Consider the following 288,358-nt stretch of genomic DNA (forward strand, 5'->3'; position numbering starts at 1 on the left):
GTGGAGTAAGGAAACTTGCCTAAGATTTTTTATGACAAGGTGTTAAGTGTATGGTCTGAATCCTCTAACAGACAATGTGGACACTCTGCACAAGGGAGGGAAAGCTAGAAAAAAAACAAAAAGCACAAAATGAAATTACAAAAGAAGAGAAAATGTGAAAGAAATTGCAGGACAATGAAGATAAGCTGTACAGCATCTTCCCTTGTGTACTTGTAACATGCTGTAGAAGCTCCTTTCAGGCAGCCTGCAGTGAAAGCACGTTTCAACTCCTTCAGGCTGGTGAGATTGGAGAAAGCCCTTCTGAATTCTGTTGGTAATAAGTAGTTGATGTGAAAGGAGGAAGGAGCTAGTCATATAAATGTAGCGTTCAGATCTCATTAAATTCTATGTCTCGGTAATGGCTATGCTCACACTTTCAGCTCCATTCAGTCCCACTTGGTTCTCTCTCTTGCCATCTCCCTGCATTAGAACAAGAGTGAGTATGACTGATGCATCTTTCTGAAACCCGCACAGCGCGATGTCAGGATCTTACACCAACTACTGGTTTTAACTAGCCTTGTGTGTTTCCCATTCATTATTGCAGTAACATGGGAAAACAAAATGCTTTTATTTTTCAACACTCCTGAAATGCTGGCCGCAGATTTAACACAGGTAAAGCTGAGTTAGACTGAGCAGTGAATGTTAATAATAATCCAAATAATAATCCTAGCCTTATCACATCATCAAAAGTTCTCGGAGAGCTTTACAGCATTTTACTGTAAAGTATAGTTCTAGGCTAACCTGGCAGCCAACTTGCATACAGCAATGTCCCACGAACAGTCATGAATTGAATAACCAATTTTATCTGGAGGATAGTTGACCAGGACACCAGGAAAAACTCCTTTCCCTTTTCATGGGACCTATTTTTTTTCCACTGGTAAGCTTTGTCTTTGTGTGCTTTCAGCAGTTATCGCAGCAGCAAGCATTCCCAGGTAAGATCTTCAGTGGAGGGTGCAGCTTTCCTTCTGTTACGCAGTAAACAGCTTAAGGAATATCTGCAAATTTCTTTCTAATTCCTTAATCAATGTCTTAATCAACTCCATCCTTAAGCACTTACCTGCAACTTACATAAAATTGGCTGCATGAAGGGTTTTGAGACATCCTCACGATGTGAAAGGCGCTATACCAAATGTAAAGATTATTATTATTTATTTTTACGTGAGATGTTCGCAAATACAAGTTGCGGATTCCTTGTATTTTTTAAGGAATCTCATTAAATTTCCCATCGAGTTGCGGGAACTCCGGTCCGGAAACAGATCCACCTTGCTGCACTTCTGGTTGAGGAAGGAGTCTTCATTTGTACAATTTAATTGTTAAAAATCCCATAAAGACGTACTGCAAATTAGATCCCAGTATGTGATTGTTAGGAGATAAAGCTTTCTCTTCCCCAGCAGTGCCTTAACCTCAACCTTAGAGGAACAACCTGCATTAGGGTGATATTTCTATTCCTATGCCTTCTTTCAGTGTGACTGACAATTTAGTGCCAATTAGTGCTGAATTATGGAAATACTTTTTAGACTGTGGACACGCAGTCATTAGGAGCTAGAATCGGACTGTCCAGGCTCATTATACATCGTCGAATGCTTACTATCATCACAGAGGACGGAGACATCCATCCCATCATTCCAGCCTGAATTCAAACGTAGGTACCAGAGGTGAGAGGATAATGTTGAAACTGATCTGGGTGTCAAAGAATAAAATACTGCTGGTAAAAATTATCTATTTGTCTACCCAAGTCTACCGAGCAGGTCCAGGAAGCAAGTGTTTCCCCTTTTTTTCAGTAACTAGCAAGCTGTGACATCTGTGTCTATTGACCTGTGAAGGTCAGTGTAATTGATGGATATAATTCCTCCCTCTGCCTACATTTGCATTATTACCACTTGCTTTACATTTGGAAAATTTCACATACGGGTCGTGCTGGGGGGAGGTGGATGCGACGAGGAAATTTTTTTAAAAATCACAGCGACAGTTCAGTTCTGAATGGCCTACAGCAAGAAACTATTTACCAGAAAGCAGAGGGTTCACGAGATCACAAGGTCAGTTTGAATGAAGAAAGCCCTTTGGCCCATTTAATCTCCCACACTGCCGTCCATACTGTCCTTCTATTACAACATCAATTTGTTACTTGAATAAGTCCAGCACGATGGCCTCAAACACACTGCCTAACCCATTACGGTCGGTAATTACCTTCCGGGTAAAGAAATAGTTCCTGCTGTATAACCTGAAATTGCCCTTTGCTTTCCTGAATTTCTGTTCTCTTGTTCTGTTGCCTTGCTATAACTGAAAGTATTGTTCACTTAGCAGCAGCCGTGCTTTCAGCTACTACGCCCCAAAACTTTGGATCTCTTCCCCAATTCCTCTGCTTTGCCCTCTCCTTCCCCTCTTTTAGATCACGACTGAAGACCTTCCTCTTTGACCGTGCTTATGATCACCTTCTCCCTCCCCTCGGCCTTGTGTCATGCTCCACCACTGTGAAGCGCTCCGAGACACTACCCCCCGATAAGGACGCTATTTAAATGCAAGTTACTGTTGTTCTGGGTTTATTTTCTCAATCCCATTTAGAGGCATAGATTTTTATAAGAGCCCCAATGAGATGTCTCCTTTCAAGTTGCAAAGCCCTAGTTTACATAATGTTTGCTCATGGCTCATTCTTCTGTCACCTTTCTTGAACATGAGGACAAACATTTGCTTGCTTCCAGTTTGTTGGAGCCTCACTAGTGGGTGATTGACTCCCTCATAATGTCTGTCCGTGCAACACAAATGTCTTGCTTTGTTTCTCTGAGTACACTGCAATATAGTTCATGTGTCCCAATTTGTTTTCAACCCCTGGAGCCAGTCTGGAATCTCAGCCTCACTTATATCAAAGTCTTTGGAGTTCAAATAATGTTTGTTGGACGTTGGATGGCATGTTTATTAGTGTCCTCCCTGATAAAAAAAATCTCTGAAAAGCAATTGTTCGATATATCAATTTGCTCTCTTCTGTTCATTCCCTTTTTCAATTCCCTCTGGGTCACTTTAGATTTTAATATCTTCCTTGACTAGCCTTTCATTATTATAATATTGAAAGAATTTTTGCCATTATATTTTGCATTTGCCACTATGTCCCTTTCCAGATCTGTTTTGGTTCTATTAATGTTTTATTTTATTTTACTCTTTTTCTGTAAAGTCTTGCATTCAGCCCTTGACTCAATATCTTCCTTGTAACGGACCTAAGCTGTATTTCTGCAGAGCTGAACTGATTCAAAGGTGACGTGATTGCCAATTGAATGACAGATCTGTGCCAATCTGTGGTGGTCTTAGCAGTCCAGTCCCTGAACCAGATGGGTCGTCAGTACTCCAGGGCACTGTTGATGACGGGCCAACCAGGGTGGTCCTAATAGGACAAGTAAGATAATGTTCTCAATAGCAAGTGTTTTTAGCTGATTAAACTCCAGTGGTGCTCCAACAGACACACACACTGCAGTCCCCAAGTCTTGGCTTTTGCCAACCTGTGCCTAATACTTTCTGGATTTAGGTAAGCATTGTACATCCCTCTGAGAGCTGAATTCCATTCCAGACACAGAAACATTTCCATGTGTAAGTGGCATACATATGTGGAATTCTCAGTCTGATCTGGATACTCTTAAAAACAGTGATGGGTTTCTGCATGGTGATGGGTGTCAGACACCCGACTGACTAAAGAAAATGTATTCAGCTCAATGATCACCCTCCTCCTTCTCCTTATAAGTTTTGCAAATCTTCCTTTTTTGCTATTGATCCATTTTGGAGCATTTTTATTTGCATTTAGGTATGTACTTGTTTTGTATGCTCTAAATAATAGTTTTGAAGATTGCCCATTTGTCTTTTGAAGATTGCTCAATTCTCAAGATCGAACCTGTTGTTAAAGATAAGACACACAACAACCCTGTTATCAGTCCTTGTGATGATTATCACGTGACCATTGCATACCCACCCAGTACGTGAAAATTTCCATCAAGTAAATGTCACTTCAGGGGGGGCTTATTCTCTAACCACTACCATGTGTGATAGTACGATGGGACTTTTCTCTGTGTGTAACAGGATTGTGCTTCATACGTTACTTGTGCTTCATACGTAGTCGGTGGAAGATACAAAAGTCTTACATTCCCCAGCATTTACATCCCTCACCTTGACAAACAAAACAAAACCAAAAAACATGAACTAAATACAGTAATAAAGAATAGGGCTGAAGGATCATATTCTATTATAATCTTAGTTTTCCAGAAAAGAAACAAGGAGAAACAATCAGAGGGATCATCATCCACAATACATAAAAGGGCATAAAAAATTTCCAACGATTTTGAGCAAAGGAATATTCCTCACAGGGCTAACCTTCCAACATTATTGATATCCACATCTTCATTCATTACCTGCGCTCAATAAAAATGTCCTTAGAACCAGTGGGGAACTTGATTCATTGAATGATCAGTTGGTATGTAATGCTTGGAATACCAGCATAGATGCAGAATGAATAGCAAGCTGGCTGCAAAACAAAAAGCAGAAAGTAGGGGTAAAGGGTAGCTACTCAGACTGGCAGGGGGTGTGCAGTGGTGTTCCACAAATTGGGGGGAATATTTAATACAGAGGAGGACTGCAACAAATTACAGCAATACATTAATATACTTGCTGAATGGGTATTTAAATGGTAAATGCATTTCAATGTAGAAAAGTGTGAGGTGGTACATTTTGGTAGAAGGAATAAGGAAGTCACATACATCCTGGAAACTAAAACCTAAATGGGATAGAGAAGAAATGGGACCAGGGGTACACATACACAATTCACTAAAAGTAGCAACGCAGGTTAATAAGGCTATAAAAAAAAGCAAACCAGGCATTGGGGTTCATTTCCAGAGGGACAGAAGTGAAAAGCAGGGAAGTTACGGTAAACTTCTATAGCACTTAGGTTAGACCACATTTAGAATACTGTGCAGTTCTGGTCCCCACATTATAAAAGGGATGGAGAGGCACTGGAGCGGGTGCAAAGGAGATTCACAAGGATGATCCCAGAAATGAGAGGCTATACCTATGAGGAAAGGCTGAACATACTTGGTCTCTTCTCTTGAAAAGAGGATGGTAAGGGGTGACCTGATAGAGATCTTTAAAATGATGAAAGGCTTTGATAGCGTAGATATAGGGAAGATGTTTCCACTTGTGGGGGAGACCAAAACCAGGGGCCATCAATATAAAATAGTCACAAATAGATCAAATAGGGAAGTTAGAAGAAATTTCTTCACACAGAGAGCAGTGGGAATGTGAAACATGCTACCACAAGGAATAGTTGAGGCAAATAGCATAGATGTATTTAAGGGAAAGCTAGATAGGTGCACGAGGGAGAAAGGAATAGAAGGTCATGCTTGAAGGCTTAGTTGAGGAAGGCCAGGAGGAGGCTCATGTGGAACATAAACACCGGCATAGGCCTGTTTCTGTGTATTCTATATATGTGTATTCTGTGTATTCTGTATATTCTAATGTATTCTAATGTACACGTTTGCCAATTTCATGGACTCAAAATGGCTTATTCATTCTCATACAATCTGGTCAAGGCAGTAGAGTGGAGAACTCCTTGTGAAGTATGAACCAAATGTATTAATTGTCTGAGCCAACTGTGTCTTACATAAATGTTTCAGCACCTCCACTCCACAGAGGCTTGCTCTGCTCATGACATCTGTGTCAAATCTCCAGTCTTGAGCTCAAAAGCAATACATTTGTGTGTACAGTGAAGCACTGTGACAGTTATTATAATTTGGCTTAGTATAAATGATACTATTTTATCCAGATTTCATTGTAGGCCTTTTATAGTGTACCCTAAATTTGTAGTTATAGATCATAACTTATGCAATAAATTGATCCTAAATTTTACCATTTAAAGTGTGTTTCCTTTCCTCTATTCTATCTCCCAAAGTTCGCTACTTTGTTTTTCATTTTTGAACTGTATCTTCCACCCATCTGGCAATCCATTCCGTTCAACAACTGCTGTTCCGTTGGGCCGCAATCAGGATCACTCGTAAGAACCAAGTCTAGAGGAGAGTTGTATATTGTGAGCTTGCTAACTTACTGAGTGTGGTGAGGATCCCTATTGAGCCTTGCACTGGGATACACTGATTTGTATACTGAATCTGCTTGGACCAGGAATCCTGAAACCACTCATTACATGTTTAGTCCAGTTTGTTGTTGTTGAGGCTTTATCACAGCTTGATACATGTGCTGAACATATTGTTTGCCTGATCATTTACCTAATGTGCTTCTCCTCAATTTAACTGTTAAACTGGACATATTGGCATATTGAGATCCACATGAATTTCAGATCATCATTGTTCTGAATCAAAGAAATTGCAATTTTAGGAGAGATAAGTGTGTTTATCTAGAGTACTGACTACATGATATCCATCTCCTCTAGTGTTTAATTTCATTATAGTTATTAATTTTATATAACGTAACCACAAGTGTGAAGTACTTTTCAGAAGTTTCAACTTGATACGTTTCTTTAAAAATTGTGTTTGTTTGTTTCTCAGTTTCTTTCATATGTATGTATGTATGTGTGTGTGTGCATCTTAGTATAAACCTTTTTACAATATTACCCTTCAGCTAATCTGTAACATTTCCGCCTCAATAATGAATGTTTAAAATGTGTAAGAAAATGCCATTCAACAGAAGATTTGGTTAACATCCATGCACCTAAAGGCAATTACATGAAATCAAATCTAATCACATTATTTTATGGATAATTTATGATCAATACAGTGAAAGTACTGTTACAATTTTTTTTAACATTTATAAAGTGATTCTGATTTAAACAGTTGGATCTTTAAAGTATTCTGACGTTTGATATAAGGCTCAGGCAGATAAATTGAAAGTGCTATCATCTTGCAATACGGCTATAAAGAAGCTGGATTCACGTTCCTCAGAAAGCCAGCCTCTCTCCATTACGAGTGCTGTAAATCTTTTGAGAGGAATTGGAGTCGCTTTTGTCCTGCTAATTATTCAGCCCTTGAGTGCAATAGGACATTATGCTGATGTGAAAAAATTCCAGGTCCCCCCTCCCCCCAGCGCACTTCACTGCTGCAAATAAATGATTATTCTCATCTGATGGCCTAAAAAAAAGCTGTTTGAACCACTCTCTGGCTGGCTAATGAGTAATCAACTTTCACAGCTTGAGTGTTAGGGTGGTAATTTGGTAGCACGCCACGCTCCGAAACCATGGAATAGTGCTTCATTAACGTGAAGATCTGTATAATCAAACAATTAGCAACCTCCCCACTGCTAAAGCAGCCTTCACATCATTATTCATGCTTTCCCATAGTACTTATCTCTGCGTATAGGGACGACTAGATGACTACGACAGTTACTTTGCTAACGCATCTACCAAACCTGTGGGATTAATTTTTAAACTCTGCATAAAAGGTACCTGAGCCTAAGTCTTTTGTTTCGTTTAGACTCCATTGATACCAGCATTTCTGTGCATCACCAACATGCACTCAATTGAGCAAATTGGCCACATTTGTATTTGCTCAGTACAAATTCTTTGTGAAACATGGATAAGAGTTTTTGGTCGCAAGATTCCTCGGACCTTTTTCTTAGTAGAAATGGATGATTTTCTAAAACGCTCATTGTTACTCACTGCAATTCTGCTGGTTTATAGAATTAACGGCTATTACAATCCGTGGTGCAGAAGGTATCTGTATCTGATTTACGCATGGTCAGGTGTCTAATGTGGGGGAATAAAATGTAATGGTGAACTGGTGCCTGTGTTGGAAATCATTTGGATAACACAGTGGGTGCAATGGGTCTCATATTCAATAAAGGTCACTTTCTTCCTATTTTCAGTTTCTTGGTTCTGGTACTGAAAATGGCCTCATGGTTATGTTGAAATGTCACTTACTTGAATGGTATGTGTAATTGCGCCCACATATGTATATTATGGATTATTACATACAGAATAGCTTTTAACAAGGAATTACATAAACATCTGAAAAGAAAAAATATGTAAAAAGAGGAAAAAGAAGGAGAGTGAGACAACACAGATAGCTCTTACAGAGAAGCGACACATGGTCTTGATCCTTGTTTTATGCTGAAAAATGCTAGGATTCTACCAGTGAGTAGAAGACTTTTTTAAGTTTCACTATTTGCCAAATGTCTTTTGAGCCATGCACCACTGTGAGAGTGAGGGAGCCAGATACACATCTGAAGTGTGTTTCACATAGACTGCTCATTTTCCCTCTTTTGGCAAATAATCTCTTTGTTTCTCTTGCAAAATGAGATTGAGAACTCCCTGTGTTGGAAACCTGACATGAAAATGCATATACAACAGTCCGGGTCCAATTTGCAGAATTTCTTAACAGATTTTTTAATAAGAAATGTGTACATATCGAATTTGTGAAACACTAAATGTGCTGAAGCATTCAGTATTTTAGAAGTTCATAATCATACCATTCTTACTAAGAAAAACGTGAAGAAATATTGCAAGTTATACCCCACATGAGCATAACAATGTGTTGTCCTCCCTGTTTCACCTTCTTAAACTGTTGCACAAGATATATGGATGCACCAACTTGTCCAGGAATGTTTTTTTTCTCTCCTAAGAACCTTCGTGACTCAGATCTGGCCACTGGACCTGGGAAATGTTGTCAAAATGTTTTTCATACGGTTTATCCTACAAGCAACGACAGATCTGCAGAGCTTTCCAACAGAGCTGTATTGTACCGTCCATTACCTCAGGCTGAGCAGGGTTGGAGAGTTCTCTTGAGCAGTAATTGCTGCGAGGGTTTGGAGGAGCCCCAGCAATAAAATGTTCCAATAACACCTGGGATTAAAGCACCTTTTGTTATGAAAATACCATGCAAAAGGTGTTTCCACTGATACAAAATATGTTAGAAAAACAACCTCAGTGATAAGTGTCACGAACGCCTGTCTGTACCTGCTGTCTTCCATCTGCTGAGATCCTGATCACAACCCTGCTGCTGTGAGAAGTTGCCAAGACCAGATCAGAGGTTTTCTCACTGGATTGGGGGATGGGGGGGGGTGGGGGGTGGGGGGTGGGGGGGGGTGGAATAGCATCTGTAGGGACAGGCACCCAAAGGTTAGGGAACAGTGCCTCCTTTCAGATGTCCATTGATGGAGCCCTTTTGGAAAATGGTGAAGATGCAAGAAGTCCCAGGGAAAAGGAAGGGAAGAAGATTTGACTATGAAAGAAGGAGTCATGTAATAATAATAATCCTTGCATTTGATATGGCACCTTATCACATCTTCGAGACGTCCCAAAAGTGCTTCACAGAATATACTGTAAAATGAAATGACTGTATATTTTGTGGGTGAAACGTGGCAACCAATTGCGCACAGCAATGTCCTACAAACAGTTGTGAATTGAGTGACCAATTTCATATTTTTTTTAAGGAATTATTATCTCCGGAAAAGCGATCCACCAAATGACTAACAACTGGGTTCCTACTTACTGCAAGGTAAACAGAAGCGTGTGGAATAATCGAACCGAGTTGTCGTTTACGAGGTGAATTCTATAACCACTGAGTTAAAGGACTCCAGCAATCACCACACAGACTCAGTCATGCAGAAAGAAAATAGTTTAGGAATTTCAGATTCTTTTTAATTTAATTTGATGGAAACAGTTATGTATCGGAGGTCTCCTTGGAATGCTATGCACTTATAAAGAAAAATACTAAAACTGGTAAGAAAATGAGCTTCAAGGGGGAAAGAATGAAATACCAGTCAGCACAAGGTAAAAGTGAACAAGTTGGAATAAAAGGGAATTCAGATGAGTGGAACTTTTTTTATACAAAGCGTAACAAACTTGTGAACTAGGATACCAGGGGAAGTCATTAAAATCGTCAGTATGAACGGATTTAAGAGCAATTCATTGTGTGTACTGAGAAGAATGGGTATTGAGGGATAGATCAAACAACAACAAATTTGTATCACGCTTTTCGCGTTGGAGGATGTCCCAAGGCACTGAACAATCAAAGATTTGGAGAGAGAAATAGGTTGCTGAGATTGTCAATAATAAAAAGTGAGTCATTGGCTTTTTTCTGATTGTATAATCCTTGGATTTGATATAGCACCTCATCACATCATCAAAATGTTTCAGAGCACTTCATAGAATTTTTACTGTAAAGTGTAGTGACTGTGTATCTGTACCCCAATGGTATGGTACAGCATTGCATTGTACAGTATTAAGATACTTTCAAAGAACAATAATAATTATATGCGTTTGAAATACCGCCTCATCACATCATTGAGCTGTCTCAAAACGCTTCACAGGATACACTGTAAAGTGGAGTGACTCTATTTTGTGGGAGGAAAGAAATATTGCAAAGTGGATCCTATTACAGTAAGTATTGAGTGATGATAACAATAATAATAATCCTTACATTTGACATAACGCTTTTCACGTACAGAGAGCATATCGGGGTCAAAAACATAACTTTTCTTTCTGGTTTGATGCAGAATGCATAGAAAAAAGAATCAACGTTTCATCTGCTCACAGATGTGATACTGTAATGTCAATCTATTCTGTGTGCACTTTTGTTGGTGGAAACATTGGCCTGTTAAGGTGAGTTTTGACCGACTCAACATACATTTTTTTGAAGTCACTCCAGCTGGAGGACAGGAGAAAGGAAGAACAAAATTAAATGTATGAGAGAATCTAAAGTTAATTTTAAGGTTTAATAATATAGGATAGATTACAATGAATGGAAAGATAAAGAATGGAAAAATAGCAGGAAAAGGAATTTCATGGGAAACAATATTAAAGTGTTTGAAATTAATTTTGTTTTCAGTTATTTTTAGATTTTTTTGTTGCCAGTTATATCAATACAGTAGTTTTATTACTCTAATATTAGTGTTTGTCCAAGTGTCACAGGTTCAATGATCTGAAAACCAACTAAAGTGGTCTGTTCAGGGTGATAGGAGTTTCTACTAGCCTTCTTCCAGGAATACAGAAGGATGAGATCAGATAATAATAATAATTCTTGCCTTTGATATAGCACCTTATCACGTCTTTGAAACGTCTCAAAGCCCTTCACAGAATATGCTGGAAAATGAATTGACTGTATATTTTGTGGGAGAAATAGATGGGCCAAAGAGCCTTCTTCATCCAAACCAATCTTGTGAATGTAAGCATTAATGCTGCATTTGATAAAGAAACTACCTGACATATTGAATGTTTACAATTCTCTGGAAATCGCCTGTTTTGAAATGTGACCATATGTAATAATTTCAATTAAAAATCTCGGTAGAAATAAAGTTCGGGGGTGGGAGGGTGGAAGAAGATGGTGTACTACAGTCCCTTGGGACGTCCTCCCGACGTGAAAGGTGCTATACAAATGTAATCTTGTTGTTGTACTAAGAACACCTCAAAATACATATCCTGATATATATCGTGATTGTTCCATGTAATCACTAAAATAGAACATTGGTTCAATCTGGTAAAGGCAATTCTATTAGCAAGGGATCTAATTTAATTTACCCCCAACTAGGCTTGCTCAGATGTGAAAGAAGACAAAGTATTTGCAAGTAACGTTACTCAAAGCTTTGAAAGAAACTGAGAATGATCACTGACTCACAGAACAGGATACAAAATGGGAGCTCACGGCAGTGTAATACGGATGTCCTCAACTCAGCATCATGGACTGTCACCACAATAATAGGTCGCCATGAGTACAAACTCCACATTGGTCTGTGTAATGTTTATTAAACAACTACAGACCGATCTCTGTGCTCAGGAGCATTGTTTGCTAAGTTGTACAATTCCTGGAGAGGGGCAAGGGATATTGTTAGGAGGTTAGGAAGGCTATCCCAGCTTCCTTCAGGCAAGCAAGAGGGCTCTAGTACAACTTTTGATCCTGCGTCTTTTTTTCCCTTCTCAGGAAATGTTTGGCTTTTACTTAATAACATTCTACAGAACAATGATTAAAATCAGTAGCTCACAGTGTGGGTGCAAACCCATTGCTTCTTGTTTCCTAAGGTGCCAGAATGTTCCCAAGAGTGGCAGTCAAGGAATATAATAGGAGGGTCAGGGGGATTGTGATATCCCTAAACACATTCCATTACTCAATTAACCAATTCTTTAATTAAAGAACAGTCCATTGACTAGCTGAAAATTGCAACTCAAACCTGTCTTTGATCAGAATGCTAATCCTGAATTCAATACCTAAACGCAAGACCTTTAGGGGGTAATTCTCCACTGGCTGGTAAATTTAGCAAGGGTGATAATTTGTGAATGACGGGAATCAATAGAGATTTCGTTATTTTACACAGTGAATATGTGGACTTGGCCACTCAGGCAGGACATGGAGGAAGATTGTGTCTGCAAATTCAAGAGAGAATTAGGGAGCTATTTGGACAGAATTCAATCAAGGGGTGTGAGAGACAGAGCAGGATTTCTGGAGTTGAAAAAGGACTAACCTTCACAGGACATGAAGCACTTTGGACCGTCCTCTTTGTGTGTCAGCCTGGCTCAGTGGTAGAGTCAGAGGGTTGTTGGTTCAAGCCCAATGTTGGGTCAGTGAATCTACGGATGATCAAGTAATGTTTCCCCAATTAAATTATTTTGGGATGGTCAAGAGTGCTTCATAATAATCCTATAATCCTTACATTTGATATTTGATAGCACCTTTCACATCAAGAAGATGTCTCAAAGTACTTCACTGGACCATTCTGGTCCTGCATATTCCCAGATAAGGTAATTTATCAATAAGGAGGAGAATTCACCCACCAAACTCAGTCACTCCACTTTACAACAACAGCAAAATTATATTTCTAGAGCGCCTTTTACATCGGGAGGACATCCAAGGCCCTGGACAGTCAGGGGTCAGGATCCGAGTACAGGGGAGGGGTGGGGTAGGGGTGAGGGAAGGCAGAGAGGTGGGAGGGCGACCGAAGGCACGATTGAAGAGGAGACCGGCCTTGAAGGAGGCAAGGGAAGAAGCGAGACGAAGGGACCGTGGGATGGAGTTCCAGAGTGTGGGGGCAGAGAGGCTGAAAGCTCAGTCACCGATGGTAGGACGGGTTGGGTGGGAGACATGGAGGAGGCCGGAGCCCACTGAAAGGAGGGAGTGGCCAGGTTGGTAGGGAGTCAGCAGGTCATAGGGGTAGGAGGTGGCAAGGCCATGGATGGCCTTTAAAATGAGGACGAGGATGTTGAACTCGATCCTCTGGGGATGGGGAGCCAGTGGAGTCGGGTGAGGGTGGGAGTGATGTAGTCACGGCGCCTGGTGCGCAAGAGTACATGAGCTGCAGAGTTTTGGATGATCTGCAGCTTGTGAAGGGAAGAGTTGGGAAGGCAGATGAGGAGTGAATTTTCACTATCAAGCCTTGAGATGACGAATGCGTGGGTGAGGGTTTTGGCAGCCTGGGGAGTGAGGCAGTGGCGGAGTGTGGCAATGTTGCAGAGGTGGTAGTAGGCAGTGACGGTCATGGCGCAGATGTGGGGGAAAAAGGATTCAGGGTCAAATAAGACACCCAGGTTCCTGACTGGCTTAGTGAGGTTGAGTGTGCAGTCATGGAGGCTGATACTTCCAGTGCCTGAGGTGCGGAGGCATTGGCGAGCTAATCAGGTGGGCTTCGGTCTTGCTGATGTTCAGCTGGAGAAAGTTGTCCCTCGTCCAGGACTTGATGTCGGGCAGGCAGTCGGTCAGGATGCCAGTTGTCCTGGAGTTGAGGGTGGAGGCAGAGAGATAGAGTTGGGTGTCATCCGCATACATGTGGAAATTTACCCCATGCCTGTGGATGATGTTACCAAGGGGGAGCATGTAGAGGGTGAAGAGGAGGGGATCGAGGACAGAGCCCTGAGGAACACCGCACGAGACAGTGCGGGGGCTGGAGGAGAAACCGTTTGCTGAGACGAAGTGGAGGCAGTGTGAAAGGTAGGACCTGAACCAGTCAAGGACAGAACTTTGGAGGTTAAGGTGGGAGGAGAGGCGGTGGAGAAAGGATTGAATGATCCACAGTGTCAAAAATAGCGGAGAGGTTGAGCAAGCAAAAGGAGCCTTGGTCAGCATGGAAACCCGATTGGAGGGGTTCATAGAGGGAGTGGGAGGAGAGGAAAGAACGAAGCTGGGAGGCAACGGCTCTCTCAAGAATCTTGGATAGGAAAGGGAGATTTGAGATGGGCCGGTAGCTGGATAGCTGTGATGGGTCGAGGGAAGGTTTCTTCAAGGTGGGGCTGATAGTGGCTGTTTTGAGGGGGGAAGGAACAGTGCCAGATGACAGGGAGAGGTTGATGATGTCGTCGAGTAGTGGGGCAAGGAGGTGGAGCTGGGATTTAAGGAGAGGGGTGGGGTTGGGATAAAGGGAGCAGGTGGTGAGCTTCATGGAGGACATGGTGGTGAAGACAGAGGAGGGGGTGACAGTTTCAAAGGTGTGGAAGGAAGGATGGGTAGTTGTCGGAGTGTGGGGTGGGGGTTGGGAGGGAATGGAAGTTGGGGGGGCAGTGGCAGTTGAGCGGATTCCCTCGATTTTGGATTCAAGGAAGTCCAGCATTTTCTCGCAGTGAGAGTCGGAGGAAAGTACCTGCGAGGTGTGTCGGGGAGGGCGGAGGAGCCGGTTGGTGGTGGAGAATAGGAGACTGGGGTTGCCCTTCGCCTCCAGGATTAACCTGGAATAGAAGGACAATTTGGCCGAGTTGAGAGCGGAGCGGTAGGTTTTGATGAGGTCCAGTCGGATGCGCCGGTGGACCGTTAGGCCAGATTTGAGCCAAGTGCATTCGGCAGCCCACACCTGGCCCTTGAACAAGTGGAGGTGGTTGGATCGGGAATAGGAGATAGTTTGGGGGGTGAGGGGGGCAAGGACGTCGAGTGGTGGAGAGGGTGCTGTGGAGGAGAATAAATGCAGAGGATGGGTTGGTGCAGGAGGTGGGCCAGAGTGGGAGGAGTTCAGAGGACTCCAGGGCAGCGGAGAGGGATTGTAGGGAGATCAATAATACAGTAATAATAATAATAATTTACAGTAATAATAACAATAATAATTCTTGCATTTGATGTAGCACCTTATCACATTGTCTCAAAAAGCTTCACATGATACACTGTAAATCAGATTCACTGCATATTTTGTGGGCAAAACAGACCAGCCTATTGCGCACAGCAATGTCCCACAAACAGGCATGGAGTGAGTGACCAATTTTATTTGGAGGATTTGTTGGCCAGGACACCGCGAGAAACTCCCTTGTCTATTCGAATAGTGCCATGGGATCTTTAACCTGTACAGGCAGAAGGGACATTGGTTTAACATCTCATCTGAAGGACGGCACCTCCAACAATGCAGCGCATCCCCAGCTCTGCATTGGAGTGTCAGCCTAGATTGTGAGTTCAAAGTCCCGATGTGAGACTTCTGAGCTAGAGTGCTACCAATCCAGCCAAGCTGACACAGTGCTACCAACTGAGCCAATGATACTTCCTGTACAACACGTGGAAGAGATATTACAGCAATGCCTGCACATAGAGCCCATGTACAGCGCACAGGAAGTGATGTTTGTGACTAGTTTACAATCCGGAAATCAAATGTTTAATGATGGAATGAATTTTCCTCAATTTGGAGAAAATTGGATAACCAATGAATACCGATGTTTACTCATTAAAATGTAGCACTATCTGATTTTGAAGATTGCACTTGAGACTCAAAATCACTTGAAGCCAGGGTAGCGACAGCAGATCTTGGTTTAATAATTAAGACCTATATTGTTTTGAACATATCAATCCAAAAGATCAACTTTTGTTTCTCCTCTTTTTTAATTCATTTAAAATTCAAAGCACAGAAGAGAATTTATTAATGTCAATGTCACTCATATATTCTGTAAGGTAAAGGGCAGTCCTTAGGTTTGCACAAGGGCTCGAGTAAAGCAATAGGTTACTGGCTTCCGGCTGTCAGACAAAGAGATTCAGAATGTAAACTGTATCTTCTTCATGTAATAAGCCAGACTTATGAGACCTAAACTGCTGTAAACTTCACATAAGTCATTGTATCAGTTGGGACATACATTTAATATGACTTATGCAAAGTATGTGTAATGTCAAACTTGCATAGAATATAAACTCTTGAACAGAACTTGCGTTGATATATGACTTAGGTGATTATACAATTTATACAGGCCAAACTTATGTGAGTTTTACTGCACAAGGTGAGACCTCACAACATCAGCAGGAATTCCCTGCAGAAAAAGGAGACTTCATCCCTTTGCCACGTTTTCTGCCATCCAGGCACAAGTTAGACTGCTGCTCCTCCTCAGGAACACTTTGGCAGCCTCCAATGTTGACATGCATTGTGTTTTCCATTGCAGTCTTATAGAAGTTTATTTGATATTTGTAGATGAACTGTTTTAACAAAATAATTCACGTGCAGTCCTCCGGGAAGCTAGCATTGTATATCCTGTTGTGAATTCATTCTGCAGGATGTTGATAGGACTGAAACTTCCAATGAGACCTGTGCCAATATATTGTTTTAAAAATAGCCTGTAGACAAAGATCACTTGCCTATCGTTATCTAACAATTCAGCCTTCAAACCAAACTAGAAAATGACTTGACTTGAAGTTATGGATTTTGTTACTCTACTAGTGATTATTCTGCATCTTTCACACAGTGCAATAAACTCTTCATTGTACTCTTATGAAGAGGGGAAAACAAACACCATGGGGTTAAAATGCTATATAATCAGTACTGATAATTATTGTATCAATCCCTTCTCTCTCAGATTCCCATGTGAGAGATGATATGATAGTTTTTGCATGCAGCAGAAGAATGGGGGATGTGGTACTTGTGACCTCCAGATATCCAAAGTTAATTTCACCTGGAGATAAGAATCTCCTGGAGGGGGAAATCAGCACTGAATCTGCCTCAGTACATAATGGTTCTTATAATACAATACAATTTACATTTATATAGTACCTTTCACGTGGGGAGGGCATCCCAAAGTGCTTCTTGTGTAGTGGAATAACAATTTGCACCAGATTGTTTAAAATTCATCTTAGTTGATATCCTAAACTTGTGTCCTCTTGTTCTGCTGTCACTGTGCAGTTGGAAAGAATTTTCTGGGTTTACTTTCTCAATCCGATTTAAATTCTTACATATTTCAGAAGTCTTTACTTCATAAGACACCTGAGACATCTGTTTATGAGTGAAGAGCCTTAACTTATCTAATCATTGCAAATTGAAGAGACTTCCCAAAATACTGCATTTTAAGTTTTAAGTACCCATTTGAGAGATGTATTGCAGATTATCAGGATAGGTACTGACTGAGATAAATAAATTTTCCTAGGGACACATTGATTTCTGTGCTGCTCTGCTCTGGAACTGGGGTGGGAGCAGTTTTCTGTGGAGGGAAGGGGCCAAATTTGAAAATAGGGAGGTGTGGGTATGAATGAAAATGCTAAAGTTTGATCATCTGTGATCACCACTTGATTATCTTTAGGATTTAAGGAATAGTTGTCGAAAAAAGTTGCCCCAGGAGATTAGAGTGGATAAAACATTCACAGTTTCTATAATCTTTCTTTGTACCTCAAATGCTTAAGCCCAGCTATCAATTTAGTTGCCATTATGTTCATATGTTCCTTGAGTTCATGTTTCTTATGTTCCTATGTTCCTTACGTTCTCTTGTAATGTATGGTACCTGAGTCAGGCGGATCCACAACTACTCCAGGACATGGCAGGTGACCATAAATGACCATAAAAATGAGACACACAAAGTTGGCAGACAAATCTGTGAGTTCCAGCAATTGGAATTTGAATCTCTCCCAGGTGTTGCTACTACTGCTGTTCTTTGTAACATTCCCCGATGCAGGGCTTTTGTCCATATCACAATCACTTGAGAGTATAAGCATTTTCAATTACTTGCTAAACAAAGTTTTGTTGGAGTGGACTTTGGCTCCTTGGTACAATGTCAGCACATCTTTCTGTCTTCTCAGAATTCACCAGAGTCAAACTTAATTCTTATTACAGTTGCCTTCAAGTGTCGCCTCATTGTTGAAGCACCTAAAATATGAAAAAGGCATTACAGTTTGAACATAGGTGGTCTGACTAATATTTTGGAGCCTAAGGCTACGAGGCTTAGGCCTTAGGCTGCTATAAGTCAAATCCAGATTTTTCAAAAAATAACATTTTAATACTTAAAGTATGTTATAGAGCTCTGCTCCTGGTGTTAAGGAGAAGGGGGAAAGTATAGTCTATTCTTATATAGACAATGTCAACAACAACAAATTGCATTTATAGGCGCCTTTCACATTGGGAGGACGTACCAAGTGCTGGCCTTCATCTTACTTATTATTATTTAAGAGTAATAATAATTTGGTCACTCAATCCACGACTGTTTGTGGGACACTGCTGTGCACAATTAGCTGCTGTGTTTTGCCCACAAATATAGTCAATTCACTTTATGTTAGTCAATATTGCCCCGATATAAGGCCAAGCTTTAAAAAAAAGATTCCTCACCTAAGAGCTTCCACACTAGAACACAGAAGCTACTAACCATATTATTGTATAATAGGAGGCCCTCAAGGCACAGATCAGAGGTAGGATAATATATTATTTATCTAAAACGAAAAACAAAGAGAGAAAATGAGTGTAAGCCTGAAATCACAAATTAAGCATTGAAGGAACCATGCTGGTTTTAGCCTCCAGGTAATTTTAATAAATTGTTATCTAAAAAATGCAGATAGAACAAGCTACTTACTGCCACAATAGAGTTTACCCTGTTTCATACCCAACTCACGTATTTTTAGAATGCAGATAAGGCAGGTAAATTATTAACCTGGCTCCTTGAGATAGTTGAATCTTCAAATAAAATCAAGACAGCCAAGGCCAATGAACGGTATCCCACTGACATCAGCAAATGATATTAATCAATAGTCATATGTATGCTCGTCTTTGTTCTGAACACGACAGACCTACAGTCTTTCGAATGTAACCCATTGGGCAAAGCTCTGAGTGATTTTTTTAATAAAAGTTATATTAAGAAAGAAATGAAAGGAAAACATAAAAAGCAATGGGGTTTCACTTGCAGTATTTCTTAATAGGATTCTTTAGGCAGAAATCCATTATAATTCCCATTGACCCAAGTGAACTCTACTCTGGAAGTATTTCACATCGGGGGAGAGCTCTCATTAATCGGTGCAATGAATGGACTGTTATTAGGAACTTTTATTGAGGAATCTGGTTAAAACATCCTGCAAATTAGACATCATGTATGTTAGTTAAAACATTTGCAATTGAGGAAATATAATAATCGGTTTCATGACTGTCATCAGGGAAAATTACCAAGTTCAGATTTCATTCCTTTTCAAACTTTCTCAAAGCATAATAATAATGATAATAATAATATTAATAATCTTTGCATTTGATATAGCGCCTTTCAGTTCAAAGTGCTTCACAGGATTTAATGTAAAGTGAAGTGACTGCATATTTGTAGGCGAACATGGGAGCCCATTTGCACACAGCAATGTCCCACAAACAGATATGAAGTGAAACACCAATTTTATTTGGGAGATTGTTGGCCTGGACAAAGAGAAATATATTCAATATGTTTAATGGAAAGTTATAACAAGTATGACTTTGATGTTAATGCCTGTTAGCCAGATGTCAGTTTGGATCAGTTGGTAGCACTCAAGCCTTTGAGTTAGAAGGGTTCAATTCTCCAGTGTAGCACTGAGGGAGCACTTTCTTATGTATATTTCCAGCTCTTTGAGATGTCTAGATGATGTGATAAGGCACTATATCAAATGCAAGGATTATTGTAATATTAAATGGACTGAGTGTGTGCCTGTCCAGCAAACAATGTAAAACGAAATTGAAAAATAGGAGCTTTTAATGTGTTTTGTCTATACACGTACATCAATAAAGAAATCATTGTATCCCATGGAGATTTGGTAACATCCTCCAGTGCTGATCTTAAGAAGATACTTGTCCACTTTTGAAGGTGTTGATCCATGTAGGGTGCTTTTTAGAGTTCTTTCTATTTAATCACTACTCTACTCTGTTGTAGGGGCAGTCGGTGAGAATGAATTAGGGATTATTCTTCTATTATGATAATAATATAATATATTAAATATTATTGTAATATTCTATTACATTACAATTAATATAATGTTATCAATTATAATATTAATTAATATTAGTATAAAATAGCATTTTATTTTATTACATTTAAATTAATATTCATAAATTAAAATGCTGTTTTATTTTTTATTCTACGCCCTCCAGTTCATAGTCCACCCTCTGGTTTCTCCACCTCAGTCTCACAGCTTGTAATTTCGTCAGTTTTCCTTATCTTGTTCATGTCGGTTGTTCACCGATTTCTGGGGAGAGGGATTCTTCCCACTTAATTCCTGTTAACGCTGCAAGCCAAAACCCTAACCGGTAGCGAGGTCCCAGTTGCACAAGCAGCAGGAAGTTTGCCAGATGATGCTTTCAGTGGCAAACTATGCAGTATAGCTGGTGGAACTCTAGTAGTACCCCAACACATACTTTGGGTTGCCTAAGCTTTGGCCTCCTGCCAACCTCTGTTTAATACTCTCTCCAATTAAATAAGCAGGGAGCATCCCTCCAGGGAAAGAGTGTTCATTCAATTCCAGACGCAGGGAAATTTCCATGTGTAGGTAACATACATAAATGTAACTTGCAGTCTGGGTTCACTTTATCATAGGGATGAGTTCCACCTGTGTCAGACACTAGGCTGACCAAAAACAATAAAAATAAGATTTACTCTCTTGCAACCTTCCAGTTTGTATTCTTCACCTGTAAACCACTGGGGTGTAATTTGTAATATGTTTTAATGGGATTCCTCAATAAAGAATGCAAAATGCATTACACTAAGGATGAATCCAATTTATTACAAAGCAAGGGTTAGTAAAAGGAAAATATCCTCATAAAATTGCCACGCTCTTTCCATTTTAATTTGAAATATCAATCATCTTTGTGAACCAATATCATTACACAATATCGGAAAGTGCTTTAGGCAACATTCTAAATACTTTAACATGAAAAAGCAACCTGCATCATTAGGTTTGTGTGATGCAAAAGAGAAGACATTATTATTTAAATGATACGAGATATGGCCTTTTATTCTCAATTTAATCGCACTGTGCCATATTTGTCTTGGAGTAAAATGAAAGCACTGGTAGGAACTTTATTAAAAAACATGTTTGCACTACCAAATCTCTTCGAAATTGTACTTTATGATAGTCAAATTCATGAGATGTTAGACTTGCTTGATAAAACTGTCATTCAGGAATGTATATCCCTGCAGACATGGAGACAATTATAAAATCTCAGCCACAGAATAAGAAAGGGGCCCTGCATTTCAGAAACTGAATTAATGCACACATCAGTTTGTTTTAAAAAGTTTGCTACATATTCGTTATTATTTTTGTTCTTCGACCAATTTCTATCCTAAAATTCCCCCCACCCCAATTCCTCTCTCCTCTCAATGTGATTGACTCCTTTTCCCTTTTGATTGGGGAGTACAGAGGTTCTTATAGTTATCTCACTAAGTGGCCTTTATTGATGTGTAAGCCTTGACGACAACAACAAATTGCATTTACACAGATAGCACCTTTCACATTGGAAAAATGTCCCAAGGTTCTGACAGCAATTTGACAGTCAAACCTGTTTTTGTCCTCACCCAGTATCCACACATGGACATGGACATCTTGCAGCAGGTCACGAGATAACTATTAGGAACCAGACTGCTGGCCAATTTCCTCCCATCTCTGGCACTGGAGTGTTACCCAGCACTACCCTGCTGAAGTCAGATAACTCAACACAGACCAGGAATCGAATCTGCAATGTTCTGGGTAACTATTGCACTGTATCGCTTTGTGCTACTCGGAAAAGTGCCATTGGGCCACTCAAGGAGTACTTGTATTTTGGTGATTTTTTTCAAAAAAAGAATTATTATTCTGAGGTTAGTAAAACACTTTTCTGTTCATACACAGCAGCGAGGGTGCCAATTCTACTTTGACCCAGACCTGTCATGTTTAATTTATTTTGATTGAAAGCCTCTTAATTTGAGTGAATAATGGAAACTGTTTCAATGCACTAGGTCAGAGGTCTCCAACTGGTTGATCGCTGCTAGGTGTTCGTTTACGCACACTCAATAAAGACAAGGAGGAGCGATATTTAATACAATAATAATAATAATCCTTGCATTTGATATAGCACCTTATCATGTCTTCGAGATGCCTCAAAATGTTTCACAGAATATACATAGAATATACAGAATATAAAGTGAATTGACTGTATATTTTGTGGGTGAAAGTTTAAACAACAAAGTTTCTATTTTTATTTTGTGTGCATGAAATACTTGGTGCATCTGGTTTAGTTTTCAATTGGATTTGATAACTGCGCAGTTTAATCCTTCCTCTTGTCTTTTTGAATATACGTGAGAGCGCCAAACTTTTCAAATATGCTCCATAATGGAATATGTCATTACATTATGACACTGTAGTGAAAGTTGTATGGTATGTTATAAAATATATACATTATTGCATTTTAGAAATGGAACACATCCTTAAGGTTTGAAAACTTTTTGAAGAAAGGATGAATAAAGTCCTTTTGCCCATTGGTTACATCTCATTTGATCTCAGAATACTCACTCTTCTGTCTTCCTATCATAGCAAGAAATTAGTTCTTAAATTGGTTATTTCAACATGATGGCCTCAACCACCTTTCCTGGTAACTCATTCCAACTGTTGATTGCCCTCTAGTCAAACAAATACTTCCTGCTGCCTTTCCTAATATTATCCTTCACAATCCTAAACCTCCTGTCCTGCAGCCTTGTTGCATCTGAAACAAATGTTCTGGGTTTACTTTCCCAATCCCAATTAACATTTTATATACCTTTATAAAATGTCTCTTTGCAAGATTAGCATTTGAATTCACAAAATACACTTGTACAATCCTACAATGTAAGGTTCCTGACGTGTTCTTCAGCATTTAACAATCAATTAAAGAGTAACAGAAAATCGCTACTCTCCATCTCAATTATAATAATAATAATAACCTTGCATTTGATATAGCACCTTATCATATCTTTGAGATGTCTCAAAAGGCTTCACAGAACATACTGTAAAGTGAATTGACTATATATTTTGTGGGCGAAATGCGGCAGCCGATTGTGCACAGCAGTGTCCCTCAAACAGTCGTGGATTGAGGGACCAAATTATTGTTATTATTATCTTTTTTTTTTTGAAGGGCTTATTACCCCTGGAAAAGCGATTCACAATCGTCTAACAACTGGATTCCTACTTACTGCTAGGTAAGGAAACTTGCCTAACATTTTGCCCTGCCTGGGAATCAAACCCAGGTCCTCTCGCTTGCGAGGCGAGTGCTCTAACCACCAAGCTACAAGACTCCTTATTGAGGTGAATGACACAGAGTGACTACAATAAAGAAAATCAGTCAAATTATTTTTGGATAAAATATGAATTTTGTACATAAAGGTTAACATCCCACTACATACATCCCAATAACCCAATAGTATTTGGACTCTTAAATCAAAAATATTAGCTTCTGCAAATTATGAATTCCAGTGTACAGATCAAGGAAAGGATTCATGATATAGATCTCTATAGATCAATGTCAAGATATAGATAGACATCTGCTAAAGAGCTCAAACTCAGTGGGCTAGAATTGCTTTAGAGAAACGTGTAGAATGAGAAAAAGAATGGATGAAATAGCTTTGCTTTGTCGTGAAGAATTAGAATCGCCGCTTAAAGCATTTGTGTACTTTACGTTGCGTTAATAGATGTTTAAAAGTGATATGAGAGGCATTCTTCCTATGAGCTAAACACTATGTTGCATGTACATTGTTTTAAAGCAAATGGGATAGTGCTGGTTATTTTTAGCATCGAACAAGTCAACAGTTCCACAACAATCACGTGTTGTACAAAGTGGCATCCATTAGCCACTAGGCACATACCAGTCAAGTGGCTCTTACTTAAAAATGCTCCTGCTAAATCAAAACACGAACAGCTGGGAGACAAAGCATAAAGCATCTCATGAAATGCAACAAAATGAATCAAAAGCAAAAGCGTTTGACCCAAGTGGTTCCTTTATGTAGGACAAGTAAAATAGACCAATTTGGCAGCTTCTTTTTGAAAAAACTAGGAAAAACAGTCCAATTTTAACTAGTTTTTTNCATTTCTATTGAGTTCTATGATGGTCTCTCCACACTAATGTAGTTAATTTACTTAAACAAATTTTACTTAATGAGCCACTGCATATAGCAATTACGCTGTAATCAAAGGTTAGACTCGTCAGAGGTGACACATATACAATTTGGGCATCTTTCTTTGTACTGTTGATTAATATTTAAAGTGAACACTCTCTCTTTCTGTCTCCTCATATGCTACGTCCTTGTAATAAAATCTAAGGAAGCACTTTGACTGTCAGCTCACTCTGTGTGTTCTTCTTGGGGCTCAGAACAAAGGAAAATCCATCATTATTCTTTGAGGCCAATGATTAATCCTAATAAAGAAAGCTTAAGCGTTCTGAGGTACAGTCCGGGGTGAAGGGCACTATATAAATGCAAGTTGTTGTTGCTCTTTTTCCCACATTAAACCGTTTTGGGGGTTGGGTGGGGGTGGGGTGAGCTGATTATTTTAAAGTTAGTACCTTAGTGGTTATTCGATCTCCTTTTTTTATTTGTATCAAGTTGAATGAGGTCCGCGCACTTAGCAGAGGGTAGAGGTTTAAAACTGAAGATTAAAGGAGAGAGTGTGCCTTCCATTCCAGACACAGGGAAATCCCCATGTATAGGTGACATACATATGTGGAATTGGTTTGGATAACCCTAAGCAGGGTGATGGGTTGCCTCAAGTGTCAAACCCCTGGCTGAGCAGAAAACCATTGTTGATCATTCCATGCTCCTCCTTCGTGTATTTTTATTTTTTTCATGGTTCCACTTCTATCTCTGCAGCAACATTGCAACTCTTTTAATGGTTTTTCTTTTCACACCCATACAGTTACCACTGTTGCACCACAGGGCTTCATATTTAGTCACTTCCTCTTATTTACATAGTATCTTGCCTCCACAGCTTCACTCCAGCTTATCTGGGTGATCTTCTCCAGCCCTGTGTTCCGGGTTACAATCTCCTTCCTTCAGACTCTGGCTTGCTATTTGTGCTCCACTCTCTTCGTTTCTGCACCCTGGAATTTTCTTTCAAAAATATTTTGAATCACTCAGTCACTCACTGATTTCAATATCGCCTATATACCTATCTGTTTGACTGTGCCTTTGGTCACCTCTAAATTTCTCTTATTTTTTGGTCATTTCATTGCCCACTGCTCTCTTCGGTTCCCAGGCAGGGCAAAACGTTGGGCAAGTTTCCTTACTCCACATACCCCTGTTTACCGAGCAGTATGTAGGAATCCGGTTCTTAGTCGAATGGCGGATCTCTTTTCCGGGAGTAATGCCTTCAAAAAAAAAAGAAAAATAATAATTTGGTCACTCAATCCCCGACTGTTTGTGGAACACTGTTGTGTTCGATTGGCTATCGCAATTCGCCGACATATATACAGTCAATTCACTTTACAGTATATTCTGTGCAGCGCTTTGAGACGTCTCGAAGACATGATAAGGCTCTATATCAAACACAAGGATTATTATTATTATTTGTTTTATGTAAATGGTGCCATAAAGTGCAAGTTGTTCCCAACATATACCTATCCAATTATACTACGTGAAGAACGCTACATAAATGCAAGTTGTTGTTGTCGTCATTGGATAGAGATTATTTAAAATAATAAGATGTGACTAACAAGGGATTTTTCTGCCACAGCTTTAGTCTAATTTGTTCAGTTATAACATAATAATAATATAATAATAATCCTTGCTTTTGATATAGCGCTTTTCACGTCTTTTAGACATCTCAAAGCGCTTCACAGAATATGTTGTAAAGTGAATTGACTGTATATTTGAGGGCGAAACACTGCAGCCAATTGCGCACAGCAATGTCCCACAAATAGTCGTGGACTGAAAATGACCAATTTATTATTGTTTTTGTTTTTGGAGGGATTATTATTGGGCGTGTGGATTAAGGAAACTTGCCCAAGGTTTCGCCCTCTGCCTGGAATTGAACTCAGGTGTCTCGCTTGCAAAGCGAGTGCTCTAACCACTGAGCTACAGGACTCCACGAGTCATTTATGTCCAGTTGAATGTAACAAAAAACATACTATCTTTGTATTATAAAAGGCTTTCTGGCAGGAACTGGATACCAACCTAGGATAGTTGCTCTTGAACCTTTTCCATCATTGTTCAGTAATTTATTGCAGGCAACAGCCATTCAATGGAAGTTCAGATGCACTAATGCAAATTAAGCAGCTCAACTGAAAATGACCTCGCTGACCTTAGCTAACAAATGTTACTTGGTTTCTGCTTGTGGGAAATGTAGGCAAATCATATTCAAATCCAAACTAACATATATCGAGGATGCTTCAGGGGAATTTGGTGCTTCATATTTTATTTAAACAGTTCATTAACAGAAATGAGGTATTTAAAGTGAACACTCTCTCTTTCTGTCTCCTCATATGTTACGTCCTTGTAATAAAATCTAAGGAAGCACTTTGACTGTCAGCTCACTCTGTGTGTTCTTCTTGGGGCTCAGAACAAAGGAAAATCCATCATTATTCTTTGAGGCCAATGATTAATCCTAATAAAGAAAGCTTAAGCGCTCTGAGGTGCAGTCCGGGGTGAAGGGCACTATATATATGCAAGTTGTTGTTGCTCTTGGGCATCAAAATTCCTGTGTTCCTGTGTTGAAATAATCAAAACAAATTTACAATTCACAAATCACCTGGGTGCAGAAGAACACAGACGCAGCCTGATAATCTTGAAAAGGTCTTTTTTAAAAGAAAAATTGCTCATCAAGGTGAAGGATGTCAGTGCTATGAATACATATTCTAATTTTGACATAATACAGGACTTGCAGGTTATGTCTAGCAGACCAGCAGCAGAGTAAAGGCTAATTCACAGGGCATCAGTTTGGTTCAGTTCGTATCACGATCACCACTGGGTCAGAAGGTTGTTTGTTCAAGCTTAACATCTGGGTTTTTGACTCACAGGTCAGTACGGGAGAGTGCTGCTGTGTTGGAGGTTTTGTTCTTCAGATAAAACGTTTTCAGTTGTCCTGTATGACAGTTCAGGTGGATGTTAAAGATCCCAAAGTTACTATTTGAAACGAGAAGGGAGTTTTTATTGTTTTCGTGGTGAATAATCGTACAGGTAAATTGGTCATTCACTTCATTGTTTCAGCAACTCCTTCCCTAGTTCGTGGGTAAGACATCTCATTTAACAAATAAGTCTCATAACGCAGACTTTACCAGACAAACTACTGTGTATTTTGTTAGCATATTGATGCCAATGAGTACTTTGATCCTCAATTTGATATTTTTCTTTGGTTCTATGAAACAGTGTTTTGTAACAACAAATATAAACAAATGATCTTGTTATGAATTTTTTCTACTGTGTATTAATTTTGGCCCACGGGAGTATGGGGGTCACACAGGACTAAATGTTCTCATGTCAACAGTGGGATGCGGAACAAAAGGTGTCTAATAAAATGGAATCACACAGTGCACTAATAATAAATCTGTGACGAAGCAACAATTACACACTATTTTAGAAGTACACCAAGGACATTGTCAATTGGAGGGTTGGGGAGGGAAGCGATAAGTTAATAATAATAATCCTTGCATTTGATATAGTGCCTTATCACGCCATTGAGACGTCTCAAAGCGCTTCACAGGATATACTGTAAAGTGGATTGACTGTGTATTTTGTGGGCGAAATGCGGCAGCCAGTTTTGCGCACAGCAGTGTCCCACAAACAGCCATGGAGGGAGTGACCAATTTGCAATATTGCGATGAAGTCTTAATTAGGTGTTGTTTACTGTGTATCATGGGCCTACCCACAACTCCCTTGCAAATTGCCACCCTTTTGTTATGCTATACACATTGTGTGATAGAGACACAATCAGATTTTGTTGCATCATAACTCTACATGCTCTAAGTGCAGGGCAATTGCATTGTCAGAGGTGCCGTCCTTTGGGTGAGATGTTAAACTGAGTACCCATCTGCTGGAACTTAACCATCCCATGACACTATTGAGAAAGAGGAGAGAGTTTCTCCCACCATCCAGACCCCCAGTCTTCCACATTTAAGTCATTCACCCAACTGGAACCTTGCTCTGTGCAAAATACCTGCCGTGTTTTGCCTAAAAAAACAGTCACTACACAATTACTGAACAGCATTTGGAGAAGTTTCGCAGCTGTGCAGCAACACACAGAATAAGTATTTCCTCATCTCACGGTTCCCAATTATATCCTACTTTTCACGCCTACACAACACAGTCACTGCACTTTACAGTAGATCCTGTGAAGAGTTTTCAGACGTCCTCCTGAGTGAAAGACATTATATGAAATGCAACAATTATTAGTGTTATTATTTATTTATCCCTGCAATAATGCCTTCCTAGTAAAGCTTCAGTTTCTATAGGAAACCCTCCATATCAGCACTACTGTTTGGGTCCCAGCCCATGTGTTATTTACTTGGACATGGACCAACTGCAATATGATTTGCAAAGTGCAGTAATGAGTCCACTTCTATTCTCTGAGCTATTCTCTTCTAATATTAATTGGATTTGCTCTGTCTTTGCCTCTGTGGGATTCTGATTTTTGGATAAAACTGTCAGTTTGAGGCAAATGTCAGGCCTATATTTGAAACATTGCAAATGAAAATGGGAACAATATTATCTGGTTTCTGTATTACCTGTGTGTCTTGTATTCTATGCCCAATGTGGCAGCATGCTGAACACCCCCCTCCCCCACCTCACCCCCAGGAACCTATTAACTTAATGAGAAAACATTCAGTTCTACAATGCTCCTCACCCTGGCGGTTGTTATTTAGTGTAGGTTTTGTGGGAATGTGCTGGCTTTCTCCTGGGACTTTTAATTTCCGTTACTCTAATGAGCTGCAAAGATCCAAAGGCTGGTGGTGTTCTTTCTCAACTCTCTGTGATACACATAATGAGGAAACTGATAGGTGCCTGGGAGACTAGATGGCTCTAGGCACATCAACGGCCTGATAACACTCCACACCAGTCCTGCCACAGTGAAACTGCTAACATTCCCATTCTAATTGTTCATCATGGTGCATCATATAGCAGATGTCACATAATGCCAGCTGCAGTTTAAATATCAACAGCACAGAATAGCCCTGCTCCTCTATCAATCTGCGCTTGTTTCATTTAAAGAGAAATGGCTAATAATTTGGAACAGCCATTGTTTGACATTGTAAAGTCCAGTTAAGCACAGTCCTGTGTTATGCACAGTCCTGTTAGTCAGCCTGTGTTATACACAGTTCTGGGTTAGTCAGCCAGTGTTATACTCAGGCCTGGTTGTCAACCTGTGTCGAGCCTCACTCACACATTAGGTGTGGGGATCAGATATTTTACTCGTTCTGCCTCACCTTTGTTTCCACCCACCAGCTGTAACTGCTGATGTAGAAAAGTTCAGTTTTCTGCTGATATACATAAAAAACCTTTAAAAAAATGCTCACTTGCAGCGAATGTTGAAGAACCCAGAGGTACAAGAGAAAACAAACCAATGAAAGAAAGTTGTTAAAAAGGATTATGAGGCACTGGGGCAGAAACACCTGGAGAAGTTGAATTATGCTTGCCTACACTCCCCAGAACACCTCAAAGAAAACTGCCACTTAGTTCACTTCACCCCATGAAAACACATCTCCTGTTGGCTAAACCATGGATTGCTGGTTATGTCAGGAGTCTGTGCTCGCTTTTGCTCACCTTGGGAGACCTAGGAAGTTTCACAAGTTTAGGTGTGGAATTTACAGTTTCCAATTTCATCTGACAATCTCACACATACATTGTTATAACATGCACCTGAACCATCCCCTCTGAACATTTCTGAGATGATCTGATTGATGGCAAGAGGGAAGAATGTAGAGAGACAACCTCAGAAGGAGACTCTCTGATGTAGCAGTCTTTTGTGCAATCAGAGAGTGAAATATGTAGGAGACGACAACAAAAACTTGCATTTATATAGCGCCCTTCACGCTGGGCAGTGTCTCGGGGTGCTTAATAGTGGCAGAGCCTAACACCGAGCTGAGGGGAGGGCGGAGGTGACTGTAAGCATGGTCACCTCCTGCCTCCGAGAGAAAGAGAGAGAGAGAGAGAGAGAGAGAAAGAGAGAACGAAAGATAAAAAGAAAAAGAAAATGAATGAGGAGTGGAAAGGAGAAACAGTATCTGCATTCTGGCAGCAGCATTATATTTATAAAATTCCTGAGTGAACAGAATCCTGCCTTCCTCTGGGTAAAGAGCAGATTAAGGACATAGATCAAGGATTTGCCAAGGAATGTTCCTCCATCTGGCCAAAAAAAATTCCTACGTTCTCCAACATAACAGTGTTCAGCCATCTCTTGCATAATAGGTGTTAGCTTGGCCCAGATGGTAGCACTTTTTGCCTTTGAGTCAGAGGGTTGTGAAATCAAGCCCCATGCCAAGGCTTGACTGACACTCCAATGCAGTGCTGGGGATGCGTGGAATTGTTGGAGATGCTGTCACTTTAACTGTTATAATAAGGACCCGTCTGCCTGTTTAGATTAATATTAAAGATTCCATAAATTATATGAAGAGAGAAGGGACTTTCTTCCAGTGTCCTGACCCACAATCCCCCAAACAAAATTGGTCAGTCAATTGGTGTTTGTGGGACGTTGCTATATGCAAATTGGCTGCCGTGTTTCATCTACAAAATACACATTACAGTAAATCCTGTGAAGTGGTTTGAGGTGACAAGTGCTCCTGACAAATGCAAGGATTATTATTGTATTATATTTTGTCTTACTGTAAGGAGACTTCATCCAACATAATGTTTTTTCTTTGCACTATAGAACTATTGCTCTGGGGATTTCCACCAATAAACAATAATTTCCTCTGTCACCAATAGGACTGTCACCAACAATCCAATCCTCGTGGGCTGAGCCACAGAATAAGTCCAGATCCCCTTGTATAGACAGAGGATCCTAGTCCAGAACCTTTCTTGGTGCTCCAATAACCCTAACCGTACCCTCCTTCCAAACATGAGACAACTATTTCACACTACCTTGGTGGCAGACCATTTTTTCCCCTTCAGGCTTATCATAATTTTGTATACCCCCCAAGCCACCTCCATTTGATCTGCTCAACTAGGATGTAATGTGTTCCTGTTAAAGATTTTCACCTGTTTTAGTTATAATCTGTCATAAGTAGAATTCCTATTTATGCTTTTGGAAAAATCTTTCCATCTAGCTGATGAGAAATGTTTGTTCAGCTCTTTGGCCCTAATCTGTTGATCTGGACAATTTATTGAAGCAGTACACCAGCAAGCTCAATAACAATAGGAAAAGAATACTAATATTTAAAATGGAAAAATTAGGTTCCATTTTTATGTTGGATAAAGTGAAATGCTCTATCAATTCTATTAGGATATTAACACTGGGGTGATACCTTTCTGAATGTGTTCCTTGTGCTAATTAAGACAAGGAAGATCTCAACTTGGTTGCTTGTCTGACCACTATTGCCATAAAATCTATTCACTTATTCAATCGAGTTAGAACAAGTATTCCCATGACCCAGGTCAGGAAACGAACTTAATAGTTGGATTCTTGTGGGAAATTTTTAGAGATGATTTGTAAATGCCAAGTTGGCAAATTCTGCGAAAAAGAACTATGACGAGCGAAATACCAGGAGGGAAATGACCCAGTATTTTGTTTGCAAGTCTTTGACCGGATTTTGCCGACTTGGAATTTGCAATTCTTTATTTTGAAATCTCTCACGAATTTCGTAATGTGATATTCTCAAAACAGAAGTTGCAATTTGTGCAACAAATTTGTCTTGTTAAAACAGTATACTGGACCCCGGTGTCTTCTCTAAAAACACTGAATTGAGGAATGTTCTAGACAGGCCATCATGTGGAGTCTTTTAGCATAGTGGTTAGAGCACTCACCTCACAAGCGATTCTAGGGCACGATGAAACCTTTGGCAAGTTTCCTTACTCCACACGCTTCTGTTTACCCAGCAGTAAATAGGAACACCGTTATTAGTTGATTGGTGGATCACTTTTCAGGGGCTAATGATCCCTCCCCCCAAAAATAGTAAAATAATTTGGTCATTCAATCCACAACTGTTTGTGGGACACTGCTGTGTGTAATTGACTGCCGTGTTTCAGCCACAAAATATACCATCAATTCACTTTACAGTACATTCTGTGAAGCGCTTTGAGACATCTCAGTGACACAATAAGGCTCTATATCAAATACAAGGATTATTATTATTATTATTATCGTGGCTGATCAGCTCTGTTCACACTCAACAACAATACAACTACTTGGATTTATATAGTGCCCTCCACACCAGACGGCATCTCAGAGTGCTTCACAGTAATGGATCCTGGAGCTGAGCCAGGGGGAGGGGGAGGAAGGTGACCAAAGGCACAGTCGAAAAGAAAGATCTTCAGCAGAGATCTGAAAATAGGAAGAGAGCGGACGAGGCAAAGGGAGTGAGGAAGGGAGTTCCCAAGCCTTGGGGCATAGGTCACCGATGGTGGAGCAGAGAACTCGGGGGACAATGAGGAGGCCAGACGCAGTGGAGGAAAGGCAACGGGCACTGTTTTGAGGAGAGAGGGGGTCAGAGAGGTAGGGGTGTGCAGAGGAGTGGAGGGATTTAAAGTCAAGGGTAAGGATCTTGAAGTTGATCCTCTCTGGGACAGGCAGCCAGTGCAGTCTGGCAAAGACTGGGGTTATCGGGGAGCGGAGTTTGGTGCCGGTAAGAATGCGGGCGGCAGAGTTTTAGATGACCTGGATTTTGTGGATGGTAGTGGAGGGGAGACCGGCGAGGAGGGCATTAGAATAGTCCAGACGAGAGATGACAAAGGCATGGACTAGGGTTTTAGCAGCTTTTGGAGTGAGGTATTGGTGGACACGGGCGATGCATCGGAGGTGGAAGAAAGTAGTGCTGGTGAGGGATCGGATGTGGGGGAGGAAGGAGAGTTGGGGGTCGAACCTGATGCCAAGGTTGCGTATGGGTTTGGAGAGTTTTAGGGGGAGGTCGGGTAAGTGGAGGAGGTGAGAACCATGTGATTTTAGACGTTGACGAGAGCCAAAAAGTATGGCTTCTGTCTTGTCAACGTTCAGCTGAAGGAAATTTGCACTCATCCAGCTCCTGATGTCTGACAGGCAGGCTGACAGAACATCAGGGGACTGGGGGTCGCAACGTGAGGTGGAAAAATAGAGTTGGGTGCCGTCCGCGTAAATGTGGAAGTGTACCACATGTCTGCGGATGATATTCCCAAGAGGGAGCATGTAGATCAGAAAGAGGAGGGGGCCAAGGATGGATCCTTGGGGTACCCCACAAGTAATCGGGTGAGAGCGGGAGGAGAAGCCATTTGTGCAGATGTACTGCTGGCAGTTTGTGAGAGGACTCGAACCAGGCGAGTGCGGTCCCACGGAGGTGGATGACGGAGGAAAGGCAGTGGAGGAAGATGGCGTGATCGACTGTGTCAGGTACTCACAGGTAAATAATGGGCATTTATCAATGTACCAGAAGGATTTAAATGTCTGATGTGTCAGAACTTAGATGCCTAAAATTTCTCATAGTCTCAGCTTTAAGACCATTGTTTTAAAATTGGAGTATGCAGAATTTTGCAAAATTCTTAAACTGAATCTTAATTTGGATGCTGATTTTCCCATATTTTCTTTTTAAGAACGAAGAAACAAACTGCTTCCAAATTGAGATTGCTTTGAAGAATGTTTCAAAATTCTGTACAATTTGCAATCATTCTTACATTTGGTATAGTGCTTTACACGCCGGGAAGATGCCCAAAGTGCTTCACAGGATCTACCGTAGAGTGTCGTGTGTGTTTGTGGGAGAATGCGGCAGCCAGTCTGTGCAAATCAATGTTCCACAAACAGCCACAAAGTGAATGACCAATTTTATTTGGGGGATTGTGGGCAAGCAGACGCAAAGAAACACCCTTCTATTTTCGAATAGTGCCTCGGGATCTTTAACATCCACATGAACAGGTAGGGCCTTGGTTTAACCTTTCTTTCGAAGGACAGCACCTCCAAAAATGCGGCACTCCCCCGGCACTGCATTGGAGGGTCAGCTGAGACTATATGAGTTCTAAAATTTTAACACTAAGGCTAAGACTATGTGAAACGTTTGGCCTCAGATGCTATAGCAAATAATGCACTTTAAAGTAGTATTAGTAAATGTTGTGTTCTGCGAATCTTCTAGTTTGATTGTCTACCACTCATCATCCTCTGGTTCAATGCCAGTTTAGCTTTTAGAAATAGCAGCAGTGAAGATTAAGAAAGGGTGATTAAACCCATGGAAAGCGCTTACAGTGGTGCATTAACTCTTCCATGATTGGAGGATCATTGTAATTTCCACAATTATTACTTTACACAGGAATTAATGCTCATGTTCTCCATTGTTGTAACATCCAACGAGAACCCATTTCCTTCCCCCATGTCTTGGCATCTTAATGTGTACACCAATATCAATCCACTACCACAACACTTAGTTTCACATTATGTAGTTTTTCCCCCCATATCCTGAAGGTTCCTCTGTGACCCTTGGAATGTCACCTCCTGCCGAACTTGTTGCCTTTTTTATCTTCTGGAGGCAATTCCCTCAATCAAACGTGGCAAGGCACTGCCTGAGGTTACCAGCACTTCCAGCTGTTCTGAAATATGTGCTCTGTCACTCTGTCATTGCACTGCAAAGTTCTGTACTGCACAGCTGGATTCAAGCTCTTGCAGCTATTTTAAGGTTTAATCACCCCATGTCAGAACTTAGAATCACATAGTGACATGACACTCCAATGCAGCAAGGGGGTGGGGGGAGGGGGGGCGGGTGCGGGGATGGGGGGTGGAAGGGGGGCGGGGGTTGCATTGTCAGGTGAGACATGAAACCGAGGTCCCATCTGCCTGTTCAGGTGGATGTTAGAGATCCCTTGGCACTATTCAAAAAGAGAAGGGAGTTCCTCTACATGTCCTGGCCGATAATCCCCCAAATGAAATTGGTCACTCATTCCATGGCTGTTTGTGGGACACTGTTGCGCACAAACTGGCTGTCACATTTCACCCACAAAATATACAATTAATCCACTTTACATTATATCCAGTGAAGTGCTTTGAGATATCTTGTGTTAAGGTGCTATATCAAATTCAAGGATTATTGTTATTTAAACATAAATTACCTTTATAATGCACACTTAACACACTTAATCTTGAACTGAATATGTGAAACTTTAAAATTTGCAAGTAATTGTGCACACCCTAAACTTCATTTACTATTTGTGCTTCTTGGTGGAAGAAGGACTCAGCTTGTGTCACTGCTGCTGATCACTATCCAATGACTTCCTCTTGTTGCAAAGAGGGCATGTGTGACAACTAGATCCTGAGCTCACATTACCTGCTGCCAGGCTCAAGCATGAAGAGTAGCGAACTGGGCAATGTATCCGAGGGCATCTCGGGTACCTGTGGATCTGTAATCTAGCATGATTCAGTGCCATTAGGTAGAGTGACCATATGTCCCCGATTTCTGGGGACAGACCCGAATGAGATATAGTGTGCCTGGCCAAATTTGCCTTGTCTTGAGTACAGCAACAAACTGAGCAAGAACAATAAAATTCTAAAACAAGTACATTCATCAGAGAAATATAGCCATTAATCCAACAAGCTTCTCCAATGCCACATCAGGAATTGTGGTGAATTCAGTCTTTTTTATGTGTTTCTGGATTTGAGTTACAAAATATGGACACTCTAGAAGCTGAGGGGATAGGGGGCAACTGAGTGGGTAGGGGGGAACGGGAAGGAAACAGAATCAGCTACTCTCTTGGGATAATTTAATTTTTAAAAGTATTGTTGATAGAAATGTTTTGATTTTAGCATTGATTAATGAGTTTGTGAGAATAAAGCTCCACCCAGTACTGTGCAGCATGAGTCACAGGTGGCGTTTTAGCTCTTTCATGATTTAATTTGGATAACATATTCATGGACATGTTTTGCAGAATATTTCTCCTATCCCTTTATAATTGGTCAAACAAAAACACACCAAAGAGCTGTTTGAAAACATGCATTTTTCCAAGGTGTTCCTGTTTTCAACAGTGTTATTTTAGCAACATGGCATCCAGGTTAATTGGCTGTGTTTAGCAAGAGCAACACATATATAAGAAGATTCAACAAACTTTCCCAAGGGTGCATTCTCCCTCTGGTTCCAAGGGAGGGCGCTCTTTGACTTAGGTAATTGTAAAAGCAACATTAGGACAATAGAAACATAACAAAAGGAGCAGAAGGGAAGTAAAAGAAACCCTTTATTCCTCATTGCACTATGAATTGTTACACCAGAAATCTCAAGGCAAACAATGAGGTGTGTTAGGTATCTTCTTTATTGAGGCTAACTGCACAAGTTATGAATAATGAAACTTTGAATGAATCCAGTTATCTTCAGGAGTGATATGCAGTTCACAACTGGTCATAACGTATTTTAAATATATTATTCGGCAATTAGAAAACCAAATGCACAATTGTTTTTAAACTACATTATTGTGTTTTTTATAAGGATTTTTTTAATATTGTCAAGCTGTATTTAAATTGCAGCAGCAATAGCAATAATAAACCTTGCATTTGATATAGCGCCTTATCAAGTCATTGAGACAATAATGCAATACCTTTGCAAACTGTTTTCAACATGTATGTACGGCTTATATAGTGAAGTGCATTTTTTTAGTAAAAATTTCAAGATAGTTCTGGCAATGAGACAAGCCCTGTTCTTTCAAAATACTCTATGTGTAGATTGTTTTGATAATTGAGGATTTTTTATTCCTGGGTTATTGCTTGTGTTATTGACTAGAAACAGTACTCACCCTCCTACTATTCATTTTATACCCTAGCAACTCCCTACACACCTGTTCAAACAATCTCACTCCATTACATTAATACCAGCTCTACCATTTCTCTTTGTATACAGACATCAACTGCAGTGTTTCTTTTAACATAATGTGTGTGGAAAACAGATTATGTGCGGCTTTGTCTTGTTTCTTCAATAACATGCTTGCTGTTTACCAAAGACTGGTCCTAAGGGTGGCAATTGCCTGTAAGCCACTCCTTTGACTGTCGCAGGTGTTACTCTCTGGCTCTCACACATTTACACAATAAATGACAACTATTGTTTGTTTTGTAACAAACAGTGCATATACATTAGAATCTCAATATGTAAACACTGACTGTTTCTTTTAAATACGGCATATACTTTTTGCAATCCAGAAAAAATGCCATATCCAAAGAGTTATGTATATTCTATCAAAACCATATCCAACTTTCTCCAAACTTCTGCATTACAAGATTAAACATGCTGCTGCCTGGAACACAACACCTACAGTCACTTCAAGGCAATCAAAATACAATTAATTTAATCTTGAAATAAATTTACAGAGAAATATTATTTCAGAATAGTTGATATATCCAAAAAAAGTTTTTTCTTTAAATGATTGATAATGATCTTGACATTTGGTATAGATGATTTTGCGTCTCAAATTGCTTTGCAGGATATAATGTAAAGTGTTATGACCTTGTATTTTGTAAGAATTTCTAGATCTTGCTGGTTGCTAGTTCTGCTGATCAGGTAAATAAATTCTCATTTGAGTGAATAATGGAAAGAGGTTTGGTTGTAGTTTAATGAAGGTGAGGGAAACCTTGCCTTTATTGGGTGCAGCACTCATCAGAGCAGAAGTATGCAGAATCAGACCTCCTCAATGAATTTCAGCAATTTCTGGGTAAAGTTCTGCAGTGATTAACATTTATCCAAGGCAAGATCATTTACAACTCAACACAAAAGAATAATAGGTAGTGGTTATTTTGAAGAGACTGCCAACAACCAGAGATATCTTCCTAAGTCACTGCTGAAAGATAATGTGTTTGCCTAAATAATATCAGTTACTACACTTCTCCATCTCTTTGCTGCCTTTGACACTGTTGACCACTCTATTCTTCTTCACCACCTCTCCTCTCAGCTGTACCTTCATGGTTCTGTCCTTGTCTGGTTTGCGTCTTACCTTTCCCATCACCTCCACTTTGTATCCATTAACTGCTTCCCCTCCAGGCCTCGCACCGTCATGTGTGGCATTCCTCAGGGCTCTGGCCTTGGTCCTTTCCGCTTTGATACCTTGGTCCTCTCCTCTTTAATAGCTAAATGTAAATCGTGTGGTAGAGTGAGCCAGCTATGTGGTGGCTGTTTTGACTGTTGTGGAAAGATCTCTGTGAGTGGACATTTTAGACATTGCCTTCCGTGAGGTTCTGCCTGTTTGTTAAAGTCTGAGTGATTCGATTGTCAAAATGAGCAAAATGAACAAAAAAGATTTTATAGGCACAAATGCGCATACATAAATGTATATTATACTTAAATTAAACCAGTTTTTAACAAATAAACTGACAGTCATGGAAGTCGGGGCCACTCTGTTACACTGACAGTTGGAGTGATGATATATCAGGATTTTACTGTATTGTCACGCAATCCTGAGGGACTGCATGTCACATGCAAACCACAACTAGAGCCGAAATCTCACTGGTCTACGAGAATTCTAAGGGGTTCCTTTATCAGGGAAGTGCTCAAGGAAGAGCCCCAAAGTCATAAAAGTTTTCTGTGACCTCTAACAGGAGATGAGCTGGTACAAGTACTGGTCAGGGACCAGCACCAACATCACAGGTACTGATCGCAGCCTCCGGAAGTGCATTCTCCATCATACAATCCCAGGAATACTACTACTAATAATAATCCTTGCATTTGATATAGCGCTTTTCACGTCTTCTAGACGTCTCAAAGCGCTTCACAGAATATACTGTAAAGTGAATTGACTGTATATTTTTGGGCGAAACACGGCAGCCAATTGCGCACAGCAGTGTCCCACAAACAGTCGTGGATTGAAGTGACCAAGTTATTATTGTTCTTTTTTCTTGAAGGATTATTATCAGGCGTGTGGAGTAAGGAAACTTGCCCAAGGTTTCACCCTGCCGGAAATCGAACCCAGATCTCTCGCTTGCAAAGCGAGTATTCTAACCACTGAGCTACAGGAACCTGCAGTTCCATGAGCAGAGAGAGAGGATGCCGATGCATATATACAGTGACACCTTTACTTCTTTTTACAGTAATAATCTTCAATTACAGTGACTTGCCATAGTACAGACAGCAACTTAGTGCAGTGCACAAGGTATAATATAACAGAGTGAGTCTTCCATTCCTTTTTCGTGGTACAAAATTGTATTCTGGAATTCTTCTTATACCTATAAGATGACAACGATGATAGATTCTGTAATAGAATATATTGGTCCAGTTGGTCTCCTTATCAACCTGTCGGCTCCCTCCCTCAGCAGGCTCTGGCTTGCTCCATGTCCCCGCTTGGACCACCCCACCATTAGTGGTCTGGCCTTTAGCCTCTCTGCCCACACCCTTTGGAACTTCATCCCGCAGTCCCTTCGCCTTACTCCCTCCCTTGCCTCCTTCAAGGCATGTCTCAAAACCTTCCTCTTCATCTGTGCCTTCAATCACCCTCCTACGCCTACCCCCCACCCTCGCCCTCAACCCCTCCTGATCCTAACCACCTGCTCAGGTCCAAATCCCTGACTGTCCAGCACCTTGGGATATCCTCCAGATGTGAAAGGCAACATATAACTATGTAATTGGTTGTTGCTTTGTTTAGCTTTATTTATGATTTCGGCTACTGGACTTCAAAAACTAGAATGAAAGAACAGTGACAATGACCTACAAGATTTGTGAGACTTACCACAACAAATAATTCACCATTTCCTTTGCTACTGCCACCAAACACTAGTCCAGAACTATCAACAACAACAAATTACATTTGTATAGCGCCTTTCACGTCGGGAGGACGTCCCAAGTCACTGGACAGTCAGGGATATAGTCAGCTTTTTTACTTGGCTCGATATTTTGTGAATATGCTTAAACAGCATTCAGATTTTAGGAAAGACTGGACTATTACAATCCTCTGGATAACCATGTTGCAGAGTTAAGTGGAAGTTTTCATTTAAATGCATGCATACTGAACTGTGTTGTTTGTCTATCAGCATTTTGCAATACAAGTTACACTGATAAGCCCACCTTCTACCGGAAATAATGATCTGTTTATGAACTCAAAACAAATCCAGATCAGTTCCTCTCAAGTACACGATGTGCTACAGTACTCTCTTCCCACAAAGCCAGTACTAAAATAGACCCAAATAAACAAGATTGTTTTCAATCAGTCCGAACAAACTTAATCATTCCTTTCAATCACTGCAGTGCTGGATATTGCTGGAAGATTGCAGTAGACATTTTTTTCAATGCAGTGTCACCACTAAAAGTAATACAATTAGCATTTTTTTTAAATATTGAAGGATAGGACTCCATATATTCGAAATTTCATATCAATCAATGAATGAATTATCGATTTGCAAAGCATTGTTTACAATGAAAATTGATTAAATTTGGCAAATTACTGAGGAAGTTACATGTGTGAAAATATTTTGCAAAGCGTAATATGTCTAAACAAAAACTCGATTGCTGCAAGACGGGGTTTGGAAAGTAATGGTGAGGAGATATCAAAGAAGCTATTAAAACGCCCCTAATGGGAATTTGGATGACATGCAGAGAAACCCCAACATTTCCTGATTGCTGGATCGATGTGCTGTGTGTGAGGCGAGGCTCAGTAAGGCTCAAGCAATCTCCTGAGCTGCCCCTGTGAGGAGTCAGCACACACTGAACCGACTGTGCTGTCGGTTCCCAGTTAGGAATCGATTTTTGCATTATTTGAGTCTCTTCATCTGACCGCTTCCCATCCTGCAAAACAAACCGATTTGTTCAAAATGCCCCTGGCCGAGTAAACAAAAGCTCACGTATTTCTCCTGTTGCAAAAGTTGGGTTAAAAGCAGTCCTGCGGTCTGTTACATGATGTGCTAACTGCGAAAGTCCCATCGGGTCCATGAAATCGCTGATCCAAATAGCAAAGGAGCAGCAATAAAGACGAGCAGCACTCACATGTGCTAAATGCTGGATTATTGCATTGAAACTCTTTAGAATAAAATCCTCCCCAAAAACCCTGATTTTGCTAATTGTTCTGATTGTGAAAGATACGGATGAAGTATGTTATTCAAACCGTGTCTTTAGTGCAGTATATATTTGGTGTAGCTCTTAAGGGTTACCTTATTGCCCATAGAAAATACAATGACTTGTGCAAAAGCACACTTGTCATTTGAATTAATACTGAATCATGTTTTAGCGTTTTAGCTCCACAAAGTCACCCTCCTAAACCGCCTAAATCTTTCTGTATTTTTGCTTCGAGCAGCAGCCAAACGGCACAAGTTCTGCGGAGAGCCAAACACATCCACCGAAGTCGATTAAAGTTAAAAGGAATGGAAACGAGGAAGAGAAAGAAGCCTCGAAGAAAGGTTGGATCGACTTCTGATCACATTTTGGGAACCAAATATTTTATCTGCATGCGTTTTCAATACTGCAACGGTACCAATATGTTTTCTAGCCGTTGCAAAAATATATAATTTGAGCAGTGTTTCAATAAAACTACTAAAACTACTAACGCGTAAATGCAATCAGAATTCAAAGCTTTATTTTTGTATGAGAAAACCTACCGTCTCTTCTGACAGTAGGTTTACAAATTCAGCATTCAAATGCTGCAAATGCAGTCGATACTGAATTCTCTTTTTATATAAAAAAAAGAAGTCGCTTTTAAATTCATGAAATACTGAGAGATGCATTTTTCTTTTGCTCTCGGTGGGCAAAGTAAAAATCGCAGCTTCGGATTTATTGTATATATCAGAATAAATGCATTTGGGATATATATATAGAGAGAGAGAGAGAGTGAGGGGAACTTAACCACGTTAAAAAAAAAACATTCTGATCTCGAGAAACGATGCAGAAGGGACCACTGCGATGGGAATCTTTTCCTTAAGTCTCAGCGACTAATCTTCACACGTACAGTATTTCTCCTCTTCTAAATCTAAGCTGTTGGGCTGGTCGTTGAAACTTTTTTTTTTCTAAAACAAAAAGCGTTATCCATTCAGTGACTCTTGTGGGTTAGACAGACAGCAACCGTGTGTGGCAGTTTGCATATATACAGTATTATTAACTAACATTTCCATCTGTGGTCGCTTCTGCACCTCTAGAGGGCGAGATTGAATGCAAAATCCTTCACTGTTGCACTCAATCCCGTCCTCCGTTATTCTGAACCCATCCTCTCCCAATCCTTCCCAAATGTTGAGTTTGGTACGGGTTCCCCCCTATCAGATCTGCCCCAACGGAGCATTTAAAATTCATAAATCACAAGCGCATCTATAATTGTTTTTTCTGTAGGCGTGTAAAAACATTTACTGCTGAATACATCCAGATGTCTGTGGACAAAGAAAAACAAAGCCACTTCGCCACAGAAGTCAAACTGCCATCGTTAAGAATGGGGATAATAGCGTTTAAGACTACTTAATGATTTAAGAGATTAAAAACAGCTATTTCCCCCCCCCAACCCCCCCTCCCCACCCCCCCAAAAAAAAATCGCTCTTGCCATCTGTCTAATTTTCTTTCTGTCAAATTATTTCCAAGGCCTCACTTCCCTACGGGTTGTGGATTATTATATTGCACCTGGATTTCTTTCAGCAGAGCACGGAATTAGCGAGTGCCTTGGATCCCACAGTGACTGGATGGTACCTTTGACCATTTGGCAGTGGGACAGGACTACATGGATCCCCTGCCCCCACATACACACATTCCAGTGTGTGACTGAGGCCAGACTCCCCATCAGTTATGTAACCCATTGCCCAATTAACAGAATAACACAAAACTATCACACACATCCATCCCCACCCCCCCACCCCTCCACAAAAAAAAACTACTGTCCCCTCATCTGTACCCCAGACTAGTCAGAGGATCCTCAAGTGTGCATCCCAGCCACAGCAGTGCCTCAACTCAAAACACGAGAGCTAAAACGATAAATTTATGGCATGCTGTTCGGGGTTGGTTTTTTGTAAAAAAAAATAACACAATACGAGAATATGTTAATGGAGATTGTTAGAAATTGATCTCTTTTTTTTGAAAAAAAAAAGTGATTTCGCTGTGCAAACCCGATTTCGGAGACCTAATCAGATGGCAGAGCTAATCCAACCTTCGCGAAGAGTTATTAAATTAGGTTCGAATGACTCGGTGAAGCCCATCTACAGAACAAACATTGCCCCCAACCCCCAAATCCCCAGTATCACGTCGGGCTGCTGTCCAAATCACATCATCCCACATTAATCAAACACATCCTGTGCAACTCCGTTTAGCAGCACAGGCGCTGGTAGTGCTGTCTCACACACTTGTCTGATCTCATGCCATCCCCTGGATCGTGATGCCATTCCCCGGACATCACACGGAGAAGCCCAACCTTCGGCGTCTAAGCGCACTGTGAAGCCCACGGGAACCGCGCACAGCCCTTCTGGAGCCCTGTGAACCCCAACTGCACAAGTCCCGACAACTGGGACTCATGAAGCACCTCTGACCTCTCCGGCAATCGCGATGAGGTCCAGCGACCGACGCCAAAGCGGATTTAGCAATGCTCCAGACCAGTCAGTAAAGGAAGCGGGTGGCACTGCACTGACTGGACACCCCATAAACCAACCCACCCACCCAACTCCCAACTCAGCCCACGTTCACCCCCAACATCTCGCCTCCAAATCCAATGACGCTTCAGTTCAGGCTAAAGCCACAGAGACTGATTGCGACTCCCACTTCTCTCTCTCTCTCTCCCCCTCCCCACCAGGTTGACCCGGGCTCGATCCTGAAGGAACGGCTTGAAATCACAGCCACAGGGCAACCCGTTCCCAGTCGGGCACAGCGAATCATCCCATCGGATACCATCGCATTATTCCGCACTCGTGTCCAGTCACATCTGACCCACCAGAGAGGAAACCTGATCGCATCCCACCACCGCACTACATCAAACATCGTACTGGGGAGGCGAATAGCAGAGCCACACTTGCAATCCTCGTAAATAATTTGCTTTTACGACTTAACTTCCTGACGGCTTTTAAAATGCGTGTTGGGTCGTGTGAAAAAAAATTGGTTCGTGTAACGCGTGCATTTACTTATTTATGTTATTTATTTGTGTGTGTGTGTGTGTGTGTGCGTGTCCCAGATGTAGATAAAAAAATACCCTCGAGTCTTTCTGTTAAAAGTTTCCTGGTGTGGGTGGTTTGCATGAAATCCGATTTGTCTCGCAGGACCCAGAAGCTGCAGATTTATCCCCTCGGACCTGCAAATCCGAGAGAAATGATAAATTCCAGTATTAATATTTTTTATGACTCTGCAAATCGGGCACTTTATGGGAGAAACCGACCGATCTGAGAACGATGATTTGTGCTTAAAACTCCGTTGTAGAATTCGAGTGCTTTAAGGGTGAGGTTTATTCGGAAATGTCGATGTTGGTTAAAGCTATGTATATATATATATATATATTATATAACACGACTTTTTCCCGATTCAAAATAATTTCAACGTCCGATCGATGTAAGGATTGGTGGTAAGATCAGGTTTTTTTTTAAAAAAAAGAAAAATACGGGTAGCAATTAATAACAACTGTGATATGAAATAAGAGATCCTGAAAGCCTCTCTTAGTCGGCTGTTTTGTGCATAAATAATATTATCTGCAGGCGGGCAGCAGGCAGGGCTTTCTTGACCAGTCAATAAAAGGAATGTCTCACTTTCTCTGGTTTCAGTGTCCACACTCCCCCCACAAGGAAAGCCGCAAATGTATTGAGTTCGTCACCTCCTTTTAACACTCAAGTTTAAGTGTGTGTTTGTCCATTTCACTTTACAGGTTTGCCCTTCGCCCGACAGCAACACACGTCTCTCTCAGGGCTTCACACAGCCCCCAATGAAACCAAACCACACCATCTCCATTCGAGCAGCTAATGTCATGTTATCAGGGATTACTGTTGTGTGATAAACCTGGGGGGGGGGGGGGGAGAAGAAGGGGAGTGGGGGGGGGGGTTGCTTCACGTCAATTCCAAAAGAAAAATGCAGACGGAAACCTTGTAAAACTGTACAAAAATCTTTTTTTAATAAAAAATATCTTATAATTACAATGATCTATTAAAGCATATACATTTTCACGTACACTCATAGAGAACATCTTGGAACTATTTACAGCAGGTAAGATCGACCACCCACCCCTCCTTATACTGTACTTCTATACATTATGCTGACATTTTAATGGGAGGGGGGGTAGGGGGGGCAAAACAACAACCCCCCTCTCCCCCCCCACCCCACACACACACACACCTTGGTCCAAACGATTCATCTATTTAAAACAGATGAGCAAACCTCTGGAACAATCTGCTGGATTAGTAAAGCCTCGGGAATCAGTTCTTTTTTTTTTAGTCGATAAAACTTTCTACTTGCTCTCCTAAAGATGGATTGATTCCGCTCATCTCTCCTCCTTCTCCTCTCAGATCAGTTGTCGAGCAGTAGTATGGGTCGAAGTCGGTCAATTTGGAGCCCTCCCCCCCCCCCCCCCCCCTCCTTCCCCACTCGAGCCTTTGTTTAGATCAATAGCTCAGGATTTGTTTTGATATTAGAAAATAAAAGTCTGCGGCTAATAGGCTATGAACAGCGAGAGAGGAGAGAGGAGACGTGGTTTGGCAGGAATCCGCTCTCAGGATGGAGTCCGTTGGACAGGTTTTTGGCATTGATCGTTGTAAGATTGGAGCTGTCTTTTTTTCTCTCTCTCTCTCTGCTTCTTTTCCCCTCTCACTCACTCACTCACTCTCTCTCTCATTCTCTCTCTCTCTCTCTTTCTTTTTCTTTCTCTCGCTCTCTCGCCCTCTCGTTCTGGTCTGTGCTCGTGCGCGCGGTTCGTCGGGCACAACCTACCTGTGTGAGAGAGAGAAAAAAAATGGGGAGAGGAGAGAGAGAGAGGGAGGGAGGGAGAGAGGGAGGGAATGGAGGGAGGGAGAGAGGGGAGGGGGGGGGAAGAGGGAGGTAGAGGAAGAGAAGGGGTGAGTGGTGTGTGAAACACTGAGCTCCAGACTGACTGGCGCCACCAACACAACACAAGACATGCTTGATCAGCAAACCCCAAACAAACCCGGGGTCACACAGCACTGCGGCTCTCGAGCCACCAGTGCAAACTTCAAACGGGGTGACAGCTGCACGCACTCACTCACTCACTCACTCACTCATCCGCAACACTCGGTGCAGTTAAAACAAACAAGAGAGGGAGGGGGAGATGGGAGAGGGGTAAAAAGTTTACTTGGGTGTTTTTTTTTGGGGGGGGGGGAACGTTACCGCAGCGATATTAAAAGCGAAACTGAAAATTGTTAGGAGATGAGGGGGTGGGGGTGGGTGGGGGGAAGGGGGGGGGTAGGAAGGAAAGGCGCCTCACCTCACCTCACACAGCGTTAGTCACCTCAACGGCACAGGACGCTGTCCTCTTGCCTTTTGACTTTGGAGCCAGCCTGCAAACACAGCCAGCAAAAGCCAAGCTCAGTACCTCTCCCACTCTCACTCACTCTCTCTCTCTCTCTCTCCCACTCTCCCATGTTAATTCCACGGCTGACATATGCCACATATTGCATTGCAGTCGCGACTGTGTTTTGTTTGAACATGTAGAACAGAATTCTCTTGGCAGCACCTCTCGTTTTTATCAGTTCGATGTGTGTGTGTGTGTGTGTGTGTAATGCAAAGCATCTGAGTGTGTGTGTGTGTGTCTATGGTGTGTGTGTGTGTGGGGGGGGGGAGGGAAGCACAGATGCGATTTAAGATGATACCCATCACTCGTCCGAGCACACAAGTCATCAAATACATCCATTGCCTCTCCTAATTGGAATCGAAATGGCACCAACACGAGACGTGCGCCCACACATCGCACTGCTTCTCCCAGTCCAGTACAGTGCCATCATCATTCACCCCCAAAAACAGCAAATTGAAAACGTCCCGAAAAAGGGGGGCAACGAAACGACACGATTTGGGCTGTCGACGTCTTTTAATTTAAAAAAAATACCAAGATGCCACTGCCAAAGCTTCGCGTGAGAGGGAGGGAAAAAAAATGATAATCCAGATTCATCAAAATAAAGAAGATTTTTTTTTTGGAAAAAAAAAGGGTAGAAATGCTGGATGTCAATTCTGTACGTCGTGCGGAATCTTGAAAATACCGACAGGCGAACGTGGCTGAATTGCACTTGAATGAAACATGTCATCCGCACATAGTGTGTGCGGTGTGCGAGTGAGTGAGTGTGTGTGTGTGTGTGTGTCTATCACATGCCCTGTACCCCACTGCAGCAGTCACCACTGGTGTTGTAGAGAAGACAATAGGACCTGATGAGTGCGATTCTTCCCCCAGTGTCGGGGAAGGGCGAAACATTACACGGAGGAAACGCTGAGATCTTTTTGTGTGTGTGTGTGTGTGTGTGTGAGTGCACCGCTGCACAAACCGTTGCCACCGCAATTAAAACTCCGGGCGTATGCAAAACAAAATACGGTCGATGCGCTCATTCTTTTTTTGCGTTTTTTTTAAAAAAAAGCAAAGCAGAATTTTAAATTGTGCATTCAGCCTAATGTTAACGGGGGAGTGTGTGTGTGTGTGGTGGGGGGGGGGGGTGTTTAGCAGCGAGGGAAGTTTAGCATGGTGCTCGAGGTGTGTGTGTGTGTGTGGGGGGGGGGGGGGATCTTGTTTGATTTACCTGCTCGGTGTTGAGGGCTGTCAGAGGGGTGCGGGGAGCCGATGGGCAGCTCGCAGGCTGTGGTCTCATCAGCGCCGGGTGCGTTTCCAGCGCCAGCTGCAGATCCAGGATGTAGTCGATCACATGCTGCAGGATCTCCACTTTGCTCACCTTCTTATTCTGGGGGATCGTGGGGACCAGCTCCTTGAGCTTGGAGTAGCAATCCTTCATGTCGTACTGCAGGTTCATGGTCTCCTCTTCCATCTTACAGCGAGCGATGCTGAGACTGTGCTCTGACAGGCAGCGTAATGCCATCTCGCCGCAGCCCGGTCCTTTCTTGAGCGAAGGTACAGAACCGACTGCTTTCATTGCGCCACTCTAATGCAAAGATTTCCCCTTTTCTGAGAAAATTGCAGACGGCGACTGCAAGTGTTAGCCAAACGCCTTTTGTCTCGCAATCACAACTGACCGAAACAAAATGCACACCGTTACAAAAGAGTCTAATCTAAACCTGTCTCTGCTTCTCTTTACAGACAGATAGACAGATCAGACAGATAGATAGAAATTTCTCTTCTTTTCTCCCCACCGCCCCCCAATTTTTTTTTAAATTCCTGGACTTTCTTCCAGAGGTGCAAATTTCACACTGAACTAAGTGTGGAGATTGCCACGATTTATAACAGCAGGGGCGGAGTGGGGGGGGGGGGGTGGAGGGCCAGATTGACAGCTCGGTGGCTAATGGCGAATCGCCTGCTGCAAATTGCTGGGCTTTGGGAAATGTCAGTCGTATCCAATGGCGCAGCTCGTCTCGCCGGGCGGCCCCCAGCGACTGTGGTTGGTCCAGGTGGGGGCTGGACTCACAGGAAGTACAAGTGTCAGCTAGGATGTGGGAATTGCAGCTGCAGAGGGGAAAGAACAGGGAGGAGGGGGTGGGAGAGGGGAGAGGGGAGAGGGGGGGGGGAATTCTTTACAAATCTGCTAATTGATCACATTGTAGCGCAGGAAACCGCGAGCTGACCTCCCGCCACTGAGAGACGCTTTTTGCCTTGTTCACTGCGGGATGACACCTTTAAGGCTGGAGTGTGTGTATGTGTGTGTGTGTGTGTGAGGGTGGGGGGGACGGGACATCAGTGGCTCAGACCCTTGCACAGTCCTTTTCAAATAAAAACACAGCACAGGCAATTCCCGTACACCCCCCACCCCCACCACATACACACCACACACAGCATCAGAGCCTGTGCGCTATGAACAAATCCAAATGGGGAGACCAGATTATTTCCCCACTTGGAATTCAACATTGCTGCAAAACTAAATCCTTATTTATTGCCAATGTGCAAAGGATATGTGTAGTTTCTGGTGAATGATACTGCAATTGTAGGCACCGGACAGACAGACAGACAGACCGACCGACCGACAGACGGACGTTGGCTCGTTTCAGTCACTGTCGCGGAGGATTTGCTTTCTTTTCTGTTCCTTAACTTGTTGGATTATTTTATTTATTTCCGGGCGTTTGTACGCGATGCTTTCTTATTCGGGACCGTAACGCCATCGATGCATAACCACAGCGCCAATTAAAACATTTGGCGATCTTACATCCGTCAATGTAAACGCAAAAAAATACATCAGCACCGAGTTTTATTTCTCGCCTCCAGAAGCACATCATTCGTTCGGACTTTGCACAGAACAGCACTGATATTGACCAACCCTTTCCCTTCCATGTGCACAAACGCTGTGTAACAAAAGCCTCGTTAATTTCAGCGATGTTTTTGTTCCTTTCGGGTTTGCTGTGCCACATGGTGCGCAGACAATGCAACACAATATATAACATTATTGTTTTTTCCCGTCCGCTATTCCTCGTAAAACCGTACCGAGCCGCCTGTGCGTAAATGGTGAAAGCGATAACCCGCTGTGCTCAATTACGTTTGCATGTAATCCGGAATAAAGAAAGACCTCACACACCAGTGCTACAGACCCCGAGTTAACTGCGCTTTCGAGATGGATTTTACCTCATTCACCGTTATCACATTCAGCAAAAGACTAACTAAAAAAAAAGACTGCATTTTACAGAAATGATAATTTCTCTCTCTCTCTCCCTGTATGTGTGTGTGAATATGATGCTGGTCACCCGACTTCATGTTATTTGGATGAAAATGACTCGAGCATTTTTAAAGGTAATTGCTAAGTATATCTGTAGGCTGGCGGATAGTTCAACTCTGTTCTGTGCCACTCTTTCTGTATAGGCAGTACATAAAAATGTGCAAGTGTTTTACGGTTTTTGTTTGTGTGTCCGCGTGTGTTGGTGTATATATATATATTTGTGTTTCTACTGTATATACAAAATGTGTGTGTGTGTGTGTGTACTTGTGTTTATGTTAATGCAATATGTTTGTGTTCCATTTCCAATGAATAGTGTCATTAGCTATTGGAAACGTTCATTCAGTGATGGCGAGTGGACACACATAAACAGTACCAAGACCAAAATGATAATATTAATTCACATAATAATAGATACCTGAGATTCATGGGCAGACAGTAATCTCATCTCAGGTTTCAATTGATAATAAACCACAAAAGGCAAACGCAGAACAATTTATTACAGTCGGTGAGAATTTAAGATGCGACAAAATTCTTCAAATCATTCCGCAGTACCTATTATTTGCAGCATTAATAGTGCTGAATAGATACTCTATATTGCAGAATTAGTTTAATTTATATAGCGTGTGTTTTTCCAACAGTGGTTCTCAGGTCGATGCTAACTTCTAGTATTCTGCGCATCACTGATAGATGATATTGTTTAATCAGAAATGTTAATAATAATTATATCATTGTTCCAAGTTTCATTGAGAAATAATTTGCAGTCGGTGTTGTTGTTGGGGGAAATCTGCGGTCCAGTATATAACACATGGTAGAATAATAGAATAATTTCAGTCGTCCCACAAAAGGTACTGGGTTCCTTTTTCACTTCTGGTCTAAAATAAAGCAATCAATTACTTCCTGACAAACCTCTTAAAAATCAGTCCAAGTATCCATTATCTCTGATTGGTGTTCAAATCGCACCAGAATTAATTTCATATCAATAACAATATTTGATACCAATCTGTGTTTCTTCTGTTCTACGTATGAATACCGAATTCAATGTCACGTTGAAATGTCACATTGATTTCCTCCCATTGCACAGTTCGGATGTCACCTCTGCTTTTGCCCATTTTCTTTCTCTCCCTTTTTCTCCTCTCCTCTCCCGAAAGCACTGACACGAGTTCAGATGCAATTCCACTGGCATCATCCAGCGCTCTGATACCTTGCACAAGTGGCTTTTTTTAATATATATATATATGTGCGAATGTCCTGGACAGTCTCAGTGTACCATTCAATTAGGGGTTCAAGGGGAACATTGTCGCTGTGTCTGATGCTGTCCTCACCTTTCATGATCCACACACCCGCGGTTTCCAGCAGGGGTCACTGGATTGCATCAGGAGCAAAAAAAAACCCTTGACTGATTTTTTTTATCCCTCCTCGCCAAGGGGACATCAAATCCAATTTTAATATCCACATGCTGCCGGATTGAGATCATCTGACTGAGCACGAAATAAATTGAGAACAAAATTTGCGACCTTCTGATTCTGTATTCTTTAGTATTACATGCACCAAACATAAATGGTATACATATATATTTAAAAATGCCTAAATTGACGGTCTTTCTCTTTTACTCTGCTTTTACTGTCCGCCTTTATAGTGCATTATTTTCTCGAATCACGACTCTGTGGATCCGACATTGGTCTGGTCTCAGCCTCGATCTTTTATATCCCTGTTTTACTGCGCTTTTGAGGCGAGTTTGCTGAAAATTGATCTCAAAAGTGTATGTAACAGCCCCGTACTCTTTAGTACAGGTTGTAATTAGACCAAAGTGATGTCTTAGTCTTGGACTTATGTTTTGCAACGGTTCTATAACTACAATACTAACTAGCATTTCAACACTGAAGTTGATATTCTGGTATTATGCTGAATGCAAATCACTGGATAGAAAATGATATGCAATTGTTAGATTCTTAAATTTACCAATTATTAATTTATGAAGTGCAGACTGGATATTTTTCTCAAAACAAATAAATAACATTGATTTGTAGAACAGTCTGTAAATATCTTTGGATTTTAATAAAACACCAAATGGAAGATTTGATTTTGCTTCAATCAAATCTATTGCAGAGTTTTGTTTGAATAAACACTATGTTTACCAGCTGGAAAATTACTAGTAAAACAAGAGATGCAAGAGCTTTTCTCAAGAGCTATTTAACATTTTGTTTAACCAACAGTAGGCTGAACAGCACTCAATAAGCAATTAACAGACATTAATTTGCATGCATGCATGTAAGATTAAACATTGCGCATGCACAATAATGTTTAGCAGTTCTGCAGGTGTTAGTGTGTGCAGCCAATATAATCAGCCCCACCCCAGTAAATCTATTTATTTATCATGAGCTAGTAAGATGTCAGTACTTTTGGTAACCAGGAATAAATCTCACGGCTGACACGACTCTCCTAACCCATCTTTATATCTCAGCGTTGTGTGTAAATCTCTTTCTTTTACCACTTGTTCTTGAGAACTGCTCTTAAACAATAAGGAGGCACACAAATACTTATTGTTGCTTGGTTTTCAACAAAAGGTTTAAAAGTTTGTCTCCGTTTAATTTGGTTGCTCTCGCATATGTGCACTGGGTTGTGTTCCCAAACACTATCCCCAGAGGTTTGCATCAAGAGATTCCAGGACTATGCTACAATAGAAGCTTGCCTGTCTCCTTAGACTTAACATTGCACAATTGTTAAAGAACATTTTAAACAATTAAAAATCACAACCAATTTATATGATATGGTATCAACAACTTGGAAGCTTTGTCTTCTGGAAAAAAATGACTGGATTTGGAAGTAGTTCTTCATGTCACTGGTTATCTGTTCGTAGAATTGATGTCATTCAATAATTTCAATACCTTATCAATCAATGTACATCATGTATTCCACTTGCTCGCACATATTAAAATATTGAATGTAATTAAGAGCTGCAGCAATACTGATTGAATGTTGCTGAAATGGCTGAGTGTATTTGAAATTCAGAGGCTGAAGAGTGACTGCTCCGTTACATTCTGAATCACTTCCAAGATTAGAGACTTAATGTTATGGCTGGAGAATTTAAATTCACAGTTGTTTTGGCAACTCCCAAAATCCCTTTTTTGTAACTTTTCTGAAGACAGCCACAGGAATACTAGACTTGATAAGAATGGAGGTTCATTAGCAGGAAACAAGTGTAACGATATAATTGAAAATAAAACCAAACAAGATTCAATACTGCATATTTAATGGCTCTTTGGGCTCTTTGAAAACCTCTTCAACTCTTAGACCTGAAGAGGTTTGTGGCCCAATAGGCAATCCTTTCTTCATCTCCATGTCCCCCTCTCTCTATCGCAATCTTGCCTGATCCCTCTAATTAACAATACGACAATGCTCAGTGCTTTAAACTTTCATCTCTTGTTACTCAAAAGCAGCCAATACCTTCCTTTTCGTTACTGCTGAAATCTAAACTCATTCTGAACCAGTACTTCAGGCCTGTGAAACTCCTTACCCTCTCACTTTTCCCTCCCTATCACAATCTACAATAGCAACAACATCTTGTATTAATAATAATCCTTGAATTTGATATAATGCCGTGCCATACTGAAACATCTCAAAGTTCATGAGAGTTTTCTCTAAAGTGTACCGACTTGTGGGCCTGACTTCTAAGTGAACGTGACAGCCTATTTGCACAAAGCAATGTCCCACAAATAGTCATGAAATGAATGGCCAATTTTTTTTTATCTGTAGGATTATTTGCCAGGACATCAGAAGAAAATCCCTTTTCTTTTTGAATAATCCCATGGGATCTTTAACATCCACCTGAACAGGTAGACAAGACCTCAGTTCAATGTCTTATCTGAATGCCAGCATCTCTGACAGCGCTCTACCAGTATTCTACGGGTTAATCTTTGACTTCAAAGTCCCGACATGAGGCTTGAATCCTCAACCTTCTCCTCAGAACTAAGGCTGTCAGGAAGCATTTCTTCATCCTATAAATTGTGCAGATGTGAATGCTATGCTGAATAAATCTGTAGAGATGAAATCAATAGGGATGTTTAAAAGAGAGATATCTTTTATCGTGGAATCCTGTAGCTTAGAGGTCAGAGCACTCACCTCGCAAGTGAGAGGATCTGGGTTTGATTCCTGAGCAGGGCGAAACTTTGGGCAACTTTTCTTACTCCATATGCCTCTGTGTACCTAGCAGTAAATGCGAACATGGTTATTAGTCAGTTATCAGATCGCATTTCCGGGGGTAATAAACGCTTCAAACCAATTTTTTTTAAAAAAAATAATAATTTGGTTACTCAATCCACGACTGTTTGTGGGACACTTCCATGCACAATTGGCTGCTGTTTCTTCCACAAAATATACAGTCAATTAATTTTACTGTATATTCTGTGAAATACTTTATAATAATAATAATAATCCTTGCATTTGATATAGCGCTTTTCACGTCAGGAGGACGTCCCAAAGCGCTTCACAGAACACACTGTAAAGTGAATTGACTGTATATTTGTGGGCAAACGCGGCAGCCAATTGCGCACAGCAATGTCCCACAAACAGTCGTAGATTGAAAATGACCAATTTATTATTGTTTTTGGTTTTTGGAGGGATTATTATTAGGCTCTGTGTGGAGTAAGGAAACTTGCCCAAGGTTTCGCCCTCTGCCTGGAATTGAACTCAGGTCTCTCGCTTGCAAAGCGAGTGCTCTAACCACTGAGCCACAGGACTCCAAATGTCTTGAAGATTTGATAAGACACTATATCAAATGCAAGGATATTATTATTATAGACAGACAGATAATGGGTAGTAGAGGTATTAAAGGTTATTGTGAAAAGGCAGAGATTTGGGATTAAAATATTTGATTTGATCTAATAAACTGGTGGAACAGGCTTGATTCACTACCTCACCCCTTCAGGTCGCTAAAATTCTTATTCATGCCTTCATCACCTCCAGGCTTGACTATGCAAACGCCCTGCTTGTTGGCCTACCCAACTCCTTCCTCCACAGGCTGCAGATAATCCAGAACTCTGCAGCCCGTGTCCTCTCCCGCACCAAACTCCGTGACCCCATCTCCCCCATTCTCGCCCGATTCCATTGGCTCCCTATCCTTCAGAGGATCCAGTTCAAAATCCTGGTCCTCACCTACAAAAAGCTTATAGTCACACCTCATCCTATCTCTGTGACCTCCTAAACCTCTACCAATCCTCCTGCTCCCTCTGCTCAGCCGGCTCTGGCCTGCTCCACGTCGCCTGACCCACCCGCCCCACCATCGGCGGGAGAGCCTTCAGCCACTCTGCCCCCAACCTCTGGAATTCCATCCCCCAATCACTCCGCCTCGCCCCCTTCTTAGCCTCCTTCAAGTCCCGCCTCAAGACCCTCCTCTTCGACCATGCCATCGGCCACCCCCCTTCCCTCCCTCCCCTCTCCCCCCTGACCCCAGCTCGGGTCTGAAATGCTGTGTACTGTCCAGTGCCTTGGGACGTCCTCCCGACATGAAAGCCTCTATCCAAATGTAATCTTGTTGTTGATGGGCTGAATAGCCTCCTCCTGTTTTCCAATGCTCCAGAGATGAGAGTGGAACCAACTGAGCCAGGTTGACATTTAATATTACAGAAAAAACCAGAAAAATTTAGTGGTAGATAGCGAGCAGGGAAATTAGAGATTTAAAGACATTGAAGACACAAATATAATGGTTGAAGAAATATATCTTTTGTTAGGTTTTAAGGCGGGGAGAGATGTAACAAGCATTTAAAAGCCAGGCATAATATCACCAAATCAGTACTTATAATAATAAACCTTGCATTTGATATAACGCTATATCGCATTTTCCAAACATGTCAAAGCGCAAGTGACCAGATTTTTTTTAAGGGATTATTTATCCCTGGAAAAGCAATCTGCCAGTTGACTAACAATCGGGTTCCTACTTACTGCTAGGTAAACAGAGGCGGATGGAGTCAGGAAACATGGCCAATGTTTCGCACTGCTAGAAATCAAACCCAGGTCCTCTCGCTTGCGAGGCGAGTGCTATAACCACTGAGCTACGGGGCTCTACTGCTTGATTTATCTAATTTCACTGCTTGTTTACAACTTTGGTCATGCACTGCATGATGAGACATAACCTTTAACCTGAGTTCTGAATAATAAATATGGGAATTCTGGTGGCCAGATTAAGTAAGCAAGAACAGGTGATTTAAGACATAGATGAAAACATTAGATAACATTATTGAGGAAACACTGCTTAGAGTAAAATAAGATTTGCAAGATATTATGGTTCACAGAACAATCAATGTTACAGTATACCCTCTAAAAGGTAGATGAGGAGAGGACACTGAACTCATTTAAAAAACAGCTTGATGCAGTGATGTGGGGTCGGTAGGGTGGGTGTTCTGGTAGGATGAGATCGGATGGGCTGAAGGGCCTTCTTCATTCAAGCTATCCTGTGATCATGTTTGATCTCATGATATAATGGGCTTCTGTAGACCTGAAGTGCAATCTAAATTAAAAAAGTATGTTACAAATGATATGGTCTTGTTAAGATTCTTTTTTAAAAAGTTCCCTAATATCTGGATTGAACAAACCGCTCAATGCAATTTAAAGAAAAATTGAAGTCATTCTTATACCGTCTCTAAACAGACAGGTGACTGAGCCCATGCAAGAGTGGCACCGATTTACGTGCGGTCCCATTGCGCACGTCCCAAGGCGCCGGACAGTCAGGGATTTGGACTCGGGCGAGCGGGGGGGGGGTGGTGTGTGGGGGTAGGGGGTGGTGGTCCAAGGCTCGGTGCAAGAGGTGGGTTTTTTGCGAACAGTGTTATTCGTGGCACCTGGTCGTCGTTGTCCCCCCCCACCACCCTCCCTTCCTCCTCTCTCTCCCACCACCCTCCCTTCCTCCTCTCTCTCCCTTCCTCCCTCTGACTTGCCCCCTGGCTGCCCAGCTGTGTTGTCTTTGCAGCCAGTAACTCTTGTGTACATTCCTGAGGTCAGCGCCGCTTTGCTCACTGACAACTGATTCATTGGCAGCGGGATCGTAACAGAGCGCGCGCCCAGACTGGCCGGCGCCAGCCCCGTGACGTCACCCATTCACACAGCGCTCCAGCTGGCGCCGGCCCGGCGGCTGCCGTGGCAACGCGTCGCACGCCAATCACCCCAATCCAACCCGGCCCCCCCCCCCCCCCGCCCCCCAGCTGCTCGAGCCGGGGAGCCGCGCGCCCGGGCCCCGCCCACGCCTAGCTCGGCCCCGCCCACTCTCACGCCCCGCCCCAGTCAATGCTGCCCCTCAACCTTAACAGGCGTGGAGGGGAGGAGAGAGGGAGGGGGAGCAGAGGCAGGTTGGGGCGGGGGGGGTAATGCACACCTGCGGTATTCACATTATCCTCTCACCGCTGCTCGACCCCCCCCCTCCCCTCAAAAAAAAAGTATGATATTGTTCATTTTCATTCCCACCCCCTCACGCACACACACACACACACTCGCACGCAGAGAAAACTGCTGCTGCTCCAACTGTACGGGCGGGTGGGTTTGGGGTTGTGTTATTAACTGCGTGACACATCCAGAGAGAGAGAGAAAAAAACAACCCCCCCCGCCCCACCCCCCGCCAAGTTTTGCGAAGGGACCCAACTCGTCCGTGTTGCCCCGAGTGCGGCTCTGGCAATCGGAAGGAGTTGGGAGCCGCAGCTTCCTCTTCCGCGGGATCAGCCCGAACCGTGTTGTGGAGCGTTTCCCTGTGTCTGTGTGTGTGTGTATATATATATGTATACTTACTGTCTATTTAATCTGTAATGATTTAATTCAGAACGAACCTGTCGCCATTGTTGTTGGTTGTGTTGTTGTTGAGGTGGGGGTAGAGGGGGTGATCCCCGGCGCTGGTCTTTTCCCGGTACCCGGAAAGCCTTCGCCAGTGGAGAAGCGCTACGTTCACGGTAACGTCTTCTCCCTCTTTTAACTCGAAAGGCTTCGGGGGTTGGGGTGTGTGTGTGTGTGTTGGGGGGGGGGGGGGTGTGTTGGGGGGTGTGAAAGCCGTCGCTCTCCTGACCCTCTCCGGCGCCGCTCTCCGCCGTTTTTCAACCGTTTATGTTTTGTTGGAACTTTCGAGAGATTTGAAAAGAGTTTCGGGAAACTTCCAAACGGTTTGACCCGCGGCCGCCAACCGCCGGGAAGTCCTGTGTCTGTCTGTCTCTCTCTCTCTCTGCAGCAGCTCTAAACTTGTCTGCGAATCGCTTAACTTTTACTGTCGTGTTGTTGTTGTTGGGGTTTTTTTGAGGGGGTGAGAGGGGGGTATAATAATAATAATAATAATAATCCTTGCATTTGATATAGCGCTTTTCACGTCGGGAGGACGTCCCAAAGCGCTTCACAGAACACACTGTAAAGTGAATTGACTGTATATATTTGTGGGCGAAACGCGGCAGCCAATCGATTGCGCACAGCAATGTCCCCACAAACAGTCCTGGATTGAAAATGACCAATTTTATTATTGTTTTAATGCAATAATAATAATAATAATAATAAAAGTGAATGTCGGATCTTGGGGAGTGTGTGCGGTCCTCCTGCACGTCTCCAGGCTGGTTTTCGAGTTGCTCCGCTGCTATCGAGCCGCTGTCCATTCGGTCCAAATGTGTCTGGACCCTACTTATTTATTCCTCTCCTTTCCTGGTGCGACGAAATGTTTCCCGCGTGAATGCATCGTTGCTGCCAACCTACAAGCACTTTTGACCCTTGTGGATGGGGAAAATGAATTCGACCCTTAACGCCCCCAAAAAATGAAAAAATTAATATTAGCTTTTGTTTCACGGAACAATTAATTCACGAAACCTCAAATTGTATGGCTACAATTTGTTTTATTGTTTACAATGCATTGAGAAACCAATTTTGTTGAATATGAATAGCTGAAACCTTGGGCAAGTTTCCTTACTCCACACAGCCTAATAATAATCCCTCCAAAAAAACAAAACAATAATAAATTGGTCATTTTCAATCTACGACTGTGGGACATTGCTGTGCGCAATTGGCTGCCGCGTTCGCCCACAAATATACAGTCAATTCACTTTGCAGTATATTCTGTGAAGCGCTTTGGAACGTCTAGAAGACGTGAAAAGCGCTATATCAAATGCAAGGATTATTATTATTATTCTGTGTAATCCCAATTTAACCATGCAAAACATGGATCATGATAAATGCTGGTTGTAATTCATTTGAAACTTCATCTGCTTTTACAAAATAGTTTCAGATAATAGTCCTGTAACGCGATGATCTGTCTGTTTCCCCTTCTAATTCCAATTTGAAGAATCAATGCAAGGCCTTGGAAAGTATTGCATGAAAAGTTGCATAAGGTGAAAATTTGACTGCTATTCAACAACAACAACAACAGCATGGATTTATATAGCGCCCTCCACGGTGGACGGCGTCTCAGAGCGCTTTACAGTAATGGATCCCGGCGCCGAGCCAGGGGGATTCAAGTCGCTTTATGCCATTGCGGAGCAGGGGTATCAAACTCATCTGGCCCCAACGGCCATTTGAGTTAACACTGTTCACTTGGTGGGCCGCACCATTTTAAAAAAAAGTTATACTTAACTTACTGTACCTAAAAGGTCTACAGTGATGGTATTTGTATTCGCTCAAATATATGTACAAAATATTACACCCACTGCACAATTCTTAGTCATCAATAAAATATGCAGGAAAATGTTCATTATGTGTCCTAGTTCCTCAACCTTTTATGCCTGTTGATGCAGAATAATGTAAGAAAATTAGTGCTGCATTTATTTATTTTCCAAACTTCGACAGCAACATTAAAGTCGTGGGTGGTTATTCTTAAAACAAATTGCATGCTGGACTGTGTCATCGAGATTTGTGCTCTCATCCAAGATGACTGAAAATGCATAAAACTTCGCTTTTTCTTTAAGTCGCAGTTTAATGTTGACTCCTATTTTGGTAATTCACTCAGCAACCGTGTTACGAGACAAACTGACGTTAGAACAATGTTATCTTTTTTTCAGGGTTTAATGCATCATCTGTTTTAAGCACGCACCTTTTAATAAATTTGCTATCTGAAAACCGTTTCTCAGCACATGCAATCTCTGCCAACAGCACTTTCACTATTTTTGTCACGTTCAGAAAAACGTTTTGATTTGAGACTGCATAGCTTCTTTCATTGTTATTTTCAGTAAACTGAATACTTTGTCCGTGTGTCATAATAATAATACTAATCCTTGCATTTGATATAGCGCCTTACCAGGTCTTCGGGACGTCTCAAAGCACTTCACAGAATATACTGTAAAGTGTAAACTATATTTTGTGGGCGAAACACGGCAACCAATTGCACACAGCAGTGTCCCAAAAACAGTCGTGGATTGTGTGACCAATTTTTTTTAAACAAATTACTACCCCCGGAAAAGTGACTTATTTTAAATTTAATAGAGTAAAAGAAACACAGTTTTAATATTACTTCACCTCCCTGTACTACGCAACACTAGTTGTGTGCTGCTACGTTAAATGTAGTTCATGAGCAAACTCGTTCTGTGTGCCATCTGATTGGCAAATTTTACTAACTCAGTTGTCATTGACTTGGAGGGAATGCCACAAATGCAATGCAGAATGCACAAGTTTGAATATATGTCTTATATTAAAAAGAGGACGGTTGGTTTAAAGAAAAATTATAGCACAGTATATCAATGCAATTTTAGAAACTAATGGGCAGATCGCCAAATATCACCCCACGGGCCATCCGTTTGACATCCTTGTAGAGGCATGGAGAGGATGGTGGTGATGCTCCTAATTGGAACGAACTACAGTAATCCAGGTTGTGTCAAGTGAACCAAACACATATCAGATTAGTGTTTGGAGACTGATGCGAGTCAGAAAATAGTCACAAAGGGAATATTATTCATAAAGTTCCTGGGAGCGTCTTGCTGTGTTACATTTTATAATGATGTGGACAATTGTGATTCACATACCACAGTGCCAATGGTCACTGTGGTTAATGTGTGTCTTGGATCTAGTTCTTATCTGTCTGTAACTAATAATCCCTGACTTTATTTTTCTTCCTAGGAAAATGAAGTAGAAGTGCTGCATTTGATAGTCCATTTTGCAGAGTTTGGATTGAAAAGAAGAGCTGAAAAAGGTAGTGGATTAGTTATCAACTACCAGTACTACAATGAAGATATTTTTGTCACAACTAGTCTGCAAACCAGTTCCATGTAATGAAATTTGCATTTACTATGTACATATTTGGTTATAGCAAAATTATTATCTTGTCGATTACAGTTGATTATTGTAGCAAAAGGCATCATTTTCCAACTGGAAGAAATATGATCCAAGGGTTACCAAGCATTAAATAAGGTGACTCAACCCTACTTTCAATAATCCAACCCCCAGGTTGGATGGAAACCGTTGACTGTCCAGCACCTTGCGACATCCTCCTGAGTGAAAGGCGCTATATAAATGCAATTTGTTGTTGATGACTTTGCTGTGTCATTTATTTGGTCTGAAATTACCAGTGAAGAAAGAGTGAGCCTTAGTTGTTGCAAACTTTTAAGTGTGCGAGTAAAATCTATGGGTATCTGGAGAAACGTCATGCAATTTCAAACTTGATTACATTGATCAGTTATGATCAACATTGATAAACTTAATAATCCATTGTGACCTATACTGCAACTGATCTGCACATGATGACCTGCTTGTTTTGAAAATCAGGAAGAGAAATTGAAAAGGTGAACTATTTAACTTTTTGTAACTATAACTTGGCTCTTCAAGGCAAACTAGAGTACCAAGTTTGGAATAGATGTTACACTCACTAATAATAATCTTTGCATTTGATATAGCGTCTTATTATGTCTTCTAGACAACTCAAAGCGCTTCACAGAATATACTGTGAAGTGAATTGACTATATTTTGTGGGCGTCACTTTGGTGCCTTTGTGATGAAGAGTTCGAATAATGAAAAGTTAAACTGTTTTGATGAGGAATAAAGTTACATCGTTCCGTGAATCTGCTTTTATTGAAAAAGAATCTACATTAAGATTTGACCAATTTAATTGCATATCTATTTTTGTGAATGGTGGTGCTCACCTAAGTGAGGGACAACTTTACTGGAATTGGGCCCTTTTTCACTTTTGGCACCCTTTGTTGGCATTGAACTCAACAAAGAAAATCTCAAAGAGCACTCTTTGCTGCACTGTTGTGAACAGGATAATTACCTTGAGTGAATTGGATGACTGAGAATTTTGGTGAGATGCTGTTGGATTGTGAAATTTAGTTGTGTAAAATAATCCTTGAATTTGATATAAAACCTTATCACGTCATTGAGCCGTCTCAAAGCGCTTCACAGAATATATTGTAAAGTGTAAACAAAACAGCAAAATCCTGCAGATGCTGGAAATCTGAAATAATAATGGAAGTTGCTGGGGATACCAGCAGGTTCCTCCCTCTCTGGAGAGAAGGAAATTAGTTAACGTTTCAGGTCTATGACCTTTCGTCAGAACTATATTGCAAAGTGAATTGACTGTATATTCGTGGGTGAAATGCGGTAGCCAAGGTGGGATTGATAATTCTAGGAGGTGGGGTTTAAATTCTGATTGGGGAAGGTTGAGAAATTGAGTAATAAGACAGCAAAATTTTAAGCAATGAATCAGACTTAGCTGGGAAGGGTTTAAAGAGAGAAAAATAGTTAAGTGTTATGTGACCCTAGCAAGATTGCAAGTATCCCACATGTTGTGCATGTGATAGCAGAAGAATTGGGCTAAATAGGCACCTCAGTTGATGAGAGTTAGAGAGTCAATTTTATCTTCTCGGTTTGTGTAACATTCTCCACTTGGTCAATCAAGTTGCGCAATAGCCGGTGATATCCACTTGGTATTTTGGTGGAATGGGATGCATCAGCAAGCAAGCTGGATCGAGCAAATCAATTTAATGACAAATATTTAAGTGGCAGTCTAAATCTATTGGGAGTTCAGGCATGCAATAAAGGCGTTATGCTCTGCTGCACACTTGCTTATAACTTAGAATTCTTGGGAACACCTTAGCTAAGGTTTCATAGACCTTGTATACTAGGAAAAATAGTATATCCTATGAGAAAGTGTCCCATTTCCAGTACAGCTATCTCCCACTTAGGTGGACACCACCATTCACAACAATAGATATGCAATCAGTTGGTCAAATCTTAATGTAGATTTAAAAATAAATAAAAGATTTAAGAACAAGAGCTCTGGGGAGCTATCCTGCATGAGGGTCGTGTATAAATGCAAGTTGTTGAGAAAACTTGGGGGAGTTTGGTCAAATGTTTAGTGTCACTTCAACAAATATCTGGAATCCCTCGAAGGAAGATCAGGGACAGGACACATTCTCTACCAACCACATGGAATACTCCTAACCCACTCCAGTGGAGACAGAGCAATCCAATTACAAAACTACCACCACCCTTACATGGGGTAGTATCTCAGTGCCAGAGCTTAACCCTCAGCTGAGGAGGGAGGGGAGGAAATGTCGGCCCATTCAAAGAGGAAGGTCTTAAGAGGCGATCTGAATTAGTGATCAAAAGGGTAAAAATAGTGTATTATTAGAGTGTTTGCAGTTTAAGGGTTGTGCTATTTACATGTAAAATATTGTATTCTCATCTTTAATTAAAGAAATGCGTTTTAAAATATTTGAAGAATGTTTCTGCAGATTTTATACAAAGAAAGTAGGAGAGCAGATGGGCATTTTATATACTTAATATATCTGCTGAAATAATCAGCATATTGCTTTTCCTTTGCTTTTATTCTGAATTGATTCTTGGAGGGATGTCCATAAAGACTTGTATCCTAACAGGCAGTTTTTTCATGGAACAATGCAGAATGTTTTGAGTGAAAATTATAATACTGTGACCAGAAATGAAACATTCGGGACTATTAATAATAATAATAATCCTTTCATTTGATATAGCGCTCTTCACGTCTTCTCGAGTCTCAAAGTGCTTCACAGAATATACTGTAAAGTGAATTGATTGTATATTTGTGGGCGAAACGCGGCAGCCAATTGCGCACAGCAGTGTCCCACAATCAGTCATGGATTGAAGTGACCAAATTATTATTGTACTTTTTTCTTGAGGGATTACTATCAGGTGTGTGGAGTAAGGAAACTTGCCCAAGGTTTCACCCTGCCAGGAATCAAACTCAGGTATCTCGCTTGCGAGGCGAGCGCTCTAACCACTGAGCTACAGGATTCCACATTCTGTTCTCACTTGGGATTTCTCTGCCCTCCTTGGTCACCTCCCTCCTCCATACCCCTTGTCCTCACCCTTTCTCTGATGCCAACCCGCAGTTCGGGTGCAACCCCCCAACCCCCTCCCCCCCCCATTGTCCAGCGTCTTGTGAATGGCACGATGTAAATGCAATTTATTTTTGTTGGGCTCCAGTGACCCTACTGTTCCATTGCAACTCAGAGGTAATTTGCATTTCATTTAAAGCTGTATTTGTGGAGTCCTCTATCTTCGAGGTTAGAGCATTCGCTTCACGAGCGAGAGGACCTGGGTTCGATTCTCGGGCAGGACGAAGCCTACTCCACACGCCTCTGTTTACCTAGCAGTAAGCAGGCGCTTGGTTGTTAGTCGAGTGGTGGATCGCTTCTCCAAGGGAAATAATCCCTTCAAAAAAAATAATAATAATAAATTGGTTACTGTGTGACACTGCAATGGCAATTGGCTGCTGTGTTTCACCCACAAAGTATACAGTCAATTCACTTTACATATATTCTGTGAAGCGCTTTGAGATTTCTCGAAGACACTATGTCAGATGCAATGATTAATATTATTGTATTTCTGTGAACTAATTGAACCTGGTTGGATATACAAGAATTCTGTATTCAAAAACATATTTGCAATTCCTTTTCATTAGTCTCTGTGAAAAATTGATCTGTGTGCATCCTGGATTTATTCAAATATTTGATTCTCAAACTTACACAGAAATGACTCTGTCTTCATATCCTCGAATCAATTAATATCGACCCAATATAATGACTGTGGTTATCTGCTCCTGAGTTTCAGAGAAATCATACTTTTAACATTATATTTTTTACTTGTGGAAAGAATTTAACTGCTGTTTTATGTAGGATTAAAATTTGAGACGGTTTAAAACCTGTACTTGATCATATTTTACTGACCAATATTAGAAGTATTAGATAGACATTTTGGGGCTCCCTTTAGCTCTCTTAGTAAAGCAACTGCCGGATATGAAAATTAATCATACAGACCAGGGAGGTTTCAGGTTCAATGCCCTGTGTGATGATTTTAGCTATTTTCAGTCAGGGTAATTGAAGAGCACTATAATTGGCTTCAGCGACTCTGGCAAGGGAGGGGGGAATAATCCAGAATTGCTTCTAATCCTATTACTCCCAACAGAATAATTCCTGGTGAAGTGTCCATTGTGTACATGTGGGATGAGGGTTGTGTTGGACTCATGGTCAAAAAGCTTTATCTCTCAAGAATTAATATTTGTTTAATGTAGAAGAAGACACCTGTAGAAGTACAAGTCAGCAGCAAAGAGTGAAGGCATTTTTATAAAATATCCTTTTAAGTTCTTAAGTAATTTCCACATTCAATTTAATGCAACCTAAAACCCATTGTCTACTGTGGTCCAATGGAATAATTATAATTCCTATAGTGAAGAAATGAAACCATTAATTATGAACCAAATTTGGTGGGACCCCTGAATTTGATACAGCATGAATTATTTATTCATAATCTACTTTTCCATTTGTGCGGTGTCACTTATACTGTAATTTTATAATCTTTTAATGGGGGTTATAATTTGCATTCATGGTTTTGTACACGAACGTTTGTACAGTCGATTTGACTGGCCAGCTTAGTGCTAATTAATATTGGATAGAGCTGTGTTCATTTTTTTCCTATAAATTACAATACAATTAAAAGGCCGTCATTCCACCCATAGGACCTGCATTCAAATGCAGTCCAGAGTCTGCAGACTGCAAAGGTTTTTACGTGATCTGAATTTGGGTAGTCTCAAACCAATTCCTTATGTGTGCAGAACACAAACAGACCATAATTCAACACAAATTAGCAATTGCATGTGTATAAGCCATAAGGGTAGTTGATGTGGGAATTGAAAATGCCACAGTGGGGTGAGATACTGGAGGGGTGGTTGGCATCTGTGGAAACATGGCTCAGCATGAGTCAGTGCCTGCAGGAGTGAAAAAAATACCACTAATACTATGCATTGGCTGTGCTATGACTATACCAAGTGTACAGCTAACACACTTACACTTAAAACGGCCTCTTTTCCTAAACGTAAAACAATTAGTGTCTACATTGTACAATTTTCAAAAAGAATAGTACTAAAAATTCTTGCATTTTATATTATAGTCCTTGTATTTGATGTAGACGCCTTTCACGTTGGGAGGATATTTCAAAGTGCTTCACACGATTTACTGTAAATTGCAGTGACTCTGTATTTGCAGGTAAGTACAACAGCCAATTTGCGCACAGACTAGTGTTAACTGCCAGGAGAAACTCTTCTCTTTTCAAATAGTCATGGTATCGTTAACATCCACTTGAACAGTCATGGGACCTTGATTTATCTTCTTATCTGAAGAACGGCATCTCCGACAATGCAGCATTCCAGCACTGCGTTGCAGTGTCACCGAGACTATAAACTCAGTGTCACGATGCCTAGGGAGCCGAAAGTGCTATCAATTGGCTGGCACTTCTGGACATGTTGTAAGATGAGCCTTTGGTTCTCTGCTTGATGACGCTAATTCCTAAATGCTAAAAGCTGGAGAAAATCAGATAGAAAGAACCTGATGCACAAAAATAGGTAACCAGTGAAAATCTTGATTTTTGGAACATCAAACACTGAAGAAAACAAGTCCAAAAGTTGTTTTTTTGGTTAATACAATTATTGAGAGCTGATTATCCACACTAACTGAATCAACCCCATTGCAGATAAGCAAATAGTGCTAATATTTGGACGTCATGAAAAATATAAATCTACTACAGTCTGCTAAAAAAAGGAATTACATTGCTAATTATGCAAATTGGCTGCCAATACACAGTCACTACACCATATTGTAAATCCTGTGAAGAACTTTGAGATGTTTCATTGACATTATAAGGTGCCTTATCAAATGCATGAATTATTATTTTTATACTGTACCACGCAATGCCAGTCCTCTTACTGTAACTCTCTTCTGTCTCTCTCTACCACTCTTTCTGACATTCTCAGTCTTTCTCTCTCTGAGTCTCCAATATTCAGTCTCTTTCTAAGACATTTTCTATTTCTACACTGTATAAAAGTTTTAAATTAAGCACTTACCACCCAAACAAAAAACAATTGTATATTGCGTTATGGAGCGCTTAGAATTTAGTGCTTATTTTGTTGATACTGAAAGGGGCGAAATTGACCCAGTAGTATTGAATCAAATATCTTCCAATCTAAAGTCCAGTGCTCAAACAACAGGCATGTTTTGTGGTTGGACTTTGGCTATGTTCCTCTATTAGCAGGCATAGTAGGCATGTGTATTAAATCTGGAGTACTTTGAGTGTTGTAACTCAACTCTATTATAGTCTTGGATGGAAAGAAAATCAAAACATGCTCCATTTCCACAATTTTTTAACTTCCCACAAACATCTGCAATGGTGTCCTTTAAAGTGAAATATGATTTTTTCTGTAATGGTTTCTTATCTAAGCCCTTCAATTGCGAACCCTGAAGAGGGGCAAACAAAATTCTGCCGAACAATCACTTGTTTGAGTAATCAAACTTAGCAGTGAAGTTGTTGGAATTTTGGCTGGCTTTTTAGTTGCTGAACAATATGAACAGAGGGGTCTAATACTACTGTTGTAAGTAATACCGAATGACCGAGCCAAGGAAAGACAGATAAACTACCTGAGACAATTAGACTGTGTCTTATTCAGTGTTGGTTTTGTGGTAATTGCTAAGCCTGAAGAAAGACAGACAGTGTTCAGCTTTTCGCTTTAAAAAGAAGTAGGTCTAGTAGTGCGTTAGCAAGACAAAGGTCTGAAAATGAAAATCCAGACACCTAGGTCTTTTAAAATTAATACACAGTGGGTTCAACCTATTACACCCAGGATCCAAATGTACAGTTTTGATGATTAACAATGATGTCCTCAAAATATTGATTAAATGGTTTAGAAAGGTAGAGTACTGTAAGTTTTTGTACTTTTACTTTGGAGGCAGCTACATGGTCCGCAATGGTCTTTGTTGGTACTATAAATTTCTATGTTCCTGTATAACTGTATTCTGATTGAGATGTGACGTATGTTCAGTATGCATAGTTGCACAAAGTATTTCCAAGGCACACAATGAGACTGGTAACTGTGGAATAAGTTATACTTTTTTTCAGTCAGTCGGGAGTCTGACCAAACTAGACAGAATTCTCCATATGTATGTCAACTATTAGTTGCAAATTTGTGAGAGCCAAGGCTTGGGGATCATAGTGAGTGAGATTGGATACTGCTGCAATTTCCTCAGCTAAACCTGTGAGGATTGCCATTGGGAGCATTGTCTGGCAATATTCTCTCTGCTTGTCCAGCCAGGACCAACCTACCCAAGGGATTTTGGCTTGCAGGCTTAACAGGAGTCAAATAGGAAAAATCTTTGACCCCAGTGACTGCCCCTCCAGGTCCTGAAATTCATGGAGCCATGCTGCCTGATCTGTTATTGAGTCCTGGATCAGGACATGGACTACCATGACTGCCACTGATTATTAACTTGGTTCTGACATTCCATTGCCATAGGCATCAAGGAGACACTCTGCTTCCACCCCACCGCATCCCCCACCCCCATCTCTCTTTCCGAGGAGAATAGTCACTTTGACATCTGCCAATTACAAGTTTTAGCCCTCACTGAATGGAGAGCAGGTACAAGGAACTCCCTGTGAACATCCTGGTGAGCAGCACATCTTAACATGAAATGTATGAGAGCATTGCCACTGTCCTCCTGCCCATAGCACAGTCACACTTCTTTACCCATTGAGTCATGGTTCCAACAGTTGGAGGTGCAGAGCTAAAGCAGCAGCTATTTACCTCTCCGCATACCAATCAAGGTGGAAACCAAGTCCTGGATATATGAACTTGTGTTCGAACCCGGACTTCAGGTTACGCCTTCCAGCAGCTGTTATGCCAATTCTCAGCGATTCCTCATTAGCTATTCAGTGGACACCTGCCTTCAGCATGATGGCAGAATTTATCTCCGACAGCATGTGACCTTGTCAGCCACCTTAATGTTCTAGAGGTACAGAGGCTGAAAGATCTCGACTGCATCGGTCATTGAGTCTACGCTTTCAGCCGGTGCAAAGCCTCGGTCCCACGCTTCGTAGTCAGAAATATCCTTCACGTGGTGGAGTACCTTGGCATGATCACTCGTAGCACAAAGCCTATCAGCCACTCTGACCTGGCAGTCACCCTGTGTCACAGGATCAGCACCTTGCCCAAAACTCTCTTGACACAAAAGGTGACTTTTTCCCAGCTGTTGAACAACGCAATTGGAGAGCCTAGGACCTGCCAAGCTCTTCACAACTACATAAGTTATAGGGTTTGGGTAGAAAGCAGCATGAGATGAATAGCTTGTTGAAAGTAAAAATGAAGAAACCAGCTTAATAATGGCCAATTATTATCTGGGAAATCTCAATTACTTTGGCCCAATTACCGTCTGGTGCTATGAAATTAATTTGGTCTTTTGAACCAATGTATTGTACGTTTATGCATTTTAGAGCAGTTGGCAAGTTTATATTGGTAGCGGTCATCCGGAACAGATATTTGTGTGTTACCTACTGTATAGCTAGTCAGTGTCCAGATGATGTTTCTAAAGTTCTACAGCTATTTCGCAAATACAATGAATCATTATTGGCTTATAATAAAAATTCCCATCATAAATGCATATCAAAAGATTTGCAACACTAAATGAATATGCCCCTCTGGCTATTTTGATGCAAGATTGTTAGATACAGGTTATTGAGCAGAGCATCATGGATGCATATAATTCTCTTCCACCATTTGAGCTAACAGCATACTTTCTCACCTGCACTCCTCATAAATAGCAACCATTAACTGCTGTTTGTACTTGAGTTGAGAGTACAGGTGTGTTTGCATTACTTAGAATTGTAGAAAGCTTACAGCACAGCAGGGGGGCATTTTTACCTTTGTATCTATTCTGGTCCTTAATGATGTCTCCTGATTGATTATCATAATAATACTATTAGCAATAATAATCCTTACATTTGACATAACACCTTATGTCGTTGAAACATCTTGAAGTGCTTTGCAGGATTTACTGTGAAGTTTAGTGACTGTATTTGTTGGGGAAGATGGTAGCCAATTTGCACACAGTAATTTGCTACGAATAGCCATGAAGTGAGCGACCGATTTTATCTGGGGCATCGTTGGTCAGAACCCTGGGAGAAACTACTTTCACTTTTCAATTATGAAATAGTGTTCATCTGTACAGGCAGACAACTTCGGTTTATTGTCTCATTCAAAGGACAGCTCCTCTGTCAATGCAGCATTCCCCCAGCATTATATTGGATTTTCAGCCCTGATTGTGAGCTAAAAGTCCCAATATGGGGCTTGAACCCTTAAACTTCTGATTCAGAGGAGAGTGCTGTTGAGCCAGATCCATACGTCCGATGAACCATCGGCATGATTGATACCATGGGCCTCACATTTCTGCTTTCTTCAAGTGGGGTATTCAGTCACATGTCACTTGCTAACTCTTGGAGATCTTTTCATTACATGTTAAGAATAGAATTCCATTGGAATCGTGTAACAAAAAGATTGATTGTGTCACTAATTGGAATGAGATAGACCACTGTATGAAGTTTGAAGACTTAAGCAATGAGGTTTAACCACAGAGTGTTTTTTGGAGAGAAAGAGTTAATAGTAGTGCCATAAATGCATATTTGCTTGTTTATTATTCATAGAGAAGAGATTAAGACCTAACTTGTTTGCTATTTCTCAGAATGGCATTAATCCAGGCTTGGTGGTAGAACACCATGGACCTTATTTAGGAGAACTAAAAATATACAATATATTGCAACTTGCTTTTTGTGAGGATGGGAAGATTTCAGTTTGACTCCTGAAACTTCTTAAAGACTTCTCTGCACTTTGACTCCTGTTGTGCATATGAACTTTGAATGAGGACATAATCAGACTGTTCTGTGACACCTCTGCAGTTGTATAACCTGCTGACACTCCATCCAGATGATCTGTCCTTGTTAAGGTCTGTGCACACCACACAGCACATTAATCGATTGATCGATTGGAGAAATTATTTATGCGATTTCTATATTTCTGTTGCAGTTGTCTTCCATCCCCTAAATTCACTTTACAGTATATTCTGTTAAGCGCTTTGAGACATCTAGAAGACGTGAAAAGCGCTATATCATATGCAAGGATTATTATTATTATAAAGGCAATGACTCATGCTGGGGTTTGCATTGATGCTCAAGTGGCTATTCTCTAGCCCCTAGTAGATGTTCACTGGGCCCATGGGAAGCATTGTTATCACTCAATATGCAAAAATGTACACCTCCAGAATAGGTTGCTGAAAAATACCCTGTTTCTGATCTAGGAACATGAATGGCTAACTGGGGGCATGCTTGGGATTGAACCTGAGATGTTCCTTGTCTGTATGGAGCCCCGTAGCTCAGTGGTTAGAGCACTCTCCTCACAAGTGAGAGGATCTGAGTTTGATTACCAGCAGGGCGAAATGTTGGGCAACTGCTAGGTAAATAGAGACATGTCTCTATTTACCTAGCAGTAAGTAGGAACCTGGTTGTTAGCCGATTGACATATTGCATTTCCGGGAGTAATCCATAAAATAATATATAATTTTGTCACTCAATCCACAATTATTTGTGGGACACTGCTGTGTGCAATTGGCTGCCGCATTTTGCCCCCAAAATATACAGTGCATTCATTTTACAGTATATTCCGTGAAGCTCTTTGAGATGTCTCGAAGATGTGATAAGGCGCTATATCAAATGCAAGATTATTATTATTATCAGACAATGTGGTGCAATTACCCATTTATCCATTGAGAGGGGGGGGGGGGGAGGAAAAAATCAGAAAAAAACAGTTCCAAGAGAGTGCAAATACAAATTCAAAATTTTCCTAGCGGTATAAAGTTGCTTCTGTCACATTATCCAATAAACAATTCGGCTGCATTTAAGCGCTGGTTTGCTCAGTCTAGTGAAACTTTATTTAGAGTGCTGTAGGATTGTATGGAAAGTTTATTTTTGTTTTCAAGTGAGAGTACACTCCATCTCTCAACATCTATCACAAACTTCCCAGCTGTGTCTACTGTGGGAGTGTCAATTAAAACATCTTACATAGACTTGAGGTTTCCTATAGGCTTGAAACTGCTGAAAATGTTTTTTTTGAATACTGAGCTATATTTTGGATTTGCCTTGGGACTGAGATGGTGACAGTGTTAGGAGGGAGAAGGGTGATGGACAAATGAAAATCATCCATCATCCAGTTTAACTTTTGTGACAAACTTGAAAGACACTTCCTCTATCTCTGCAGTATCACCTTCCTTCTTAATAATCCTTGCATTGATTTTGCATCTTGAAACTTCTCAAAGTGCTTCACAGTCTTCACGACAGTGTAGTAACTATATTTGTGGACACACAGGAATGTTCCACAAACAACAACAAGAGGGAATGAACAATTTTATTTGGAAGACTATTGGCCAGGACACTGAGAGAAACTTCTCTTTTCGAATAGTGCCATGGGATCTTTAACGTCCACTGAATAGTTAGACGGGGCCTCGGTTTAACATCTCGTTGGAAGGACGACACCTCTGACAATGCAATGCTTCCCCACTGTCCATTGCTCCCCACTGCCATATTCAGTTGTTGGGCAGCAATCATGTGCATCTTCAAAAAAAAGAGACTGGACACATAGTTAAGAGCGAATTAAATTGAGGGATACAGGGCAAAAGCCACTATATGGGACTAAGGATAGGATCTGGGATAGACACTTGCATGGAGTATATATACCAGCTAGACTGGATGGGCTGAATGGCCTGTTTCTGAGCTGTACCATCTATGAATGTGTTCCCCATTACTCAGCTGCTAAGGTTATCTAACATCAAGGCATGTCGACCAGCACAAACTGAGGTCCTTCTTTAGGTCGTATTAGCAGATCTCTAACAGTATACAGGAACAGAATCTGTGCCCTGTGAAAGGTGGGGATATCAATTAGGATTCTTGTGCTTGATTGCTGTCCAGCACCTCTCACCCTGAGTACCATCACTTATTTGATGGAAGGTGCACACATAGATACACTAAGTAAGGAAACGGCTGGACTCTACTATAATGTGCCCATAGTTAAATAGCCCGCTAACATTCACTGACCAGGTTCACGCATGGAAAGCCATCTAAGGGATCCCAGTACTGTGGATAGTAGTACACTATGAGTGAATGCTTTTAGGGCAGGAATGGGAGAAAATTCGGGATGGGAGGAAAGAAAGATTATTTTTTTGTTAAGGTATCAGATATAAGAGAGAGGTCTCTGAAGCCGAGATAGACTATAACATACTATTTGTCATTTCTGAACAGCAGAATGCTTTTAAAACATTCAGTCTGTACATTTGTGGAGTCCTGTAGCTCAGTGGTTAGAGCACTCGCTTTGCAAGCGAGAGACCTGAGTTCAATTTCAGGCAGGGCGAAACCTTGGGCAAGTTTCCTTACTCCACACGCCTAATAATAATCCCTCCAAAACCAAAAACAATAATAAATTGGTCATTTTCAATCTACGACTGTTTGTGGAACATTGCTGTGCGCAATTGGCTGCCGCGTTCTCCCACAAATATACAGTCAATTCACTTTACAGTGTGTTCTGTGAAGCGCTTTGGGACGTCCTCCCAATGTGAAATGCGCTATATCAAATGCAAGGATTATTATTATTATTATTAATATTATTATTAACAGTCATTGCTACTTTCTAAGTGGGGAACTATATCAATAAGCCTTCACTGCTTCCTTTGCCCTGTAAAATTCAAAATAACTGGTTTCTTTCATAGAGCTGTTGGTAAACATTTGCGATTTTGTTTTACAAGCTGGTACTTTTTCAATTTGGTCTGTTGGCACTTGTTTATATTGTGCAAACAGGTTTCCTCATCAACTGTAGTGTACCGGTTAGAGCACTCACCTCGCTAGCGAGAGGACCTGGGTTTGATTCCCGGGCAGGGCGAAACGCTAGCCAAGTTTCATTACACCATTGCATCCATTACGACGTGAAAGGCGCTCTATAAATGGAATCTTGTTGTTGTTGTTGTTGTTGTTACACCTCTACCTAGCAGTAAGCAGTGAGTCGATTGTCAATCGAATGATGGCTGGATTTTCTGGGATAATAACCCTTTTAAAAAAAAAATAAGTTGGTTACTTAATCCACGACTGTTTGTGGGACACGGTCTGTGTGCAATTGGCCGCTGCATTTGGCCCACAAAATGTACAGTCAGTTCACTTTACAGTATATTCTGTGAAGTGCTTAGAGTCTCAAAGACGTGATAAGGCACTATATCAAACGCAAGGATTATTACTATTATCTTCACCTCAGGGTCCTCAGTCTTAGGAAACTAAAACACAAATTAGGTGCAGATATGATTCAATTTCCACAATCCAGACTCTGTCTGTTTAAGTTGGAATTGGGGTCCGACTCTTTGATTGTTCCCCCGTTTATTCTGAGATCCCCTCAATCAGTTAGTGCACATTACAAGTCTGGAGAGGTTTATTTTTCGCTCCTGTTTCAGTCGGTAGTTCCAAATACATGGACAACAGAAACCTTTTCCCTTTGTTTTCAAAAACCCTTCTGCAAGTGCCCTAAAAGTTTTGTTCTTTGTTTTCAACCTCATCAACTGCGGTTCTTTTGGCTTCAATTTTTTTCTGATTAATCATTTTATTTCTTACACAAAATGCTCACATAATTATTACAATGTTGTCAGTGGTCCCTGTAGTACTGTAATTGGTGTTTTAAACCTAATTGGGTAGAAATGTTCCAGTGGATGACCTTTTGACCCGGTACAGTCATTCTCTTTTTTTATAAAAAAACATTCTTTTGAATTGTACTTTCGAGACAGGGAAAGAGTTTCAAAAGATCAACCTTTAATATTCTGGTTTACATCGTTAATTCATTCATGTCTGACACAGCATTGTCCTTTTTATTATATAAAGCTTTGCATGTTTTTTTGGCTGACTGGCTCGTGCTGGCTTCACAGCTGGTCTGACTCAGAAGCAGCTTTGGGAAGAAAACGATATTAAAAGTAGCTGCACATTACCCGGTCAGATGTCATTCTGTTCTGGCCCATGTAGCTTCCATATAAAGAGTTTTATAAAGTATTTCTCACTAAAACCAGTAACCGAGGAGGCAAGGACGCACATACGTCATGTTACCATAGAAAGTTTACAGCACATAAGGTGGCCGTTCGGCTTATCGTGCCTGTTCTGAAGCTAGCTCCCCCACTGGAGATCTCTAATCCCATTTGCCTTTCCCCATAACTTTGATATTATTTTTCCCAAAGCATTTAATTCCCTTTTAAATGCTGTTATGAATTTGGAATCAACTGCTGTAGTGAGGCATTTTAGCAACCCTCCTGTGTAAGAACATTTCTGACCGTTTTCCTTCTGGTCATAATTCTCCATTTATTACTGATTACTGTGTTACTGATCTGCTGATCAGTGCGTCTTTTTAGCAAGTTTGCTTTGTACTTTAGTTCCAACGGTTTAAAACTATTGAGCTACAATGTTTCAATTTCTAATTTTTAATTGGATATTGTGACAGTTGTCAGTGGCAAACAATTTCATTTCTTTTAAAAATAATCCTTGCATTTGATTTAGCGCCTTATCACGTCTTCGAGACGGCTCAAAGCGCTTCACAGAATATAGGGTAAAGTGAATTGACTGTTTTTAGTCTTTAGAGGGTGATGCTCTGATTGTCAGCAAAGTTATGGACACGAGTGAGCGATCGCAGATTTCCATATGGAAACATGTGGAGAATAAGGTGCCAAGGTCAGTAAGTTTACTGACAATCGAGAGAATTGCTCCAGTTTGACTGGTGTGAGAATCACTCTTAAGCTCGGGGAAAACGTGGCTCTTTTGAACCACAATTCAGTGTTGAGACTTAGAGAGAGAAATTAAAGCTCATTCCTTTGGGGCGAGTCTGGAATGTTGCGAGAAACTGGGGGAGGGAAGGGACTGGAATCAATAACATTCAGTGCAGTAAGATGACAACTGAAAGCAAGAAGCAGTGAAACGTATCCGTACAGATGTTCCGCAGAAGATGACTCTAGTATGTAGTGATGTATCCAGTGCCATCCCCGAGGAGAGAGCAGTTTGCAGCCCATTCAGGGCATGCTCACATCGTCCTCAGAACATGTTCCCACTGATACATTAAAGGAATTAATTGCTCATAATGATCTCGCCATCTGTTAGCAGAGGTTCATACCTACAGGCTGGTGGCATGTGGTGGCCCTATTCAGGAATCAATAGGCAGTGCTGGGGAAATGGTTTCCCACATTGCTCGGAGAATGCACTCTGAAAGGGGAGGAGTGCTAAAGGCTGGCCATCTGCTCCCTGTCTTTCTGTGGGAGACTCTCGATACAATCTCGTGCAGCTCTGATCTGACTCCAATCTGCTTGGAATGTGGTTGATCTGAGTGCCTCACAGAGCTGTGAAAGTGAGTCAAAGGACTCGCTCCCCCATTGTCCACTATTAGTGAAAAGGAAAATGATCACTTTAAAATTCATAACTCACAGGTGCCTGCCATCCATTCATGGGAAAGAACTGTCTTGAACTTTCAGTTAAAAGAAGGAGTTGTGAACGAAAAGGATGGGGAGTGGGGAAGAAAGGTTAGAAGGGAATAGTGGTGGGAATTTTTTTTTTCCGAGGATAGGGATTTTGGAATTTTCAGTGTATTGAAAAATAGTCATTGACATTGTCAATGCCTTGTCTTTCTGCTGCTTCCACTTGATCACTTGAATTCTTTCACGCCGACAATCTCACATCATTTGCCACTCTCTCCGTTGCCAAGTTTCGCGCACATTATTCATTCCCCTCTTGTGTTTTTTTTNCTCTTTCTCTCAGTCTATGAGATTCCACTTAGGTTTAAACAGTTTATGTCCCAGGGTGTATTGGAGAGCTTATAGATCAATCTTCTTTCCAGCGAATCTTTCAGTCAGAGTGCGGCATCACGGTGACTGTGATCACAGGATTTTATTCTCATCATTGTAGATGCCCTTCACTGTGTTCACACTAATTGTAGCATTTTACTGAAAGTCCCCACTGATCCTTGAGTTCAGATATTATCGCAGTGAGTGATATGATCACAAATGAGCAACTAACTAGTCATTGGAATCTGCTTTGACCTCGATGCTGCCAAAAGTAACAAAGACCTAAATGGAGTAAAACTGTCCTCTCAAGATCTTATTAACAATCTTTTTTAAATAGGATTTAGCCTGGTGTATGTATCTGAGCCTCTCTGCTTGGCAAATTCTGGTCTGTGGTGTGTACTGTGGTGGCTGGTAAACTTTATGACAGGTGAGGCAATCTATGAGTTTGCCCAACCAGGGTATCGTGTAGCCATGGCAATGGGCCCTTTGTGCATGCACAATGTCTTGGCCTCTCTCCCACTGGCTTTTACTTCTTCCCTGGTCCTGCTGACCCGCTGGACTTGCTCCTGAGCCGGTTTCACCCAATTTGCTAAGCTCTCGCTCACTGGTCTCACAGTGCTCGCTGCGAGATATGGAAATTTCAGCTGCTCCACTTGCCTCAACTGCTGAGCTGCCATTGCAAACGCTATGTGTGCTTTGCCCTCTCTGCTCAGCAAACTCTGGCTTGGTTTGTATACCTCACCTGCCCCTCCACACCATTGGCAGCCAAGCATATCTCCAGTGTCCCTCTACCCTATGGAACTCTCCCTAAATCTCTCTGCCTCACTATAAGCCGCTTTATAACTATCTCTATGGCCTTGCAGTAGAACCATAGGATCATAGGAATTTACTCACAAAAGAAAGCCATTCGTCTCTTACTACCATTACTTACCTACCATTTCCCCATATCCTTTTAGATTTTTATCTAGTTCACTTTTGAAAGCCAATATATTCTGCCTCAACTACTGCTCCCAGAAGGGCATTCTATATCCTAAGTACTCAGTGCACGATAAAACATCTCCTCCCCTCCCCATTTACCCATTTGCTAATTATTTTAAATTGATGTCTTCTAGTCACTGAGTCACCGAACGGTAGTTATGTTGCCCTTATCACTAACCTGACGGAGATCAGATTACTCAATATAGACTATCTCTATCTCTTTGACCGTGCCGGTTACAGTGATTGCTGTCTTCCTCATGCATGGTTTAGTTCCAAACTGGACACTGCTTTTATTAACTGAATAATAAAGGTTGCCTTGATGTTGCTGATCATAAATAACGAGAACAAGCAGATATTAGATTAGGGGTCTGATTTATTAATACTACTACTAATAATAATCCTTTCATTTTGTATAACGCTTTTCACGTCAGGAGGATGTTCCAAAGTGTTTCACAGGATAATAATAATAATACTTACATTTGATACAATGACTTATCACGTCGTTGAGACATCTCAAAACGCTTCACAGCATACACTGTAAAGTGAATTAACTGTATATTTTGTGAGTGAAATACTATAAGAATGCAGTAACTGTGTGTATTGTTGGCAAACGCGGCAGCCAATTTGTGCACAGCAATGTCCTACAGATTTGGAGAAAACATTTGCCTTGATGGATTGAGTGCCTGTGTCTGTACTATAGCATGCTAAGATTATATGATTCTGTGATTCATACTTTTAAATATGGATGAGATCAAATGGGCTGAAGTGCTTTCTTCATCCAAACTGATCTTGTGATCTTGCAAGCATAATTTGCCCACTGTGTCTTACTGATGTTAATTATTACTCCAAGCATTGCTTTGACACTGACGGCTGTGTTTTGACTCAGTAGTGCTGCAAAGAGGATGAATGGGGTTTGAAGTAGAGGGCGAAGTAGCTTCTATATTTGGATTGATACCATTTCTCTCGTGTGAGGATAGTGTTTGTGAGTTTAATGGGATTGTGGCACAGAAAACATCAACCAGCACAGCCCTGAATTGTGTTATAAACACTGTTGTTTGTCTGCTCATAGTGCCAACAATGTAAGTAAATTATTCCTAAATTCAGTCTAACAGGGCTCTTCAGTTTATTCAGTTGTATTTCTCACATTGTATTTCTCACATTCTCACAAACAATGGTTTTCTCTCCTTTCCACACAGACACACAATCACCAGACATCTTGAGGAATTTCCAACATTGTCTACAGTGATTACTTTTTTAAAAATAGTCTGGTTTTAAAAGATGGTGCAATGTGTCTTGATTACACATCGGTGAGGAAGGAGGACATTTGTGTAAGTCAGTGTATTTGGAACTTGGAAGGAACAGGAGAATATATTTCAAATTTTGAACTATAAGCAATCATTTCTCTCCAGTTTCTTCCTTTCACTGTTCTGTCTTGGAATACCAATCTAGTGAAGGAGGATGGCGGACTGCTTTTGTATGACCACTTTTGCCGAGTCAGCAGTAAATAACTTGGTGGAGTTATGCCACCCTCTCCTTCTGACTCTATCCCTCCTCCCTACAGGGACTTGCCTGGAACCAAATGCACCGCACACATATATCTGTCAGTAATACATTGAAGAAAATAAGCAGAGGTGTGTGTAAACCTGTGTAAACCTATAATGAGTAACTCTCCCTCACAGACCACCATTGTATATTAAGTATATAATGGATTTATTTTATTTACCGCTGTCCAAGGTATGTGCTATGGGCTGTATTAAGTAGGCTGCAGTATAAAAATTGGAAAGATGTTCATTTGTGTTTGCTTTTGCTTTCTTCATACTCTAGTATTTTGAATCACTTTCAAAAGGAAATCTTAGGCAAGTTTCCTTGCTCCATACGCCTCTGTTTACCTAGCAGTAAGTAGGAATCCGTTTGTTATTTGATTGGCATATCGCTTTTCGGGAGTGATAATCCCTCAAAAAATAATTTGGTCACTCAATCCACAACTGTTTATGGGACACTGATGTGTGCAATTGGCTCTCGGGATTCGTTCACAAAATACACAGTCAATCCATTTTACAGTATGTTCTGTGAAACGCCTTGAGATGTCTCAACAATATGATAAGGCGCTATATGAAATACAAGGATTATTATCATTATTATCCTTGATCCAAACAAGTCTTTAAAAGGTATTAAATGATTTGCCCTCAGAAACAAAATGAACTGTAAACCGGGCTTCCACTGATCTAGACTGAGAAGATATTTGAAACTTTAGGATTCCAATATACTTACACTCATTCACAATGTCAATTCAAGGTTGAAATGGGTTCAATGTCTTCCGTGCTAGAGCTTATATCTGGCCATTATATCCATCCATTGAATCTTCATGATGTAAATTAAATCAGTTCAGATGGAGTGTGATGATATTGACTCTCTATGAACCCTTTCTGGTGAATACTGTAGTCTGGGTCTTCAGCATACGTTCGTGCTGTTTGTAGTGAACACTTCTTTAAAAAAACAAGAAAATCAGCTGCATAGCTGCTCTACAATGTGACAACTATGCAAAAGGGGAACTGCCACTGAATGTGATATTAGCTCCCTCACGTTGGTGGGTTCAGAGTGAGTTCCTGATGGTGCCATCAGCACTGATTATTTAAATGTAAATATTAAACAACAGATGCCAGCTGAAAAGAGAATGTTAAATTCTTCCTTCCTTGTAACTACTTTTTTTTAACGAGTAGCACCGATGACAAGTCACGCTGAGTCCGTGAACAGCTAAGACCATGTGGAAATGTGAGCCAGTTCCGGGGAGTGTGGGTGCTTACAGATAAGCCTGTGCATTATACTAACAATGTCTGTCTGCCATTCAGCGAGGCACTTCAACTCGCCTCTCAGACATAAAACCGAGGTCTTATCTGTTCGTGTGTCCGTTCAGGTGGCCTTAAAGATTGCAAGGCACTACAATCCTCTAGGTAATTTGGCCATAAATCTCACAGCTAACTGTGGAGCATTGCTGTTTGCATATTGGCAGCCGCATTTGCTTACAAATACACAATCATTACATTTTCCAGAAAACTCAGTGAAGGGATTTAAGTATTTTTACATGATATATTAAATGCAAGGATTATTGTTTAATTCACTGTAATTGTATAACATTGTGTTAAAGCCTATCATGAGGCTTTTCTTACCAAAAAACATAATTCATATTACTGTGATCACAGGTGCTCACAAAAGGAGACTGTTCAGTTTACCATGTCTGTACTGGTGCTAGTTATCCCAGTGGCGCAATCCACTTTAATGTTATTCCTCTGCTCTTTGCCCACTCCATTAAATATTATTTATCTTCAATTATTTATCTTCAATTATTTATCCAGTTACCTCGATGTAGATTTCACTTCATCCAGTAGCCCACTCAAATCTTGATTTGATTCAACACTTTGTAGAATGAGTTACGTTTAAGTGAAGTGACTGTTGTATGTCGGTAAACCTGATTTTGAAGTTTCCTGTTTTGTTCTTGCAAAGAATCAAATAGGCCATTCTATACTTCTTGATCCTCAGCGAGGTTCAATCAAAATCAGACTGTTTTTCACGCTATTTCCTAGCAAAAACGGTTGTGCAAGTAGAATTCATGATAGTTTTTAAAGGAGAATTAGACAGACATCTGAAAAGGAAACATATAAAAGGATATGAGGAAAAGACAGGGTGGTGAGACTAAACAGAGCTCTTGGAGAGCCAGCACAGGCACAGTGGGCTGGATGGTCTTCTATGTTGAAAAATGCTAAGATTCTTCAATTGATTCCAAGATTCCCAGGTACCATGAATGTGCAACATCTTACATTGCTCGGTCTTTCCTTCCTCCTACAATAGACAGGTATTAAGACCCAAAGTTGTTGTTTCCTTATCATTATTTCTTGGTTTATTTTGACCTCTCACCTTTTTCAGCCTAGCCTGGCTCAGTTGGTAGCACTCTCGCCTCTGAGTCAGAAGGTTGTTGGTTCGAAACCCGTTTGCGGAACATTGCTGTGTGCAAATTGGCTGCCGTGTTTGCCTACAAATAAATAGTCCTACACTTTACAAGAAAAAACTCTGTCAAGTACTTTGAGACTTCTTGACAATGTGATAAGGCACTATATCAAATACAAGGTTTATTATAGTAAGAGACCTGCACAAAGGCCCTTAGCCTTGCACTTGGATACTAACATTAAGATTAAGTCAAAGGGTTTAATTTTGTGCAATGTACAATAATTACACATTTTAGTTTCATCTGATTGGGGAAAAAAACAGATGAGGATTATACTTGGGTGAGAAGTATTTATGTTAAATTGCAAATGTTTAACCCTGAAAGCCTTTTGAGGAAATGGACATTTGAATGGAAGCAAAATGACACTTTCCAGCCAAGACGATAACTTTTTTGAAGAATCATTTGTTAGTGATGGTTGACTGGAAGTTTGAATAGACTTTTAAAAAAAGAACATTTTAGAAGCAGTACAAGCAGATTGGCATCAGCCCATATATATCCTTATTCACAGATCCTGGGAAAATCCACCAGGTGTTCAGCTCAGCTGGAAGTGAGCCATTATTTTTTTTAAAAGTGCTTTCTGCAGAGAGAACGTACTTTGTGACTTGAACTTCATGTGAGGCAGAGACTAATGACTCTATTAACATCTCAATTCTGGGAAATGTGAACACCAAACCTGCATCAACCTTCAAAGGCAAGGAGCATTTAAAAAATTTAACATTTTTCTTTTTAAAAAGGATTAAAATAGAACAGAACTATTCCTCTCCCCAGAGCAGTGAGAAGCTATCTTTACCATTAAATTCCCATGAGAGACTTGTACACTATTTGCATAGGATACACAGTAAAAAGGTTTTTAACTGGAAGCTGTAGGATTAATTCCACAAAATCCAGAGGTCCTGTAAGAGTTTTGAATAAAATAATATAATCCTTGCATTTGTGTTATTCGTTGAAATTTATTCAAATAGCGATGAGAATTTTTTCTGATGTCCTGGCATACAATCTTCCAAATAAAATTAGTAATTCACTTCATGACTCTTTTTGGGACATTGCTCGGGGAAAATTGTCTTCTATTTTCACCTACAATTCAGTGCACTTAACAGTAAATTCTGTTAAGTGATTTGAGACGTTCTCTCAATGTGAAAGGTGCTACATCAAATGCAAAGATTATTATTGTTATTATTTATATTTTGGTATGGTTTTGGTTTTACGTAGTATGCAATTTAAATTTCCTGCAATGAGATTAAACCTTTAAGAACTATAAAGCCTTAAAATAGCTTTAGGAAACTTTTGGAAGTATAAAAGCTAGCAGTATCTTGTTGCTATTCATCAATTACAAAGTGGATTTGTGATTTCTGCCCCACCCATAGTTACTTACAATATAGTCATTTCTACACTGTAGACACCACCACAGTGCCATTTTAAAGTAACTCGGGGCAGAAAGAGTTAATAATGAAAACTTGTAGAAATATTAGTTCAGTAAAAAAAATGCTATAAATGCTGGCACATCTACGGATTTGTATGCAGCAACATTTTTTCAGCGAATCATGTTATATGATAGCTGCATGAATATTTTTGGAGAAGCTGGAAGATGGGGAAGTGTCTCCCATACAGGCCTTTAACAAGTCACTGTCAGTACTTTTGGCTCCACAAAATTAGTAAAGTGCATGAAACAATAAGAGGGCATCCGGGATTGACATGATAACTTCCATACGTGTTGCATTCGTCAATTTAAAGAAATTGCGGTACATTTCAGAACGATGTAAGACATATGGGTTTATTTTACTTATTCGGTTCATATATGTGCCATAAAATACAATGCAAAATTTCATTTATATAACACCAAGTGGACTTGTCTATTATAAATAAATTATGAATAAATTCTTATTTATTCAGTCCTGTAGAAGTGGAGTCCTGTAGCTCAGTGGTTAGAGCACTCGCCTCGCAAGCGAGAGATCTGGGTTCGATTCCCGGCAGTGCAAAACCTTGGGCAAGTTTCCTTACTCCACACGCCTGATAATAATCCCTCAAGAAAAGAAAACAATAATAAATTGGTCACTTCAATCTCCGACTGTTTGTGGGACACTGCTGTGCGTAATTGGCTGCCAGTTTTGACCCACAAATATACAGTTATTGCATTTTACAGTACATTCTGTGAAGCGCTTTGAGTCATCTAGACGACGTGAAAAGCGCCACATCAAATGCAAGCATTATTATTATATTATTCGTTTAACATTTTTCTTTTTAAAAAAACAAATTGGAATAATTTTGTCTTTTACATGACTTGAATATGACACTCAAGCGGCAAAGCCTCAGACACTAAAGAAGCAGACCAATGGGGGAAAAAAGAGGGGCAAAATCAATAACATACATTCATGCAATCTCGAGACTGCCATTAACTCACAGACAAAGGACGTGAGTACTCAATGGGGGACATTCCGCCCCATATTCAGTGGACTTTTAATGAACTGTACTTTAATCCCTAACTGAAAGACTTGCATTGTGATGCATGTATGTTTTGTTTAATTAACCTGGATAATTACCGTGTTGCAATCTATTTAATGTTTTATGTAGAGTATTGCTGGTAAATTAAACATGTACAAAGTTTATTAAGCAGGTAGAATAATGACATCTCACGGCTAGTTTTCTCTTGAAAATAACCTTCTCCAACAATTTGCAACTAATATGTACTAAAAGACTGATTATTTTTTGTAGATCTATGATTAGCCCTTTTAATATAGTGTATGTTGCATAGTTTTATAAAAAGTTCAATTTGAAAACTTAAAATAAGAGTTAATATAAATGTTGTTTCGAGACTAAACTAAATATAGAACGGAAGCAGTGTAGTACTAAACTGATAGAGAACCTTAAATAATAATGGTAGTTGGGTCTACTTCTTTAATGTGCCTCTAAACATACTGCCAAGTAGCTGAGTCTCACATTCTGAACAATTTCTCTGTTTCTCCCTTCCATTTATTGCTGAGAGAGCATAGACTTCCCAGATGGTAGGGCCAAAGGGAAGAAATATTTTCTCATGCCTTTTAGAAAGTGCTTTCTTTCTTGGCTAATATTTAGCTCCTTCAAATGCAAATGGAGAGGTTCCGCTGCAAGGTTAGCATAACAATTATGGGAAAGCTTTAGATGTTAAGTGTTTGCTTACAGGATGAAAGACAAATCTGCAATGCATGGGTTCTTGGAAGCCTTGGCAATTTATTAAGCATTTTGTTAATTTCTCAACAACTATTGGTCAATTCAATGAAAAAAGAGTGGATGTTCTAATCCTGTACATTGCTTCTTTCCCCATGTCATTCACTTTTAAATGATGCAGATCATGTAATGTGTAGGAGCAAGGACAGAACACTGCAGTTTTCTTAGCTCCTCAGCATAATGAATACTGTTTCCTTTACCACATATGTGCAGAATAACTGCCAGCCTTCTCACAGTAAAAGCCTTCCTTGATTTTCCCACACTCAATTACGGTCCACTTTCTGAACATCCAAGGAATGAGTTGCACCATTTGTTTTTGATTAAAATGTTACAAAGCATTTCATTATGAAGTTTTAACATATTTCGGTTTACTTTCGTTGTCCAGTTTTTTGTAAACTTTTCTTTGAGTAGTGGAACCTGTCAAGGGAACTGGCTTAGTTTACTGAGCCTGTGGTTGTGTGAGGGAGCCAAATGATTCTAGACATTAACACAGTCATTAACACAGGGTATGGTAGTGACCATGTCATTTTGTGTCACTTCATACAGGTGTTAATTCAGCTCTCTCACATTGTTGGTTCAGTAACACCTCTAAATTATTCCTCCACTAACTCCTCTTCTGGGCACCACTGAACACACAGTCGGTACACTTTACAGTATATTATGTGAAATGCGTTGAGATTTCCTCCCAGGGTGAAAGGCACTACAGTAAATGTAAGGATTAATCTTATAAACTTTATTCCCTTCATTATATTGTTACCACTCAGCAAAAAAATAATATCAACAGAAAATGGGCAGAAAAAAGCTAAAGGCTTTGAAAGTTCATCATAATCGTTTGTAATTTATTTTTTAACACATAGGCAGTTTAAATTTGCAAAGAGAGCTTTTGACAAGATTATCTTTCCCGATTTTTGTTGTGGTCCTTGTATCTATGATATGGTCATGCCAATCCCACAGGGAATTTTTGTAATTATTATCAAAGCACTTCACATGATATATTGTAAAGTATAATGTCTGTATTTTGTACGCGGGTGCATGTAGCAGACAATTTGCACGCGGCAATGTCCCACAAACAGACATGAAGTGAATGAGCAATTTTATCTGGGAAATTGTTGACCAGGACACTGGGACCTTTAGTGCAAAGTCTTGGCTGTCACACCACTGTAGTGCTGTGGATGTGCTCCATTGTCAGAGGAGCTGTCCTTCAGATGACATGTGAAAGTTTCTCCCATTTTTTTAATAGGGGTGATTTATAAATTATAAGCAAGAGCAAGCTAATTCCTTTTATTTTATTATTGCAATTGATTTTCCTTTCCAGTTGTTCTGTACAATGGTTGTAGGGTGAGGACATGTGATTAGGTTGGATTGGGATCTTAATAATAATCAACCTTAATTTGATGTAGAACTTTTCACATCCGGAGGACGTCTCAAAGTGCTTCACGGCATATATTGTAAAGTGCAGTGACTATGTGTTTTGCAGGTGAGTAGAATTATTATTGACACAAAGATATAGGGATGGTGCATGATTGGTGAAGGTATGGAGTACTCATGTTCCACTGCTACTCACAGGCGATCAGTTGGACATTATCCCAGGACACGCATACATATGGACTTGGACTATTTAACTGAGGTGTCTTAACAAAGAACTGACTGCTTTTGATGCAGCTTTCAGTAAGTTCATGTGCTGCACTTTACAGCTTTATCCACTCAAGCAACTTGAGAGGAATGTAGTCCCATATATTAGCTAGGCAATCAATAACAGTGTAAAGGTCAATTAGTGATAAAATCATTTTCTGATAGACACTCCTTTTTTTTGGTAAAATGAACTGTTTTTTAATGGGAATCAAATGCCCCTTCAAATTATGTCCATCACATGTGTAGCATTAGAGGGCACATCGAGGTGCTAATATTAAGCATTTTAATTAATCGAATGAATGGAATGAGTCAAATGACACCCTTTCACTTCAATTATGGCATAATGTAATGTTCATTTTTGAAGCTTGTGGGTAACTCATATTCATCAACATTTCATATATAGTCTTCAGACAGGACAATTATGGTAAATCCAACTAAATATGTATGTATTGTGAAATAATAGGCAATAATATATTTTAAGTTGTGGATTTTTGTTCATCAATGTGAAGGATATTAGTGCCGGGGAATTAAATACTTTTCCATTTTCATTAGAAAAGCACTGTAAAGCATCAGGTTCCTCTGCTTTAGCGTTATCCAATACGTTAGCCACTAGCCACATGTGGTAAATTTGGAATCCAGATTTGTTGCTGTACCTGATAAATCTGCAGAAATGTAACATTATAATCGTCAATTTCCTTGTGTTAATGATCAAAGATGTGAAGCACACTGTGAGCTAAGCATCTGGGGACGTCCTCCTAACATGAAAGGGGCTATACAAATGTAATTTGTTGTTGTTGTTGTTGGCGACCATCAGTTGAAATTACTAATGCACTGATCCAGTGATATTTGAAGCTATGCCTAAACAGGGATTTAGCCTGGCAGTGAGTTCTTTTTGCTGACAGTCTGTAGAATTGTAGAAAATTCTTCACTTCAGTTTCAATTTGCAAGCCTTTTTTTAAAGAAAAACTGGGTAAAGTTGCTTTGCAATTTAAGATTGAATTTAAGATTTTTTTTACAATTCTGCGCTTTCATAAATTTTATGACCAAATTGTCTTGTGGGCTCAAACAATAATAATAATAATAATCCTTGCATTTGATATAGCGCTTTTCACGTTGGGAGGACGTCCTAAAGCGCTTCACAGAACACACTGTAAAGTGAATTGACTGTATATTTGTGGGCGAACGCGGCAGCCAATTGCACACAGCAATGTCCCACAAACAGTCGTAGATTGAAAATGACCAATTTATTATTGTTTTTGTTTTTAGAGGGATTATTATTAGGCGTGTGGAGTAAGGAAACTTGCCCAAGGTTTCGCCCTGACCTGCCTGGAATTGAACTCGGGTCTCTGACTTGCAAAGCGAGTGCTCTAACCACTGAGCTATAGGACTCCACGGTGGCCATGTGGCCCTCGATTGTGGTTTGCGGCACAGATTGGCTGTTTGATTTTTCGACGAGAAAGGAGAATGGTAGATCTCTAAGCTATCTGAAAATAATTGATAATAAAAACAAGTATGGTATCATAAACATATAAATAAATATTTTTTGGATAGGACTCAATCCGGCTCAATATCTAACATGTATCCAGTGAGCTCTGAAGCATTGATATTAGTGAGGCAAAGGTTCTGGATAGGCTCAATGAGTTAAAAATCAACCATGATTAGCCACTCAGAATAAAATATTGCTTATGATGCCTGCGGTCAAATGGTTGGATCACTCTGCCCTAGATACATGGAGAGATAAGAGAGATTTGATAATCACTGACAGACATTTTAAAGGAATGAATGAACACTAGGTCAGATCCGACAAATTGCAAACAAGCAAATCTAGATTGAAATACAGGGTATATCAAAGTTTAAAGTATATCAGAATTGAGCATGGTATACCAAAGTTTAATCCTGGGACCCCTCCTGTTCCTTGTCTGCATAAATAAACTGGATTCGCAGACTTGATGCAAGACATTAACAGATGACACCAAGCTAGGAGGAACCTGTGGAATACAGAAAGCAGCCAATATCTTACAAAGGAGGTTGACCCAATGTGTACATGAGCTGAACTGACCATCGGCAAATAAACTCACTACAGATAAATGCAAGGAGGCAAATGTGCTCTATGAATGGCATGGAATTTGTGAAGGGAAAAGTTTAAAGAGACCGGGGGCGATTAGTTCACTTGTCATTCACCATGTTCAAACAGGGATGCTGGGTTCAAAAATGTTGAAGAATATACATTGCTCTCATTAGGATGTAACTGGATGACTCTAACCAATTCTAGCTACGGTGATATGAAGTCTTGTCCACACCCTAGGGAGCGAATAGAGAAACCAAGCTGCTCCATAATACGTTATACATTTATATAGCTCCTTTCACATCAGGAGGATGTCCCAAAGTGCTTGACAATTTCAGGCTGGGCACCGGAGCTAAGGGTGGTGGGGAGGCGGTGCGGGGGGGAATGAGGTGGGGAAAGGTGACCAAAAGCATGTTCAAAGAGGTATCTGGAATCATATCTTGAAAGAGGGGAGGAAGGGAGCATGTCGGCGGGACCTGTGAATGGAGTTCCAGAGACCAACTGCCAAGTGTCTGAAATCCCACATAATAATAATAATCCTTGTGTTTGATATTGTGCCTTATCACTTCATTGAGACGTCTCAAAGTACTTCACAGAATATACTGTAAAGTGAATTGACTATATATTTGTGAGCAAAACGCGGCAGCCAATTGTGCACAGCAGTGTCCCACAAACAGCCGTCAATAGTGGCCAAATTATTATTTATTCTATTTTTTTCCCGATAAATCTGATCCTAGTGATAGAGGAATGAACCACAAGAATAAGTACAATACAATACAAAATTAGATTTTTATAGCGCCTTTCATGTTGGGAGGAAGTAAATAAATTAAGAGGGGGCTTTTTGGTTGTTTAAAGGAATAGAGAAAATCGAACAATACTTTCAAGGTAACAGGAGCAGAGTTCACAGGTTCACTGCTCTGAAAGGCAACAGTACGAAAGCACCATGAGGTACATATTTCCTAGAGGTTATCAGCATCTGGAATGGGTTTCTGAAATGGGCAATTGAGACCTGGACCATTTAATAAACAGAATAATGCTGTAATGAAAAGATGGGAGGATGAACATTCTTAAAGGATGAGATCAAATGAGCTGAAGGGCTCTTACTATACTTAGAATATACTTAACCCCCTACCAACCCGCCTGCTCCCTCCGCTCAGCCGGCTCCGGCCTGCTCCATGTCCCTCGACCCACCCGCTCCACCATTGGCGGGAGAGCCTTCAGCCACGCTAACCCTACCTCTGGAATTCCATCCCCCAGTCATTGCACCTCAACCCCTCCTTAGCCTCCTTCAAGTCCCGCCTCAAGACCCTCCTCTTCGACCATGCGATCGGTCACCCTTCTTCCCCTCCCCTCCCTTCTCCCCCCCTGACCCCAGCTTGGGTCTGAAATGCTGTACTCTGTCCAGTGCCTTGGGACGTCCTCCCGATGTGAAATACGCTATACAAATATAATCTTGTTGTTGTTGTTGTAGAATCTCTCTTTTACCCTTTTCAATTAGATGTTACCTCAAGCTCAATGTTGACATGATGTATTTTATCATTTAGATTGCCTTGGTATCTGATAAAAAGCTCTGAATCCCCAGAAACCAATGCATGGAATTTACCAGTAGTTTTAAATGGGTCCCACGCAAAATAAGATAGCCTCAATAATATGGCAAATGCTGTCAATGGTTTCCTTAAATAAAGATACCCATTAAAATTCTGTGATGAGTTAATAGTCTGGGCACTGCATTGGTGAGACCTAGATTCATAGCTGCAACTCCTCACGGGGTGAATACACATTGTGTAATTGATGCATTGGGACAGAGCTGAGCAGAGACTTCACACTTCTCCTGGGGAGGGGGGGAAAGAATGGAAAGTTCAGATCCTGGGGAACTTGTACATGGACCTTCTTGATTCTCACAAAGAGCCTTGGCATAGGCCTTGGAACAGGTAGTTCTGTCCCATCAGTTCTCTCAGTGAGGAAATAGCCCACGGCCCCAGGGAGAGGATGGGGGAAGGGAGGATAAAGAAAATGAGAGAGTGAAAGAGAAAGAAAAGGCAGAGAAAGAGAAAATGTGTTTAAATTAAAAACGTGACCTTTCAGAACTGCCACTTGCTATTGCTCCTGCAGGCAGATGCTATTTATCAAGCCACTGCCTCACACTAGACAGGCTTCCCCAGAGACAAGCAGATACTGTGAAGCACTGTAAAGGAATTAGTTCTTTAGTGTACAACAGCTTGCCAGCAGTCTGCTGCAAAGAAAGGAGAATCCCGATTGAAATTGCTCTGGTAGGATGGGAACGGTTTTTGTAGCTCCCTCCCAGGGAGATGTTTTGATGCCCATCTCTTATTTAACTGCCTTTGTGTTCTACAAATTGTAATTTAATACCTTTTGAGTCACAGATGGCCTGCTACTGAATTGTCGACTCAGCTCCATTCAGCCAGCAGGTAAATAAACCTGAAGCCTTCATTTCCAGAGCGGCACAAAGTGATTCTGAGACACAAGCGCATGTTCCAAGTTTATAGGTGCTGCAGTTACTACGCAAAGTTTCCAAAGAGCCCTGGTCACAAAGAGGCTTTGCTAAGCTGCACTGATTTTGAATAACTGCTGGGATCTGAGGCACCGAGCAGCTTTCTGTCCCCAGCATGTGCTGAATCCACTGAGAAAGGAATTGAAGGCTTTCCTCGAGTGTGAGAGTGGGTTGGTTATTACATTGCACAACAACATTGTCGTCTAACTTGAGAACAATTTCCCAATTTGTTTCAGGAAACAGACTTGAAGCTACAGTGGAGTTAAAAATACGGCATTTGCAAGTCAGAGTTGGTGATTACCACTGACATTTTACTTGTGGGCTTTCTCTTGGCAGAAAAAAAAGGCAGATAATTCCAATAACAGGTTAGAAAGCAAAACCTGGTCTGCAAACTGGCCTTCGCCATGCTTCAAGTTTGTAATTTTTCCTTGATTATTTTAGCTTGCCTTTTCAGCTGGGCTTTGAGGATGACACTACTTGAAAGAGAAGGGAGTTTCTCCCAGTGTCCTGGCCAACAATCCATCAGATAAATTGGTCGTTCACTTTAAAGCTATTTGTATGACTGAGCAAATTGGCTGGTGGATTTGTCTACAAATACACAGTCACTGCATTTGACAGCAATTAATGAAGCATTTGTGACACTAGGCTCTGTATCAAATACAAGTGATATAATAATAATCCTTGCATTTGATATAGCTCCTTCTCATGTTGTTGAGACATCTTAAAAATGCTTCAGAGGATTTTACTGTAAAATGTATCTGTAAGTGCATTTGACTGTGTATTTAGTGAGTGACCAATTTTACCTGGACAATTGTTAGCCAGAACAATGATAAACTCCCTTTCTTTTTAAATAATGCATAGAACTGTTAATGCTTGCTCCCCAACCTGTTAATGCTTACTCCCCAACCAACTACCCACTGCCTCCGCTTGCCTAGCTCTGGCCTCCTGCATGTCCCTTGTGCCCTCTGTTCCACCATTGCTGGCTGCACTTTTAGCCACTATACCCCAAAACTTTGGAACACTCTTCCTCTATCTCTCTGCCTCACCCCCTCCTTCCCCATCTTCAGGTCGTGCCTGAAGACCTTCCTCTTCGGTCGTGCCTAAGGTCACCTCCCCCCTCTCTGCGGCTTGACATCGTGCTCCTCCTGTGAGTGGCGCTATTTAAATGCATGTTGTTGTTGCTGCTAATGTCCAACTGAACAGGCATTTTTTTTTGGCCAGCAAGCTAGATTATCAACTTCATAACCGGCATAAAATATCCTTCTGGTCTAGTTTCCAAATATGAAGAATTCAAATAATAATAATTGAATCTTACATTGCACCTGTAATGATGAAACATCTCCAAGCGCTTCACAAGTAATTGCTGTCGAGTGCAGTGAGTGTGTGTTTGTAGGCAGACACGGTAGCAATGTTCCGCAAACAAACCTTAAGGGAGAAGGGCTGGCCCTGTGTGTGAGGGCGAATCTTGAGAAATATCTTAACCGTTGTACCTAATCCTCTCTTCAGTTTGTTGACAAATTCTGCCTCCACCACTTCCCTGAATAGTATATTTCAGATATTCATCGCTCTCTATACAATACAAATTTACGTTTATATAACGGCTTTCACATCGGAAGGCATCCCAAGACGCTTAACAATACTGGCTGGGAACCTGAGCTGGGGGTGGGAGTCGAGTGGGTCAGTGCGATGTACTTGGTATATGCTCCCTACGTGAAAGACGCTATACAAATGTAAGTTTGTATTGTATTGTACTTCCGGTTGTGATTCTTGTTATGAATATCCCATTTTAGACCCACCAACCACATAGAATAGGAAAATCTCATGTACAGCAGTGTCACTTTGTGGCCAGAAGCAAGTCATCCCTATGTTTCCAGTTCCAGAAGAGTGCTATTAGATATCATCCCGGCCTGCTTTCCCTCTGGAGTGTGTGCACATTGTGCCGTGGACTGTGATAGGTTTGATGGACACGCAAAGAGAGTGGAGCTGTGTTCAGCTTCAGCAAAATACTGGAAGCGAGAATGACACCAAATGAAATCCATGGGACAAGAATTAAAATAAATGTCAATGACTTGAATTTACTCGTAACTGCTGAGACCTGCTGCTCAGTTCACAAATGTCAATGGGGACCTGGACCTATAAGATTCCCATTGGGGAACTGTAGAGAAGAAGGATGGAAACGATGTATAGGATACTGTAATACTGCTGTTATAAAATAAAAGATGACTTATATTTTAAGAAAGGTAGTAACATACGTAGTACAGTTCTGTACATTAGTTGTACTGTAGGCAGCTACATAAGTGCAATGCTAAGTTGCCATACACTAAGCTCTTTTTCACTCACTACCACTGCAAACTAAACTATTTTGGCTTACTGCAACATTGTTGAAGAGTAATTTAAAAAAGCAGCGTTTTTGACCTGGTTATCCTGGTTTATTTCCTCTGCTCATCCTAATTCACCCCAATTCTAATTAATTGGCTATTCATCTCATTGTTTGCTGTTGTGTTTGTCTTTATAAGAACATTCATTTTGCTTCTGATTAATTTAATTCCAAACAGAGCTTCACGACATTTCGTTTATGTGAAAGGTGCTTTACAAATGTAAACAACAGCAGCAAAAAATTACTTTTATTTAGCCCCTTTCAATTTTGGGAGGACATCTCAAAGAACTTCACACAGCTGATCAGAAGCCTGAGTTTGGTGGAGGGTGGGGGGGCTGAGTGGGGGGGTGGTCTGAAGTGGGAGGGAGACCTGAGGGAAGAAGGTGGGGTGGGCAAATGTTACTGAATGTACAGTCGAACAGATGGTTTATGGTGGGTTTGGAATGTTCAATAAATGGTAGTTTCTGGTTAAAAATAAGCCAGATATCATGAAAGATATTGAAGTAAGTTACTCAATGACTGGACATTGGAGAAAATGGGGTCAGAATTGGTACTGAATTTTAATGATGTAAATTAAGATGTTGGTGGTAGTTTGGGAGTAAAGCAAAAACAATACGTTAATTTTACATGCAAATTACTGTGTATGATTTGTGCCTAGTGTTTTTTGGAGTAAGGGACCAGTGTCCAGCCCATAGAAAGGTCCTGAGATATACTGGGGCTTTGGGCAGTTTTCTGCTGTCGGAAATTGCATTGTTTAATTAGCGACATCAAGGCCGTACATTCGGTTCCTTGGAACAGTGTGGACTATACGTTCCAAAAATAACAAATGAGACTTTATGTGCAAAGGTCAGTATCAAAGCAGAGGTTCCCCTATCAGCTTCATCATGCAGAACAGAAGCAGCATGTCTTCCTCGAGTTACATCTACATGGTCATCATGAACACAGCACCCTGTGCTGCCTGTACTAACACCAATGCCGAACTCTTCCTATCTCTCGAGGGTGGAGATAAGAGACTCAGTTATATCCTCCGCTGCCTCAATGGCTTGGCACACCCAATGTCCCCTTGCCCAGTGTCTGTTTGTGTGTGATCTTCCTCTGTGAAGAAACATGTATGGTTATAAGTTTCTGTAGTGTGGTTTCCCCTATTTGTGGGAAGAAATGTGGTATCGTTTAACTTTGCAGCATTGTGCTTGCTTTTTGAGCTCCTCAAAAGCCTTTCTGGCCAGCTGGCATGACAGAGTGAAGCCACTGGCAGCATTAATCCAGGCTGTCACTTCAAACCAGGCTCCCCTTCTTTGATGGCTGCCATTAGCCCCAAATAAATTTCCCCTGAGCTCCATCACTCCCTCAGCGCAGGTCAGGACTTCAGCTTCTTCCCTCTCCACATCTTTCCAGCCAAGAGTGGTCTTAATGATCTTAGTAAAGAGTGGAGTCCTGTAGCTCAGTGGGTGGAATCCTGTAACACAGTGGTTAGAACATTCGCCTCGCAAGCGAGAGACGATTCCCGGCAGGGCAAAATGTTGGGCAAGTTACTTTACTCCACACGCTTCTGTTTACCTAGCAGTAAGTCGGAACCCGGTTTTTAGTCGCTTGGCAGTTCACTTTTCCAGGGGTAATAATAATTCCCTCAAAAAAATAAATAAATTGGTCACTTCAATCCACAACTGTTTGTGGGACATTGCTATGCGCATTTAGCTGTGGTGTTTCGCCCACGAATATACAGCCAATTCACTTTGCAGTATATTCTGTGAAGCGCCTTGAGAGGTCTTGAAGACGTGATAAGGTGCTATATCAAATGGAAGAATTATTATTATTATCATTAATGATGCATTTTGTTGGTATTTTTCCTGTTAGAATGAACGTTTATATATACGGCAGACATTTATGGCATAATAATAATATTCCTTACATTTGATATAGCGCCTTATCACGTCTTCGAGATGTCTCAAAGCTCTTCACAGAATATACTGTAAAGTGAATTGTCTGTATATTTTGTGGATGAATCACAGCAGCCAATTGCGCACAGAAGTGTCCCACAACCAGTCGTGGATTGAGTGACTAAATTATTATTATTTATTTATTTTTGAAGGGATTATTATCCCCGGAAATCCATCAATCGACTAACAATCAGGTTCCAAGGTAAACAGAGGCGTGTGGAGTAAAGAAACTTGCCGAACATTTCGGCCTCCTGGGAATTGATCCCAGGTCCTCTCGCTTGCGAGGTGAGTGCTCTAACCACTAAGCCACAGGACTTCAGAGGAGAGCCATCTAATTTTAACCCAATAGTCTTTTGACAGCATGAAAAACGTTTCATTAGAGAGTTGCTCCTGGAAAATATTGGCATATGTTAAGCCAGAGTGTACCAACTGGAGGACCAAAAAAATTTGCTTATGGGGCCCACGGACGTTTCTCAAATAAGGCATCTGGCCCTCAACAGCCGAAAGATTGAATCACCCTGTGTTAAGATGTACAACACTAATCACCCTTGAGGAAAGAGTTAGAATGGAAAAGATATGCAGTATTCTCCCAATGCTCAGATTTGTATTCTTAGTGTAAAATACGATATCTAATTCAGCGCTGGATACAATGAGTGGCGGAATCCAAGGCAGACAAAAGATTCAGGTAAATGCAAGGATCAGGCTAATGCTGAGGACCTGGGTTTTGTGAGCGGGTTCAAATTCCTGTGTTTGCCAGTAGAGTCCTCTCAGGAAACAAACTGATGAGAATTTAATTCAGAGTTATTACCATGTGTGTCTGACAGGCTCTAAGGAAGATTTACAAGCCTATTCTTTGTGGCTTAATGCTACTGAATAGGCTTAAGGAATAATACTGTTCACTACCTTATTGAGTCTCCATAAAGCAATTGGCAATGTGACTTGGAAATAGTTGTGCACAAAGATATGAGTTAAAATAAAAAGATGAGAGTTTCCCATTTCTGTGCCCAGATTCATTGCTGCAATGTTAACCAAATTACAGCTGGTATAAATGTGCCACAACATCTGCACATTAGTGTGTTAGTGGGACATTAATTCACTACGACTGAGGTGGTAATGGGGCATTAGTGCTGTCATTAATGTTCCACTGTCTGAATTGATGGGAAATGGACCACTGTATATCAAGTTCATAAATCAACGCAGTCGGTAGGCTTCTCAGTTTTCTCCCAGAATTAGAATGATTTACCAAAGAAGACAGGGTATGCATCTATTTACTACCTGCAGGCTATTTACTACCTTTCACTGATGATAGTGAAAAACATTTTCGGTTTAAGAGTTGCAACATCCCTTACGCATCAATCTAATGCGGGATTAATTTTATACATTCAGAGGCAGCCAGACAGTGATCTGTGTGCACTCAGACACAGTGTGCGAGTCAGACTGACAGACCTCATCACTAACACCATGAACTAAGATGATCCATTCTTACATTCTGCATTGATGGATATGGCTTTGACTTTAAAATAATTTGCATCTAATGTCTGATAGAATGACTAGATTCTGGATTAGGTGGGGTGGGGGGAATTGTTTTTTTCTCGGACATTTACAAATGAGCACCAGAACATATTATACTAGAACTAGACTAGACTATTTGAAAAGGTCTATTAAAAATCTGACCCAGTATATCACTGCTTTTATTATCTGTCCACGCAGAGTGACTGTGCTGGCTCACTAACCAGACTGCAATGTTAAATGAACATTAGAGTTTAAGGCCACTCACTGGAACCAATTTTTATTATTACTCAGTTTATGTGGGAAGGCTCTTTATAAACAGACCTATACGGTAACAAACACAAAGGAATTTTATTTTTATACTAACAACGTAGAACAATGCAAGTTAAAAGTTAACACAGTGCATATAATAATAATAATTGCATTTGATATTGCGCCTTATCCCTTTGTTGATATGCCCCAAAGTACTTCACAGAATATACTATAATGTGAATTGACGGTATATGTTATGGATGAAATGCTGCAGCTAATTGCGCACACCAGTGTCCAACAAATAGTCATGGATTGAGTGACCAAATTATTATTATTATTATTTTTGAAGGGATTATTAGCCCTGGAACGCGATCTGCCAATCGACTTAACAACTGGATTCCTACTTACTGCTAGGTAAACACAGACGTGAGGAGTAAGGAAACTTGCCTTAGGTTTCACCCCATGTCAATCTCAGATGCTAATACAGTAATGTGTAGAGGCTGCAGTTATTGAGGATATTTCAATGCAAGGTGCTGCAAATAGGACGTAACAATAGGAAACACATGTACTCCATGGAAACACATGTACTCCTTAACCCTAACTCCGTTGATGGGTTAGAACTTCCAAGGGTGAAGCTGAAAGAGATCTAAGAGTTTTAGTTGACTCATCGCTCACATGTCTCAACAGTGTGAAGCAACAATAAACACGACAAATAGAATGCTGGGCTGGTTTGCCAAATTGGTTGGCTTCAGATCCCTTGAAGTCATGGTCAAGCTGTACAGTGCTCTAGTTCTGCTGTATGTAGAGGACTGTACAGTTCTGGTTGTTGTGATATAAGGGTACTACCCAGGTTCTCGAGGCAGTGCAGAGGAGAGCAATAAGGATGATTTAGAGGAACAATGATGATAATAATAATAATCCTTGTGTTTGATATGGAGCCTTTCACATCATCGAGATGCCTCAAAACTCTTCACAGGATACACTGTAAAGTGGATTGACTGTATTTTGTGAGCAAAATGAGCTTGCTTTCTCTCTCCAGTCTTGAAAAGAGCATCGCAGAGTAGACGTTATAAAAATCTAAAAGGTTTTAAATAGGATTGCAGAAGTAAGCTTAGAACAATGTTTTTGGATATACTAAGATAGGAGAACAAGAGGACACAGGACATAGCACACATGGTTGCAAAAGGCAATTTCAGAACAGACACCAGGAATTATTTCTTTAGTTTGAGAGTAATTAATGACTGAACATGTTATCAGGAAGGTGGTTGAGGGCAGGTGCTGGACCTATTTAAAATAATAATAATTTGCTGCTGTGATGGGTGGACACTAGGGTGGGTATTCTGGGAAGGATGAGATAAAATGGGATGAAGGACCCTCTTCATACAAATCTCTTTTGTGATACCGTGCAGGAAACCAATCCTGATCATCTAGGTTTATGAATGAATTAAATCACAATTCTACATTATATAATATGTACTTTGTAGGTTTCAGCTTGCCTCAGTTGGTAGCAATCTAGCAATCAGTAATATAGCATGTGTTAGGCCATTGGTCACATCATTGTAAGACTATAATTGATGAGGTTGTCATAAAGTATGAGAGCAAAACTATGCCAGTTTATGAACTGACTGAAATTACAGTCATAATCTAAGATAATTGTTATTCTATACAGTTATGTTGGAAGTAAGCACAATGAGCCTTTACTTTCTGCCTCTTTGTTCTATTATGTGGGAGAGATACCGGGTGGAGGCTGTGTAGTGCAATGTATGGTAGGCTGAAAAGTATCAGCCATTAAATAAATGGTACAGCTCTGCTACTCTCTTAAACAGTGACCTATGAACAAAGGTGTGCACTATACATGCAGTATTGTTGCACTCACTAATTTGAACCGGCCCTAGTTCTTCTTTCCCCTTTCGCCAACTCATAACTTTCTTATATCTTTGTTGCAATAAATTTAAACTGATTTTTGGTGTTAGACAGCAAGGACAGAATCTGTGGTTATTTTTCTCTTAAGAACACATTTGGGGTTGAACACTCCCCATCCCTCCTTGACTTCTGGAAGCTAGCTTCATAGTCTAGCTGATTCAGAAGAACTGTATCACCATTTTGATTAAACTATGTGAGCAGTTTGGTGTACAAACACTAGTATAAACATTTCAAATCCCTTCATGTCCTTGCACCTCCCTACCTTTCCGATCCGCTTACTCCCCACTCCACCACTCGCTGTCTCCGCTCGTCTGGCTCCTGCCTCCTGTTTGTTCCTTATCCGCTCTGCTCCACCATTGATGGCCATGCCTTCAGCCATACACCCCAAAACTCTGGAACTCTCTCCCTCAATCCTTCCGCCTTGCCTCCTCTGTCCCCACTTTCAAATCCCGTCTAAAGACCTCCCTTTTTGATTGTGCTTACGATCACCTCCTTCCTCCCTCTCCCCCTGGCTCGGTGTCAGACTCCGCCACTGTCAACCGCTCCAGGACGCTACTCCGGGTAAAGGGTGCTATATAATGCAAGTTGTAATTGTTGTGGTATGGACTAGTTGGACTGAGTGTTTCCATGCTGCATCATTCTGTGTAATTATTTGTAGACGACTATCTGGCGAAAAAGCGTAAAATCCATGCTCCCTCCGAGCCTCAATTCAAGATTTTGTCTGAATGTGAAACTCTTGTATCAGGGACTAGAAAGAGGTCCACTGAGGTCTATCGCATGACATATGTACCAGGTGTCAGCTTGATTCCGTTAGTTGCCCTCTTGTCTCTGAATTAGAAGGTTGTGGTTGAAGCCCCATGTTGGTGATTTCAAGCTCATAGTCTAGGCAGATACTCCAATGTAGTGGTGGAGGAGCACCACTTACTGGAGATGCTGTCCTCGAATGAGACGTTAAACTGAGGCCTGTTGTAGTCGATGTTGGGGAAAAATGGGGAGGATAGAAAAAAGTTTTCACGCAGTGTAGGTAGGATATGGAATGCCCTGTCAGGAGCGTTGGTTGAGACAGAATCCATATTGGCCTTCAAGAGAGAATTGGATGAATAACTTTAAAAGAGTTAGCTACATGGGTATGGGGAAGGGGAAGGTAAATGGATTGCTCTTCAGGGAGATGATGAGTTGATGGACCGATGGCCTTCTTCTGTGCAGTAAATTTCTAGGATTCTGTGGTTAAGGATCCCAAGGCAATATTTGAAAAGAGAAGGGAATTTCTCCCAGTAGCCTAGTCGATAATCCCTCAGTTGAAATGAATCATTCACTTCATGGCTGTTTGTGGGACATTGCTCTGTGCAAAACTGGCTCTTCTGTTCATCTGCAAATATACAGTCACTACACTTTATAGTAAATCCTGTGAAGGGCTTTAAGGTATTTTGATGCCTTAATAATAATCCTTGCATTTGATATAGCACCTTATCACGTTGGTGAGACATCTCAAAGCGCTTAACAGGATATACTGTATAGTGGATTGACTGTGTATTTTGTGAGTGAAATGCGGCAGCCAGTTGCACACAACAATGTCCCACAAACAGTCATGGAGTGAATAAACAATTTTATTTGGGGGATTGTTGGTGAGGACACTGGGAGAAACTCCCTTCTCTTTTTGAATAGTGCCATTGGATCTTGGGACATCCTCCCGACGTGAAAGGCCCTATACAAATGTAATCTTGTTGTTGTTGTTGTTGTTGTTGTTGTTTAGCATCGACCTGAACAGGCAGATGGGACCTAGGTTTAATGTCTCACTCAAAGGACGGATTATTATTATGTTTAAAGCATGTGTAAACATGGGTATGCTGTGTGCCATATGTAAATAGGCAATTACAAATGACCTCAATTATGTAATTAACCAATAAAACCGATTAGTTGTTAAATACATAATTAAGATACTGCAATTCGCTCTGCACACTTGGAACATAAAAGACAAATCTTGACACATTGTTTAATATACAATGTATCATATTATTAATATATTATTATATATAATATATTATATTATACTATATATAATATATATATATAATATTGTTTAATATATGCATTTCCCCCACAAATATACAGTGAATTCACTTTACAGTATATTCTGTGAAGCGCTTTGAGACGTCTAGAAGACGTGAAAAGTGCTATATCAAGGATTATTATTATTATTATTTTATTATTATTATATACGGTTTAATATAGACCTCAGTAAAAAGTTTGGCAAATGCTTTGCTAATAAACAATAGTCTGCAATAGGTTTCACTAATGGCAACTGAGAATATTTAACTGGGAATCCTCATTGGATCTCTCCAACCTACTAAAGTTCCAGAACTTTGGAGTGGGGGTCGCAAATGGGCCTGAAGATGAGTTGATATTTGATCTTGTATATAGACCATAGGAATTGATGTTGAATATGCCTGACCCTTGTTACCTCACCCTGTAAATAGCTGCTCTAAAGTTAAGTTTTAGATAATGCTCATTTGTAACTGAGGCACCAGTGGTTTGAGCTGTCATTGAGACGATGTTGCACATTTTGCTTTCAGCCCATCCGTTGGATTAAAATAGTCAATGAAGAATCTTAGCATTCAAGTATTTTTTTCAAAAATTAATTGACAACTCAAGAGCTTTATAGTTGCCCTCAAATTCACTTGGTTGCTTTCTATTCCGATTTCAGTCTGAAGTAGTTGATTGATCCACTTAATGCTGCAGCAACACTACCTTCTCTGTATAAATATAGTATTTTTCTCATTTTTATTATGCAACACAATACAATATAAATCTACATTTATAATGCCTTTCATGTTGGGCAGATATCTCAAGGCATTTAGAGTCCTGGCTTGGCACCCAAGCAGGGGTGGGGTGTGGGGGTACCTGAGGGGGTGGGGAAAGGAAAAATGACTGCAGGTCTTGAAACGGATCTTGAAAGAGGTGAGGGAGAGAATGAGTCGGTAAGACTCCAGGATAGAGTTCCAGAGAGTTGGGGAAGATAGGCTGAAAGCCTTACCGCCGAAACGTGTATATGAGTTTATTTCCATGTGTTTCCTTACCGAGGAAAGAATTGTAATAGGGAATATAGAATTGGTAAATATCTCAAGCCATTATCCTCGTTCATGTTTTGCCACAAAAACATTTCCTGCCAATTAGACATGCAAGGGAGGGAGACAGTTACTACCACCTAAGATGCTGTATATCGTCCTGACAACATTGCAAACACAGCTAATCTCCATGGCAAAGCCACCATACTCTACCTTGGCTGCACTTCATAGTTTAATCAATGTCTCCCACATACACAGGATTCGGACTTCTATCTATGGAATGAAGAAATAGATTTAGTCTGAGTCGAGCATCCTGTATTTCCACTTCACCAGGTAGTTTGCTGTGCAGCCACCCTTGACTCTTTAATGGCTGGGGTTAGAACTTCTCTGATTAACAGTGTTACCTGTGATTGCCGTATAATATATACCAGCTCCTTATTTCATTTGTAACTCCACCATTGAATTGCTAAATCGTTCCCTCGCTGGGTTCTCTTGTGAATCATGTTGACAGTGCAACAGCCTCTCAACAGGTTTTAAATTAATGAAAGTTTCAGCCCTCCTCTTCACAGGCATTAACATTGTTCTCATTTTACTGAGACTGCAGTAAATTATAGAAGAAAAATTATGGATGTTGGCGATTGGGGCCGTAGAGCAGTGGTTTACAATGGGATTCATGAATGGTGACTCAGGATTGCTAACAGGGATTCCTGCCAGTAACCGGCAGTACATCACAGACAACTTGTGAGATCTTCGCCTTGAAAGTGCCAGCAGTAGATCATGGGGTTCCCATGAGATGGCTGTTAGGGCAGGATTCCCATTTAAGGTCTCCTTTGCTATTAGTGAATCCCATTGTAGATCTTTGCTTTCTCAACCCTGATAAGTCTGCATTTAATCTGGGGTTTCGATGACATTCATAAACCACTCAAGCTTTGTTCTTGTAGTTAATGATGTCATCTGAACCCCTGGAGTAAATTACAGCCTCATTACTCACTCCCAACTACCCACAGCTCTCTCTCTCTCTTTCTCTCTGCGTAGCATGAAAGTAACATGTCAACAGAATGCACATTTGCATTTGTAACTGAATAAAACATTAACCTGCTTTTAAGAAACTAACAAATTAAAGTCATGTTTGATGGGCCAAATACCTCTGACAATGACATCCGCCTTGATTCCTGGACTGTTTCAGACTAAAAAAGGAAAACAGCATTTTTATCTGAAGCAAAAGTAATTTAGAATTGAGGTAATTGACTATTAGCAGATCAAACCTGACTGGGTGTGTTAGGTGCAATCTGATTTCTCTTCCAAAGGGCAGTCGAGGCCACAATGGCTGCGTGGCAGTTTGTGACCTGTTCATTCTGCAGCTGGAAGGATGATGGAATGGAAATGAGTTGCTACGAAAATAGTTGAGATTAAGCTGTGAAATACAAGGAATATGTTGGCTAACAGAAAAAAACACATATCACAACCAACAAAGAGCTGTCACATGAGGCACTGGGCGCTGGTGCCCTGAAACTTACAGAACAGAGGCATACAGCATGTTTCCTTTGAGTACAGTGACTTAAATAAGGAATGGAGATGCTTTTTTAATGAAGAGAGCAGGACAACTCAGAGCGACTAATGCCACTAATGGATTTGGAGAGGCTGCTAATGCATTGTAGGAGGCATTGGATTGATCTCTCATATGTAAAATAGGATTTGAAAACAACAGAACAAAATGTAAATGCTTTTATGGAAAATCCAGTCACAGTATGGATGCCATTAAGTTAAATGTAGTCGTTGATAATGAGAAAGGTGACACACATTGTATATGATCACATTTCTGTTGCGTGTTGCCCATAGCATCTTTGGTGATGCACGACTATAATAGGCAGTCTGATTAAAGGTCATCATCACTGAAGAGGATGGGATATGTGTAATGCTCAATAGAGTACAATTTTTATGTTATCGAGGCTCTTCTAATGGTTATGGCACATTGCTTTCTGCAGGAGTCTGAAACACTTAAAAGCACAAGCACACAGAAGCATAAAATCATAGAAACGCAAATCACAAAGAAGACCATTCGGCCCATCGTGTCTGTACTGACTCTTTTAAAGAAACATCCTTTCAGTCCCATTTCCCTGCCCTTTCCCCATACCCCTGCAGTTTACTTGTTTGTAGATATCTATCTAGTTCCCTTTGAAAGTTAATATGAATTCTGTTTCAACCACTGCTCCCAGCAGGACATTCCATATCCTAACCACCTGCATGAAAAATGTTCTCCAAACTTCCCTGTTTGCTCGCTATCTTGAATTGATGCCCTGTAGTCACTGACTCATCAGCCAGTGGAAATAATTTCTCCTCTTGCCTCTATGTATATTTATTCTGTGCTCATGTATAACCTTATATTAGAGCACTCACCTCGCAAGCGAGAGACCTGGATTCGATTCCCGGCAGGGCGAAATGTTTGGCAAGTTTCCTTACTCCACACACCTGTTTACCCAGCAGTAAGTAGGAACCTGGTTGCTTGTCAATTGGCAGATTGCTTTTCTGGGTTTAATAATTCCTTTTAAAAAAAAGAATTGGTCACTCAATCCACGACTGTTTGTGGGGCACGGCTGTGCGCAATTGGCTGCCGCATTTTGCTCACAAAATACACAGTCGATTCACTTTACTGTATATTCTGTGAAGCGCTTTGAGGCATCTCAAAGACCTGATAAGCCAATATATCAAATGCAAGGATTATTATTATTATTATGTCAATTTGGTCAAAACAAAACTACATTATGATATTGTATTTTATATGATTATTAGTAAACAAAATCGTATTTAGTGAAGATGCACAAATTTGCTACTTGGCTAAGTAAACAAAGCAGATCTGCAATCTAGGATGACACTCCAGAAATGGGGGCTGGGGGTGGGGTGGGTCTCGTCCCCTGCTCATGTGGGAGTTAATGATCCTATGGCACTACTTTTGGCCAACAACCTCAATAAAATTGGTCATTCCCTTCATGGCTCTTTGTGGGACATTGTTGTGAAGCAAATTGGCAGTTGGGTTCACCTATAAACACACAGTCAATGTATTTTACATTATAACTGGTGAAGTGCTTTGAGATGTACTTCCCAACGTGTAAGAAACTATCCTAAGTTAAGGATTCTTATTGGATATCAAATTTAAATGTTACATATATCAGCCAACATTACAAGCATATTCAGAAATGAACCTATTGAGATGAAATAATGAAGTTCCCATCGGAGTGGGAACAAGGGATGTTGGGTGTATGGCAGCCCTCCTGGCTTGAAGAACAGAGTTGCTGTGCACCTTCTGCTGCTCCTGCTGGATGCTCAAAACCTCCCCCGGGACTCACAGCTGGGCTGGTGCAGGATACCGGCCAGGCTGGCCATAAGCGCAGTGAGCAGGGGTAGGGGAGTGAAGTCAGCAGGGCCTGGGATTGTGGTGTGAGGAGAGGAGAATTGAAGAGCCCGGCCCCGAGGCACCACCACAGAGTGGGATCAGGCACAGCCCCTTCCCCCCAACGTCTTGTCTCTCAAATCTTCACCCACCTCCCAGACACCCCACTAAGTGTCTAACCCCCAACCATCAGCCCCAGTCACCCCTGTCGTACCTCCCAGACACTCCCTATTGCTGTCATACCTCCCACTGGAGGTGGGGGTGTGGGCAGTCAGAACGTGGGGTGCAGGGTTTCATCACTCTCACTATAAAAGTCATTCCAGTGCAACTGATACTTCATAAACTCAACCACAGCTTGCTTGTTGAGCCATTCTTTTTGCTGATGTGAAGTGTGCCTGATGCACTGGAACTATCTGCTAGAGATAATTCTACGTAAATTAAATGCACAGATTAGTGCTCTTCCTTTGCATAAGCCTTTGCTTAGATTTGCAAAAATGTAAAGACACAAAGATAGGAAAGAGTTTTTATTAACTGCAATAATCAGGAATAATTCTCTGTGCACAAAGTATTATAGGCAGGACATTACAGATCACAACAAAACAAGGTGTTAATCACAGTTTAAATTTAGTATTTTTTAAAGTATTGATTAAGAATCACCCAGATCTGTCAAAGGATATGAAGGAGACTTATACTTTATTCATTTTCTGCAGAGTGGATGCATCAGTGAAAGAATAAATGGAGTTGGATGATAAGCAGAAGAGGACAGGGATTTGGTGAAGAAACAAAATGGGAGAGAGAACAGAACCCGGGGAACCTCCAAGTTGATGGTGGCAGAAAATTCAGATAAACGAAAAAAGTGAGCCAATGCAATTAGCTTTTCGCCTGTAGAACTGTATCAGAATGGAGGAATAATGATTTGGAGGGTTTACAGAAATTTGACAGCTGGCTTTTGACAGATATTTTTGGCAGTGGACAAGAAGGAAATAACTCTTGGAAATGAAGGGAAATATTTTGAAATCCTCTGGGAGACAGAAAACATATAGAACCTGACAAGGATGGATGGGGGTGATGGACATGCTAGGTTTTGTGCATGTAAGGTTGCAGGTAACAGAGTTTTTGGATGAGCTGGTGCTTGCGGATGTTATAACTGAGGAGACCAGTGAGCAGGGCATTTGAAAAGTTGGGTCTGGAAGTGAAGGAAGTGTGAATGTTTTGGTTATGTTTAAAGTGAGATGAACACAGAGAAAGGTGATGTGGCGAGGTTGCAAAAAAAAATGTCTTGTTAGGACAATATATTAGGGAGGAAAGAGAGCTGAGGATCAAACAGAATGGTTAAGCACTGGTTCACTGAATTTGAGAGAGTGCCTAAGACTGAGCCAGAAGCAAGGAAGCATTGGCAGGAGCCGAGGAGTAAGGCTTGTCCAAGTTAAACTAAAGGGTGAAAATAAAAAGGTACATTCAGGTGTCATCCTCATGCAATCTTGATCTGGACATGGAATATCTGAACATGAAATAATGAAGTTGTAATTAAAATAGAAACTTGTTATGTGGACAAATGCAGCAGCCAATCTGCACCAGCAGTGTTCTACAAACAATAAACTATGTCATGAATGACATATAGAATATGTGTGACCTTTGCAACATGACATAGTACCTGGTGCAACGGTCAAGAATGAGGTGCGAAATCTTCCAGTTCTATTACTAAGTCATACATAACAAGGGCTACACATAACCATAGAACACTATGTGTAGAATTAGTCAATTTCAACCAGTAAGCCAAAAAGGAGGAATATAGAATTGGCTTCAACAACAAATTGCATTTGTATAGTGCCTTTCACGTTGGAAGAACATCCTAAGATTTCAGCTTTGTGCCCAGGAGGGGAAATGAATAAGACCCCTGTTGCACTTTACTCTTGATCGATCGCTATCTAGCAATCTCTTTGACTGCTCCTTTGGTCATCTTGCACCCCCACACCCCCACTTGGGCAAGGTAACTGGATGGCACCCATGGCACTGTATCTCCAGATGAATCAGCGCCTTCATGATGAGAAAAGGAAAAAGTCAGAAGGGAAGAAAAGGAAAGAACATTGGAGGTTAAAGCAAACAGAAGGGCATCTCCACATCAAAGAGCCAAATTAAATGTGAACTGTTCAGTCCAAGCTGGTTTGCAATTAAACGGTCATTGCATGAACTAAACAAATTCCAAGTAGCTGTCAGGGTGATCAGCTCAGACACATTGTACAATAAAACCTTGGATGAAAAGGTTTTGATTGGCGGGAAAAAGGAATGTATAATTTTGTGTATAAATAATTCATTTGGGTACCAATAAACGAAAAGCTGAAAACATACATGCCAGGACAAGTCTAGGCGTGAAGCACAATCAGTGCATAAATCTAATGCTGTAAAATACATTATTCATCAATATCACAGACCCAAGTTCAGTTTATAACTGTTCTATAATGCCTTTGATCTGCCATCTGCAATGAATTGCATTACACTTTCAGTTTAAATGAGTGCTGGCTAGATTGTCCAGTCTGACGTCTGCAGCCACTTTATGGTGAACTTCTTTCTGTATTTCATTGTTCACATTTGGTTAACAAAATTAATTTACAATCAGTCCTCCAAACCTGGAAGACTTTTAACAGTATTCATTTCATCTGCCGCCAAACTCTTGAGGAAACCATTCTTCCCAATGTCTGAACTGTGATTAACCCTAGGGCTTGTACAGTAATTATGGTTGGTTTACTTTCCTATAGGACTTTCCATAGCCTGTAACTTGTAACCAGGGTACTCGATAAAGATGAGAACGAATAAAAAATGTAAATTAATCCAGCGTAATGCTGGATCTTTCAAATTTTTCTCCACCCTGTTCAAAATGGGAGTGCTCCTTCGTATCAGGGTCAATGAGCCGATCTGTTTCCAACCCTCTTCTCCATTAGTTTCCAAGTCAGAGGGTGTATGGAGAAAGGATTCACATCTTGCTGTCTTGCTGGAATAACGAGCAAAGATATTTTGCTGTATTATGTGTATTAAAAGTAGATTAACAAAGACCGTACAGCATGGAAACAGGTCACTAGCCCACTAGTCAATGCTGGTATTTATCCTCCCCATTTCTTAACCTCTTCCATACAATTCTAATCCCAGTATCCCATGTGAAGATCTAGCTTCCCCTTGAATGCATCTGTACTATCTGATTCAATCACCTCTTCAGTCAGTGGGCCACGACTGATCCAGACTATAAATGACTTCTTTATTTTTCCTATCAAATGAAATTACTTTGGATTTTCCTACGCTAACCATTTGCCATCTGTCAGACCATTCCGCTAGCCTGTTAATGTTGTCCTGAATTGACATCCTGACCATGTGTGACCAAGACTCCTTCTGCCTCCTCGCCCTCTCCGCCGCCTTTGATACTGTGGACCACTCAATCCTCCACCACCGTCTCTCACCTCAACCTTCAAGGTTCTGTCCTTGACTGGTTCAGGTCCTACCTTTCACACTGCCTCCACTTCATCTCTGAAATCGGTTTCTCCTCCAGCCCCCAAACCGTCTCGTGTAGAGTTCCTCAGGGCTCTATCCTCGGTCCTCTCCTCTTCACCCTCTACATGCTCCCCCTTGGTGACATCATCCGCAGACATGGGGTCAATTTCCACATGTTTGCAAATGACACCCAACGCTATCTCTGCTCCACCCTCAACTCAAGGACTACTGGCGTCCTGACCGACTGCCTGTGCGACATCAAGTCCTGGACAAGAGACAACTTTCTCCAACTGAACGTCAGCAAGACCACGGCTCTCCTGATTGGCTCGCGCCAGCACCTCAGCACCTTGGGCCCTGGCAGCATCAGCCTCCATGGCTGCACACTTAACCTCACTAAGCCAGTCAGGAGCATGGGTGTCTTGTTTGACCCTGAACTGTCCTTTCTCCTCTACATCTGCACCATGACTGGCACTGGCTACCACCCACCTCCGCAACATTGCCAGACTCCGCCACTGCCTCACCCCTCAGGCTGCTGAAACCCTTACCCACGCATTCGTCACATCAAGGCTCGATTATGGAAACTCCCTCCTCATCGGCCTTCCCAACTCTTTCCTTCACAAGCTGCAGATCATCCAAAACTCTGCAGCTTGTGTACTCTTGCGCACCAGGCTCCGTGACCCCATCACTCCCACCCTCGCCCGACTCCACTGGCTCCCCATCCCCAGATGATCGAGTTCAACATCCTCGTCCTCACTTTAAAGGCCATCCATGGCCTTGCCCCCTCCTACCTTTCTGAACCGCTGATTCCCTACCAACCTGCCCGTTTCCTCCGTTCAGCGGGTTCCGGCCTGCTCTATGTCTTCCGCCCGATCCGCCCTGCCATCGGTGGTCGGGCTTTCAGCCTCTCTGCCCCCACACTCTGGAACTCCTTCCCACAGTTCCTTCGCCTCGCTTCCTCCCTTACCTCCTTCAAGGCTGGTCTCAAGACCCTCCTCTTCGATTGCGCCTTCAGTCGCCCTCCCACCTCACTGCCTTCCCTAACCCCTACCCCGACCCTCCCTCATGTACGGGTCCTGACCCCTGACTGTCCAGCACCTTGGGACATCCTCCCGACGTGAAAGGCGCTCTATAAATGTAATTTTGTTGTTGTTGTAGAATTCTTCAGCATTCTTCTTAATTGTTTACCAAGCCCGCCCCCCAGTGTTGTGTCATGTGCAAATGTTGGCACCCCACCTTGTATATCTGAATCCAAATCATTTTTGTATATGGTAAATAGTGTGGTCTTAACATGGATCCCTGTGGAACACCACTTCCTACCTCTTGCCAGCCTGAGAAAATACGCTTAACTCCCACCCTTAGCTTTCAATTTCCTAACCATTCTTTAATCCATTCTGCTACCTCTCCCACGATTCCACATGCCCTGATTTTAGTTATGAGCCTTTCATGTGACACTCATGTAGGCCTTCTGAAAATCAGACTATACTACATCCACTGCATTTCCTACATCTACATTTATCAGTTACATCTTCAAAGAATTTGATAAGGTTGGTCAAACAGGACCTTCCTTTGTTTCCAAAGTTACCTATTTGTCTAGCTGGGGTGGGGGAGGAATGAATGTATTTCACTGCTTGTGATACAGAAGTGCAATTAGCTTTCTTATCCCAGGTGGTCTAGTTGAGGGGGATGCCGGGTGAGTTCTCTAGTGATTTAGTAAAGGATGGTAGGTGATTCACTGGTGATTTCCGCTAATGGTTTAGTGGTAAGGTATTTTGGCCAATGTTGGGTATCAGCTTAGCTGAGTTGGTAGTACTCTCAACTCTGAGTCATGATCATGAGGTTGTGGGTTCAAGATTCAGGTCAGGACTTTGAACTCATAATCTAGGCTGACACTCCAGTGCAGTGCTGGGGAAGTCCTGCATTGGGGAACACTCCAATACAACAGTCCCAGTGATGTACTGGGGTGTCAACCTGGACTCCAAGTCCCACTACCTTCTGACTCAAAGGCAAGAATACAATCAACTGAAGTTGACACCAAAATAAGATGAGTGTAGGAAATGTTCATTATGACTGGTGATAATTAAGTAACTGAATCCATTTAGGAATAAGGGAATTTTGAGTCCGACATGTGGAGACTCATAAACACAGATTGGCATCCTGCATTGCACAGCACAGCTCAACCCCTGGCTATTCCTGACATTACTGGCTTGCTCTTTAGACACGCTATGTTATCAATGATTCACTGTTGCAGAAGTCAAATTCCTGCTGAAGCCTGTTGAGATGCAGTGAGCATCACTAATGTTTCATAAACATATTTAATGGCATTCTGGGGAATGGCTAAATTTAGGGAATACCATGTCAAAGACGTCAAACCTGTATATAACTGTATCAAAAGTGCTGTGAACATTAAGGAAGGGCAGAATGTTTTTTAAGCTCCTGCTAATACGCCCAATGACTGTCAGGAGTCTTTTTTAGATGACAATTCTCTGAAGGTGCTGGACTCTTGTTGGGATCGACAGACACCAGCATCCCTCTGGTACCTCTCTGAAGTGGCTGTTCATGTGTTAGCCTTGATGGTTGAGTGCTAGCAGGTTACAATAATAGTAAGTAGGTACCCGGTTATTAGACGATTGGTGGTTCGCTTTCCGGGGGTAATAAGCGCTTCAAAAACAGTTTTAAAAATAATAATTTGGTAATTTATTCACTCAATCCACGAATGTTTGTGGGGCACTGCTGTGTGAAATTGGCTGCCACGTTTCATCCACAAAATACAGAGTCAATTCACTTGACAGTATATTCTGTAAAGCGCTTTCAGACGCCTCAATAACATGATAAGACGCTATATCAAATGCAAGGAATATTATTATTATTATATAGCAGCTTATCATGTCGTTATTCAACCATGATAAACATCACAGCTGAGCTCAATCTTGTCTGTGTCCCACGTCTTCACTTTTCAGCAGACTTCACAATTAGGAGTGGAAACCTGACTGATTTGTCACTTCTCTAACCATGAGTGCTAAAACAATCTGTAACATCCCAACAACTGGCCGAGCAGATATGAGCTAACATTCAAACTTGCACTCAGTCTACGAAATGGGAGCAATTGGCAGTCTCTTTACCCGCTAGGGCCATTGTGGGAGCTAATTTCTAAGCAAAATAACAACATCTTGTTGTTTCCGAACCTGCAAAACCTTTAGCCGTGGAGGAAGGGGGGAGGAAATTGGAGGATGTCTTGGAAGTCCTGTATCTTTACAACAGTACCATAACGTTTAACATAAAGGTGCTAGAGGCGATAGAATCTGATGGTTTGTTGTAAGTAGATTACCTCGGTAGACAGGAATACTGGGAGCTGGGCCACAATGCTTCCTTGCAGGAGGTCTCTATAATCCAAACTCTGTCTCCCACTTGTAAAGAGGCTCTGCTCAAAGCTGTAGCATGCCTTTTTTGACCTTTGCGGGGTTGTGAGTAAATTATAACAACTTTCTCTGAACACATCGTCTTTCTCTCACTGTCTGAATGCTTCAAGCAATTTTTGACATTTCAAGACCAATAGCAGGGTTTAATATAGGAATTTCTTGATGTAACTTGCTGTTTGTTTCCAAGTTATTAATTCAAAATAGAGAGCCAATAAATGACAACAATTTACATCAAAAAGATGGGACAGGTTGAGCATTTTAATGAGGGCATGGTGTCCTCATTAAAATGAGTATGGTTTTCATCTGTCCAAAGAAGTCATTTCAACTTTTGTCCACTGAAGCATGTCCAATATACATGACATTTGGGAAAGCTATAACTCATATGCTGTGCCTGACACTGCTGTTGACTATTATATCCATGAAATTGACTGTTGTATTCCGTTTTAACCATAGCTACCAAATGCGATTACACAACACTGCAGAATCCTATTACAGAGAAAAGGTCAGGATTGGGGAAAGGGGAATTGTGTTTGATGAATTAATAATTCTGCACCTGAGAGCAAGCAGAAGCAATCAGATTATCAATGAGTTATTTCAAGTTATAAAAAAGAAAATCTGATTTAACCAAGAAAGCCAATGAACATATTTCGATACTCAAATCAATTAATTTGACAATTTACTTCCCCGTATAAGTCCCATGATTCATAACCATATTATTGAAAGCTAGTTATAGGAAATATACCAATACCAATTAATCCTAATTGATATGTAAATGCTGGATAATATCTACCTACACTAAAAAAACTTACAACTGAGATTAATAATGCGCCTAATTCTGCATATTCTGAAATGCTACTAGACTAAGTTGAGAAAGGTGGAACATTGCCCACAAAACACCACACTGACTCTACAGTATATCGTTGAAGCGCTTTGGGACACACTCCTGACATGAAAAGCGCTATATTAAATGTAAGCATTATTATTATTTTTTATTATCTACTCCACTTTTGTTGATGACCACCATAACAATACAATACCAAGACAATGGTTCATTGTGTTTCGTGCAGGGCAGCTCATGGTTGGGCTGGGTGTTCAGGACTCATTTAATATCCGCTTCCATGATCTTTATTTGTCCATAAACCTTTTACAGAATACCTAAATAGAATAAATAACATAAATAACTGTGGCATTCAGGAGGCTAGAGAACTTGAATGGTATGTTCTTGTAGCATGGATTTTACTTTGTTTGGATTTGTCATCTGGCCCCCTCCTTTTTCTCATTTACATGCTCCCTCTTGGTGATATCGTCTGCAGACGGGTGGTCAACTTTCACGTGTATGTGGATGATACCAAAATCTATTTTTTCTCCTCTAATCACGACCCCAACCCTACCAATTTTCTGACTGCCTGCATGTCTGACATCAAGCTCTGGATGAGAGCCAATTTTCTGCAGCTGAACATGGACAAGATGGAAGCCATTCCTTCTTGGCTCCCGTCAATACCTTTTCATCTGCGGTTCTGAACTCCTTAACCTTCCTTGCCTATTCCTCAGATTCACCAAACATGTATGCAACCTTGGCATGAGGTTCAATCCGGGTTATTCTTCGTACTCCACATCATGGAAATGAGCTGGCCCTGACCAGGACTGCCTTCCGCCACATTGGCCAAATTACCCACCTCCGCCACATGGCCTGCCTTTGCCTCTATCTTACTCTAAACACTGCTGAAATTCTTATTCATGCTTTTATCACTTCCTAACTTGATTTTTACAATGTACTCCTCGCCAGTTTCCCCAGCTACAATATTAACAAAGTCCAAATGATTCAAAACTCTGTTGGCTGTACCAGGCTCTGCACCCCCATTGCCCCAGTTCTTGCTAGGTTCCACTGGTTCCTCTATTTCAAGATCCTCACTCTCACTTTAATAATAAAATAGTAATCCTCACTTTGAAATCTCTTCACCCTTTGGTACCTCCCTACCTCTCCCCCATAGCAATCCAATGCAGGTATCTGATCTGCCTCACACCTCACTCTTCTATCCGCAGCTTTCGCTTATCTGGCTCGGGTCTTCTGCATATGCCCCATCCTATCTGATCCACAATTGGCGGCCGTGCTTTCAGACACTATGCCCCAAATCTCGGGAACTCCTTGGCTCAAACCCTTTCTATTGCTCCACTATTTACCCATCTTCAAATGACATCTGAAGACTTTCCTCTTCCACCATGCCTTCCAGCTGTGTGTGAAACCACTTCACTGTAAGGCACTCCGAAACGCTATCTGCATGAAGGGTGCTATATAAATACAAGTTGTTGTTGAAGTTATCTGAGCCAATCTGTTTACCCAGAATAGGCTTAAAGGAGGATGTAAACAGATTACAAGACCTTTTTTTGATTGGCAAAAGGCACCTCAGGGCTTGGATTAAAATAAAGATGTCAAGTGCACAGTTGAATGACAGTGTATTGTGAGGTGGCTGAGGAGTGTCAAAAGATTTCTCTGTGAATGTTTCCAGTGGTCAAAGTGTTTGTTTACATAGATTTACATAGATTGTACAGACGGCAAAAGACTATTTTGGCCCAATCAGTCAGTGCCAGTGTTTATACTCCACATGAGTCCCGTTCCACTTCCCAGTCCCTTCCATTCCCCTCTCCCTCATGTGAAGGTTTAGCTTCCTCTTAAATGTATCTATAATATCTGCTACAACTACTGCTCAGGTAGCGAGTTGCACAACCTTGCTACCATCTGCATGAGTTCCTCCTAAATTCTCTTTTAGATACTATTCTCTACGTCACTATCTTATACTTGTGCCCCCAGGTTAAAAACTCCCAATAAGTGGGAACAGGTTATTTATGCTAAATATGACTTAGAACGGTAGAAAGATATAAGTAATGAAGTGGCAACAGTTTTGTTATCCTCAATACTGTAGGCACCAGCATCAGAAAAAAGACCCAAAGCTCTGAACTCTCAGAGGAAGGAGTGTCCTAACTTCAGTATTTTGTGCAAAAAGAGACCAAAGGCAAACAATGGGTCCAAAACACAGACATTCAGCCCACATTTGCGCTGGTGTTTTTCTTCACACAAACAACCTAGTCTAATCCTACACTGCTACTCGCTGCCTCTACTCTTTAATATTACTCTTTTGGAGGCAGCAGTTTCATTTTGAATTCCTGGGAAAATCACTCTAATGGAGAATTTTATTGATGATTTCATGTCAATCAGGGTTAGCCTTACTTTTTAAAGGCTCTGGGCCTGTGTGCAAAGTGCGGGTTAGGGGGAAGAGCTCACACCCTTAGAAAACTTCCTGTCATTTTCTTCACCATCCTGCCACACCTGCCTGGCAGGTCCAAGAGATAAGTGCAAGGCGACTGCTTCCTGGCATTGTTAGTCTCAGTCTGATAACATGACACTTAAAATACAGCAAAAGGAAAGGATGGAATGGTCTGTTGGAAGACGTTTTGCCTTTATCTGTATGTAGGTGGTGATCCCATAAGCACAAAATATTTTGACATTATTTAAAGAGCCAGCATGGCCATCAAAATCCCATTTAAAGTCCCATTTACAGATTATCCTTAACTTTAATATCCCTTTGTTTACATAAGTCATTTTTTTTTCTTTAACCAACAATACATCTCACTGGGGCTCCTGGTGAGACTATGGGCTGACATTGCATGAACTGAGGGCCCTCTTCCACATAGAGACTCTCGGGAGTAGTTAACAGACCCAAGAAAGTGAGTGATCAAAATTAATTAGTAGGTATATAGTCAGATACCCAGAACGTTTAAGTTTTACTAAATTGGAGGTTACATTTCTTCATGTTGGGGCTCTGTAGCTCCAAAAAGTTTCCTTGATTATTTCATCAACATTTACTGTCTGCAATAATTTATTGTTAAATTAAAAATGAATAGGTTAGAAATGTAGATTGTGCGCCATAACAAGCGCAATACTCTCGTCAGTAGCTTCATATGTAATAATAATGATGATCCTTGTATTTTATGTAGCGCCTTATCACAATGGATTTTTACTTTACTGGGATTTTTACTTTACTGGGAGAATATTTGGAATTTGCAGTTTGGATTGGATATTTTTAAGTACACTGTTGGGTTTCCTCATGTTTCAGACACCTGGTTGAACAAAAAATAGCTTTATGTGAAAGACTCGGTTGCTGAGAATTATAAGAACCCATTTTTCTAAGCGGTGAAGTTTTTGGCAACTGACTGTGGGTTTTGTCATTGAGATCATTCCTATCAGAGTATGATGACAGAGGCCCTCGTGGACTGACACTGCATCAATTGTAGGCACTACAGTATTACACCAAGAAATAATTGTGTGATCTTCTATTACAATGACTAGGTTTCCCTTAATTGAATAATAGATCTGAAAACTAGGAATCCGTGAAGGATACTTGCAACATATGACTTACACAAAGGAATGATTGTGCTATGCATTTTGCCCTTGTTTCTGGAAGCAGACAGAAAACATTCAAAATACAGATAAGATAATGGTGTGAGCCTTGAAACCGTCATTGCTCATTCAATGACAGTATTCTTGTATGGACCAACACACAGAAAATAGGTGCAAACAAAGTGGGTGTCCTTATCTCAGCAGCTGCAAAAATATATAAATTTGTCAGTGCATTGCATTTATACTTGCTATTTAAGGAAACACATCTTTGCTGTAAAAAATAATCTAGGTCGTGAGCAGAAATGGTTGGAATGTGGGATTCTCTGCCACAAGCTGTTGTTGAAGCAAAGTCCATACATTCTTTAAAAACAGAATTAGAGAGCTTGGACATGTAGAATATTCTAGGATATGCAGAGTGCGATTAGATTGGCTCATGTGGAGAAATAAAAACGCTAAACTTGATGTACCAAATGGTCTGTTTTTCAGATCTGACATTCTATGATTATGTAAAATGGAGAGTGTGCACTCCAAAAACAAGATGTAAACAGTAAATCAAATGACATTGGCCAAAGGAGACACAGGTCACCTTACAATAATTATTCAGCAACAGAACAGAAATCTTGCAGGAAAATTGTAAGCCTGGATTTGATAAGATTATTATTAGGAAGTTTCCGTGACGTAAGATTCAACCCTATGTGTTCCACGATGCCAAGAGAGAACCGGAGGAATGAGATTGTTGTTAACATTGTGCATAAAATGTCACAATAATTACAGAAGGAAACAATGATATATTCTTAGAAACATTATTGAGAACGAGCTTCTAGCTGAAATCTTTGCCGGTGGAAACCATCTATAGCTATGTATGCTTCACTATTGGTCAAATGGTAACTTCAATGGGTACCTTACCAACCTGCCCACCTAACCATCGGCATTCAAGCCTTCAGGCTTTCTGGTCCCACACTCTGGAACTCCATCCCAGAGCCCCTTCACCTCACCTTTCCTTGTCTCCTTCAAGGCCCATCTCAAGACCTTCCTCTTTTCACCTTGCCTTCAGCCATCCTCCCATCTCCACTCCCCTTGCCTTCATCCCTCTTGATCACAACCCCCAGCTCGGATGCAAACATTTGACAGTCCAGCATCTTGGGACGTTCTGATGTGAAAGGCAATTTGTTGTTGTTGTAAAGGGCGGCAATAATAATAATAATAATCCTTGCATTTGATATAGCGCTTTTCACATCTTCTAGACGTCTCAAAGTGCTTCACAGAATATGCTGTAAAGTGTATTGACTGTATATTTGTGGGCGAAACGCGGCAGCCAATTGTGCACAACAGTGTCCCACAAACAGTCGTGGATTGAAAATAACCAATTTATTATTGTTTTGTTTTTGGAGGGATTATTATTAGGCGTGTGGAATAAGGAAACTTGCCCAAGGTTTCGCCCTGCCTGGAATTGAACCCAATATTAGTATTACCCAGTCATAGCAAAGTGATCAGCACCAGTCACTCAAACAGAGCAGTACATAAGCTTGTAACTGCTACATCAAATGGGCTTTGCTTGGCATAAAAAAATTATTTACTTTGGAATTAGAGTTACAGATTGAGGTTTTCTTTATAGATCTGATTATGGATGAGGTTGGGTTAGAGAAGCTGGTGAGCCAGGCTGGGAAAGAGTGGATTATAGTTTGTCTGGTCAGTCTGTTGAAACTGGCAATATCTTAACATGACATGATTGCTTTGGATATTTGCCTGTTGACCTGATTGTACAGCAAATGATGCCTACCATGAATGGCGTTTACTCTAGCGATTTATTGAACCTATTAATAAAGTTGGTTTCAATAATGTAAACTTCTGTGAATGTCATGGGGAAGGACTAGCTGGTGAGCTGGATTTCCTGAAAGGCATTGTCTGATGCTCATATTCCTTTCCACTCTCTGGCAGCATGTTTTACTGGATCATTAGGCACAACATTGATGTGTACTCATTCCACACTTTCTGCCTAAATGAGGTTACACTTAATGTAGGGCACACTGAACGAAAGAGAACAGGAAGCAAAAATATGCAATCTGTGATCCATGTGCTTCCTTCCAATGGGAATGCACCAAACTCAGGATGAGCAAGGTTGAGGTAAAGAGAAGAATTAGCTTCCACTGCACATCAGAGAGTCTAATATGGAATAATTATAGGGACTGTGAGTGAACAGACAGAAGGGAAGGATGTGGTGATATTTGTAGAGCAAATTATTCATCCTCCTTCTCATCTCTTTATCCTTAACCTTATTGGAGATGGTGTGGAACGTCCATTGGGCAACTGCCTTCTAGGTCGAGTTGATTTTAATGTATGGCCAGCAAGTTTAAATGCTAGATAATCTAACAGGTTACCAGGAAGGATGGTTGAGGCCAGGACTCTAATCATTTAAACAAAACAGCTTGATGCACTGATGGGAGGACTGTAAGGTGGGAATTTTGGAAGGTTGAGATCAAATTCAAGCCAAGTCTTCTTCATTCAAGCCAATCTTGTGAACGATTTAAGGCTTACAAATGTAAAAGAAGTGATAAGGCAGGAAAAGGTGAGGTCCATTGCCATGTACTGCTAATAACTCAGTACCAGGGTGTCCACTTTTATTCTCTCTCGATTTGCTGATGCATTTCTCATGGAAAATAAACTCTTAGTCATCCGTGTTTGACATCTGTTCTCCATGTAAACCAGAGATATTGCATTGAATCTCCAGAGAGTGAAATCACAGTGAGAAAGAATGGTAGAAGCCAAGAATGCTTTAACTACCTACAGTTGGAGATTGAGTACCAATAAGCAATATATTTCTCTGTAGCTGGAGGAGTTCTCCTTAACAGATTGAGCATGTATGTTTAATCCGACCTCTCTACAGATATAGCTCAAGAACAAACAAGCAATCAGTTTGTTCGTAGTGTGGCCTTCACTCTTTCCTAAGACTGACTCTTTAACGTGTTAGTGGTTTTATATGGTTGCTGTGCTTTAACATAGAGTGTATTTGTGAATACTAGAATAATCTATTTGCTCTTAGTGATGAGGTTCTGTGGATCAGCTTTGTTTTAGACTATAAACCAGCACACGTCAGTGGTATGGAGGAATACCCATATGAAAAGTAAGGGTGCTTTAGTCTGCATAAGGAAGCAAATTGTAGGACGTGAAAATGTAACGTTAAAGGTCTGGACCATAGCCAGCCACAGCTGAACACAAACTCCATGAGAACTAAGCATGATTTTACTGATCGAGTCCAGATGTTATGACTGTCTGAGAGTCCCTCACAGGCAATATTGTCGCTACATACGGGAAGGAGGAGGACATATTCTTAAAGCGGACTAAATCCCACCTGTTTTGGGTAGCATGTTTGAACTATCAATACATTACAATCTGATATTTTTTGATGCATCTTTTACTGAACTTCCTCATAACTATACCTCCTTAAAGATTCCCAGGACCTATTAGCTGCTATTTTTTCTTAACTGAAGGGCCCCTGCAGCTGCATATTATAATGAATTAAACAAGACAGCAGTTTGAATAAGTCTGCCAGCTGATTCTTATTTCTAATGTGTCTTTTTACTACACTTTTAGCAATTATGCCTTGTGCTTGTTCAGTTGGTTTGATAATGGAAGTTTAGTATAGAGATATTTATTGATACAACACAACAATACAAATTTACAATTATGTAGCGCTTTTCACATCCGGAGGACATCCTTTTGACATATGATATTTGATTGATTTAGATTTTTGGGCAGGTTGTGAAGTTATAGACGAATATAGCTTAAAACACGGGAGAGGTCAAGGCTAAGAGAAGACTATTTGGCCCAGTAAAGCTCAACCCCTCCATAGAACCATAGAAATTTATAATAATAATAATCCTTGCATTTGATATAACACCTCATCACTTTGTCAAGATGTCTCAAAGCACTTCACAGAATATATTGTAACGTGTAGTGACTGTGTGTTTTGTGGGCGAAACATGGCAGCCAATTGTGCACAGCAGTGTCCCACAAATAGTTGTGGATTATGTCACCGAATTATTACTTTTTAAAATTTACACCACAGAAGAAGGCCATTTGGCCTATTGGCCCTCTGATGCCTTATCTCTTCTATCACCATATTTAATTGTATTTTGAATAACCCTAGTACTTTTACTTCTACTTTTCAGGTTATTCCAATCACTTTATGGGTTCTAATAATTCATAATTGCTATTACCAACTTTTGCCAGTAACTTACGTTTTTGGTCAGCTAGGTGTCTGATCCCATGTGGAAACCCCAGTATGCAAACCAGACTCCGAGTTCCACATGTGTATGCCATCTACACCTGGAAACTTCTCTGTGTTCTGCCGGTAACATGAAGTGGATCACACTGTGGGGATTCCAGTCAATGTACTCTGGTTACGGTAATTCTTGTAACTTGGGTTTCACTACCTCACCCCTCACGCTACTGAAACTCTGGTCCACGCCTTTATCACCTCAAGGCTGGACTATGGGAACTCTCTCCTCGCCGGCCTTCCCGGCAACTCCCTCCACAAGCTGCAGGTCATTCAGAACTCTGCAGCTCGTGTACTGTCCCGCACCAGGACCACATCACTCCCACCCTCGCTCGCCTCCACTGGCTCCCCATCCCCCAGAGGATCGAATTCAAGATCCTCATCCTCACCTACAAGGCCATTCATGGCCTTGCTCCCTCCTACCTCTCCGACCTACTGTCCCCCTACCTACCTGCCCGTACCCTCCGTTCCTCTGGCTCCAGTCTGCTCCACATCCCCCGCCCCAACCGCCCTACCATCGGTGGACGGGCCTTCAGCCTCTCAGCCCCTAGGCTCTGGAACTCTATCCCCCAGTGACTTCGCCGCCTCCTCCCTTTCCTCCTTCAAGGCCGGTCTCAAGACCTTTCTCTTTGACCGTGCCTTCAGCTCCCCTCTCAACTCTCTACCCCCTCCTCGCTCCCTCCCTTCCCTCCCCTTATCCTGACCATTTCCCCCTTGCTCGGGTCCTGACCCAACTGTACAGCGCCTTGGGACGTCCTCCCAACATGAAAGGCGCTCAATAAATGGAATCTGTTGTTGTTGTTGTTGTTGTAATGCGCTTATGGTTACAATGTAAGTTGCCACATATTAGACCCATTGAAGAGATCTTTTCTGATATCTGTTCTAAATTTACTTTTCACTGATTTCTTTTTGTGACCTCTGGCCCTACTTTGTTAGTTTACTTTAAAGCAAGTTTTACCTTATCTGCACTGTTTAATAATGTGTAAGCTTTGGTGAGGCTTATTCAACAACAATAAACAACAACAAACTTACATTTGTATAGCGCCTTTCACATCGGGAAGACGTCCCAAGGTGCTAGACAGACAGAGTAAGGACCCGAGCTGGGGGTCAGGATGAGGCAAGGTGGAGGGCAGGGAGAATATTCAGCCCGGAATAGAACAGACTGCTGCCGTATGTTTCCAGTCACTGGAGGCCTGATGTCATTCCCTTGAAGGGGGTGGGACGGTACTCTTTGTAACAGACTCACAGCCAAACTCTGCTTGTCAGTCAATTTACTGATCTTAGAGGACAAGTGCATGTTATTCTCCACTTGTCAGTAAGTTTACGGACCTTTGCTCTGTGAGTTTATATTGGGAATAATATGCTCACGTTGCTAAAGCTGGTAAGAGTATCTCATCATTGTTCGTGGGTTGTTACTGGTGCAGATTAACCGCTGCAATTCCCTCAATAAGAAACATTACTACATTTAGAAGTCATTCCGACTGGAGACATTTCGCCGTGATAAAGTTTAAATCAAAAGTAAAGTTTTTAATTGATTTACAATGAATATTGTGATATTTCTTAATATGTAATCTGAATCTGCAAACGAGGGAATTCTAGTAACTGGATCTATGTTGCGCTGACCTGTGGCCGCTTAGCTATTTCCGGAGCGGAGTTGCTGTGGGTTGACAGGAATTCTAACAGGATTCCTTATTAAACCTAAATGTTAATTCAATATAAAATGAAAATATTTTGAATAGAGTCCCCTTGTACAGAACGAGAGCACATCACATTTCCATCAATAAATAAATAAATACCGCACACTACCCTTTTAAGAGCACAAACTGCGGATTTCTAGTTGTTTTCAATGTTTTACAATTTTGAATATGTAGAGAAGAACATTTAGTGACATTTTCATTCCCCAAAGTCAAACCTAACGTTCTCTTAATTGCTAATTTTTCTAAATGTTGAAAACAATTTTTCAGAAATGGAAATCAATTTGTCTTTTGACTAGGACCTGAATGGGTATTTTTGTAAATTATGGAACATCCAACTCTAGTATATAATAATTCTTGCATTTGATATAGTGGCTTATCACATCTTCGAGATGTCTCAAAGCCTTACACACAATATACTGTAAAGTGAATTGACTGTATGTTTTATGAGCGAAACGCGGCAGCCAATTGCGCACAGCAGTGTCCCACAATCAGTTTTGGATTGAAGTGACCAATTTATTAATATTTTTGAAGGAATTGTTACTCCCGGAAAAGCGATCTGCCAGTTGACTAACAACTGGTTTCCTACTTACTGCTAGGTAAACAGAGGTGTGTTGGAAACTTGCCCAACGTTTTGCCCTGCTCGGAATCGAACTCAGATCTCTCACTTGCGAGGTGATGCTCTAACCACTGAGCTACAGGGCTCCACAGATATATGTGTGTGTGATACAACTAGTTAAGACAAAATAACGCTGTAAAACTTTTAATGTTAGGTCCATGATATGAAATTCTTGCCGAATTGGTAGTGAAAAAATTGATTTTCAATTTGGCAGATAGCATCTTGATCAAATTATTGGCATCTCTGATAATTGTACTTATTATTATTAGGTCCTGTTAAGCATTTGGCTGCTTACCTGAATCCATAACTTATAAGTTACTGTTCTCACATTTAATAAAGCTGGTAAAAGCTGTGTGAGATAAATTGCAAATGATTCAGGTCTGGTCAGTCTAACAGGCATGTTCCCATGACTGACAGCAGCTTTCTATTCAGCTGCCTTCTATTTAAGTTGGTTAAAGCAATAATGCAATAAAGCAATGATCAAGGAATGTAGATTGGTGGTCAAGGAATTGGTATAACTGTGTGTTCTTTTCCTTCTAAGTTTATTAATGACACACAAGTAAATAATATAAATAGTTTAACTGAAAAATATCTCTTTCACAAAAACAATTTTAGTTTCATAGTTTTCTCATTTCAAGTGGTGAAAATCCCAGGAATAACTGGGTTGAAACATTCTTCACCAAGCTGAACCTAGATGGTATTCATTTTCCTCACTTGGGTAATGTGTACATTGCCTACTGGATTTCTATAAATCTTATCCACATGAAAACCTTGGTGTCGTCTGAAATTTATTGCACTGGTTGGAGCTGTAACCACAGGGGTCTTTACAAATCCCATACTGCTTAATACAATGTAATTTATGGGGTTTTAAAAGACACAAAGCTTCATTCATAAATAACCGACTTGCAATGACTTCGCTCATACAATGTAACATTCAGACATAGCTGAGACTAATAAATTGTATTCTGGTAAAAATTAGACATTGATGAATATCGAAAAATATGAAACAAATCTTGTTAGGTGAATTTCAGAGTTGCTTATCACACACTCCACTTCTGAGCAATATACAATAAATCTAAATGTATAAATATACATCCAATGTATGTGAGTGCTGAGGATACCTAAACTGGCAGTTGGTTAAAAGCATTGGAATATGAAGAAATAAATACATGAGTTTGGTGTTTCTTCCTAACTGATCTGTACTCCATGTGCAGCTTACACTCTATTCACACATCATCACCTTACAGCTCACAAACCACCCCTGTAAAAACAGCACTCCAACCTGATATTACCATTTAAAGCACTATAGGTCACAAATAGAAACCAGAAGGAAGATCTAATTCTGGCCACAAATGCAAAACAAAAGTGAATACAAAGTCTTTGTGCTCGCCTCAAAATTGTAACAATGCACTTACCAATCCAATGCACTCACCATAACAATGCATATCAATAATGATTCATCTGAACAGTGCACACTGACCCTAGCAATTTCTGTGGTGAAACAGAGCAGTCACTCAAACAAATGCGCTCAATACAATATTATATACACAACAATGTATTCACCCAAGCAGCACTCCTGTTCTTACAATATATTGTCCCTCCCTCTCAATAAAATGGTCCTAATAATCCACACACCCTGACTACTTCGTAGAAAGTAGAATCATAGAAAGTTTAGGGCACAATAGTAGTTGTGTTAGTGCTAGCTCCGCCTATTCTAATCTCATTCCCATGCTTTTTCTTCGTTCCATTTAATAATATTTTTCTGTATTCCTGATTTAACTGCCTGGGTGTCACAGCTGACTTAGATTAAGTTGGCATTTATACATTGAGGGCTCTGTATAGTGATCTCAAATGTTCTCTTAGTTTAGAGGAGCATTTCCATTCCTTGTGTGAGCCATTGGAGTATTGCTGGTGCCCTTGAAACTGTAGGAATGGCAATATTCTAAATAAATTCTTTGTGGTGAATATGTCAAATAGACCTAACAACGGGTAGGAATTCCATCTTGGTGTGGATCTACTTCATTAACATAACATTTTGGAGTGTGTAGAATTAGGCAAATTGTTGAATTCAGCTTTAACTTTCAAAATTCTTTTTCTGTGGTTGTTAACTGAACTCACAATACAATACAATTTACATGTAGCATCTTTCATGTCGGGGAGACGTCTCAAAGTGTTTTGCATTGCTTTCTGGGATCCGAGCTGGGGTGAGGGAAGATGGTCGAAAGTGAGGTCAGATGGAAGGTTTGAGACCGGTCTTGAATGAAGGGAGGGAGCGATTTGGAGCAACTCCAGGATGGAGTTCCAAGGAGCGGAGGCAGAGTGACTGAAGCCTTGCCTGCCGATAGAAGGACAGAGAGGGCGGGAGGCATGAAGCAGACCATTGTTTGCTTAGCGAAGGGAGCTCCCAGGTCATTATGGTTCAAGAAGGTCACAGAGTTAGGGTGGGGCAAACTTACAGAAAACCAGCTTCACAATTAAGGACTGTATTCCAGAATTTGACAAATTGTTGACTCTAAAATGTTACATCAATCCGGTAAATTTAGACCCAGGTGGAATTTTACTCCACAAGTGATTGAAGGTAGAAAGTAGTAGATTGTGTCATGAATTACATTTGAATGGCTATTTGGAGAAGCCATTGAGGGGTATGAGAGATGGGACAATGTAGGATTTTTGATTTACCCTGAGTCTAGGCAGATACACCGTCTCATTGATGGGGTTCCTTTAGCATCAGGGACAGTGAAATAAAATGACAGTCGACAACATCAGGAAGTGAAGTTACCAGTTTCCAGCTTAAGATTCCAGTCATCTAAGACATCCCCAGCTACTGCTTATAAAACCATTGACCAAAAAATCCACATACCCTTAGCATGTATGACAGTTTTGCTTTAAAATTTACGATTGGGCAGAATTTGGGGAAAATTCTTAAATTCAGTCTGAGTTTGGAAATTGGTTCTTTTTAAGAACTATGAGGAAACACCATCTCAAATTCAGACTGAATTTAAGGCCGTTCCCACAGTTTGAAATTTGTAAATTTTAAGACAAACTTGTCTTACAGGCTATGACTTGGTGAAATTTCAGGCCTCATCTCTGCAAGATCTTCCAGAAAAAAGTTTTTGCATCTTTCCCATCTGAAAGAGCATAGAATCACTGAAATTTTCCATTATTTCCTTGTAAATAAAATATAATAACCATAATTTGTGTGTCTATCTGTGTGTATATATATACATATGCTTATATAAAATAAACATCTCAATGTGCTTTACAAAATAAGATTAGAAATGAAATTGGATGTTGTTACATAGACAAATGTGTGATATATCCTGGCCAATATTGTTCTCTAATCCAATTTCACATCAAACATTTCAAATTAATTTGATTCCTCATCTCACTCTTGTTTGTGGGGAGTTGTTGGCACAGGTTGCCAATGTGTTTCCCTGCACAATACTGTTCTATATTAAATCCAATGCAAGGATTGAAATACACGCTCATTATTTATTTGTTTGTTTGTTTGTTTGCTTGCTTATTTATTTATTTGTTTGTTTGTTTGTGCCATGCATGAATGCATGATCATCCTTTCTTGATTGAGGCATTCATTTAATAATAAAAATAATAATCCTTGCATTTGATATAAAATGTGCAGGTAATAATGTCATTGATTTGTCTTAAAGCGCTTTATATGGCATACTGTAAAATGGATTGACTATATATTTTGTGGGTGAAACCCAGCAGCCAGTTTGCACACAGCAATGTCCCACAAGCAGTCATGGAGTGAGTGTCCAATCTTATTTGGGGGATTTGTTGGTCACGATACCTGGGAGAAAGTCCCTTCACTTTTCAAATCGTGTTGTGGGATCTTTAATCCCCATTTGAATGGACACAAACAGGGCATCAGTTTTTAAAGTCTCATCTGAAAGAAGGCACCTGCAGCATTCCCCCAGCATGACATTGGAGTGCCAGCCTAGACTATGAGTTCAAAGTGCCGATGTGGGGCTTGAACACACAATTTTCTGACTCAGGCGAGAATGCTACCAACTGAGCCAGGCTGACACCTACAGCAAACATATATTTAATTTCTGATCAATCTCATGATGTTAATCAATCTTGTGTTGTTAAGCACCTTAAGACATTTGTTTTAAGTGAAAGGTGCTGCAGAAATGTATCGTTGTCGGTTAGAAGTTAACAAGTACTGTCTTGTTATAGCCATTCACCAACAGGTTAGCAAGGATCAGAGATCAGGTCACAAGGAATATTTACTGGTAGACCACCAGGGATTAATCAGACACAAGACGACTGTGTATTGGACATACTCTCTCCACCACATCATCATGAAGTAGACACACACTCATCGCCATAGCACTATGAAGAGGGAAACATTTCCTACAGATGTATACTTCCCACTTGATGCCCAGGGAATGCAGATATACCCTCCCACTACATAATAAGACATGAAATGTCTTCTAACCTTTCAGCCAGTGAACATCCTCTAAAAGCCCACCAGCATTATTTTTACAATGTTATTTTTTCAAAACAAACACTTGTACATTTATAAACTTCCTTCGGTATTTTGGTTCTAGAAGCAAAATTAAAATGGAGGTGCGGGAACTGAGCAGCAATAGAAACTATATCATAATAATCCTTGCATCGGATACAATACAAAATTACATTTGTCTAGTGCCTTTCACACTGGGAGGACCTTATCACGCCCACAAAATATACAGTTAAATCACTTCACAGTATATTCTGTGATGCGTTTTGAGACGTCTCGAAGACATGATAAGGGCGCTATATCAAATGCAAGGAATATTATTATCATGCCATCAAAACAGCTCAAAACGCTTCACAGGATATACTTTAAAGTGGTGTAACTATATTTTGTGGGCCCACGTGGCTGCCAATCTGCACACAGTTATGTCCCACAAACAGACATGAATTGAATGATCAGTTTTATTTGGGGAAATGTTGGCCAGGACACTGGGAAAAACTCTTCTCTTTGCAAATAGTCTCATGGAATCTTTGTGCCCTTCACAAAGGATAATGTCTTGTAGTGCTTTGGAGTGTATGTGTGTGTGTTGGGTGGGGAGAGGGTGGGGGGGTACATATTTGACATATTTTGTCAAACTTGTACCAAATCAATAGGATAGAGATCTTAGATAGGATACTGCATAAACTCTCCACTGTTTCTCAGAGGCTGAAATGCCTCCATCACACTCCACAGCTAGAATGTATTCATTCATTCATGAATTTGGAATAAAAAATTCTACAAAGTTTCCACCTAAAAAATAAACACAGGTTTGTGAATGACTGTTCTGGTCAGATTTGCTGTATAAAATAGTTTTCAAAACAGTGATATCTTAAGTTGCATTTTAGACCTGGTCGTACATCAAAGTGTCTTGTAAACAGTTGGCATTCTGGTTGGCCACTCTTACCAAGCACTAAAGTGATCTACATTGGCCCAACCATCAAGATAATGAAAATGAAGATGTTGGTGATTTATATTTAACCACTAGCATATTTAATAACTACTAGCATTATGTATGTTACACAGAATGTACAACACCAAAACAGAGCATTTGGCTCATCTTGTCTGTGCTGTTGTTATACTCCACACAAACCTCCATCCCAATTCACCCTCTCTAGCCCACCTTCCCCCACATCCTCTATTTCCTTCTCTCTCACTCTCTCTCAGTTATGTAGTGAATGTTTGCAGTGTGGATGGCATTTTAGAGCAGGGCCTCAAGACTTAATTTTAAATCCAAGAATTTGGGAAAATTATATGTGAAGTGGGGAAGGGGGTCAAAAGTGATTTGAATGGTACAGTTTCCAGTGTTGTCACATAGAGCTCTGAGCAGAGGAATTGTTTATAAATGTCATTTAGTGCAAGCTGCTGGAACAGGGTAGCTTCCTGTCCACAATACTACGACACCCGCTGGTGTTAATCAGGAATTTAAGCCACCCAATTAGTCCTCAGCTCTAATAATCACATCTTATTTCAGGATAATGAACCTATTGACCCCATCGCATAGAATTTGTTTGGTAATCCAGACTTGAGAACATTGGTTCACAGAATAACATAAAAGGCTCGTATTACTGGCACAGACGTCCTGCTCTTCATTGTGCTTAGGGCACTGGCCAGCCTCGGAGGGCAGGGAATTTCATCTCAGGAGCATACTTTGCTTTACAATCCACACTTGGGAAAAGAAAACAAAACAGCTGGATGATATGAGCCATTCCCACTGTTCCTTACAAACGTTTCACCAATGATATTACGGGAAGGAAAGCACAGTGGCCACCTTCGTAGATATGTGTCTCTCGGGAGAAAGATACACACAGGGCGAAACCATGAAGTGGACATGGTGGAAACATTTAATCTTTATTTCAGGATCCAAAATTGAACAGTTATCGCGGAGGAAACAGCGTTACAGGAAATATGCAGGGAATGTTTGGTGTTTATCAGCATTTAACCTATGAAAGTGCTCAGAGATCTTTTTCAGCCAGTACAATATTTCCATTGAGGCCCTCCACAAGTGCCTTTTCATCATTTCCCTCGGCTTTCTGTGCTGTCTGTACCAGAGTTTGAGTGAAAGAGAACTTTGGGCTCAATGCTAAACTATACAGAGACTCCTTTTATATCATGCAGATCCTAGGAAAATGTGGGGAAAAACACAGATGATAATGAAACCAGATGATAGCAGAGTTACACTACAATAGCAAATCACTCTTGGAGCCAAAATACATTCTGTAACCATTTCTAGTCAAGACCTCCAGTTACCCCAGGTTATGTCAGTGACAAAATTCAGTAATTAACATTCCAAAAGAGGTTAAAATAAAGATTTTAAATCAATTAAGCTTCTATCTGCAAAGAAGGTAGTTAAGGGAACCTGATTGAAATATATAAAATATCAATTGATGTCAAAATATTAAAGTAAATTAAGCTTAAGTTTGGAAAGAAGGTTTTTAAGGGAGGAAAGGGTTGGTTGCCTTGTTGAAGATTATAAGATAAACGATAGAGTTGCTGTCTGCTACAATGAAAGAAATGGCAGTAAATGGAAAGGTTGCCATTGCTGTCCCCTTCCTCTGGACAGTCTCGCTGGGTACCTCTTCCTTTGTCAATTCTCACCCTCAAACCTACACTGCTCATATTCCCAAGATCACCTTTAGCCCCAATCCTGGTTGTGCCCACTTCCTGTCAGCCTAATCTCTCACCTCTTCTGCCTTGTAACCATGTCTGCTCCCCGCTTCCATTACTCACTGTTTTTCCCAGGAGGCAGGTTCTGGCTGTTCCAGATGATCCCATTCTGAGTCTCACACAAACAGCTGAGAACTTCCAGCCGCCAATAGTCAAAATGACTATGATGAGAAAATAGCGGGGTGGCAATACTGACTGGGGTAAATGAAGTTACTTCATTAATTCATTTGGCATTGGATATACCAACTATTTTAGTAATTTATGTATCTATAACTAGTTTCAATAGATGCCACAGAACTATAGAAATATACAGCACAGAGGAATACCATTCACCTATTGTGTCTGACTCTTTTATGAGCAGTCCTTTCATTCCCATTTACCTGCCCTTTCCCCAAACTCCTGTAGTTTACTAAAACATCAAATACATGACTTTCTTTTACTACTTCCCCAAATAATGGAATACATAATGATTTAGCTTAATGCATTTCAATACTTAAATAAGCTGCTGCATTGAGTAATTATTTGAGTTGTGCTGATATGAATCTAGATTTTGAGTTATAAGGAATGATTCATTAAAATTAGGCTCTTCAGTCTTGAAAGGAGACATCTCTGAGGAGACCTTATAGAAGTATATAAGATTTTAAATGGTAATGAGAAAATAAACTCAGAACAATACTTTCTGAAATGCTGAGGCAACAGAACAAGACAGCAGAGGTTTGGTGTTGCAAAAGACAATATCTAGACAGGCATGAGGAAATATTTCTTTACCCAGCATGTTAATGTGTCCAGGACTTTGCAAATTGTTGAATTCATTCTTAACTTTTAAGTCAGTTTTCTGTTGTTCTTTAAAAAAAACTTACACTAAATTGGGTTCAAAACTAAGGCTGTATTTAAGAACTTGACAAATTTTGGACACTCTGACATACTACATAAATAAAACAAATCCCCAGGTGGGATTTCTCCACAAAGGAGAACAAGACGAAGTGACATAAATCACAAAAATGGGGAGAATAGACTCACTATGCAGTATGCAAAAAGAATAGACTGCTACATAGAGATAGGCCCAACGGTCAGATTTGTAGAACACTTATGATTTTCCAAGGTCATTTTTTCTTCATAACATGGACCTGCAGTGTATGTTTTTGCCACGTGATATTCTGGAATTTGCTGACTGTGGAACCGTCAAGCTGTGCGGAATTCATTGCACTGGGGTGGAATGTGGAAAGAGAAAGCGTGACTGGCTGGGTTTCATAAACAGTGACATTGACATTTGACAATTTTAAACGGATATTTTTCATATCTCTGGAAACCCGAGGTTCCAGACCTCATATCTCCGGACTCCCTCAGCCTCCTCCTCCTCCTCTACAAACCTTCTAGTAGGCCACACTAGAGAAATGAACCATTATTAAATCATAAAAGACAGATGCAAACCGCGACCAAGCAACTTACAGAACAACAACAATACAGGAAAACTCGCATGAGTCTGATCTGCAATATCATATAATCGCTTGACTCATACATCTGCCCAAGTCCCGTTCAAGAGTTTATTTTCTCTGCAAGTTTGACATAACTCATGCGTTGCAAAAGTCATATTAAATGTGTGCTCCCAGTTGATGCGACTAACGTGAGGTTTACTGTCATAATCTTTGTGATCGTTTCACGCTGCCAGCAACTGCCATGATGAGACGTGGACATTTGGCGTCACAAATCAATTGACGTCGCATATAAGCAAAGGGATATTCTTCCTCTGTAAATGTAGAACTGTTTTTTNGCTAGATTCACATCCTTAAATTTTCTTCTTTCGCTCCCCCCCACCCTCCTTACTGTAGTGGCTGACTCATGCTGCCTATGGTTCCACAGATACTGCCTCAGGAGCCTGTTGACGTGTGAGCCAATAACTCGGGTCGGATCACGGCTTGTAGCTAAGCCGAGCCTAATCCTATTCTCACTCGATGTCCTCAGTTGTACAGTTTCCGGCAAAGATCATTGACTAGTGTTTTAGGGCAGGAAACCTGGCAGATTTCCTCCCTCTCTATAATAGGGCTTACACAGCTTCTGCTGCCCCCATTTGAGACAAATACACTCAACACAGATCCAACATCAACCCTTCCAGGTGTGAATGGCTCAGGTTCATTCTTGGCATTAGGTACACTTTGTTTAAAAAAATAGGAAGCAGATCTGAATCAGATCCGAGGATGATTATCTGATTGGCGCTAGATGTACCTCTTTGGAGATTTGAACAATAACATAAAAATTCCCATTGTAAGTTTGCACAGCCAAGGTTGATACATATACTAATAGGTGGAAAATAAGATGCATTCCTCTACCAAAGGTGGGAAATCTATTGATGATCAGAGAATTCCCCCTGTTTCCTGATGGAAATATAGTCAAAATAGACCAAAGAACGTTTGATTGCTCTTTTGAGAGAAGACAGTTTGTAATGGAGAACCAGAGGTTCAAATACCCACATGATTTTAGCTTTAGGACAGATGTCTTAATACTTGAGATTGTGCAGAATTTTGGAAAATTCTTAAAATCAGACATAATTAGTAAGCAAGTTTACTGCAGTTATTAACATAAATTGAGCGAAAACAAGTTTTCAAATTAAGACTGAGTGTAAGAATTAAGAAAGTTCTGCAAAATCTCAACTATTAACACAGTGGTCTTAAGGTTAAGACTTTAAGAGCTTTAGAGCTATTATTCCTAGATGGTGGTTTGGAATTTTGTGCATTTTTGGGCAGACTTAGTTCCTGGAATCTATCGCTTTGAAATCTCTGCTCTTGTTCAATGTTGGCCACACAACAACAACAACAACAACAAGATTCCATTTATAGAGCGCCTTTCACGTCGGGAGGAACGTCCCAAGGCGCTGGACAGTTGGGTCAGGACCCAAGTCCAAGAAGGTAACAAATGAAGATTTGTGCTGCAGCAATGCCTGCGTGGAGATCACAAGGCACATCATTCTCATTGTCTGTGTATAAACTTGACAAAACATCTTGTAATATGTAACTATATAGTCAATTCAAATCTATTTCAAAGCTCCTCTAAACCTACCAGTGAGATGGATTATTGTGTATTGCAGTAGAGCACAGAGAGCAGTTTGAATCTTCTGCATCCTCTCTCCCTGTGCAGGCCAGTCATGCAGAACCAGCTGAGCTGACCCACCCTTCAGTCTTGTGTAGGATCCAAATGTGATGATAGCCCTGAACCTGGAGACTTACAGTCACATGGCAGCTCTCAGCCTGTAGAACAGAGAATCTAAGCAATCAGAGGAAAACAGGGACAGAACTAATTGGTCTAATAACTTCCTGCTGCTACAACAGTCTGCTGCCAGAACAGTTGTATTTAAATGTTGGAGAAAATATAAAAAATGACTGGTTCTAATCTATAAGTAGATCCACAAATGTTCAGTGAGTTAATGCTTAATTTGGAGCACTGACCCAGTGTTTGCACATTGAGTTCAAAAATAACTTGAAACTCAAGAAGAACTTTCTTTTTTAACAAAAACACAATGAATCAGAAAGTAGTGTGAGCCAATAGACAAACATCAGCTGAGGGTGGCTGGAATGAGAACAAAAAGGAGTCAGACGACAACCGAAAGGTAGTTTGTTCATAGTACAAGAGGAATTCCAAAAGAAATGTTCTTAACTGTGCATAGGGCAGAGGAAGATTAGTTCGTTTATGGACGAGGGATCAGATGTGGCAGATGGGATAAAGACGTTCTACACGCCAGTCTTTATCAATGCAGAATTGCTGGCCAATCCCAGCTATCTAGAACCTGGTTTAGAAATGTATAACTTTGTGAAGTCAAACATATGTTATAGTGAAACTCAAAGCGTTAACTAGTTACAAGGCATCCTAGATCAGATGGATTTACAATAGATTAAGTGAAGAAATGAGTAAGGCTATAATCAGTTCAATGTAACTGAAGAAGCAACTACAACACTTCTCACTAGCTAGCTCATCGAATAAGTTGAGGTTTAGCCCAGTTGAAGGCAGTCAAAATCTTGGTTATAATAAAAATAATAATCCTTGAATTTGGTGTAGTGCCTTTCACATCCGGAGGATGTCTCAAAGCTCTTCACAGAATTTTTACTGTGAGTGGAAAGACTGCATATTTTGTAGGTGAATGCGGTAGCCCAATTGCATACAGCAACGTCCACAGACAACCATGAAATGAATGACCAAGTTTATTTCGGGGAATTGTTGCTTTGCACAAATTGGCTGTCACATTTGCCTACAAAATACATTCAGTGCACTTTACAGTATATCCTGGGAAGTACTTTGAGATGTACTCCAGACACAAAAGGCGCTATATTAAATACATGGATCGTTACAAATTAGCATTTCTATAGTATCTTTTGCTAAGGAAGAATGTCTCAAAACACTTTACAAAGATGTTACGGTGATGTTAGTCAAACTGCAGTTGGAGGAGGCTGCACAAGGTTCCTGTGGTATTGAAGTGAGCACAAAAAATGACAAAATGCTTAACACTGAAATGGTGCAGTACAACTACAACATATAATTAAACGTCATGATGTATAGCTAAGTAACTCACGGTTTGCAGACATTGGAGGGTTAACCTGCTCTAAATGTGGTAATTTTTTTCAGTTAAAAAAATGTCCCTTCACAACACTTGTTTAGTTTGGAGTTGAAAATGTAACATTTATGATCTGGAAGTGACTGGCTAAAGCTAACTTCCGGGTTGCAACTGGATCAGTCAGTTCCCGACCAGAGTTCCTAAAAAACCCCACAACAAATCCCGATCCACATCGCTGTCACGTGTCATTTTTCGGACAGACTTTTGTTTTCTAATCTTTTGTCGGACTTTCTGGACATTTTCCTATTTATAATATTCTATTTATATATTTTTTATTTTCTCACAGTGATATGAGTTCTGTATATATTACTGTATAATTCTCTCTATACCACTAATTTAAAGCACACAGGACTCTTACAGCAGTCACAGAGAGGAGATATTTATCTGACAAGCCTGAGCTGGATTTCCCAGTATGGTATAATAATAATCATGTGTACAAGGTCAAAAGGTCCCAAAAAGATGAAGAAATTGCTGTCACGTGTAGTAACTTTTGTACGTAAACATAGCATCCAATTTATGCATAGCAGAATCCCACTAACAGCCATGAAGTGATCAACTAATTTATCTGGAGGAGATGTTATCAGGAGAAATTCCCTTCATCTTTCAAATAATGTCCTAAAATTATTGATGTCCACCTAAACAAGCAGATAGGACTGTGGTTTAAAGTCTTGTCCAAAGGACATTATTTCTAGTACTTCCCCATTACAGCCAAATCTATTAGTTTGAATCTCAACGTAGGCATTCAGTATACAAGCTTCAGTTGCAGAGGTGTGAGTGCTACCAACTGAACCAAACTAACACTTATTATGCAGATTAATTTTAATTAAAAAATTAAGAAACCTGTGCATTTAATTTTTTTTACCAATGTTGCATTTACAATATCGCATTCAAATAAAAAGAATGGATGAATGGCAAAATTTGTTTCAAGTAATATTTATAGAAAGATTTTTTACAGCAGTTATAAATGATTTATCCTATCACTTGCATCTAATGACTTCACTGAGCGCAGGTATTGGTCAAGATTTGTATTGCATTATTAACACCTCTTTTCCCCTGTTTTGTTGCAATCCCCCCTTTGTTTTGCATCATTGACATCTCTTTAATCCATCATCCCCTGTCCTCTACCCCATTTTCTCCTTTGTCTTCCTTGCCCTGCCTCCCCCGTCTCTGTTAACCCTTAAAAGTCTCTCCCTCCCAACATGCCAAAGTTCTGACGAAGGGTCGTGGACCCAAAACGTTGACTCACTTTCCTTTCTCCATAGCTGCTGCCTGACCTGCTGAGTGTTCCCAGCGACTTCTGTTTTTGTTTCAGATTTCCAGCATCTGCAGTATTCTGCGCCTTGATTTAACATCTCATTTGAAGGACAGCAAGGCTGACCAGGCAACGCTCTCCAAACACTGAATTAGAGTGTCAGCCAAGCTTTAGGTCATGAGCTCCAAATTCCTGATAGGACTTCTGGCCCAGACACGATAGGGCTACCAACTGAGCCAGGCTGACAACTAGTAAATTAGCTGGGAATTGTACTGATCTGTGGTAACAGCATAGCTCCAGCTTTCATAAGCAAATCAATATTTTCAGTTGGAGTGGTCAATCTATCTAGAGATGTGGTTCTCTCCCTCAATCCCTCTGCCTTGCCCCCTTTCTCCCCACCTTCAAATCCCGCCTAAAGACCTTTCTTTTTGATCGTACTTACAGTTACCTCCCAGCTCCCTCCCCCCCCTGGCTCATTGGCAGACTCCGCCACTGTGAATCGCTCCGGGACGCTACCCTGTGTGAAATGTGCTATACAGATGCAAGTCTACATACAATATATAACCATATAGTATATATATTATGCATATTATATGCATTATATATATTATTTATATTATATATTCTATATATTATATATATTACATATGTAATATATAAATCTATGTGACAAGTCTATAAACACTATCCAGCGCCTTGGTATGTCCTCCCGACGCATAAGGCGCTATACAAATGTAAGCTTGTTGTCGTCTTGTTGTGGTGGTGGTTAGTTGGTATGTTTCTCACTGTGGAGCCTTTAAAATGTTACTCATCTTGCAATCCCACTGGATACAATGTTGATTTGACAACAACATTGTTATTTTCCAAACAATTACACTATTTGTCCCGATACCCAGTGATATCTGTGGAAACTATGTAAATTTCTTAACACCAGCTATCAAATACGAGTTATTTTATTTGTGCTGAGTATTCCTTCACAAATGGGTTTCAGATACTAAATTTGGTGAGAAATATTGAGCAGAGTTCAGCTAAATCTCTAAGGCAACTGTTAAACCTTGGACCGAATATATGACAGACAAAGCTCTCATCTGGCTTTTTGTCATTGTTATTCTAGCAACATTAGAGTGAAGTTTGATTGCTCTGCTTGCTGAGCCTATCTCCTCTGTACACAAGCTACAGACCACTGCAGCCCATGTCCTCTCCCACTCGAACAGACATATAGACCTTGGTTTAACATCTCATCCAAAGGATGGCATCTCCAACAATTTAGCATGCATCCAGGACTTCCCCACTGTTCTAGGTAGGGCATTCCACATCCTAATAACTCAGCATGTATAAAAATAAATCTCCTATTCTATCCCTTTGCGCCTTTGGTAATTATCTGCTCAGGATTTCCACCGCTGATTGTCAGAAGGTCAGCCTGGACTATGAATTCAAAGTCCTGACATAGGACTTGAATCCATAACCTTCTGACTCGAAGGCAAGAGTCTACCAATTGAGCCAGACTGACACTATTGAATTTGCCACACAATAGGATTCTATTATACTCTGATCTGCATTATAAAAAACGCCAATCAGTATTATAAAAAATACTTTTGAATACAGTGTATCCGGTGGGATTGCATATTTATCTGTGCAAAAGGGATAACATTATATAAATCTCTGCTTGGTTTAGATATTCTTGAGCATGGTGATAGATTTCTGGATGTAAAAGATCAGTAGTTTTAGTGATTAACGTATAATAGACCACATAGTTCTTAACAGCTCAGTGAAAATGTCACTCAAGTAGCCATTCTTCCTGCATTCACCTAGCCACTGTGCATCATAAAATTAAAGAGGTATGGAGCGTACCATGTCCAAGATCAATCCTTTGCTCATCTGGCATGCACTTTTCAGTCGAGGTTCTCTGAATAGCAATCAGCAGTATCGGCATAGATTTAAGATAATTACCAAATGAGCAAACAACAACAACAAGATTACATTTATATAGCGCCTTTTACGTCGGGAGGACGTTCCGAGGTGCTGGGAAGGAAGAGGATAGAAGATAATTTCTATACACACAAGAGTTATTAGGATATGGAATGCCCTAACCTGAAAAGTGATTGAGGCGGACTTCATATTAGCATTTAAGAATGGAGTTAGATGAATATTTGTAAAAGAGGAATATAAAAGGGTATGGGGAAACAACAACAAGAAGATTGCATTTATAGGGCGCCTTTCACGTCGGGAGGACTTCCCAAGGCACTGGACAGTTGGGTCGGGACTTGAGCAAGGTCCCTTTCCTCCTTCCTTTCCTCCTTCAAGGCCGGTCTCAAGACCTTTCTCTTTGACCGTGCCTTCAGCCATTTCCCATTTCCCCCCTGCTCGGTCCTGACCCAACTGTACAGCGCCTTGGGACGTCCTCCCGATATGAAAGGCGCTCTATAAATGGAATCTTGTTGTTGTTGTTGAAATGGTCAGGGTGAGGGGAGGGAAGGAGGGAGCGAGGAGGGGGCAGAGAGTCGAGAGGGGGGGTGAAGGCACGGTTGAAGAGAAAGGCAGGGGAATGTGAACCAATTATTACAAGCACAAGTATGAATGGGCTGAATGGCCTACTTTTGTTCTGTCATGGTTCTATGTTTTTCCACGTCTCTCTAGCCCAGCGATCCTGTAGCATGTCCTCCTGACGTGAAAAGCGCTATATCAAATGCAAAGATTATTATTATTATTATTATTATTATTGGTTATATCACTCACTTCACAAGCGGGAGAACCCAGGTTCAATTCCCGGGCAGGGTGAAACCTTAGGCAAGTTTCCTTACTCCACAGTAAGTAGGTACCTGGTTGTTATTGATTGGTGGATTCCTTTCAGGGTAATAATCCCTCAAAAAAATAATTGGTCACTCAATCCACGACTGTTTGAGGGACACCACTGTGTGCAATTGGCTGTCACATTAATATACAGTCAATTCACTTTACAGTATATTCTGTGACGTGTTTTGAGATTCTCAATGACGTGATAAGGCATTATATCAGATGCAAGGATTATTATTTGTAGTAATTGCAACACTGCCTCTACTGAGACTCAGCACAGAGTGGAATTTACACCTGTGATTTTCTTGTCCGCATGGCTTATACACTCCCACTCTTACACTACAAGTTGGTCTGTGGAGGCAAGCTCTAACATAATACATGTTGAGCCTATTTACAAGAAGGTGTCAGTGATTGACTAATTTGCTGGTAACCACTCTGTTAGCTAGTTTTCCTGTTGACCACATAAATCACAAAGATTGAGAATGTGACAGTACAAGCACAATTATTCCATTAATTAGAAGCGAGTCTCTCAACAATTGGGAAACACATGTAAATGGGAGAGTTGGTGAATATTTTACATTAGTCAGTCAGCCTGTTACACACTAGGTGCCAATTTAGGCTGTATGTGCCAAGTCATATTACTTGTGGCTCTTTCATTAACAGAGGCATCATATTAAGCACCTTTCACCTCTACCCTTTACCCTGCTCGGTCCTGACCCAACTGTCCAGCGCCTTGGGACGTCCTCCCGACGTGAAAGGCGCTCTATAAATGCAATCTTGTTGTTGTTGTTGTTGTTTTGCTTCTTGCTTTTTTTGACTGGCTCCCAAAGAGAATTGTGGGGAGTCTGCTGTTTAAAACAGCCCTGAAACTGAATGGCTGAATGAGTTAAGGAAAAGTACTCCCTTGAAGCAATTTGCAGGGAAAAATAATGTCAGTGACTGAGCACGAGAATTTGCTGCAGGCACTATAGTGGGGAGTGGACGAGCGAATGCAAAGGCTCCGAAATAGCTGGTTCCTCATCATTATGTTGTGCCGAGACACATGGGATTTTCATTGAAATATCAAACTGAATAACAGGTGGATTACACTGAACAAAAGCAGGATAATAGAGGCAACGTGTGGTAGTTTTGGTAGTGAGCTCATTCAAGAACATTAAAGCATTAGCCTAATGCCATTACTGTAAATGGGAAAAATTGCCCCCGGGGACCATTTATCTGCATTGCCTACTTCTGGCATCCTATCTCTTTAACAGTATTGATGGCGATTGTAATGCTCCAAGCATCATTTTTGAATTTACATTCAAAATGTGTCAGACTTGACCGAATTATAGTGTTCAGAAATATAGCAGCCGTTTGGCAGCACTGAAGGGCTGCCATTTCGAAACACCCTTTGGAAATTTCAAGCAGTGGCTTTCGTGTCACACACCACCCGATGAGGATCTACATGATGGAGGGGAGCCACTTTGCAGAGGTGACAGGGTGACATGGCGTTGGCATGTTGCCAGGCTGCACACACTAAAAATGGTTCTGCTCTGACAACTCCCCTCTGGCAGATGGCAGAAAGTATGCCAGTAGATAAAAGCAGAATGGCCTGGGGCATGTCAGGGCATCATTTCATGAGCCATTAATTCCAGCTGTGGATCAATAATAGTGACTTGATCTTAAAAGCCATGCTGTGGGATAGCGGTGTTTATTTGCAACAAGTTTCTCAGAGGGGTTGACTTTACTGAGCAAACAACGGCTGACAATATGAAGAGAATACACAGGGACATTCAATACCTGAATCCTGCAAGTTGACACTGAACAGAACTCGAAACCCTGTAAGTATCTCAAAGTGATTCTAATAAGAAACAATCCAGACTCCAGAAGGTCTCTGGGGTTTTGACAGTTAGTTCATTAAAGAGAATAGATTAAAATCCCGCTTTTAATCGACTGCACAGTGTGTCTTTCTTTTGTTGAAGCTGCTTGAACTGGACAGTTTTCTGTTGTTTCTATCCCCTCTCCTCCCACTCACGCACCCTCTCTCTCTTTCTCTTTCTCTATCTCTCTGCTGTTTAAAATGCATGCATTCTCATTATCCTTTCCCTTTTCCTCTCTCTTTCTGCTGTTTTGAAACATCCAGAAGTTTTCACTATCCTCCCTCTCTCTTTTCCCTGTTTGAAGTCTACAAGAGTGCTAAATCTCAGTAAAACTTCAGGAATTTGAAATCAAAGGTCCCCTGAAAGAATCCTTCATGAATGAAGATGATTATTCATTTGCATTATTTTCACAATTTTGTGAGTTGAAAGAGGAGAAATGTCTATTTAAGTTGCTGGTGTGTAAAACATGACTCTCAATTATTCAGGTTCTTAAATCTGTTGCTTTCACAGACCATCCAAAAGCTAACCTATTGTGGGCTTCACTCTCTTACACGCCACCCCCCCAAAAGTCGTGAGTTTATCACAGACACTCCTTGGTCATCAAAGGTAATCAAACCTGCCACATTCGCCTACAAAAATACAATCACTACACTTTACAGTGAATTCTATGGTGTGGCTTTGAGACATTTTCTCAACGTGAAAAGCTCTAAATCTAGTGCAAAGGATATTTATAATTTATCCTTATATCCTTCAATACCTTTCTGAAGCGGACACTTACCTAGTTTGTTTTTGGAAGAGAAAATCTGTACAGCTTTATCTGGTTTTGCTGGGAATCTGTTCCATATCTACACTACTCTTGAGTACCCTAAATCTACATGTGTCTGTGGCTAAAACATTCCTCCTACCATGATTCTTTCTGAATTCTCAGAAATGCGCATTTTTTCCACCACGGCTGATGTTTAAATCCATAATCCGTCCCAAATAACCAACTGGCAAGTGTACAGCACTTGCCCAACCAGAGATATTTTATCCGTTAGGGCTTTGACTTGATGAGTTGAATACATGTAAATACATAGTCTGCCTTGGATTACTGTGGTTCTGCCTGGCTTTGACAGGCATGTCTCCCCAGAGCCAGTTCAGCCATTCATCTCACTTATCAGCACTCCCGAGATGTTATCCTTCGTGAAGGGTGCTATATGAATGCAATTTGTTGTTTGTTGTCTCCTATATCAGCTTTGCTTGCAATAAATATAATGTCATGTCCCCACTCCCACTCCTTTAATAATGTGCAGTACATACTGCTATAGAGAACACAGAGGCAAACTTCCATTTAGCACAATTTTTAGATTCCAGCTTCTTACAGAGCAATTGTGTGAATTGACTTGAAATTAACATCCTAAAACTCTAATAATAATCCTTGCATTTGATAACATGCTTAAGATGTCAAAGTGTCTTGAAGTACTTCACAAGTAATTGCTGTAAAGAGTATTGACTTTATTTAACAGCAAACACAGCATCCAATTTGCATATAGCAAACTCCCAGAAATAGTCATGAGTGAATGACCAATTATTTAATCGGGGGATTGTTGGACTGGAGAACCAAGGAGATTCCCTTCTCTTTGTGAAGTGCCAGCAGTTGGTTTGGAAGCCACACTGACTGGGGACAACACTGCTTCAGCAATCTGAGTGATGCTGTAAAGAACATATTTTGTTTGGATACAAGCTCCCTGCTTCATTAACCTGTCTTTCTCTTTGAAATACATTTAATGGCACTATTTCCCCAACATTTCTGTTTTTACTTAGGCCATAATTTTTATCACTGTTGTTTGCTTCCATATTACAGAAATGAGCCAAAGTTGAATGAATACAATTTCTTACATCAATGTTGCACAGAGAAGAAAGCTTCATTTATTCAGAGAGAGAGATGAGTCTGCTGAGAAGCGAATGTTCCTGCTAGGTTGTTTCAGTCAAAGTCCAGGATTTTAATAGGGAGAATAAGCCCAGTTCTATACCTGTCAAAAGCCGTGTTAAGTGTATCTGGCCCAACACCTATTATAGCCAAGATTGCATGTGGCCTGATGCTTCACAGTGCTGAACTGTGCCGCAACCTCTCCTTCTTGTCATTAAAGGTTGACAGAGAGCCAGCTTCTTACAAATGGAAGAGAGATTTACCTATACACCCCACCAAGAGTGAAACCCTCTATAATAACTATGGGGTGAAGGTTATGAAGGCTATAGCTTTAATTTTCAGTGCGGTTTTGTGTGGTGTCTGACGCAGCTGCTAAAGGCATGACCTTCTGAATCTGTAGAAGTAGCAGGAGAAACAAACGGAAGTTGAATGAGATACTGTGATAGCAAATAGCGTGAGGAAATGTAGGGTCTAATGTATTAATCACTGGTGATGACTATCGCATCACACACTGCAAATTCACCCCCATCATTTCCCAAGCATTGTTATTAAGTGCCTCACCATTGAAAGAAAAAAGAGGGTGAAATTCAAGCACTTTATAACTGGCAAAGTATTAGTTATTTTTAACCACCAAACTATGAGCGCAATATTCATGAGTCCTGTAGCTCAGTGGTTAGAGCAGTTGCTTTGCAAGTGAGACACCTGGGTTCAATTCCAGGCAGGGCGAAACCTTGAGCAAGTTTCCTTACTCCACACAGAGCCTAATAATAATCCCTCCAAAACCAAAAAAAAAAAAAAATTGGTCATTTTCAATCCACGACTGTTGTGGGACACTACTGTGTACAATTGGCTGCCGCGTTCGACCACAAATATACAGTCAATTCACTTTATAGTGTGTTTTGTGAAGCGCTTTGGGACGTCCTTCCGACGTGAAAAGCGCTATATCAAATGCAAGATTATTATTATTACTATTATTCTGTGAAGCTCTTTGAGACGTCGAGAAGACTAGAAAAGCACTATATCAAATGCAAGGATTATTATTATTATTATTGGTTCCAACACACTGGGCTGACTTGAGCAGCTTCTCCCATCTACCTATTTGGACAAATACTTTATTATATACAAAGTGGTGAGGGTGCAATTGGCTTGCTGTGCTTGGCAGGGCTTATGCTGTGCTACAACTGAACCATATAATAAAAATCCTCATTGTAAATAAAGGCGCTTTTCAAACCAAAGATTGTAGGCAGAATGTCTCATCGCCTTAAGTGTGTTTTTCCTTAAATAATTTGAACAGGAAAGGCTGTGAGGAGCAGTCGTGTTACAACCAGCAAGTCCCCTCGTTGCTGTGCTGTGCTGTTCCTTCCAGTGGCTCTAGGGATGAAGAAACCTACAATAACACAATTTCATAAGCTGTTTTCATTTAATCAATGATTTAAAGCATCCATCAAATGAATGTTACAAGTACGTTCAGTGGCCTCTTCCGCAGTTGGACTTGAGCGCTGTGTATGTTACAGATGTTTTATTATTAATTTTAATTAAGCAGAAATGGCAATTGGTCTATTATGAAAGTCTTGCTTGAAGCAGAATGCTATAATAATAACAATAATAATCCTTGCATTTTAATCCTTTTCATGCCGTTGAGACGTCTCAAAGCACTTCACAGAATATACTGTAAAGTGAATTGACTGTATAATTTTGAGGGCGAAACACAACAGCCAGTTGTGCGCAGTAATCTCCCACAAGCAGTCGTGGATTGAGTGAGCAAGTTATTACTTTTAAAAATGTATTGATAGAATAGTAGAGTGGGTCTATGGAAACATGCCGGATCAAGATTCACGTGAACACTGAGAGCTGGTATGAGATTACACTAGTTATCATGTGCTGTACTGATCATGTATGTCATTGTGAAACGAAGAATATACACCCTGGTGGTTCAGACAAGAAATATTTCGCTACAGTGGTACAACCCCGAAAGATACAATCTCCAACGAGTGACAAAAAAAGGTTCAAATAAAACCTGCCCTTTCCATTCCATCATATTTCCTTCCCACCCTTAGTTGATGACCCCATATGGTCATTCGTTTTATGGCTATTTGTGGGACATTGCTGTGTGCAAATTGGCTGCCACGTTTCGCCCACAAAATACACAGTCACTACACTTGTAAATATATCCCGTGAAGTGCTTTGAGACATCCTCCCAGCGTGAAAAGCATTATACCAAATGCAAGGATTATTATTATTATGGACTTTCTGAATAATAAATAGTGGAATCTTGACTGCGGATTGAAAGTGTTATTGCTTAATCGTCTTGAAAAAGGCCTTGAGGCTCAGCAGCACATTTACAGGTTTTGGCAAACACAAGACTTAGGTCTGAATTTAAAGGGAAGGTGAATCAGGTTTGTAGTGATTCGAACTGGAAGTATTTAATAAAGAATCAATCACTGTATTAGGGATGCCTTTCATTTACTGTGAAAATGTCTCACCAACCACAAGCTGCATTGACTGAGTTGGGCTTGCTTCCAGTGAAGAGTTTCTAAGGGTTCATGGAAGGTTTACAGAATTTCTTAATAAGGAATCCCATTAATGGCAACTTCCAATACAGAAAACCTCACATTAATTGTATAGGTTGGGACCATATGTTTAATAGGACTTACGCAAAATATGAGTTATGTGAAACTTTCATAAGTTATAGGAAATTCAATGGGACTTGGGCAGATGTATGACTTAGGAGATAATACGATTTATGCAGATCAGACTTATATGAGTTTTATCGTATCACGCACCCACTTACATATCTCACTAGACTGGGTCCCAGTAATTAATATAGCTTGTGGATTTCACCTTCTTTTCAAATGTACCATTTTTGTTTGATTTGTTAAAGTTCACCTTACCCCCAGTCAATCTCACTCCTGCTTCTCCATGTCATTTATCACATTCATCCCAACGAATAGACCTTAGTGACATTAATTATCTGACAATAACGTCTGAAGTCAAGTCATTGACTTTCAGTTTCAACATTTTAGTTGGTTGCTATTCATTGAAAGACATTTTTAAAGGAAATCCGATATGTTTTACATCATTTTATTGTTCTTAATCAGTAAAATTATTTACATGAGTTAAAGTTCACATTGATGAGAATTTACCTCAAAGTATAAATGTCAAAATGCTTTTTAAAGTGGGGCAGAGGATTTTCTGTTAGGTAATTTTGTGATGGACTTTTACGACTATTTTAACATTTTGTAAAAAGGGCTCTACTGTAGGTATAAGATTCAGGTTTGTTTGCCTTTGAAAAAACATTTTGACAAGTCACAGTGATAAAACCATTGGTCATAAAGAGCATGCACATTGATGCACAGAATTCCCCCTCTGCCTGCTGTTTGCCTGTTGCCACTCTTCCACTTAGATTCTTCTTTCATGGACTTTTCTTGCCCTTCACAGAACATTTTGCCTTTGATGCTAACATCATCTTCATCTGTATACCAGCTGCTCTGTCATCACACTCCCCTTCATCACTTCAGTTATCGGTCACTCTGTGTCACAACAATAACAATTTGCACCCTCCACAATTCAGTGAATACTTATCCATGGTGCGTGTAGGGCAATGGATCCTCAGATGTCTATTGCATAGTCATTTTCTGCACTGTCATTCTTGATGAATTATATTTTAAGGTTGCATTACTGGAGAAAAGTACCACTTCCGTTCTGCTGTATTGCAAATCATTCATATTACACATACAGCCTCGGAAGCATTGCTTGGCTCAGATAATCTTTTTATGTGACTTGGATCATTTCATGTATTTTGGATATTTTCTGTCTTAAGATGCTATGGGATCATAGAAAATTCATAGCACAGAGGAGGCCATTCGACCCACTAAATGTGTGCCTACTCCTTCACTGGAACTATCTACTCGAATCCTGTTCCTTGCTCTTATCATACACTCAATGTTGTTTTCCTAAATTATTTTCTGATAATAATAATTCTTTCACTTGATGTAGCGCCTTATCATGTCTTCGAGACCTCTCAAAGCACTTCACAGAATATACCGTAAAGTGAATTGACTGTATATTTTGTGGGCAAAATGCAGCAGCCAATTGCACACAGCAGTGTCCTACAAATAGTCGTTGATTGAGTGACCAAATTATTAGTTTTTTTTAAGGAGTTATTACCCCCGGAAAAGCGATCCGCCAATCAACTAACAACCGGGTTCCTACTTACTGCTAGATAAACAGGCAATTTGAGTAAGGAAACTTGCCTAAGGTTTTGCCCTGTTTGGGAGTTTCTTGCAAGGTGAGTGCTCTCACCACCATGTACAGGACTTCCCTGGCTATAGGACTCTCTTGGCCTTAGCCAAGTCGTCAAGCTAGCATCTTATCACTTAAAACACATCACACAGTGAGTTACTTAGATGTGTTATGACTGTTTTATGAATGGCAGTTTATCTGTGCCAGCAATGTCCCAGAAACAGTCAGAAGATAAATGCCCAATCAATCTCCCTTGTGGAAAATTTCTAGATGAGACAGGAATATTGATCTGGATGTATTTTTATTTCAATGGTTTGCAGCTAACATTACAGTAATACAACTACACCTGATGTCCAAGTAGTGTTATTGTTATAATTTTATTTTCATTTTTCAGTATCACTGTGTTTGAACTGAGAACATATAAAACTGCTCAGCTCAGGGAAATAGGAGTAAACCTGCCAGCAGTCTAATAGTTAAATTAATACAAATCCATTTGTTAGAGCATAGTGGGATGCTTAGCATCATTATAAAATCTGTGTGCAGTTGTACGCTGTGAAGAGCTAATAAAGTATTTGTATTGCAGCATCATTCAGTTGGAGGGAACATCTGATTGAAAGCATGCCATTAATATTAACTTTGCAGGGCAGGTTTGAAACCAGAAATGAAGCATTCCAAAAGCATGCATAACAGACCGTGGCTGGTAGCTCTCAGAATGCTGCACACGTTGGGTGTAAAATCTAAATACCCTATAATGTCAATAATTGATGCTCTTGAGAAGTGGTAATTAAATTAGTTAATTACGCTGGTGAAATTACATGTAATTATGTGACTGCAGGGTACGCTCAGTAAATTACTCCCTCCAATACTCAGTGCATGTTTCTTTGCCAATTTTGTTGCCTGATGAATAGGTGGCTTTTGGAACATCTTAATTAAATTAATGTTTGCATCTTCAATTTAGCTCTCGATTGTAAGACATTATTTCTGCGCAGTTTTTTTTCCCCCCTGATATAAATTTATTCTTTTTGGAGGCTATATCGAAACCAATAAATGATGGATGGCGACAAGATAAGCTCTATCAACCTCCTCAAGATGATTTACTTGGAAAGCTTGAGGTTTGTACCCTTTTTTCCGCCAGTGGAAGAATGTTACTGACTAAGGATTGATTGCAGAGAAGGTGTTGGATCATGATGGCATGATAATGTGAAGAGGTAATGTGTGTAATTCATAATGAATCTTTTTTTTAGCATCAGAAGAGCAACTCATCTGAAACAATGGCAGGAGAAATAATTGAACCAATCCTAATTCTCTTTGAGCTGTTTGAAACAAGGTGAAAACAAAAGAGATCAAAGCCTCGATACAGTTGATAATAGATCAGCATTTTAAATACGGTGCAAGTTTTTCACTCTTGGGGTCTCTGTCTCATCAGCGTGTTTCTTTTCCCTTTTGGGAAGCAGGGACCCTTTTATGCCCAGGGTTAGACAAGCATCTCCAGGGCTGCTTCCCATGCCTGTTTGTGATCAGCCAGCAGGAGGTGGGCTTCTTGCCAGCATTGGCTTCCCCAGGCACAGATGTCTACCAGGGGACCCAGCTGAGAACTGGTCTACACACCAAATGAGGGCAGAGGATTTCAATGCCATTGCAGCTTGCTTGGTGAGAGAGGGGGTGGGGGTGGGTTCTAACACTCAACAGACGAAGCTTGTGTTCCTTTCTACACCAGCAGTGCTAAGCTCCAAGACTTGTTAAATTCAACCCTTAGCCTGAAAACAGTTTACTCCTCTTATCGTCCTTAATTAATCAAAAAGCAAACAAACCACGGAATGTGTTTCATACCAACCTGCATCACCACTATGACAATTATTTGAAACATTTTAACAACATGGCGCATCACATGCCTTTGCAAAAGAGTTTCTATTGCTGTGCATAAAGATTTCTGGTCACGTCACTTTGTATCCTAGCAGCAGTGATAAATAAACTTCTTGCTTCAAGACTTAAATATTTATCCCTGCGCTGCTCACATGGTGTTTGGAGAGCACTGCCTAACATCTGTGTCAGGGTTGGCTCTCATCTTTTCTAACATTGGATTTCTGTTGGTGGTCGCACAAGGGTATCAGTGCAGCTGTCAAATACCAGAGTGCTGAACTCCTCCAGGTTAATCGATCATTTACCTTGTGACCGCTTGCGGAGCTTTGCTGGGGGGCAAACAGCTTCCACGTTTGTTTTCCAAACAAAATTAGCCACTAAACTTGATAATAATTAGTTGTGAAACACTTTGAGACGTTCCTATGAAATAAGGGGGTATCAAAATTGTATGTTCTTTTTTCTGTTTCGTGATGTATTGCCTGACCTCACTCACCACCCACCCACTTACTGCTGCTTTGGCCTTGATCCTTTATATGCTCTGTTTATTTTTCTCTGGGAACCTTCACTCCCCATCCCTAACCAGTATCAATGGAATTTCTCCCACAAAATTCCTTAGGGCAGGGGTTGCATCCCACTTAGGAAGGCGTGGAACTCAATGGATCCACCAGCACCACGGATGCTCCTAGCACAGAACTGATTGCACTGAACATTGTATTGACAAATTACTGTGAGAATCGTAATTACTATAACCGCATGAGAGAGCAACTGATTTCACCTTGTTAGTGTCCGATCCTCTAAATGTGAAGGGCAAACCTCTTGTTACATTAACTCAGTGAAGCATCTTCACTCAGTTAGCCATTGTTGAGTACTCCGAGACGCTACCCTGAATGAAGGACACTATATAAATGCAAATGGTTGTTGTTCAAACACAGTCACTCCACTTTACAGTATACCCTGTGAAGAGTTTTGCAACATCCTCCTAACATGAACGGTATTAAATCAAATGTAAGGATTATTATGAATATTTACTAGATGCTGATTCCTGATATTTCTTCTCCCTCATGTTTTTTGGAAGTCCAATTTGCAATGTAGCTTAAGTTGATTCATTGACAATTTTTTCTGTTCAGCCAGGTGTCTGACACACATGGAAACTCATTAAAATGTTGAAGAGTATCCAAACCAGACAGAGTTCCACGTATGTATACCACCTACACATGGGAATTTCTGTGTGTCTGGAATGGAATGCACACTCTCTCTGGAGGATTGCACCCTGCTTACCCAATTCCAGAATTGGGGTCGGTTGTTGAATCTGAACCTTAGGGAACACAGAGTGTCCAGTGCGGTACAACTGGAGCTTAATCAACTAAGATCATATTATTTGCCATTGTAATTGTAATTAATCAGGTATGCAAATGGGAAACTTCCCATAACTACATGTCTGTCACATTGAGCAGCACAAACTCAATGTGGTCATGATACACTACCAAGAGGAAATCTCATGGGTTGATGGGAATTTTAACAGGATTCCTATTAGATCCCAACATTTCTCCAGATCCATCCTAACCTTTCTGGTTGCTGAATAGGTTACTCTCACCTTGTTCATGGTCTATCCTCTAAATGTGAAAGGCAAACCACTTGTTAGATTAACTAGATCCTTGCACTCGTCTACAAATCCCTTCATGCTCCGGCACCTCCCTACCTCTCTGACCTGCTTTCTCTCCAGTCCACTACCCACTGCCTCCACTCGGCTGGCTTTGGCCTCCTGCTTGTTCCTTGTCCCCTCCGCTCCACCATTGTCAGCCGCACATTCAGCCAATCTTCCCCCAATCCCTCCGTCTTGTCCCCTCCTTCCCCTCTTTCAGATCACAAATGAAGATCTTCCTCTTCGACCCTTCCCCTTCGACCGTGCTTATGGTCACATCCCCCTTCACCTGGCTCAGCCTCAGGCCCCGCCACTGTTAAACACTCCGAGACTTTGACCCACATGAAAGGCCTTGTATAAATGCAAGGTGTTGTTGTTATATTGAGGCACAAATCGGGTGCTATGGCCACTCTTCATGAGTGAACCCAGACAGTTAAATATCAGGAGCCTATTTGATGGTGGAAGCATTGCACTTGCTGTCACCATTATTGTATAATGGGAATCCTGTTGGATTTTTACCCTTCCTTAGTTCTGTGGTGCTGATCTCTTCTACTGCTACCCAGGAGAAATGAACTAAGTCAGCGCATACCAGGGGGAATCAAACTAGGGACATTCCTGATCCACTTAGCGTAGAACTGAACTTAACATTGCCATCTGAGCCATCAGGACAGCTCCAGGAATAATATTTTTAAATATGTTTGAATTCTTTTTCCTGTATAAATCTGTTCGTTCTGTGGCTTCACCTGTGCAGGCGGCCAGCATGGCAGTGCTAGCCTAATTGGCAGGTTGACAAACAGGTAACACACACATGCATTGTAAGCTCCCACACAAGAGGTGGAAGACTACAGCATAGTGACTTTTGGACCTGAAATTCCAGCCAGGCAATTCAAAGTAATGTTATTTTTAATTATTATTTTTAGCTCGAGAGTGTCAGAGCAATTGAGTTCCAAGCACCAGATTCTGAACTGGAAGCACTCCATTATGGTCCACTGTGGACCTCTGAAATTGAAGATGTTGTTTCCCCTCTTGCTAATTTTCTCTTCCAATTTTGTCCCCGGCCACTCCTCTTCTGAAGGAATTTGACTCTTACTTTTCTGTCTACTGGAGTAGAGTTGCACAACCACTGGGTATCCTCCAGTAACATGTCATTGTTCATGTGTGAACAATTGTTCATGTGTAAACTTTTATAACAGTGAGTGTCAGCAGGTTATTTCACTGAAGAGGTATCCCAACGACTTGGGACATCCTCCCGACCTGAAAGGCGCTATGCATTTATAATTTTGTATTGTATTGTATAGACCATTCTTGCCCATTCACGACTGCATTTCCAGAGGGGAGTCTGTGTATAGTGATAACAACAACAACAACTTGGATTTATGTAGCGCCCTCCATGCCGGACGGCGTCTATTCCTGGATAAAGAATCTAAATCCTGCCTGAATTTTCATCCTTAACGGAAAGTGTTGAAAACAAATTTTATGTATCTATAATGATCCTTCTGGGGCAGGGAATCCTCCTACTTAGCTCCTGTTAAGCCTGCAAGCCAAAGCCTAATTGGTAGGGTGGTCCTACCTGGACAAGCAGTGGAAAAGCTTGCCAGACAGTGCTATCAATGGCAAGCTATGCAATTTTAGCTGGTTACACTCCAGCAGTACCCCAGCACACACTCTGGATCCATAATTGCATTCTGGCTAGTTCCACCAGGCCTGTCCTGGTCTGAATGTCTTAGATATTCACTGGATAATCTCACTGATTGGGCAGCTATTGAAGTTCTGAGCAACTCTAGGTGTTACCTGCCATGCCACCTGTTACACAATTTACCTGGAATACGGGCAGCATCTGAAGACTGAGCAAAGGGTTACCACCCTAACGCTTTGGAGATTTGAAAGATAAGTAGGAAATGAACAACACTTCCAAGACTTTTATTTATTGCTAAATCATTCCCATGTTAGAATTCCTCATGAAAAGAATTTTGTTCCTGTGTGCAAATTGACTGCCGAGTTTACCCACAAAACACACAGTCACTGCACTTTTCAATAAATCCTGTGAAGCACTTTGGGTTGTCCTTCAGACATGAAAGGGGCTATACCTAATTTAAGGATTATTATTATATTATTTAAGATGGTATATTTATTATATCCCTCAAACTGTGACCAACGTGACATTCAATTCAGTGAGACCTGAAAGAGCTCACTACCGTCTTGTCTGTCTGGACATGGAACCAGATTATGGAACTGAATTGCATTTCTCTTAATGGATTTCTTAACATAAGAAATGTACAGTTATCCAATTTCTAAAATATTGAATATACTGGATTATAATGGTTCAATATTGAACCATTACTGAATACATTCTCAAGCACATTCAGTGTTTTACAAACTTGGAAAAGACACAATTCTTATTATGAAATCTGTTATGAAATACCACAAATTAGGCCCTTATGTTAAAACACAGATGAAATCCCATAAATTGAAAGAGAAATATAAAATTATTCGAATTTCAGAAAATTCTTGGATTTCAAACAGATAAAATAAACTTTAAGGATGATTATAATTTGCTTATACGTGCTTCCTGTCTGTTCAACACAGCTGTAACTACCAGAAAGTATTTGATGAGAAACCTTTGGTGACGTTAACATTATTGGTTTAGTAGCAGGTATTCCCTGTGGTCTGGCATTAGTCCAGGTTATGTTTCTTTATCCTAGTTTTGCCCCTACAAGTGTGATATGTTAAACTGATCAAACAGTACTAGTATAGCTAGTCAAAAGAATTACAAAACTAGTTATTTTTGTTATTATAGTTGTGTGTGTGTTTGGGGGCGAGTTGCTGGTGGGGAGGTTGCTGCATTGTTGGAGGTACCATTCTTTGGATGTGCTATTAAACCAAAGTCCCATCTGTCTGTTCAGGTGGATGTTGAAGGATCGATAGCGCTTTCGAAAAAAGAGAAAGAAGTTCTTCCCTGTGTCCTGGCCAGCAGTCTCCCAAATAAAGCTGGTTCCTGATTTCATAGTTGTATGTGGGACATTGTTATGTACACACTGGCTTTGTGTTTGCCCACTAAATACGCAGTCATTCCACGTTACATTAATCCTGTGAAAGATGATCTCCCAATGTGAAGGAAGCAATATCAAATTCAAAGATTCTACCATATTAGATATTTTCCTTTTAGAGAACGATTCATTTTAGTAAGCTCCCCGGTGACATTTTATACAGGTAACAGTCCAAATGTTCATCCAATTTGTTTTTATCAATTTACACAATTTGCATACTAAACACAGCAAAGGGAAATAATAAAAAAAACCTTGCATTTGACATAGCGCCTTATGACATTGTCAAGATGTTTCAAGCACTTCATGGGATTTACTGTAAGGTGTAGTGACTGTATTTTCCAGATAATATTCAATGCGCTTTGTCTCATTAAAATACAAAAGCTGAAACATTTATTTAACTGGTCAGAAAGTTCAGAGAATTCCTTATTTTTTTCTTATGGCGTACCTGATACTTAAAAGCGATTAGTCTTAATAAAACTATGCCTGGAACCACAGCCAACAAACATTCCTGTGGTTAGATTCCTGGGATGTGTGGTTTTTCCTATAAACTTCCCACATCTTTATCATATGAGTTGCTTTGGCAGGTGTTTCTAATTCCTGTCACTGCCTGGAGTGGAGGAATCCACATGACAGAAAATCTAAGAAGCAAAAATATCTAACCAGGTTCTGTACTGAAATTTCCTTCAGATGAGACATTAAACCAAGTTACCGTCTGCTTAGTCAGCTGGCCATTAAAGATCCCAAGGCACTATACAAAAAGTGAAAGGAGTTTCTCCCAATGTTTTGGCTAACAATCGTCCAGATAAAATTGATCATTCCCGCTATGGGTCTTTGTGGGACATTGCTGTGTGCAAAATTGGCTGCTGCATCTGCCTACAAAACATACAGTCACTACAGTTTACAGTGTATTCGGTGACGCACTTTGAGACGTCCTCCTGAGATGTCCCACAAACAGCCATGAAATGAATGGTCAATTTTACTTGGAGAATTGTTGGGCAGTACACAAATGGCTACTTGTGGTGCAGCATTACAAATTCTAATAATCCACTGCGTTAAAAAGTTTAACTCTTCCAGTAATAATCCTGATCTTATGTTCCCACAGTTGTTAATTCACAAAGCAGTCAACATGATCCCAAGGTAAAATCTGAGACCTGTGGAATGAAATTCCACCTAGTCCTAACCTGTAAGACCTTTTTGTCTTTCAATTTAAGAATACGCAAAATTGTGAAAAAATCCTTACATTTTAGTATTATTTTGGGAGAAGGTTTTCATAAAAAGAACAGGCTCCCAGATTAAGCCTGAAGTTTTAGGCAATTTTGTGCAACTTGAAACTTTAAGACAAAATAGGCAGATATTTCACTTTAGTCTAGGCTTAAATTAATATATAACATTATGGAGCAACCAGAATTTGGCAAATTTTTAAATGCATTCATAATTTTGATGCCAGTTTTCTGTAAATTCTTTTAAGAATTACCACGAAAACAGTCTTTGGAATTAAGACAAAAATTGTCAATTTAGCAGATTCTGGTTGCTCTAAATTGCTGCATAAATAGAGTAAATTTCAACACAGGAAATACTCATTAAATAGTCTTACAGGTTAAAGCTTAATGGAATTTCATGCCCTTGAAGTAAGTGCCATTATAAAGTGTCATATCCAAGGCATTAATTATTTTGTTCCAAATCCTGGTAGATGTTCTGTGTGTTTCCTGCTTTTATTTCAGATTTCCAGCATTGAGTTTCTGTTTTTACTGCTGTTAGGCCTGATGTTGATCACTTAAAACAGAAAATAACCGAGGGAGCTACAAAAAAAAACTGTCTAGTTCTAGTTGAGCTTGTAACCAGAGAGCTCACCAATATATTGATCAACTTGTAAGCGATCGGACACAGATTCACTGGATATACTTGGAGTAGTAGTAAGTTCTATACTGAGGGAAACGTTGTGGATCTTTGTAACAACATATACTCTCTTGACTTTGTTATGGATCTCAATGTAAGTCGTCAGAATGGGGAGGGAATGAACTCAAAGGCCAATACAAATAAGGAGGTGGGAAGAGCAGAGCTTTGTTCTCTTTGTGAAGGTCTGGGGCCTTTTGGTCTGTGCTTATTATTTTTATAAAGTTATCACAGAAACCTAATTACTTTGTTGATGAAATAAGTCTGCTCTACCATAAGCTTCTTCGGCCTCAAAGGATATTATCACCACTCCCTCCACAGTCTCCCTGCCTGGTCTTCTTATATTCTCATGATAAAACCTCTTTTTATTAAAGTAACCCTGATCCTCCCTGCAGAAATGTGGTAATAAATAGGCTGTAGTCTTGTTGCAATATGTACAAGAGTTTTGCAACCGCTGTTGATGATGGAGCTATTGCACAAGAGCACATCTTTGTCTTATTTAAGCAAGGCTGGAATTATAGTTGAAACTTGTCCCAGAAATAGTTGTTTTACTCTGCAACATCAACAATTTGTAGTTTCTCCTAGTTTGCTAGCCAGCAATTCCACCCCAAATTAAAAATTGGTCAATCATTTAATGGCTGATTGTGAGATACTGCTGTGTGCAAGTTGATTTCTAATTTGCCTACAAAGTACACTATTACTACACTTCACAGTAAAATCCTGTGAAGTGCTTTGAGACATCTCAAAAACAACAACAAATTGTATTATATAGTGTATTTTACGTTAGGAGACAAGGCTTATTAAGGATTATTACATTTTGAAGGTGTATTTGTGATTAAGGTGTCTTTTTATCTCTAGGTAGTGCAATTTTAAACAGATAAATCAAAATGAATGAACGTAGGAGACTAAGTGGCATTTTGGATTTAAACACAATGGTTTTACATCTGAGATCTGGATTTGAATCCAACCGGGGCTGAAACTATGAACGTTTCCTCTCTTTGTTAGCAGTAATGAAAGAAATGAGAATGTATGGAAGAAAAGGTAGCTCTACCTATCCCTCTGAAATAAACATGGGCACAAAGCTCCACAAATTAGGAAAACCACTCAGCGAAGCCTCAAGAATAATTCATGTGGAAAGTGTAATAATCTATAGTCATTTCACATTGGGCATTCACACAATAATATAAATCCTTGCATTTTGATACAACGGCTTATCACATCCTTGGGACTTCTCAAAGCGCTTCACAGTATATATTGTAGTGTGAGTGCTTATCTTGTGGTTGAAAGTGGGAGCTAATTTGTGAACAGCAACGTCCCAGTGCAGGTTGAATTTAAATCCAGATGCCAGAGATGAAGGGCACAGTGTCCGTCCACTCTGTTACCCAGACTCCGTCATTCACTACTGAATTTTAACCAATTTGATATTGGTCAGTATAATGGTAGAAACCTGCATCAATAAAAAAATGAATTAAGAAATGTCTGTTTTGTTAAAGTATTGAGTACTGGGTGACTTTAGGAGGTTTGAAAGCAAGAGTATTGTACAATTTAGAGCTGTTCAAAATATTTTCCCATTGCACAGGAAACTGTGAAAAAGGGAGTTAGATATTTACAGTACAAGTCACTGATTTCCCTGCAAACCCTCTGAGTTGACAAAAGATAATTTGCACATCGGTTACTTGTTATTCTGACTGCTGTTAACCCCACAGCATTGATAATCTAATGCATCTTCTTAATACAAGGTCTGTGAGATATTCAGTCATAAAGAACTCTGCTTATAGAGTATATAGAGTATATGCAATTAGAAACGTGGAGGCAACACGTGATAGGATGGCCACCATCGAGGCTGCCTATGATGCTTATTTACAGGGAAGCCATAATTATTTCATTCAAAAGCATGCACTTCAAGTTTAATATTCAGGATTGTTATTTGTATGACTGTAAAGCTGCACAAGAAGCTAAGATGCACAAGAAAGACCAATAAAAATAATTCAGTCTTGTACTGTTTAAAGGAATATTGGAGGGTACAGGTTCAGACTTTGATTTCAAGATCCTCACCCTCACCTAGAAGTCTCTTCGTGCCATACAAATGTATTTTTGTTGCTTTTGTTGTTGCCCTGGCATCTGTCCTCTCCGACCGGCTCCTCTACCCACCCCTTTGCTCAGCTGGTTTTCTGCATGTCCCTTGATTCCTCTGGTTCACCATCAGCGGATTTGCTTTCAGCCAATGAGCCCTGAACCTCTTTGCCCATCTCCAGATCACGCTTGATGATTTTCCTCTTCAACTGTGCTTACGGTCACCTCTGTTTTCTCCCTGGCTCGATGTAAAACTACACCATTGTTTAGTGCTCCAAGACACTACCCCACTGAAGGGCACTATATAAATGCAAGTTGTTGCTCTTGGTTGAGACGACTGCATTCTCAAAAGGGGATTGGAGAGGGAGCAATGTTTTTTGTGGAAGGATAGAGGGCAGGGTTAGATAGTGGTGATTTGAGGATGGAGGAAATGTTATGGAGAAGTTTTACTTGGTTACTTTTGAGGTCGAAAAGTCTCTATCCCAAGATTTCTCCTCGGAGATGGAGTCATGGGGTAATATGCACAATAGGGTAGGTTTTTGTGTGGATGCTGGTGCAAGTGAGCTTGATAGGTTAAATAGCCTTTCCTTGTTCCATGTCTTCGTATGAATATTGTACAGAAAGGCTATGTTTGCTCTTGTAATGTACAGAGAAAACGTGCAGATATCAATAAAATGGTGATTAGATAGCACTTCAGTTCCTATCACATCTATAATTATGTCACCTCTGTTTTCTCCCTGGCTCGATGTAAAACTACACCATTGTTTAGTGCTCCAAGACACTACCCCGCTGAAGGGCACTATATAAATGCAACATGTCTCAAATTCAGAGGTCAATAAGAAAAACACATCATAGTAAAAAATAGAATAAAACTGTTTCCCACAAGCTCCAGCTGTGCGTATTTATAACAGAAGCTGGAATGTTTTTCAAGGATGCAACATGTCTCAAATTGAGAGGTCATGGAGCCACTGCTTGAGGTTTGATTTTGTGGCTTGTGATGCCATCTCACATTGCTTTTTGACATTGCAGACTACTCTGTGCTATCCTTACAGAGACCTGCTGAAGATTGGATGTTATCCCACAAGATATACATTCACTCCACTTTACAGTATATCTTGTGAAGTACTTTGAGTTATCCTCCTGACATAATAATCCTTGCATTTGATATAGCTCCTTATCATGTCTTCGAAGTGTCTCAAAGTGCTTCACAGAATATACTGTAAAGTGAACTGTATATTTTATGGGTGAATCGCAGCAGCCAATTGCATACAGCAGTGTCCCGCAAACAGTTATGGATTGATTGACCAAATTATTATTTTTTTAATTAATTTATTTTTTTGATGGGGTTATTAATCAATCTGCCAATTGATTAACACCTGGGTTCCTACTTACTGAAAGAATGTGGTTGAACTTGCGCAAAGATGTCCATGACAGAATGGCCAGTGAAGTGGTTGCCTCCACAGTCATGTACAGGTTATAATAAATTCAAACAGAATAAAGACTCACAATGTAATGCAAACACTCTATCCATCCTTTGGATGAGAAGTTAAATCACGGCTATATATGCCTGTTCGAGTGGATGTTAAAGCTCCCATGGAACTATTTGAAAAGAGAAGGGAATTTCTCCTGGTGTCTTGATTAACAATCCCCCAAATAAAATTGGTCATGGCTGTTTGTAGGACATTGCTGTGTGCAAATTGGCTGCCATGTTTGCTTACAGTATATCCTGTGAAGTGATTTGGGACTTCACCTCCAATAGTGTAAGGTGCTATACCAATATATAAGGATTAATATTTTTTGTAAATATAGATGTTTGTGATTGGGGAATTTATAGGCAAAGGATAAACATCAGGGTACAAAGTTTTGTTTCACTTGATTGATTGATTGATTGATTGATTAATTGATTGATTGATTGATTGATTGATTGATTGATTGATTGATTGATTGATTGATTAATTGATTGATTGATTGATTGATTGATTGGCTACTTGTGAAGATGATTGTGGAGAGATGGATGGTCCTTTTTGACTGAATATTTGATTAAATATAGAAATCTGGAGGATCAGAAACAAACTTTGAAAAAGTGTGTCCATTTGATCTCATGTTTTTTTTAAAAATAATAAAAAATAATCTTCTATCTCATACAATTCAATACAAATTTACATTTATATAACGCCATTCACATTGTGTGGAGGTCCCAAGGTGCTTGACAGTACTGGTTTGGTACCCGAACTGAGGGTGAGAGCTGAGGTTGGTGAGGAGGGGAAAAATGCCTGAAAGCTCTTTGTACAATTCTTCTCCAAATAGCTGTATAATTCCCTTTTGAATTTGCTAACACAATCTGCCCCACTTCCTCCAGGCACCTGCCCTCTTCAGAGCTTGACTCTGTTACATTCTGTATGTAACAGCTGTATGTAGAATACCTCGTAGACTGTGGAGTATTCTGCATGTAAGATACAGCAATACATGCAGTAAAACATTGAGGTCTGTGCATTACCCTATATGTAACTTGCCATAGATTATGGGTTATGCTCGAGTGTATGTAACCCAATGCAGTATAACAGTATAAAATAAGATCAGTAAGACTTGCTTTTCGAATTCAAGATCCTCATCCTCACCTACAAGGCCATTCACGGCCTTGCTCCCTCCTACCTCTCCGACCTACTATCCCCCTACCTACCTGCCCGTACCCTCCGTTCCTCTGGCTCCGGACTGCTACACATCCCCCGCCCCAACCGCCCTACCATCGGTGGACGGGCCTTCAGCCTCTCAGCCCCTAGGCTCTGGAACTCTATCCCCCAGTGCCTTCGCCGCCTCCTCCCTTTCCTCCTTCAAGGCCGGTCTCAAGACCTTTCTCTTTGACCGTGCCTTCAGCTCCCCTCTCGACTCTCTACCCCCTCCTCGCTCCCTCCCTTCCCTCCCCTCACCCTGACCATTTCCCCCTTGCTCGGGTCCTGACCCAACTGTACAGCGCCTTGGGACGTCCTCCCGACGTGAAAGGCGCTCAATAAATGGAATCTTGTTGTTGTTGTCTTGTTGTTTTCTACAATCTGAAGGTATATTCATCATGCTAATAGGGATAAGCATTTATGCAAATTCAAGTTGTATTGGAAATTCAGATTAGTTTGATTATAAAATAAGATTTCCTCAGTACCTCAAGTACTGTAAACACTTGTAACACAGGGAGACTACTGTAGTTTACTGTGTTGTTACATTACATTTATCGTTTAGGAAACAGGCCTCACCTTTTCACCGGCACAAAGACTTGGCAAGTTTGAACTGACTTGCCAAGGGCAACAGTAATCTGGAAATCACAAGAGAGGTTCAAATAAGGAAGGTCCTTTGCCAATTTGATCTCATCCTTCCAGGATATCATCTTATTGTATTTCTGGTTACCAGAAGATAGCCTATTGGTGACTCAGAGTCATTATTATGCAGTCCCATTGATAAAACCCTGCAAATTCAAGCCTGGTACGCTGACATTTAGGTTTTAGATTCTCTTGGAGCTGAGTAACTGACACAACGGAAATCATTTATTAATTTATTACAGTTGAGAGTTCGTTATTTATACTAATGGGTACCAGCCCCGTGTGGATAAGGAAACAGTGCAGATAATGGTTCAAGTCACCCAATAAAAATTGGTCACAGCTTCAACAAAAAACATTCCATCAAGTTATTCTGTGACTCTTGTAGCACACTGTGCAAGCCTTCTTCTCTCGCTCTCTGTTTTTTTCTCTCTCAGTCTCCCTCTGACTTTCTTTCATAAGTTTCTTTTTTGTCTTTCTTTCCCTATCTGTTTTTCTCTCGCTCTCTGACTCTTTCACTCTCTTTCCCCATTCCTGTGTTTAACTCTACAACGACTACTTGCATTGCTACAGCGTCTTAAATGTTGGTTCACATTTATAAACTGGAACATAGATATCTGATATGAGGCTATGCAGCTGAGAGTTGAGGGATGTGCAGAAGCCCCAGGCTGGCCAAGTGAACGGGGTCATAGAGGAATGGGCTGTGAGCAAGTTGGAGGGTTAGCAAGGTGCCAGGGCATGAAGTGTAGGTAAGTGTGAGGATCTTGAAATTGATCCTTTCTATGACAGGAAGCCATTGATGCCTGGCAAGGACTGAGGTAATGGAGGTGCAGAGTTTGGTACGGTGAGGATACGAGCGGTCAAGTTTTGAATCAGTTGGACTTTGTGAACGGTGGAGCTGGAGAGACCGGTGAGTATTTTATTCAGGAGATTTATGTTTTATCCTTTTATAATTTTTTGGGGTGAACGATTTTCTCTACAGGGAGGGTGTTGAAGCTAGGATAGGGAACGTATTTCCCATTTCTAGCATCCTGTGAGTATCAAGCACTTGTGTGCAAGGTGCAGTGCGAATAGATATAGAGTGAAGGTCACTTTAAATGTGCCTCAACCTCAAACTCAGAAAAGTATCTGTTTCCCACACCAGCCATCATGTGGTCTTTCAGAGAGCATTTGACAATAATAATGATCATCCTTGCATTTGATATAGCGCCTTATCACTTCATTGAGACGTCTCAAAGTGTTTCACAGAATATATTGTAAAATGAATTGACTGTATATTTTGTAGGTGAAATGCGGCAGAGTTGTGCACAGCAGTGTCCCACAAACAGTCGTGGATTGAGTGACCCAGTTTTTTTTCAGGGATAATTCCTGTAAAAGCAATCCGGCCATTGACTAACAACTGGCTTCCTACTCACTGCTAGGTAAACATAAGCGTGTAGAGTTAGGATACTTGCCTAACATTTCGCCCTGCCTGGGAATCAAACCCAAGTCCTCGCACTTGCAAGGCGAGTGCTCTAACCAATACACTACAGGACTCCAATAGAGTAAAACCCCAAGGAAACACAGGCAGCGTCTATGGAGAGAGGAAAGTGAGTTAACGTTTGAGATCGAATGCCTTTGGTCAGAACTGGGGGATGCTGGTAGGGAACAGTTTATAAGGACAAACAGAGAAGGGGGCGTGGATAGAAAGACAAAAGGAAAAAATCAGGTGGAGGACACGAGATGATGAGATCAGAGGTGTTGATGATGCAAGACAAAAGGAGGCAACAGTGGGAGTTTATAGAAAGAAAAGAGTTTATAGAAAGTGAACATGTAGATAGCTATCTACATGTTCACTTATCTGTTTTGGAGGTTACAAGTGGAAGTGAGGTCAGGCTGTGATGTTGAGAAAAAAAATGTAAGCTGTGTACAAACGATTGAGGTTACCAGGTGATTGATTTTTTCCCTACTTTGAAGTGTCAGGGCAAGGTGGAGCAGCCCGATCCAGATTAGATCCCAGATTGGAAAGAGAAACACACATGCAAACACACAGGGGCAGAGAGAGACAAACCCACACAGAGACCTGATATCTGGACAGTTTCAATAGCCACAATGTCACAGTTAATGCTCATATCAGGCTCCCTACTACATAAGTGAGGTATTATACTATGTCCCATGTCCTCTAGGAATTACCTGAGTTGAAATTACTTTGAACGCATTTCACATAGAGCATTTATATCCAGGCAGAATTAAATCCAAGCCCTGGTAGTGAAACACCAGAAATTGTTATTTTATTTAGTAAAAGCTGTGTCTTAATCCTGCACTTCCCATAGTCATGTGAGACTGACTTTCACCTCTCCATGGAAGGCTTTGGTTGATACTGAAAATTCTTGAACCAGGAGTCCAGTTTAAAGCGTCTGAACTGTTAATGCTCCATAGAAAAAATCCTTTTACGCTCAAGCGCTGGAGACAGTGACTGCCAGTATGGAAAGCAGTCTACATGTTTACAAAGCTTCCATGGAGTTTTGCTTGATGTAAATGCTGGCTTTGATTTTCATACCAGCAGTTACTTGTCTGCAATTTGGAATGAAATGCTGAACTAACTCTAAAAGAGCATTTACAAGCTATTGCAGTATTTCACCGTCATGGAGCTAAATGATTTGACTGGTTCTATCACCAAATCCAACTTGATCGTGTATTCAGGGCAGCAGGAAATCAAATTGTTCAATTTAAATCTCTGCTTACAAGCAGATTTCAATATGTGGCTGAAGAGCTGGGTGGTAGTGGTGGGGGAATGATCAGAGAATCAGATCCACTGTGATTTTTCCTTCTGACTGTGAAATCCAAAACAAAAACATCAGGAACTACCACACCAGTATTCCAAGAGTCTGAGATATTCAGCGATGGATTTGTCCATTCCTGGTTTTGATATACAGGAGTGCTTTTCACATCAGGAGGATGTCTCAAAGCATTTCACAGGATCCTCTGTAAACTAGTAACTGTATTTGTAGGTGAATGTGGCAGCCAATCTGCACACAGCAATGTCCCACAAACAGCCATGAAGCAATAAGACTAATTTTATTTGGGGGATTGTTGGCCAGGACACCGGAAGAAATTCCCTTCTCGTTTTGAATAATGCCATGGGATCTTTTAACATCCACCTGAACAAGCAGGTGGGGCCTCGGCTGAATCGTCTCGTCCAAAGAAGGGCATCTCTAATATTGCCTCAAGCACTGTACCAGCCTAAACTATATGAATTCAAAGTCCTGACATGGGGATTGAACCCACAATCTTCTGCCTCAGAGTGAAGGTGCTACCAACTGAGCCAGGCTAACAGAAAGTAGCAACTGTACCACTGAGCAGAATAGTTTGGATTTGAGCCAAATGATTAAGAGAATCAAGTGCAGGCTTCACAGCTCTCTGCAGGGTGGGATGGAGAATTCAAGGCAGGGCTGAGCAATGTATCCCACGTTATAGCAAATATTATGAATCAGCAAGGGAATGTGTTGTGGAATTCAAGATTGAAATAAGGTGGACAAATAATTTTTAAAGTCTGAAGCTCCTTAAATGGGGAAAAAAGAAACAGCTAATATAAATGGTTCAATTACCTTTTAAGAAACTCACTTCTATTGTCGAATATACAGGTTGACCAAATAGTCGTGATAACTACCCTATTATCTGGGGTAATTGGGATAGATGCTTCTTGTAATTTCCAATCGATATGTTCAAGATCCTCTCATAAAGAGCCATAATACCATACTTGGGGAAATTCACCATTATGTACCATTGAGAGGCTTTTGTTTTTGGTCAGCCATGTGTTTGACACATTGAGAGGCCTAGTGTTGAGTGCTGTGCAAGAGACTGCAAGGTGAATACACCAACATCACATCATTTGCAAACAGAAGCTGCGCACTTCTATCAAAAATGTAGCCAGGTACGTCCATAGCTTCCACTTTCTTCTTGAGGGCTTTGTGAGGATCTGAGAAGCTCTGTATTGCTCACGTGTGAACAGCTCGTAAAACAGGATATTCTCATGGAACGCAGACTTTACTGCAGCATGTTTCTGGTGAGAATCATTTAGAAAATGTGAAAATATCCTGTTTTACAGTAACTACTGAACTGGATGGTTTTCCAGGTTATGACTGTGAGCTTCATACAAAGGGGCTTGTCAACAGATGTTCTAAGTTTCCTGTAAAACGTTAATTAACACATGTGTAATTTTTTGGTTTACGCTTAGTATAGTATCCGGACATTTATCAACATAAATTTATTTTACAATATTCTAGATCACCAATGCTTTGTTCCCATATTCCATCCACTTCTTGACTCATGTTATCATTGCTCTAGTCTCAGGGCATCTGGCTTAGTTTGCTGCAGATGTACATTGAAACCTGTAACAAAGCACAATTTTTTTTAGTAAAGGTTCAATTGGCTGCTCTTAGATATTTGTTGAGAAAAGCTCCAGTGAGTAATTGGTGGATATATGTCAGCCCTTCTGTCTTAAAAACCTCCTGTTCCTCCATTCCCAAGCAGTTTCCCTAAGTGGAGTCATTGCATGAGATTGCATTATTTCTCAGCCAGCCATGACAGATAAAATCAGTTACAGAATAAATCACAGTCTGTCCTTTTCAAGTTGATAATGGCTATTGCATAGAAATGTCTGGAGCTAGAGTGCAGGAAGGAATTATAGGAAAAAATTTCATTGCTTCTTTCTTTCTTTCTTTCTTTCTTTCTTTCTTTCTTTCTTTCTTTCTTTCTTTCTTTCTTTCTTTCTTTCTTTCTTTCTTTCTTTCTTTCTTTCTTTCTTTCTTTCTTTCTTTCTTTCTTTCTTTCTTTCTTTCTTTCTCCCTCCCTCTCTTCCACAACAACAGCTTGCATTTGTTTAGTGCCTTATAAAAACTAATAATCCTGAAATAACACTTGTATTTTATTTAGCGCCTTTCACACCAGGAGGACGTCTCAAAGCACTTCACATGATTTGCTCTGAAGTGTAGTGATTGTGTATTTTTAAGTTATTTTCTATAGTTGAACGTCAGCACCTCCACTGGCGGTATCAGCATCCACAGATGCACACTCCACCTCACCGAGACAGTCAGGAACCCAGGCATCTTGTTTGACCCTCAATTGTCTCCCGCATATCCATGCCATGACCTGCTCTGCCTTCCTCTATCTCTGCAATATTGCCCGACTCCGCCAGTGCCTCACCCCCCCAAGCCGCTGAAACCCTCATATGTGCCTTGATTACATCTAGGCTTGACTATGCCAACTCACTGCATGTCGGCCTTCCCAAGATGCAGATCATCCAGAACTCTGCAGCTCATGTTCTCTCCCGCACCAGGCTCCGTGACCCCATCCTCACCCAGCTCCACTGGCTCCCCATCCCTCAGAGGATCGAGGTCAACATCCTTGTCCTCATTTTCAAGGCCCTCCATGGCCTTGCCCTCTCCTATCTCTCCGACCTGCTAACCCCTTATCAACCTGTTCACTCCCTCCTGTCCACCACCGATGGTCGGGCTTTCAGCCTCTCTGTCTCCACTCTCTGGAACTCCATCCCATATTCCCTTCACCTCGCTCCCTCGTTTGCCTTCTTCAAGGCACGTCCTCCCGACTTGAAAGGCGCTTTACAAAAAGTAATTTTTATTGTATTGTATCTTGTATTGTATTTATACAGTCAAAGGGTTTTCGAAAGATGGAGCGGAAAACTTCCATGACTTTAATTTTAAGGTTTTGCTTATGCATATCCCTTTTTCCTCTTCACTAAATTTGAATTTTCTCTCTAGCACTGGTATCTCACTATGAAAAACATTGTGTGTAATAATCAGGTCCAGTTCACTTTTTATCTGTCCCACCTCCTTTATTACAATCTTTATCTTGATGTACTCATAAAAAAAGATTTAGTTGCCAGGACACGATTTTTGTAGTATTCAGTCTTTTCCCTCGTTATTTTCTTTGCCTTTGCAGTGTTCCGCCACTGTCAAGTGCTTTGGGACACTATTCTGCGTGAGGGGCGCTGTATCAATACAAGTTGTTGTTCTGTAATTCACCTTAGTATCCAGTTTGGCTCACCTTTCCCTCACCCTTACAAAGCCTTTTCTTTACACAAGTCCTAACTGTTCTTGTCACCCATCGTTGCTTCACCCCAGAAAAGACCATCATTTCTGTAAATTTATTCATCTATCTACTTACCAACCAGCAGTGAACTCACAGTCTAAGGTGCACTGTATTGTTGGAGGTGCCGTCCTTCAAATGAGACATTAAACCAAGGTCCAAAGAAAAGGGAGTTCCGCCTGATGTTTGGATGTCCTGATGGCCAACAATCCCCCAAATAAAACATTTGTCACTCACTTCATTGCAGTTTGTGAGACACTGCTGTGCACAAATTGACTGTTTGTGAGATACCGAGTGCACAAATCGCACTCACTTACGGTTCACAGGAAAATCCTGTGAAGCTCTGTGAGACATTTCAGCAACATGATAAGGTGCCATAAGCAAATGCAAGGATTATTTACATTATGTATTCTAACATTGGCCCCCACTTATTTCAATCAATTTTATCCCCGTCTACTCAAAATTAGTTTCAAGTTCATCCTGGCAGTTGTTGAGAGCACAGAAGGAAATGGAGAAAATGTACTGAGTTCCAATGGGTAAAACATAAGTTTCCCACAGCTGATAGCTTTCTCCATGGAGCTAGTTCACTAAATGTTCACCAGATCATAAGAGACATTCAGATGAAGAAGGCCGTTTAGCCCATTTGATCTCATCCTTCCGAATACTAACCCAATTACACAATTATCTTACTCAGTCCAGTTTGTTATCTGGCCCACCTCCTCCTGTTCCTTAAATGAATAGAGCATCAACATTGGCCTCAAGTATCCTTTCTGGTAATTAATTTCCAATCATTAGTGGCACTCTGTCATACAAAGTAACTCTGTGTCCAAACTTAAAAAGGATGAAATAGACAACTGGAGAGAACTCCAAAGCAGAAGAGGTGGGAGGAACATTTTTGCTGGTATTCTGTGTAGATTTCCTGGACTGATACATAATGTTATGAAGCATCTGCATTAAAACACTGGCATAAAAACAGAGGTCTGGAATGATAAAATGTGCTTATCCTTAGATTCGTACATGCCACAGGATATTTCAGTGTCCGAGGCCAGGTTTTCAGAACAAGCATTTTTGGAAGTAGCCTATCCCGAACTAAATCACATCAGCATGTCACATACACAAACAATAATGTATTTTCTAAGATCACAGGAACAGAGATGAAGAAACAGGATGTGGTTAATTGAGGAATCGTGTAGGCCTTTTCAAAAACATTACTCACCAGAATCAGAGTGCTCTATTCACATAGAAAACAGACGACTTCATTAAATTACATGTTACAGATAAAGCCGGATGATTGAGAATGTGAGAATATTAACTCTTCAAAGGCACTATTCTTGTTGAGAAGAGTAAAAGCAAAACATTAGACTGTTGTCTGCCTATATCTGTCTGTCCCCCGCCCTAACCGCCCTATCATCGGAGGCCGGGCTTTCAGCCTCTCAGCCCCTAGGCTCTGGAACTCCATCCCCCAGTGCCTTCGCCGCTTCCTCCCTTTCCTCCTTCAAGGCTGGTCTCAAGACTTTTCTCTTCAACCGTGCCTTCACCTCCCCTCTCGACTCTCTACCCCCTCCTCGCTCCCTCCCTTCCCTCCCCTCACCCTGACCATTTCTCCCCTGCTCGGGTCCAGACCCAACTGTCTAGCGCCTTGGGACGTCCTCCCGACGTGAAAGACGCTCTATAAATGCAATCTTGTTGTTGTTGTTGTATATGAGATGTATTTGTACAATACATTTCTAATTTTTTGGAGTGATGGGTAGAATGATGAACAGCTAAATAACCTAAGGTTCTTCAGCCTTCAAAATAGACACCTCAGAGGGGAACCTTTCACAGGGATAGAAGATTCAAAATCTGTTGTCCTCCCCCTTGGGTTGGTGGGTGGAAGGTGGAAGTAAGTGGGATTTCTGTGCGGCTGAGCTGGCTCCAAGGTGACATACCTGGTAGTGAAATATTGGAATCAAGTTGATCCTCTTTGATGGTCTCAGTCATCAGGTTCCTGTACCAAACATGTCTGGGGTAATCTAAGACACTGTTCATGGGAGATAAGCTTGTCTGCCTCGTCAGCAGGACTTTGAGGGACAGATTGATCACTGAGAGAAGGGATTCTCTCTCTTTGGCTCCTGTTAACCATACAAACAAAAGCCCTGACTAATAGGGTGATCCTAACTGGATAAGCAGCAGGAAGCTTGGCAGACAGTGCTCTCAGTGACAAGCTGTGTGATTTTAGCTGGTGAAGCTCTGGTAGTACTCCAGCATACACTCTTGAGATCCCCAAGCCTTGGCTCTCACTGAATTGTGCCTGATACTTCCTGTGATTAGATAAGCAGGTGCATCCCTCCACAGAGAGGGTATGCATTCCTTTCCAGACACAAGCATAAGAGACACAGGTATGTGGACCACAGTATGATTTGGATTTTCTAAAGCATGGTGATGAGTTTTTGCAGTGTCAGATACCTGACTGACCAAATGAAAATACAAAATGAGATGCAAAAAGTAAAGGTACCACAGTACTTTCAAGTATTCTCAGCCAGCAGAATAAGAGGTTCAGGTTGTGAAGGGAAGTCTAGGGTAGGCACCAGCAAATATGTCTTTGCAGAGGATAATCAACAGCTGGAATGGGTTAAGAAAAAGTGTGATTGTGATTGAGATCAAGATATTGGGCTCATTTAAAAATTTGGTGTGTGAAAATTGGCTATCACATTCACCTAGAAAATACAGTAAAACTTGCACAAGTCTTACCTTTATAAATCGTAAAATCGACTGAGTTGTACATTCACTCAAGTCTCATTTAATTTCCTTTCAAAACTACTTAGATTTCTTTGCACTAGTTGTATTAATCACCTTTTAACTTATAACGCCGGTGCCCTATCCTCCATTACTCCCACACTTATCTGCTGCCTTGAATCTTGGGAAATGACGTCCTGACCCCATGGGCACTTACAAATACATGTAATGCAATTTTAAATTATAAATAAAATGACATTAATTTGAAATTTGATTATAATTATTTATAAGAGGATGTGGATAAACTCACTAACTATACTAACGAAGAGTATGTCAGTGCACATCACAAAATCACTGTGTGAGGTTCATGGAGAGAGAATACAATGTACATTTACTAGAATTTATATATCACCTTACACTTTGGGAGGACATCTCAAAGTGCTTCACACCACTAACCGGGAGCTCGAGTTGGAGGGGTTGAGCTGAGGAGAGCAGAGGGTGGGGAAGGTGACTCAAAGTGCAATTGGAAAGATAGATCTTAGGCTACGATAGAAGGTAGCAGTCAATGCAGTGGGACGGATGAGACAGAATGGCTAAAAGCTTGGCCACCGATAGTGGGCAGATCAGGCGGGAGATATGAAGATTTGTTTCCTGGGTGAAGCAAGCAGCAAGGATTATCATCAGAATAAGTATACTCTGGATTTTACCACAGTGTCAGACCACCAGTTAGAACTCTGAAGTTCAACAAAAATATTTGTCATAGGGACAATAAATCATCAGCATTTTTTAAAAGGCATTCAAGTGGCTGAGCTATCACCTAATTTCGCTCCTAATGTAGCTCTGCTGGTTTGACTTTTAAAAGAAAATCCTGTTTTTTTCCCCTGGGTTTGTTCTGTCCAACTTAAAAATAAATATAAAAATTCCTCTACCGTCGAGATTTATTTACATGTTGCATAAACAGGTCCTGCATTCAAAGTTCTCATGACGAGCTGTAGCAAGATCATTTCAGCTTGTTGGTGTAAATGTATCTTCAATGGGAGTTTCCCTACCAAAAATGGTGCACAATTAGCCCAATTCGATTTTTGATCCATCTAGGTCTGTCTCAAAGATGTTTTCCCACAAAACACACAATCATTGAACTTTTACAATATATCCTGTGAAGCACTTTGGGATGTCCTCCTGATGTGAAAAACGCTATACCGGATGTAAGGATAATTATTATTAAGACCTAGTTCTTGACAGGGCATGGTCATGACAGGTTACCTTTCCCTTCACTTCTGTTCTTGGCTTCCATTCCCAGCTCGGGTGACAAGCCAGGCTTTTTAAGCACCTTGAATGTGAAAGGCACTATATAATAATAATAATAATAATAATAATCCTTGTATTTGATATAGCGCTTTTCACGTCTTCTAGATTTCTCAAAGCGCTTTACAGAATATACTGTAAAGTAAATTATCATTGTGGGTGAAACATGGCAGCCAATTGCACACAGCAGTGTCCAACACACAGTCGTGGATTAAAGTGACCAACTTATTATTGTTTTTTTTGACTGTAGAGTGTGTCACAGCTGATTCTCGGCAGGCCACTTGACTATTGTGGGTATCAATACCAACAACAAATTATATTTTTTTACCGCCTTTCATGTTGAAAAGACGCCCCAAGGTGCATAACAAGCCTGGCTTGGCACGCGAGCTGGGAACGGGAACCAAGGACAGTGGGTAGGGGAAAGTTAACCAAAAGCGCTGTGTCACAGCTGAACCTGACCTGTTTTCACCCGGCTGCCGCAGAGGTGTACAAACAGTGCTGTAGAGGGACCAGGAGCAGAGGTCCTGGCTGGTTTTCCCCTCCCCCAACCTGGGAAGGTTTGGTTCCTGCTGAGGTTGTACCAGGAATTGAACCAGCAAGCTCCTTGTGCATTTGCTACACCATTCAGACTGCCCCTTTTTGTCTCTGTTTCAACTATTGAATGACATATCAAGTAATTTATTACAATAAATTACTGCACTTAACTTGCACTTATATAGCGCCCTCCATGCAAGGGGGCCGTGGGAGGTAAGCACAGTCGAAGAGGAAGGTTTTCAGGCGGGACTTGAAAAAGGGGAGAGAGGGGGCAAGGTGGAGGGATTGAGGGAAAGTGTTCCAGAGTTTGGGGGCTTAGTGGCTGAAAGTGCAACCTCCAATGGTGTGGTGGAGGGTGTGAGGGATGAGCCAGTCGAACAGAGGTGTTGGGTGGTGGGTTGCAGAGTGAGGAGGTTGGAGAGGTAGGGAGGTGCCAGAGAGTGAATTGATTTGAACACGAGTGTGTTGATCCGTTTTGTGATGGGGAGCCACTGGAGCCTGGCCACAACTAGTGAGATGTGTGTACGGAGTTTGGTCTGGGTCAGTATGTGGGCGGCAGAGTTCTGAATGACCTGGATTTTTTGAATAGTGGAGCTGATGAGACCGGCGAGGAGTGCATTTGAGTAATCCAGGCGGGAGGTGACAAACACTTGCACGAGGGTTTTGGCTGCATTTGTAGTAAGGTACGGTCGGAGATGGGCAATGTCACGGAGGTGGAAGAAGGCGATCCTGGTCAGGGACCGGACGTGGGGGAGGAAGGACAGTTGGGTGTCGAACCGGATGCCTAGGTTGTGCATTGGTTCGGTGAGTCTGAGGGAGAGCCTAGGGAGGTCGAGGAGTTCAGATCCACAGGAGTGAAGACATTGATGGGAGCTAAGGAATATGGCTTCCTCTTGTCCACACTCAGCTGCAGGAAGTTTACAGTCATCCAGGCCCTGATGTCTGCCAGACAACCTGGTGGAACATCGACGGACCTGGAGTTGTTACTGGAGGAAACAAAGTAGATTTGTGTGTCATCCGCATACATGTGAATGTTTACCCTGTGTCTGCGGATGACATCGCCCAGAGGGAGCATGTAGATAAGGAAAAGAAGAGGGCCAAGGATGGAGCTCTGGGGTACCCCACAGGTAATCGGGTGGAGGTGGGAGGAGAAACCATTTGCTGAGATGAAATGGAAGTGCTGGTTAATTAGGACTCGAACTATGCAAGTGCCTTCTCACTAAGGTGGATGAGGGAGGAGAGGCGGTGGAGAAGGATGGCATGGTCAACTGTGTCGAACGTGGCAGAGAGATCTAAGAGGATGAGGAGGCAGAGGGAGCCCTGGTCACAGATAGTGAGGACGTTGTTTGTGACTTTGACAAGCGCTGTCTCTGTGCTGTGGGCAGGGTGAAAGCCAGACTGAAGGGGCTAAAGGAGGGAGTGGAGGGAGAGGTGTGACCAAAGTTGACCTGCAAATATGCATTCAGGAATTTGGCAATGAAGGATAGGTTGGAGATGGGATGGTAGTGTGAGAGATTATGGGGATTGAAGGTTGGTTTTTTGAGAAGGGGTGTGATAACAGCGGTTTTCAGGGGGAGTGGCACAGAGCCTGAGGAGAGAGTCTGGTTGACCTTGTTGGCCAGCAAGGGGGAAGAGGAGGGGGAGTTGAGTGACCATAGCTGGGTGGGGAGGGGATCGAGGTAGCCGGTGGTGAACTTCATCCGGGTGATTGTTGTTGAGTGGGAGGAGGGAGAAATGGGGGCAAAGGAGTGTAAGGAGGGGGTAGGGGCAGGAGCTGTGGCGCAGGGGGAAGGCAGTGTGGATGGTCTGCATGGAGTGGAAGGGGACATGGCGGGGAGGACGATGCAGCCAAGCAGATGTTTTCAATCTTTGAGGTGACGAAGTCTAGGAGCTCTTCGCACTTGGCGTTTTATGTGAGGATAGAGGGGGATTGAGGGCGTGTACGGAGAAGGTGATGGACGGTGGAAAACAGCGTCTTTCGGTTGTTGTTTGCTTCCAGGATGACTTTAAAAAGAGGGAGGGAACGTTTATACATTTGGCATCTGTACAAACTTTCAATGTCCATGCCTAAACCAGAGGAAGCACAAAGAATGGTTTCAGATCTTTCTAATATGAACGTTCAGTCAGTAAAATTCTAAGCAGGAATCAGCACTTGAATGTCATGAAAAGCATCTTTCTCTTTCAATACAAGCGCCTCTGTGTAGCTGCAGTCACATGCTCGATTGGCTTTGCTTGAGAGCTGAAGTTTACACTGCTGAATCCATCCTTCTAAAACGATTCTGACATGCGGAACATATGTAGCGTAGCTGGCAGCATCTGTACAGGGGTCTGACAGTTGATGGCAGCTCCTTCATTTATTGAAGCACTTCCATGACGCTCTGTCTTTTGTTGTCAATCATCAATTCATTGCAGCGATGTTTCGAAATATAGTAGAAATGAAAGTGACAGGGGGAGTAGGCACTGACTAATAAGAAATAGTCCCATTGCAAGATGCAGGCAAATGGATTAAAAACACACGTTACCTTTATTTCTGCAACAAACAAGTCTATTTCTGTGAACTGGTGCACTGAAGCCAGAATCCACACTTTGTACGGTTTCCACAGCAATAACTCTCAGCATGCTATCGGTGATAAAAAAACATATTTTTCAAACTCTTTCTTTCAACAAGAAATCACAATGTTGCTATCCTACCCTGGAGATTAATTGTTGTTGTCTTATTTGTTTTTGCAGCATTTGTGGCAATAGATAAATTGCTAAGTACATAAAAAAGGAGGTTGTGGGTTCAAGCCACAAGTCATGTCATGTCGGGTCTTTGAGCACATGGTCTTAACAGGCACTCTAAAATGTGCAGGGCATGTGCTGCATTGAGCATCCTTTGGATGAGATATTAAACTGAGGTACAGGCTGCCTGTTCAGGTGGGCATTAAGATCTCATGGCATGATTTGAAAAGAGAAGGGAGTTTCTCCCAGATTCTTGGCCAACAATCTCCCAGATCGAAAATTGATCACTCATTTCTTGGCTGTTTGTGCGACATTGCTGTGTGCAAATTAACTGTCACATTCACCTATAAATACATACAACAACAACAACAACAAGATTCCATTTATAGAGCGCCTTTCACGTCAGGAGGACGTCCCAAGGCGCTGCACAGTTGGGTCATGACCCGAGCAGGGGGGAAATGGTCAGGGTGAGGGGAGGGAAGGGAGGGAGAGAGGAGGGGGGAAATGGTCAGGGTGAGGGGAGGGAAGGGAGGGAGCGAGGAGGAGGAAGAGAGTCGAGAGGGGAGCTGAAGGCACGGTCAAAGAGAATCCCTACACTTCACAGAAACATTGTGAAATGTTTTAAGACATTTAACATTCTAGGTTCTATCAAAGAAGAATTATTATTATTTTAAAAGGAACAAATTTGATCCTTGGGAATGCATCACTAGGAGGGTAAAACTATGGTCACTATGGTCTAATCCCAGCTCACATTCTCTATTAGTGGGTGAATTATTAATGCTTGGTGAATTCTGCTTCACAATGATAGGAAGAGCTGTAAATCAATTAGTGACTATCCTCTGTGGTAATCCCTCGAAAAATAAAAGGAGCTACAAATTCTCTGGTCACCCATGTGTGGTACTGAGCCAAACACTGTGAGAAGGCCCCAGGTTTGATCTACACTTTGCATTGAGTTTGCTGGGCTGGGTGAACACTTGTTACAATTAACTTCTGTTCTTATGGCTAAGGATGGAATAAAACCAGCCACCTCCATGCTCTTCATCACTACCTAATGACTAACCTCACCCATGGATGGTGGTCGGTTGGATGAGATATCGAACGACAATTAGTTCCTGTGGAACCATACTCTAGGAATGAGTTAGTACCTTTGGAGAGAAGGAAGAATGAAAAAGAACTAATTATCAAATAATGAATGTAATAGAATAAGAGTTTCAGTCAAAGACATGCACAGGCAATCTGATATAGCTTTGAATTGGACGTCTAGTCCACTCTGTGCAGTAACATTTTTCATAGTTCATAATATTTAAGTGTTCACATACGCAGGGTAAGATGGAGCAGCTGCAGTGTAGCATGCCAAGGGATATGTGGAGCCTTTATTAAAAGGATATCATCACCCTTGAAGATGGAAAGTTTCGGGACTTAGGAAGCATAGTGTGTTTATTAAAGGGCTATTGCCATTCTTGAATTTGAAAAACTTCAGATGAAATATCCAAGGAATTTATAACTGCTCTCTAGCACACATCTACTAGTTTGGACACCTACTCAAATAATCCCTGCAGATCAGTGAAGCATGATTATTGCTTTTGAATCTATGCCTACTACTGTGTATGGCTCTGTGTTCTCTAGATGAGTATTGATGGAATTCCGTGCCGTGCTATCGTGCATTTTCCCCACTGCAGATGTTGGACAAAGTGAATTCAATTTTCTACTTTTGTGCTTCACTTCCTTTTTGGAATATCTCTACAGTGATGTTCTTTTACTTGGGTGACAACAAGGCTGGTTTCATCTATGTGTACTTGTAATTAACGAGGTCTGTTAGTCATTACGTATTGGTAATTGACAAGGTCTGCTGCTTATTATGTACTTTAATACATACAAAGCATGGTATTTCCTGGTATCAAACTGTCAACTCAAACTTCACATTGTTTCATGAATCACGTGCTTTCATACATTTTACGAATTCATGCTTCATCTCATTATTGTTCGGTTTTGTTGCCTCTTCTGTGTTCAGCTTTCTTTTGGCCAATAGGTATTTTGAGTGTGAGTGTGTGTATTATAAGGAATACAATGTAGCAGGAGTGTCCTCCAAGGCAATAACACATCTCTGGGTTTAGATGACATTGATAAGTCACTCATGCTTTCCTCTTATGGTTTGTGCTCCAAACAATGTTGACATCTGTGTGAATGTGATACGGTATGTGCACTAATTGGAACTGGCCCCATCGAGCATATGGAAACTATGCAGATAATGGGTACATCACAATACAATACAAATTGGCTACAGAGCTCACAAAACACTTCTTCCACCAGGAGCAGCTGTGGCCCATCATAAGAGGCAAGAGAGGCTATATTGTGTCTATTGGCTATTGCAATGGAATACAAATCTCTTTTAACACTAGTCTTTCTCCGAGCATTAGAAGCACTGTGAAACTGAAGCAGGCTCAGTTTCTATTGGCTCCCTCAATGGAAACCCTGGGCTCAAAAGAGGTTGGTATAACAGACAGGATTGTTATTTAGCTTCCTCCTTATTGAAGGACTGATCAGAAGTTATGCTGGCACTATATGATCACTCTGTTCCACTGTCTCTCTCTTTCTCTTTTGCCTCTTCTCACTGATTCTTTCCTTCTCTCTGAAACTCTACTTTTGTCTCTAATTCTCCAACTTTCTCTCTCACTCTCTCTCGCTGTCTCTCTCTCACACAATCACACTCGTTGGCCTTCTCTCTCTCTGTTTATCTTTCCCTAAACTTGCACTGTTCCCATAATAAAATACTGAATAAATGGTTCACCGTCATGTGTTGCATAAGTACTGCACCACCTTTATATCCCCGTACTTCTCCATCGGAGTGTGATGCGGATAAGGTGGCATATTGATACTGTAGTTGGCTTGTAGAAATGTGGTATTCTACTGCCATATGGTTAGCACTGTTTTCTTAAAACCTGTGATCTCTGACCACAGAACAGTAACACGTGTGATAGGGACAGAATTATTGAAAGAGAAAGGCAGAACATCATATGCTTATGCTTGTGCTGCATGCTGAGCAAAGCTCACGGTACACTTATCAGCCCTGTGTTCCCTGTTCCCACTAACCTGGGCCAGGCTATTATAGCTCTTCATCTACTGTAGGAGGCACCCCACCATTGTAATAAAAATAAGTTTGTTGTGCACAGCAGTGTTTCGCCACTTTATTCAGGTCTATTCCAAATGTCTCTGAACACCATTTACCACATTAAACGTTGTGGCTAACGCAGAGACAACATTGTCAACTGCAGGTGAGGTGCCCAATTAGCGCTTGGAGCAAAAGCCATGATTTCTCTTGTGTCTTGACTAATGATTGATTTCTTCAGGTGTGTTTGTCATCCCTGAAAACATTCCTTATCTTAAAAAATTATCTTTAATACTGTTATCATCAATGAATCACTGATGGCCTTTAATAGGAACAGGAGCAGGCATTTCAGAAGTGTTTAAGCTCATAATGATGCATCTGTTCCTTACAAACTGAAGACTTTCCAAACAATTAAGCTTTGGGGAGCTTTACTGGTTACATTGACCCCTACTTTCACAATCATACTGAAACATTGTCCCCAGCTTTGTTTTCTTCAATTCTGTAGCAAGCCAAATGTAAGAATTATTATGTCATCTTTGATGAAACAATTCTGAACACATTCTTGTTCAAGCTTTACATTTTTCTTTACAGAAAAGGATCTGCAAATCTGACTTTTGTGTGAAATACTGTTTCCAATGCTAGTATGAAACATGAATTCACAATTTAATATGTACATTAAGTTCATAAACCTTATTGACCAAAACTTCCAATTAGTGAAAACCTGAATTAATTGCCATTTGCTTTTGGTCAACTATCATCATGCTTAAAGATGTCCAAACCAGACTAAGAGTTCCACATATTTGTGCATTCTACACATGGCAATTTCCCCGTGTTTGGAAGGAAATGAGAAATCTCTCCCTGAAGGGATGCATTCCCAACTTACCTATTTCCAGAGAGTATTAAGTGCGATGAGAGATAAGGTTTGGGGACCCTAGAGTATGTGGCTTGGGGTACTGCTAGAGTTTAATCAGCTAAAACCACAAAGATTGGTATTAAGAGCACTGCCTGACAAGTTTCCCATTGCTGGTCCAGATAAGACCACTCTACCCTTTTGATGTTCATGGATAACAGGAAGAATCCCTGCTCCCAGTGATTGGTTGGCCTCTCCAGGTCCTACAAATGAGCCAGGTTGGCCAGTCTGTCATCAGCAGTGTCCTGGAGTACTGAGGATCCATCTGGCTCAGGAACTGAGACTGCCACAGAGGGTGACTCAATTCTGATATTCTGTTGTCATGCACTTGGAGACAGTTCAGCTGCAAAAAGACTCTGTTTATCTCATCAAAGTAGTATGGTCACTAGTTGATCATTTGCCATCTGAGAAGAGCAGGTTTGAATCCCTGGCTCCCTCCCTCCCTCTTACTATAACCCTCCCCCTCCCTCACCATGTCACTCCCCCTCCTTCACCATTGTTGCTCCCCCTCCCTCACCATGCCTTCACTCTCACCATGCCTCCCCGCTCCCCTCATTGTGTCCCTGTCCCTCCCTCACCATGTGCTGGTTAACAGTAGCAGGGTTTACATTTATGGACTAAAACGAGTCTGATTTCATTGAGTGGCACGAGTTAGAAATGGTGATGATAGTGGAATTCTGTAGTGAGCTACAATTGAGGCTTGTAGCCAATGGCACCAGAAATCATACCCTTGCAACATACATTAATGTTACAACTACAGTAGCCTTGTGTGGTTTAGACTCATTTCAGACCTCTCTGGTCGACATTTGCCATTTGCTGCATAAATTAGCTATAAACATTGTGTGTTACAAACAAACTGTTCCTCATTTCATAAGGGCAGCTCATTATAACTGTTTCCCTGGACAGTTTTGAGAATATTGGCAAGTTAAACATGAGCTCCTTTTGCAAAGAAATAGAATTTTCTTAGAATAGAGTATACCAGAGTAAAGGTTATATATTTGGACATGCTTAGAATCGAAAATACAGTACTTTGAATCGTTGGGTATGAAAAGTAGGCTCACAAACATGAACTACTGTTTTCAAAGTTGAGACAAAATTGCAACAAATTGGATGGTCTACATCAGTATGTGTCTTTGACATGTTGGATATTGGTGAGCACTGATTGACGTAACATCCCTTAGCCTTAGTTCTAATTCTTTAACTCTCTCTCTCTCCTCGCCGGCCTTCCCGCCACCTCCCTCCACAAGCTGCAGGTCATTCAGAACTCTGCAGCTCGTGTACTGTCCCGCACCAGGCTTCGCGATCACATCACTCCCACCCTCGCTCGCCTCCACTGGCTCCCCATCCCCCAGAGGATTGATTTCAAGATCCTCATCCTCACCTACAAGGCCATTCACGGCCTTGCTCCCTCCTACCTCTCCAACCTACTATCCCCCTACCTACCTGCCCGTACCCTCCGTTCCTCTGGCTCCGGTCTGCTCCACGTCCCCCGCCCCAACCGCCCTACTATCGGTGGTCGGGCCTTCAGCCTCTCAGCCCCCAGGCTCTGGAACTCCATCCCCAGTGCCTTCGCCGCTTCCTCCCTTTCCTCCTTCAAGGCCGGTCTCAAAACCTTTCTCTTTGACCGTGCCTTCAGCTCCCCTCTCGACTCTCTTCCTCCTCCTCGCTCCCTCCCTTCCCTCCCCTCACCCTGACCATTTCCCCCCTCCTCTCTCCCTCCCTTCCCTCCCCTCACCCTGACCATTTCTCCCCTGCTCGGGTCATGACCCAACTGTGCAGCGCCTTGGGACGTCCTCCTGACGTGAAAGGCGCTCTATAAATGGAATCTTGTTGTTGTTGTTGTTGTTTATGTTGAATGATCAATGAATAGGTATGATCCAGGGATCAGTGAGGCTTTATTTGGGGGGGTTGGGGGTGTGGAGAAATAATATCAAAACATCACAATATAATAGAGAGCAACAATCTGAAATAATATGGCAGCTTTCACATTGGGAGGAACTCTCAAAGTGCTTCATAGGATTTATTATAACATGTATTTTTTAAGTGAACGGAATTGAATTTCATAGAATCATAGAAATTTACAGCCAGAAGGAGCCATTCTTGTGCCCCTCAATGACACGAGACTCATTTTAGTCCATAGCGTTCCTTTTTGTCTTACAATTTCAGATCACTGACTACCAAATTCAGACTAAATGTAACAATGAAAAATTCTTCCATTTAGTCTGAATTTGGAAGCTGTTTCTTTTTAGGAATACAAAACTAGTCTAATGTATTCTGCTCTATAAGAACATCCTGTATGTAGGGCACTATATAAATGCAAGTTGTTGTTGTTGAACACTGAATAATTAGCAGTGGGTGGTATTGCGGAGTCCTGTAGCTCAGTGGTTAGAGCACTCGCTTTGCAAGTGAGAGACCTGAGTTCAATTCCAGGCAGGGCGAAACCTTGGGCAAGTTTCCTTACTCCACACGCCTAATAATAATCCCTCCAAAAAAAAAAAAAAAAAACAATAATTAAATTGGTCATTTTCAATCTACGACTGTTTGTGGGACATTGCTGTGCGCAATTGGCTGCCGCGTTCGCCCACAAATATACAGTCAATTCACTTTACAGTGTGTTCTGTGAAGCGCTTTGGGACGTCCTCCCGACGTGAAAAGCGCTATATCAAATGCAAGGATTATTATTATTATTATTATTATTGCATAAAACCATTTTATAAACATGCAACTTACAGGTGTCACAGTATTAAAGTTACTATATTGTAATAATACTCCTTGCATTTGATATAGGACCTTATTACGTCAATGAGATGTTGCAAAGCGCTTCACTGTAAAGTGGATTGACTGTGTATTTTGTGGGTGAAACACATCAACCAGTTACACACAGTAATATCCCACAAATAGCCATGGAGAGAGTGACAAATTTTATTTGGGGGATTTGTTAGCCAGGACATATTATCAGAATATTTGATGAGATATTATAAATATAGTTCACAGAATTGGTAGAGATGGATCTGAACTGAGTTCTGGACATGAATTGACCCAAACTGTGACATTTGAGGTTAATAATAAAAAATAATAAGCCTTGCATTAACTCCTTGAAGTTTCTCCAGTGTTACTTTTTGAAACCAATTGAGCAGAAAGAGGACGTATTACAAAGTGTGGTTGTCGAGCAGGATCCATATTAACTTTCAAGAAGGAACTAGATAAATATCTAAAAAGGAGTCATTTGTAGTGGTATTGTGGAAAAGGCAGGTAAAAGGGATGAAATGGATTGTTCTTTCAAAGATCCAGTGTGGACACGATAGGTCAAATGACCTTCTGGACTGTGAAGTCCTAAGGCCCTTGCTTTTCCACAGTGCTTTCTGGAGCTAGTCTCGATTGATGCAAAACTCGATCATTATAGTGAACAAAAGGATTGTCATTGGAATGCTAAAGAGTGTGATTAGATTGCTGGAAATGTGAAAAGCAGAAGTGTAATATACTGCAGAACTGCTTTAATTTGACATAGTGATCGCATCATTTTCTGCCGTTCCAGTCATCAAAGCTAGCCTTGAGGTGCCCACGTCCATCTTTCACTTCACTTAAGCTGCTAATGAGCCATTCGGTGCGATACTAGCCACACTTCTCTAACAAATCATGGTGATGTCGTCTCCACATGCCAAGTAAGGAGCTCCAGCTTACTTAATCAGAGTGCAATATCCATCTCTGCCAAGCATTTCACAAGGTCTGCCTGAAGCTATAATAGTAGATTTTCTTGCCTTGATCGCATTAAGCTCCAGTTAGTGGCTGGGTTACATTAGTCATAAATATAAATGTATTGCTGTCCAATTGCTTTGTTCCACCAAGTATCTTTTCAGTGAAGTTCAAAATGACAGTATTCTTAAAGTATCCCTGCGGATAATCAAGGAATAGAATGCTTTTAAGAAAATCCCAATTTTGACCAAAAACCTTTATAATTTTAATTCAGTTTTGAACCTGTCATAACATAACATAACATAAAATGTAGGAGTAGGAATAGGCCATTTGGCCCTTCGAGCCTGCCCCACCATTCAATCATGGCTGATCTTCTTATCTAAATCCAGCCAATAACCTGACCCTGCCTTATCCCCATATCCCTTAATCCCTTTTGCAATAAGAAATCTATCTATCTCAGTCTTGAATATGTTCAACGACTGAGCGTCAACAACCCTTTGGGGTAGCGAGTTCCATACATTCACCACCCTTTGAGTGAAGAAATTCTTCCTCAACTCAGTGCAAAAGGGCTGGCCTCTGATTTTAAGGTTGTGACCCCTAGTTTTAGTTTCTCCCACCAGGGGAAACAATCTCCCACTATCTACTCTGTCATGCCCTTTGATGATCTTATAGGTTTCTATAAAATCCCCTCTAATTCTTCCATATTCTAGAGAATATAGGCCCGAATTGGTCAGCCTATCCTCATAACTCATCCCCTTCATCCCTGGTACTAACCTAGTAAATCTACGCTGCACCCCCTCCAAGGCAAGTATGTCCTTCCTTAAATAAGGAGACCAAAACTGCACACAGTATTCCAGGTGTGGTCTCACCAAGGCCCTATACAGTTGCAGCAAGACTTCCCTACCCTTATACTCTAATCCTTTCATATTGAATGATAACATACCGTTCGCCTTTTTTTTAAAGGTTATCCTCTGTGTTGACATTTCCTCTTAGTTTTGTGTCATCCGCGAATTTAGATATATTAACTTCGATGTCCTCATCTAGATCGTTGATGTAGATGGTAAATAGCTGAGGCCCAAGGACTGATCCTTGTGGCACTCCACTAGTCACATCCCGCCAATCTGCAAAGAACCCGTTTATCCCTACTCTTTGTTTCCTACCCATTAACCATTCCCCAATCCACGTTAATATGCTCCCCCCAATTCCGTGGGCCCCTATCTTTTGGACCAACCTTTTATGCGGCACCTTATCGAATGCCTTCTGGAAGTCCAAATAGACCAGATCCACTGATTCACCCTTATCTAGTTTACTCGAAATATCCTCAAAAAATTCTGTGAGATTTGTCAAACATGACTTCCCTTTTGTAAAGCCATGTTGACTTGGCCTAATTATATTGTGCTCCCCTAAATACCACACTACCATATCCTTAATCAACGATTCTAAAATGTTTCCTATCACTGATGTGAGACTAACTGTCAACCTAGCTCAGTTGTTAACACTATCACCTCTGAGTCAGAAGGTTGTGGGTTCAAGTCCCATGTCAGGACTTCAACATTTTTAGTCGCAGCTGACAATCCATTGTGGTGTTGCATTGTTGGAGGTGTCACCCTTCAGTTGAGACATTAAACTGAGGTTCCGTCTTCCTGTTTGGGTGAACATTAAAGATCTAAAGGCATGGCTCGAAAAGTGAGGGGAGTTTCTCGCGGTGTCCTGGCCAATAATCGCTCAGATAATATTGATCATTTGTTTCATGGGACATTTCTGAGGCTGAAGGCACGATCCCTGATGGTGGAGCGGAGGGGAGGAGGGACAAACAGGAGGCCGGAGCCAGCCGAGTAGAGGCAGCAGGTGGTGGAGGGGGGGGTAAGCAGATCGGATAGGTAGGGAGGTGTGAGGGCATGAAGGGATTTGGAAGCAAGTGAGAGGATCTTGAAATCGATCCATTCGGTAATTGGAAGCCAGTGGAGCCTGGCAAGGACTGGTGTGATGGAGGTACAGAGTTTTGTGCGGGTGAGTAACCAGACAGCGGAGTTTTGAATTAATTGGATAGCCACTTTTCCGTGAGCCCAGGAATGTCTAATTGCTCATCCAAGATGAGGTCGTGGATTGTGAGAGCTTTATAGATATTTATGGATTCTATGCCACTCATGTAGTCTTTATGAGAGAAAATTGTGTCAATTTCTCCCTGACTGAAAAGGTAATCGAATGAAATTTCAGAATCAATCTTTACCGCACCGTTTTGAAAAACCTGACTAGTCGCTTTCCACAGCTACCATTTCCATGGACGCATGAATGAAATGGGAATCAATTACTAGTTATGAATTAATCCTTGTATCTTGTGCCTTGCAAGTCCTATCCCATTTTAGAGGACAAGATTCTGGTTCTCTCGCTATATATTGCTCAATGGTATTGGATTTCTAATAAGTATGTTAAATGACAGATGGCTGGAAATTCGCACAGTGCTCTGCTCTGACAGACTGCAAGTGGCAGTACAATTGGTGTATGATTCATTGCCACATTACCACACAATTAGTTTTGCCCCAGTTCAAGAGGTGTGCCAGTGATACATCTCGTGCCATTGAAAATATATTTATGTGACTTGAAGATCAGAGCAGAAACCACTCATGGAGTCCTGTAGTTTAGTGGTTAGAGCACTTGTCTCGGAAGCAAGAGGACCTGGGTTCAATTCCCACGCAGGGTAAAACGTTCAGCAATTTTCCTTACTCCTCTGTTTACCTAGCAGTAAGTAGGAACCCAGTTGTTAGTCAATTGGCAGATCTCTTTTCCAGGGTTAATAAACCCTTCAAAGAACAAAAAATGTGGTCATTCAATCCACAACTGTTCATGGGACACTGCTGTGCGCAATTGGCTGCTGGGTTTCGCTCATAAAATATACAGTCAATTCACTTTGCAGTATATTCTGTGAAGCACTTTGAGACGTTTTCTTATTATTAGGATTTTATAACGAGAAGCCACAGAACTTAGACAATATAACTCTAGTATAACCAAAATTGAGAGGAATCCAGATCACTATTTGGAGATGTTGAGATGAGGATAGAATTGACTTTGGTTGTGATGAACTCTGTGGATAAACAGCCTGTCAATACTCACTGCCACATGACTAACTACAACTTGGGCAAAGATGACCAACACCTGTAGAATCGTACTCCAATAGAAAGAAAAGGCTGTCAGAGCTTCTAGACGCTATCCTGTGAGAAGGGCACTATGTAGATGCAAGTCGTTGCGGTCTAAAACATGTTCAAGTGAGGAGGAAGGGAGAAAAAATGATGAGAAAACAATGGATGGAATTAAAAAATACCTGTAATGAAAACTTGGAGCACTGCATATCAATCCGATCTTTACCGTAATACTCCCAATTGAAAATACCTTTATCTAACATATTCTTTATTGCTACAATATGTAATGGCTGATTAATTAACAATGGTTGTTGCCAGACGAATAAAAGATAAACTTCCAAAGGCAGTGGCTTTCAGTTTGTGCAGGTGCTATTCTGTGTGAGATTTGATTATATTCTTAAATAATATGTAGTCAAACATTGCCACAATCAAAACTAAATCACCGCTTATTCACAACAAGAAAATCAGGAGAAATCTGATAACATTTGATACTTGGAAGTATATATATATCACCCTATTTTGTTTTAAGTGTTGGCAGACCCTTTCCCTTCTGGCATTGGTAACTTAGTGTAAGGAAATTAGTATGACTTCAAAGTATATTTAAAGTTTGAAACAAGCTCTAGGAATATTTATTTCCATGTCTTGTCATGTTACTTAAAATACAGTTACAGATCACACAGAAGAATTTTTATTTTAATGAGTTTGAAGATACCTCCAACAATGGCCAATGCCAACAATAAATTGCATTTATATAGCGCCTTTCGCATTGGAAGAACGATCCAAGGTACTGGATAGTCAAGGGCTTGTACCCAAGCTGGGGTTTGGAGTCATGAGAGGTGAAGTGCAAGGGGGGGTGGAGGTGGGAGGATGACTGAAGGAGGAAGGAACAATCCCCCAAATAAAACTGGTCATTCAAGTTCATGGCTATGTGTGGGACATAACTGTGCACAAAATTGAGGCCGTCTCAAAGTCCTTCACAGGATATACTGTAAAGTGTCGTGACTGTATATTTTGTGGACAAATGTGGCAGCTCATTTGCACAAAGCAGTGTCCCACAAATACCCATGGAGTGAATGACCAAATTTATCTGGCGGATTTTTGGCCAGGACACCGGGAGAAACTCCCTTCTCTAAATGTGAACTGACTGTTCACCTTCCTCTTCTGAGCTTTATCTGTGCTGGAGCGCGATTTCGGTAGAAGCAAGCTTAATTTCCAAGCTATTCGTTTTCAGATTGCATTAGCAAGAAGAAACTATGATCGCTGGTCTGCTTCACACATTTTACGCATGTACTTTTTATGCTCATTTGCGGTTATGTAAACCACCATTCTTAATAACCCAGTAACATCTGGGATGAAAGTCCATGCACACAACACAGCTGGTATGTTCAGGATTATTCATCCTTTCAATTTTAAGTGTGAGAAATATATTTTTATACGAAAACAATAAAAATGCATTCCATTCACTACTGAGAAAAAAACTAACGTATTTTTTGGAACAATTATATATTTTTGTAAATGGAATGCCATGACTTTGCGTCTGGTCAATGTATCAACTCTCCGAATGTGTTAGTACGGATACCATTTGACTCAGAAACGTCCCAAACACATGTCGAAGTGTAACTTAATCTAAGCACCCTGTACAAGCTCCAAATATTCAATTGAAATCTTCAGTCTTGCTGTTTTAAAAGCTTTGCTTGTCGCAGGATTCAGCACAAAAGTTGGTTTATAAAGATGTGGAAACATATTAAATTTCATCCATTTATTTACGGTTTCAAGTCATTTCGATACCATGTACTTACTCAGAATGATTGGCATGAAATGAAAAATGTGTACCTGAAGAACTTTATGGTGTTCCTTAACACATTCTTTATGGTAAATAGCAAGGGGCATTGGCCATTCACTCAGTCCTGTAGCTCAGTGGTTAGAGCACTCGCCGCGCAAGCCAGAGACCTGGGTTGTATTCCCAGCAGGGCAAAACATTGGGCAACTTTGCTTACTTCACACGCCTCTGTTTACCTAGCAGTAAGTAAGCAACCCGGTTGTTAGTAGATGAACGGATCACTTTTCTGGGGATAATAATCTCTCAAAAAAAAAATAATAATTTGGTCACTCGGTCCACAACTGTTTGTGGGACACTGCTGTGTGCAACTGGCTGCCGTGTTTTGCCCACATATATACAACAACAACAACAAGATTCCATTTATAAAGCGCCTTTCACGTCAGGAGGACGTCCCAAGGCGCTGCACAGTTGGGTCATGACCCGAGCAGGGGAAATGGTCAGGGTGAGGGGAGGGAAGGGAGGGAGCGAGGAGGGGGAAGAGAGTCGAGAGGGGAGCTGAAGGCACGGTCAAAGAGAAAGGTTTTGAGACCGGCCTTGAAGGAGGAAAGGGAGGAAGCGGCGAAGGCACTGGGGGATGGAGTTCCAGAGCCTGGGGCTGAGAGGCTGAAGGCCCGACCACCGATGGTAGGGCGGTTGGGGCGGGGGACGTGGAGCAGACCGGAGCCAGAGGAACGGAGGGTACGGGCAGGTAGGTAGGGGGATAGTAGGTTGGAGAGGTAGGAGGGAGCAAGGCCGTGAATGGCCTTGTAGGTGAGGATGAGGATCTTGAAATCAATCCTCTGGGGGATGGGGAGCCAGTGGAGGCGAGCGAGGGTGGGAGTGATGTGGTCGCGAAGCCTGGTGCGGGACAGTACACGAGCTGCAGAGTTCTGAATGACCTGCAGCTTGTGGAGGGAGGTGGCGGGAAGGCCGGCGAGGAGAGAGTTCCCATAGTCCAGCCTTGAGGTGACAAAGGCGTGGACCAGGGTTTCAGCAGCGTGAGGGGTGAGGTAGTGCCGTAGTCTGGCGATGTTCCGGAGGTGATGGAAGGCGGTGCCAGTTGTGGTGCGGATGTGAGGGAGAAAGGACAGCTCAGGGTCGAACAAAACGCCGAGGTTCCTGACTGGCTTTGAGAGGTGGAGAGTGCAGCCTTGGATGCTGATGGTGTCAGCGCCTGAGGTGCGGAGGCGCTGACGTGAGCCAATCAGGAGGGCCTCGGTTTTTCGCACGTTGAGCTGAAGAAAGTTGTCTCTCGTCCAGGACTCGATGTCGGACAGGCAGGCTGTCAGGACATCGGTGGTCGTGGAGTTGAGAGTAGAGGAGGAAAGGTAGAGTTGGGTGTCATCCGCATACATGTGGAAGTTAACTCCATGTCTGCGGATGATGTCACCGAGGGGGAGCATATAGAGGGTGAAGAGGAGGGGACCGAGGACAGAGCCCTGAGGGACACCACATGAGACAGTACGGGGGGTGGAGGAGAAGCCATTCGTCGAGACAAAGTGAAGACGGTGAGAAAGGTACGACCTAAACCATTCAAGGACAGTGCCTTGAAGGTTGAGGTGGGAGGACAAGCGGTGGAGTAGGATAGCGTGGTCGACCGTATCGAATGCTGCCGATAGGTCGAGGAGGACGAGGAGACAGAGGGAGCCCTGGTCACAGATGGTCAGGATATCATTGGTGACCTTGACCAGGGCAGTTTCTGTGCTATGGCAGCACGGAAACCTGACTGAAGGGGTTCGAAAAGAGAATGGGTGGAAAGGAAAGAGCGCAGTTGGGAGGCGACAACTCTTTCCAAGACCTTGGAGAGAAAGGGGAGGTTGGAGATGGGCCGGTAGCTTGATAGCTGCGACGCATCAAGGGAGGGTTTTTTCAGGGTGGGCGTGATGATGGCAGTTTTTAATGGAATGGGGACAGAGCCAGAGGAGAGGGACAGGTTGATGATGTCAGTGATATGTGGGGCAAGAAAGTGGAGCTGGGAGATAAGGAGTGGAGTGGGGATGGGGTCAAGGGAGCAGGTGGTTGGTTTTAGGGATAGGATGAGTTCAGTGACAGAGGGTGGGGAAACGGGTACGAAGGTGTGTAGGGGAGGATGGGTAGGAGTCGGAGTGTGGGAGGGAAGGGGTGGGTGGTGGGTGGAAGTTGGAGGGGAAGTGACCGCGGAGCGGATTCCCTTGATCTTGGATTCAAGGAAATCCAGCATCTCCTCGCAGTGAAGGTTGGAGGAGATGACCTGCGCGGGGTGGCGGGGGGGACGGAGGAGTCGGGATGTGGTGGAAAACAGTAGCCTGGGGTTGTTCTTCGCCTCCAGGATTATCCTGGAGTAGAAGGACGACTTGGCCGAGGCTAGAGTGGAGCGGTAAATTTTGAGGAGGTCCAGCCAGATTTGTCGGTGGACCGTTAGGCCAGATTTGACACAGGTGCGTTCAGCAGCCCGCACCTGGCTTTTCAGTGAGCGGAGGTGGGTGGTGTACCAGGGGGAGGAGCGGGAGTAGGAGACAGTGCGGGAAGTGATGGGGGCAAGAGTATCGAGTGTGGAGGAGAGGGTATTGTGGAGGAGGGAGAGAGGAGAAGAGGGGTCGGTGAGGGTTGAAGGCCAGAGGGAGAGGAGTTCAGAGGACTCCAAGGCATCGGTTAGGGATTGTGGGGGTAACTTCTTCCAAGGGCGGTAGAAGATGGTGGTGGGTCTGGTGGAGGTGGGGAGGGGGTGGAGGTGGTGAAGGAGATGAAGTAGTGGTCAGAGATGGCCTTGTCGGTAATAGTGACATCCGAGACACTGAGGCCCCGGGTGATCACCAAATCGAGTGGGTGGCCGTGACTGTGAGTGGGGGAGTTTATGTGTAAGGAGAGGTTGAGTGAGGAGAGCAGGGAAGAGAAGTCTGTGGAGATGGAGCAGGAGGGGTGAAGTGTAGGTTAAAGTCGCCCAGGATGATGAGGCGATCAGAGCAGAGGCAAAGAGATGTGAGGAGTGTTGAAATGTCAGAGATGAAGGTGGGAGAGGTTTTAGGGGGCCGGTAGAGGAGGAGGATTTTAAGGGAGAGGAATGAGGGGTGGGAGAGGGTGAGGTGCTCAAAGGAGGGGAAAGAGCCAGTGGAGTAGGGGGATAGGGCAAGTGGTGTCCTTGAGATAAGGGCAACACCACCGCCACGGCGGTTGGGGCGGGGGATGTGGTGGGAGGTGTAGCCGGGTGGCGTGGCCTCCGTGAGGGGGTCAATTCACAGTCAATTCACTTCACAGTATATTCTGTGAAGCGCTTTGAGACGTCTAGAAGACGTTAAAAGCGCTATGTCAAGTGCAAGGATTATTATTATTATTATTATTAGCATATTACTGAGGGAAGTCTCCTCACTGACCACAGTAGTGGGCATGATGCTCATGGCTGTCTGGTTCATAACAACATAAGAATTTGCTGGGCTAAAGAAGATCAAGGTCTATCCAGTTCGCCTTCCACCATCCTGGCAGTCGCTTGACATGTTGGGTCCCAAACTATATATTGTATTCAGAGACCAGAAGCAGTGCTCTCATTACTGATCAACATGAAAAGTTAGGCAAGGAACACATTTGCATTCTTCCTTATTTATTTGCACTGATTGGTGAGTCAGTAACTAAAAGGCAATTCCCAAAGAGCAAAGGGAGAGTTTTATTTCAATTTTGCCTCACACAGAGTGTTGTTAGAACATGGAAGGCATTACCTAGAATAGAAGTAGAGGCAGAATCCATAAGCTTTTCATTGGATTTGAAATAAGTACCTGAAAAGGAGGAATATAAAATGTAATGGCATGAGAATGGGACAAAACAACAGCAACAACATTTATATAGCTCCTTTCACATCGGGAGGATGTCCCAAGATGCTGGAAAGTGAAGAGTTTGCAACCGAGCGAGGAGTTGGAATCAGGAGAGGGGGTGGCGGTGGTGGATGCGCGGTAAAAACCAAGGTCTTGAGTTGGATGTTGAGGGAGACAAGGGAGGGGGTGAGATGGAGGAGCTCCAGGATGGAGATCCATAAGGTGGTGGCAGAAAGCCTGAAGGCCCAACCACAAATGGTGCGGCGGGCAGGGCAGGGGAGAAAACATAAAGCAGGTAAATGGCCACTGAGTGGAGGGAGCAGGCAGGTTGAAAGGCAGGTTGGTAACATTTTAGTTGGTCACTGAGGTAGAGAGGAGCAAGACCGCAGAGGGCTTTAAAAGTGAAGACGAGGATCTTGAACTCATATCTTGAAATCTTGAAAACAGGTAGCTCTTCCAGAGAGCCAGCACAGGCACAATGGGCCAAATGGCCTCCTTTGTGCTGTAAGTTTCTCTGGTTCTGTGACATTTCTGAGAAAAGGAAAATTGCTCACGACTAAGTCCAGCCTATTTCCCGGCATTGGGTAAGGTTCACCCCCTTTGTATTTACAAGGTCTTAAAGTTCTGTTTACATCCTACTCAACAACAACAACAACAACAACCAACTAAGAGCTAATTTTCTCCAACAATCTGCACAATGATTTTCTAATTTAAGAAGTCAGGAAAAGCCAGCAGTCTGACTCAATACAACTTTGGTTGCTTTGCTGAGGTTAGCCTAGGGGCTGCCTTTCTTGAAGTGCAGAATTCCATCTTGTACAAGAAATTCGCCCACAAAATTACAGTCAATTCAATTGACAATATATTCTGTGAAGCTCTTTGAGAACGTCTTGAAGACATGATAAAGTGCAATGTCAAATGCAAGGATTATTCTTATTATTATTAAGCTCAAGGCAGTCTGATAAAGGATAGGACCCAAGCCTTAGCCTTTGCTTGCTGAACTTGACAGCTATTTCTGGCGTGGATAACAGCTGGATGACCATAGAGGTCAACTGAAGTGAAAGAGCCTATAAGAATTGCAAATAAGCTGTTTTTTGTCCCAATTGTATGTGAAATATGCGTATTAGAAATTAATCCATGCAGTGGTATTCATATAACTGCACAGGCCCTGGCAATTAGATACAGGAGTTGCATACTCAAAATTGATATTAAGAATGATGTGATTTTTACAAAAATAAACCCATCTTTCAAACTGTATTCCATAGGGAGTGTGAAATCTGACTCATAGAACAAACTCATGTCCAACTAGGACTGTGAGTTGGGATCTGGCAGACACAAGGCAGTAGGAATAAAATAATATTTATTTCCTTTGTCTCTGGTTTTAAGATTCAGATTATGTTAAATAGTGTTGGAAGCTGATCAGTTTTGATACACATACTGAATTTAACAGATATATCATTTTTATTTTGAATATAAGCAGCCAAATTATTTAGCGCAGTTAGTAATTTGTTGACGTTTACCACTGTAGTGTTTAAGAAGGAGATAGATAGATAGATACATATTTGGGAAGCAAGAGTCAGAGAAATGGAATCAGAAAGATAAAGAGCTGCCACAAACTAATGAAATGGCAGAACAGGCCTGATGGACCAATTATTGACCGTCCATTCCTTCTAAAACAACTTACCCAAATTACTTTTGATATGTTATTTTAGCTAAATCCACTGTGTTTGGTATATTATGTTGCTTGTTTAACCTCCAAAAATCACAAAGTATTCACGTACATTTTTCAGCAGTCAAACTATGCCTCACTCTTCCTCGCACGTGGAAGATTGCCCAATGCCTGCCAACTCCTTTGGAGATGACTGGAGCTAATCAATGCCATATAACCAGAGTGTTGTTATTAAACCCAAGGAGCTTTAGGTTCAGAAGGTTGGTTTTTCAAGAAGGTTTCTGGGCTAGTTCAAGTCTACATGGCACACCATTTGGAATAAATACATCAATACATTGTAAAGTTGAACAACTCTTGGCATTCTGAGCATTTCAACAATGAGCAATCTTCTTTAATAATAATAATAATCCTTGCATTTGATATAGCGCTTTTCACGTCGGGAGGACGTCCCAAAGCGCTTCACAGAACACACTGTAAAGTGAATTGACTATATTTGTGGGCGAACGCGGCAACCAATTGCGCACAGCAATATCCCACAAACAGTCGTAGATTGAAAATGACCAATTTTATTATTGTTTTGGTTTTGGAGGGATTATTATTAGGCGTGTGCAGTAAGGAAACTTGCCCAAGGTTTCGCCCTCTGCCTGGAATTGAACTCAGGTCTCTCGCTTGCAAAGCGAGTGCTCTAACCTCTGAGCTACAGGACTCCAAGCAACAAGCAGATCATTTCAAGTAAATGATGGAAACAGGCATTGATAACTATATTCGTAGCTGTAGGCAGGTGTCAGTGTCAATGTAGCTCTGGAAATTGCCAGGGGCAGGTTGCTTGGCATGTTACCTGACTAGGCTGCCTGAAGCCTCAATTTGTCTGCACCAGAACATCCTGTTCCATTCATTTCAAGGATATGGCCAATCTCCTAACTTCTCAGAGAATCTGGAGCCAAACTCATATAAAATGATATAGGAAAAAAGCAGGGAATTGGCATTGGAGCAGGTCTAGGTTCCACGTTCTGTGTGGCCTCCTCAGAGCCTGCATTTCTACAATTCAATGATTCTAAGTAACCTCCGTGCACTAAGAAGAGAGGAAGGCACTACATTCATGTGCAGTTCGGAAATTCCTTTCATGGTACACTTTTCACTTAGCAACTTGAAAAAATATTAGGGTTTGTCTGTCAGTTAGACTCAGAGACTGTAATTGAAGAAATCCTTCCAAACCGTTACTTTTTTCTCTGCCTGGGCTCATTGTTAGTTTCTTTTTCCCTGATGAGCATTTCCTGTTGACTGACTGTTTTGAGCAGCTAACGCTGCTGGCAAATAAGTTTATTTAATGTCTGGCAGAACAAAATCCAACCTCAACTCACGCTGAATAGTTTTGTTGTTTATGAGTGGAATTTGTCATTGAAAATTGTAAATGAGTGTAGTTTCTCTCGTTCTACTCCTTTCCTTATTTTCGTTTAAACCTGATTTTTACCGTTTTACCAGAGCTGAGTGGAAACTCAGACCAGACAATAGGTGCACCTACTTGCAGCTGAAAATGTGCTATGGCCAGCACTAACTGGCTCAAACCTCCAGTTTATTGGATAATATAGAGCCATGTTTCCATCGGATTCCTAATTCCAATTGCTGTCAATAAGTAACCGGGAGGCATACAGACTACTGTAGTTGACAAGACAAATTGGCAATACTACTAACCCAGGACATCATTTTCCTCTCATTATTTCTCATGCTAGTGTAAGTAGTAATAGACCAAAATAACAGCCTTACATCCAGACTACTCCAACAATTACTATGGTCTGGAGTCTAAGCGGATTATTCTGCTACATACACTCCAGTCATTATAAGTCATTGATGTGGGTTAAATGCTATTCTGCTCCGTTTGAAAAGTTTAACAAAACTGTTAGAAATAAATGAAATACACTTTTTAAGTGATAAATAACATGACATTCTAAATTCAATTATACTTTGAAATCGATGCTACATTCCTTTGCGAGAAAATACAGAAAATGTTGTCACACTTAATCACAATAGATCAGACTATTCTTAAACCATATGAAACCCTTTCACCATATGGGATGCATGGAGCAAAATTAAGCCCTCAATCTTCAACCAAACAATAGAATCAAAATAGCACCATTAGCAAACACATGAAGAGAAGAGGCTTGAAGAAGTTCCCTAACAGTAGTACCCAAACCCATTTGAAAATGTTGCCAGCTGCTATATTAGATTTACACTTGGCGAAGCCACTGTTTTTGAAGTGGGAGTAACATTCCAGATGCCACTCTAGGAGATGTTGATTTAGTTAGGTTGTTATTCTGAAAAGAGTCATTGAAAGGACATAACCCGACAACCCAAATTGCAATGGTGGCTACTAACAAACTTCAACAATCTCACCAGTGCCATGTGTAGTCAGTGGCCACTGTCTCTGCTGGCAGCACTTGCCTGAGTTGCTGTTCGTTGCTTGAACAGGCATGGGATGCCGAAGAATAAACCTGCAGGCCACAAATATGGATCTCGCTGATGCTCTGTTTAACAAGCTGCAAAGTAAAATGTCAATACCCCCCTCCCTTGATATAACACTAATAGCATACTGTACAAAATTACCATCTGTTCATACATATTTCTTTACTGACGGCCAAAGAAAATGACTGTCATGGTGAGTAAAGTTCACTGGGAAGACAATCTTATTCCAAGTGCAAAATGTGAAGGATAGTTTAAAAACTGAGTGTTAAATAAGCAGGGGGATTCCCTGCCATTGGATTAAATGTATGTCTGATTAGTTGCAATTGGGGGAAAATCAGAGTTTTGTCGTAACAAATGCATTAAGACTGCAATTTTCCATCCCTTTGTGCTAGTGTTGGATGAATTTTCCGATAGCCTTGTTTAAAATAGCTGTCACAGAAGCTAATTAATAAAGGATGCCAAGTTGGAAGAACTAGGATTTTCCTCTGTTTTGAAATTTGGGGGCAATTACTTTGGCCTGAGTGCGTAGAGAGGGCCTAATTTTCAATATTCACCAGCCAATTCTATTGCATCAATTATAATAACGTGGCTTTCACAAGCTGTGTTTTGCGACCTGGAATGTCCATGGGGACTTTGAACATGGGCATTGGTATCAATTGACATCACTGACTGCATTCATTAAAATTTGATTAATATCACTGGTAATAATTCACACACCACAAGATCACAAGATTGGTTTGAATGCAAAAATCCCTTTGGTCCATTTGATCTCATCCCTCCAGAATACTCACCCTACCATCCTTCCTCCACGGCATCAAACTGCATTTTCATTGTCTTAGCCTCAACCACACATCCCAGCAACTTGTTCCAGTCACTAATTACTCTCTGAATGTAGAATTACATAGTTTGTCACAGTGCGGAAGCAGGCCATTCGGCCCTACTGGTCCCACAGACTTTATACTCCCATGAAACTCCTCCCTGCCTAATCTCTTTCCCGTACCTCTCTATTCCCTTTCTCTCTCGTATGCATCAACTTTCCTCTTAAATATGTTGGTGCATTTGTTTCAACGCATCACACGTCACAATTTTCACACATTTACTTCAGTGAGATTGAGGGCCTACCATTTGCCAATTTCTAAAAATAGTAATTATTTTTCATTACCATTTCCCATATATACATATGGATTTGACATATAAATAAGCAATGGAAACGGAGACCTCTTCAAGTAACCAGAAGCATATCACATTAAGAATCTGTCAGAGGGAGTTCTTGTCGATCAGAAAGGCTTTCTCTTAGCAGAAGTGATTATTATCACTTGTTCCCACTTGTGATTTGTAGCCCTAACTGTGAAGCACTTTGAGATGTCCTCCCAACATGAAAAGTGCATAAAATGTTTAAGGAGTATTAGTGTGAGGAGGAAAAATCTGTTCTGCTGTCCTTAGGGAAGGGGGAGGGGAATTGAAATTTCACTTTTACTCCAATTTCACTCCAATTTTTAGGATTTGATGTTAATTGTTAAAGAAATTCTGACACTGTTCAAAAAGAAAAGAGTGTTTCTCCTGGTGTCCTAGCCAACAATCCCCCAGATAAATTGGGCATTGACTTCCTGGATTTTCAGGTGATATTGCTGTGCGCAAATTGGCAAATGTGTTTGCCTAGAAATAATAATAATAATCCTTGCAGTTAATATAGTGCCTTGACGTCTCAAAGCGCTGCACAGAAATTATTGTAAAGTGGAGTGACTGTATATTTTGTGAACAAAACGCGGCTGCCAACCAATTGCACACAGCAGTTTCCCATAAACAGTCATGGAATGAAGTGACCCAATTTTTGGGAGGAGGTTTTTGACAGTCACGACACTTTATAATAATAATCCTTGCATTTGATATAGGGCCTTATCACGTCATTGAAATATCCCAAAATGCTTCACAGAGTATACTGTAAAATGAATTGACTGTATATTTTGTGGGCGAAATGCGGTAGCTAATTGCGCACAGAAGTGTCCCACAAATAGTTGTGGATTGAGTGACAACAATTTTTTTAGGGATTATTATCCACCGAAAAAGTGATCCGCCAATCGATTAACAACCAGGTTCCTGCTTACTTCTAGGTAAACACAGACGTGTGAAGTTGCCCAATGATTCGCCCTGCCTGGGAATCGCATGCTGTACTTTACAATAATTTCTGTGAAGCGCTTTGAAACGGTTTGACATTATTGGTGCAACATCAAACGGAAGGATAATTATTATTATCATAAATGATAAAAATTCTATTGGATGTGCCACTCCATGCTTCACAGCATGGAAGGCCAGCTAGCAGCAGTCCACATAAAACAATTACTGCAACAAATCCACTTGACAAATATATTGTGCAAAAACTGCTCATTTTTTTAAAAATCGGTTGATAAATTTCTAGCCTGTTACAGCATTATAGACTATAAACACTGAGATTGGAGAATAGAAACTAATTTGATCCATACCTATATTAAAATGTTTTATTTTGCCACAGGAATGGCATTACAGCGGCAGAACCATCAAATTGATCTCTAACCGACACGTAAGCGAAATGCAAGAGGATAGAGCAGTCAAGCAGCCTAACCTCACACTACTGCACTCATGTGCTTCAATTAGTGCTCAAATGGAAAAAAGGTTCGCTCTCGACCACAGCCATCTTTCATCTTAATGAGCATACACACTCTCGAACTGCCACAATAAAGGGAATAGAATAATGCAATTTGTACTCCTTGGGAGCTTAATTCGAGGAACAGTATTGCAGCCTTAAATCTGCTAGGCAGAGTTAGCATGAAATCTCAGCAGAATTTGACAGCAACTACAGATTCACGTTCTGTGCAACTATAACTCACTGCTGAGTTATGGTCATGCCTCTGTCAATAAACGTCAGATTCACTCATAAGTGCTTTCAATAAGTAAAAAATACTGAGATCCATTAAAATGTATTGTTAATGATGTTCGACTGTAGCTTGGCTGGCTAGTGTCTGATATAATTGCAAACTCTCCCCTCCCCAACACACACACACTACACTATCAGTCACCATTAGAAAGCTATCGCAATCCAAACTTAGAAGCCGATGTTTTCTAGAATCAGTGGCACTCCATCATTGTCATTGTCAACCTGTTGACGTTTACATGACTTCCTGAGAGTCATGTATAATACATTAGAAAATCAAAAATATAAAATATATATTGAATGGTTTGACATCTAGATAAGAAACAATAGTCTAATGGTTATGCTACTGGATTAATATCGCTAAGGTTAGGGGTTTGCATCCCACCGTGGCAGTTGCGTAATTTGAATTCCAAAATTGTAGTAATTTGAGCTTGAAAAATGACCACAAAGCTGCTGGATTGTTGTAAAAAAATCAACTGGCTCACAAATATCTTTCAGGAAAGACAATCTGGCATCTTTACGTAATCTGGACTATAAGAAACTACAGACTCGCACTACATGGTTGACTCATAACACCCTCTGAAGTGGCTTAGCAAGTCACTCAGTTAAGAGAACACCCACCATGACCTTCTCAGGGTAACCAGAGATGGGTAATAAATGCCGTTCTGCCAACATTGGCCACATTCGGAGATCAGTAAAAACATAAACTCAATATTGTAATGATGATACTGTCCATTGGTATAATGTTCATTTAATTTCAAGACTGCCTCTTTTACAACCTTAATGATGCCGACGCAAGCATCAACACGATTACCTTTGAGGCACCCTTTAGAGAAAAGCAGGTTGAGAGAGATACGATCCATCTCTTTAAATTGCCGAGAGGCATAGGTGATGTGTATGGAAGAAAGTGAGCGCACAGGTTTAAAATTAACAAGATTTAGGGAAAGCGAAGATTAGAAGAAAATTATTTTTCCTGCTGAATATTGAATGATTGACCATTCTGCCAGCAAAATCAATTGAGGCTGAGTCTATTAACTCCTTCAAATTAATCTATTAATGTTTCAGATGTTTAACAGAGAGATAGACAGATGCTTTGGTATCAGAGGCATTAAAGAGAATGGTGAAAGGGGAGCACTGGGATTAAAAGATCTGTCAAGATCTAATAAATGTAACTGGCTCAATGGGATAAATGGCCTCCTTCTGTTCCTGTTTTCCTTTGTTCCTAAAATGGGATATCGCTTACTCTTTTCCTGTTAATTAAACATTTGATTTAAAGCATTGAGCTTTCTCTTCTGGCCTCTCAGTTCAGAATCTTGTTGATTCCATTCCAAACACGAGAATTTCCTTATGTAAGTAGGATGCATGGAACTCTGCTTGTTTTGGGTATGCTTAAATATGATAACATAACATGTAGGAGCATGTGTAGGTCATTCGGCCCTTCGAGCCTGCCCCACCATTCAATCATGGCTGATCTTCTAATCTAACTCCAGCTAATAACCTGTCCCTGCCTTATCCCCATATCACTTAATCCCTTTTGCAATAAGAAATCTATCTATCTCAGTCTTGAATATGTTCAACGACTGAGCATCAACAGCCCTTTGGGGTAGTGAGTTCCATACATTCACCACCCTTTGAGTAAAGACGTTCTTCCTCAACTCAGTGCAAAAGGGCTGGCCTCTGATTTTAAGGTTGTGACCCCTGGTTTTAGTTTCTCCAACCACGGGAAACAATCTCCCACTATCTACTCTATCATGCCCTTTGATGATCTTATAGGTTTCTATACGATCCCCTCTAATTCTTCTATATTCTAGAGAATATAGGCCCAAGTTGGTCAGCCTATCCTCGTAACTCATCCCCTTCATCCCTGGTACTAACCTAGTAAATCTACGCTGCACCCCTTCCAAGGCAAGTACATCCTTCCTTAAATGAGTAGACCAAAACTGCACACAGTATTCCAGGTGTGGTCTCACCAGGGCCCTATACAGTTGCAGCAAGACTTCCCTACTCTTATACTCTAATCCTTTCATAATGAATGCTAATATACCGTTCGCCTTCCTAATTGCTCGCATGATGATGGGTTTCTGAATGTGTCAGACATCTGGCTGACCAAAAAAAAGCCAATTGATGGACTAAGTGAAATTAGTTTGGGCCGTTCCTAAGAGCACAGAATGTGCAGCACAAAGGTGTCCCTAGATAAAAGGATAGTGATGTGGGAAATGGGAATGTCACACTGTTGCAGTCAAAGTATTTTTCTGTGACTGGTATTAACGTACACTTTGGGGGAAGCATAAAGGGAGTTTTAATTTGCATCTGTCTGAGCTACGTATGATCTGAGTGCTTTCTGTGCTAATATTGAGGTAAAAGATTAAGTATAGAAGTTCACCAAATAAATTGAATTCTTAAATTTGCAGATGTGGAATGGGAAGGGTGATCTGAGCATAGTTTCTTTATATAGAAAGGAGGAAACCAAGACCATAAGAAGAATAACCTGATCCATTTGTATAAAATCAGCAACAGTTGCTGAATACTGAACAAAAGATAAAAAAATAGAATAGCAGTGAAGGCAATTATTTATTCAATGCAAATATGCTGTTTGTGTGACTGGAGATATTCAAAGCCTATTTAAGGCACCTAATTTCCATTTTCCCTCCGTGCCCCATACCTGCAGCTAATATTACCCTTTGAAAATCTGCATTTTTCCAATAAGCTGATATTTTCGCACATAACCTTTTTTACAAATCATGTCACAGCTGATAGCCAATCAGGAAATTGAATTGCCAGTGAGAGGTGATCTTTCACCTCTCTGTGAAATCAGCACATTAAGGGACTCGGATATTTTTTACAGTTTTGCTCCATGTAAATGAGACGGCCAATTCAGACAGCGGAGTGTCAAACTAATGAGGCAGACATGATTCATATCCACTGAGAGCAAAGCAAAGCAAGCTGGCTGTGACTCAGACCATAGTGAGGCCTGCCTTTGTGGGCCATGTTCTGTTTGTTGCTCCGCAGTTATATGTCCACGTCATTCTATATTAAATACAAATTCATTGTTTGTTTATGTATTTCCAGTTCATCGATTGCGTCAATAATTTATGGTCCGTCTGCTTTCTGATTCAGGTAAACGTTAAGGGACTTGTTATTATTTCAAAGAAGAATGGAGATTTTCTCTCAGATATCCTGGTTTATATTCCGCATTCATTCTGAAGTTTGGATTAATTGGGTACTCATCTCACTCTTGTGTGAGGATGCAAATTTGCGGCCTCCATAACAATATTCACTTAATTTCTAAATAATCTTATTTTACAGTATAATCCTTCCATTTGATATAGCACATTATCACATCGTAAAGACCTCTCAAAGCTCTTAATAGGATCTACTGTAAGGTATAGTGACTGCATTTGTAGGAGAATGCGGCAACTAATTTTCACACAGCAGTGTCCCTCAAGCAGCCATGAAGTGAGTTAAACCACCAAGAGTGCTGCCACTGAGCTAGACTGACACTTGATAAATGAAATTCTTCTAAATGTTTTTGTTATATAAAGGTGAGACAGTGGAAGCAGAAAATGTTGTTTGTTTCCATAACAAATGAGATAGATTTCTGCCAGAAAATAATATCTCAGGATACAGTATATAGTTTGGCACACAACATGTCAAGCGACTGCCAGAATGGTGGAAGGCAAACTAGATGGACCTTGGTCTTCTTTCACCTAGCAAATTCTTATGATCTTAGGTTCTAAGTTTACAATCTTGCCCCTTGCACCTCCCCATACTGATTCTTACTATTAACCTGAGGAACAAGCAAATGAAAATGTTTAACATCCCATTTCGAGGACAGTATCAGTGACAACACAGCACTCCTCCAGTACTGCACAGGTCAGCCTAAATTACAAACTCATGTCCCAATGTGCACCTTGAACCAATAATCCAGACCTACCAGAGATGCTATCTAGAGACCAGAGTGTTAGTAACTGATTCAAACTGACACTTAAAAACTGAGATAAAGCGAAGGCAAAGAATAAAAGGAAAATAACATCAAATAATATTGTGTGCTGTAAATGTGCAGGAATCGTTAATTTTGTTTAGGAGATATATTTTAGAATTTGTTTATAAAAGTTTGGTCAGAGTTACTGAGCAGCATTATCTTTGGTATCTAGTAACAGGAAGGAATGACTCAGGCTTAGGTCATTTGAGAATAGCCATCTACACATAACACTGTACTGTATTCCACACACAAAGTGATCTGAACCACAGTGGAACTAAACCATTGCCAAAGAAACAAATTCACACAGCCCCAAATGTGCTGAAAATTCTCACGGGGGTTCTGTGTCTCACTCTGATTTCGCATTTGTGGTTTAACGGTTACGCAAAACACCAGCATCATAACCAGAATCTCCCTCCTTGTCCCCCCTTCGCCCAATATAGAACACCTGTAAGTAGCTGTTAAAGGAGAAGGAAAGTCTAGAAGGAGGAACTCTGAACAGGAAATGTTCTTTCTAGTATTTTCATCCCCGTTAAGTGTGCAGCCTTCCACAGATACCAGCATTGCAACAGAGCTCATGGGTGTGATCACAGGTTACGTGCTGAGTTGAAGTTCACTTGGACCAACTACAACGGTTTGTAAATGGGAAGTTTGACAGCAGATAGAACCATGTCTTTGGTGCTTCACAGTCATCCAAAGAAAGGATGGGTTTGCCTACACACTGCACAATCACAGCACTTTGCAATATATCCCATGAAACACTTTGAGATATGCTCCTGGCATGAAAGGCACTATACCAAATGCTAGGATTATTACAATGACATCCATAGCTACTGTGACCTTTTAAGGGCACACTGACTACTGAAATCACAGTGCAGCTGTCATTGGCTCTCTGGTCAACAGTTCCTCTGAAATAAGCTTAAGACAATAAAATAAATTGTGCCACTTAATCTTTGACCTTCTCCCTGTTTGTTTGCAGTAATTGTTAGTAAAAGCATTTAGAATTGCAAAACTAATTGCTGTATAAAGTAAATCTCGAACCACAGCGGCCATTTATTTGGAGCTTGTTTAAAACACAAGAAACTATTCTCATCCAGTAAAAGAGAATTGTCTAAAATGCAGGTGAGGCTATTACCCAGTGGTGATTTTGTAATCCTTTTAATTGTTTGTGGATTACATAATTCTAAGCACCTGTGCTTTGAACAGGGTTAACTCATTGCTACTAGGCCATGGTTTAATAGCCCATATTCAAACCACATTCTATTGTTACTCTTCATTAAAACCCTGCTTCCTGTCACACAACAGCAGCAACTTGCATTTCTAATATGTCCTTCATGTAAGATAATGTCTCATATTATAGGGTCGTGCTTCACAGGTACAGTGTTAGAACACTGAACGGGGGAGAGGGGTTGGGAGGTGCCCATAGGCATCTTAAAGAAGCCATAAGAAGCCATGATTTTCCTGTGAGACATTTTTTTCTCGTTATATCACTACACTGATACACACCATTATCTGTCAGCTATGCTGATGCCACTTAATAATTTTAAAGCAAAAAATGCTTCCTTAAACAAAAGATTATTTCTTGATAAATGTACTATTTTTTGAGCAGGCTCAGTTCCCAATAAAATTTCCAATATAATCAGATGCTGCTAAAGGTACCACGATCCAAAATAAATTCAATTATTTCCAGTAGTTAAATGGTTTATTTAATTTTTAATATTTAATGTCATCCTTCCAGAATACACAAATCAATACAATTTACATTTATTTAAAGACTTTCACGTCCCGAGAATGTCTCAAAGCACTTTCCATTGTTGTCTAGGCATCTGAGCTGGGGATGGGAGCCGAAGAGCAAGGAGTGGGGAAAGATGACCAAAAGCATGGACAAAGAGGTACATCTTGATCAAGGGGATGGAGTGAGCTAGTTGGAGAGACTCCAGGATGTAATAATAATACTTGCATTTGCTATAGCGCCTTACCACGTCTTCGAGACGTCTCAAAGCGCTTCACAGAATATGCTGTAAAGTGAATTGACTGCATATTTTGTGGGCAAAATGCGGAGGTCGCAGAGGTAGGGTGGGGCAAGGTCATGGAGGGCTTTGTATGTGAGGACCAGGATCTTGAACTGGATCCTCTGAAGGATAGGGAGCCAATGGAGTTGGGCAAGAATGGGGGAGATGGGATCGCGGAGTTTGGTACGGGAGAGGACACGGGCTGCAGAGTTCTGGATTATCTGCAGCCTGTGGAGGGAGGAGTTGGGAAGGCCGACAAGCAGGGCGTTTGCATAGTCGAGCCTGGAGATGATGAAGGCATGAACAAGAGTTTCAGCGGCCTGAGGGGTGAGGTAGTGGCGGATTTGGGCGATGTTACGGAGGTGAGGAAAGGTAAAGCGGGTCATGGCTTGAATGTGGGGGTGAAAAGACAGTTAAGGGTCGAGCAAGACACCTTGCCCAATGTTTTGCTCTGCCCGGAATCGAACCCAGGTCTCTTGCTTGCTTAATATAGAATATCTACCCTGTCATGTTCCCATTACAGCAAACTGTCTCTCAATTGCCCTGGCCTCCACTATTCTGCATGGTAACCTATTTTAACATAATTAAGGTAAAGAAATACACACAGAAAATGGTGGCTGTACTGAAATTGCGTTCACAGCCTTTATAAACACACATATTCTTTGAGACTCACTTTATGTGAAGTTCCCCACTGCTGTAATAACTATGTCAGACAACATTGCTTCATGCAGCAATTTAAAAAATAAAGAAAGTTTTACAAAATGCTTGAAATGACTCAATGAATTGAACCATATTTGTTGAATATAGATTCTGCAATATGGGTTGTATTGCCAATGAAAGTGGCTAATGTCTGATGTCAGGTTGCATCAGAATATTATTGCTATTCACAGCCCATGTTTGCTGCGATACGAGCAGATGGTGTTAACCTAGCCCTAGCAATCCCTTGTGGTCCTAATAAGGTGATATCAAAGGACCGATGTTAAATTATAGCTGTATGTTATATATGTTACATAATACCGTTTCAATATCTCCACCCAACCAATCTTCACCTAACCATAAACTAGTCCGAATTCTCATCCACTTCCCTTCACCTTCTTAATAATAATAATCCTCATCATGTCGTCAAAATATCTCAAAACACTTAACGGGATTTTACTGTGGAGTTGAGTGACCGTGTTTTATAGACTCACACGGCAGCCAAACAGGTATTTTTGTGGAATTGACCAATTGACCATGATTGATCAATTTTATTTGGGGGATTGCTGAACAGGACATAGGGAGAAACCTCCTTCTCTTTTTGATTAGTGCTAAGGATCTTTAACGTCTACCTAAACAGGCAGATGAAACTTTGGTTTAACATCTCATCCGATAGACAATTACCATTATATGTAGAACATTTTTATTCAGTTCAACATTTATGGACAATGTATTACAGGAAATGTAGCATGTAGTTAATAAGATTACAACAAAGGAGACCTTTGTAGGTTTGTTATTGGTTTTGTTTCAGTCAGCCGGGTGTCTAACACACAAGGAAACCCATCTCTAAGCTTAAGAGTATCCAAACCAGACACCTGAGATTCCACATCTGCATGCAACCTTCCCTTCGTCTGGAATGGAAAGAGTGTACATTCTCTGGAGGGATGCACCCTGCTTATCTAATCCTGAAAAGAGGCAAGGCTTTGAGACCTCAGAGTCTTAACTGGGGTATCGTTGGAGTTTAACCAGCTAAAACCACGTAGCTTCCTATTGTGAAAAGTGGCAAGGTTTCCGCGGCTTGTCCAGCTAGGACTATCGAACTCTGCTTTGGCCTGCAGGATTAATATGGCTTTGATGCTCAGAAATGAAGTCCTAAGTATTATATTGTATTGTGTGGTTTTTAAAGGTCCAGTAAAACATACATTGGTTATCCCATCACTATTTGTCCTTTTTTAGTGCTTTATTACATTGATATTTGCAAAGAATGTACATCATTTTCTATCAGTAAACAATGAATTGTTGGTGTCCATATGACATCCCTAATAAGAAAGAAAAACCTTTGTTTCTTCTAATATCCATAGTATACAAATAGTACCGTGATGCCTGACTAAACACATATCCAAACCATGGATAATCCTGATTTAACCATAAAATTCCAATGAACATTCCCATTCGCTTTCATTATGTAGAAATTTCTGAGCCGTGCACAATATTTATCCAAGCAGAATATATCCTGGCAAATTAGTTGCGCCTTTGTCCAGATTCAGCTGAATTTCTTTCCCTACAAACGGAATCCCCTCATCTTCGCACTGTTAGGTTTGAGACTCTAAAGTATTTATATATTCCACACAACACATATAGACAGCATGGTTATTTCCAGTACAGCATCAATTCCAGTAACCTTAGTACTTGTGACAACCGTGCAACCTTTCAGTGAGGTGGATGTTGCACCTCAACTGAAGGGACCTTAACAGTTAGTAATGTGACCAAAGCTTCAACAAAAGCACAGAAGTGCCAAAGATGGCATCATAAGCAGTGATATATCAGCCCTCATCTTGCACATTCAGGTTAACATTGTTGTATAAAGATTACATGGGATGAAGGTTTTCTGAGTAAACAATCTTACTTTGGGGATGCTAATGACTCAAAAGAATCCCTCATGTTTTGTACTTGTGGTTGATAATAATAATAATAATAATAGGTGCATTTGATATAACGTCTTATCACAACATCAAAACAGCTCAAAACATTTCACAGAATTTACTATAATTTTTTTTGTTCAGCCGGGTGTCTGACACATGCGGAAACCCATCACCATGCTTAAGAGTATCCAAACCAAGCTGAAAACTCCATTCATCCCACCTTACACGTGGAAATTCAAAAGATAAATTGTGGTAATGGAATGCACCCTCTCTCCCCCTGCGTCCTGCTTACCCAATTCCGGAAAGTATTAGGCGCAGATTGGCAAGAGCTAAGGCCCGGGGACCCCAGAGTACTGCTGGAGGCTAGGAACATAGGATCAGGAGTAGACCATTCAGCCCCTCAACCCTGTTTCACCATTTAATTAAGATCATAGCTGATCTGTACCCCAACTAATCCTTCAATTCCAATTTCCCGCTTTCTCCCCATAACCTTGACCTACCAAAAATCTATCAACCTCACTCTTGAAGGTGTCGATGATTCCAGCATCCACGGCCTTTTGGGGGAGAGAATTCCAGATTTCTACCACCTTTGAGTGAAAAAATTCTTTTTCACTCTTAAATGGCCTGATTCTAATTTTAAGACTATACCCCCTTGTTTTGGATTCCCCCACCAGAGGAAATAGCTTCTCTGTATCGACCTATCGAATCCCTTTATCATCTTAAACACCTCAATCAAATCACCCCTCAAACTTCTAAACTCAAGGGAATACAATCCAAGTTTACGCAGCCTTTCCTCATAACTTAACCCTTTTAGGCCTGGTAACATTCTGGTGAACCTGCGCTGCACCCCCTCCAGGGCCAATATAACTTTCCTGAGGTGCGGTGCGCAAAACTGAATACAGAGCTCCAGATGAGGTCTGACTGACGCTCTGTACAGCTGAAGCATCATTTCGCCCCCTTTGTATTTCAGGCCCTTTGAGATAAAAGGGCCAAAAGCCATTCGCCTTTTTGATTACTTCTTACACCTGGGAAGTAGTTTTAAGTGATTTGTGGATATGGTCACCCAAATCCCTTTGCTCCTCCACAGTTCTTAGTCTCTCCCCATTAAGAAAATATTCTGCTTTGTCTTTTTTCGATCCATAATGGATGACCTTGCACGTACCTACATTGAACTCCATCTGCCACAACTTTGCCCACTCACTTAATCTGTCTAAGTCCCTTTGTAACTTCCTACTACCATTTACATAATTGACTGCGCCTCCCAGCTTAGTGTTGTATACAAACTTGGATATAAAACTTTGCAGTCCTTCATCCAAGTCATTTATATATAAGGTGAAAAGCTGAGATCCCAGTACAGACCCCTGGAGGACACCACTTGTCACGTCCCGCCAATCAGAGAACGTTCCCTTTATCACTACTCTGTGTTTCCTGCCTCCCAACCAATTCCCAAGCCACGTCACAAAGTACCTCCGACTCCATGCACTTCTATTTTCACTAATAAACCTTTGTGAGGAACGTTATCAAATGTCTTCTGAAATTCCATATAAACAACATCCATAGACACAAACGAGAAGCGAGAAGACCTGGGTTTGATTCCTGGGCAGGGTGAAACCTTAATCAATTTTCTTTACTCACACATCTCTGTTTACCTAGTAGTAAGTCGGAACCCGGATCTTAGTTGATTGGCGGATTATTTTCTAGGGGTAATAATCCCTTCAAATAAAAATAAAATAATAATTTGGTCACACAAACCACGACTATTTGTGGGACTGCTGTGCACAATTGGCTACCGAGTTTCGCCCAAAAAATATACAGTCAATGCATTTTACAGTATATTCTGTGAAGCGCTTTGAAACGTCTCGAAGATATGATTAGACTCTATATCAAATGCAAGGATTATTATTATTAAAAGAGCAAATGAGGAGATTAGGAGAAATTGTTTACACTCAGAATAGTTAGGATATGGAATGTCCTGCTGGGAGTGGTAGTTGAGGCAGAATCCATATTAGCCTTGAAGAGGGAACTAGACAAATACAATACCGTTAAAAAGAGTCAGTTACAGGGGTATGGGGAAAGAGCAGGTAAATGGGACTGATAGGATTGGTTTTGAGGGATTACACAGACATGATGGGCCGAATGACTTTCTTCCGTTCCGTAAACTTCTATGGCTTTGTAGTTCTATGACAGCACTATATATATATATATCTTGCAAGTGAGAGAACTGAATTTGATTCCCCGACAGGGCGAAACCTTGGGCAAGTTTCCTTACTCCACATGCCTGATAATAATCCCTCAAGAGAAAAATAATAATTCGTTATTTCAATCCACGACTGTTTGTGGGACACTGCTGTGTGCAATTTGCTGCTGCATTTCGCCCACAAATATACAGTCAATTCACTTTACGGTATATTCTGTGAAGCGCTTTGAGACGTCTCGAAGACGTAATAAGGCGCTATATCAAATGCAAGGATTATTATTATTATAACAATACAGAGCTTCCCCAGTGCTACATTGAATTGCTAACCTGATTACAAGATCAATGTCACAACCTTCTGACTCAAGCTCAAAGCAAGGGCGCTCCCAACTAAGCCAGGCTGACACTGAAACCCACTAGGCCAAATAGATCTGAAGTTCGGAGGTTTGAATTCTGTGCTAAGTTAGCTGATATCAGCTGGGGCAGCATTTGAGCTATTCCAGTTGACATCAGTTAGCCAGGATTGCTGCTCCTGATCACCATCCTGAGAGCATTGTCAGAGGTGTGCAGGCATGGACCCTGTGTGAGAGCAGCATTGGCCTCAGCTGTTATGATTTCCGAAGCCGAAAGTCCAGACAACACTGACTGTCAAGTCTAATAGATGAATAACGATCACTTGGCTGAGGTAACAAAGGGTGACCGGTGTCTGTGCAACTGTATCTCATTAGAAGGAAGAAAGGGGTCAGAAGAAGAGGAGCTGAGAACAGTGGAAGAGAAAAATTAGAGGAATAAAGACAAATAATCCATAAGTGCACACTAAGTGCCCAACCTACGTGTTACATAGGCTATATGTTGTTCTTGAGGGATTTATTACTCCACTTTCCTGCCCGGAGCACCAGCTGCCGTTCTTCAGGTATGATGCATTCTATCTGGTTTAATTTGTTCCCTGTCTCCTGTGACACTGGATAAAGCTTGTACCAGAGGACCTGCACATCTGAAATCACCCCAGTTGGTACAGCAAACAGCCTGGCACTGCACTAACTGGCTAACTCGCAGCCAGGATTGAGGCTGACTGTCCAGCAACAACTCCACATCAGAAATGGAGCCACTTGAGGTTTGGGGTTTAGTTTAGTTATTACACGGGGAATTCAGAGAGTTTACTCAATAAAACACTTTTTTAAAAATTTTTAATGATTTTAAAGAGTTCTTTGGAAAAAAAAGTGACGGGGATGTTTATTGATTTCTTCTTCGTCCATTGATGTTGGAAGAAACCTCTGAGTCATGGGGTACATGTTATTGCATAGATTTGTAACATGACTTGTTTAATAGGGAACTCAGAGTCACAAATAGAGAAACATTCTGGTAACTGGTAATACATCATGCTGAGCCGCAGGAACTCCATGTTTCAATTTCATTAAAACAACAACAACACATTTACATTTATACAGTGTCTTTAAGTCATGCGGATGTCCCAAGGCACTGAAATTCTTGGGCATAAATCACCCCAAATAATGTCAATGCCCAAAATAACAACAATTTTTGGAATAATGACAATAATGTCGTTTGTTTCTTTGACATGATAGAAATTCACAGTGAAAACTGATTAATTGCAGAGCAAACATTCACAAGATTTTCAATGAATAGTTGCTCAGTTCCGCTGTACTCAGTAAGTTACTGCCCAGCAAAATAAACCAGTTAATATTGAAGTAATAAGGCACAGCACCAAGGCAGAGCATCTTCCTTTGTTTTATCAATTTTTAATGAAACACACAGAATAAAGACAAAGACATTAATTTTTTAAAAACGCATGTGTTTAGATTATATATGATAAAATCTTGTATATATAATTAAGTTAAGCAAGATATATTCATAAATGCAGCAGTGTTTATCGAAGGCTGTTGAGATTCATCAATTACCAAATAACCTGATTAGGCGAACCAGTGTCACTGCTTCTGAATCCTCTGTTTAGCACAAATAGATGATTGTGTTGTAAAGTATTTAGATTGGTGGAGAGCTCAGTATAGTGGAATCCTGCAGGGTATTGGTTAGAGCACTCGCCTTGCAAGCGAAAGAACTTGGGTTTCATTCCCTGGCAGGGCGAAATGTTGGGCAAGTATCCTTACTCCACCCATCTCTGTTAATCTGGCAGTAAGTAGGAACCCGGTTTTAAGTCGATTGGCGGATCATTTATCCGGGAGTAATAATCCCTCAAAAAAAATAATGAATAATAATAATTAGGTCACTCAATCCAAACCTGTTTGTGGGACACTGCTGTGTGCAATTGGCTGCTCATATCGCCCACAAAATTTATTAGTCAATTCACTTTATAGTATGTTCTGTGAAGCGCTTTGAGACGTTCAAAGACATGATAAGGCACTATATCAAATGCAAGGATTATTATTATTAATTTATATTCAGTACTATTCACTTTGCCTTCTATTAGCTTTCTTAAGTGTTTGTTAAATATGCACAGGAATTAAACGCGGCAATGGGCATTTGCACATGATTAACCCAATTTGGAAAATAATCCTCAATTGGCCTCCTTTTATTCAGAGAATGATTTCCAAATTCTCCCCAGTGTTTGGAGCTGATATTTTGTGCAGGTTTAAATTGTCCTTACTCACTGAGTCCAGATGAAGTTGAACTATTCACTAACTCGTTCTGCAAGGGCACCCCTTTTTGGATCGGTTTTCAAACACCATCAGTATGAATCAGAGCTTGGGCTTCTCTAAAGGCACCACAAGCGTTATTTCACATCTGACAGCAATTATAAGTTGTTTTAATATTAGATGCACATGATGCTTTGATATGCATGTCCTCCTGGTACAGAATTACATTGTCAATATGACATTAGAGCATCTGCTGACATTGAATGTGGCATTGCACCCATTGTCTGATTCACAGACTCGCTCACCGGTGTGCATGTGTGGATTAATGTTTCAGGGTTTGTATATGTATAGATGGACTTGTATTTAGTCAACAGCAACAGCTCTCTGTTTATTTGTTTGTTTATTTATTAAACATATTTATACCAGATATCCCAGTTATGCTGAAAGTTTGTTTACAGTGAGTGCCTGCACATTCTCTCTTATGAAATAGTTTAGGGCTTGAACAATTTCAATGTGGATAGATTCATGTAGCTGTTTAACGCTAGTGTTTTGGCACTTTCTGGCCAATATAGATGAGTACTGAGAATGAATGTTCAGTCCAAACCAGCCCATGTTAGGGTAAATGTTAACCCTTTGGAAAATATATCTTTTGACCTAATTCCTTTTCTTAAAAGAAATATCACTGGGTGAGTATTGAGTCATGGCATAACTCAGTTGATAATACTCCTGCCCCTGAGTTGGATGTTGTGGGTTCAAGACGCATTTTGGGACTTTGAGCTAATAATCTAGGCTGACATTCCAGTGCTGCTAGGGTGGGTGGGGATGTGTTGCCTTGTTGGAGGTGACATCCATTGGCTGTCTGTTTGTTCAGATGGATAGACATTAAATGTTCCATGGCACTATTGGAAGGAGATGGCAGTTTTTTACCCCAATGTCCTGGCCAACAATTCCACAGATAAAAAGTCATTCACTTCATGGCTCTTTGTCAAACATTGCTGTGTGAAAATTCGCTGCTGGTTTAACCTACAAAATGCACAGTCACTACACTTAAAGTAGAACTTTGCAGCTCATGTCCTCTCCCACACCAGGCTCTGGGAAGCTATCACCCTCTATTCTTGCCTGGCTTCAATGGCTCTCCATTCCTCAGAGAATCGCGTACAAAACTCTCGTTCTTACTTTCAGTGCCTTCACGCCTTGCTCCTGCTTACTTTTCTGACATAATAACCTCATATCAGCCTGTCCACTCCCTCTGCTTGGTGAACACAAGCCTGCTTCAGGTCCCCCGCATTTCCCGCCCCATCATTGATGGTCAGGCATTCAATATCTCTACCCCCACACTCTGGAACTCTAACCCCCAATCCATCCCATCCCCACCCCGTCTTCCCTTTCTCCCCTTCTGTCCCCAAATCCCAGCTCTGGTCCAAAACCTCTGATTGTCCAGCACCCTGGGACGTCTTTCTGATTTGAAGGATGCTATACAAGTGTAATTTGTTGTTGTTGGTGTTGTTAAAATAAACTCCGTGAAGTGATTTAAAATGTTTTGATATGATAAGAGGCTATATCAAATATATAAGGATTTAATACAAGGATTCAGGCTTTCCTGATCAAAGTGTGACAGTGCACACTTCTTTGACCAAAGTGTATTTTTTTAGCCCTCATCAAAGTTAACCTTCCACATTTAAATAAATAATAAATAAATAATCCTTGCATTTGATATAGCACATTCTCATGTCTTCGAGGCACCTCACGGCGCTTCACAGGATATACTGTAAAGTGAACTGACTGTATATTTTGTGGGCGAAACACAGAAGCCAATTGCACACAGCACTGTCCCACAAACAATTGTGGATCGAGTGACCAAATAATTTTGTTTAAAAGGGATTATTTTTAACCCCGGAAAAGCTGATCCACCAATCAACTAAAGCCTAGGTTCCTACTTACTGCAAGGTAAACAGAGGCATGTGGGGTAAGGAAACTTACCTAACGTTTTGCCCTGCCCAGGAAGCAAACCCAGGTCCTCTCGCTTGCGAGGCGAGAGTTCTAACCACTGAGAGCTCAGTGATGTTGGGAGCGACTGCTCAGAAGAGGAAAAGGTGCAGTGAAACTCAGAATTCATTCAACGGAAAGCCAGCATTTTAGTAATTTGGTGTTGGTCTACAGCTAGGAATGTGTTTGTGGATAAACACCTCAGCATGAGGGTTCTGGGGTGCCAGGCCTGCAAACAAGCAATAGTATTTTGCTATGCAAATGAAAAGTGAAAACAGTGTTGTGACTACAAAAAAAACAAAGACTCTTCATCACATAAATGAAAGCTTTCCACAGGGATGTTGATATCTTTTTAGTCAGAAGGTAATCAGTCACAGGTAAGTAACAGGCAATCCATAACTGTAATGGATCAAGCTATGTTCAAGGTGCTCCACATAAGTCTGCCGCACAGGTTAGAGTAATGTCCTAATTGTATACTCAAAGCTGCTTTATACTATACTGAATAAAACAACCTTCATTTTGTTTTCAATTTCAAATAGCTATATTGCAGATAGCATGACATTTGCAGCAAGAACAAACTCGTTAAGAAGCTGACTGGAAATATTACCCTAACATGCTTAGTCAAAGCCTCAGAGGCACTGACTGAGATGTACAGTAATACTTTATTTGAATGTACGTGAAAAAGAATGCTAGTACATTTTAAGAAAATTCTGACCAAGGATCAGACATAATATCCTCAATAGCCGGTACAATAGCCAAAAAATCTGCATCATTCTATGAAATTACATTATTTGTGTTTTCAGATGGTGATTGACTTGCTGTGAATTTCAGAATATTTGCAATGCTGAAATGTGGAGCTGAACCTGATACTGATTTTGCCTCTAACCTGAAAGAGGGAGCAATTGTTATAGCAGTTCAGATTTGGCCTGGATTTGCAGTCCATTGGAGGTCAATCACTCACCCCCATGTTAACTTTGTGTTAATTGGTAGCTCACAATATCTTGACTTTTATGTTGTTGTTTAAGGTAAGCGTATGAGATAGCAAGGCAAGCAACTTTCAGAATAGAGCTGCAGAGGATAGAAGCCCTACATAGTGCCTGAAACCTCAGATGTCTATGGAGGAGCAAAGAAAAGGAGGAATAAGCATTAGAGAACTGGAGAGTATGGGCTGGAATATAGGCCTGGAGAAGTTTGGCATACGTAGGATGAGCCAAGACTATGAAAGGATTTGAAGACTAGAAAAAGGATCTTAAACCCAATCTTCTGTGCTGCTTTTGGGCATCTTTGCCGTCCCCACCCTCCTCAGCTCCAAATTCACAAACGTAAATTGTGCTGTATTGAGAAGCAATGCGACTTTGCAAGGACGGGAACAATGGGTGAGTGGAAACTTATGCGGGAGAGAATTTAAGATAAAATTTTGATTCAGGTTGAAGCCCATTGGAGAAGCTTCTGGAGAGTGTCACTGGAGTGTTAAGGTATAGGGAGATGTGGCGAGTACATGTGGTGTATTGTCAGGGATGCAGTGAACGCAGATAGCTTCGACTATCAGAAAGACCTGAAATACAATAGATTACAAAATTTCATGAGTGGAGGCCGTCCCAAAGCACTGATAATAACATAGATAATCGATGGTGAAGAGAAATAGTGAGCAGTAGAAAAAGAGAAAATGGAATCGGTCAGATGGATCATACCAGTATTTTTAATATTTATACGTTCCTATGTTTGTATCTCCTTCAGAGGGAAGAATGGATGTGGGAGTCAGAAACATAATCCCCTCCTCCCACATGCATGCACGGTCAATCCATAGTTTACTCACATTTGGACTGAAATTACATGTAGCACCTATGGCAATGTCAGTCACTAAAGGGATTTCCCCACTTTCAATTAATAATAATCCTTGCATTTGATATAATGCATTATCACGTCATCTCAATGGCTTCACAGGATTTATAATAAAAAACAGTGATTGTGGAGTCCTGTAGCTTAGTGGTTAATGAACACTGGCCTTGCAAGCAAGAGGACCTGGGTTTGATTCCCGGGCAGGGCGAAACGTTGGGCAAGTTTCCTTACTCCCCAAGCTCTCTACTCTGACATGGAGATCATCTCAATGCAAAGTCATGCAGGCTGGCGTGACGCATTGAGTATTCTTGTGTGAGATACACTTTACATTCCGAAGTATTTCTTTTGTAGGGCTTGTGCTACTTGCGCTGTATTTTTCATGTTCAAGCACTTTCTCAGCTCCTTTATCTCAGAAGCACTCGAATGGATTAACAAGTGGTTCAAACAGACGATCTGAAAAGAGAATAAGTATGAATTGTTCCCCTATTGATCAGGACAGAAAAGGCAGACCAATTCCTCTTTGAAAACAAAGGAACTTCCTGGAACTGTTGCTAGCCCACTTTACCTCACTGACATGTTTAGCCTTTCAGAGTACTTTATTAAATGGCAAAATTCCTTTCTCCTTTCACTTACACGGAGACTGCTCGAATGGCCTGATCCTCAAGTTTCTCTTTAAAGCACGTTATTGTTCTGTAAGAAAAAGAAAGCTCTCTTAATACGTTTAAAATTAAAAACAAAAACCTTCTTACCTGCAGCTGGTCTCCCAATCTCAGCAGGAGTTTCTACTGATTTCAGAAGCTGAAAAGACGAGTTAACTTGTTATTACAGTAATAAGTCGTGGCAGTTTCTGGCTACATGCTAAGTGTGCAAAGGTCCATCATATTACAGTACATGGAACCGCTCTTATTACTGTATTTATAGATAATAATCCTTACATTTAACATAACACCCATGACATTGAAAAGTCTTAAAGTGCTTCACAGGCAATTATTGTCACGTTTGGTGACTGTATATTTTACAGAAGAGCGGGTCCTAAAATCTCCCATTGAAGTGAATGACCAATTTATCTGGAGGGTTGTTGACCAGTGCACCATTGGCTTCGAACCTACAAATTTCTGACTCAGAGGCAAAAATGTTACCAATCCAGCCAAGTTGACACTTGCCAGGTTGCCACTGGAGACAGCCCCAAATTCAGGGCCAATGTTCCTGTGGAGGCACCCTGACCCACCTAAAGAACTGTAAAGCAGTGCTGTTTGAAGTGATATGAAGGTTCGCCACTGGTAGGATAAGCTGCCGCTAATCATGGCAGGGTGCGCTATCAGTTTGTGTGTATCACTAGCCTGTTCCAGAGATCTGGGATGGCCCAAAGGCAGGCAATGAAGATCACCATTCTGAAACGGTTTTGTTGCCACTATTGTGGAATACAGCATAAATGGGGAAAATCACACAGTGCACGCCTTATTTTACACTGAGGTGAAATTTGCAAAGCTTTGCAATACATTTGATATTCAGTATTATAGCATTGAACACATTAGAAACAACACACATATCACCCCACTATTACAGAGCTTGTTTTAGTTAAAACATCTCTGTCATATAAGCCTGACAGTAGCCACTGAATGATACTTCAGTCTTGACAAATAATAGAATTCACAGTGCTTAAAACCAGTTAGTGGATTTCTCTGTTCCACATGCATCAAGTCGTCAATTTGTTGGTGTGGGCTAAGTACTGTTTTGCTCCATTTTGTTTACACATATGTCCTTATAAATAGATAAAATTTTGAATTATAAATAACAGAACATTATAAATGCAAAATTAAATGATACTTTGGAAATTGTTATTAAATTTATTATTTTCTTTAAATAAGTGCTGAGGGAGAAACTGACTAAAGTTACCGAATGGAGCAATAACTGTTTAGACCATAATAAATTGGGTACATGTAGTAGATTAATCCCTATGATTTTTAAGGTTGAGCAAACTATTAGCTCACTATACTTTTCATTCTCTGGCCTCTGTGCTGTGGGTGGTGACCGGGAGGGCCTGCCCTCTGCCCACAGCACATTGAGCAGCTGCTAGAAGGGTGTGCAAGAGCAGCAGGATGAATGTGTGTGCCTGTGAGGTTCCCAGAGTCTGTCCCTTGCTCAGAGATTCAGCACAGCAGTGCGACAGATCAGAACTTTGGATCTTTGAGAAATGATGGTCTTGACCTCATGCAGCAGCACCATTCAATGCTAAGTAATGGCATTCCGACACGCTATGCCAGCCTGCTACTGTCTGCGCCACAATTATTTCGGTGGAAACCCCCAAGGATGTGTTTCTAAGAATTTGTTTCAGATGCCAGGCTCTGCAGGATTTTTAATATAGAGAGATTTTCCATATTTCCACTGACTCTGCAAACGGTATATCGGGGGCGGGGTCCCAGTTTCCTATACTGTCTTTGATCTTAAAGTGACCAATTTGTTTCTACAACGTAAATCATAAATTATATTGTGATATTGAAACAGTTATTGAAAATGAGTTTGGTTTACTTGCCATACACACAGAATGAATTTATATGAGATCTAAGATTAAAGCACCTTATTACCTTACATTTTTCATCAAATAGCTAAGCACAATAACAATAATCCTTGCATTTGATATAGTGCCTTATCACATCTTCGAGACGTCTCAAAGCGTTTCACAGAATATACTGTAAATTGAATTAACTTTTTTGTGGGCGAAATGCAGCATCCATTGCGCACAGCAGTCTTCCACAAACAGTTGTGGATCAAAGTGACCAATTTTTTTTAAGGAATTATTACCCCCAGAAAAGTAATCCGCCAATTGACTAACAACTGGGTTCCTACTTACTGCTCGGTAAACAAAGGCATGTGGAGTAAGGAAACTTGCTCAACATTTCACCCTGTCGAGAATCGAACCCAGGTGTCTCGCTTGCGAGGCGAGCGCTCTAACCACTGAGCTACAGGACTCCACGACACCTTATTGTACACTAAACTCCGTCTCCAACCAGTATGAATGTTGTTTTTCTGAGTACTTCTCCTGCGTCTTTCCAGATAAACTAGTTTTTGAATACCAAATTTGTCCTACTGTGCAAACTCCTCCTTATGTACATAAAAACAATGTGAAAAATCAGCTCTGTACTTAGTAAAAGAGCTAAAACATTGTATCTTTGTGCATACAATAACAAAGAGTTGGCAGCCAGCTCAAAGCCATAATTCAACCTTCTGTTCTGTTGACATTCAGGAACCGATCTTGCGGTTTATGAGCTCATCAGAAGCTTTCAAGTGAATTACTGCTTTGTAACCATCCGAGGCCCCACATTTCTCATGGTTTTAGCCCTAAGACCATTGCCTTAAAATTTAAGTTTGGGCAGAATTTTTGGATAATTCTTAAATTTACCTTCAGTTTGGAAACAGGTTTTCTCACATTTCTTTTTAAGATAATGTCTTTTTCTTTGCAGTTATCAAGAACCGTGATTAAAACTAGAAGTAAGATTGTTGCAAATCACTGCATGACCTTAAATTCTAAGACAATTATTAATTATCATGAATAATAATACTATTTGATTTCGTACCTTTCACCTTTCACTAAGTGCTTCACAAGATTTAATGTGAAGTTAGTCACTGTGTATATTGTTGGCAAATTAGCTTATGTAGGCTAAAGCCACATGGAATTTCAGGCCAATGGGATCTCAAATAAAGATTCAGACCGACCGTGGACTAACTGAAGTCAACACAAACATTCTGTAACAGACAAACATGAATTGCTCACAGGAAGGAATGGAGGAAATGATAATCTTCAATTGTAAACAATTCAAAATAATTTCTAGTAATCGTGCTTTGCTGATGTCACTATTGATGTCATGGTCCTGGCAACGTGTTCCAGTCTTAGATTACCCTCGGCACAAATAAAAACTTCCTGGTACCTGTCCTGAAATTGGCCTTTGCAACTCTAAATAATTCCTTTTGTTCTGCTGTCATGATGCATCCTAAAGTAATGATCTGAGTTTACTTTTCAATGCCATTTAAAATTCTTTACACCTCTATGAGGTCACCTCTGAGCCGTCTGCTCTCAGGAATGAAGAGCCCTATCTTAAAGAAAAGTCTTTAAGACTTTAAGGTAGGGACGGAGAGAACGAGGCAGAGGAGAACTATTAAACGTTTGACACCCTTTTCAGGCTTCAATTCCAGTACCACTCCTCCAAATCTCTGCAGACCCAACTCTTTCCAGTCTGTGCAGTCAGGAAGTTCAGGAAACGTCCTCCTCTGTGTGGTGGTCGATGCAGGATCCAATATTAGCTTTCCAGAGGGAACTAGATAGATATCTGAAAAGATATTATTATTATTAAGATATTATTATTATTATATCTGAAAAGGAGTAATTGCAAGGAGTATGGTGGAAAAGGCAGGTAAATGGGACTGAGTGGATTGTCCTTCTAAAGAACTAGCACAAAACACAATGTGCCGAACGACCCTATTCTGTACTGTAAAGTTCTGTGGTTCTCTAATATTGGTTGTTTTTTTTCAAAAGCCTATTTGTGAGAAAATTCCAATGGTAAATTATGTGGTAAATTATTGTGCAATTTATCTTGAGGGCTCGTAAATTAGCTGAAATGATCATAAAAATAGTCCATCAATAATTCACATGAGAACCTTTCAGGCAATCATAAATTGTAGGTGTGGATTTATAAATCATCCTCCTCCCATTCCTGACATACATACAGTTGTGCATATCTATGATTTTGGAACAAAGTAGAAATTGAGTCTAGTTCCAATATCTGGAAATTTGCAGGAGTTAAAATTTTAGCTTTGGCTTGATGTTTAGTGCTTTGGTAATCCAGGTGACCTCAATAACTGAGTGCATTGTAAATAGGCTAGTGCTCTGAATGGCTAACAGACATTCAAAGTAATTAAACAGAGGAGATGATGGATTGAAAGGAATCCATTTTCCATTAGTTTTACAGTTGTTTTCTTTTAATAGCAAAAGTTGGATAAAGGGAATCATTTCTTACAGAGTTGTCCCAACAAAGAGTTATGGGTTAGAACTCTGAAGTAAATATGAACATAAGGTAATTCAATTTGATCCACAAAAGCTACAACTACAACAATTCATGTACAGTAGTATCTTTTACATTGAAAGGAAGTTTTAAGGTTGGCATTTCCATGTGTAGATGGCATCGATGGAACTCTCAGCATGGGGATGGGTTTCTCCGTACGTCAGACACCCGGTTGACCAAAACAAAATAAGATGCTTCAACCAATTATCATTCTTTGAATAAAAAAGTTCTTCATGATCCTGGATTTTTGCATGTATTCTTACTCTAGATGGGGTAGTGCTTGCAGGTTAACCTGTCAGCTACATTTAGCCATTCCTTCGCTCTCTGGTGGCCTTCAATCCTCACATGTTAAAGTAACGTTGACAGAAACATTCACTTGTAAAGTGCCTAGTAACGGCACTGATTTTAGAAACTGTGTTATGGGGAGAGTGGGGAGGGGGGAGGGGAACAGCTTATGTGAGACGTGGGACAGATTAAGTCAAGTGATGATATTAAATTAAAAAAAATTAGTGTACAAGCAATAGATCTGCTTTCGTGCTCCAATTACTGCCACCAGCAGTGTTTGTTTAATAGAGACATTTGCACCTAACTACCAGTTGGCAGGTGTTAACACTCCAGCATTCAGCAATACCACATGCTGAGGATTCTGGGACTCCTGCCAAACTCTCTGGCCTGTATCCGAAAACAGTTGCTCAACAATAAGGAGGTGTTTGCGAGCTCTTGATCCTGAAAATATTTTAGTATCGTCCCTCACATTCTCTCCCACGTTACTTTCTCTCTCTCTCTCTCTAAAAATCAAGATTCCTTTTGCATGATTTGTAAAATATCTTATTTTATCTGCTAGCCGAGGCATGCTGCACCTCCCAGGAGCAAACTTCAAAACGCTTTTGAGTTGCTGTTTGACAGATAACTGGCTCCATTAACGCAGCACTTTCAGGAGAGAAAGAGAGAGAGGGAAAAACAGCAGTCACACTTGTTACCATGTTTAACTACAGTAAAGAGGCTGCTCCTCCACCAAACCATCAGCAGAGCATGACCGGAACTATCACTTCAATGAACAAGAAGGAATGTATGCATTTCATGGGACACTGAACTTGATGTCAAAACTAAATGTTTGGGGCCGCAAGAAAATTACTTTGTCTTTTGAAGATTCTTCGATCTTTTTGTCAATTCCCCCACCTCAGAGAGGCTTTGTGACACACAGGGTGTCATGTGAGTTTTCGTTGTTTATAGATGCAAATTGATATAGAGAAAGTAAACTTTGTACAATACGTTCAGATACGTCAAGACAGCAGATCAAGAGAGCACAAGCTCAGGGTTGAGAAGCATAAGTTTAGGACAAATACAGGGGAGTATCTTTTTACACAGAGGGCAACCAATAGCTGGAATGTGTTGTCACGATTTTCTTTTTGGTCAGCCAGGTATCTGACACATGCAGAAAACCCATCACCAGCTTAAGAGTATCCAAACTAAGCTGAGAGTTTTGTATAAATAATTCACCTATATAATGAAATTTCCGTGTCTGGAATGAAATGTGTGCTTTTTTCCCTGAGGGATGCAGCCTGCTAACCTAATTCCAGAGAGTATTAAGCACAGGGTGGCCACAGCCAAGGCTTGGGGACCCCAGTATGTCCTTTGGGGTACTGCTGCAGTTTAACCAGCTAAAACCGCAAAGCAAGATTTATGCTGCTTCCCCATCTTGGATTACCCTACCTGTTAGGGCTTTGGCTTGCAGGGTTAATACGAGCCAGATGGGATGCATCCCTGGCCCCAGAGACTGGTCTGCCTCTGAAAGTCATGTCAATAAGCTAGGCTCACTGGTCTGACATCAGGAGTGCCCAAGGGTGCTGAGGACCTGCTTGGCTCAAGAATCAGACTACTGAGGCCATCACAAAGGGTTAGCTCAACTGTGACACTTCATTGCCAAGTACGTCACCTTAGAGCCAGCTCTGCTTCAAGGAGACCCTGCTCCCCCCCTCCCCCACAAACAACCCGCCGGAGAATAGTCACATCGCTCACAAAATAATAATAATCATAATAATCCTTGCATTTGATATAGCGAGCTAAACACCGAGCTACAGGACTCCAAATACACACAGTGTCACCATTTCAAAGTAAATCTTGTGAAGCCTTTGAGACATGTCGACGACATGATAAGGCGCTATATCAGATGCAAGGAGTATTATATCATTATTGCTGAGCAGGGTGTTATTATTATATATTCCAATATTATTAACTGCTGCATTTCTCGCACAAAATACAGTCAATCCACTTTACGAAATATCCTGTGAAACACTTTGAGACATGTCGAAGACACGATAAGGTGCTATATTATATATATTATATATATTATAAGGATTGGTAGACTAATTTTACAAATAGATTATAACGAAAGACTACAATGGGGTGGAAGAATCATGAGAAGTTTGGTTGTTCTTTGGCCAATCGAATCATATTGTTCCAGAATACCACCTTTCTGTCTTCCTATTGCTGCATCAAACAGTTTCTTAAATGAGTCAAGCAACCTGTGTTTATGTGTCTATAAATCTGTGCCCACTTAGTTTGCTGTATTGGCATATCTCAAAGAGCTATTCTGAGTTTACTTTTTCAATGCAATTTATATTCTTGTAGAGTTCTATAATTAAATCAAAGAGACCACTGAGCTTTCTTCATCTGATCCTCTCTTGCAATCTCTTGTGATCTGATGCTAAATCACATGCATGCTCCCAATGATCATTTATAGCTTTGTACTTGCTGCAATACAGCCCAGCAACTGACACCCAAAAAGCTAGGTATGGTGACTTAACCCAATAATACTGGACTTTCTCTCCAGTCATTAACTGCAATATGTTTTCTCTCATTAATCTTCCTAACAGGAATCCTTTATTAAAACAAACTGCGAAGAATTATCATTAACTTTAATCTGTTTGTTGTGAATATTTCTGTCTGAATAGTGAGCACTGATGACACTACTGGGGCTATTACTTTGGAGGAGTTACTTAGTCCATCAATGTGCAGTGCTGAAGCTGAAGTACCTGAGTTAATGATTCACTTAATGAGTTATCTCAATTGCAGTCTCACACACTGTCCGGCTCAGTAACTCGACTTATACTGGGACACCAGAGCCCTCAAATGCATTGGAAAATGGGAGAAAAATAAGCAACGTTGAAACTAACTTGGAAGAGCTTGATTTTAAAGTGATCCCGAAGGTAAGCCTTGACTTTAAAACTGGCAATGCTCTCAGTTGAGTACGTTTGAAATATTGAATGAGGTTCATGGAGAATGGATGGATTTTCTGACAGAATGTTCTTCATTCTGCCCTGGTGTTCATACTCCTCACTGAGGCAAGACATGTGTTCACTGCCTGTGATTCCCCAAATACTCCTTCCCATTCTCAGCTACAACTTGGAATAACAAAGTGCAGTGAGTACAAATGTCCACTTAAAGTTTCGAAAATAAATAAAGCATTTTCTCCATCAAAGTAAGGAGTGCAGAAAAAGATATCAACAATGGCACCGTCAACCAACTAACAGATAAGGGTTTTCTGGCTTATAATGTCACAAGGTTGGTCTGGATGAAGAAGGCCCTTCGGCCCATCCAATCTCATCCCTCCAGAATACCCACCCTACTATCCCCATCACTGTGTCAAGCAGTTTTTTAATGAGTCCAGTGACCTGGCCTTTACCACGTTTCCTGGCAACCTGTTCCAGTCATTGACTACCCTCTGAGCAAAGAAATACTTCCTGGTATCTGTCCTGAAATTGCCATTGAAATACTAATCCTGTGTCCACTTTTCTACTGTCTCGATATCCTAAAGTATTGTTCTGGGTTTACTTTTTCAATCCCATTTAACATTTTAAACACCTCTATTTGGTCCCCTCTGAGTCACCTTCTCTCAAGGCTAACAGTTAATTATACAGGATTTTTCAAAGATTTCTTCACCTTCCCCCACCGTTATCACGCAGACTTTAACTTGACTTGGAGACAAACCTGACCAGGGGGAGGGAGGAGCTGGTGGCCGGATTCTAAAGAGTAATAATAATAATCCTTACATTTGATATAGTGCTTTTTACATTTGGGGGACATCTCAAACCACTTAACAGAATGTACTTTAAAGTGCAGTGACTATTTTGCTGTGGAAACAGGGCAGCCGTTTGCACACGTCATTGTACCACAAAATCATTAAGTGAAAAACTAGTTTTTATTTGGGGGATTGTTGGCCATTCAGCAGGAGAGGGGGTTGGGCAAGATCTGGATTTGGTCTGTTTCGCAGAGAACAATTTTACAGCGATGCAACAGAAAAATGACAAAGTCATGTTAGCAGTGATTCTTCCACGTAGCTTCTTTATTTAATAGCATTCGTTCAAACCCTTCCTGTCTCCTTCGCAGTTTAGGTTTCCATTCAGCGTTTTGAAACATCCTCCCTATGTGAAACACGCTATATAAGGGCAAACTGCTGTAGTTGTTATCCACCTGCAGCTCTCAATATACATTGGTCAATAATTCTTGTGACCCAAGCATACTGCAGGTACAAGAATTCTCTAACCACTAGAAAGGGAGAACAGGCTTATCCCGAGGTCAGCAGATCTCAGTCAAGTGGCCTCAGTGTTCTTTGCACAAGGAAGGAGAAACATTGTCTGTGTTCCTGCTCTAATCTCAGTCCTTCAAAATTAGTGTCTCTTTCTGGAGCAGAGTGCAAAGTCTACCACCATCACACTGAAAAAACACAAAGAAAGTTGTTAATTGAGCAATATTACAGAGTGCCATTTGTCAGTCATATAGAGTGGTGAAATATAGATCAGTCTGAAAAATAAACTGCCAAATGAAACTAATCTGTTTAGATGGGATTGCAACCTGTATCATTTTTGAAGAACGTAAAACTGACTCCATACATTTCCCTGCTGTTAGTAGTTCTGTATTTGATTAGGTTTATACACAATATCTAGTTTTTACAGCATTTTAAAGCTGAAAATGTTTCAGACGGGGATGTTCAGTCATCCAGCATCAAGCAAAATCTTCTCAAGAGCAATCCATCATTCCCCTCCTAGTTACATTAAAGTAACTTGGCTAAAGTTGTCAGTGGGAGACCGGAGAGCAAAGTTCTTTATGAGTTGCCAAAAACCTCCCGAGCTACATAGCATGAAAAACCATCTCAAACCGCCCCCACATAGGTGTACTATGGAGAATGCAGCCTGCAATCTGAATTTAAAGTGGCCCTATTAGAGGGTGATCCTGAGAAATAATAGAGGCAGTTGGTATGGATGTCTTATTTTGGTTGCTATGCTCTGTGAGGTGCTGATAAAATATTGCAGCTTACATTGCCATCTTTGTTCAAGAGGGTAGACCTTGGGATCCATTCACAAAATATCAAATTGACTCGAATAAAGCACAGATCAGCTTACCACAGCAGCTGCAGGGGCTGTGTTAGCTGTACGCAGAACCTGACAGCACTCCCTGGATGGGGCTCCAGGTATGCAGGTTTCTGCAACTGATTCGGTAAGGATGGCAGGTCAGTTTACACCCAGATACATTTGGTCTTTCCTTGCTTGCTATTGCCATCTTCTGACCTTTTCTGGTGAAATTGTTTTGCATATTTTTGTTGGGTGTTTAGTGCTGCCATAACCTCTGGTGACCCTGAGCTTCTCTTTCAAGTGACACAGTCCTATGGTTTATGGGCAGCACCACACCACTCAGAGGGAGATTGTGTTACCAACTGTACATCTAGTGACATCTCAAACAATTATACCAATTTGGGCCATCACCTTGGGAACAGTAAGCAGATTTTCTCTGGGGTTGAGCTGGCTCACAGGGAAGTTCTCAAGAAGGAATAGAGGAAGGGAATTGACTCTCTGTAGTGGGCTTTGTGCCAGGCAGGTGCTCCATTACTGTTGTGATTGTGCTGCTTCCTGGCTTTAGTGCACATGTAGATATGTCACTGGGGCCGATAGGATTGTTCCTACTTGGCTCATGATAAATCCTGTAAGCCATTACCCATGTCCCAGCTGGACAAGCAGTGAAAAGAGTATCAATGGTGATGGGCTGCCTTCACTGATTTTCAGCAATACCTCAATGTAAACTTAGGGGTCGCTTCAGGTTTCTGCCAGCTCACACCTGTGTTCTCTCGGCGTAGACAAAGTGGCGTCTGTCTCCCTAAGGGAATATGGCAAACAGAAACTGTTTTTTTTAGTTCTCAGCAGCTGGAACTGGAGCTGAAGCCTCGCAACCACGGCAAGGAGTTTATAAAAAATAATCGGTCCATATGATATCGAAAGGTGTAAACTTGGCTTCGTTGGTAACACTCTCGCTTCTGAGTCGGTGAGTTGTGGGTTCGAGACTTGAAATTAGTCTGGGCTGACACTCTGCTAAAGTACTGGGAGAACACTCCATTATGGGAGGTGCCGTCTTTTGGGATGAAATTAAACCCAGGCCCCATCTGCCTGTTCAGGAGGAAGCTAAAGATCTCATGGCACAACTTGGGGAAAAAAAGGGAGTTTCTCCTGGTGTCCTGACTAACAAATCCCCCCAAATAAAATTGACCATTCACTTCATGGCTGTTTGTGGGACATTGCTGTGCTACAGTAACTACACTTGACAGTAAATCCTATGAAGGGTTTTGAGACTTCCTCCTCACGTGAAAGCGGCTACATCAAATCCAAGGATTATTATTATTATTTCTGTGCAAAGCTCTGAAAATGATCCTGGTTTCAGTATGAACACAGTGTCGCTGCAATACTGACCACCATCTTCCTCTCTGTTTATCAGGATTTATGTTGAATGATTTACTGAATCATCCAGCCACTGCCTTCACATTCAAAAACTGGTTAATTATTAAAATGAGATTGAATATACTTGGCAAAAATGTCATTTCGTGATAATGTACCTCCATCCAAATAGAGGCAATGAAGTACTGGTACAGCAGCTAATTAATTATTAAATTCATTAATTTTCTTCTCTGAATTATTTTTTTCTTGCCAACAGCCAGAATTGTTCAGCTCTTGGACAAACCCCAGATGCCACAAAATTCCCTCTCTTAGTTTACCAGCCAGCAGAGTACTTGAATGATGCAGAGACACTCCTCCACTGACTCACTGCTATCCTACCTGCAGGTGGCTCACTGCAAAGTCAATCGTAAGTAACTGATTCACGTTGCAGGGAATTCCTGCTGATGTAAAACAAAGTGGCATCTGCTAGTGTTTTTTGGGGATCACCCAGTACAAGATACAGCTAGGAGAGATGATCTGTAAATTTGAGTTAAAATCTAATCGATTGAAAGATTTATTGGCTATATTTGCAAAATGCAACACTTTAAGTTTTCTTTAATGCATTCTGATTAGGGCAAAAAATATTAACACCTGGGAAACATCTGTGAAGGTATCATGCATATGGAGGTTGGGTGTGATGGAAGTCAGCTGCAGTGCAATGCTTGCTCTGTTTTCCAACCTGTGGATCTCAACCTTGGCATCCATTCACAAAATATCAACTTGACTCAAATAAAGCACAGAGCAGCTTACATCTAGCTCTAGAAGTATACAGTCAAATCACTTCAAAGTATATCCTTTAAAGTATGTGTTTGAGATACCTTGACAATGTGATAAGGCGTCTTATCAGAAAATCACAAGATTAATAATAATAATAATCCTTACTTTTGATATAGCACTTTTCACATCTTCTCAACGTCTCAAAGCGCTTCACAGAATAAATTGCAAAGTGAATTGACCGTATATTTATGGGTGAAACGCAGCAGCCAATTGCACATTGTCCCACAAACAGTCGTGGACCGAAAAATGACCAATTTATTATTGCTTTTTGTTTTTGGAAGGATTATTATTAGGTGTGTGGAGTCAGGAAATTTGCCCAAGGTTTCGCCCTGCCTGGAATGGAACCCAGGTGTCTCGCTTGCAAGGCGAGTGCTCTAACCACTGAGCTACAGAACTCTACAAGATTTGTCTGGATGAAAGCCCCTCGGCCCATCTGATTTCATCCCCACCTGAACACGCACACTGCATCTAGCTGCTTTTTAAATGAGTCCAGTGTCCAGTCCTCTGCCACCTTTCCTGGCACCTATTCCAGTTGTTGATTACTCTCTAAGTAAAGAAAAACTTCCTGGCATCTATCCTGAAATTACCCTTTACAATTCTAAACCTATGTCTTCTTGTTCTACAATCGTGATATATCCTAAAGTATTGATCTGGTTTACTTTTATCAAATGCAATTGTACTATTCCTGCGGAAATTGGCTAACTTAGCGCATATCGGGGTATAACCCTGGTCTTTGTGACTTAGCATCACAGTGGCAGTCACGTTATCAAATGAGCCAACTAAGGAACCAGTATATATATATGTACAATTTTTTATGCAAAGACAAGCCACAACAGTGATTAAATATTGCATGTAAATCTCCTCATGAGGTTAGTCAGCTAATACATAACAAGGTGAAAACTGCAGGGGATTAGAGTTTAATACACAGGTACCCACTGAACCATTACCTTGCTGCATTTAGAGGAATCCAATGAAGTTAGTACAACAGATGTTTTAAGAGTTAAAAATCATTTTTTAATAAGATCACATAACACAAAAGAACTCCCACACACATAGCTATTCTGTGAGAGCAATGTCATCTTGATAGCCCAGTGTTCCTTACACAAGCCATAACAGCAAAGAGGAGGAGGAAGTGGTTTGTTTGAAGGTTTTAATAAACCGTGTTTGACAATAGGACCATATCTGGACATCAATCAAAGGTTCAAAGTAATGAAATGCTCAAAATCAGTCACTGTCAGTCTGGTGATAGCTGTATTCTCCTTGCTTCTCCTAAAGCTTTTCTCAAAACTAATGGGACAATTTCTTTTCTATTGACTGTCAGTAGTTAAATTATTTGATAAGCCATAACAGGATAAGTCACAAATTTCCTCTAAGCGGCCCAAACTGCTTGAAGTATGGAGAATTTGGGTCAATTAGGAATAGGCAGTGCAAGACTCTCACAATGAGCAGTTAACAAGGTTTTGGGTTAGAAACAACATGGTTGCCAAAACAATATCTTAACCAATGTCCTGGTAACCAGTACTAGCTATTACAATACAAAACAAAATACAAAATTACATTTGCATAGATCCTTTCACATCATGCGGAAATTAATTATCCTCTGCATAAAGAAACACTTCCTGGCGTCTGTCTAGAAGTTGCTCTTTGCAACCATGAACTTGTGCCTTCTTGGAAGGAGGAAAATACAGAGGAAATGGATCCCAAACAAACAAGGATCACTTGTTTCATGGAGCAAACGTTTTAACCAATGTTGAGGAAGTAATGCACAGAATGGTTATGATATGGGCTCAAATAGCAATCTCATGATTCAGAAAAAGAAAAGTATCTGCATTGGGATGTCTTGTCAACTATTCGGTGAAGATAGCAAGTAGAGAAGAGGTTCCTCTACTTCCGTAAAAGATGCAACGTTAAATTATTCCCTCAGCCAGGACTTGCTTTTGGCTGGACCTCAGCTGTCAATTACTGTCAATGGTAGTAGCATCACCATGTCTTGAGATATAGCCAGTTACCTTGATAATCATGTGGAGTATAAACACTGGCATGGACTAGTTGGGCTGAATAACTTGTTTCTACGCTGTACAATCTATGTAAATACCTGTACTTCCCATTCCACATGGATTGTAGATATTTTCCACTTAGAATCTTGCATCTTTGAATTTCTTTTTCAATCTTAGTTTCAGTTGTTTGCCATCTCATCACTGTACAAGTTTCCATTCTTTTCTGGAGAACATTTTCCCTTGTGTGTAACATGTTTATATGATTCTTTAAAAGTCCAGCTCTTTAATCCAGTTGTCTGTGAATCTGTCTCCACGATCATTTTACTCATTTGGTACAGCAAGCCTCCCAGAATGAAGAAATGATTGTGTCGTCTCATAACATGTGGCAGTGATTTCCTCTGCCCACAATGCCAGCATTCATCAGCTTTGTGTTATAGTTAAACTCAAGAGATGTGATGGAGTGAAATGTGATCTCTGCATAATTTTATGTTGCATCAGCTGAATGTTGACGCCACATATTAATGCATGTCTGATGTGTGCCAATTGCCATGACTTTTCATCCCGTCTCCCACTTTGGGGTAAAAATTCCGTTCAGCGTTACGCGGAATGATTTTGGCAACACACTACTATAATAGGAAATAACAATAGAGGCTGACATCGCCAAAGGCGTAACCTTGAATGGAAGTTTTTCCCATTTGCCTTTAATTGAGCTATGACCATGTCAAGATATCCAAAGCTCGTTTGTTAATTTCAAGCAATTTCATAGATTATACAGCTCCTCTATCTACATTGTTAAAGACTTCTCTAGCTTTTGTTTTAATAACTCTTCTGATATGATGTTGATAACCAAATTGGCCCAAGGGCCTTCTTTATAAAACTTAGTACTCCAAAATGGAGTTGAAAGAGCACTTGAGCACAGGTTGCATCACTGACATCCAGCTACTGGAAAAAAGCAATGCAATGTAAACTCTGTATTTTTTATGTATTCAGCAGTGAATCCCCTATACACCCAGCTGACTGACAGAACTTTGGCCCTGAGGAGTTGAACTCTCATAAGGTGGCAAGATGTACATGGGAATTTCTTCAAGAAGAGAAGAGAATGCATGAGTCTGACTCAATTGGTAGCACTCTTGCCTCTGAGCCAAAAGGTTCTGGTGCAGTGCTGGGTCGGGTGTGGGTGCAGTGGGGAGGTTCTGCTGCTTTGTCGGGGGTTCCAACCCTCAAATGAGACTTTAAACCTTGGGCAAGTTTCCTTACTCCACACGCCTAATAATAATCCCTCCAAAAAACCCAAAACAATAATAAATTGTTAATTTTCAATCTACGACTGTTTGTGGGACATTGCTGTGCGCAATTGGCTGCTGCGTTCGCCCACAAATATACAGTCAATTCACTTTACAGTGTGTTCTGTGAAGCGCTTTGGGACGTCCTCCCGACATGAAAAGCACTATATCAAAATGCAAGGATTATTATTATTATTAAACAGAGATCCCGACTGCATGTCCAGGTGGATGTGGAAGATCCCATGGCACTAGTCAAAAAGAGAATGGAGTTTCTACCAGCATTCTGACCAACAATTCTCCAAATAAAATTGGTCATTCTCCATGACTGTTTGTGGGACATAGCTATGCCCATATTGGCTGCCATGTTCACCCACAAAAATATATACAGTCACATCACTTTACGGAATATCCTGTGAAGCGTTTTGAGAAGTCTTGACAATGTGATAAGACGCTATATCAAATGCAAATATAATTGTATAAGTTTAGGTCAGAGGCACAAGTATTATTATACAGTTCCGGTTGGAAAACCTTTTTCAATCCTCTTATTAGAAAGTTGAATGTAATACCTGTTTTGACAGGTCAGGGCTAATTGTGAAAGGTCACTTTTACCATTGACACACACGCCTGCCAGCAATTGTTTAGTTAATAGTGTGCTGTCCATCCAGTAGGGCTGTTAATGATCAATGGAGGTGGTAATCTGATTGTTTTAATGTTATTTCAAAGAAACTTTACTCACTCAAATAAGGTCAATCTTGTTTGTGTGCATCTCTCAGTGCATAATGAGGTGGAATGATTCTCTTGCACTCCATCTGACCAGACAAATACCATAAGAAATGTAGAGTTAAAGAAACAATACAAAACACAGTCAAAATTGAACAAATAACATCATCTTCAGCACAGATATTTTGGGGGTGAAAATGTAGTGTGAAATGTGATAATTATCAGCAGTAAATCAGGTGATGATTATTGCATTTGATATAGCGCTTTTCACGTCGGGAGGATGTCCCAAAGCGCTTCACAGAATATACTGTAAAGTGAATTGACTGTATATTTGTGGGCGAACGTGGCAGCCAATTGCGCACAGCATTGTCCCACAAACAGTCATGCATTGAAAATGAACAATTTATTATTGTTTTTGTTTTGGAGGGATTATTATTAGGCGTGTGGAGTAAGGAAACTTGCCCAAGGTTTCACCCTGCCTGGAATTGAACTCCGGTCTCTCACTTGAAAAGCGAGTGCTCTAACCACTGCGCTACAGGACTCCACAATTAAATTACATACCACATTTTCACCCCATTATTCCTCAATAGAAACCATCAGAAAAGAAGGAACAGAGGGAGGTGAAGCAAATTTTTGGTAGAAGCCGATTCGATAACAGCTTTTAAGAGAGAAGCAGATAATTATATAGGGAGGACAAGTTTGCAGGGCTATGGGGAGAGCACAGGAACTGGGATTGATTTGGATAGCTCTTTTAAAAAAGCTGGCACAGACATGATGGGCCGAATGGCCTCCTTCTGCGCTGTATAATTCTATGATTCTATGATCTCCCTCTCTCATGCATACAATAATCATTGCATTTAATATAGCATCTAAAATGTCAAAACATCTCATAGTGTTTTGCAGCTGTTAAGTGTAGCGACTGTATTTGCAAACAAATATAGCAGCCAATTTGCAGACAACAATGTCCCGGGATAAGATCAACCCTTGGAAAGGTATCATATACTGGAACTATTTTCACTGCATATTGTAAATGCAAATGTTTGAAATTGGTGGAATCTACAAATGGAGACATGCTACATGATAAATGATAAAATAGGGTAAATATTTCACCATAAATGCATGTAGGTTGGGAATTTTTTTTACATGTGATTCATTGTTGATGCAGGCGGCTCTGTTGTGCACAATGTTTCTCAGCTGATAGAGTACATTAATTCAATGGCGGTGCTTTTATTTTGGTGTTCTCAAGGCTTGCACACTCAATACAAGGTCCTATATCAATGACAACTAACTGCTGAACTCTCTTAAAGTCAGTTTAGATTTAGAATGATTAACTCTGAGCAGCGCTATCAGTCTGTGTACAGACTCACTGAGGTTTTATACCTATTTGGCCCATTATTCAATACCCATTTGTCCTGCAAAGTCTCAGAGTCAGCAAGAGATTGTTTTTCGAATGTGTGTGGTATCTGGCAGAAGCACCACGTCTTATTTCTGAGAGACTAAACACTAAAAAAGACCCTTGGATTTTCACCTGTCAGCAATCATGTTGTAATTTTCCTGGCAGAGGAAAAATTCCCCCTATTGACTGCAGGCAAATTGCATAATAAAAGGACAATGGGAATGAAAGAATCGCCTTAAGAAATTGGAAAGAAATAGGAGTTAAAGACTGGAACATAAGGCTTACAGAATGAGGAATGCACTGCTGTCTCCACTTCTGCTGCCAAGACTGCTCGTACCTCCATTATTATTACAATAATTTGAATTTGATATAGCACTTTTCACATTTTCTAGACATCTCAAAGCGCTTCACAGAATATACTGTAAAGTGAATTGACTGTATATTTGTGGGCGAAACACAGCAGTGCACCGCAGTGCCCCACAAACAGTTTTGGATTGAATCTAATAATTTAAATTGAGGTGTTGACGTAAAAATCTCATCTTCCTGTAGGAAACATGGAGTTTTAGTGAGCAATTCACTTACTTTTGCTGGATGCCTTACTCATTATCTTAATGCTTTTTTCTCAGAGTTAGGCTTGATTCAGGTGAGTTTGGGTTAGAAGTTAATGATCAACTTCATCAGGTACAGTAATAGAATTTTAAAGTGATTTTATACTTACGATTCAGTCATTTTTNGTTCTTTCTGTTTCCTATTCAATCGGATAGAGGGTGGGAAAAGGGGAATTGTGACAGATACAGTTAGTGGGTTTAATTGGGGAAAAAACTGGGAGGGTAAGAGATTGCTCACTCATTTACTCTATCCTACCAGAATGAAGTCTTTATATATGTGTGTGTGTATGTCAGTGTTTGTTGTGATTGGGGGGAGATGTACTTATGTCTTGAGTGTTATTTTCAGCACAAGACACTGTTTACATTACCATTTTTCTGACAAGTGCCTTTTTAAAGCCTTAGTGTAGACATGTGTCTTATCAGGGAAAGTTTGTGATTGGAGGAAGAAAATGGAGCTTGGTGTTACATTAGAATTAATTGGAGTAAAGTCAAATAGGTAGCTTTTTCTCTAGATTCATGCCCCTCCCTTTTCTTATTTCTTCACTTGACTGCGTTGAGATTTTCTTCCTTGCATTTAATATAAAATCTTTCACGTTGGGAAGATGTCTTAAAGGGCTTCACAAGATTAACTGTAAAGTGCGGTTATTGTGTATTTTGTACACGACAGCCAATTTCACACAAAACAACCATGAACTGAATGACAATTTTAACTGGAGGAATATTGGCCAGGACACAAAGAGAAATTCCCTTCTCTTTTCATATAGTGCCATGGGTACCGAACAGGCAGAATGGACCTCAGTTTAACATTTCAAATGAAGGAAGGTATTACAACAATAACAACAAAATTACATTTATAGAGCGCCTTTCACGTCGGGAGGACGTCCCAAAGTGCTGAACAGTCAGGTGTCGGGGCCCGAGCATAGGGGAGGGGTGGTGTAGGGGTGAGGGAAGGCAGAGAGGTGGGAGGGAGACCAAAGGCACGATTTAAGAGAAGGGTCTTGAGACCGGTCTTGAAAGAGGCAAGGGAGGAAGCGAGGTGAAGGGACTGTGGGATGGAGTTCCAGAGTGTGGGGCAGAGAAGCTGAAAGCCCGGACACTGATGGTAGGGCGGGTTGGGCGGAAGACATGGAGCAGACCGGAACCCACTGAATGGAGGGAGTGGGCAGGTTGGTAGGGAGTCAGCAGGTCAGAGAGGTAAGAGGGGGCAAGGCCATGGATGGCCTTGAAAGTTAGGACAAGTATCTTGAATTCGATCCTCTGAGGGATGGGGAGCCAGTGGAGTGGGGCGAGGGTGGGGATGATGGGGTCACGGAGCCTACTGCGGAGGGAGTTCCTATAATCAAGCCTTGAGGTGACGAATGCATGGGTGAGGGTTTCGGCAGCCTGAGGGGTGAGGCAGTGGCGAAGTCTGGAATTGTGGTGGTAGGCAGTGCCGGTCATGGCGTGGACGTGGGGGAGAAAGGACAGTTCAGTGTCAAACAAGACACCCATGTTCCTGACTGGCTTAGTGAGGTTGAGTGTGCAGCCGTGGAGGCTGATACTGCCAGCGCCCGAGGTGCGGAGGCACTGGGCGAGCCAATCAGGAGAGCCTTGGTCTTGGTGATGTTCAGTTGGAGAAATTTGTCCCTCATCCAGGATTTGATGTCGGACAGGCAGTCGGTCAGGACACCAGTAGTCCTGGAGTTGAGGGTGGAGCAGAGATAAGAGTTGGGTGTCATTTGCATACATGTGGAAATTGACCCCATGTCTGCAGATGATGTCACCAAGGGGGAGCATATAGAGGGTGAAGAGGAGGGGACCGAGGACAGAGCCCTGAGGAACACCGCAGGAGACAGTGCGGGGGCTAGAAGAGAAGCCATTTGCTGCGACGAAGTGGGGTGGTGTGAAAGGTAGCAACTGAACCAGTCAAGGACAGAACCTTGAAGATCGAGGTGGGAGGAGAGGCGGTGGAGGAGGATTGAATGGTCCACAGTATCAAAGGCAGGCGAGGAGGTCGAGGAGCACGAGGAGGCAGAGGGAGCCCTGGTCATACATGGTCAGGATGTCGTTTGTGACCTTGACCAGAGCAGTTTCCGTGATGTGGGCAGCACAGAACCCCGATTGGAGGGGTTCATGGAGGGAGTGGGAGGAGAGGAAAGAGCAAAGCTGGGAAGCAACGGCTCTCTCAAGGATCTTGGATAGGAAAAGGAGGTTGGAGATGGGCCGGTAGCTGGGTCAAGAGAATGTTTCTTCAAGGAGGGGCTGATAGTGGCTGTTTTGAGGGGGGTAGGAACAGTGCCAGATGACAGGGAGAGGTTGATGATGTCGGCGAGTAGTGGGGCAAGGAGGTGGAGCTGGGATTTAAAGAGAGGGGTGGGGATGGGGTTCAGGGAGCAGGTGGTGAGCTTCATGGAGGATGTGGTGGTGAAGACAGAGGAGGGGGTGACAGGTTCAAAGGTGTGTAAGGAAGAATGGGTAAATGTCGGAGTGTGGGGTGGGGGTAGGGAGGGGATGGAATTTGGGAGGGCGATGGCAGCTGAGCGGATTCCCTCAATTTTGGACTCGAAGAAGTCCAGCATTACTGACAATACAGTGCTCCCCAACACTGTATTGGAGTGTCAATTTAGCACGTGAGTTGATTTGGGGCCTCTTACATTTGCCAATAGCATCTCGTCTACCTTGCTGGTTGGGTTCCAGTTTTAAGCATCTGGAATCATTACACCCTGCATTTCCACCTTATTGCAAGAGATCGACCTGGATCTAGATCAGTGGCACCCTCTTCTGGTCACTTTCTTAAGGAGGATAAGAGTTATTCAAATAAATCAATAAATTATATTTATGTTTACGTTTCTATAACCTTGCCCAATTTAAGTGCTGAACATGAACTTTCACAATCCGAAGAGAAGGATTTCCAGTATCAGTATCAAATATACTTTACAGTCTATTCTGTGAAACGCTTTGAAAAAGACGTTTGAAAAACGTCCAGAAAAGTGAAAACCGTGAAAAGCGCTATATCAAATGCAAAGATTATTATTATTATTATTAAGCAATAACAACAACAACTTGCATTTATACAGAAGCGGGGTAGCGTCCCGGAGCACTTAAGGTGAGCATTCCTAAGTGAGCTGCAGAGTAAAGCTCCCTCTACACTACACCACCACCAACAACAAATTGCAAGGGGGATGGTAGTGGGAGGATGATAGAAAGCATGGTCCAAGAGGAAGGTCTTCAGACAGGCCTTGAATGAAGCAAGGAAGAGGGCATGGTAGAGGGATTCTGGAATGGAGTTTCAGAGGGTGGGTGCAGAAAGGCTAAAGGTCCAACCTCCGATGGTGGAGCAGACACGGTGGGGAATGTGGAGCAGACCCATACCCACTGAGTGGAGGGAGCGGACATGTAATAGGATTTTAGGAGGTTACAGTGGAGCAAGACTGTACAGGGCTTTACCAAACATTGCATCTCAATCCCAACCATAGAAGAGAACCCTATACTGTATGTTATTTTTTTTCTAACACAACTCATTCCGTGACTTGTTATCAAGAACGAAACTCACAAATTAGTGCCAATTCTTTCCAAACTATGCACACTAATTTGCAACTGTGTGTGTGTATGTGTGTGTTTGAGGGGTGCGAAATGGCCCAAACTTATTCCATTTTAGTGTCACCGATCCCAAATAAAATCTTGATTTCAAGATCCTCACCCTCACCTACAAGGCCATTCATGGCCTTGCTCCCTCCTACCTCTCCAACCTACTATCCCCCTACCTACCTGCCCGTACCCTCCGTTCCTCTGGCTCCGGTTTGCTCCACGTCCCCCGCCCCAATCGCCCTACCATCGGTGGTCGGGCCTTCAGCCTCTCAGCCCCGAGGCTCTGGAACTCCATCCCCCAGTGCCTTCGCCTTGCTTCCTCCCTTTCCTCCTTCAAGGCCGGTCTCAAAACCTTTCTCTTTGACCGAGCCTTCAGCTCCCCTGTCGACTCTCTTCCCCCTCCTCGCTCCCTCCCTTCCCTCCCCTCACCCTGACCATTTCCCCCCTCCTCGCTCCCTCCCTTCCCTCCCCTCACCCTGACCATTTCCCCCCTGCTCGGGTCATGACCCAACTGTGCAGCGCCTTGGGACGTCCTCCTGACGTGAAAGGCGCTTTATAAATGGAATCTTGTTGTTGTTGTTGTAAAATCTTCCCTGGATATTTTCCAATATGTTTTTACTTTGACAAATTATACCAAATAAATGGGAGTGACATGTAGACTGCGATTTCATTAAGCATGGTTCGGGTGAGATTTATAATCCATTCGACCTTTGTTCTTTAAGTTTAAGATAACATCTGAAACCCCTTCAATGAGAGTACTGCCTGGAAATCACTTCTGGCTATCCATTATTCACAGATTGTTTTGCTCCCATCCTTAGTGACCATTGATGTCTATCTGCAGATACTCTCTCCACCACTTACAGCATTGGGTCCATTCAACCAGACCTCGGTAGTTGCTCAGTATAAGTCTATTTGAATTTATTTTCCATCCAGGAATTCCTATTTTGGGGCTCACATCATCCAGCCAGGTGTATTGATATGAATTAAACACATGCTTGGCTTAATTTTTAGTCCCTGCTTTTCTTTTGTTTGCATCGAGTATCTTGGAAATAATTCCACTGGAAGAGTAATTGATGTCTTTGGAAATTTACTGGAGTCTAGGTGGCCTAAGATATGATAGAATATTTATTTCTACTTTTGATGGAGACCAGATAATGGAAATATTATAGCACATAGTAGGCCACCCATGATTCTGTTTATAGCTTAGCTGATTTGCGATTTGGTAAAATAAATACTTTTTATTATCTTTTTCTGTCTTTTTCTAAACGGCCAAGACGCAGAGTATATCTGGCTTGGAGACAGCAATGTGCAAACGCTAATGTCAGTCTAAAAATAGTCCCATTACAATTTTAGGAGGACATAAATCAAGCAATACTATTATTTGTTATATGATTTATATCCACGTATGAGTGTTATAAAGAGAAATCCTCTGTCCTCTGTTGAGAGTCAGTCTCTCGGGTCGCTTAGATTTAGCTAGTGGCTCCTGAGAATGACAGGCTGTATGCGAGTAGGAACACACAGGCTCTATTCTGGATTTGGGGACAGAGAGGTAATTAAGCATAGGCAAGGTTAGTGTTCATGTGTATAGAGTCAGTTCATTCATAGTAGTAGGCCGTTTGGTCTGTCGAGCCTGTTCTGCCATTTGAAGACATTGCCGTAAGTATGTAGTTTAGTTATTTCTGTTTTTTCCCCTTTTTGTTGCCCAATTTGTATTTCCCACTTGTCACACACCATTCTCTAGACAAAAGAGTAAAGAGGCAGCCAGTGCAGGACCAGTGCTGATGTGGCCACTGTAGAATTGATGAGAACAGACCAGGGGCGGTTCATTGCATTTCTTCCATCACTCTGGAGAGTGTTTCTGCTTACAACCTTCCATTATGACTGGACTGAGGTCAGGAACTTGCTCTGTGAAGAACATTGTCCATAGAATCCATATCTTCCCAATCTACAGAAAGGTGCATTGAACCCTTGTTCTTGTACCAACACATCACTCTTAGTACGAATATAGTTGTTATTGACTGGGTCATTTCCAGGAGTGCAATGCTCCGTATCGTGACAATCATCGCCAGTGATTTTTTAAAAAAAATTGCATTTTATATGTTACCTTTTTATGCTGTCGGGGCATCTCAAAGAGCTTCACATGATTTTACTGTAGTGACTGTGTACATTGTGAGTTAAATGAAATGCGATCATTATTACCAGGGATAATTTTCACATTATTCTTACATACGGCTTCATTCATCTCAATGATTCTATTCATGATACATTACAATATAATTTACTCTTGTACAGCACCTTTTACGTCGGCAGGAGTCCCAAAGCGCTGCCAGCTGAGCTAAGGTGGGGAGCTGAGAGGGGTATGTAGGGAAAGATGACGAAAAGCGTAGTTAAAGTGGTACATTTTGAGGCGTACCCTGAAAAAGGGAAGGGAGGGAACAAGATTCATATCAGCGTTCTGCATCAACTCGCGTGCCTACACTTTTAAACCATCACATGTCACAATAGTGCACCATATTTCACAAAACTGTGATGCTTCCACTGGTCATTTTGAACGATGGCATACATGTTTTTAAAGGTGTTTCTCATTGACTGAAAACAGCCTTTGCGGGAATTTAATCTCACTGGGCATTTAACACAGGGAAAAACATTCTTTTGTAAATGACTTGCTCAGTTTTGAATTCACCTCAAGTAAAATTGAGCTCTACTGATTGTTTTTGTGCAACTCCTTCAAGACCTACTACTTCCCAAACAGACTTGAACTGGGAGGTGATTTCTTTATTATGTCCTTTCAGATTAACCGTGTGTACTGTATGGTGTTGTGCTTTTCCAATTTGTTACTGCCGCGCGTTGCCCAAATCCCCACGCAGACTCCTAATGGTTCTTTTCTTTAATCTTCAGCCCAGGCATCTTGTCTGAACTGTCATTTAACCAGCATGAAACACGAGCCATGTTCTAATGAATTTCAGAGGGAATTTCACAGACCCTGAGGGGATCTGTTTGTTTCTTGGTCGAAGTGCAGAGAAATCCAAATTGGATTCATGAATTTTTTTTATTCAAGAAAATAATTGGTCCACTGGCAATCGTGTGGATCCAGTTATTTTAATTGTAAGAAATGATTATTAACGTAAGTTTTTTTTAATCTTCATTTTTGCAGTATTTTGACATTTTCTTTGATTTTCTTGTGCTCCATTGCTAGAACCTTATAAACTTTGAAAGCGTGAGCATGCACACTCTCGACGTGGGGAGAACCAAACATTGTGACAGAAAACAGAAGTGTCCACTGACTAGTGAAAGAACTCCTACATTTGTATAGTGTGGATACATTGCCTTGTTTTCCCCTGATCATTCAGTCTCAGTTTCCTGCCATCTGCTGTCAATTCTCAGGGCTAAAATGTAATACAGTGAACTTCTGATAATAAGACCATGGCTTATATCATCACATAGCTTATATCATGGTGCTATCAATATCCCAGCCACTGCAAAATGTGATTAAGGGACTTCCCTTTATTTCATCACTTGCTTGTAACGTATAAAGTCGTATTCTATACATCCCAATAAGTAAAATATAGTTGCGACCACTCAACAAACCCTGGTGATGAACGGCCTGGTATTATAATAATAATCCTTGCATTTGAGATTGCGTCTTATCACGTCTTCAACAAGTCTCAAAGCGTTTCACAGAATGTACTGTAAAGTGTAGTGACTGTACCTCAGGAAAATGTCGCACTCGCCCTCAACTAGCCACGTAGTTGCTGTTTTGAGTGTTATGTAAGTAGATCATATTACCGCCGCCTAAGCCCCTCCCTTGCTTGCTTCAAGATCCGTCTCAAGACCCTCTTCTTCGACCGTGCCTTTGATTACCCTCCTTCTCCCCCTGCCCTCCACTCTCCCCGATCTCAATCCCCAGTGCGGGTTCAAAACACTGATTGTCCGGTGCCTTGGGACTGTAATTTTGTTGTTGTTGCCTTCTGTGAGGTTTTGCCTGTTAAAATCTGAGTGATTCAGGATGCCGCAGTGAGTAAAATGACCAAAATGTTTTTCATACACATATGCCTATACATAAACTTATAGTATACTTGAATGTGTATCAACAAATAATCTGACTGTCATGGAGGCTGGGGCTGCACTGTAACACTGACAGCTGTTCACTCTTGGTGTAGATCCTTTCAGCCACAGCAAAAACAAAAATAATAATAAATTGGTCACTTTCAATCCACGACTGTTTGTGGGTCACTGCTGTGCGCAATTGGCTGCCGCGTTCACCCACAAATATACAGTCAATTCACTTTACAGTATATTCTGTGAAGCGCTTTGGGACGTCTAGAAGATGTGAAAAGCGCTATATCAAATGCAAGGATTATTATTATTATTATAGTGGCCCGGGAGGACTCGTACCTACATTGTCACCCTAGATATAGAGTCGCTTAGCTCTTTTCCCTTGGAGTGATGATATAATCAGGAATTTATTGTATTCGCAAACCATATTCATTCTAAATGAGAGATTATGAAATTTTGGGCACATCTGCTTTATTTTTACCATTGCCATCTTGGTATTTGTAATTGACCGTCCGTACATTTTGCATATTGGAAGTCACAATTAATCCTCAAATTAGCTTCCATTGACACGTAACACATGACTGTAGAGCAGCCCTTGCACTGCGGACTTGCATCCCCGCTTAAAACAAAAGCGAGAGCTCAACCTATGATCAGTGCCGAAATCCTGATGGAATTTAATTCCGTCTGGTTTGGGTTGATTCAGCCAGTGATTCGAAGTTGAATGGAGGATGAATCTGAATGTCGGGAGGCAAGCTCACGATTCCATTTTTCACAGTGACAGAAATGCTCAGCAGGCTGCATATTTGCAGAGTTCAGAATATGTTGTGCATAGATGAAAATTCACAGCAGTGATTCAGAGGATCAAGTGAACAAGAGTGCATTCAGGACAATGTAAAACCTCCTGCCTCAGCACATTTATCTTTTATTCATTACTTTCCCTCAGTTCTTCCTTGCTTCTTTGCTAACATACTATTTATTAATTTTTAAAAAAAAGACATTTCATCCCACTTTATATTGCCTCCCCTTCCTCTCAATTCACCTACAAAATAGTCAATTCACTTTTCAGTATATTTGTTGTTGTTCTTGTCTTAATGGTATGATAAGGCACTATATTAAATGCAAGGACTTTTATTATTATTTGATTTTTTTAAATGCAGTTTATTCCCTTGTTAATCCCAATGTTGTTCTTCCTTTTCATCCATTTCTCTTACTTTCTTTTCCTCTATTTTGTGAACGAACACAATCAATCCTCACCTCCTCAAATTACAAGCAATGACTGAGCCCATGAGACAAAAAGGTAGCAGACTGAATGAAGTGTGGTGTTCAAGCGCAGAATGGAATCCAGCTGTAAGGATCTGAAGAGAATAATGCGGTCAAAGTACCGAAATTGCATTTCGTTCATTAATGATTTGATAACCAGGCTCTGTGAGTTAATCTTGCTCCCTCGGCTCTACTGGCTTCTCATCCCCTAGAGGATCAAATTCAAAATTCGCATCCTCACGTTCAAAAACTCCCACAGCCTCGCCCCACCCTGCCTCTGCAACTTCCTGCAACCCTAATGACCCTTTGATCATGACCCCACCCTAGTTTTCAGCCATTCTGCCACACTCTGCAATTCCCAGAGTCCCTCTGACTTATCTCCTCCCTCCTCACAATACTCACCACTTTGACCGCATTTCAGTCATCTATCAACCACCTCCCCAACCCCCCAACCACACACACACACGGGTGTCAGCCAGCCAGGGAAAGCATTGGTTAAATGTAGACAGTATTGTATTTTATTATTATTGCACCACATCCTTGTGTGAAAATTGCAACATTTACAACGTTTAAAGTGCTCCAAGATGTTATTCCACACGAAGCACTCGATATGAATGATAGTTGTTGTTGTTGTTGTAATGATATGTTAATTCAGAATCCAAAGATACTCATTAACATATGCATGAAAAAGTGACCTGAAGATAATTAACACACTAAATGATTTCATGGTTTGCTACAGTAATCCCCACCACCCCTTACACTTGTTTAATGGTTATTGGCTGGAAGCCAGCTGTGTTGTGGATTGGACTTTTACAACAACAAATTTACAATTGTACAGTGCTTCTCACATCGGCAGGATTTCCCAAGGCGCTGGACAATCGAGGGTTTGCACCTGAGTTGGGGATGGGAGCCCAGGCGGCTGGGGGATGAGAGCATGGGGCTGGGTGGAAGAAGGACGACTGAAGGCGTAGTCAAAGTGGAAGATCTTGAAACAGACCTTGAATTGAGGGAAGAAGGGAGAGGTGGAGTAATTCTGGATGGTGTTCTAAAGAATGGGGGGCAGATAGGCTGAAAGCCCGACTGCCGATGGTGGGGTAGGTAGGTTGGGGGATGCTCAGCGGGTGGATTTAATAGTATTAATAATTCTTGCATTTGATATAGTGCCTTATCACATCTTTGATATGTCTCAAAGTGCTTCACAGAATATACTGTAAAGTGAATAGACTGTATAATTTTGTGGGCGAAACGTAGCAGCCAATTGCGCACAGCAATATCCCACAAACAGTTGTGGATTGAGTGACCAGATGATTATTATTTTTTAAATTATTTTTTTGAAGGACTTATTACCCTGGAAAAGTGATCTGCAAGTTGACTAACAACCGTTAAATGTGGACGTTAAGTTTCCATGGCACTATTCGAAAAGAAAAGGAAGTTTTTTCAGATCTTCTGGCCAACAACCCCTGTAATAAAATTGATCATTCACTCCATGGGTGTTTGTGTGACATTTCTGTGCGTGACTGCACACCACGTGTCGCTAGGATATCCTGTGAAGCGCTTTGAGACATCTCGATAACATAATAAGGCACTATATCAAATGCAAGGATTATTATTATTATTATCTCCTTTCCAGCCCTACTTCCTACTCTGTCTTTGTAAAGTGCTTTGAGAAAATTCCTCTTGTGTGGAAGGAACTGTGTATGTGCAAATAGTTGTTGGTGGTTAAACAGGTATCCTGTTCAATCTCCAAGCTGAGAAGTTATTGCGCGATGAGGGCAGCTTCTGGGCACAACCGTTGAAAAAGGTGGATCATGATTTTTATGTTTTATTCAGTTTTGAGAAAGGTGGAAGAAATTGCTTGGTGCTGGAACACCCTTCTGACACTGAAAAGAACAGAAGCATGAATGCATGTGAAGGCCACTCTGCCCGGGGCAAATACATTTTTCCTGTTTGTCAATTGGGATTCGGTATAATGAGGCTTTGTTCAGATCTACTATCAACAGTGCTAAAGGCTTCCATCCATCCACTCTCTCTCTCTCTCTCTCTTTATTTTGAGAATACTGTCGTTCATACTTTATATAAATTCCAGTAGTCCTGAGGCTTAACTTCGACAGGAGATAAATGCATCTCCCTGGAGAAATGCTTTGTGTTTAGGCATCAGGCTTGTTCGTGTCTGCTTTCAGCCGAACATAATGTAAAAGAGTCTTTGAGCTCTCGGGTACTAGCAGTCACTATGCAGCATGCAGAAATAGATTTCCAGCTGCACAAGTTGCTTGAGATTTCAGAATAATGCAACGTAATTGCTTGAGAAAAACAGAGCCAGCAGGGAAACCCCAGTTAAGTTTAGACGAGACACTGGTTACACTGAGGTAGAAGTATCGCATGCAATTCTGGGCACCCTTTTATAGGAAGGACAGTCAGAGAAACTTCGCAGCATAGGTTTACCTGGGTGAAACCTAGAATTCGGGGTATTTTTTACGAGGATAGCTTTGAAAAGTTGGTGCTGCTTCCAATAGAATTGGACAGGTTAAGTGGGGGGGAATCTGATGAAAGACTTCAAGGGAATAATAGTAGAAATGACCCTGCTGGTTGGTGAATTGGGAACAAAGATTAAGATCACCAATAGAAGAGGTAAAGTGCAAGTTAGAAGAATTGTTTGAATGCAGAGGCTTGTTGAACAGGAAACGTTTTGCCACAAGTGGCTATTGAAGATGGCTGAATCTCAGACCATAACAACAGTTAAAGGGAAATTGGACATGAATTTGAGGTGAACCAATCTGAAAGTGTACAAGGAGAGAATAGAAAATGGAAATAGAGGTGAAAGAGCCTCTTTCTGGTCTGTAGGAGAACACAATGGTTCACTTCATTAGATGACTGAAAACAAAAGGATGGTTTTCTGCCTCCAGACAGCACAGACACCAATTCAATATATACTTTTAAAAACACACCTACCTTTTTCACTGTGGTTTTAATCATGGCTGGGAGAAGGCTACCTGCATGACAATGAAAAACTGCATGCGGCAAAGAAAATGCTGTCAAAGATCGGCAGAGGGACTTAGGCTCTTTCACACATCATTGTACCATATCACTGAAAAAGGGTTGGAAAGTCTACATTGAAACTGTAGACTTTCCTGGCCTCTAGCCAACAATCCCTTAGTTAAAGTTGGTTGATTGCTTCTTCGCTGTTTGCGGGACATTGCTGTGCACAAAATTGTTTGCCGTGTTTGCTTACAAATACCCTCACCTCATTTTACAGTAATTCCTGTGAAGTGTTTTGAGATGTCCTCCCAATGTAAAAGGCGAAATATCAAAAGCGATGCTTATTTTTATTAATATTATAATTAAGCATCTGCCTCTATACCAAATACAAGGTTTGTGTGTTTATTTATTTAAAATAGACAACCTGAAAGGAATTGGCTTATAATTTGGCTCCCTTCAGGTCTGAAATTCACTTAGTCACTTGTCCCTAAGCTGTATTGATCCAGGACGTTTCACCCATATGTCCTAAGAGTTGTAATGCCTTGTGTATGGGTGTCCACGTTGGGACTTGCATTTCTTACTTGGATAAGACACTAATCTCAAGTGTTGGAATGTGTCCAGTAGTGAAGGCAGGCAGATTGCATCTTTCCTGACATGTTAATATTTTAGAAATCATTTCTACTACTTCTTAGATTCCAAGTTGTCTGTTTTCATTTTCCCTGTCCTTTATTTTAAACGTGGAAGAGAACATTAACTTTTCCCAAACGTACTTATGGAAAAGAGTGATCACCTATGACCACAGGAAGTAAAGCCTTATCAATACTAAACTTCACTCGGCTTTCCTCACACGTGATAGCTTCAAAGTCAGCTGTGTATTGGATTTGATTGTCAGCTTTCTTTACTTCCTGATTGACTAAGAGACAATTAACAATTTAGGGTGGTATTCTGCACCATTCTCTTCGAACTCCCTCTATTCGTTCAAGGCATTACTCAAAACATGCCTCTTTAACCGCACTTTCAGCCTTTCCCCTCCTCAATTCCCTTGGTGACCATCTCAGTTAGGGTGCCATCCAGCATGGTGAGGCACTTTGGGATGTTCTACTGATGTGAAAGGTGTATTTAAATGTAAACTGTATTATATATTCAGTAAATGCAGAAAATTTGCCACAGTTATTGAACAGAGTAGAATAGCATCTTACGATTCAAATATTGCACAACAATATAGCTTACCTGCAAACAGATGGAATGTCAATTACTTTGAATGCCACTCTGCACTTAGAACCTGACTTATACATGTGCAATCAATCCTGTGGTGACTGGGTGACATTCAAACAATCATTTACAATATAATTTTTTTTCTGTCTTCCGTAAAGGTCGACTGAATGACTTTGTTACAAAGATCTGGAAATTGGCTGACGATGAAATATCCTGAACCAGCCGTAATGTTTGTTAACAAAATGCCAATGGTTTATCGGGACCTAGCTGGGATCGCTGAGTAATCCTACAGCTCAATTACCTTTGGGGATTTGGGAGACTGTATTCAGAAACAGTTTGAATAGTGTCATGGGATTGTCACCGTCCATCTGAACTGGCAGACAGGACCTCGGTTTGAAGTTTCACTAAAAAAAAATACACTGCATCTGTGACAACACAGTGCATCCCCCAGCACTGCACTGGAGTGTTTATCTAGTCTGTTAGCTCAGGCCTTGACATGAGGCTTCAAGCTTCAGACCCAGTGGTGAGAGTCGTACCAACTGAGCCAGGCTGCTTCCATACCTTCAGCTTCCTATTTCAACAATAAATATTTGAAGAGGAAGAATATAAATAGGTATAAGGAAAGAGCAGAGAATTGAAATTAGAGGGATTGATTTCAAACCTAAACCCTATAATTATCTCATTGAACATATTAGATGTCAGCCTGGCTCAGTTAGATGTTCACCTCTGAGTCAGAGGCTGTGGTTTCAAGCCCCACATTAAGATTTTGAACTCACATATTTAGGTTGCCACACCATTGCGGTGCTGGGATAATATTGCATTGTCTGAAGGTGCTATCCTTTGGATAAGATGTTAAACTGAGGTCCTATCTACCAGATCACGTGGGTGTTAATGGTAGTATTTGAAAAGGTGGTAACTCCCAGTGTCCTGGTCCCCTCCATCACCAGATAATATTGGACATTCATTTCATGGTTGTTTATGGGACATTATTGGCCTCAAATTGCTGTGTTCCCCTTACGAAATAGAGTCACAATATGTAATTTTTTTTGTATAGTTGCAGCAAATCCTACTATATTTGTACATTTATTATAATTATTTCACAATGTTTAAGTATAATTACTGCAACTCATAGCGACATTATTGTGGCAATTGTCCACTCCCTCATCAGCAGCAATAAAAAAAATTAACACAAATAAAAAGTGAGAGCTTTTGAGTTTGTGCTGATGGTAAAAAAAGCTAATCGTTTGCAGCGAGGAGGATCAGGATGGAGCAAAAGAAATTCAAAGTTGTTATTTTGTATTGATAATACTGATACCAGAGAATGTTCAGCTGTTTACGAAGATTAGACAAACTACAACTTATTTCTTTAACAACAAACAAAAGGATTAATGGCATCTAATTTGTGGTATCTCTTTAACAAGCTTCTTTTGTAAAGAATCTGAGTTTTGCAAGTGATGGCAACTGTCAGCAAATCAGAGCTGATTATTAAGCATTATTTAATAATCTACAATACAATTAACATTTATCTAGTGCATTTCACGTGGGACGGACGTCTCAAAATATTTTAATGTTAAGATAGAAGACAAAATAGTAATTGTTTACCTCAGCAATTGCAACCTAGAGACTTTTGACACTCTTCTTCGATCGCGCCTTCAGTCACCCTCCTACCCCTATCCTCCCTGACCTCAAACCCTCCTGATCTCAAACCCCAGCTCGGGTCCAAATCCCTGACTGTCCAGCGCCTTGAGATGTGCTCCCGAAGTGAAAGACGCTCTACAAATGTAATTTATTGTTGTTCTTGTTATGTATAATACAGTCAAGTGGCCAATGTACCTGTCTTTCCCTTGATGAAACAGTCACCAGAAACATACAGTACATATATACAGTATTCTGCTTTGTTATGATCAAATCCTTTGGATTCTTTCAAAGAGTATATTGGGTTGCAGTTTGTTTAAATATTTACGTTAAATGTTTAAAGACCTATGAAAATGTTAACCACAAATTTAGTAACAGCGCAGGCTTATACTGTGTTCCTGTAAAAACACACTTGATAAGAGTGGGATTGCTATATAAACAGAATTTTTCCTCTTTCATTTCAACAAGCCTGAATTTCTCTTAGGGACTGGCCTGTCCTAGAAATAAATTTACTTCCCCCATTTCCAATGCTATGACCCAAATGGTGAAGAACCATCTAAGAGTGTCATCTATCTGCCAGCGAAATACAGTAAGTTAGAAAATTGTCACTGTGCTTTACAGGGTTATCAAAGGGAAAAGACATCGTAATGAAAAATTCAACCCTATATTTCAAGGAGTGGGAACCATTAAGGACATTGCAAAGGTGCATTTTTAATGAGAGCAATTTCTGGCTTCAGCAAGAATTTTTCCAGGCAAATTGAACTTGTGTTTAACAGGATTTGACTGTAATGAAAATCAAACCAACTCCACAGGGGACTGATTAACCAATCTCTGGGAAAGTGTTAAACATATTGTAGCCTTTGCTTTGCATCATCTAAACTCCCTGGAGACTGATTGGGACATTCGTAGCAAACAAAGACCCATACTGAAACACTGGCCTAAATTAATTATTCCTGTGCCAAAAAACTATAACCAGGATAAATGAGTCATAAAAGGAATTGAATGCACCCTTAGGATTATTAAGGGGTTGAGGAGGGTTGGGGAGGGAAATGTGCAGGAGGCTGAAATGAATAGAACGCAGAGAGAAATGAGAGAAGGATGAATGAATCAGAGGGAGGGAATGATGGGCTGATGTCATTTTTGAAGCAGATACATTGCTCAGGTGTTCAGCTTGTTATGGCTAGAATCTAACTCCTCACTGCTTTTTCCAGCAATGGCTGTGATGCTCAGCTGTGAATTAACTTCTGTTGCCTCACTGTAGCATTACTGGGACTTTCATAACGTTGTTGCTATGTTGTATTGCTTTGTTTGTGTGGGAAACAAAGCCAAGAAATTGGTGGGAATATAAATCCCAGATTTACAGGCTCAACATGACGGGAGATTTCAGAACTTGGGATCACAAGATTGGTTTGCATGAAGACGTCCTTCTGGCCTATCTGTGGACAGCTGGAGGGATATGACTCTTTCACAGTCAGGTTGTCCTTTGTTTTTCAGTGGTTTGAAGCAAACACAGAAGGTGATCACTCGAAAAAAGATGGAAGAGTTTTTCTCCTCCCTTGTTTGTAAGGTTGCTGACATGAGTCAGTGCGGTGACTTTCAGGGTAGATTTTCTGTTATAAGTCACATCACCAAAGGTTGAAAAATGTAATGATATGAGAAGAAATCCCTGTTTTTTTGGTCAGCCGGGTGTCTGACACATGTGGAAACCCATCACCATGCTTAAGAGTATCCAAACCAAACTGAGATTTCCACGCATCCCACCTACATGTGGAAATCCCAGAAATAGATTGTTGGAATGGAATGCGCACTCTCTCCTTGTAGGGAAGCATCCTGCTTACTTAATTCCGGAAAGTATTAGGCGCAGGTTGGCAAGACACAACGTTTGTGGACCCAAGAGTGTGTGTTAGGGTACTGCTGGAGTCTAACCAGTTAAAACCACATAGCTTGCCATTGACATTGCTGTCCAGCAAACTTTCCCACATCTTGTCCAGCTTGGACTACCCTACCCACCAGAAGCTGCTTGAAAACCTGAATCAGAACAGTAACAGGCAAATTGTGAGGAGAAAAATTTGTTCCCGACAATTAACGAGTGTTATTAAGATGGTGTCAATAACTAACATCACATGACTGGTCCTTGAGTGTAACCTTTCCCCCTCCCCCACGCCCTCCCTGCCCAACTCCATCACAATCGTTGGGACCAAAGCAGATTTGTCGATTAGCAGCTTTACTTTCAATTGTTTCTCAGAGTGGCTTTGGTCCCAACCATTGTGACAGAGTAATGGGAGGGGGATGGTCACATCCTTTGATGTCTTTAGTTAAGATCGGGGTGAAATTCTGAACAATGGTTAATTAATGTGCCCGGGGTCACTGATTTCACCCCTGTATCTTTCACTGTTAGCCACGACGGTGCTTAGCAAATCAAAATAGGAATTCAATATTTATATTTTTTAAAACTGGTGCCACAAAACTATTTTATTTTATAGAAACATGAGTAAGCCGTTCAGCCCCTTGAGCCCATTCCGCCATTCTATAAGATCATGGCTGATCTCATCTTATAAGATATTATAATGCCTCCAGCTGAAATATCTAAAGCTGTTTAAGGTGCATTATAAACTGATTTGTTTACAGAGAAAACAGAAAAAAGTGGCCAGCCAGAGGTCAAGCACTGAGTTGTGAAATGGTTTGTTTGCATTTTATAGCTGTTGAGAGATTAATGTCTGCTTCATTGCTTCTGTGTCTAGATCAAGTAGGAAATAATGGGGCTGATTGGGAGCCACAGCTGATTTGCTTTGTCTGAAGTTGAACTGATCGCAGTGCTGTGGAGGAAAACGCATGACTAGCACCAAGGATCTGACCCAACTATGACTTCAGCGTGATGAGATTTGTCAGGATCTGGCAATCAAACTCGCACACAGTACAGTCTGGTCATCTGGTGGCACAGAACAAGATAGAAAGTGCAAGTAGGTGAGAAACTGCACTGTCAGCTCTTTAGAGGGCACAGACATACATGCTAGGGTGAAGATTATGTTGCTCCATTGTGGATTCTAAGCGTGCAAACAGCAAGGTTATTTTAAAGTCAGAAAGTCAAGACACTGCATTACAGAAACGATTTAGAGCTGCATAAAAGTATTGAATGAATACTGTGTCTGAAACTGTGTTCAACATCTCTTTGCTCCTTGCACAACGCACCTTTATCTTATAGTGACTATACTACAAACACAAATTTACATCTGTACATTGCCTCTCACATCAGGAGGATGTCCCAAAGAGCTTAATATTACTGGCTGGACACGAAAGCTGAGGTAGAAGCCAAGGTGGGGAAGAGAGAGGAAAGGTGATCGAAAGTGTGGTCAAAGAGATAAATCATGAGATGGAACTTGAATGAGGTGAGGAAGGGAACAAATCAGACGGACTCTGGGATGGAGTTCCAGAGAGTGTGGGCAGATCGGTTGAAAGTCCATCTGCTGATGTGGGGCAGAGAGGGCTGGACATGAAGCAGGCCAATGTCTGGGTTGGTCAGGATTTGAACAAGTTGCAGAGGTAGGGTGGGGTGAGACTGTAGAGGAAATTAAAGGTGAGAATGAAGATCTTGAACTCAGTCTACTGAATGCAAGATTCAATGTCCTGTTAGGTATTGGCCAGAGCAATCGTCTCACAAGCAAGAGGACCCAGGTTCGATTCCCGGTAGGGCAAAACCTTAGGTAAGTTTCCTTACTCCACATGTCTCTGTTTACCTAGCAGTAAGTAGGAACATGGTTATTAGGCGATTAGCGGGTCACTTTTCCGGGGATAATAATCCCTTAAAAAATATTACTAATAATTTGGTCACTCAATCCACGACTGTTTGTGGGACAACCCTATGCACAATTAGCTGCTCCATTTCGCCCACAAAATAAGCAGTCAATTCAAGTTACAGTATATTCTGTGAAGCACTTTTGAGACGTCTCAACAACGTGATAAGGCGCTATATCAAATGCGAGGATTATTATATTATTATATTATTATGTATTATAATGCTGGAAATGCTGAATTATGCACTTTGTTTATCAATGGTGCTGAGCTCCTAAGTAGTTGCTGTTGTTCTATGGCTGCGGTCAATATCTTTGATCTCCACTGCAAAATGAAAATGTTGAAGGAACAAATTGCCACCAACACAAGAGGATCTTTTTGGCAGGCACACACGTGTTAAATTCTGCAAATGTTTAGTAGAAACACTGCCATGTGTAATTTCAAAGCTGAGTGAATATTTCTTATCAACAGAATAAATCTTTCATCATCTTTTGGATTTGTTGAACTCAAAGGTTTGCATTCAGTGACGGTAGGAAAATATAAAATATCTACCTGTAAAATGACTGAGCTCAACTCTTTCCTAAAATTTTACTGTCAGCAAATAGGGTTAAGCTGGTGAAAAATGGTATTGTTTCTGGATCTCCACACAATCCTATGAAAGGAAAAAGGAAATGTAATGCTGCTTTAAACGGGTTGTCCGCTAGGGAATGATTCCACACCTACCAGAAGCCCTCAAATGAGCACTGTATAAGTTCACCTGCAAAATACACAGTCATTACACTTTGTAGTAAACCATGTGTAGGATTTGAGACATTTTCCCAATGTGAAAGGTGCTTTACCAAATGCAAAAATTATTAAATGATGATTTCTCGTGTTTGAATCCTGGAGGTGGGAGGCACCACAGTTGAGCCTGGGAATATTTTCTCCCCAGTGCTCACATCTGCACACTTTCCAGCAAGAGTCTCCAGACAGAAATTTGGGAGTATGAGATCCTGGCTCATTTCCCACTCCCTAACCCAAGAGTGTTGAGGCCAATTCAACTGCCCCAGCATCTTCCTTGATAACATTGGCAAATTCAGCACAGTTACAATCAAATGCTTCAAATATTTAACAATCATTTTGTGAAATCTGTAATTTTATAATACTTAATAAATCTGACTTGTTCTTGGCTAGATTTAATAGCAATATGTGAATGCCATTTCTTGGAGGGATTATTGGGTGTTCACTATAACTGGTGCTGATAATTAAGGCAACAATATTGGAGGAGGGTGTAAATTGTACTGTGTGATGTGAGAATAATAGGGTAATGTCACGACATAGTCAAGGCTGATCCTTCAACACAATTGCTGCGGAGCACAGTATTGTTAGAGGGGCTGTCCTTTGGCTGAAACAGTAAACCAAAGCCTTGCATGCCTGTTCAGTGAAATGTTAAACATCCCTCGGCACTATTCAAAAAAAAGAAGGGAGTATCTCCCAGTGTCCTGGCCAACAATCTCCCAAGTAAAACTGGACATTCATTTCCTAGTTGTTTATGGGACATTGCAAATAGTCTGCCACATATGCCCACAAAACACACAGTCACTACACTTCCCAGTAAATCCTGTGAAGAGCTTTGCGATGCTTTACAGATGTGAAACAACAACAAGATTACATTTGTATAGCATCTTTCACGTCAGGAGGATGTCCCAAGGCGTTGAAAGGCATGAAAGGCGCTATATGAAATGGAAGGATTATTATTAATCCTTATTATTAATTCTTATCATACGCTACATTTTCCCTACAATTACAGTGAGACATTTGCTTCTTGATGGTGTAAATGGCTGATTAAAGCAATACAACATTTGACAATAATTATTTGTGAAGTACTGTGTGACTTTTCAATATAGTAATGTACTATAAAAATGCAAGTCCTTTCTTACTAATACGTTTATCATTGCTGATACAGGAGATAAAAGAGAACTAAATCCTGAATATAAATCTAGAACAACGCCCCCACCCCCGCCTCGAGACTGTGATGTGGATATTCAGCCAACTGTGGATGAGGTGCTGAACCTTAGCCAGTAATACTTGGAAACCTAACGAAGTCTAAAAGATGAAGCATGTCTTTGGTAGAGAGGGTTTACAGCTGTTGGGCTTTCTTTCTGGGAAAAGTCATAACCTGAAGTAATTGCAATGAATGTTTTCAATTTAGATGAACATGTGTGTTCAAAGGGGGTGGGGTAGAAATTGGCTTAAACTAGCAATGCAATGGAGCAATAAGGAAAGGAGGAAAGAGGGGTCCCAGCCCCATCCCCATTATTACTACCTTGCCATCTAATGTATTGCACGGCATTTGGAGGATGTAAAAATACCACTACGGTTTCACCTGAAACTCAGGCCATAACAATTGCACAGCTTTGGAGATATGGGACAATGTAGCTGTAGCCAGCTGTAACCATGGAAGACACGCCTGAAACACAATATTATAATTACTTGGTGTGAATGGTCTGAATCTGTAGGAAGTAACCTACGTACTACAATGCTGACTGCCATGCCAGACAGACAGGGCACCATGCAGACTGGTATGACAAATCTGTAAAGTGTGGATTATGTCACTAGCCTGTATGATATCTGGCACACGAGGATATTAGAAATCTGGGATGCTAACTTCAGTAGCATGACCAACATTTGGGATAACATCCAGACTTGAGCTCTCACAGATGGATGGAAAGCACCAATACTGTTGTGCAACAAGGTTTGGGACAAATCACTGAGGGGCGTGGTTAAGAGGTCAGCCTGCTTGCAGAGACTATCATAAACCCCAAACCCTTTTCCACTAGGTCTGGACCAAAACCAGCAAAGCTCTCTCCTGAGATGCCAGCAGGCAGCAGCTAGTGGCTCTGTGCCCCAAACATCAGAAACATCTTATGTGCACCCTGAGGAGCTTCCTGGCTCGAATCCCTCCCACCCATTGGTGCAGTTCATGCCCTGATTGTGGCAGAGCTGCCGAATTCATGTTCTAAATTATTCACCACATATATTTTCTTTAATCAAAAACATGATCCAAAACCGTTGTTCAAGTTGGTTTGTGTTCTAAATTGCTTGCTGCAATCCCCTTACTAATATATAATTTTATTCTCAAGAGTGATGCCAGATTGTGAAGTTTTTCAAGGATAAAAAANCCTTAGGAGTTCTTTTGCAGTCGAAAGGCAGCATATTATAGCTGCAATAGTAAGCGCTGGATTGTAAGTGATGACTTTATTGCTAGTCCGTGCTGCATGGCCACAGGAAAAATTGTGCTAAATGTTGGGGAATTTTTGGACAATAAACATAGATTAACATGTTAATAATAATAATAATCCTTGCATTTGATATAGTGCCTTTTCAAGTTGTTGAGACGTCTCACAGCGCTTCACAGAATACACTGTAAAATGGATTGACTGTACACTTTGTGGGCGAAACATGGTAACCAATTGTGCACAGCAGTGTCCCACAAAAGTCGTGTTTCTATGCTATATCATTCTACAATTATACCTTTTGCTTCTCTCCTCCCCAAAATTGATGCCCTTCAGTTGGGCAAGAGGATACCTTGGTCGCCAGCTCTGCCAATCATGGCCTGCTTTATGCACTCCGCCATACCAGTGCAGAACACTAGTGTCTTGATCGATTCTCAGCTGCCACATTTAACGCCACATTCTTGTTCTGTCCAATTCAGCTTTCCCCTACTCCTTTCAAAACAACTGTCATCATTTTCCACTTCCAGTGCTGAAGCCAGTGGGGGAATCAGGTGGGGCTTATGACCTCCCCCCCACCACCCAATCACTCGGAGGTCGGCCAATTTGGTATGTCAGTCTCTCAAAACTGACTGCAAATAATATACTCACTTTTAAATTTCAGATCACAACCGTGTTGCCATTTTGAATCTAATGTAAATGGCAATATGTCATTGGAGGACATTGTTGTGGCTGTGCTGTGCGCATTAGCTCTCTGCTCCGTCTCAATTACAGCCCCTCATCCTGCCCCCCTGATCCTGATTGACGACCCAGACTGCGAATCAAGGGCCAGCCATTGTCCACCACCATTCCTGACCCCAACCCCCAGCTCAGGTCCAAATCACTGACTGTCTAGCGCCTTGGGATGTCCTCCTGACATGAAAAGGGTTTTATACCAATGTAATTTGTTGTTCCCTAATTACCATCCCTCAACAACCTGCCTTTCTTGTTGAAGGTACTGGAATAAGTTGTTGCTTCTCAGCTTTGCTCTTTCCTTTCCCTGTCTCCCTGCATGAATCCCTTCAATCCAGTTTTTCCGTCCTGGCCACAGCATCAAGAATGCCACCCTCGACAATGTTGATCACGGTATCCTTCTCCAATGTGTTTCATCTCAGCTTCATATTCACGGTTCTGTCTTTTCTTGGTTTCACTCTTACACAACAACAAATTACATTTGTATAGCACCCTTCCCATCAGGAGCCCGTCCCAAAGCGCTGGACACTCAGGGATTTTAACCCGAGCAGGGGATTGGGATCAGGAGGGGTGAAGGGCAGGCAGGGTAGGGGTAGGAGGGTGGCCTAAGGCACAGTTGAAGAGGAGGGTCTTGAGACGTACCTTGAAGGATTCAAGAGAGGGAGCGAGGTGAAGGAACTGTGGGATGGAGTTCCAAATGGTTGGGGCAGAGAGGCTGATATGGCATGAGCAGGTCATAGAGGTAGGAAGTAACAAGGCCATAGAGGCATGTAGGAGAAAGCTATCAGATAGCTATGTCGCCACTTTGTCTCTTTGAATGGCTTCTCCTTCTGCCCCATACCATCACAGGTGGCGTTCCTCAAGGTTCGATTTTAGTCCTCTCCTTTTTAATATTTAGATGCTCCCATTTGGCAATGTCATCCACAGACACGGGGGTTAACTTCCGCATATATGTGGATAACACCCTACTCTATCTCTCTGCTTTCACCCTCGATTCCAGGACCACTGCTGTTCTGATGGAGAGCCAGTGCAGAACATTAGTGTCTTGCTTGACTCTCAACTACCCCTTAACCCCCACATTCTTGTTCTGACCAACTCAGCTTTCCCCCACCTGCCTCTACCGCTACCTCTACCCTCAGGCAGCCGAGACCCTAATCCAAGCATTCATCATGTCCAGGTTAGATAAAGTCAACTCTGCTCACCGGACTACGCACTCTACCCTTCACAATTTGCAAACTATCCAGAACTCTGCAGCTCGTGCCCTCTCCTGCACCAGGCTTCGCAACCCGATCTCCCCTATTCTTGCCCGGGTCCACTGGCTCCCCATCCCTTATAAAATTGAGATCCCGATCCTCATTCTCACTTTTAAATCCCTCCATAGTCTTGCCAACCCCACACTGTGACCTCCTCAAACCTTACCAACTGCCCGCTCTAATCTGCTCAGCAGGCACTGGCCTGCTTCACGTTCCCCCACCTGCACCACCGTTGTGGATTGGGCTTTCAGCCCATCTGCCCGCCCCCCACCTCCCAGCTCAAGTACAAATCACGGTCTGTCCAGTGCCTTGGAACATCCTCCTGACATGAGAGGCACTATATAAATGTAACTTTGCATTGTATTGTGAAAACCATCTGAAGATCTATCACTTAGACTGTGCCTTCAGCCATTTCCCCCTACTCTCACCCCTTCTAACTTGCCCTCTGATTATGTCTTTGTAAAGTATTCTAGTTTGAGAAGTTTCCCCTATGAGAAAGGTGCTATGTAACTACAAATTGTTGTTGCTGTAAAAGACCTAACTTTATCACCTCAATCCCATAGTTTACTGGCTTCTTAGCTAAATCATACAATTTCTCCTTGAGCATGTCCATCACAATGTCACACTGACTGGAAATGCACCAAGGTAACTATCTGACTCTCTCACAAAAGCACATTCACAACCTGCCCAGACAATATCAAAGATGTGTTGTATAGCCGAGGAAATAGACTTGATCATTCATCAACATGGAGCTGGGAAGAGTTTCCAAGATTAAAGAGATGAATGAATAGCTGTTTTTGAGGCCATAGTAGCTGAAGATCTCTAGTTAATCCTGAACTATTTCATGTTTCAGACATTCGGAATATGAAAGACTGACCCAAAATGAAGTAGTCGGGCAGAGTGACAAGATAATTGCCCTTCGTATATGTGATTATGTGATTTACATCAAACCGTGCTCATATACTCGTAGAATTCAATTTATTACAATTCAGATATACAAAGAGGTCTGTAGATTGCTGCACAAAGTTGTACAGCTGTGCAGACAGCTAAACTATTGTTGAATTTCCATTTACTGCTGTTTAATCTTATGGAATTTGTGTAAGGATGTGACCTCTGGAATAGGCATCTGTTGGTTTCATATGTAATACAGAATAGTCCACTAAAAGCAAAATATGTTGTCACTTTCAATAGCCAACAGTAAAGTAACAGTCATTACAGATTGGTGGGTTTCTCAGTCATACGGGTCAGTACAAGGCTGTAAGCTGAATTAATTTTCTTTCTTCGCATTTCTATTACTGAATGTAATATTTTAAGTCGCCCTCAATTCAACAGTGAACAAGATGACTTGAAAGATATTTTGCAAGAGCTGCTGCTATGTTACAAAGTGTTGCTTAGTTCATTCAAAAAAAGAACAGTGACAGATAGAACACAGTCTTGAATATTTTTGTACATTTCTTCATTAAACTGCCACTGGCTTGCCAACAATTTCTGTTCTCGCATTATTGTAAAACACAGGAAATATGACTGGTAAGTGACCTCTTTCTTGACTTCTTCTTTGCTTACCATGATTATGTCCCCAGAGACAGTGCAGTAGTGCTAGTGGTAAAAACTGGAAATACAGAATGTGAGGCAAGGATGTTTAATGGCCCTTTATACGTCAGTTTCTGTCTCTTTCTTACATCAATGGATAGATAGTGTTAAACCTTATCGAAAGTCATCCTAAACCTTTTGACTTCGGAAGAATTATTCATTTTAAGGCATTTAAATACATTGTGATCTGTAGCATCAACTAAATTATTCCCGTAGATATTGTTCGACATTTCAATCTCGCAATATCAAGTACCCTTTCTACTAGACTAGTTATCAAGTAGATACACAAAGCTGCAAATAGTCTCCATCCCCCTAGTTAAAATGACCAACAAACAGTTGTATGTACCTGCCAAAAAGCAATACTTGTATCTCAGCTAGACAAGTCCACCAGAAAATACTTTAAAAGTAAATTTGAGATTGTATATCTGTGCCATCAATACTGGACTCTGTGCAACAGAAAAGGTGTAGACGTTGTGTATGTGGCCTTGAATTGGATAAGTAAAACATTATTACAAACCACATACAACCAAAGAATACCCCTTAATGTTAAAATAAAATAATCCTTCCATAGCACCTATAACATCAACCATTTCAAAACGCTTCAAAGGTAATTGTTCTAAAATGTTATGACTGAATTTGTAGATGAACGTGGCAGCCAACTTGAGCACAGCAAGGTCCCACCAGACAGCTGTTAAGTAAATGCCAATTTATCTGGAGGATTATTGTCTGGGCCTCTGGAGAAACTCCCAAGAAGGTTGCTTGAGACCTGGACACTAGACTCATTTAAAAAAAAAGGGTTTGATGCTTTGTTGAGAAGACAGTAAGGTCAGTGTTCTGAAAACGTAAGATCAAATGTGCCAAAGGGCTTCTTCATGTGAATCCCTCTTAACAATAATAATCCAACATTTGATATAGCGCCTTTCACATTGGGAGGATGTTTCAAAGCACTCATACAATATATTGTAATGTGTAGTGTTTTTTTTTGTAGGCGAACATGGCAAGTAATTTGCACACAGCAATATCCCACAAGCAGACATAAAGTGAATGACCAATTTTATTTGGGAGATTATTGGCCAGGACACTGAGAAAAACTCCTTTCTCTTTTCAAGTAGTGCCACAGGATCTTTAACATCCCCCTGACAGGTGGATAGGGCTTTAGCTTAACGTCTCATCTAAAGGACAGTACCTCCAACAATGCAGAACACCTCCAAAACGGCACAGAAGTGTCAGCTTAGACCATGAGTTCCAAGTCCTGGGCTTGAATCCACACCCTTTTGATTCATAGGCAAGTGAGTGTTCTATCAACTGAGATAGACTGACACATCTGATACTCGCTTGTGATGCTACTCTTCCCAAATAGCAAGTCAAAGTGAATAACCGACGACACTAGGAGAAACTTCCTTTTCTTTTCAAGTGGTCTTACAGGATCTTTAACGTCCACCTAAACAGACAAAAGGGGCTTTGGTTCAATGTCTCATCAGAAAAATGGCACCTTCAATCAAAGCAGCACTTCCCAGCACAGCAGTGCTGAAAAGCAAATTAGAAGTTATATATATATTGTTATTGCTGATCCTGCTTGTTCCTTACAACTGCTATTGTAGTATATTTTTAGGGGATTAGGAGAAGAAAACCTAAATTTAAAACTCTCCCATCACTTTAATATATCTGAACTTTCTGATTGATGTTGGCAAACCCATTATTTCTCAGGAAAGATTCATGACCTTCATGAATGTGACATTTCAAGCACAATCCATTCATATGCAGAATAATGAGTGAGGAAGAGTACTTTGCATGGAAATGCAGTTTAGCCAAACATTTATAAGATTGTTTTCATATTATTGTGCAAATGCAGCAAGAATAAATAAGATTGCTCAGATGATGGGATGCTTTTCAAGGCCAAGCAATCCATTAGCTCTGCTTGGTTGAACACGCTGAGCTTTTATGCCACTCTCACATTTCCACTTTCTGTTACCAAACAAAGCCGAACTGGCTGAAGAGCAAGCATCTCAGATATTGTGCAAGTTTTGTTCAACAAAAATCTGCGGTGACGACCAGGGAGGCCACAGTGTGTCCTAATGCAGCGTTAGCCACTTGACTGGTGTTTGAAAGCTCTTGAAGTGTATGGAGAGTTTAAAGCTCCTCACACAGCTGGCTGTTCTGCAAACTCATGATATCTAATCCAGATGTTGGCTAGACTGGCTGGAGCCAGCTTTCAAGAAACAGAGGGTGACACCTGCAATTTGCCTGTTTGACAGCCTGCGGGTGTGAAAGTGGTGCTGGAATCAATCACAGAGGCCATGCGCGCAGGGAGAATTGCCACTCTTCCTTCTTGACCTCACACAAGCAATGTTTCCTGCCAATACAACAATTGTGTTGCTTCATTTGGTCAGATTGGTCTTTATTTAACAAGATGGGGTCCAACCACTCATTAACCATTTCATAGCCTTTTGACACTGCAGATTCCACACAAGTCTCTTTGGGGGGGGAAGGGGGCAAACATTGTCACATTCGATTTGCAGTCCTGAGCTTCATATGCTGTAAATAATTCTGGAATTGCTTTACTTAATATCTGCAAATTATTCACTGCTTTAACGGTACACTAAGTGGATATTGAGTATTTAGGGCAGCTATTGTCAATAAAAAATCAATACAATTAAATCAAGAACAGTAGTTTGTGTGAGATCAGGAGATGAGAATGACAGCTATGTCTGTAGACGTGCTGAGACATAGATATGTAATGAGTTCAGTTCTGGGGTCTGCAGTCAGCATGAAACTGGATTTTTTTGAAATGATAGCATTGGGGCGGAACATGCGGTCTGATTTAAAAGATTCCTCGTCAGTATCAAATACGTGTTTCCTGGATGGCCAGAGGCGCTGATATTCTCAAAGTCGCCTTCTAACTCATGGATGGATCGTGGCTTTTGACTGCCAATTAGCGGTTAGTGGGATCCCGCCATTCTACAAGGGCAGTGGAAAGCTTTGATCGGCAGCCAGAAGACGAACGCATGATCCGGCTTCATGCCATTGAGAGTGTTGGCAGACGCAGGGGCGGGTGGAATGTGGGGAGAGTTTCTCTAGTTTTCTCTTTCGCAAAATTCATACCTGATCGTTAGAGAATCTCTTAATTTACACTAAGGGCTTCTGACTTTCAGTTTTAACTGATAAACACTCCCAATATTGTGGAGTCCTGTAGCTCAGTGGTTAGAGCACTCGCCTCGCAAGCGAGAGACCTGGGTTCAATTCTTGGCAGGGTGAAACCTTGGGCAAGTTTCTTTACTCCACACGCCTGATAATAATCCCTCAAGGAAAAAAACAATAATAATTTGATCACTCAATCCACAACTGTTTGTTGGACACTGCTGTGCAGAATTGGCTGCCTCATTTCGCCCACGAATATACAGTCAATTCACTTTACAGTCTATTCTGTGAAGCGCTTTGAGATGTCTAGAAGACATGAAAAGCGCTAAATCAAATACAAGAATATTATTATTAAAAAAGAAATCAGTATTTATCCAATAAACACTGGAGAAACACTGCAAATAGTTACTCAATTCGTGTTGACATCAACACCAAAAGTTCTCAGACTTGCTGCAGTCTCGTGTGTGAGAAAGAGTGGCCTGTCCTGACAGGAGGTTTTCTCTCTCTTTCTCTCACTCGCTTTCAGCGGCAGCCTGGTATGCTAACTGAGCATGGGTTACTCTCGCTCTCCAACTCTCCCTCTTCTCCTCTATGTGTGCAGGCATATCTGGTGAAGTGTGTGTATATGAGAGGAGAGATACACAGCTCGTGCATAAGGGTGCCTCCCTCACTTCTGTGTGCACGAGCACAGGCATGTCTGTAAAAATGTACCCACAAAAATCTTCTCATTACAGTATAGTGTATAAAAAGCGAGGGCGTGTCCCCGATTTTTGGGCATCTACAAAGAACTAGAAAATAGCTCAAAATAAACCCCAATAAATGAAATTAATAAATATGAAAAACAAGCTATGCAGTGAATAATCAATTTACCTGGAGGATTATTGGCCAGGACAAAGGGAGAAACTTCCTTCTCTTTTTGAATAGCCATTTAATGTCCATCTGAATAAGCAGATGGGATTGTTGTTTTAATATCTCATCCAAGTAATGCACTTCTGAATAAGTAGAACTGCCCTAGTACTGCACTAGTCGATTGGTGGATCACTTTCCACCCTATTAAATCCCCACCCCGAAACAAACAAACAAACAAACAAATGAAGGAATGAATGAATGAATGAATGAATGAATGAATATTGGGTCGTACAGTCCATGGCTGCTTGTGGAACTGTGTGCAATTGGTCGCTGCATTTCGCCCACAAAATACTGTTACATAAGTCAATCCACTTTACAATATATTCAGTGAAGCACTTTGAGACATCTTAGTGACATGATAAGGCACTGTATCAAATGCAAAAATTATTATATTATTATTATGACATAGAGGGGAGAGGAAATTATAGGTTAAATACAAAGCCTCACCCTGATAACTGAAAGTTTATAAAATTGTGAGAATTTTGGAAAATATTATAACATTATTATAACACGTTGCAACATATTATTCAGTATGGATTATAGTTTCCTTCATAAATAATTATGCTGCTTATATTTTTTGTGCTATTTGCTGCTGTAAATTAACTTTTACACAAATCTTTTCTTTTTTGCCGTAAAATGCATTTGAAGAATTTATTTGTGTCAAAAGTACAGACATCGTTGTCAAATTTAAGAAGAGCATCAAAGAAAACCACAACTGTCAATAATCTTTACATGACTATTACAATGATTTACCATTTCAGTGATTTAGATGTTGCTAACGTATGGTTGAATAACATCTGAAATTGTTATTGTGCTTCCTTTCTGCCCCTATTTTTTGGCACAAACTGGAATACTATATGATATTACATTATTAATTAGACATTATGAAAATACACAACAAAATAATAATCTTGCCATCAGTGGGGGAAAACAACATATGTTAGCATCTAAAATAGGTTAGAAAAGAAGGTGAGCTTAAGCCCCATTTATGTCTATGCTGTGTGCGTGAGTGAGCAGGCTTTACTTTGGAATAATAGACATCAAGCTAATTAAAACACTAACACAACCTGTGCTCAATTCTCTGACCCTTTGCAGCCTCCTCAGTCCCATACAGACTGGTCTTAATTGAGAATAGCCTTTAACTGTTCAGAGCTTTGAACCAGAACTTACTGCCACATATGTACTCAGTTACTTTCATTTATATTTAATATTTCCTTTCCATTTAACCAGTGTATATATACGCCTGCATTTTGTGTAATAACCCAGTCAGCAAATATCACTGTTGCAATAATACAGAATATGTCTGAAGCTGTCTGAGATGCAGGCAGAAATAACTTTAAATGCATTTCCCCAAAATATCCTTCATATAATATATAAGAAAGGCCTTCAATCGATAGATTGCACAGATAAGGAGTTGTTCTCAAATTTTCTTTCACAGGAATTGCAATTTAACTTTCACTTACTCACGATCCTTTTTCATCTCTGTATTTATAGCAGTTTGGTTATAAAGAGATTTTTTGTTTAAACAATTGTTTGCTTAACTATGTGCGATCTGATATTTGATTCAGTCTCTGCAAACCAGACAGGTTTATATTGAATTTCATAATTATAATTTGAAACAACTCGAAGGACAGGCAGGCATACTATGACGGACATTTATGAGTTTGTACCAATTCCATCACCTATCAAGTTCACATTGAACATATGTTGATACTGGCATGTCCTCAGCATGTCCTTAGCCACCCAGTAGGTGCAGCAGCACATGATATATTTGCAGTAAGATCATGTTTCATTTCCCAGTACTGTTGTCCCTCACCTACATAAATAAAAATATCTTCCCTTTCCACATAAATGCTGCCAAAAGGTTGGTTACATAGGTACCAACATTTTCAATAAATGCATAACAAAACCTTGTCATTGATATTATTAATCTCTTGAAGTTAGAATTTTCTTTATACATTATTTTGTTGGTGTTCTGTGGAAACAGTGATTTATAGCAACCTATGACTGGAGGAACAGATGTTGAATATATAATGAAACCTGGGCAGAAGAGACAGAGATGAAGATAGCTTGTTCTTAGTGAGTCATTGTCTCATTGACTCAATATATATCTATATCTGTTTATTCACGTTTCTTTTTGAGAAAGGCTTGGGAAGTAAAGGCACTTCTCGGGACAGAGGTCGGATTATTTATTACACAAAATACACATTTATTTTACTAAATATATGTATTAAATATTTTATATAGTTATGTTTGATTTACTAAAATACACATTTAATTTATTTAATTACTTATTACAAGAAATACACAGTCAATTCACTTTACAGTATATTCTGTGAAGCGCTTTGAGACGTCTCAACGACATGATAAGATACTATATCAAATGCAAGGATTATTATTATTATTATTATTTGTGCCTTGTCACTGGAAAAAAACACCTCTGGACATAAACTGTCTTCCGCAGAAGACCCTTGGTGTCACATCAACTTGTAAAACAGCAACTTCTGCTTTCCTGAGGAGCACCTTTTCAACCCCATGATAGGATGTTATTCCAATACACACCTTGTCAAATTCTTTGTCTCCCAGGGAGCAAAATTAGTTAGAATTGGTTAGGGGTGAGCAAGTCAGCCAATTGCATTCTTTCCTCTGTAACCTGGAGACACATTCACCCAGGTCCATTCGATGCGCTAAATATTGAACGTATCATTCAACTAACCCTAAAGTTTCTTGTGGATTCTTTTCGAGTGCAACTGGAACTCTCGCCGGTGCTGGGGTTGCTGTGAAGGCTGGCATTCATTTACTACCCCAACCATAAAATCTGACCTTTCTTGAGACTTATTTGATGCCAGGAAATCAACTCTAACGAACTGGAAATCGCAGACCATTTTTACTTTTCATAACTGGCTGGGAGAGAGATGTTGGAGGTTACAGTGCTGCAAAACACATCATGTATAATTCAGGATAAACTAATCACCCTTTATAAACTGCTGTCAAATGATAAATAAGACCTCAGTGGGTATTGCCAAAGGATATCTTCCTCAACAATAAGGTGATAGCCAGTACTTATCTCTCTCACCATCTCTCATTTGTCTGGTTTGCTGCTTTCAGTGCAGTGCAGACTTTAAATCATATTTGTAAAAAAGGTGAAGGTGCATAAATGGGAGCTACTTGGCTTGGTGTGGGCTAAGCACTATTCTCATCAATTCAGTAAGATTCGGTAACTTGTCTCCACTCATCGGCAACTGAAATATAATTTTAAGTTTATATCTTTAATGCCATGAAGTTTACACCTCAAGAATTGAATTGCTCTTGTTTACAAGTGTACAGGGGAACATTTGCTACAGTTACTGAATGGAAACAATTGCTTAATGAACATCAACAATTAATTGCCTGAGGTGGAGCCCACTAACTAGCAGAGGAGCAGTTATTCCATGGGTCAAAAGCTAATGGGCCTCTCAACACAGCCCATTGATTACGTAAAAGAACAGCCCAGAAGCTGAGCAGAGAACAATAAATTGCAGTATGACTGAAATTAATTTACATAAGATTCCCTGAATTCATTTACTTGCTTCTGAGAGCCTTTGTCATGCTAAGGATTGGAATATCTATCTGAATACCCAAATAGAGGGCTATGTGTAGCAGGCTATGGGGTAATCTCAGTGCTTGTTTTATTTAGTGCTGTTGAATCCTTCAGTGCTAGCACTTAACTCGGTCTGAAGCACAGTTCTGGTACAATATTTCAGGCTGCTCCAAGACCACTACCAGCCCTACTGAGCTTTAAAACACTCATGTTTTAAACAGCATGTTCTGCTTCTATTACAATCCTGCTTCTCTACCTTATAAAAGGCACACAAAATGTTCTTTATTTGACATTTTGAGGCAGTCAGGGAGATTGGGGTACCGAAATTAGGTAATATCTATTTTATCCTGATGTTTTAAACTTAGGAACATAGCATTTATGTGGAATGTCATAACCATTAAAATCTGTGAAAGCCACATTTTTCTTTACAAGGCCTACAACTTGGTAATATCATCGGGTCAACTTGCTACAATGTTCAGAAGCCACAGGTTCAGGGAAATTGCCGACTGCCTGGGCTGGATGTTTCCAGCTAATGCTGAAAAATTCCATTGGTAAAGTAATCAATTTATTCAGGCATCAAGGAAAAGTTTTATGACTCCAATAGTCACCTTAACCCAGCAATGTATTTGTTTTAAAGTAAACATTTAGTGTCAAATAACTACATTTAAGAAAGCTTGCTGCCACTATCAGTGCGCTCATGTGAAGGTTCACTACCTTGGAATGGGGAGAGTTCCAGGTTCAAGACTGGATCTTCTACTTCTTGATCTAAAAGTGTGAAGTAAAGAGGCCTAAGGAGAAGGTGATTTGACTCTCAACAGGGAACAAGGGGAATCAGAGAGGATAACACGGTTTGACTTGATATCTCCTCAAGAATCATTCTCAGCATTCTGTGTATCCAGCCTTTTAGACATAATATAATATATTATTACAATATTATTATCTTGATGACATGATAAGGCGCTATGTCAAATGCAAGGACTATTATTATTATGGGTGTTTGCTTGATTTGCCTCAAGGATGAGTGGGGTAGAGAAACAAAATGCTGAAATCTTTTCTCAGGAGACTAACTGAACACCGTTTTTTTTCTTGTTCCTTGATTTCCTATGACCTTGTAATTTTTGAACACTTTGCTTGAGCTCACCCAGCCATCCCTTAGATGTCAAGGATGAGCTGGTGTAAAGTATGTGCTGGGATAGAATGTTTTAATTGAGATATCTAGGCAAAGGTTCAAGGCTTGTCCTCCAGATAACCACCAATGTTCAAAAGAGGAGGAGCAAAGCTGAGATAAATCAAGAAGTGATGGTTGGTGATTCCAAGCTTAAGTTCATAAAGATTCTAGATTGTAAAAGTGAGAGAGAGAGAGTTTGTGTGGGGGGTGGTGGTAACAGCTCTGCAGTCAAAATGTCTCAAAGCCCTTTCCAATTATTACAATACACTGTATAGTAATTAATTAATTTTTTTGCAACATTTTGTAATCTTGTGTAATTAATGCAACAGCCTCATTTGCACACATCAAGGTCCCCAAAACAGCCAGGAGGTGAATGACCAGTTTATTTTGGACAAGACACTGGGAGAAACTCCCTTCTCTTTTTTAAAGGGTACTCTGGATTTTTTAACATCCACTTGAACAGATAGACAAGACCTTGGTTTAAGGTCTCATGTGAAGGATGGCACCTCTGACATTGCAGTATTCCACCAATATTGAAATGGAATGTCAGTCTAAACTGTAAGCTCAAATCTAAGTTGGAGATGGGTTAACCTGGTGACAGTCAGTCTGTTAATTCTCCATCTCTATGTTTGAGTTTGTTATATGTGTAGGGAGTGCTATAGTCTTGACCTCACCTGGGAAGGTCTTTTACTTTAAAAGGGGTCTTGATCACTATTTGTCGCAATGTCATATAGCTATATTGCTATCATGCCAATCCACTAGAAATGGCATAACGAACAAAACACCATTATCAGAACTAAATCAGTGTTTTCTGCCATGCCCACTATAATAATAATAATAATAATCCTTGCATTTGATATAGCGCTTTCACGTCGGGAGGACGTCCCAAAGCGCTTCACAGAACACACTGTAAAGTGAATTGACTGTATATTTGTGGGCGAACGCGGCAGCCAATTGCGCACAGCAATGTCCCACAAACAGTCGTAGATTGAAAATGACCAATTTAATTATTGTTTTGTTTTTTTTTTTTTTGGAGGGATTATTATTAGGCGTGTGGAGTAAGGAAACTTGCCCAAGGTTTCGCCCTGCCTGGAATTGAACTCAGGTCTCTCACTTGCAAAGCGAGTGCTCTAACCACTGAGCTACAGGACTCCACTATCTTACAGACCACAGGAATTTACAGCACAGAAGAAGGCCATTCAGCCCATTGTGTCTGCGTCAGCTCCCTCAAGAGCAATGCTTTCAGTATAATTTACTTTCCCTTTCCCCAAACCCCTGTAGTGAACTCTTTTTAAGGTATTTGTCTGGTTTCCTCTTGAAGGCCAAGATGGATTCTGCCTCAACCTCAACCACCGCTCCTGGTAGGACATTCCATATCCTAACTACTCTGTGCATGAAAATATTTCTCCTAACCTCCCCATTTGCTTGTTTACTAACTATCTTAAATGGATGCCCTCTCATTATTTATTGCACACATAGGGCAATGCAGTCGGCTCACTAGGTGGATGGAATTTGCATCTACTGGACTCTTTAGTTGGCAATCCTTTGCAATATTGCAGAGATGATGAGAGCGACAGTGAGACTCATGAGATTCATGAGACTTGGCAGCTCTCACACCGAACAGTTCCAAACGTTCAGAGGTCAGTTTGCAGCTGACTCATAACATACTGGGAAATTTTTGGGGGATCTTTAGTCTCTTCTTGCTTACGAAAGCTGAATGTTAATGACAAACATGTACTCGTTGGAACCTGGAGAGCTTGTGATTCCCCTGTAAATGCTATCTTTTAAATAACAAAGAGCACATGCAATGTAGTGCCCACTCTGTTGCTGAGCAAATGGGACAGATATTTGATCCAGCAGGGAGTGGAATCATCCTGTGTTCTCGTGTTTGAGGTGTATGGAACCTTGATTTAACATCTCACAATAATAATAATCCTTGAATTTGATATAATATCTTTAAGGTCGGGTAGACATTTCAATGCAATTCACAAGTTATTGAGAAATGTAGTGACTGCATATTTTATGACATCTCAACGACATCATTCATACACTCGGGGTAAACATATCTGGATGACACACAAATCTACTCTACCTCCTCCAGCTGTGACTCCGGGTCCGCTGATGTTCTATCAGCTACCTTGTCAGACATCAAGGCCCGGATGAGCCCAAATTTCCTGCAGCTGAATGTTGACAAGATGGAAGCCATACTCTTTGGCTCCTGTCAGCATCTTTTCTCCTGCGGGTCTGATCTCATCGACTTCCCCAGCCTATCCCTAAAACTTACCAAACCTGTTCGCCAGGTAGGATTCCCAACTATTGTTCCAGCCTCACATCCAGTCCCTAACCAGGACCGTTTGTTTCCACCTCCTTCACAGCTTGCCCATCTCCTACCGTACATCACATCCAATGCAGCCAAGTCCCTTGTCCAAGCTTTTGCCACCGCCAGCCTCAACTATTTATGTGTCCTCCTCGCTGGTCTCCCAAGCTTCAATATCCACGAAATCCAATTGCTCCCAAACTACTCCAAACTCCATACCCCAATCACACTGATCCTCGCCAGGCTCCACTGGCCTCCTCTCGCTAAATGGATTAACTTCAAGATACTCACACTCGTGTACAAATCCCTTCATGCCCTGGCACCTCCCTACCTCTCTGACCTGCTTATCCCTATGCCATCACCTGCCGCCTACGCTCGGTTGGCTCTGGTCTCTTGCATATCCCTCCGTTCCACCATCGGCGGCCGTGCTTTAGGCGATTAAACTCTGGAACTCTCTCCCTAAAGACTTCCCACTTGACCTCCTTCCCCATTTTCAGATAATGGCTTAAGACTCTTCAACCGTGCCTACATTCATATCCTCCATCCCCTCGGCTCAGGATCAGCCTCCGCTACTGTTAAGCGCTCCGAGATGTGACCCTGCGTGAAGGGCGCTATATAAATGCAAGTTGTTATTCTTTATAGGTGAATATGGCAGCCAATTTCCACACAGCAATAATAATAATCCTTGAATTTGATATAATGCCTTTAAGGTATTGGTATTGTTTGAAACACTTCAAGGCTTCTGAAACACACTCAAAGGCAGTCTAGTAACTGTAAATATGTTAACATGTCGAGAATAAGCCAGCATGAAGCATGTGTTGGGATAGAGTACTTTTAATTGAGGTATCTAGGTAAAGGGTCAAGGCCCAGATTGCATATCACCACCCAGGTTAAAAAGAATAGGAGAGAAGCTGAGATAAATAAATACATTAATGAGTAATTTTGTGACATTTCATAAGAGAATTAAAGTGATCCTATAAAAATCTGTTATGAAATGTAGCAAATCTCACCCAATGGGATCACAATTGTCAGATCCCACAAGAGCATTAATAAATAGTGAGGAATGCCAATATCCAGATGACTCATTGGAACTCCGTTCAAATGCTGATCTCAGTTTTGACTTGTAGTTTGCAACCTGGCAGAGATCGGGTACAATTGTAGCTCCAGATTTACAAATCCTATTGTGAATTTTGCAAGTTGGTCACCTAATATCATCGCTCTCTTCTTTTTAAATACTTATTAAGCTAAGAGCTGATATTGCTAAGAAATGACCCATTTTACCACTTTTTAATTAGTGGAGTTTAACACAGGCTCACTCATGGATGTTCTCTTGATGTGAAAGGTGGTGTATCAAATGCAAGGATTATTTATTATTATTTTTCTATTTGTTTAATGGAATTATAAGTACAGAAAAAACTGATGTGGGGGTGGTGGGAGGGTGGGGTATGAAGCAGCCAGAGAGGAGGGGAAGGAGTAAGACCATTGGAGATCATCATGATAGGGTGTTAGGGTGTTTGGGAGATAGAGTGGGGCAAGGCTTACACACACTTGTAGGATCTTAAAAATCACCTGGTTGTAGGATAGAGAGGCAATGGAGCCTGGTGAGGATAGAGGTGGTGGAGCTTTGTGCGGGAGCCAATGTGCGTTGTGGAGTTCTGGAAGTCCTAGAATGGGTGATGCTGGAACATGGAGGACAGTAGATTTGGCCAGGGACTGGATGAAAGGATTAAAGGGGAAAGGTGAAGGTCAAACAACTTGCTAAGATTTCAATTAGCCTCCGTGAGCAACTGTGCGATTCATACAGCCAGGTACACATTGCCTCACACTTGCTTACTTTCATTTGTATGTGTATAACGGAATTGATTTAATCACAAAAAGACACAAACACTCAGAAGCACTTAAAATAACCGATGAAAATATTATTGTCAGAATGTCCTAACTTCTGAAGTTAGACATTTGCTCCAGAACGCCCCACACTTCAAAATTCAGCATAGAAAAAACACAGAATTTGTTGCCAGCACTTTTTTGGATAGTGCATGTAATAATTATTCCAATTAAAATGAAAAATTCCACAGTTCTTTGTGAAGTAACATCAGAAAAAAAAAGAAATATGCCACACAAAAAAAGACGGAGTCCGTGCAAATTATATACAATTTTCTATTTTCAGTAACCCTCGAGAGGCAGCCACTTGGTTTACTAACTAGTGAAAGTAGTGTTTGTGGAAGTGCATTTCAACCTATTCCCCAGATGTACAGAAGTTGCTATTACCATGTACTAACATGCTATATATCCAGACGAACATGTACTTACAACAATAATCCTTGCATTTGATATAGTGCCTTTTACGTCAGGAAAATGACTCAAAGTGCTTCACAGGATTTACTGTAGTTTATGATTGTGGATTTTGTAAGTGACGATACCAAAAAGCTGAAGTTTAAAACAATATTCCGTAGAAATCAAAAACAGCAAGAGGGGAATGAACAAAATAAATTGCTTAACACTTATGTTGAAGTGTTGAAGTGTATTAACCCCTAATCGGCATTTTGTTGATGGCTGCACTCTCAGCGCTTCAAGACGCTAACTTGTGTGAAGTGCACTATATGAATTTAAATTGTTGTTGTTGACTGGTTGATTCAAACAAATTCCAGTCTCCGTGTGGTAAATGGTTTTGCAGATTTTTAATTCACTTATTTATGTAGTGCTGAAATAAAAAATCGAAACCTATAATAAACACTTCAAACCAAAGATTAATTTAAAAAATCTGAAACACTTCAATTCTGCTCACATTATTCCCAAACCCCTTTCTTTCTCATTCTCCTTTGTTTTATAACTGTAATTTCACTTTTTAATTTTTTTTAAAACTTAATCTGGCCTCCCTAACGTTTTCTGCCGCTAGAAACATTTGTTTGCCTTGTTTTGTTTTTTCATCTCGCTTTCACTGTCCTTTTAGACGTGCCGAGTCTTTCAAATGAGCAGTTTTTCAAGCAATGATGGTTTCCAGGACATCCACACTATTAAACTCCCTTTCTCCTCTTACAATTTGACAGGGATGCAGGTTTGGAGTAATTTAACAACTACTGTATTTATTTATCTCATCTCAGTGACTCTGTTCAACGTTGGCAGTATGCGGCACTACTGGCAATGATCCCTCAACCTGGTTTCTCAGCATGTAAAAGACACCATTCTAGATTGTTGAATTTAGGATGGATTTGCATTATTTTCTATCCTGGTTTCTTATTCTGAACTTAAATCAATTGCCTTGGAGCAGGAACTGTGTTAGGGAATGCATTTCACCTCTTGATCAGCAGCCAAAATTGGAACAGTTGACGATCTCTGAGCCATTCACAGCCACAGCCACTCGCACACATTGTATGAGCAGAGGAATTCAACAGATATAAGATATCAGATATATGGAGCTCACAAAAATAGTTTTCTTATAGGTTGATCTAACTATTTTGTAACGTTAACAGGGAATACTAGTTCCCCTTGTAACAGCATAATCTCCTGATATGAAAGATGCTATATCAAATGTAATAATAATAATAATAATAATAATCCTTGCATTTGATATAGCGCTTTTCACGTCGGGAGGACGTCCCAAAGCGCTTCACAGAACATACTGCAAAGTGAATTGACTGTATATTTGTGGGTGAACGCGGCAGCCAATTGCACACAGCAATGTCCCACAAACAGTCGTAGATTGAAAATGACCAATTTATTATTGTTTTTGGTTTTTGAAGGGATTATTATTAGGCGTGTGGAGTAAGGAAACTTGCCCAAGGTTCGCCCTCTGCCTGGAATTGAACTCAGGTCTCTCACTTGCAAAGCGAGTGCTCTAACTACTGAGCTACAGGACTCCACGACAATTGTAAGGACAATTATGATTGTTATTATTGTAGTATTGTGCTTATATAATGAACATTTATAGTATTGTGATTATCTAATGGACAATCACCGATGAATGTAACCTACGCACTTCCTCGTAACATTGCTGACCCTGAGTTATATACTTGCACTTGTGAGTGAGGTATGAACTGGAAAATGGTTGTAAAGGTTTAGATTGAAAGACTTTGACAAGGGATTTAATAACATTAAGGGACACAAAGAACTGCAAATTCCACTTCCAACCCATATATCCCTAGATGTCAACAACACTATGTTTGCTCCCCAAACCCAATTCCCTACTCTTTCTGGGTACCCTCTCGTTTCCTCTGTATATGCTCGTCCAATTCTTTTTTAAGCAAAAACCCAGAATCCTTTTGCCTTTTAACAGTCCTCTCTACCCGCAATCGCACTTTTAACATCAATATTCTGAGATCGAGAACTCATCTGCTATCTAAATGCTGGGGCACTATGGTATGAGCGTACAGTATTGATACAGCAATCAATGGGCCGAGCTGAGTGTTTGGTCCTGTGGGCCCATTAAACAGGAACATTTGTAATGTTCTGCAGAGTGCTGCGCCTTTCCTCGCGGTTACGTCTGCAGCTGCAAATCCACGTTAAACTCAACAATCCATAACAATGTTTGGAAACCACTGTGGAAAAGTGCTTGTATCAGAATCATCTCATTTTCGGCTATTCCCTTGCACTTCATGGGAATGAAAGCAGGAATATAGCCCGACTTTACGATTTAAGATTTATGTGAATTATGTGCATTATAATGTAAAGAATATCCTGCTCCCTGGTCTTCTAATGCAGCAATTGGCCAGATAGGCTGAAATGTATTTATTTGGGTCATAATCATAACAATCTTGTCCGTGATATCCTGTTTTTATAACGCTTCTTAAACCTTTCTCCATAAAGCTGAAAATTATTAGCAGCAGCCTTTCTGTCACCACATCCAGGATTTGTAGCTGAATCAATGACATCTGGTTGAGATATTTACCAAGCAGAGTTCTGGGCTCAGTGAGGCTACGCATTCACATCTGCAGTCTAGACTTACTGACTCTATGGGTTGGGCTAGATCCCTGTCTTACATCAACTCCTGCCTGGCTATTGTTTACTTAGGTGGTGCTGCCTGATCTGTTTCATCTTTTGAAATATTTCAGGCATGAGTACTTGGGAGAATGGTAAAACTTTATCAGAACGCCACAGGAACAGGCTGAGCCTAAAAACCATATAAGCCTATTCTCACCACTGTTGCTTAATTCCATTCTGGTTACATGTTCCTCTAGCATATTAGTGCAGTGAATAGTTGGCATATTCAGTTGATTTTACGCAGAAGAGCAAACAAATCTCCCACGACTTCAAGAATGTCTCTACTAACACATTTCATTTATAAAGAAGCTCTTTCATTGCTATTGATTAAAATCTGTTCATCTCTTCGCCAACTCCTTTGTATCTATTAACGTGCCTAGGGACTTAAAGGGGAACTTTCTCCATAGTGAAATCCCATAGCGTAGTAGTTAGTGTCCTTACCTTTCAAGCAAGAGAATCCAGGTTTGATTCCCGAGTGGAGAAAACTTTAGGCAAGTTTACTTAATCCACCTGCCTCTGTTTATCTATCAGTAAGTAGGAACCCGGTTGTTAGTTGATTGGCAGATGGCTTTCCAGGGGTAATAAGCTCTCCAAAAAAAATATGATCACTCAATCCACAACTGTTTGCGGCACAATGCTGTGGGCAATTGGCTACCGCGTTTTGCCCCCAAACAAAAAAATAGTCAATTCACTTTACAATATACCCTGTGAAGCGCTTTGAGACGCCTCAATTACTTGATAAAGTGCTATATCAAATGCAAGGAATATTATTATATATTGTAAGGAGGTGTGTGACACAGTGAAGTTTGTTTAGGGGCGGGAATAGACTCAGAGGAGCTCAGTGCCATTTTGATCATTATGAGGCAACTCAATGGTGTGTTTCAATGTGGTTTAAGTCATCGAGATGCACGTTTGTAAACTACCCAAAAAAGATTTGCTAAATACTTTATCAGTTATTCGAAGATTTCCATTAAAACCCCATGCAGTGCTCTACTGGTTCGGTTTGACAAGCTAAGTTGTACATTTTATGTACATATAAAGTCTGCTCAGTGAACTTCAGTCTTGATAAGCCAGAAAGCGAAATCAGAGAGAAAATTTGTTCTGGACTTCACTTATACTGTACATAGAATTGAAAAATTCAGTGTTTCACAACAGATTTGATGTGATAATTAGCACATTGAATCTGTTACTACGCCAACTCCCTGCTTGTCAGCCTTCCCAACTCTTCTCTCCACAAGCTGCAGATCATCCAGAACTCTGCATTTCATGTCTTCTCCCGCACTAGGCTCTGTGACCCTATCACCCCCACCCTCACCCGGTTCCATTAGCTTCCCAACCTCCAGAGGATAGAGTTCAAAATCCTAGTCCTTACCTTCAAGGCCCTCCACGCCTTGTCCTTCCTACCTCTGTGACCTGCTAAATGCATATTGATCTGTCTGTTCCCTCCACTCAACAGGCTCTGGCCTGCTCCACGTCCCCCGCCCGGCTAGCCCCACCATCAGCAGTCGGGCCTTCAGCTTCTTTGCTCCACCCTTTGAAACTCCATCCCACAGTCCCTTCGCCTGCCCCCTCCCTTGCCCCCTTCAAGGCACGTCTCAAGACTCTCCTCTTCGACCACGCCTTCAGCCACCCTACTACCCCTAGTCTCCCTGCCTTCCACCACCCCTGATCCTAACCCCCCGCTCAAGTCCAAATCCCTGACTGTCCAGCGTCTTGGGACATCCTCCCAATGAGAAAGGCTCCATAAAAATGTAATTTGGTGGTGTTGTTAAGAGATGTCACATTTTTTCCATCCATCCCTAAAAGGCTAGTGTTGTAGATCTTTGAAAATATTTTTGTCTGAAGGCCATTTGGAGACATTTTCAGGCATCATCTAGGACAGTATAAAGAGGTCAATGTCTCCACCGTCTTGACCCAATCTGACTTTTGGCATTTCCCTGTACACTCCCGCAACCTTCTGATTCAGAGGTGAGAGTGCTACCACTGAGCCAAGCTGACACACCAGGGTGACAACAACTATAAGTTAAAAGGATGAGATCAAAAAGAGTCAAAGAGCTTTCTTCCTCCATACCTTGTAACACTGTGATTTGGAAAACAATAACAACTTACATTTATATAGCACCCTTCACGGAGGGTAGCGTCCCAGAAACATTTTGCCTGCTCACAAATTTCATCCCCTCTCTGTTGGTTAAATCGTGATCCCACAATATAGAAATGCTTCATAAAGAACTGATTTGCATTCAGTTGTGCCTTTGTCACTTTGATAAATTTACCCTAGATTTTTTTGTTTGCTTTATGTGTTCTGAATGTTGTGGTCATCAATGTGAGTGATGGCAGTGCCAGGGGAATGTGGGCACTGGGGGGTGATTTTCTAATCGCAGGTAACTTTACCTACCTTGGTAGCACAAACATGTCAAAGGAAAATCATTGGAAAGTAATGCTGCTCTCCATATTAAAGTGAATTATATGGCATGATGCCAGAGCACAGCTTATTCATGATTTAGCCATCAAGATTTGGAAATTTGCTGGCATTTATTCACAAATTTCAAGATCCACTTGATAAACTAGACTCTTACAATTTGCTAATGAATAATGTCTGTGTACATGGTGTTGACAAATCCCTTAAATTAGTCATGAAACCACCCAACAAATTCTGCTTGAGGTTTTCTGGCTTTAAGTACACACCAGATGTCAGGACGTACCACAGAAAATGAATATGTAGAATTATTCTGTCTATTTAAATAACTCAAAGTGTTGGCAAAGAAATTAGCGTTCATCAATTTTGTGCCAATGGCTCTGATGCTTAAGAAATTTATTGATCAATAGTCATGGCAAACGTAGACTTACATGAAACAGGCCATTCAGCCCAATTAGTCCATTCAAGTGTTTACACTCCACATTTTCCTAATCCCCTCTCCTACACCCTTCTCCCTCATGTATGCAAACTTGAAAGGCAACAGAAACTAGATTAAGCTGGCTAATAGGTTAATACGCAGTTTGTAGTTCATTACAAATCAGGATTGAAATAAGATCAAAAGCCATAAGAACAATTCTTGAGAAGCTTATAGTTGCATCTCAATGTCATTGTCATGTGTTATTTTATTGCGTTGGATGAGGGGGTGGAGTTTTGTTAAGATGAATGCCCTTTAACTCATCCTTGCACTTCAACTTGATCCAACTTCCATGCTGAGACAGAGTTCCCACTGGTTGGATCACTCACATCCAGTTACGATTAGGATTCAATATTGAAAAACCCTTCGCAAATCCAAGTTCAGACTGCTGTGCCTTAGACCAGCTCTCTTCCAAATATTGACACAATTCACAATTTAAACCCACCCTATGCGTAATTGGCTATTGCGTTTCGCCCACAAAATATACAGTCAATTCACTTTGCAGTATATTCTATGAAGGGCTTTGAGAAGTCTCGAAGATGTGATAAATGCAAGGAGTATTATTATTATTATTATTTGAGGAGGGATGAAGGCTGGATTTACTGACAGGGCAAGGCAACATCCTAGGTTCCCTGAATGCTAAAGGTATTATACACATATTGCATTTCCCGGTGATAACAACAGGTTAATGATATTGTGTAATGCTTTCATTCTAGGTATTAATTTGTTGGCAGCGAATCTGCAGTTGCCCAGTGGAGCAGTAATTTACATCAGTGGGAATTAGAAACGATTCACGTAGTTGATCTGTCAGTTAGCAGTTGGCTGCCAAGTCTGGGGTCCCAGAAATAATTAAACAGGCCCACTAATAGATAAGGGATCAGTCACTCCCAGAAAATAACTGGAATGTCTTGTTAGTGATGACGAGTTCCAAACATTTTAAGACAATTATAACTGGTGAGAAGAGTTATATTATATTTTGGTCGTCGAATGTTCTGTCAATTTTTAAAATCATTAATCAGAGCTTTCACAAGGATAAATTCACCTCCCGGTTCAGCTACATGCTCACTACCCTGTGACGATACACCTGGACCTCATACTGAGCAAACAGCAGCTTCATTCAGGCTACATTTTTTTGCAGTCCATCGCAGTTGTCTGGTAAATAAAACAAAGATGAGAACACATTGCCGTGTTTGCTTTTCTATCAACACAGTGTCAGCACAGCAGTCCTGGAGAATACAGTGGCTGAGTGAGTGAATCAATCCAATCCTCGGTGTACTTCATTCTTGGACAGAGCTTGTACAGGAAAGCTTGCGACAAACCAATGTTTTGCTAAAAATCTTGTTCTAACTGTGTATTCCCTGCTGTTGAAGCCAATCATCGAAGGAACATGTGTGACTGTGTTATATCCCAGTTATCAAACTGTGAGTTATAGTTCAGTAAACATCCAATGATCACAATAATAATTCTAGCACTTGATAATGGGCCTATCATTTCAAAACATTTCAAAGTGCTCATGTTTACAGTAATTATAGTTATTTTTGACTGTGAATTTGTAGTCAAATGCAACAACAACAACAACAACAACAAAATTGCATTTATAGTGTGCCTTTCGCGTCGGGAGGACTTCCCAAAGCGCTGAACAGTCAGGTGTCGGGGCCTGGGCATGGGGGAGGGCTAGTCTAGTGGTGAGGGAAGGCAGAGAGGTGGGAGGGAGACCAAAGACACGGTCGAAGAGAAACGTCTTGAGACCGGCCTTGAAGGATGTGAGGGAGGAAACGAGGCGAAGGGACCGTGGGATGGAGTTCCAGAGTGTGGGGGCAGAGAGGCTGAAAGCCCGGCCACCGATGGTAAGGTGGATCGGGCAGGAGACATGGAACAGGCCGGAGTCTGATGAACAGAGGGAGCGGACAGGTTGGTAGGGAGTCAGCAGTTCAGAGAGGTAGGAGGGGGCAAGGCCATGGATGGCCTTAAAGGTGAGAACGAGGATCTTGAACTCAATCCCCTGGGGGATGGGGAGCCAGTGGAGTTGGGCGAGGGTGGGAGTGATGGGGTCACGGAGCCTGGGCATGAGAGTACACGAGCTGCAGAGTTTTGGATGATCTGCAGCTTGTGAAGGGAAGAGTTGGGAAGGCTGATGAGGAGGGAGTTCCTATAATCAAGCCTTAAGGTGGCAAATGCATGGGTGAGGGTTTCGGCAGCCTGAGGGGTGAGGCAGTGGCGGAGTCTGGCAATGTTGCGGAGGTGGTGGCAGGCAGTGCCGGTCATGGCGCGGATGTGAGGGAAAAAGGACAGTTCAGGGTCAAACAAGACACCCAGTTTCCTGACTGGCTTAGTGAGGTTGAGTGTGCAGCCATGGAGGCTGATGCTGTCAGCGCCTGAGGTGCGGAGGCGCTGGCTCGAGCCAATCAGGAGGGCCTCGGTCTTGCTGACATTGAGTTGGAGAAAGTTGCCCCTCGTCCAGGACTTGATGTCGGGCAGGCAGTCAGTCAGGACCTCAGTAGTCCTAGAGTTGAGGGTGGAGGCAGAGAGATAGAGTTGGGTGTCATCCGCATACATGTGGAAATTTACCCATGTCTGCAGATGACGTCACCAAGGGGGAGCATGTAGAGGGTGAAGAGGAGGAGACCGAGGACAGAGCCCTGAAGAACACCGCACGAGACGGTGCATGGGCTAGAAGAGAAGTCGTTTGCTGCGACAAAGTGGATGCAGCAGCCATTTTGCATACAGCAATGTCCCACAAACAGCCATGAAGTGAGTGATCAATTTAGCTAGGGGATCATTGGCCAGGACACCGGGAGAAACTCCCTTCTCTTTTCAAATGGTGTCACAGAATTTTTAATGATCACCTGAACAGGCAGACGGGACCTGGGTTTAACATCTCATCCAAAGGACTGCACCTCCGACAATACAGTGTATGCCCGGCACTGCACTGGAGTGTCAGGGTACATTGGAGAGCTCAAAGTCCCCTGCTTGGGGCTTGAACCCACAATCTTATGACCTAGACGAGGAAATGCTACCGATAACATCACAACTACTAAGCCACACTGTAACTGATGTGTGTTTCTTTGACGATTGTCCTCAACAGCAGGGAACACCTCAGCTGCAGAAGAGTGATTTCAAAGGGATCTACAATGGTTACAGACTGATTGTGCTTCTCTCTCATAATTTGGCTGAATTCTGTGCTGAGATTATTCCCTTATGCAGGAGCCAATTGTGCTTTATTCTGTATACGCCGCTCTACACCACTGTTAGCTATTTTATCAGGTCACAGTTGTTAATCCTTCAGTGTTAAAACTACCTAGCAAATAGTGAAGGATACATTGGAGATCGCTGGCTGTTACCATCGATATTGACTATCTTGACAAAATCAAAAATGAACTAAATAGACATTCAATCAAATTACTATGTCAAGTTTATGCTGTACCTTAAAAAAGGTAGCAGGTAATCTTTTGCCAGAAAATAGATAGAAAACAATATTTATTTATTCTAACATATCGCCCCCCTCTCAATTTTCATTCTTCCTCTGCTGTGGGTATTGCCTCATGTTGCGGTATAATTCCAAAGATGCCAGCCTCCTGCTGGTACCTCACCCAAGTGATTATGTTTTCATGTATGAGTCAAGAGGCTATTGGAGTGTGTGTGTGTGAGGGGGGAGGGGGGAAGATTCAACCCAATCCTGTGCTTACTCATCATCTGCACACAAGGAGCAACAATTTGCACAAAAGTGATGGCTTTCATATAGGAACATGTCTCAAAATGCTTTACTGAGAAAAAATGGTAGCTTGATCAGTGTTGGAGATAGAGAGGGTAGGAGAAAGTTTGTGCTTGAATGTACAAACAAAGCGGTATTTAGACAGGTTTTGAAAGCAGAGAAGGAGGGTGTGAGGCAGAGGGATTTGGGGAGAGAGTTCCACAGAACCTGTGTTTTCTAGTGGGGAAAGCTAGAAAAGAACAAGAACAGGAATTCTGTCTATTTTTCCCCTGGGTAACCCAGGGGAGCTGAGGTCAAATGTAACACCTCCACTGTTGCTCTGTCTGAGATCAGTTCACACTCCACAGGCCAAACTGGATCAAACCTAGGACCTTGATGAGTTTATGTAGCTGAATTGTGCACTGGTTGGTAAGTTTATCATCTAAATTCTAAACCATTGGGGATGCCTATTTTCATTCTTTGGTTCTGATAATTTATGACATTAGCCAGACCTAATCTCTCTCATTACTGTCTCTGTCAGGTATCACCAGACTCTGTTTAACTGATTGGTTTTATTAGGCTTAAGACCATCATTTTAAAATTTACAGTCAGGCATAGAATTTTGAAAGCTCTTAAATTCAGTTTTCATTTAGAAGATGTGTTTTCAAAGATCCTTTAAACAAATGAAAAAAGAGCCTTACAAATCCTTTATGATCATAAGTGTCAAGGCAGTGATCTTAAGGTTAATGTCAGGCCCCTCTATTTGAACTGTTAGCAAGTTACGTTCCTCCCTACACAAGACCATGGCTCTACACATGGAGCAGATGCATTGAAATTGATGGCTTTTAGAAACACGAGGGACTAAAATCTGACTATTTCAAACAGTATTCCTTAATTAAGAAATCAGAAGTACTGTAGTTACTGCAGCCCATTGGGATGTCCTCATGATGTGAAAGGTGCTATACAAATGTAATTTTGTTATTTTTGTTATTGTTGTTGTTCTAGTAGCTTGTCCCAACTTGTGCAGACTCTTGAATGAAGCTACTTTCGGAGTGGATTTTCCACGAGTCAGTGTGGCATACTTCTAGTTACCAGAACAACTTGGAGAATTTTAGACTCCATTATTTGAACAGAAAGAACAATTTGTGCTATTAATAGGGAATCAATCTTGTATATATGTCCTGTTTGCATATGTGACTGACTAGATCATTCTGTCAGAATTGATCAGGTCAAAATTTGTAGAACAATCGATGCAGCACAGACAGTGTAGTGAGTTAGCAGATTGAACAAATATATTCAACTAAAATACTTTGGCATCACAATGTAAATTTTTTTTAGGAGTTGGACGGTTGCTATTCAAAATCACAAGAGGATGTATTGCTGTGTTTTTACTTCATACTAAGTATAGCATTCCGTTTTTACAGCAACTTGTGTGTGGCGTACAGAGGGAACCTAGCACTGGATAGAGACAACTAGAATAACGCTTGCAGCATTAATATCTGGTTAAAAATACAACAACTTACATTTATTTCATGCCCTTCACATAGGATAATATCTCAAGCTTCTTCACAATGACATGGTCAAACATTGAATGGAAAGGGGAAGGGAAGAAGAAAGAGGTGACCATATGTTGTTTTGAAGAGACAGGTTTTGAGGAGGAATTTAAAGATACAACAACAATTGGAATTCAAGGATACATATGGACCAGCAGTTTATAACAAGTTGGGTTTTGAAAAGCAAAATGGAGGACTTAGGAAATGTACCCTCGCTGAAATCTAATGTTTATAACTAAACTGTCATTATGAAACTATCATATCTCAAGTAACTATATTGGTCTCCATTTAGTTGTCAGTCTGGCTCAGGTGGTAGCGCTCTCACCTCTGAACCAGATGGTCATGGGTTAAAATCCCATGTCAGAACTTTGAACTCAACCTCGGATGACATCCCAGTAGAGTGCGGGGAGAGCACTGCATTGTCAGAGGTATCATGGTTTGGATAGTTTGGGTGGGGGGTGGTGTGTGACACATGTGGAAACCAATCACCATACTTAAGAGTATCAAACCACCTGACAATTCCATTCATCCCACCTACACATGGAAATCCCAGAGATAGGTTGTAGGAATGGAATGGGTACTCTCTCCCTGGAGGGACGCATCCTGTTTACCTAATTCCAGAAAGATTGAGCCGTAGGTTGGCACAAACTAAGGCTTGGGGACCGTAGTGTGCGATTGGGTACTGCTAGAGTCCAACCAGCTAAACCTACATAGCTTGCCATTGATATTGCTGTCTGGCCACCTTTCCCGCTGCTTGTCTGGCTAGGACAACCCTACCCGTTAGGGCTTCGGTTTTCAGGGTTAACAGAAGCTGAGTGGGAGGATTCCCTGCTCTCAGTCAATAGTCTGCCCTTCCAAGTCCTACCAATGAGCCAGGCTGGCTGTCCTGTCATCAGCAGTGCCCTAGAATATGGCAGACCCGCTTGGCTCAGGAACCGGACTACGGAGACTGCCACAGAGGGCTGGCCTGATTCTGACATTCTGTTGCCAAACATGTCACTTTGAAGCCAGTTCAGCTCCAAGGAGACCCTACTTATCTCCCCTCCAAGGAGGATAGTCCTTCAGATGAGAAGTTAAACCAAGGTCCTGTCTGCCTGTTCAGGTGGAAGTTATAGACCCTTGACACTATACGTATTTGAAAAAAAGGGGTGAGTTTCTCCAGATGTCTTGGCCAACAATCCCCAAGATAAAATTGGTTATTCACTCCAAAGCTGTTTGTGGGACATTGGTTGTGCAAATTGGCTGTAGTACAGTCACTACACTTTACAGTAAATCCTGTGAATCAATTCGAGACATCCTCCCAATGTTAAAGTGGCTATATCAATACAGTAAACCTCACATAAGTCACATCAGTTGGGACCACGCATTTAATATGATGTTTGCAAAATATGAGTTATGTGAAACTTATAACTAATAGGAAATTCAATAGAACTATGGTGGATGTATGTCTTAGGCAATTATACAATTTATACAGATCAGACTTATGCAAGTTTTACTGTAATATTATCATTGAATATCTCAGGAAGGCAAAAATTTTTAGGTTTTGGATTGATTCCTGTAAATTAATTTAATCTAGATATTAAATGCTATTAAAGTTGCTGCATTTGTTATTCCCGACATTTAACTACATGTCATTTAGTTCAGTTGAAAGCCCTTCAGATTGTGCGTTTGAGACCCACACCAGGATTTGAGTTTATAATCTAGGCTGACCCTTCTGTTCAGCACTGATGGATCGATACATTGTTGGAGGTGCCTTCCTTTGGATGAGCCGTTAAACTAATGTTTCATCTAGCTTTTCCAATGGATGTTCAAGATCCCACAGCACTATTTCAAAGACCAGGGAGTTCTCCCAGTGTCCTGGCCAATATTCTACCCTTATCCAAATATAGACTAAAATTGGTAATTTGCCTCATTTCTCTTTGTGGGACATTGCTGGAGTACATTAGCTGCTGTGTTTGCCTTCATAAAGAAGAGTCACTGTACTTGAGAGTAACTTATTGTGTGAAATACTTTGAGGCATTTCAATGTAATATTAACTGCAAGCATCATTATAAATTAATTATAGTTCCCTTTTGCATATTCAGACTATTCTGTGGTCCCTACATAGTGAAGTGGAACCCATCATCAGTACTCTTGCAATGAAACCGAAGAGCTAAGAGAAAGAGATGGTTTTATCATTTCAATAAGATCTAAGCATCTGCGTTTTTTTTCTGTCAAATTGCTGAAATATCTTTCTTGTTATTAACTTCGTCAGTTACATTTTTCCTGGCTTAAATCAACACTTCTCATTTCAATTTGAATGGTCCCCGTCATAAATATGTTCCCTTCGAACCTCTGACCTCAGCAGTTCTCCCTAGTAGCTTGTTAATTAATACCAGAACGCCAACTGGTAGCGTCTTATAATGCAGTCAGTGAAAAGGTTTGAGGTGCTAGAACAGCCACAGTGGACACATTTAAACTAAATAGATGCCATCTGGCTTTCTTTAAAAAAATGTCATGTCAGGCTGCTGCTAACTGTTCAAACAAACACGTTCCCTCTGCATGCTGGTCAGAGTAATGATTGGCCGCTTGCTCCTGCGGTTGCATTCCTATATGGAACAGTTTAAGTTCCCAGGACCCAGTCTAACATGCTGCGTATTGTGGGTACTGTAAAACACTCAGCAATCCATGGGATGTTACCAACATCACTTTCCTATTACAAGAGGATTTACTGCAGTCGTTTTGTTTTAACATAACACCTTGTGTTGATTATGCTGTCTCGTGTTCCCACGTTATATATTCACAGTAGTGATTTAATTTGCCAAGAAAGACAAGATTGAGTTCGTTCTACAGAAATGAACCTTTTCATCAAAATAGGTTTCCAGTAGCTTTGATCACATTCGTGGATACAGTCACCAAGTCTGACGAACGTGATAGGATGACATGAGGACCCAACCTCTTTAACTCTGATATTGTTTCTATTGGAACATGTCTGGATGTGCAACCAAGATCCCAAAACAGTGTATATATTAGTTTTATGTTAATACAGTTTCTCTCCTAAAGCATAGAAGTTTCTGAATATAAATTTGTATGATGCTCACGTGTTACTCAGGAACAATAACTCTCAACTTTGTTACTACAAGGATTTATAAGCTACATATCCTCAGCCTCTGCATGAAGGAAGGGGTCCACCAAGTAGAGATTAATACAAGATGAGCAATGCATTACAGAAGGAAGCTCTACAGAGTTTGGGACGCATCTGGTAAGAAAGCTCTGTTGGGGTGGAGGGGGCGGAGGGTTGGGGGGTGGGTGGCTGGGGGAGCAGATGTAGTTTTATCACTGCTTTGTGTGAAATGCAAAAAAAATTTAATTTGTAACCAATAATTTAAACTGTATGTGAACTCCTCGGGGTATACATGGAGACCAACAGTTAACTCTTTAAATTGAAAAAAGATGTTTCAATGTGTTGCAATTTGTGGAATCGCCACCAGCTCCTTCTCAGGCTTTAAGAACTCGGGATACTTGCAATGTTTGACAACTCGAGGACTTGTGCTGATATACCTCCACACACTCCACTGTAAACACACAAACACACAGTATTGTTGCCATAGGGACTCAGAAACTCTACTGGGGCTGTTTTATAGACCATGCTCTCCCCTTGCCAGCTAATAATTAACCGCATGCAGCTTCCTTCTTCTCCAGTAATATGAATATTCAGTGAGAAGTTTCACAAACCTGACTGAATACCTGAGGCAGCCGATATTGAACTAACTGGAGAGTGCTGGATTCATGTTCTTTGATCATTTGGTGCTCCACACTTGGACTGACCACCTTCATTGGGTGAGTTTTAGGAAACTGTAGCGAGGCAATTAGAGGGAAAGCTTTTTTGGGGGTTGGTCTGGGTCTGACACATGCAGAAACCATCATCATGCTTAAGAGCATCCAAACCAAATTAAGAATTCCAGAAATATGCCACCTACACATGGAAATCCCAGCGATAGATTGTTGGAATGGAATGCATCCTCTCACCCTGAGGGATGCATCCTGCTTACCTAATTCCGGAGTGAATTAAGAGCAGGTTGGGAAGAGCCAAGGCTTGGGGACCCCAGAGTGTGCGTTGGAGTTTAACCAGCTAAAATCTCATAGTTTGCCATTGAAAACACTGTTTGCAAGCTTTCTGCTTGCCTGTCCGGCCACAATCATCCTACTCTTTAGAACCTTGGCTTGCTGGATGAACAGAAATGGGAAGAATCGCTGTCCCCACTGACTGATTTTCCCTAACCAAGTACTGGCGATGAGCTAGGATGGCTGTGCTGCCAGCATCAGTGTCCTGGAGTACCACAGACCCACCTGGCTCAGGATGAACTGCACTGAGACAGCCACAGGGGGGGTTGGTTCAATTCTGACATTCGGTTGCAGGAAGAGTCATGTTGAGAAGTCAAGAGGGAAGGAGTTGGCAATTGCTTTGCTCATGAATGAAGCAATGCAAGTAGAGAAATGCATGAACTGCAACCATACTGCAATCTAACTTCTTGTTCCAACTGGAAGAGAATGTGACCGGCAATGAAGAGACTTGATAAGTTAGAGCTTTAGCTTTTATTCTCTTCCTTCCTGAAGGAATTTGATTACTTTTCCTTATAGTATTGTTTTAAAATTCAGTTTTACATAGCTCTTAAGTTAAGACTGAGTTTAAGAAATGTTCACATTTCTCCACCAACTTAAATTTTAATACGAGGTGGTTTTACAGGCGGAATTCCGGACCTCAAGTTACATAAAGTGATTCAGCATGGAAA

The 288,358-nt window shown here is 41.0% G+C and overlaps 1 protein-coding gene, 1 long non-coding RNA gene and 1 other non-coding gene across 8 annotated transcripts; 2 read left to right on the forward strand and 1 right to left on the reverse strand.

The window, feature by feature from the left end:
* Positions 1–45,914: 45,914 nt before the first annotated feature.
* On the reverse strand, positions 45,915–48,461 carry id4 (inhibitor of DNA binding 4). 5 transcript variants are annotated; one of them, XM_042332476.1, is made up of 3 exons: positions 47,823–48,461; positions 46,531–46,598; positions 45,936–46,010 (listed from the first exon to the last, which is right to left on the reverse strand). In XM_042332476.1, exons 1-2 carry the CDS (start codon positions 48,168–48,170, stop codon positions 46,551–46,553), a joined length of 396 nt encoding a protein of 131 aa, XP_042188410.1. In that variant the 5' UTR covers positions 48,171–48,461; the 3' UTR covers positions 45,936–46,010; positions 46,531–46,550. The 5 variants fall into 5 exon arrangements, with proteins under 5 accessions (XP_042188407.1, XP_042188410.1, XP_042188408.1 ...); XM_042332474.1 differs by having other exon boundaries at positions 45,936–46,014; XM_042332477.1 differs by having other exon boundaries at positions 46,526–46,598.
* Positions 48,462–57,611: 9,150 nt separating this feature from the next.
* LOC103184905 lies at positions 57,612–201,356 on the forward strand. Of its 2 annotated transcripts, XR_488583.2 has the most exons (4): positions 57,612–57,823; positions 60,951–61,023; positions 106,567–106,712; positions 201,311–201,356. It is a non-coding gene; the product is annotated as an uncharacterized LOC103184905 (long non-coding RNA). The 2 variants fall into 2 exon arrangements; XR_488582.2 differs by lacking the exon at positions 201,311–201,356 and having other exon boundaries at positions 106,567–106,862.
* On the forward strand, positions 185,098–185,171 carry trnap-cgg. Its single transcript has one exon. It is a non-coding gene; the product is annotated as a tRNA-Pro (tRNA).
* Positions 201,357–288,358: the final 87,002 nt, after the last annotated feature.

This window comes from Callorhinchus milii, unplaced genomic scaffold (assembly GCF_018977255.1).
Source record: "Callorhinchus milii isolate IMCB2004 unplaced genomic scaffold, IMCB_Cmil_1.0 Scaffold2, whole genome shotgun sequence".
Taxonomy (NCBI): Eukaryota; Metazoa; Chordata; class Chondrichthyes; order Chimaeriformes; family Callorhinchidae; genus Callorhinchus; species Callorhinchus milii.

What these genes read in the sequence shown, in the direction of transcription:
- id4 (XM_042332473.1), bottom strand. Translation starts at nt 48,170, where the DNA reads ATGAAAGCAGTCGGTTCTGTACCTTCGCTCAAGAAAGGACCGGGCTGC. An exon ending in CAGCCCTCAACACCGAGCAG is followed by an intron (nt 46,015 to 47,822) that starts GTAAATCAAACA and finishes TCTCTCACACAG; the next exon opens with GTAGGTTGTGCCCGACGAAC.